Genomic DNA, 288,358 nt, shown 5'->3' with positions numbered 1-288,358 from the left:
GACAATGCCACGCCTATTAAGGCTGTGTCTTCTCTCCTCAGTTTAACCTGTCTGTAAACATCCTAATGAACCCCTGATAGGCATATGTCCACAGTGATTTTCAATTCCGTCAAGTTGACGATGGAAATTAACCATCATAGTCTGAGTCCCTAAAACTGGAAGTAATGAATTCTAATGTCTAAGTAGCAGGTCCTTGCAAATCAAGAGATTTCCTGTTTTTGAATTTCAAATAAAATTAAACAACATTTTAAATAAGCTGTAAGATATTTAAGAACTGTTTGGAGAGGCTGGGGCTATAGCCCAGTTGGTAGAGTGCTTGCCTAACATTCTCAAAGTGCTGTGTTTGGTCCCTAGGACCACAGAAGTCAGGTGTAATGGGCATGTCTGCCATCCTAGCACTTGACAGTGGACCAGGAAGATCAAGGCCATCTGGAGATGCATGAGTCTCTATCTCAAAGAAAAAAAAAGTGCTTTTGTTTATGTTAAAATGTGGTACATTCTGGTATCTAATACAGAGAGACAAAATTTCAACCTAAAACACATTTATGAACTTGCAGTTTCTTTGGAAACTAAGTCTGATTTAGCTAGGTCTTCCAGCTGAGGGTACCTCAAGAGGCTCAGGGGCACCAATCACCTAAAGGTTCAGCCAGGACAGAATCCTAGGTAGAATCCCGTTGGCAGCATTTAGTTCCTGCCAGACTGTTGGACTAGCTATTGAGCCAGAGACTGTTTTCAGCGCTGGCCCTGTAAGGAGCTCCCCAGTGCTGGTTCTGTCAAATAAGACAAGCAAGAAACTGGGAGTGCCAAAGAAAGCTCACAGTGCTTCGTCTCCTCACCTCAATAGGCTCCTATTTTTATTGTCATAGTTTACTCAGAAGCAAGTCTGCCTATATCCAAGAGGAAAGGAATACATTAGAATGAATGACAGGAGGCAGGGGGCCACCTGCCTATCTCGAAAGTTGCATATCAGACTGATAATGACACACACTGAAGACACAGCTCTCCAAAGACTGTGGGTTGTGAGTTCAAGACTAACCTGGGCTATATCATTTAAGGACAGCATGTGCTATGTAGTATGACTGTCTCAAGTACACCTTTTAAAATTGAATTTAAGGCTTCCTCCACAAGCTAGAACTCATACCTGGTACCATTATTGGGGCTAAGAACCTGTGACTAGGTAGGTCATAGGCTCTAAGGGAAAGACTTCTAACTATTATTCTGTTAAATGGATATAACATTAAAATGATTCCTTGGGACTTATTGCTGTACCCACAGACTGGCACACCTCTCAGTCTTCATCAGTGCGACATCTTGCAGCAGGTGATGGCTAACAGAGAGCCCCACAGCTGGTTAAGGTACAGAGAGTAAGAGCCTGTGGAGTGTTCAGCCCTAAATGGAGCATCTGCATCACACGCCCTCCACACAAGGTCCAGGGATCATCACGGAAGACAAGGCAGAAAGACTGTACGAGCCAGAGGTAGAGGATGACAACAGGAAATAATGCATTCCAGACACAATGAGGCCGTCGCACTTGCGAATTCATGGCAGTTATGACAGCATTCACCAAACCTAAGCCAGCACAAGCTAGACAAAACCCCTGCATGGAGAGGAGTGTGTGGACAAGAAGTCCACCCCCAGCAGAGGGGCGACCATCATTTGATAACTAGTGGGAAAGAAAGAGTCAGTTTCTTTAAGGGTGTGACTTCTGTCTGGGAGGTCAACCACATTCTCTTGCAGGCCCCACTCTCAAGAGTATTCAGAGAACACAAATTGAAACAATTGAGTTTTAAAAATATAGAGAGAGAATTTGAGGGAGTAGGGACGTAGGGGTGGATCTGGGGGGAGTTGATGGGGGTAAATATGAACCAAGCACATTGTGTGAAATTCTGAAGAGTTAATAAAATATTATTTAAAAAAAGAAATTCAAACAATATAAAATAGTTGCCTATAATAAAAGCTATTGCTTTTGAAAAAGCAAAGAAATAAAGGTTACACAGTCTTTTCAATCATTGTTTAAAAATAAGTCTCCACATATAAAATAAGTAACAGACATTTTAAAAGCATTAACTAAGTTTGTTGTGGGGTTTCAACAATAGAAGATGGCACTGTGACCCCTGAAAGTAAAGCTCTCAAACCCTCTAATGCCTATCTTTCCGGGGTCCAAGTGGAATGTTACCACAAAGAGCAACAAAAGGACCCAGGCATAGTGGCCCAGCCTTTAATTCCATCACTCAGGAAGCAGTGTGATCTCTGTAAGTTCAAGGCCAGTGTAGTCTACATAGTGAGTTCTAGAACAGCCAAAGCTATATAGTGAAACTCTGTCGAGAGAGAGAGAGAGAGAGAGAGAGAGAGAGAGAGAGAGAGAACAAAAAAGAAAAGAAAATGGAAAAAAGAGCACAAAATGGCAACAATATTGTTAACTTTTGTTTACATTTTTTATTCTGTGTGTGTACCTGAACATGCCACAGAGTGTGCATGGGGAGGGATCTATTATCTCCTTCCACTCTATTAGTCTATATGATAAAGTTAAGTTCATCAGCTTTAGCAGGGAGAGTTGATGTGGGAGGTGATGTATGCATTGCCATTGGTTAATAAAGACTCTGCTTTCAGCCAATGGCTTAACAGAATATAGCCAGGCTGAAAGAGATAGAGATAGAGAGTAGGCAGAGTCTGGCAGAAGCCATGTAGCTGCCCACAGGAGACAGATGCATCCACAGGAGTCCACCAGAACCTTGATGGTAAGCAACAGACGCATGGCAATACACAGATTAATAGAAATGGATTAATTTAAGATAATGAGTGTAAGCCAGAAATACTTAAGCTATTGGCCAAACAGTATTGCAAACAATACAGATTTCTGTGTGATTATTTCGGGAGTCTGGGTGACCGAGAAATGAACAAGCGGCTTCCAACAACAAAGAACCTTTACCTACTAAGCTATCTGGCCACCCCACAATATAAACTGTTTTTAACTGAACTGAAACTGGAAATTTATACATATATAGATATGCACCTGGGCTTAAGATTAGTTTTTTTTTTCTTTTTTAGGTTTTTATTTTTTGAGACAGGGTTTCTCTTTGTATTTTAAACTGTCCTGAAATTCATGCTGTAGACCAGGCTGGCCTCGAACTCACAGAGATCTGCCTGCCTCTGCCTCCCGAGTGCTGGGACTATAGGTGTGCACCACCACAGCCAGGCCAAGCTTAGAATTTTGCCTTATAATAATCCCTAATTAAAAACCTTAACATCTCCAACGTTTGACCACATAGGAAGACAGCTATAGACGTAAAAGTATCAAGAATCCTGATACATAAGCCTAAATTTATGCATGCCTAAACCCAGAGGGCAAGGGAGGCCCTGAGCCTGACAAATCATTTGAAAAGAGCACAAAAGACAATGCCTAGATCTAAGCCAGGATGTGACTCAGGTGGAAAAGGCCCTGCCTTGAATGCACAAAGCTTCGGGTTTGAGTCCCAGCACAACATTCTCTATGCATGGCAGCTCACACCCGTAATCCCAGAATGTGGGAGGTGGAGACAGGAGGATCAGAAGCTCAGAATCACTCCCATCAACTCTTCAGGACCAGCCTAGGACATATGAGACTCTGTGTCAAAAAGAATGAAAAGAAAAGGCCAAATGTACACTAGAGCTGGAGGCAACATTGCAAAAGTGGCGATCCAGCTGCTTTCCGACTCCACCGGAAGTCAAGCTGGAATTGCCGCCTTGGAGATGCAGTCTTCCTTCCGCCATTCTCGGCTCCATTATGAAAAACACAGCCTCTCACTACTCCATATTGGTCATTCAGCAAATTCGCAGGAGCTTAAAGCTAGAGAGAAAGAAAGTACCACTGAAGCCCTCAGTCCCCGAGGGCCCTGGGCGAACATCTGACACATGCTGTCTTACTCAGTTCCCCCAGAGCTCAGTCCGCCTTCTGACCAATCAAGGGAAGCATTACTAAGATAAAATTTTCAAAGCTCATTCAGAATAAATTTATTTTGCTTTAAGGACCCAGAAGCTTAGAAAACCAGATGGTAAAAGCAAGTTCTAACACCCTTAAGAATGGGCAGTGTGGGCTAGAGAGATGGCTTGGGGCTTAAGATCACTGGCTTCTCGTCCAGAGGGCCTGGGCTGGATTTTCCAGCACCCACATGGCAGCTTAAACACATCTGTAATTCCAGCTCCAGGGAATCTGACACCCTCTTCTGGCCTTCACAGGTATCATACATACATGAAGGCAAAGCATCCATGTACATAAATAAAGACATTTAAAATATCTAGAAAAGAGACTAACATTCCACAGCTCACACAGAGATGGTACAGGTTGAGCTCACCCACCTGAGGCCCTCACCTTCGCTCACCCTGGCATGGGAACCGATGCCGTCATTTATCAGGCATGTATTAAGAGGCTCCCTTGTACTAGTCCTAGGTGTGTGGAGTCAACAGAGAACAAAATTAATTTCTGCCCTGGAGCTTATGTTCTGCTTAGGGGAAACATAAGGTAAACAAATAAATCAAGGGCCTATCAGGAAGGGGTAAGTATGGAGATTTTCAATAAATAATACATCTTGGCAGTTGTTCCAAGAAAATTGAAAAATAAGGCAAAGGGATAAGATTAATGTACGTCAAAATATTACCTGTATGGCCAAAAAGATTAAGTTGGAGAACGTGGCTGACGAATACCTCAGCCTGTAACCTCACATTCCCGCATTGGGTAGACTTTCCTCACCCAGCCATGGGCAGGCCTAGACAAGAGAGGGCATCTCCTATTGGAGAGGTGCCTGCTTATGGGGTACAGAACCAAGAGAGGATGACTGCTCAGAAAGCAGCTGAGTTCCAAGGGAAAACAGGAGGATGGATGTCCAAATATGCACAGCTTATTCTTCCCAACGCTTTAAGCCCAATAAGTCTTATCCCTTCCTTGGATATCCTACGAATATCTATGATTGCAGAGTCACCATTAGTTGTACAAACGGAAGAGGGCGTTAGCATCTTAAAACACTTTCCTACTACTTTCTTCAGCATTCCCCATAGCTTTGTGCCTTTTCGTCCACTGTGGGGCTATAAGTTTAGGTTGAATCATAGTGCATATTTGTACCCTCGAAGTGCAAATGAGCAGTATACAATGACAGCCCTCTTGGTCCCCACCTCTATAGTCACCTCAGTACTAGGTACCACTTGGGGAATACATGCTTGGGCTGACAATAGGAAATGCAGCATCTGTTCTCGGGGAAACCCTATAAAAATGGCCTGGAACAGTGCAGTAACTGAGAGTTGTTAATCTTGATTGTCGTCTTGATGGGATTAATAAACCTGGGAGATTAATGCACAGCTTTAGGTAATTCAGGGAGGCTTCACGACTGGTGGATAGTGAAGACTCTGCCATAATGAATGGTGTAGTTCACCGACCAATTCAAAATTAGAGTATACTGTGGCGAGGAGCTACAGAAGGTGCTGTTAAGTGGGTCACTCGGGGCATATCCACGCTCCACTCTCTGCTCCAAACTGCTCTTCCCTGTAATGCCCTCCCTGCCCTGGTGGAGTGAAACTGGGGGCTAAATGAACATTCTTTTGTCTTTATTTCTTTACATGTGTTACTTATGTATCTGTTTGTGTACATGTGTATGTGTGCATATTCACACACATCTACACACTTCAGTCAATGAGCCGAGATTAGAGGACAACTTGGAAGCAGTCAGTTCTCTTCTATTGTGTGGTTCTGGGGACCGAACTCTGGTCTGCAGGCTTGATGACAGGTTCCCTGACTAGCTGAGCCTCTTGCAGCCAAACATCTTCCTTTTCAAGGGTTTATGGAGACATTCTGTCGCATAAGAGATGAGAAAGCTAAACAACACGAGAACCAAACTGACTCCAAAATCGCTCTGCAGCAAGGCTAGCCACTCCTCATTCTGTTCTCATGTCTCATTATAATAATCAATATGGTCCAGCATGAGATATTAGGAATCCTTTAGCAAGTATACAGTTTAGGACAGTAATTATATGCCAAAATAGGCATGACTCACAACTAAGATATAAACTATATTCTGATATATAATTTCAGAGAAAGATAAACATTCAAATCTTAAATCTGTAATTTAGTGCCTAGAAGTATTTGAATTCAGTAGAATCAAGTACTCTTATCTGGAAACATCGATTGATGATACAATACTCATCCACTGGGGCAAATATGGCATGACCTAAGGTGTGAAGCATCCTTTCCCAACTGCCATAATTACAACTTTCCCAAGTAAGTCCTCTGAACCAGCTATATGCTGTCACATAATAAAACTCCAGGCCAGGCCACCTGCTCTTGAGAAACGCAAGTCAACTCTAGGGATGTGCATATGGTCCTTTTCTTAATTGATCAGCATCTATCTATCTAATCTATCTCTCTAGCATCTATATAGCATCTATCTATCGTCTATCTGTCATCTAGGTATCTATTACACACACCCCCACTGCTCTCTCCCCTCCCCTCTGTTCCCCCACTATGGTGTAAGCAGCCCTGCCTAGCTATATGCTCTTTGCCTTGCCGCCCAGCCTGTAGCCCAGCACTGAAACCACCTGAACTCTGACCGACGATTCTCGAGCCCAAACTAATCTTTTGCTCCCTTTAACTTATTTCTCTGATGTATTTTGTTACAGTGATGAGAAACTAACACGACTGTGCCACCGACTTCCAGTTGCTTCTCAGAGCATCCAGCATTGGACTTTCAAGGTCACTCACACTCCTTTTCCATCTATTTCCCAAGAGGCAGACTTCAGGGAGCCTTAGAGACCTATCATTGATAATGTGGACTAAACAAGGAGACCTGAATGAAAGGCAAAAATAAGTTATCAAATAAACTGATGATTGAAACAAATTTATATAGTGGAGACAGCACTAATCCCCAAATGTGTTGCTTTGTTGTGATAAACAGACATTTATAAGAAATGCCAGCCAGGCCAAAAAAAAACAGTATATTCTTGGCAAATTTACCAAGAAAGTAATGGCTAACTTCCCTGGGTGGAAGGAAGCAACGGTTTTACCGTATTTCCCCATCCATGGGAGGAAATACCTGTTACAGTCAGTGAGAGTCACCGGCAACAGGAAGTGAGGCAGAGAAATAGTATGTAGGTAAGGAATGCGGAATGAGCTGCTTCTTGGTTCCGAGACCCAAGGGAGCAAGCCTTGTGGAATCTGTGTGAGAAAAGGTGCTCTAAGCAGGAAGACTAGCAGCATCACAGGTCCTGAGGGAAAGGATAGCTTGGTGTGATGGAGCCACTGTTCTAAATGGGGGCAGGGGATAGTTAAGGGCCTTAGTGATTGTCACATCTCAGAAAGCCACCGAAAGGAGACTGGGTATGCCACCGAACATCTGACAAGGCACAGGGTCAGCCCTCCAAGATAAGGCACATGCCGGTGGCACCCAACATGGAAACTGTGTATTAAAAACACAGAGAAGTCAGTGTTGAAACAGGGGCTAGTCCGTGGATGAGAGGCCAAAGGTGGATACAAAGGGGAACGTTGGCACCACGACCATCGAAGACCTCGCAGAAGAAGTTGCGACAGCATGGATGGGTTCCCAATGAAGTAAAATAACGGGATCACATTTTACATTTCCTTGTGTGAGTGGATATGTGAGAAGGGGGAGGGCAGGGGAGGGGAGGCAGGGAGGGAAGGAGGGAGGGAGAGAGAGAGTATACGTGTGTCCTCCTCAATGACTTTCTACCTCGCTGTTTGAGACAGGGTCTCTCACCGACCCTAAGAGAACTCAACAGTTGGCAAACTGACTGGTCAACAATCTCCAGGATCCTCCTGTGTCTGCCTCTCCAGCACTGGGATTACAGGGTCATGAAACCGTACCTGGCCTTTCACATAGTGCTGGGGATCTGAACTCAGCTCCTCGTGATTGTGGCAAGCACATGATCCACTGAGCCATATCCCTAGCACCTCTTCCATTTCCAATTGTGTCTGTTTAGGCATTTTCTAGATTTTCTCAGCCAGTTGGTCCACTTTGTATTTTATCAAAAACAACTCCTTTCATCTCTTTGACTCTGTTTTGTTTACTTCTCCTCTGAAACTTGCTTCTTTCATTCTACCAGCTGCGGATTTGTTTTCTCTTCTTTCCTAGATCCCTGTTCACTTGCCATCTTTGTCTTTTTTGTGATAGTGCCATGTTCTCTTCTTAAGTTCTGATAAGTCAAATAAAATTACTAATATATTTCAACAAACTGTCCATTAAATTATAGTCACCATGTGTTTTATCAGCTATACTCACTATTTTGAACATCCATATAAATACAAGAGTCAGTCTCCAAAGAGCGTCAAAACATGATGGTTATTTGTACTCAGTTTCTACTTCTATTGCTGTTGAGAGGGTTTATTGAGGGCAGAGCATGGTATATATTTATTGCTGACTTAAAGATATGCATTTTTAATATTTGATGGCTCTAAGAATCAAAATGCCTTTTGTTATTGAGAAAATAGCTGCTGCCCTTTGGTTTGGCTGTGATTTTAAAGTAGGTAAAAACATCAGGGTATTATAATCTGATTCATCTTGAATTAATGATTTGGGTTAATAATTTCTTAAGACTCTATATTAGTGAGTTTTAAAAATGTAACTTAGCTTTTGTTTCTCATATTGCTAACCTTAATTTTGGAACCAAGTCTTTAACCTATTCCCTTTTCATTAGACATGCAGCCATCACCCCCTGCTGGATAGACTTCTCACCACTACGGCTTGATTGTGAATGCACAGTGCAAGAGGCATTGCTATCAGCCTCTTGAGTTCACCTCCACTCCTTCATTGCTTTGGCATCCCGGAAGGCATGCTGTGTGTGAACTGGGCCACATTACAGTTTCTCTATTAAACAGTGTGAGGAAACTACTTGCTGCCCTGACCCTACCCCCAGTTAACAGAACTACAGTGCCTAATCTTTAATAAAACTAGTTGGCCATCTGTCATGGTCGTGCAGCCCAGCACCCGTTTCATATCTACAGTTAAGTATTGGCCATCTCACTCCCAGATTCTGAACTACCCTAACCCACATGCCACCCATTAGCAAATGCTATATTTGTCTTCCAGATGTCTCTAGAACATCATCTAGCTTTGGACCATTACTTTCGTTTGCTGTATCTCTCCCTATTCCTCTCCTTTACCCTGATTCTCTACAGTTAATGCTCAACCAGAGTGTTTCTGTGTGTCCAGTGAATGAGTCACCAGTTTGCTCCTAACACAACATCTTAAAGCTCCATTAGAAATGCCAAAAATGTCATTGTAGTACTTACAATGGTTTATGACCTCTGTATTGGGGATCACAACTGGGAGGATATAGAGCCAGTGTTTGAATTATAGGGCTTCAAATCCCAAAAGTGGATGTGAGATAAGACTTGCTCCCTAAATAAAGGTTTCATAATGTAGGAAGGAGATAAAGGTAGAGAATACAAAGGAAAACAAAGTGATTAGCCTGAGACCTAACACTTTATTATTATTGTTGTTTTTAATCTTTAAAACAATCTTATTTTGCCGGGCAGTGGTGGCACATGCCTTTCACCCCAGAGATGTGGGATTTCCCTCTGTATGCTGTGATTATCATTAATAAATAAAGAAACTGTTTTGGACCTATAGCAGGGGAGAACTTAGCTAGGCAGAGAAAACTAAAATGAATGCTGAGGAAGAAGGTGGAGTCAGAGAGAAGCCATGGAGCCACCACCCTGGTAAACCAGAGCCATGTGGCGATACACAGATTAATAAAAAATTGGTTAAATTAATATGTAAGAGTTAGCCAATAATAAGCTAGAGCTAATGGCCCAAGCAGTGATTTAATTAATACAGTTTCTGTGTGATTATTTCAGAGCTAAGCGGCCGGGAACAAAACAAGCAGCCTCCTCCCACACCCTAGCACTTGGGAGGCAGAAGCAGGCAGATCTCCATAGAGTCCAGCCTGGTCTACAAGAGTTAGTCCCAGGACAGGCTCCATGCTACACAGAGAAACACCATCTTGGAAAAAAAAAATTTAAAAAGAAAAAAAATCTTATTTTACATCCTAATCCCAGTTCCCTCTCCCTCCTATCCTCCCACTTTCCCCACCTTCTCCCCATCCAACCCCCTTCCCACTTCTCAGAGAGGATGAGGCCTCCCATGGGAAGTCAGGAAAGTCTGTCACATCACTTGAAACAGGACCAAGGCCTTTCCCCCATATCTAGGCTGAACAAGGTATTCTTCCATTCCTATGGAAGGGCTCCAAATAGCTAGTTCATGAACTAGGGATAAATACTGGTTCCACTACTAGTGACCCCACAAACTGCCCAAGCCACAAAAATGTCACCCACATTCAGAGTGCCTAATTCGGTCCTATGTAGGTTCCGTAGCTGTCAGTTCTGAGTCATTGAGTTCCCACTGCTCAGGTCAGCTGTTTCTGTGGGGTTCACCATCATGGTCTTGGCTCCTTTGCTCATAATATTGCTCCTCCCTCTCTATGACTAGACTCCAAAAGCTTGGCCCAATACTTAGCTATAGATCTCTGCATTTGCTTCCATCAGTTACTTGATGAAAGTTCTATAACAATTAAGGTAGTATCAACCTGCTTACAGGGGAAGGGCAGTTAATGTGCCCTCTCCACTATTGCTTAGATTCTGAGTGATGTAACCCAGACACAGAAAGACAAACATGGTATGTACTTACTCATAAGTGGATATTAGACATAAAACAAAGCATAACCAGCCTACAGTCCACAACCCCAGAGAAGACAGAAAAACAAGGAGAACCTAAGAGAGACATACATGGATACTCCCAACCCTGAGAAGAAAAAGTAACAAGATCTCCTTAGTAAATTGGCATGCGTGGGAAGGGGGAAGGCTGGTAGGGGAGTGGAGAGGGGAGAAGGGAAGCAGGGAGGAGAACATGAGGGATCAGAAAGATCGAGTTGGGTAAAGGACAGAGAGGGAGAGCAAGGAAAGAGGAAGTCATTATGGAGTTAGGAAGAAACCAGGAAGTAGGGAAATTCCCAGGAAGCCAAGAGACCTAACATTCTTATCTCTAACATGCCTGCTTCAGGCTCTCAGCAAGTGCCACCCTCCCCACTGTGGACTGTACCTTGAGACTCAGACTACCAGGACCATGGGTTGATTGCATCTACTGTTCCCAGAACTAAGAAAGTCCCTAGAAGATGATACTGATTTTTATTAAGTATTAATGAGTTCATTCTAAGATCTTGAAGGATCTTCTAACCTATCTTTCCTATTTGAGTCAAGACATAAAATTTAGAATAACACCAGAAAGGCTCCAGATACTGTTACCAAGAACCTTTCTTTGAGAAGAGGTGCAGAAAAATGTTTAAACTTCAAACATTACCTAGGAAGGGTAACAAACAGAAGAATAAACCACCACTGATCCTAAAATATGAGTTTCAATTTATCAATAGAGTCAATTTCAGAGAAAGGGACACAGGGAAAGTAACAAAGGATGATGCCAATTCTTGTTCATCCCAACCATGAGCTTTACTATTTCTCGTGCCACAAAATTCTCAGTATGTCTAAAAGCAAGGAGATTCGGTAGTGCCCACCTTTAATCCCAGTGATTCGTAGGCAGGGGCAGGCAGATCTCTGTGAGTTTGATGCCAGCCTGGTATACATAGTGAGTTCCACGATAGCCAGGCTACATAGTGGGGCCCTGTCTCAAAAGATTAGCAAGCAAGCAAAAAAGGAAGAAAGAAAGACAGGCAGAAAAAAAAGAAAAGAAAGAAGGAGGGAGAGAGGGATGGAGGGACAGAGGGAAGAAGAAGTGATGTAGGTGTGTCTTCTATCTATCTGATGATTTCATTGGATAATTAATAAAGAAACTGCCTGGCCCATCTGATAGACCGGCCCTTAGGTGGGTGGAGAAGACAGAACAGGAAGAAGGAAGTGAGGTAGATGGCTCAGTCAGATGCCACGCCTCTCCTAAATTAGACTGCCACGCCTCTCCTCAGGGAGACAGACGCAATGAAGCTCCAGCCCACGATGGACGTAAGCTAGAAACTTCCCGGTAAGGCACCACTTTGTGGTGCTACACAGATTATTAGAAATGGGTTAAAGCAAGATGTGAGTAAGAGGCTGAAAATAATGGGCAAGGCAGTATTTAAAAGAATACAGTTTGTGTGTTGTTGTTTTGGGGCATAAGCTAGCCGGTGGCCGAGAGCAGGGCGGCGGGAAGCAACCCGCTGCTCCACACTACTAAGAAGGAAGGAAGGAAGGAAGGAAGGAAGGAAGGAAGGAAGGAAGGAAGGAAGGAAGGAAGGAAAAGAAAGAGTCAAACCAAAAGAAAAAATGGAGAAGGGGGTAGTATTTAAAAGCAAGGCACTAGTTCTACAAATGAGCAATTCAGCAAGCCTTCTCCTTCCTATAAGTTTAATGTCTCCCCATTACACTGCAATCTCCAGCAGAAAATAGCCCACCTGACCTTCCTCTCGGCAGCCACTGAAAAAGCTCTCAGGCTGTGTGTCCCCACTAACAGCGGGCACCTTATAACTGCCAATTTTGGAAGAAAAAAAAAGTAATCATCTCCCACATTCCTGGATTTCCTTTCCTTGTCCTTCCAGAGAAAGGTAGCATATCGCAGATATCAGTGGGAGTCTACCAGCCTGTAATTCAAGGGGCATTGTGAGCTTCATGCTGTGCAGAACCTGTGTTGCCAGGCATCTCATTTTATTGCTAAGAATACATACACTTCTAGTTCATCCTGAGAAGTCCACAGCTCTCAAGCAGACAGTGTCTCACAAGTAAGTCTAGGGCATTATTACCACCAGTTGATTCAATAAAGTTCTGCTATCTAATCCCAAGACTTTCACATAAATAACACCTTATAAGAAAGCCTGTAAGGGAGAAATGCTGGGTCCTTACAAGGGTATTTGGCAAAAACTTACATTTGTGGTGAAACTGGGAACGAAATAGGAATACTCTGGCTTTTGGCTGTGCAGAATATAGAAAATCGATCCCAGAATCCCCAGCAATTACAAGCATACCTGAGCTGGGTGGAAGAGCCCCAACATGTACAGACAGGCAGATCCAGCACCGGCTTCACTGCCCGCAAAGACACTGCTGCCATTGTCTTCCTACTTATCAAAACACCTACCAAAGTCCTCCAAGTCAGTGACCCCGGAGTTCCCTGTGAACACGGTGTGCCTCACTTTAGACTCTACTTACCCCATGCTGACTCTCCAGTGACTAAAATGCACCTTTCTTCCCCCTTTAATTCTAGTAGTCCTCGCATTTAGTCCAAGATCGCATAAGGAAACCTTTCTCGCTAAATCCAGACAATCCTGCACACAGGAAAAGAGGCAAAACTGTAGACTGTAGCTCTCACCTCTTACTTTATTTCCCTTCCCAGCTGCTGAGAGGGTAATAAAGGCCCTGATACAAGTATTTCTTTCCTGTGCTGCCAAACCACAGGGCTATATCGTTAAAGGAACGGTGAGGTCTGCATCCACTAATCGTTCAAAGATGGGCAATATAAAACCCCTAACAATAATAACCGCTGCGATTCAGCTCTGTCTTTAAAAATCAAAAATAAAATGAAGATGTACCTCAATTGGGAAAAAGGATGGCCATACATCAACAAATCCCTCCATTCTGCATAAATCAAGATATGCTTGGTACATGCCTGTAATCTCAACGTGCAGGTGAAGGCAAGAAACCCAGAAGTTTCTCTTTGGCTATACAGCAAGCTTGAGGACACCCTGAGCTACATGAGATCCTGCTTCAACAATAAAATAATAAAATAATATGAGATTCTGAAGATAGACTGTCAAACACATATTTACTTTTTTACATGCACAGGTAGTTCATTTAAATTCCCCATGCATTATTTTTCTCTATTATTAATATATTATCAACACGATTTTAGCAACTGTACATTGCTTTAAATACCAAGGAAAGTATATTACTACTAGCACCAGAATGGGTCGTTTTGTATTTTATTCATATCTCTTTTAGTTTAGTTTAGCTTGGTTTCTTCCCAAATCTCCACACAGAGCTCAGCTCATGTGTTCTGCTCATGGCAGTGGGGGGTCATTTTTCTATACTCTACTACTGTTAGAATAGATTGGATATTAGAATACTAGAATAGTTATTTCTAGTAGGCATGGCAATTGAGCAGACCCCTGTTGGCTGTTTTCCTCTCTGAGATGTAAATGCTGGTTCTTCGACAGCTTAGAGTGAGGACAGAGGGAGGGGGCCACCCAGCAGCAGCCCTGGATGCTTTCCTAATATTAATCGGGGGGGGGGGGGGGAAACACTTCAGTATTCTTTAGATTTATTTCTTTTATTTTATGTATGTGCATATTTTGCTGCATGTATTTATGTGCACATATGTGTGAGTGTTGTCTGCGGAGGTCAGAAGAAGGTGTTGGATCCCCTAGAACAGCTGTGAGCCACTATGGGGGTGCTAGGAACCAAACCCTGGCCATCGGTTGCAAGAACAGTCAGTGCTCTTAGCCACTGAGCCACCTCTCTGGCCCTGAAAAGACAGCTTCACTGTGGCCCAGAATCTGTCAGTTCTATTGAGCTCCGGCCTTTCTTAAAAGCAAACTATCTTACGACCTAGCCATATCTAACTGGCACCCGAGAAACAGATAACAATACCGTCACGACTTCCTGGATGTGACCTGTGTGCTCTCTAACCTGGAAACATTCTCCGGACGTCCCCCTCCCATTCACACGGGAAAGCACAACACCTGTGAGTCCAGTCTTTGCAGGTACCTGATAAGCTAGGTGAAGTCACACAAGCACGCAACCTTTAGACACCTTTATTCTTACAAGGCAGAGATAATGTTTATTCTTTAATCTCTCCCCAAGTCAAGGATGCCACCACGCTACTAGTGCCTGATACAATGACTTGTATCTTAATCTGTGAGTAATATGACTGCGTCCTGTTCCAGTAACTTTTAAAATAATATTTTTTTTGTTAAGGCATTAACAGTGCAAATTAGTGGGATTCACTTTGATATTCCCTCGCGTGCACAGAGTACACACTGACCACGCCACCCACCCTTCATTTGCCCTCACCCTCCCAGCGCCCTTCTGCATCTCTTGTCATTATACCATTGCTGTCAAATCAATGGGGTTTTTTTTTTTTTTGCTTAATTGTTATTGTTGTTGTTTACTGTATCCTAATATGAGAGGGAGCACGTGATACCTGTTCTGTGTGTCTCATTTCACTTATCATGTTGCCCACCAGTTTCAACCATCCTTACAGGGCTTCTTCTTTACAGATGAAAAATATTTCAAGTTAGTCGTGAATAATTTATTTCTTTATCCATTCATCTGCTTGGGGCACCTAAACTAATTCTCTGTCTTAACCACACTGAGTAGCGATGCAAAAAATAAATAAATAAATACATAAATACATAAATACATAAATACATAAATAAATAAATAGGTGTGCAGGTAGCTTTGGGGGGCTGACTTTTTCCCTTTGTATCATGAGTGCCAGGGCAGTACTGGGCTTCTCGCTTATGTCCAGAAAGCTGGGTGACACTGTGTAACACGCTCACATAGTATCTGCTGTAATCCTTCCAAGACTCATCTGAGGTAAATTACTATTTACCCATTTTAGACACAAGGAAACCGAGGATGGCTAACCCCTCCCCCCCCCAAAAAAAATAAAGCATGGAAAGATAAAGAAAAGGTGAGCTGTGACTGTGCCCATTCACAGGCTGCCTTATGCCGGTTCTTTGAGGTGTCCCAGCGAAGAGAAAAAGGAACAACAGAGACATAGCAGAAAGGATAGCATGGAAAATACTTAATTTTGCTATACAAGTCACAGAAAGGGAAAGTATGACCACAAGTTTTGTTTTTGAAAACCACTTCCTTAATACGTAATAACAGTTCTCCCCACAAACTAGTGTTAACCCCTAAATATATGCCCTGTTGATATTCAGAAAAACACTTTGCTCACTGTTAAGCATCAAGCATCAAAGTAACCACTCTTCCTAGAAAAGTCCTTAACACCAATTCTATGATAAACGTACACACATTATTCTAGAGCATTTACTTAATGCCTGTTTTAAGATATTATGGAATAAACGGGGCTAACATACAGCCTTATTCACTTGAAAGTGAACACGTGTCAATTCTAAGCTCTGGAATCATTCTGCGAGTACCACGTTGTCCTGTTCTGGGTACATCAGCTGAGGCAATCAACTCTGTAACTGTCATTTTTCGTAGCCTGTTGCAAAACCCATGCCCCCCAGATTTCAACTCCACTGACTTAGCTCAGATCTAAGCTGAGGTCCATAAGGGAAAGTAAAGTCGTTGGCATCAAGGAAGAAAACAGTGAGGTCAGCGGCCCCACGGCCGCATTTTACAGCTGGAGAGGCAATCAAGGAAACTGTGTCTAGCAGTGACAATACAGATGGATACGAACGGCACAACACAGGACGTGTGCTGCACAGGACGCGGATGACATTCTATGAGGTAAATGATGACTCTCCGATGAATGTCATTAAGGCCCCCAACTACAATGCACTGGAGACAACGTAGTACTACGAACTTGCCCATTAATTTAAACTTACTCTTTAAGCCACTGTCTGTGAAATTCAGATTCCAAGGATAGCTAGTGGGTGCTATTTCAGAAAGAGCACATTTTAAGAAGGTCATTGTATGTGACTGGTGAGCCATACATTGGTCAATGTTTCAGGTTTTTCTAAATACCATATAAGTTATCAAGATTTGATTTATATGCAAAATATTTTCATTAATCAAGACATATGTTATAAATATACAAATATATCAAAATATATGGGTACTGGAGAGATGGCTAGACAGTTAAGAGCACGTATTACTCTTGCACAGGGCCTGGCTTCAATTCCCAGCACCTCCATGGTGGCTCACGAATGTCAGTAACTCCCGTTCCAAGAGATGCAAAGCCCTTTTCTGACCTCGGCAGGTATCAGTCTGTGATGCACTTATGTACACACAAACAAAACACTCACACACACAAAATAGTAAAATAAATGTTAAAGCCATGTGTGACTAACTTAGGTCATTAGGCTTGGCGGCAGGCATATTACCACACACGTCATTCTTAGAATGTGGTAGCCAGAGCTTCCTAAACAAGGAGTTGGGATCTCATCAAGTTTACTTGACAAGTGTGGACTGTTGCACATCTCTTGTTAAAAGCACATTTATTCACAGCACATCCAAGTTGATAGCACTTTTGCTTTGAGTGATACTTTCACTGTAACTTGGTAGCCAGATTGTAGCGGGGAATACTTAGTATAAGTCCTGACACAAAGTGACCTAACACTGGTTACCCTGCTTTCAATCTAAAATTCCTATATAGTATTGAATAAACTCTTATGCAGTGAAGAGTTTCTAACCATTCCTTCTGGTCTGGTGAGGCAAACTTAAGAGGACTACAGAGGGGGGATTATTAAAAAATATAAGTGTATTCCTACACTTTGAAAAATCACTGAAAAACTGCTGTTCTAGGGGAACCTCGTGGTTCTACCCCCTTGAGACAATATTCTCAGACCATTTATTATCCCATGGGTTGAGCAAAGAAATGGAAAGTAGCATAGAAAAGAAAATCAGAAACAGAAAGGACCATGGCATCCCCTTTTCTGATCTTGATGCAGGTATTTCAGTTATGACCTTGGTGCAACACAGAAAGCAAATCTCAGGCAAAGACTCTTGGATGAATACAAATTAGCTTTAAAAGTCATGTTATTGCTGCTTGGGAATTTAGGAGACTTCTGCCATTATAAGCAAACATGCCATGTGTGTCATTTCATAACGAAACATTTCTTTTATAAGACATTACATCTGGACAGCTTTGAAACTTTGAAGATACAGAAAATGGAATAATTAAGCAAGCAGTAACATGCCATCCTGAGGGAGCAAAGCTATCTCAGAGAAGCTACATTACATAGACTGTTTTTGTTCCATGATTTTCATTGCTAAGCTATGTAGATTATATTTCGATCTCAGAGTAAAAAGAATATCAATACTTACTGTTTATCAATGAAAGTGAACATCTGTTTTATTTTTCTCTTGTTCTATGAAAGGTGTTTGCTTGGAGACTTGCTTTCGTATTAAAGACAATTGCCAACCGAGCAAATGTGAACCTGCATATTTCCTTATAGTGAACTATCTATTAAAAGTATGTTTGTGTATTTACTATAAACTTCCATACAATACTGAAAAGTTACTGGGGTCAATAGCAACAAATGAGGAAAGGTTGAGACATATGAATAATAAGCAGACAGGAGCAGAGAGGAGAATGGCACAGGACTGAGTTAGGACGTTGCTTATGAAGCTCATTGGAAAGTATCATTTAGAGAGGAAGGTGTCTCCCTGTGCCCCTACGACCAATATTTGTGCAAAGGTAAGAGCCTCTTTATGCCTCTCTTAAAACTCAGAAGCCAATTTAGCTTTAAAAATATGATTTTCTTCTTTTCCAAAGGAAACACTGGTTTTCTAATTCTGTTGTCTTCTGTAAAATAAGACCCACTGAATAGTTCACAGTCTAGGACACATTCACTGCTAACAGTTAAGATTGGTGCCACATGCTTTCCTCTATGTGATATTTGAGAGGCTAATATTCATTGATTTGGCTGGAACATAGTACCAATCTATTTAGTCGAACGTTATTCTGGTTGCTTTTATGACATATTTGGGGGAAGGGATGAGATTAGCAATTAAACCAGAAGGTTTGGGGTAAAGCAGATGATCCTCCAAAATGTGACTAATCTTCCCAGCAGAAGGCCCTATAGAGTAGAGATTGGCTGCCCTCGGGCAGCAGGTTGGCCAGGAGTTGGGTCTGCTTGTGCAGACCATCCAGTCGCTCTTTTGCCCTCCTTTGCTTCCCCTCTCTCCACCACGTTTACCCTTCCCTTACACCGCCTTCTGTCTTTAGGTCTCTACTTATTTTTCCTATAAGTGTGAGGAAGTATGAAATACTTGTCTTTTGTCTGTTAATTTTGTTTGCTGTCTTCCAAAAGCATCCATATTCCTGTAATTTACATAATTTATACGTAACTATAGAATTTATATACATGTAATAGGATTTCATTACCTATGACTGAATAATACTCTATTGTGTATGATGCCATATTTCCTTCATCCACTCATCAGCTGGTGGACACAGACTAACGCCGTATCTTGGCTATTGTGAGCAGTTCCGCAATACACATGGATGTGCGTGTATCTCTGCTACGTGCTGACTTTGATCCCTTCATGTACATACCCAAGAGTGGAACAGCTGAGTGCATTCAGATAGCTGGTCTACTGGCATGTTGTGATGTGTTTTGATATATTTTGGTCAGTAGCTGCTTTAATCCTTCTTTCTTGGAGTACCAAAGAGTTTTTCTTTATCCACTATCACTCATAAATTTTACCAACGAAGATTGACTGAATGACTTTCTTCTGACTCAGCAACCCTGTGAGTATTTCAAATATGCAGATTCCAAACAGGCTGAGCCCCAGCAGTGTTCACCTAGAATTTACATATCGTGTCTCCTGTGCCTGCTTCTTTCCCCCTCTGCCAACCCAGATCCAGATCTATTCGCGTATAATTGCCACCTAGCTCTGCGCTCTCTATGTGACTTTGTTTCTTATCCTGAGTCACTGGCTGGCGTGTCAACAGAGACCACCTCACATACTGAAAACGGTGGTTTGCAAGTCACATCTTAAACTACAGAAAGTTTTTCCCTGCTAGTCTTGGGTCTCAGTCCAAGCATTCACCGTGTTCTCCACGATTCTTTTCTAAGTTCCCATGTCACACATTCCAACGGCACAACTTGTTCCTCTCTTGGGCATGTGGATGCTCTGACGTCAGACAGCTTAAACGGGGGTTAAAGGCAAATGTTGATTAGGACCTGGGATCTAGGTTCCCTGCTATCTAACCCTACTATGAATAGCGGAGCAAAGGCAAATCCACCTCTTTGGTGTTTCTTTGTCTCTGAACACATGGGAAAGTAAGACTCACCTAGAATTGAGGTGGTATTCCCCCAGCTTGCCCCTGGATTAGCTTCTTTGTTACTTACTGTTTTAGCCAAGGAAGCCTCAGGCTATTTGCACCAAAAGAACTTCCTAGTACCTTTGCCTTACCCACACCCCAGGACCTCCTAATAGCCTTACCCACACCCCAGTACCTCCTAATACCTAAGCCTTACCCGCACTCCAGGGCCTCCTAATACCTAGGCTTTACCCACACTCCAGGGCCTCCCAGCACTTAGGCTTTACCAATATTTCAGAGCCATGAAGTGCTCACGCTTTACCTATAACTCAGTGCCCTGGATTCAGCAGAATCCTGGCTCTAAAGAGCTAAGTCTCTACGAGTTGGAGTGGAAGAACAGGAGCTGTGCTCCCACCCTCTAATCATCAGTGTTCTAGAGTCACCAGCAGGCACTTAGCACAGAATGCTTTCCTGGAATGACGCAATGGTCGCTCTGAGAACCTGCAGGATATGCTCTAAAAAGCACAGGTCAGCACCCTGCAGGAAGCGCCCTTAACGCAACCTGTCCCATTCAGTGAAAGGAAAAGTCATAGTGAGGCTTTGATTGTGCTCTGTGTTTCAGAACTATCCAGACCGAAACCACTGAGAAGGAAATAAAACAGAATAATCGTCTCAAGTTTACACGATCTTATCTGCATTTTTTTTAAACATTGAAAACATTTGGGAAGTCAAACGAAGCCGTAAGCACGCTGAACACTCAAAAGAGGGAAAAACTGGCATCAGGGAGTTCCCCGCTCGCCAAAATGAAGGAATGTTATTGAAGATTCCTTACATAAATGTTCCCTGGCCTTGGAGTGAACTAACAGGTCTTAAAAGTCACATTAGCCAAAGCAAATTCCCGTAGCAAATAAAGTTTTTAGATGAATGCATCAGATTTTTCCCTTCTGCGGCCTAAAGAGGAGTTACCAGCAGCTATCTTAACAATCAGCAGGCCGAGTGAGTGTCCAGGTTGTTCCACGGACGGCTGACCATCGGCAAGTGAGACTGTACTGCCCCAGATCTAGAAGGGAGACAGGAGTCAGTAAGCCGTGAAGCCAACGGCGTAAGTGCTCGTTCCAACACCGAAACCAGAAGCAAGCTCAGTTCGAAATGCTTTCGGTCCTCACAGCCCTAATTTGGTAGATTTTCTTTTGCACTGTTTTAGATTTCTGATAGAAATAAGATGAGCAGCCTGTTCTCCAGAGCAAAAGCCAGGACCAGGGACAGCTGGGTCTACACAGAGAAACCCTGACTCAAAAACTCCAAACCAAAACAAACAAAAGAATAGCAGTCTGAAAGAGTCATCATTGAATGTTCTGGAACTGAGAGAGGTGCTTTGGGGAGTGGTATGGGAATTGGGGTCTTGTTATTGTTTTGAATTTGGGTGGGATGTTTGTGGTATTTCCAGGCCATGTCTCAGGCAGCCCAGGTTGACCTTAATTTCCTGGTCCTCATGCCTCAACTTCTTGAATGCTAAGATTAAGGGCATATACCGCCTTGTTGTGGGGATGGCCACTTGTTGGTTCCCAGCTGCTCAGCCCTGAAATAATCACACAAAAACTGCATTAATGAAACCACTGCTTAGCCAATGACTCTAGCATATTTTTGGTTAACTCATATCCTAAACTAACCCATCTCCATTAATCTGTATATCACCACGTGGCTGTGTCTTACCGGGTAAAGCTCCGTATGGCTTCTCTCTGACTCCTCCTTCTTTCTCCCCACATTCAGCTTAGTTTTCTCCATCTACCTCTATTCCCTGCACAGCCCCAAGACAGTTTCTTTATTAACCAATGGTATTCACAGCATACGGAGGGGAATTCCACAACTGGCTTTTTTTTTTTTTTTTTTTGAGACAGGGTTTCTCTCTACAACAGCTCTGGCTGTCCTAAAACTCCCTGTATAGACTAGACTGGCCTTAAACTCAGAGATCTGCCTCCCTCTACCTCTCTGTGTCCTGGGATTAAAAGTGCGCGCCGCCACCACCTGACTCTGGCTTTTATTTCTTATTTATTTATGATTTATTTCAGAAAAGGTATGCCTACATACATGAGCTGCCAATGGACTCCCATCCTCCTTCCTCAGCCTCCTAGGTACAGGGACTGCAGATGAACACAATCACACCTGGCTGGAAGGACCTGCCATTGCTGCTGTGGCCGTATGTTTAAACACTACGGACACGGCCTGAAAGTCCTCATTGCAGATCGACAGCTTGATCTCAGATTTCCCAGCATCCAGAACTGTGGTGCAACAAATTACGTTCATTATAGATTACCGACTGGTGGGGATTCTGCTACAGTCACACAAATAGACGAAGGTGGTCACCATGTCATCTCCAGCCGTCTATTCCACACGCACCCTAGTTCCTCTCCCACTGGCATTATGTGTCTGGAGTCTTATGATTTACCAAAGACTAAGAACAACTTTATTTTCACTTACCTAAATTTAAGGATGGTGTTTTCATAATAACTTACAACGCCACACAAGAAATTCAAAGTAGACACTTAGAGGACGTTGTTGCTAAAGAAAATGTTCAGCCAACGACAGGGGCCCTGTATGTGACAGCTCATAGGCCCGAGGCGGACTCCAGTCTGTGATAAAAGTTGTGGGACTCCTAACTAGCGCGTCATATCGGAATTGTCACCGGTTTATCAGGTCAAGAGTTCCAGGTAATGTGTTTCTGTGACACCGGAAGATTTGAAAACCAAGGTGAGGTCCTCCAGCATGCTATAAACTATGTATTGTTACCTCGGAGCATAAGGCCTTCATAGTGGGAAAATGTTACAAAAAGATGCTTGAGCTAGAAAAAGCAGTACCCTCAAGTTCACAAAAACATCGCTTCTGTGGAAACAAAAAGGAAAGATGCCAAATAGTTTATAAGAATCCAGCCCCAGGGCTGGAGAGATGGCGCAGAGGTTCAGAGCACAGACTGCTCTTCCGGAGGTCCTGAGTTCAATTCCCACCAACCACATGGTGGCTCACAACCATCTGTAATGAGGTCTGGTGCCCTCTTCTGGCCTGCAGGAATACATGGAGGCTGAACACTGTGTACATAATAAATAAATAAATCTTTAAAAAAAAAAAAAAAAAAGAATCCAGTCCCTGAAGCTGCCAGGATGACTTCCAGTGCACAAGAACACATCTGCCACACGCCTGGGGGGACACTGGGGAATCCATAATGCAGCAGTAGCTGGGGTCTGTGGAACAGGAAGCAAGGTCCTGATGCCACACAGCTGAGATGACAGATACACACCCATCTCGATGTAAAAGGAAGCATTTTTACTAAAATATAGTTTAAATGTTTTTTTTTTAAAAGTCAGGCCAACTGTATTTTCGATTGTTAGCTTTGATAAGACAATGTCATATCATTTAATATAGTAATTAGGCTCTGAAGACAAGGCTTCATCAGGAAGTACGACGCTGAGGGATGGGTTTTGAGATTTTATAGCCTGGTCCCATTTCCTGTTCATAGTCTGCTGGTAACTACTGGTACAGTACGATGGCCAGCCTCATGTTCCCTCAGCCATGCTTTTCCCATGATGCACCATGTCTGCAATCAGCCACTCACCGACATCCTCAGCACAAATATCTCTTGTTTTATAAATATGCAGAACAACTCTACCGGCCCTCTGCATTTTTCAGTTGGCTTTCTCAAGTCACAGAGCACTTGGAGATCAGGGAGAATCCATCTCTCATGCCACCAGGGTACACTGGTGCCTGGCACTTAGATAAAATGTTCATGACCAAGATGAACGGGCAGTCACCTTCCCCGCCCATTCTCGCCCCTGCGCGCATCTTTTCTCACCTCCTCTTTGTTGCTTTTAACACTTGAGGGACGCAGACGCCCTGACTGCACCCGACTGCAGCAAGAAGCTCACTGATGCAAAGATTCCCTTTTACATTTAAATGCTTTGTTGTTCTTTGACAATTCCGTGCATACATACATACATGCATATACAATGCATTTGATCATTTTCACACATACCCCATTGCCGTCTGCATCGCCCGCCCGCTGAGCCCCTTCTGTTTCCCGAATCCCCCTCCTGTTTTCCTGTGTTTTTTGTTTGAATTTTTGTTTTGTTTATTTGTGTGCTGGGGACACTAACTAGAGTGGTTTCCATGAACATGGGTGGGGTTAGTTAGTGGAACATGGGCATATTATCAGTGGTCATGCTAGGGAATAAAAATGACTTGCACCCCCGCCAACAACTTGTAGCAGCCACCTCAGAGAGGCCTGAAGCCTCATGAGACCCCCTTCCCCCTTAGTGATGGAATATTGACGGCTCCATCTTATGCAGACCTTTTGCAGTCACCATTGCTTCTGGGAGTTCCGGAGAAGAGTGGTCATGTCTGGTTCAGGAGACAGCATGAACAAGGATTAAAAAAAAACCTACAGGGTCCCACTGACTGGCCTGACAATCTCTCTGTAGAGCAGGCTAGCTGCAAACTCACAGTGATTCATTCTCCTGTCTGCCTCCTGTGCTGGGGTTGAAAGCATGTGCCAGCATACCTAGCAGTAATTCTTTTATTTTTATTGTTTTTTGTTGTTTTTATTGATCTATATATTTTTCTCTGCTCCCCTCCCCTTCTATCTACCCTCTCCCATGATCCCCATGATCCCATTTACTCAGGAGATCTTGTCTTTTTCTACTTCCCATGTAGTTTAGATCCATGTATGTCTCTCTTAGGGTCCTCTTTGTTGTCTAGGTTCTTTGGGATTGTGAATTATAGGCTAATTTTTCTTTGCTTTATATCTAAAAGCCACTTATGAGTGAGTACATATTATATTTGTCTTTCACTCAATAAGATGTTTTCTGGATCCATCCATTTGCCTGCAAATTTCAAGATGTCATTATTTTTTTTCTGCTGAGTAGTACTCCATTGTGTAAATGTGCCACATTTTCCTTATCCATTCTTCAGTTAAGGGGCATTTAGATTGTTTCCAGGTTCTGGCTATGACAAACAATGCTGCTATAAACATAGTTGAGAACATGTCCTTGTGGTACGATTGAGCATCCTTTGGATATCTACCCAAAAGTGGTATTGCTGGGTCATGAGGAAGGTTGTTTCCTAATTTTCTGAGAAATCGTCATACTAATATCCAAAGTGGCTGTACCCGTTTTCACTCCCACCAGCAATAGGGGAGTGAGTGTTCCTTTTACCCGACATCCTCTCCAGCATAAGCTGACATTAGTGTTTTTGAACTTGGCCATTCTTACAGGTGTAGGATGGAATCTCAGAGTTGTTTTGATTTGCATTTCTCTGATGGCTGAGTATGCTAAGCATTTCCTTAAACGCCTTTCAGCCATTTTAGATTCCTCCTAGCAGTAATTCTTAACAAAAGCAGTTTGAGAAGTGATCCTCAAACTATCAGAAGTCAAACTGAGGAAGTGAGACAAGGGCAGACAGCAATAAAGGGAGAGTTGTCCCACAGCTGGGTGGAACTGAATCCTAAGGGAAAATAGTCTAAAAGAAGTTTCCTCATTGGCAGTTTCCACATAGCCAAGAAAATTCTCTACTAATTCTAGACCCGTAGTGGTGACCACCACTCACAGTGAATGTTGTTCCCTGGTCCTTCTAATTGCAGGGTGCCCAGGTAGTAGCTACCTGCAGCCTCAGTTAAAAAAAAAAAAAAAAAAAAAAAAAGACAGGCAAAGACAAGCAAATCAGTCCTGTCCATGAAAGCACAAGATGGACTCTAAACACTAAACGCGCTTTAGCAGCCGACATTTCAGGCACAGACTTGTATGTTACGGTACAGCTCTGATTTTAACCCAAAGCAGGAGAAAACAGAATCTAAAAAGCAAAGCACCTCTGAGAAGGCAAGCCAACACTAACAGAGTAAAGGGGCTTTTACAGACAGCTAATGCCGACTGTGGGCCCATCAAACACTTAATCGCGTTATCTGGAAGAGAATGTTGTCACATTCTCAGTGGTCACAAGGGAGAGATAGACTCTTTTAGGGATTTATTTGGATATTCCAATCCCCTTGTCTTTGAGCAATACGAAGAGCTTACATCTATTGGACTTTTGCTCTGCACCAGGGTGCAGAGTCAACATGTTTAATCCTCCTATCTACATCATGAAGTTATTACTTCTATTATATAATTCTTCATATGGGAAAACTGACAGTCAAGTGAGTTAAGGAGCTGAGCCAAGGTCATATACTTTAGTAAGTATTCGGAACTTAGACTCTTGTGTGTTGAGTTTTAATTGCCAATTTTATACAATCTAGAATTACTTAGGAATAAAATTTCACTGAAAGATCACCTAGATTAGCTTGGTCTGTGGCCATGTGTGTAGGACATTGTCTTGATTAGTCAGCATGGAAAGACCCAGCCATTGCGGGTGGCACTGTTCTCTAGGAAGAGGATTTTTGTGCAGGAGTGGAGATTGGAGCTGGACATGGTGGCACACACCTTTAATCCCAGCACCGGGAGACAGGGGCAGGTAAATCTTTGTGAGTTCGAGGCAAGCCTGGTCAACATTCATTCATTCCGTCTTTGCTCTTGATTGCAACGTGACTGGCTGATTTAAATTCTCGCGCAGGTTTGCTAAAACCCGGAATCATCTGCGAAAACTAAAAGCTTTCTCCAGGAAGTGCCTTTGTCAAGGTCCTTGGTAACCGTGCAAAGGAAACAACACTAGAGCAGACTCTAACCAACCCTTGTGACTCCAATATACACACCCTTATTTGTGCTGATATTTTCTTTGTGATCTAACAAAGTTTGCCTGAAGATGAGAGTGCAGAGCTAAACCACCAGTTAGCCATGGAGGCCAGGAAGTGGTGGCACACGCCTTTAATCCCAGCACTTGGGATTAAAGGCAGAGCTCCGTGAGTTCAAGGCCACCCTGGGCTACACAAGATTGATCCAGTCTAAGAGAAACAGAGCCAGGCAGTGGTGACAGGAAGGGAAATGACTGGGCAGAGAGAAGAATGTAAGGCAGAAGGAGACAGGAGCTCACTGCAATCCAGCCGAGGATTCGTGGAGACAGGATCCTGCCCACACTGGTCTCAGGATTCAGCAGAGGTAAAAGTTCTCTCTAGTGGTTGGTTCCTTTACTTCTCTGACCTTTCGGCATTTACCCCAATATCTGACTTCAGGTTTTGATTATTAAGATCAATTAGAATTCACACAACATTTGTTATACCCAATAAGGTCATCATTGTATCCTAAATAACCTCTCTGTCCAATGTTTTTTATATATTTTCCTTCAAATATCACCTTAAGATAAACAATATAAATTTTTAACCATTTATCTTTCTCGTTTTCCTCTTTACACACATCTATTTTTCCTTCCAAACCCTTTCATTTTCTATATTCCTCAATAAAGCATGTCAAAGTATGATGTGGACAGATCATATTGTATTTCTGGCACGTCCACAGGCCACAAACCAGTTGCTGAAAACTGGTAAGCATAAGCTCTTGCTTTTGAATTCTGAATTCAGTTACACAAATCAAACTATAATAAAATTTGTTCCCCATTTTAAAAACTTACCGCCTATGAGACATTAGGTAACTCTGGAGCAGGGTAAAGTCCTTGAAACCTTCAGAGTTACCAAATAGAACTTGGGCATTGAAAATATTATGATTGTGCTCATAAAAAGGCTAGTAAGAAAATTCTTCAATGACCACATCCAAAGAAAATGATGTCTCAAACCTGATTTATGTTTGCAAACTTGTGGTGAGTTCTTTCAACACAGAACATTTCCCCAGACTGCTGAAACTGCCAGTGTCTCTCCCAACTTCGCTCTGCATCTGTGCCATTAAAGCCATGGCACACTCGATACGGAGGAGCCGAGGCGTGGTTATTCTTTTCTCTTGAAGTCAAGCATTGTTGTCGGTCCATGGATCTGAATTCCACCAGTTCCCAAGAATGTAACTATAAACTATTAAAATTCAGTATTGTTGATGGGCTCTTTTTCCAGCTCTCTGAATTGTAAACAGAATCTAAGAGGTCTGGAAGCAAAGGGTGAAAACACGGGGCCTAACTCATTTTTTTCTGGCCTGAATGAGAAAAGGGATGGCTACTCACTTCGAGGTGGCCCAAGGGATCTCTGTGCACATATTGACCTTTTGAATGCACCCCTGTAAATGCACACACACACACACACACACACACACACACACACCTGCTCTGCAGCCTCGGGAGCTGGGTTGTATGGAGTCTGTGGGTTGTCCTCGGTGACATTTAATTAGGTTTGTATCATGCGGAAAACAATTATATCTATAATGAAAACATCTACAAAAAGAAACAAATGAGGAGGGGTAAGAAAAGGGGAGAAATGAGGAGAAGGAAGGAAGACCGAAGAAGGAGAAGGAGGAAGAGGAGGAGGAGAAAGAGGTGGAGAAGAAGCAGAAGGGGTGCAGCCAAGATGGCTGGAGAGAGGGGCCCTGAAAATGACTCTGCTGTAGGGATGGAACAGGGCAACAAAAAGAAACTATTTTGAGGAGTGAAATTAGAAGAGAATTCTGAAAATCAGTGAGGGAATGGGAACTCTAAAGACCTGGAGACTCAGAAAGCACCAGGGGAAAGTAAAGCAGCATCTTCCACCCCAGCTGCCAAACAAGGTGGGCTGGGTTAGGACAGCTAGAAATAAAACAGAGTCCCAGCAGCTACAGGAGGGCTCCATGGTTCTCACAGGCTCTCAGTCCAGTTGGAGAACCAACTTGTCTGAGTTCTGCCCCCAAAAGAAACTCACGTCGGGTCTTCCTCAACCTAAGAGCCTAAGCTACTAGACCACCACTACTAGCCATCTGTCTGGCTCTAGAGGCTGGCAATCAATGGGCTAACACAGTGATGACTATTGAACCATCGTTTCCCTTACTGGGTAGAACACAGTACCCCTCCCCTTCCCCAGCATCCTGCATTTTCAGAATCAATGGCTATCATAGCCATAAGCAGAAGATCCACCCACACTACCGCACACTTAGGAACCAAGGAGGACCTCCTCCCAAGCCTACAGTCTTGAAAATGTACCCACTCACTGTTACCATGTCTCGGCTTCACTCGCGCCTGTCTATTGGGAGCTAGCAAGTTCTGCAGCTCTACAGGACTATCAGTGCCACCAGAGGGGACCAACCACACCAAACCAGCAAGAATAAAGGAAGTGTTCCCCACCACCCACCCTGGCTCTCAACCTCCAGAGTGTAGCTGCAGGTCTAAAAGCCCAGACATCACCCTAGGGACCAAGAAATGCAATGTTCCTGTTCTGCTCCTTCTACAGAGTGGGTGGCCAGGAGCCAGGCGGAGGGAAGAGGCCTGCAGCTCCTTCTACACAGAACCACAGCTTGGGATGACACAAGTCTTTATTCCTGTACAGCTGCGCCGTGTTCTCACGAATACATTCGTATTAAATACCTTCCCCTCCGGACAACAGCTCCCAAAGGCATGGGTACCAGCACCACCAGTCTTTCCTGAGACTTGCTGAAGGAAAACTCTGTATGCTGCACCAGAAAGACAACACCAACTAACATGCTCACATGAAAGGGGAAAGCCCATGACACCTCAGTCCTACAAGAACAACTGCAGGAACATAAGGAATGCTGACGGCGAGGAAAGGGGTATCCCTCAGGGAAGAGCACACCAGCACAGCTAGTTATCCAACACCAACTGGTCAACCCTGAAAACATGTGCATACAATATTATACAGACTGAGCAGATTTTATATTTTATATTTGGGTGACATAGACACACACACGAGACAATAGCAATCACAATCTAAAGGATGTGGAGGGCACCCTTTCCAGCTATTAATTCAATAAGAGACTATTATCCAGAATATATTAATAAATTCCAAAACTTGAACACCAAACATAGTCAACTTGTAAATTACGGTACTGACTAGAGAAATGGCTTGCTGGTTAAGAACACTGGCTGCTCTTGCAGAGAATCTGAATTCAGTTCCCTGCACGCATATCTGGCGGCTCACAGCTGTGTAACTTCAGCACCAGGGGATTGGATAGCCTTTTCTGGCCTCCACAGGTACTTGCACTCATGTACACACACACACACACACACACACACACACACACTGCACATAAATAAAAGTAAAAAGCTAAAGAACTAAACAGCCATTTCTGAAAATAATACATACAAATAGCCAGTGGGAATCTGAACAATGCTTCATCTTACTAAATATTAGACAGTTACAAATAAATCCCAGTTAAAATGGTTACCGTCCAATCCGCATGCGCATGCACGCATGCACACACACACACACACACACACACCCTGCTGGCGAAAACTGAAAGAAAGGAGGAAATCGTACACAGTGTTGATGGGTATGTAAGTTATTACACCATTTATAGAAATTCCTCCAAAGACTAAATAGAGAGCTACCCCATGGCCCAGCAATTCTAATTCTGGAACTCACAGAAGATATGAAATTAGTATGTCAAAATACTTGCAGTCCTGTGTTTACTGCTATTCACAATATCCAAACTTTGTGGTCAACTCGATATCCAACAACAGGGAAGTGGAAAGAAATGAAGTGTATGTACACACTGGGAAAGGGAGTAAACTCCAGCACTTGCAGCAACATAGAGTTTGAGTTCCTTGTGTCAAGTGAAGAAATTCAGCACAGAAAGACAAATGTCCCCATGTTCTCACTCATTTGTGGAAAATAATGGGTCAGCTTCATATGAGAGTGCAGTGGAACTGTGGCCACAAGAGCCTGGGAAGGACAGAGGAGAGGAAGGATGGAAAGACGCTGTATAAAGGGCACAAAACAGACTGGAGGAACCGGTGTGCTCTTCTCCATTCTTGTGCTAAGTCTTCCTCCCTCCAGTAGTGTTTATTGAGCAGTTATGTGATAGGCATACACAGTCTGGCTTCTACAGATCAAGTGAGAACAAGACAATGTCTTGATCTCATGCTAAAATGGGAGTTTCTGTGTTGTGAAAAGTCCTGTGTTTTTGTTTTATTTTGTCTTTGGTTGCATTTGCTGTCAAGCTTGGGACCTTAAATAATAACAGTGGTATTTGCCCCCTAAATCCCATGTTGCAGGATTTCCCACACTGTGTTACATTAAAAATATTTACATCAGAATATTTTTAAAATTGTTTTTCATTAACATAGACTAACAATACATAATGATGGATTTTGTTGTGACGTTTTCATGCATATACATAATGTATACTGTTCATATACACCATTATCTTCTCCTGTCCCCCTCCAACCCCTACTAGTCCCCTTCTTCCTAAGTAACCCTCCTTCTACTTCCACTCATCCCTTTTGTGTATCTGTGTTTATGTGTGACCCAATAAGTTTCTTTAGGGCTGTTTGCGGGAGCGTAGGTGAGGGTTTGTTTACAGGAGCATGGGCCCCTTAATCAGGGGCCACTCCACTGGCTAAAAGGTCTCTCCCATCCCCAACAACCATTAACTGAATATAAGTCCTCAGGAAAGAAAGGGTTTCATGAGCCCCTCCCCTTTTGATGACAGGGTGTTGGTGGTCCCCATCTTCTGATAAGCATGTACAGAAAATCACAGCTTCTGTGAGTTCCTCGTTTGTAGTGGCATTTCAAATGTATTTTAATAAATAAAGACTGCCTGAAGATCTGAGAGTTAAATAGTCCTGCTGGTCAGCCTTATAGACCAGGTTATGGTAACATACACCTTTAATCCCAGTAGCCACACTAGTTGCCAAAGAAACTGGATGGTAAATGCCTTTAATGATGGTGGTGCACGCCTTTAATCCCAGCCCTAGAGAGGAATATAAAACGGGGGAAGACAGCTCTCAGACTCAGTCTCCTTCTGAGATTCCAGAAGGCAGGATCACCATATCAAACTGAGGTTGCGGTAAGAGCCAGTGGCTGGCTGTTTTATCAGATCTTCTCAGATCTTCAGGTTGAACCCCAGTTTCTGGCCCTGAGCTTTTATTAATCGTGCTTCACTCGTTGGACACTAATTGATATAGACTGAGGAGATTGGTTCTCTGATGACATGGGATTCAGAAATACCAAATTAAGGGGCTGGAGAGATGGCTCAGTGGTTAAGAGCATTGCCTGCTCTTCCAAAGGTCCTGAGTTCAACTCCCAGCAACCACATGGTGGCTCACAACCATCTGTAAAGAAGTCTGGTGCCCTCTTCTGGCCTGCAGACATACACACAGAATATTGTATACATAATAAATAAATAAATATTTTTTAAAAAAAGAAGAAATAGCAAATTAAACAAGGGCAAACAGATGTCTCTACTGTGGGCACTTTGGTCACAGAGGACCAAGACAGAGGGCAGGTCCCTCACCTATTCTCTTTACCAATGTTACCAATGTTATTTGATTTTCAAAGTCTGAGTGTGGGTTTTATCAATGTTTAGGATCTGACTTTTTCTTCTGAATTGAATCTGAGGGCCCCATTTTTTTTATTTCCCATCATCTACATCAGCAATTTTTTTGTTTATATGTCAAATGCTTTGGGGCATTAAATACAATGATGAGAACAAGGAAATGTTTTGCCAATGTTATTCATGAATGCAATGAATAGTTTAGTGCGTACCACCTGGAGCCCATAGGCCATATGCATCCCAAAATAGCAATGAGTGTGATCCACAACAAAGTTGGTCACTCTCTTCAAATATGTGCTTGATTTTTTAACTGAATTCTATGTTCTTGAGGGTACACTATGTTGGTGACAATGTCATGTCTCAAGGCCAGAAGGTTGGACCTGCCTAGCAGAGAATATGAGGAAGAAATCATTTAACTTGTCACTGTGACAATGACTAACTTATACATAAAGCAGATCATACAAAACAAGGATGTGTCAAAGGCTCCATATCATTTAAGAATTCTGGGTACCACCGGGAACAGAAATCCAATTCAACAGCCAACCAAAAGGCTTCACAGCAGAAGAAGTGGTGGCAATGAGTTCAATGGGCCAATGGCCCCATCGGTACCCATCTCCTCCCCACCCACCCACCCCCCATTCTTAGTACCTGACCATCTCTAATGCTGTGAGAACATCTCAAGTTAGCTGGTTCATTGAAACTGCTCTCTGGGCAAAACAATACAGAAAAATAATAGATAGAACAAAAGAAAAGGACCTAGAGGTTTCTCCAACAATTTCATTGACTGAAATGTAAGGGATCTTCTACTGACTGCAAGCATGTTTAGAAAAATATTTTAGGTGGGCCCAGGGATGCATTGAGCTAAAATAAATTCTTTGAAGAGAGATCTCACTGTGTAGCCCTGAATGGCCTAGAACTAACTCTGTAGACCAGGCTGGCCTTGAACTGACAGGGATCTACGTATCTCCACCTTGAGAGTGGGGGGAATAAAGATGTGCCACCATGCTGGATTTCTAAAAAAGAAAAAGATGAGAATGAACACCAGGTATGTAATGCACTCTGTCATATGCAGGCTCTTCCCTTGTCTGTAAGGGTCGGCGAAAAGTTCATAGTAGTCATCATTTCCAAATACATGTATTTCCTTCTCTCTAGCTTGTTGGCAGAGGCCACTTGTTTGGTTCCCAGCTGCCCAGACCTGAATCATCACACAGAAACTACATTAATTGCAATACTGTTTGGCCAGTAGCTTAAACATATTTCTAGCTAGCTCTTATATCTTGAATTAACCCATTTCTATTATTTTATATTTTACCACAAAGCTCATGGTTACCAGTAAGTTTCCAGGGATCTGTCTCCTGTGGCAGCTACATGGCATCTCATTGACTTGGCCTTCTTCCCTCCTCTATCTCTTTAGAACTCCCACCTTGCTCCATTCTGCCCTGTTGGTAGGCCAAAACAGCTTCTTTATTAACCAATGGGAATCAAACATATTCACAGCATACAGAGGGGAATCCCACATCCTGAGCTTACCTCCTATTTATCACACTTTTAACCCCAGAAGACCTGTGCTGTTTCTTTCACAACTTTTATCATGAACACAAATGTTCATGGGCTCCCTATTTCTTTAAACAGCAGTAAAAGAAATGTGCAAACTATTTCCATGAAAGGTTCAAAGTTTTCATCTTCTCCGTGTTAAAAGACAGCAGCTTGCTTCTTTCTGTTTTGCCTGAACTGCTGTTGCCAGCTAAAGCAATTGTTCGCACTGGCAGAAGCCTGACATTTGCCAGCCTGAAGAAGTGCTGCCTAGAACAGCACTTAGCACACCACAACACCTATTTTCTTATTCTCACAGATTTGACTTAAAACCTTGACTTCTTTAAAAGCTGTGTCCTCAATACTTCACACCATCAACGTTTTTCATAGCATATAAAAGCACATGTACGTGCTTACAGTGCCAAGCAGGGCTTTCCTACAGCCACTGCACGCTCACTGGCGCAGACCGTGGCCATTGCATCTCATGCTGCTGTAGTGATGAGCAAGCAGGCCTGCTTATCATCTCACCCGGCTCCCGCATGGTTAGCTTTACACCGGGAAGATTCTAGCCTACGTCCATCTTGGGTGGAGCTTCATTGCATCTGTCTCGCTGAGGAGAGGCATGGCGTCTGATTAACTTCCCCTCTTCCTCTCAGCATTCTGTTCTGTCTACTCCCGCCCACCTACAGGGCTGGCCTATCAAATGGGCCAAGGTAGTTTCTTTATTAACCAATGAGAGCCCTCCATCATGCTGCAGAAACACAGTCTTCCCAGCAAAGCCTACAGTTTCTCCTTGACTCTCCATACCCAAGAGTGCCCTCCACTCCTTATTTTGTGGTCCTATTGTTTTATTTATTTTTCATTTATGTTCACTGCATGTATGTCTATGTGAAGGTGTTGGATCCCCTGAAACTGGAATTACAGGCAGTTACGAGCTGTTAAGTGGGTGCTGGGTATTGAACCCAGGTCCTCTGGAAGAACAGCCAGTGCTAGTGCTAGTGTGTTTAATCACTGAGCCATCTCTCTAGCCCTGTGTTGTCCTATATTCTGAGAAGTATATATTTGGTTATCAATGTTGTACCTCTACCCTCCTCCTTCTCTCCGTCCCACATGGTATTGTCATATAGTTCAGGTTTGCTGGAACTCACTATGTAGCACAGGTTAACCTTCGATTAGTAGCAACCGTCTTGCCTTTTTTTTTTTTCCTGATGACTGGATTACAGACATACACCTCCTTATCTGCTCGCTCTCTCTCTCTCTCTCTCTCTCTCTCTCTCTCTCTCTCTCTCTCTCCTCCTTTCTGCTTGTCAATTGTTTTTGTTTGTGTTTCTTGATATAGGGTCTTACTGTGTACCCTAGTTTAGCCTGGAACTATGTATGAATCTCAAACTAGCCTAGACCTGGAGCTCTTCCCACCTCTGCCCCCAAGTAATGGGATTACCTTTCCTGCCATGTCTAGCACTAGTAATCTCATGCCAACCGGCCACTGAACTGCATAACTCATTTTTATCAGATCCTTATGTCTACAGAGCTCAATGAGGATTGCTTCTAGAAACCACAATCCCCCGCCTAAGGCAATGTTATTAGGAATTATTCATGAAGAATAGTTCAAAGTACCATCACAAAAAAAAATCAATTCAAATTACCTATAAAAGTGCTTGCCTAATGAACTGGCCTTATAAAGATGTCGTCGACACTCATAAGTAAGCACTTCTGTCAGTTTTTGGACAGAGGGGGATTTCACAATGGGCGCCAGTTGCTACGAAGACTTACAAGGGATCAGAAAAGAATAAATGTTCATCCCCAAGCGGGACATTTATAACACTTCCCAAATGCTCTGGAAACAACCTGGAAGAGGAGCCAGAAAGACTGAAGGGCCAGAGGAAGGGCTGGAATGTGGAAGGACACTCTTCCAGACACGACAAAGGCTGTGTGCGCTCTTCTAGACATGACATGACATTTTGAATTTTCAACGTTGGGATTACCAGCACAAGACTGGCACATGATTAGAACCTGTCAACCAAAGGGGAGGGACCCTGTCCCTCCCTGAAAACAGAAATGGCAGGCCATGAGTGTGGGAAAGAGCGAGACGTTCTCCTCCAGCACTGTAGCCAGTGGCCAAGTGTCAACTCTTCTGCAGATGACACTTCGCTGGGTTTCTGGAAGCGATCCTAATTAGATTCAGTGGGTCACTAAAACGGAGGGTGGAGAGGAAGACAGAGCAGGCAGACAGGACAGGGAGGAAGGGGGCAGAGGGAAGGGAAAGGAGGAAGAAAAAAACCAGAATGGGCAGAAGATGTAGTAACTGGGAAGAGGAAATGCATCCGTAGAAATGAGGAAGATCAGAAAGCGTTGGGGGACGAACACGATCAAAATACATTATACCGAGGATGTAATATCATGATGGCCCGTTAGTACCTGTAATCAATATATGTGAACAAGGACTAAAAACAAAAGGTGCATTCCTTCAATATCCAACCAACCACAGAGAAATGGTTTATTGTACAAAATATGCCACGTAAAACAATATTGAGAATACTTTAACAAAAGTGGGGAAGTATTTATAATTTATTAATTAAGAAGGTGATGTCCGACTCTTTCGCCTGCACATGGGACCTTTATCCTCCTAAAGGGTTACCTCATCCGACCTTAGATGAGGATTTACGCCTAGCCTCATTGCATCTGTGATAGCCATGTTTCAGTCAATATCCCTGGGATGCCTGCTCTTTTCTAAGGGGAACAGAGGCAGAATGGATCTGAGGAAGAGGAAAGGAAGGGGTGCTGTGGAGGAGAGAAGGAGTAGAGGGTTGTTGTTGGGATGTATTATATGAGAGAGAATAAGTTTTAAAAAATAAGATGACAACTTAAAAAATATGACGTCACTAACAGAAAAACTGGTGGGTGGTGATTTAGAAAAAAATAACTGTGGAAGTATGTGTTTCTTAGTTCATGTGTTTTTTGTTGTTTGTTTGTTTGTTTGTTTGTGTGACAGGGTCTCACTATGTAGCCCCTGGCTTGAACTCCCCTGTAAATGGGGCTGGCCTAGGTCCGCAGTTGGATCCTCAGAGGAACTGCCTCTGCCTCCAGCCAGGTGGTGGTGACACATGCCTTTAATCCTAGCACTGGGAGGCAGAGATGGGTGGATCTCTGTGAGTTTGAGGCCAGCCTGGTCTACAAGAGCTAGTTCCAGACAGGCTCCAAAGCTATAGAGAAACCCTGTCTCAAAAAAAATTTTTTTTAAATTTTAAAAAATAAATAAATAAAGCTATATACCACCATTGTTTTAATTCTTTAAATATTCTGTATTGTCTGACTATTCTTTAATATAACCATAATTTGGGGCAATTAAAACAGGACAGCAAATACAGAGAAAGTCTTGTTTTTAGCATCTCTTCTGTCTGTACTTTCCATTTGCTTTTGTTCTCTTTGCAAACCCAGGAGCCTCCTTGTACCCAACTAGATAAAAAATGGCAAATCAGGAAACAGGATGCCCTCACCAACCCAGCTCTGAGTGTGGCACACTCCCCCCCCAGCTCTGAGTGTGGCACACTCCCCCCCAGCTCTGAGTGGGGCACACTCCCCCCCCAATTCTGAGTGTGGCACCTCCCCCCCAGCTCTGAGTGTGGCACACCTCCTCCCGAGCTCTGAGTGTGGCACACTCCCCCCCCAGTTTCTGAGTGTGGCACACTCCCCCCCCAGCTCTGAGTGTGGCACACTCCCCCCCAGCTCTGAGTGTGGCACACTGCACAGCTCAAGAGTTCAACTGTGCCTGGGTTCTGTGCACAACAACTGTCTGCTCAGAAGACAGACTTTCTTTCTTCTTCCCACGGCCACCTACGCCCTTCCAGCGACCCATCACAGACTTACACTTTGCCACCCATAACTTAGGAAAAGTTTCTTTTTACCATTGGTTCTTGGCACATGTGAAATTGATAATCATTTCCAAAACTGTGAGGTGGAATCTTAATTTCCCGTGGGACTCTTACAACTGAAAGGGGCATCTGTCTGAAGAACTGTACCCCCCAGTTGGCCCTCTGTGTGGAACGGTGCCAAGGACTTCTCTCTTGTCCTCCTGGTTACCTTGTCTAAAATTAAAATAACAGTGAGAGTCTTTTCCAACCTTTTGTAGGCAAGGTTGAAAGGGGAAGAGGTGGGTTTTATTGGACACTGAGAGGAAGGTTCCTGTCACAACCCACGCAAAGATGTAATGTGCAGAAGCCAAACCAAGCAGCAGCGGGGCTTTTACATCAGCTAGAATCCAGCCAGGAAAGAAGTTGACACCCAGGCTTTCCATGAACCTCCCGACCAGGAGTCTTTAGCCAGGGCAACCTTCATGATCAGAAAATATTGCACCCTGTTTCAAGCTCACTGAAAAGACGAGACAAGAATTGCCTACCAAGGAAGGCTTAACTGAGATTAATCAATTAATGACCACATTTCAACAGCTCAAAGCTTACTTTGTGGGGTGGAAAATACATGAGTAATACCCAAAACCACAAACCTTGCAGCATTTAAAAAACAAAAAATTTGGATTGAAAGCTTTACTTTCGGAATTATCCTCATTTTCCTCTAGGCAGCTGGGAAGACAAAAATAAAGACCCAACAGGAAAAATCATAAATCTGTGTGTGTTCTGGAAGGACAGGGTCACATTCTAGTGGGAAAGAGGCATTTTCCCCAGGTCCAGCAAGAAACTGCTTTCTGGGACTGCTCTGGGAAGTAAACCCAAGGAGAAAGGTCCTTATTGACTTGCATATTGACTCACCCACCTCAGCTTCAGGGTTACCCAGAATCACCATGGCCATACCAACTCAGCACAGAACCGTGGGCCTGTTAGGCCTCCTACTCCACGCCACCTCTGCACAGAACCATAGACCTGATAGACCTCCTCCACTCCACCTCTGCACAGAACCATGGGCCTAATAGACCTCCTCCACACCACCCTCTGCGCAGAACCATAGACCTGATAGACCTCCTCCACGCCACCTCTGCACAGAACCATAGACCTGATAGACTCTCCTCCATACCACCTCTGCACAGAACCATAGACCTGATAAACCCTCCTCCACACCCACCTCTGCACAGAACCATAGACCTGATAGACCTCCCTCCACGCCACCTCTGCACAGAATCATAGACCTGATAGACCTCCTCCACGCCACCTCTGCACAGAACCATAGACCTGATAGATTCTCCACACAGCTGGTTGGCCAGGACCACTAGCCATGTATATGTACATGACTCAGACCCTTAAAGTAAACAGACAAACATGGAAAGTTCAAGGTTCCTAGTTAACTCTCTGGCTATGAGTTATCAATTTCTCTCCTCAAGAACTTTGACTTTTCCCTTGTTGATTACATATCTCACTCTCAGATCTGTAGGTTTGGTGTTCTAAACCACTAACATTTGCTTAAATACAGGGTTTGTTACAGGTATAGATAATAAAGATGAAATTCAATATTAGAACTACACAATAATATAAAGATAACGTCTATTATTGTACCTTGTGCTTTTATAAAAACAACAAATTTGGACATGGTGAGAACAGAGGCCTTTGATGACCAAAACAGAGACTTGGGTGAAGCATCTTCAAGCCAAAGAAATAGCAAGAGTTGGGAGCAAAATATCAGAAGCCAGAGGAGATTCCCTCCTACAAGAGAAAGCATGACCTGCTGACAATCCTGATCTCAAATTTTTAGTCTTGTTGCAAATGTGCCAGGCTTAAAACACATCCGTTGTCTTTACAAACTATCAAAGTTAAATAACAATAAGTAAGATATACAAGAGTTATTTGGGGCAGCAATTGGTCACATAGTTCTGGTTCCCTTGAAAGCTGAGAAAGAGAAACATAAGTTATCTGATTCCAATTTTTAAATCATTACATTTATTTATTTGTGAGTATGTGTTGAACATGTGTGTCACAAAGCACATGGAGAGGTCAGGGAACAGCTTGTGGGAGTTGGCTCCCTCCTCTGCCATGTGTCGTCAGGATTGGCAGCAAGCTCTTTTACTGGCTGAACCATCTCTCCAGCCCTCCAAATACTACCTATTAATATAATTTCTCAGATCGCACACACAATTCTCAGATTCCCCATCACAGATGAGAGCTACTTACCTATTATCTATAATCATGCAAGTATGCATGTATGTATACATGTGTATAAGTATCAGAGAGACTACAAATGGTTAAAGATGCTAAACCGGAGTTCAAAGGATTTCTAAAAGGTACTGAGCAGATGATAGAGATTGAAACCAAGTCCTCTGCAGGAAATAAGATTGCAAGGTCTGCTGCAAGTCAAGACACAGGTCGGAGTTGAGCTGAACCTGGCAGTCAAGTTGAGATGCAGAACAAACTACATAAGATCATAGAGGCAGAGGACATGACTGGAATCCAGAAGGAAACCTGAGCAGACAAATGGATGAAAGGTCCCAGAGAGACAAATGGGCAAGTGGACGGGTGACGTTTAAATAGGCTACACCAACAGTGGGGCCAGAACTAAGTGGAACTCCTGGAACAAGCAGGGTGTTCTCTGCTCATCAGTGCCTGACAGAGGAGAAGTCAGCGGGGCCTTTGGCACAGAAGTGTTGAGTGCCCTCCTCTTTATGGGGTCCAGGTGAGAGAGCTGCCCTACTTCCCTCGGTCGGGTATGAGTCATGAGATCTCAGGCCTGTTTCTCTTGTAATGACTTTAACAGGGACACCTGCATGCTCGTATGATTCCAGTGTTCTTCAATAAATGTATAGGTTACCATTTTCCTTTGAGGAGTAAGTTGGCTATCCGTCTAATGTAAATGAGTACAGCCAGACACATGGTACTGTTTATGTGCCCACAAAGAAACAGAGTCATCAAAATAGACTCAAAGGTTCCTTGTAAATTGGAGCCTCTCAAGGCATGGCACAACAAAAACAAAACAAAAAATAAATTTAAAAAAGTAATAAATAAAGTAATAAATAAAATAATCTGTACAGTGGCAGTGACTTAGAGCAGGATACAGCCTGGTTTTAAATTTCTACAACTGTAATATATAAATTTCTGTCAGGTTTTTGTCACTTCATCTGTGGTACTTTTTGCAGCAGTCTCTTGTACATTTGACCAACTGTCACACCATCATGGGAGAGCTATCTCTTTGGCCCTATAATCATAGCAATAAAATAAGCATCAAACACAGTTGATAGCTAGGTCTAAGGTGATACTAATGGGGCTGGGAACATTTCCCTGCACCCATCTTGTTTTCCCAATTGTACTTGATCTTAGATAAAAGACTGCCTGAAGGCAGGATTCCATAATGCAGCATCTATGAAATAATCATCTACCATGCAGATGCTTCAAGTCACCAACACTCTTCTGAGAATTCCTCACCTGGGCTTCTGTAAATAAACCCAATAACCCATTTGTCCATCAAGCTAGGCTTTCACAAAATCATTGTTTTAGTCTGACATTGGTGCCCCTATGTGAGGTCATTAGTCGTCTTTCCCCAGGAAGAGTAACTAAAAACAGCCCTAGGAATCTGACATGGTGACCTATTGCTAAAATTAGTTAATGATCTTGTCAGTAGACATACTTGTTGAAACAATGGAAGCGAGTGGCAGATTGGTAATTACTTCATTTGAAAATGAACTTGTTACTTCAATGAGTTGAGATGAATTTCAACAAAATAATTCAATAAGGTTTTCCAAATAACTGATTGATGAGGAAGTGGTATTATATAAAAATGGACTATATCAAAAGAGAGTTCAACTACAAATTCAATGTCAATTTATGAATACCAAATGAAGTTTCTATGAGAATATCTCAGAAGGAATCATTCCTTTGGTTTCTGGGTGGATAGGAACAAATAAGCCGCCTCCCAAAACAGATTGTGCACCAACATGTGCCAACTAAATTCACTTAAAAACCTGGGAGAGCTTGAAAAGGAATTCTAGACACACAAAAAAACAAAGTTTAGCCACATTTTTTTTTTCAGATAGTCTGTTTGCTGGCTGCGGCTCCTTTAAGTGTGGTTTTAAAAATGGTAGCTTCCTGGTTCACACTGCCAGCATGAGCTCTGGCTTCTTCAAGAGGCCAAGCATTTAAATGGGGTTTGTGGGCAGAGTGCTACAACTTGTTTGATGGCAACACAGACCCGCTGCAACCCTGGATCTGGGGCGGAGCGAATGGCTCTCAGAGGCAGTGATCATGCCTCTGCCATGTTGGACTGGGTGGAGCCAAAGGCAGTGCCATGGAGTTGGCCCTAGCCTTGCCCACTTAGCTTTTTTTTAAAGGCACTTCTGGTCAAAAAATAATTACAAATTATACAAAAAAAGACAGATTCAGATAAAAAAAAAAAGACCTCTAAATGGGTCCAGTGTTGGATAAATTTACCTAGGCTTGTGAGAGAGAAGAAAAGGGAATATAGAGAGTTATAAAAAAGAAGTAAATGGCTTTTAAAAAAATAAAACAAAGTTTTTTAAAGAGACAGAATAAAGTTGTAGAAAAAGTAATAGAGTAAGAAGAAATAGGGGGCTGGAGAGATGGCTCAGAGGTTAAAAGCATTGACTGCTTTTCCAGAGATCATGAGTTCAACTCCCAAAACCACATGGTGGCTCACAACCATCTGTAATGAGATCTGGCGCCCTCTTCTGATGTTCAGGCAAACATGTAGACAGAAACCTATATATAATAAATAAAACAAATTTAAAAAAAGAAAAATAAGCCATGTAAAGGTGGAATATATACACAGAGTCTGGATTATATAAATTATGTTTCTTTGAATTTTTGACTGTGAAGCGGCTAAGTACAGAGAGACATTTCATCATATGGGCTGCTAAGCTAAACCAACATATTATTTTTTAAAGGTATCATGACTTCAGGAATTGTGTCTAAGGATTTGTTTCTTCAGAAAAGAGGTTCTTCTTTTGTTTCCACAGAAAACGAGAACCTGTGGATTCTTTCCAGAATAATGTAGTTTGATGGACAAAGACCCCCAAAAATATTGCCATAAATACCCCTAAAAATTACATCTCCTAGCCTTTATAAAAAATCCCAGCACTTGGGAGGCAGAGGCAGGCGGATCTCTGCAAGTTCGAGACCAGCCTGGTCTACAAGAGTAGTTCCAGGACAGGCTCCAAAGCTACAGAGAAACCCTGTCTCGAAACAACAACAACAACAACCACTACAAAATTATATCACCCAACAAAAAGCAGGAAGAAGTTTGGCAAGAAATATGCCCAAATTCCCTAAATGATTGGTTTATAATGCTTGTTTACATTTAAAGGGGGGATGTGCTATAGAGATTTGCATTGGTATAGATCTTGGTTTGTTGATACAATTTGGGGTCAATTTTATTATATGTATATTTCTGCTCTTGATTAAGATATTGTGTTTATGCCAGCTCATTTTAAAATGTATAATTAAGAAATATAGATTAATACAATCATCTATAATAGTCAAGCTTGTAGTCATGTTAGTTAGTTTTCTAGATATATATTTATTTCAGTTATATAGGTATTCTTCAAATCTTTCAGAGACCTTCAGAATATGGCATTTAAGATATTTTAAGGACTAAGGACTTTTCATGACATGAGACACATCTGCTCCTGGCAGCACCAATTACTTCAAGAGGATGATGAGAATCAAGGAGAATGAGAATCCTTATGAAGTTTGTTAGCCATTTGGGCAATATGCTGTTCTTGCCTGGACTGCTTGATATTATGATGAATGAACTGGACATGTAGGAACCCACAGAAAAATAACTGTTGAACTTGTCGAAGGTGAGATGGTCCTTTGTGGTTCCTATTTTCGTGAAGGAGTCTGCCAGACATTCTGTGGGACACAGAAAAAGGTGATTGACAAACTGCCAATATAGGCGGAATTGTCTTTGAGATTTCCTGCTTTGTGGAAAAGTCTTCTGGATACTATGGGCCTGTGGGCTAAAGATGAATGCTCCAACAATACAGAAGAACTTTGAGTGACTGTCCAGGTAGCAAGATGTCTCTGTCAATTCTAGAGTTTTTGGAAGTTGCTTACAATGCACTTCCTGTTTAACTTAAGTAATCTAATATTCTTCTTCTGGAGTCTTTGATGGAGTTGAAGAATAGATTGTTATGGTTTTCCCTTATTTATGATAAAAGATAAAAGTAGATATATATATTGTAACTATAATTCTTGCTTGATACCTGTTTGCTTTATGTAATTTTACTATGTCAAGGTTAAAACCTTCTTTTTATTTAGACAGAAAAAGGGAAGATGATGTGGGAAGTCTGTATATGTGTTGCTCATTTTGGTTAATGAATAAAGAAGCTGCTTTGGACTATGATAGGGCAGAATAGAGTTGGGTGGAGAAAAACTAAAGGAATGCTGGGAAGGAGGAGGTGGAGTCAGGGAGAAGCCATGTCACTGCCAGAGGGGAAAGACGCTAGCTGCTTGCTGGAACCTTGCTGGTAGGCCACAAGCCTCGTGGTAAAAATATAAAATAAAGGAATGGGTTAATTCTAGATGTAAGAGCTAGCTAGCAATATGCTTAAGATATTGGCCAAACATTATTGCAAAGTAATATAGTTTCTGTGTGATTATTTCATGTCTGGACAGCCAGGATCAAACAAGCGGCCTCCCACATCAAACATGGGAACATGCACACACAGGAACACATACACATACACACAGGAACATACACCACACAGACTTATACTTGAAAACAAAATTATTCTTTTAGGAGTCACAGAAACTGCTCCTGCCCCTCAAGGGCCCACACTGGATGGGTTGCTGCATGAGCCCATTGCATGGGATTCTTGATTCTGGCTTCCTGTGAACATGGGTTTCCTGCTCTGAGTCATGTTTAAATTTGGCTCCATGTGACTTCCATCTGTTTAGATCAAGAGTGAGAAAGAAACTGCCTAGATCATACCTTTAATAAGATGTAAAGAAAATGTCTACAGTAATAGGAGGTCATGCCACATACTTCACACTCAGATCTACAGGGGAAAATGGTGCTTCTAATTTAACATTGATCTAATCTCTTGTGCCATTGACGGATGGCTCCACCTCTTCCTACTTAAATCCTGCTCTGTCCTTTTAGACTACGGGCCCCGCAGTCTCCTCTGCAATCTGTGGTCTAGCTGAATAAGGGAAAATATGATTTCCCTCGGAGAGGAGAGTGCTCCAGTGCCTCACACATAGACTTTGATGTCCCCTTGATACTTTGGGAGCAGTTAGATCCTTTTGGCCTTTGGCCATTTCCCAGCAATGTCTATTGAAAAGGGACTGATCATGCTGAGCCTTGTGTGAGGAAGCATCATACAGAAAACAACTGTGAAGTCAGTGAACCTAACCATTGATTGTCTCTAGGATGCTACATGTTGCTCCCTCTTTGCTTCAAGTCCTAAGCCCATGCCTGATTTTTTTTTCCCTTGGTTTTTCAAGACAGGGTTTCTCTGTGTAGTCTTGGCTGGCTGTCTTGAAACTTACTCTGTAGACCAGGCTGGCCTTGAACTCACAGAGAACTAAAGGTGTGCACTGCCACCACGCAGCTCCTCCAGACTTCTTACGACCCTCTGTAGCAAATACAACAACCCACACCAACTTGTAGAAAGAAAAGAGTTTATTTGCCTTGTAGATTACAGGGAATCCAGGGCGGGAACTAAATCAGAAATGGTAGAGAAACACTGCTTACTGGCTTGCTCCCCTTTCCTTGCTTGGCCATTATGGTGATCTGAATGAAAATAACCCCCCATAGGTTCGTAGGGAGTGTCACTGTTAGGAGGTGTGGCCCTATTGGACTAGGTGTGATCTTGTTAGAGGAAGTGTGTCACTGTGGAGGGGGACTTTGAGGTCTCATATATGTTCAAGCCACACCTAGTGAGACAGTTCATTTTCCATTGCCTTTGGATCAAGATGTAAAGTTCTCCAGCATCCAGCCATACTCCCAGCCCCCATGTTCCCCACCATGATGATAACGGACCAAACCTCTGAACTATAAGCTGCCACAGCAATGAAACGCTTTCCCTTTTTAAGAGTTGCCATGGTCGTGGCATTTCTCTATAGCAATAGAACATTAAGATAGCCATCTTTTTTGTACCACCCAAGCCCACCTGCCCAGTCATGCTGCCATCCACAGTGGGCTGGGTCCTCCCACATCAGTTAGCAAACAAGACAATGCCCCACACATGTTCACAAGCCCTTCTGATGGAAAAAAATTCCTCACCTGCCTTCCCAGGTGTATATAGGTTTGGGTCAAGTTGACGAAAACTAACTCTGATGCCCTCTCATCTCCTGAAAACCACCTCAGGTTCCCTTCTCCAGAAACCACCCTCCACCTGTGTTTCTTTTTCTCCCTCACATGTCAGATGTGGCTCAAGCCCAAAGCGGTGTGTTTAAGAAAGACCTGAATAAAGGCCCAGATCTATGCAGATCACTTTAAGGGCTCCCTCATGACTGAGTAGAATAACAGCGACACTAACAGTTGTGGCTCGCTCTCCTCAGTTCTATAGCACATCATGGGAGGCTTACACCGTACTTAATAGAATCCTTCACAGATGTCTGTAAGATTTCCTCTTGTGCCGGGCGGAGTGGTACATGCCTCTAATCCCAGCACTCAGGAGGCAGAGGCAGGCAATCTCTGTGAGTTCGAGGCCAGCCAGATCTACAGCCTGAGAACCAGGACAGCCAGAGCCATTACACAGAGAAACCCCCGTCTCAAAAAACAAATGAACAAAAAGATTTTATCTTGTCTCCTAACTAGTTAAGCACATCATTCATGAGCCACCACTTCTCATAGCCACACCTATGACACAGCATCTACCACTGTTCATCCTCCCTGGATCTGCCCATGCATGTTATAAAGTTTGCTGATAGCTTTAGGCAGCCACGCTGCCTTTAATGTTTCTATTACAGAATGCCCACCTCTTTTTATGAAGGTAGCCAATCAGACTGCCTTCTTTAAGTTTGCTTCTTCAGATCGTGAACCCATTGTTTTCATCCACTGTCTTACTCTCTTGGTGTTCATGCCTTTCTTTTATTAGCCCAGATTGAGTCTCAGTTATCTTCTGTGCTGGATAATTTTATGTCATCTTGACTTAAGCTACAGTTACCTGAAGGGAGGGAACCTCAAGAAAAGGCCTCCATAGGATCTGACTGTAGGTCATTTTCTTACTTAGTGATTGAAGGGAGGGGCCCAATGTGGGTGGCGCCATCCCTGAGCTGGTGTTCCTGGGTTCTATAAGAAAGCAGGATGAGCAAGCCAGGAAACAGCATTTCTCCATGGCCTCTGCATCAGCTACTGCCACCAGGTTCCTGCCCTGAATTCCTTGAGGATGAACTTTAATGTGGAATATAAGCCAAATAAACTCTTTTTTTCTCCAAGCTGCTTTCAGTAATGGCGTTTTGTCACAGCAATAGTAACCCTAATGGAAGACACCTTCCTTCTGTCCCATTTGTCTCTTAACCTTGTCTGTGAGGTCCTTCACTGAGCAGAAATTTTAATATAGTTAAAGTCAATAACATGTCTCCTGATGACTTTTTATTTATTCTTTTATGAAAAGTCTTGTGCTATCCCTTGGTCACAGAAATATTTCCTTCTATTAGCTTCATGGTTGTTAACATTCAGTGGTGTCCTAACATGCCAGAGTTTGTAGGAATCCAAATTTATTTGGCTTCCTTGGACAACAAGTTCTCCAATGTCGCCAAAATAAGCAGTCTGTCATCCTCTGTGAGATGTAGCTCTATCTTCTGGGTATCTACTAAGTACCAGCCATACACAGGGGCATTCTGAGTCCTTTTCGTCTCCACTGATTTATTCGTTCTTTAATTTATCCCTTTTAATTATGGCACTGCCCGGTACATTAAGATATATCCTGGTAAATTCTCTTTCTTTGTTATTCAAATATGAATTAGTAATTGATAGATTTCTACCTTTTCCAGAAAAATTGTAGGGATTTGTTTTTGTTTTGCTTTGTTTTTTGATCTTCAGAAAACTTTTGGTGAAATTTTAACTGGACATGTATTGAATTTGTTCAGTTTGAGGAAAATTAACAGCTTTATCTTACTTCTTCCAAACCCATGTGCTTTTGCAGGAGGGGGTTGGCACACCATGGCATGTGTGTCTGCAGAAGGGCCAGAAGCTGCCACTGGGCGTCTTCTCTCACTCCCCCCACCTTACTGTCTTTGAGGCAGAGTCTCTCACTGAACCTGGAGCTTGCTGTTTGGGCCGGGCTGACTGGCCAGTGAGGCCCCAGATACTCTTGCCTCTCTTCCCCGGCCCTGGATTAACAGGTACACACCTGATATCACCATCGCTCCCAGCTTTTGCTGGAAATCTAACTCAGGCCTGAGCCAGCCCCTCGGCTTCAAATCTTTTAGGTTTTGAAGGGAGTTTTAAATATTCCCCCAGGAAGATAGCAGCCTTCTTCCTGAGAATATCTTCAGAATTTATTCATTTGGGGTGATACTATATACAACATCTAAGCTAGGCGTGGTGGTGTTCATACCTACACTCCCAGGATTCAGGAGGGCGAGATGAGAGGATCGGGAGTTCAAGGCCAGCCTGAGCTGGGAAACTCACTGTGTAGCCAGGTTGGCCTTAGCTAAGATCTGCCTGCCTCCATCTGCGAAGTTCTGGGGTTTCCGGGATAAATTAACAGGCCTAGCTGCTAACCAGATTGTTCTATTGTCCTTAAAAAGAATTTCCTCCTCCTGATCGCTGATGCTGCCACTTAAAAGCCCGTGGCCAGCTTGATTTATTCACCTGCGCTCAGAGTTAATTGTCTCCTCCTCTGCTCACTTTCAAGGCTTTCTTTTTACTGTTTTCATTTAAAGCTTGGCAGGTTGTGGGAGGCCGAGTCCAGGTGTGGTTTTATTTGTTTGCTATGTTGTCCTTGGTGCTCACCACAAAGTCAGACTTTAGATGGATGTGATTAGCCGCCTCCAAGTTCAGCTGAACCAAGGAGCCTCCGTCCTAGTCTGGAAAGTTGTGTTTAGCCTTCCCTCCCACACTGAAAAAAAAATCATACGTCTTGACCTGCATGCTTGTCACTTTTTGGCTCTTAGCAAGGTTCAATAAAAGTAACATATGTGCGGTTTCTGTATGGCCTTCAAACTGCAGCTCAAAAAAGGTCATGTTCCGACACTAAGAGGAGTGTGGCCCTCAAATCCCTACCTCCACCCCTGGGAATCAGCCACTCTGTCCTTCCAGCCTGGACCTCACAGGGAGAGGTGTGTCTTTCCTCCTCCAAAGCCCAGCACCTTCCCTTCTGGCCCTCCCCAGTGCTTGGTTCAGTCAGGACGCCTTCCCCTACGGTTCTGCAAACTTCTCCATCCCACCCACTCCTTCCTCATGGCTTAAAAACTGGTTCCAAGCTTCACACTTTCTAAAAACTAAAAAACTTTCCTTGTCCTCTCCTGTCCCTCGTGTTCACTGTGGCTTTCTCGTCGTCTTGCCCAAACTTCCTGAAGGAGGGAGACTTGAGTCTCTTCATCCACCCCCACATACCTCTTCCATGCCTCAGAGCCCAGCTGTCCCCTGGCTACTTCTCCTCCATTTACTGGACCGTCTCCAGGCAGGGCTGCTAATGACTTCCTGACCTCCAAAAACAGCGGAGTCTTTTCAGGACAAATCCTGTTTTGGTGTTCTTAGGTCCTGGACCTGTTTGCCTAATTCATCCTTAACTTCAGGATTACTGCTCAGTGGTTCTGTTTTTCTCGGCTCATTCTTCATTCGATGGCTTTTCCCTCTGTATTCCAATACCTCCTTTCCCACTTTAAGTGGAGGGGGGAATCAGTGAAGTATCCACTCCACTCACCTCTGCTTCCATGACCTCAGCTAGTACTTAGAGGCTGGAGGCTCTCATATGTCTCTCTCTCTAACTTCTGCATCCCTTTGAGCTCTAAGTCAGAATTTAACTAGTTAAGCTCACAGATTTATGTGGATGGCCCCCAAACATCTCAAACTCAGTGTATCCAAACAATTCCTTTTTCCTTTTAAATTTTTCTCTTCCTTTCTTATTCCACATTTTAGTGAATGCCATCGGCACCCACTGTCCAGAGTTAAAGCAAAACGGGCTGCTACCCCAATGCCGTCCACAGCAGTATCCTGTGATAGGAAAATGCTGTCTGCTATCCGGCGGAACACTACTAACTGTGAGCCCAGCAGCACCCCCAAGCTCTTGCAAACTCTTGGCCACAGTGCTGCTGCTTCTCTTTGTGTCCCCTGGATTTCTACTCATATTAAAAAGACCAAGAGAGGAGCAATGGTGGCGCATGCCTTTAATCCCAGCACTCGGGATGCAGAAGCAGGCGGATCTCTGTGAGTTCGAGGCCAGCCTGATCTACAAAGTGAGTTCGAGGACAGCCAGGACTCGCGCACTTTTCAAAGCGTGGAAAGGCTGCTCCACCGCAGCACTCAGCACTGCCGACAGCCTTATTTTGTCTGTTGTCTCACACTCTGCCGGAGGAAGCAGGAAACATTTACATCCGTGTGCATTAACAAATGAGCATACATTCCAAACAATCCCTGACCGAGTTGCTGATGATACCACATGCTTGAGACATAGAACAGAGAGCTGTCAAACTGGTGTCAAACAGGTCTGGAAGCTTCGTTCTTACTGGCTAGCTTTCATAGTCCCAGAACTATGAAGCTAGTTAATTCTCTGCCTCCATGGGCTTCCATGGTCTTGTGTGTTACCTGTGCAGTTCAACCTCACCTTGAGGCTCAATTCAACTCTGACTGGGAAAGAACAGCAATCATATTCTTACCCAGCTGTGAACTCTGTGAGCTGTAATAACAGCTGGCCTGGCAAGACATGAACACTGGTACGATAGTAGCTCAGACATGGGAGTGACCAGCCACTTTCTGATTGACTTTAAGTCCCACTCCACAAGATGAAACCATTATTAAGCCAAGAACCTATGACTGGACAGGCCATAGGCCCTGTGGTTGGGAGGAGGAACTTACTCCTATTAGTCTGCTAATTGGACAGAGGATTAAATTACCTCCCAATGATTTATTGTGACTCCATATATTAGTGCATCTCTCAACCGTCACCAGAGAAGCTTCCATTTGCACGAATATGACAACTAATGCAGAGACTCAGACTGGTCTCCTGCAGGGATGTGACAGCTAATGCAGAGACTCACAACTGGTCTCCTGCAGGGATGTGACAGCTAATGCAGAGACTCACAACTGGTCAGCTGCAGGGATGTGACAGCTAATGCAGAGACTCACAACTGGTCAGCTGCAGGGATGTGACAGCTAATGTAGAGACTCACAACTGGTCAGCGTGTGAAGAACAGGGCACTGCAGAGTATTCAGGCCTAAACAGGATGCATGTGTATCACACCCTCTCCTTCCAAAGCTCACAGATCATTCTAGAATAGGGGGCAGAGTCAGAGGTGGTGGATGTCCACAAGGAAAGGGTCCTCTGGACACAGCAGGGCAGCTGCACATATGAGTTCGCGGTTGTGACGGAGTACGTGGACTCCAGAAAGCTTAAGCCAGAGCCATCTCAAGCACAGAGAAGGGAGGTGAGCAAAAAGTCCCAACCCTACTGAGGAGTTGTTAGCAACTGATAGCTGTTGGGAAAGAGAGAGAGCAAGAGAGGGAGGAGGGATGGAGGGAGGGAGGGAGGGAGGGAGGGAGGGGAGTGAGGGAATTTTTTTTATAGGTACTACTCCCTGATAAGTAGGCAATGCTTCAATCGAAGGTCAAGTGGACTTTGTAGATGCAGAAAAATAAAGTGGAGGCCCCATAGTTTGTCAATAAAGAGAGGTAGAAAACTAAGAAGCTGGGAGAGGGAGAGAATATGATCATGACACATTGTATGAAATTCCCGAAGAACTATTTTTACCCCTAAATATAAAAAAGCTTGTATCTCTCTTTTTTTCAGGTGGCTGAAAATATAAATCTAATTTTTTTTTCTGTTGTTTATGAGCCACTGACATCTGGAGGAAAATACAGACGGGTTTTCTATAACTGTTTTTAAGTAAATCTCTATCATTTATGATCCTTGTAACAGAAGTCCTCTGGGTCCCTACTTATCCCACGTGAGAAATGGGGATGATGACCGTGTGGGACCGTGAGTAGGAGGAGGAACAAAAGACCGAGGAAGAGAGGAAGGAAGCAGCCCACAGACAGGATGCTTTCGCCTAGCCCTCCCCAAGTGCTCACAGCGATGCTTCACACTGCCAGCCGCATTTGCAATTGCAGCCAAGTCTCAACTGATCTGAGGGACACCGCATGGCCATACACTCATATTTTGCTATTCTTTCTTGAGAGGGGGTAACTAGTAGGTTAGTTCGTAGACACGACCGGGTCCTTAACAGAAATTAACCAAGTCCGAGGCATCCTTCGAGATAAATCCTGATCCAGATCTGCCCACACTTCCATGGGACTTGTTCTGATGCTGAGTTTGCCCTGAAAACCATAGCAACCCACCAACTTGTCTGGAACACAGTACCTGATGGGCTTTTCATGCAGATTTGACAAGGTCTAAATGTGATCATCTTGTTAACATGTTTCAATTGTAGCAGCTCAGTATACACAGATTATTATTTGTGGGGTTTGATAATTGTGGATGTTCTGAAATTAGAGAATTTTGAGTATTGAATCATGAATGTATTCTGCTCAGACACTAAGAAACAAGAGACTTCTAGAGATAGGTGTGTGAACACTAGCAGGACTTGTCAATATCTGTGTGTTTGGTTGATGTCTGTCAGCAACACCCGAGGATAGTTCCCTGAAGGCAAGTATCTTCTTACTCTATAGTTACACCATATCCCTCTCACACCAAAAAACACATGGCACATGGGAAGTGCTCACGAAATATTTTTGGCGTGATATGTTCCCTTCTCTGAAAAGCATTCCAGAGGCTAAGTAGAAACTAGAGAAATAAAGATGTGGGGGCTTAACAGCTAACAGCAGGTTCTGCTCCTCTAGGGGACCAGAATTAGGTTTCTGGTACCCATGCCAGGTGGCTCACAACTGCTTGACTCCGACTCCAGGAGGACCTAATGCCTCTGACCTTGGTGAGCACCTGCACTCTTATGAACACAACCACATTCCTACACAATACACACAACCACAAGTAATAAATTCAGCTAAGCTCATATCCTTAATACCAGCTCTCAGCAAGGCTAGCCTGGTCTATATCCCGAGTTCCAGGCCAGGTAATAGAACCAATTTTTAAAAAAAGGTATCTCAAAGAAAATCCTCACTATCAAATAAGCATGGTCTTTTGATAAGTTCCTAACTCAAACTGATGATTACGATAAAGTAAAATGTTGCGAGAAATGCTCAAAAAAGAACAGCTCCGGAAAAAGTGAGTGCTTTGAACCCTTCAGGGCAGAGGGGAGAGGTGGGAAATGCTGAGGAGACAGACACATCAGGTCACAAACATGAGAAAGTCCAGGGGAACGAGGAAACAGAAGTCGTTTAACTGAGACAGATCTACAAAGGGACAGGCAAAACACAAGATGGTGGGAAAGAGGAACTGAAGTACTTTTCTGAGCCTCGGGGAAGATTTTTTTAATTATGAAGGAGTCCTGAAAACACTGAAGGATATGAAACAGAGAGATAATGATTTATAAAGCAGGGCGGACGAGATCTGAAAAGCGTCTTGCGATTTTAACTTCTGAAACTTAAACTTAAAGCCCAAATGCAGTGACCATATGCAGAGTGCACTAAACTGCTGCACCACACAGACCTAAAAGGTAAGGACCACAGAGGTTCACGGTGCTGTCACGCAGCAGCTCAGGGCGAATGCCGCGGACCTTCTGCGGGAGACTACAGACTCCCCTCAGTCACACTAGGCTGGCTAGCAGAGCTCGGCCATGTCCCACAAAGGCTTCAGATCATGCTAGCTGTGAATGGCTTGAGGCAGAAAGAAACAGCCAATAGGAGGCTTTACGAGCCAGATCCCGAAACAACAGGCATCCTTTACATTCACTTATCTCCTCAGCTAGAACCCAGCTATATGGGTGCATCTAACTCAAGGAGGTCAGGAAGTGCAGCCCCTCTGGTTGCTTAAGACTGTATTCGCGCGCTTTTAGTTCAGAACTCCGGGTGTTGCTCTTCACCCTGGATGGTCTTTTCATTATTTGCTCTTCTGTTTCTCTTTGATATTATGATTTTACTATAAGAAAATCTCAAATTCAGCCCGGTGGTGGTGGCACACGCCTTTAATCCAGCACTCGGGAGGCAGAGGCAGGGCGGACCTCTGTGAATTCGAGGCCAGCCTGGTCTACAGAACTAGTTCCGAGGACAGGCGTCCTAAAAACTACAAGCGAAACCCTGTCTCGAAAAACCAAAAAGAGAAATAGAGAGAGTAGAGAGAGAGAGAGATGAGACGAGAAGAGAGCCTAGAGACGAGAGAGAGAGAGAGAGAGGAGAGAGAGGGGAGAGAGAGAGAGAGAGGAGAGAGAGAGAGAGAGAGAGAGAGAGGAAGAGAGAGAGAGAGGAGAGAGAGGAGAGAGAGAGAGGAGGAGAGAGAAGAAAAAGGAAATCTCAAATTCATTTCTTGACATTGTAGATCAAGGGTTGATGAGACCTCCGTAGGTAAACACACTTGCTGCCAAGTTTGACGACCTGAATTCCTGAATTTAATTCCTGGACTCCACAGATGAAAAGCAAAAAACAGCTCTGACAGGTTGTCCTCCAATTCCATACAAGCACCAAGGCAAGAGCACATGCACACGTATACACACAAAATAAATACAGATTTTTTTTAAGTTGATGCAATAACCAGCAAAATGATTCAGGCAGTGAAAGTGCTTACCCCACAAGCCTGAAGACCTGAATTCACCCCAGAGCCCAGGATGGACAGAAGGAACCCCAAACTGCCCTCTGTCCACACGGATGATGCCGAGACCTGCTCACCATTGCTCACACACACACCTGCATGCACACAACCAGTAATAAAAAATTCCCCAAAATATAGAGTACAAATTACAATAAAACAATTACAAATAAAAGAATGGTTAATGTCAACAAACGTGGATTTTGCAGAGATCCACTTGCCCTTGCCCTCTGAGTGGTGGGATTAGAGGTGTACCCCAGCACACTGAGCAGACTATTGTATTTTCAAAAACTCTTCATTGGGCATGCTGGTATGTACCTGTAATTCCAGCACTTGGGAGGTGAACACAGGAAAATCAAGAGTTCAAGATCACCTTCAGTGAATTCAAGGAGAGCCTTGGGCTACATGAGATTCCACCTCAGAAAAAGAAAAAAAAAATTAAAGGAGGAAGAGGAAGTAAAGGTGGAAGAGAGAAAGGAAGAAAGCCTTTGACGTAACGAGGAAGCTGCTGTTGCCATAACTACTACAAAGTGAATGGCTTACTCAGTTATGGAAGAGGCTGAAAGACTAACATCAAGTCATCATCATGGGGCGGGCATGGTCCCTCCAAAGTACCTGGAAGAACCCCTCCTGGCTTCTCACAGCTCCTTGACTCATGGCTGTGTAAGTCTGATTTATAGCCAGGCATGGTGCTTTAGGACTATCATCCTAGCTACTTAGGAGTCTGAGGCAGGAGGATCACAAGTCCAAGGCAGCTTAGTGAGACCATGTCTCAAAAATTAAAAATTGGAGCTTGAGAAATGGTTATATAAGCTCAGTGGTAAAGAGCACTTTTCTGCCTTCCAGAGGACCTGAGTCTGCTTCCCAGCATTCACGATGAGCAGCCTGTAACCATCGACAACTCCAACTCCAGGGGAATCCAATGTTTTCCTTTGGCCTACAGGGAAACTCACATACACAGACAAACTCACAGACACATAGAAACATAATTTTAAAGTCAAGACAAATCTTTAGAAAATAATAAATAGGGGAGGGGGATGGGGGAAGGGAAGTGGGAGGAGGGGAGGAGGTGAAAATTTGTAAAATTATATAATTTAATAAAAAAAAGAAAGTTAAAAAGAAAAATAATAAATGTCCAGGCAGTGGTGGCACACATCTTTAATCTCAGCACTTGTGAGACAGAGGCAGGTGGAACTCTGAGTTCAAGACCAACCTGTTCTACAAAGTGAGTTCCAGGACAGCCAGGGCTACAGCGAAACGAGAGAGAGAGAGAGAGAGAGAGAGAGAGAGAGAGAGAGAGAGAGAGAGAGAGAGAGAGAGGAAAAAAGGAGAGAGAAGGGAGGTAGGGGAAGGGGAAGGAGAAAAAAACAAAGGGAGGAAGAGAGGTAGGAAGAAAGGAAGGGAAAAAAAAGCAAAGTGATGGGGGCAGGGAACTGGCTTAATGATAGATGACCTGTCTAGCACACATGAGACCCTTGGTTCTATCCCCAGGACTGCAAAAGAAATAAAAAATAAAAATCCCAGTTTCCAGAGAGCAGTGGCTCAGTGGTGTTCTAAATGCTGTGTTGAATTAAGTCAACAAGACAAAGGTCTTCCCACTGGAGAATCAAAAACCTGTATGGAACAGAGAAGGTCTTTTATACCCAAAGAGTTGGAAAATATAGCCATAGAAAGAGAGCCATGAAAGATTCCAAATGCTCAGGTCTCATGAGGCTTCTCCTTTTGAATTTTTTTACCAGTATTTGGTGTGCTTTCCCTAACCCCCAAATCCCCTACTTCCCCTGGCAGTGAATGGCATGTCAGCCACCCACCCCTATGGAACATTCCCACTTGACTCAGTGAGCAACATCCTTCCCATGAGGTCTCAGTCACCTAACTTCAATCCAGATGACTTCTCAGTCCTCCTGGCTCCTAGCTTGTATGTATTCCAACTACCAACCGATAAATCCAACCAAACACAAGATGCAGAGAGAGACCCCGGCTGGCCGGAAAACCAGCACCACTGAGTCTTTTCTGCCTTTGCTGCCAGCCAGACCCAACCTGAGCAAATGTTCTCACCCAAGCTTTTCCTGACACCATAAGGCAAACAGGAGAAACGGAGGGTGGAAAATGCTTCCTTGAAACTTCATCCCCAGCCCCTGGCACGCTCTGCTGCTCCGTTTTTCTTACTGCCTTGTTCACACTCGCCAAACCAACATCTGTGGCTTTTGTGACTTCACAATGAGCATCTGGAGAGTGTACGCTAACAGAGAGAGAGAGAGAGAGAGAGAGAGAGAGAGAGAGAGAGAGAGAGAGAGAGAGAGAGAGAGAGGAGAAGCACAGCACCCCGTAGGACTCACACCTCGAGCTTTTGCATCTTTTGCTTTTCTAAAATTAACCTGAGATGGACTCACCTCTGGTCCAGACATGAAGTGAATTTGGCAGCTATAGGGGTTCAGGGGTAACCAGTCACTAACAACCTGCTTTTCTCTGCAGTCTGTTGAGGCATTCCTTGGCTCATTGAAAAAATCAGGTGATGCCCAAATAAACTATAGCACATTCTTGTCTGGGGTAATCATCCAAGAGCCAAAGCAAGGTGTTGCCAGAGGCAACTGGTCCAAGCCTCCTACAGAAAGCCAGCCCTATCGTGAGGCTGGCATGCCAAGTCTTTCTTCAAAAAAAGGATGGGACTTGGTTATGCATCTGTAAGGTTTTTAAAATATGCATTTGTGTTTGTTAATTTTAATGCGTTATTAGTATATGTTAATTATAAACAGTTATGGGTTTAATTATGACATTTTCATACATTTGCATAATGTATTTGTGGTGGTGGTTTGAATGAGAAATGCCCTCCAAAGTCTTGGGCATTTGATCACTTGGTTCCAGGTGGCAATACTATTTGGGAAGGTTTCAGAGGTGTGGTCATGTCAGCAAAGTATGTTATGGGAGGTGGGCTTTGAGAGCTGAAGCCCCCCCCATTTCCAGTTGTTCTCTTGGCTTTGTGCTTATGGTAAAGAATGTGGGCTCTCAGCATCTTTCTTGCTCCAGCTGCCAAGCCTGCTGCTTGTGGCAATGCTTCCCACCTTGACAGCCTCTAATCCCCGTGAGTCACAGCGCCAGGCAACACTTTCATTTGCGAGTTGCCTTGGTCGTGGTGTTTCCTCACAGAAACAGAAGAGTAACTCATGCTGTGTTTCTACGATATTCATGCACATTCTCACTGCCCTCTTTTGTTGTCTTTATGTGTTGTGTTTGAGACTGGATCTCACTACGTAACCCATCATTTTGTGATTGTTTTGCTATATACACTCTTTTTGAAAGTACTATAGGGACTGGAGAGATGTTATGGAGGTCAGAAGCACATACTGCTCTTGGAAAGGACCTGAGTTTGATTCCAAGATCACAGGCACCTGGAACTCTAACTTTAGTTAGATCAATGCCTCTGACCTCCAAGGGCATCTGTACACACACACACATGAGCTCACACACATACACACATGCACATAATTTAAAATAATAAAATAGAATATTTTAAGTACTGTAAAACAATACACAGAACTGTATGTAGTAGTTCATGTTTGTAATCTCGGTATCCAGTAGACTGAGGTAGGCTACATGAGTTCCATGCCATCATGGGCTACATAGTAAGACCCTATTGCAAAACAAACAAAAAGGCAGTCTGTCTACCACCTTGTCTCTTAACTCTACCAAGGGGCCATGACCGTCCACATCTAGGTTTGTAGAGATATACACTATGCTATTTGTACAAGGACTATGTTGTTCTCAGAATATACTTGGTTATCAAGCAACACATGACTGTAAACATAAATTTAATATTTTCTTAAGGATTTATTTATTTATTATGTATACAGGGTTCTGTCTGTCTGTATGCCTGCAGGCCAGAAGAGGGCGCCAGATTTCATTATAGATGGTAGTGAGCCACCACGTAGTTGCTGGAAATTGAACTCAGGACCTCTGGAAGAACAGTCAGTGCACTTAACCGCTGAGCCATCTCTCCAGCCCCCAATTTAATGCTTTTTAATGTAAGAAAGAACTGATGGCTAGTACCTGAGGCTGACAGAAGTGAAATCCAGTCCTAACATGAACCTGGAATGACCATGCACAGAGGATAAGCTATGAAGGGTGAGTCCTCCTGTTGCCTTGGTGGGGCCCAGGACAGACAAGGAACTTGAGCTACATGGAGAACCTCAGGACTACTCATGTGATGTCGCTTTCCCTTTGCTCGGGTTTATAATGACCTGTGGCTGCCAACCTGAGCTTGCTACCCTCTTAAATAAAAGTGTTTCCATAGCCATAAGAAACTACCAACTAGCTCAATATTCTGATCATTCAGCTCTTTTCATGCAAACCGGTCTCTCTCAGATGCGCCTAGCGCTCTACAGAGTTCAGCCCCCTGTTCTACTCTGAGGTAAAGGGGGGAAAGTGAGCACCAACCTCTTCAGGCCCAGAATATACTGTATTACTCGCTGTTTTTTATCACAGTGATCAAAGGTACAACACTTTCAGAGAGGAGGGGTTAATCTTGGCTTATGGTTTGGAGAAATGCAGTCCACCATGGCAAGAAAGAAATATCAGAAGGAAACTCACAGGCATGGCTATGGGAACTTGGTTGGCAGGAGGCAGAAAAGAGGGAACGCCAGTGCTCAGCTGACTTCTCTTCCCCTCTTCTTAATTCAGTTCAGTATCACAGCTTTGGAGATGGTACTTCCCACGTTAAGGGTGGGTTTTTCCTCTTCTGTTAAAGCCCTTTGGACACACCTTCAGAAATAATCACCAATGCCCTGTGTGATTCTTGACACAATCAAGTTGGCAACTGAAATTAACGTACAGTGCTGGCACACATGGAGGGTTCAAGGTCCTTGTGTATTGTATGTGAGGAGTCCTACAGTTAGCTTACAGAAGAGTGTGTGTGTAAAGTATGAAATACAAGCTTGTTCATATTTTCATGTTTAGGGAAATCATGTACAAGGGAAATACTTTCATCTAGGGAAACACAGTTATTAAAAGAGAAATGTTCAGAAGAAATCAAATAACGTTACAAGATATGTGTGTGTTAGTCAGGGTACTCTAGAGGAACAGACCGACAGTATGAATATATATTAAAGGGGACTTATAAGTCTGGCTTACACAACACAGTATGGGAAGTTCACAGTGTCTGCCTCACACTGGAGAGGCTGGGAATCTGGTAGTTTCCAGTCCATAAGACTGGCTGTCTCATCAGGCACACTCTCTTACCAAAGGCCTGAGAGATTCCTCAAGAGCTGCTAGTCTCCGGTCTACAGTAAGAAGCTGGGTGGCTACCAGAAATTGCCACCCACATTCAGAAAACCTTCCTAATTCAAACATCCTCATCAAGAAAATTCCTCCCAGAGATGCCGAGCAGTTTGCCTTTTAGTTGGTTCCAGATCCAGTCACACTGACAACCGAGAGAAATGTCCTAATACGCAAACAGCATTTCTCTCTAAGTTTCCTCACGGCCGCTGCACTTCGGGAATGTGCATCCAGGTTGCTCTTGAGACCATTGGTGCCATAAACAGGACAGTCAGGCCGAACTCAGAATCCCCCAGCTGCTCGGAACCCACAAGTTTGCTTGTATAATTAAGCTATACCAGTCTCTCTCTGAGTCTTGGTCTTACAGGTAACAAATACCAGACAGAAATTGATACTCATGCTTAGAAGTGATTGTAAGATGTATAAAATATGTAATTACATAAGAACCTAAAAGTTAAGGCAGACAATGGCTCCTGTGAGCAAAATAAATAAAACAGCTCATCTATTTCTTCAGAGTGAAGGCCAAGAACTTAAGGATGTCCAGCCCTGCCCACAGTATAGCCATGACCAACTCCCCCACTTCCTCATTATTCTTTGGATGTGCCCTTTCTCTGTGACCTGATATTCTGAATTTTCTTTCCCAAGCTGTACACAGGACCACTCCATCATCCTGCAGTTACATTATTTACTTCTTCCACAATCTCCCTCTGCAAGAATAAAGGCCACAAACAGAGACCTTCTCCAAATAGTTCATAAATCTTCCCCACACACCTACTATAGGCCCCATGATTCATAGAGCCGTGTTTATTATGGGCTTCAGTGAGCTGCAGAAAAGACTCAGCATGAGAGAAGTGGTCCTGCATCAAACGCAGAACTTCGTTCCTGTCTCTGTCCAGACACGCCCACATGCTGTGCACCTTCTCACCCGCCTCCACATATCAAGAAAGACTGACGCTGGCCTGGCAGCTGGGTATATATGAACGTCCATGCTATCAGAAGTGCCCTGCCTTCTCAAGCATCGGTAAATATGTCCCTCTTTAAACACCATCAGAAACACAACAATTACACCAAAAGGTGCCAAAGAAATCTAAGTCAACACGCCACAGAGAGATGCAGCCACATTTACAGCGGCATTAGCCACAGTAGCCAAGACACCAAGGCAGCCTAGATGCCCATGGACAGATGAATGGATAAAGAAAGTGTGGTGTGTGTACACAGGGAATTTTATGTAATTTTTTTTTAAAAAATAAAATCATAGGTTGGGTGGTGGTGGCGCACACCTTTAATCCCAGCACTCAGAGGCAGGTGGATGTCTGTGAGTTCAAAGCCAGTCTGGTGTACAGAGTGAGTTCCAGGACAGTCAGGGCTATACAAAGAAACCCTGATACAAAAAAAAAAAAACAAAAATAAAATTATTGCATTTGCAAAAACATGAATTAAACTGGAATCACAATGCTAAGAAAAAGAAGCAAGACTTGAAAGACACACACCACATTTTCTCTGTCATTTGGAAACGAAATTTAAAATTGTGTGTGTGTGTGTGTGTGTGTGTGTGTGTAGGTCATGAAACTTAAAGCGGATCAAGCGATGAAGAAAGCATTCTCTAGGAAGGTGAAAAAGAGAGAATGATGGGATACATGTAGTAGGAAAGCTAAAGCAGGGACTGAGAGAGAAGAAAGAGAACAAAACAATGAAGGGGAGGGGCGTGGTTGAGAACCAGGCCTATTAATACGCAGGCATAACACCCAGTACTTTCTATTATAGCCTAAAAAGTTAAAGAAGAATGAAATTATAACATTTCCATGAAAACAGACCGAACTGGAGATCATATCATACTAAGTGACGTAAAGCAGATTCAGAAAGATAAATCCTATACATTTTCTCTCATACGAGGCAAACGTCTTCGTCAGCTGAGCCCAAAGTCGTCTTCATCAGCAGAACTGGAGCCATCTACATCAAACCTCGCTACCCACTTGTATAATATATTAAAACGTATGTGGGAGAAATGTTATCCTGAATAAACGATGCATAACTGTACGGCCAGAACAGTTACCACTATCAAATTCACAGGTTTTATTCTGTGTGCCTCATCTTCTCATCTCTTCATTAAAAGGAAAGCAAGAAAGGAAGAAATAGAAAATGATAATTTTCTTCAAAACAGAAATGAATGTTATAAAATACCTGGCAACATAATTGCCACAGGTAAATTCGCAATGAGTTATAAACTTTTAAACCACCACCATAGTTCTGAAACACCTGACCAAGAAAGCATTCCAGAGTCTTTGAGGGTCATGTTTTCTCTGGAGAACAATAAAATTCCAGAACCTTCCTTGGGCTCTCCGAATAATTCAGGGTGCTGCCTTTGATCTCAAAGCCCCAATAGTGTTTGGGATCAGGTTTCCACAGGAACTGTCTTTATGTACCACCATGACTGTGTCAGCCCAAAAAAGAGCTACCAAGGGGCCTTAGGTGTGAAACCAGGGACTGAAAACATTTGTTTCCCATGGAGACATTCCATTTTAGGTGTGAATCCCAGGGACTGAGACCACTCATTTCCCATGGAGACATTCCATTTTAGGTGTGAATCCCAGGGACTGAGACCACTCATTTCCCATGGAGACATTCCATTTTAGGTTTGAATACCAGGGACTGAGACCACTCATTTCCCATGGAGACATTCCATTTTAGGTGTGGATACCAGGGACTGAGACCACTCATTTCCCATGGAGACATTCCATTTTAGGTTTGAATACCAGGGACTGAGACCACTCATTTCCCATGGAGACATTCCATTTTAGGTGTGAATACCAGAGACTGAAACCACTCGTTTCCCATGGAGACATTCCATTTTAGGTGTGAATACCAGGGACTGAAAACACTCATTTTCCATGGAGACATTCCATTTTAGGTGTGAATACCAGGAACTGAAAACACTCATTTCCCATGGAGACATTCCATTTTAGGTGTGAATACCAGAGACTGAAAACACTCGTTTCCCATGGAGACATTCCATTTTAGGTGTGAATACCAGGGACTGAGACCACTCATTTCCCATGGAGATATTCCATTTTAGGTTCGAATACCAGAGACTGAACCACTTATTTCCCATGGAAACGTTCCATTTTTGCAATTTACTTTTCAGTTGGTTTTACCATGTGCAGGATATTGGCCCTCAGGCTATAGAATAAAGCCCAATTACTTGGTACTTCTGAGAATATTTTCTGGTAAAATAAACATCAAGTTGGAGCCTTATTAAGATGTAATAGTTCGGTTTAAATGCTCAGACTTCTCTGACCTCCTTCTGAATGGCTCCAAGCATGCCAACGTGTATTGAAAGCATAATTAAGTACTCCCATCTCTCCATGAACATTTTGAGTCTGTCCAAATAATAAAAATTCCTTTGCAGATGCAAGGGATTTGGAAACAACTGGCATTGGCTTTAAATGTCTTTAGAATAAGGAGCCAGTGAGATGGCCCAGAGGGTAAAGGTGCTTGTCACCTCACCTGACTCCCTGGGTTTGGTCAGAACCACAGAGTGGAAGGAAAGAATAAACAAAGCTGTCTTCGCCAGCAGTGGTGAGCATGACTTTAATCCCAGCACCAGGAAGGCAGAACTCTCAAGTAGTTGGGGGTTTCCAAGCCAAGTATGGGGATGTGGTTATTTTACTAGTACGGGCGCCTTTAAAGATAATATCCTGCTGGGCGGGCATTGGTGACGCAGGCCTTTAATCCCAACACTCAGGAGGCAGAGGCAGGTGGATCTCTGTGAGTTCAAGGCAAGTTCCAGGACAGGTTCCAAAGCTACAGAGAGAAACCCTGTCTCCCAAACAAAACCAAAACCAAAAAAAGGCATCAAAAAGAAAAAAGAAAAAGAAAGGAAGGAAGGAAGGAAGGAAGGAAGGAAGGAAGGAAGGAAGGAAGGAAGGAAGGAAGGAAGCTATCTTCTGACCTTAGTATATGCCCTGGCACATGCATATACCCATGCATACAAAAACCATGGTTTTGGTTTTGGTTTTATAAGCAAATGACTCCTAGAGCTAGAATATTTATTTATGGAGGGTCAAGTAAGAACTCAGAAACTAGGAGCTGGAGAGCTGGCTCAGCGGTTAAGAGCACTGGCTGTTCTTCCAGAAGACCCAGGTTCAATTCCCAGCATTCACATGACAGCTCACAACTGTCTGTGACCCCAGTTCCAGGGGATCCAAGACCTCACATAGACATACATGCAGGCAACAATGTACACAAAATAAATAAACAAACAAATATTTTAAAAAGAAATAACTCAGAAATTCCCCTCATCATTAAATGCCCTGAAGGTGGAGGCCCCAGAGAAAGAGTTTGAGCAGAACCTCCGATTCTGTTGGAGAAGACCCCACCTTCTTTAACAGCAGGATGCTTCGTGGGACGACGGAGAGTATTTGGGAACACTTGTAAGAATGAGTGTTGTTGCACAGTGGTGACTGCACTGAATTATAACGGATTCTACATGTAGAAAATGCTAGAGAAGGGGATTTTTGAAGTTTTCCCCAAAGGAAATGATAAACATTTGAGAAGAAAGCTCTGTTTTCCCTGATTTAAACACTGCACAATGTATATAGGTATCAAAACACCAAAAGGTATAAATGCATATAACTCTTTTATAAATTTATTCATTTATTTATCTTACATCTCAGCGACAAATTTTCTTCCCTTCTCTCCTCCCAGTCCCTCCCTTGCACCTCCTCTCTGTTCCCATCCTGCAATTCACTCCTCCTCCATTTCTGTTTAGGAAAGAAATGGTCCTCCATAAGTATTAATAAAGCATGGCATATCAAGTTGCAGTAAGACTAAGTACCTCCCCATGAATTAAGGTTGGGCAAGGCAACCCAGTATGAGGGGTAGAAAATCAACAAAATGGCTAAGTTTTCCTTATTCAAGCTAACTAAAAGCCAGAGAGAGACTATCCAAATCAACAAAATCAGAAATGAAAAGGGGTCATAACAACAGACTCTGGGGCAATATAGAGGATCATTACTCTGTACTCCATAAAACTGGAAAATGTAAAAGAAATGAACAAATTTCTTAATAGAGACCACTTAACCAAAGTTAAATCAAGATCAGATAAACAATTTAAATAGACTGATAACCCCTAAGAAAATAAAAGCAACCCTTGAGTCTCCCAACCATAAAAAGCCTGGAGCCAGGCAGTTTTAATGCAGAATTCTGCCAGAAATCAAAGTGTAGAAAGGATGGCGGGGCTGCGTCCCACCACCCGGCTAGCTTTACACCCGAAATAATTACACGGAAACTGTATTAATTTAAACACTGCCTGACCCATTATTTCGGCCTCTTATTGATTAATTTTTACATCTTGTTTTAACCCATATTTAGTAATCTGTGTAGCACCATGAGGTGGTGGCTTACCAGGAGAGATCTTACCCTGCGTCCATCTCGGAGAGGAGAAACATGGCGACTGACTGAGCCATCTATCTCACTTCCTTCTTCCTGTTCTGTCTATCCACCCACCTAAGGGCTGGCCTATTAAATGGGCCAAGGCAGTTTCTTTATTAACAAATGAAATTAACACAAACAGAAGACTCTCCCACATCACTCAAAGAAGCACTATTACTAATACTCTTCAAATTGTTCCACAAATAGAAACAGAAGGAACACTGCTAAATTCTTTCTGTGAGGTCTTAGTTACCCTGATAGCCAAAACACAGACATTACCAAGAAAGAGAATTACAGACCAATATCATTCATGAATATTGATGCAAAAATACTCAATAAAATACTGGAAAATCAAATCCAAGAACACATCAAAAAAAGATCATCCAATATGACCAAGTAGGCCTCATCCCAGAGATGCAGTGATGGCTCAACATAGGAAAATCTGTCAATGTAATCTACCATATAAACAAACTGAAAGAAATAACCATGTGATCATCTCCTTAGATGTTGAAAAGCCTTTGACAAAATCCAATACCCCTTCATGATACTGGTGAGATTAGGGATACAAGGGACATATCTAAATATTATAAAAGAAATATGCAAGCCGGGCGGTGGTGGCGCACGCCTTTAATCCCAGCACTCGGGAGGCAGAGGCAGGCGGATCTCTGTGAGTTCGAGACCAGCCTGGTCTACAAGAGCTAGTTCCAGGACAGGCTCCAAAGCCACAGAGAAACCCTGTCTCGAAAAAAACCAAAAAAAAAAAAAAAAAAAAAAAAAAAAAAAAAAAAAAAAAAAAAAAAGAAATATGCAGCAAGCCAACAGCCAACAACAAACTAAATGGAGAGAAATTCAAAGCCATTCCACTACAATCTAGAACAACATGAGGTTGTCCACTCTCTCCACACTTATTCAATACAGTTCTTCAGGTTCTAGCTAGAGCAATAAGACAACTAAAGGTAATCAAGCAGAGAAAATTAGAAAAGAAGAAGTTAACATATCATTGTTTGCTGATGTAGTAATAGTATACATAAGTGACCCCAAAAACTCCTACAGCTGATAAATACCTTTAGTCAAATGGCTGGATACAAGATTAATTCAAAAAAATATCAGTAGCCATCCTATATATAAATGATAAATGGAGCCGGGCGGTGGTGGCGCACGCCTTTAATCCCAGCACTCGGGAGGCAGAGGCAGGTGGATCTCTGAGTTCGAGGCCAGCCTGGTCTACAAGAGCTAGTTCCAGGACAGGCTCTAGGAACTACAGGGAAACCCTGTCTCGAAAAACCAAAAAAAAAAAAAAAAAAAAAAAAAAAAAAAAAAAAAAAAAAAAAAAAAAAAAAAAAAATGATAAATGGGTTAAGAAAGAAATCAGGGGGCTGGAGAGATGGCTCAGTGGTTAAGAGCACTGTCTGTTCTTCCAGAGGTTCTGAGTTCAATTCCCAGCAACCACGTGGTGGCTCACAACCATCTGTATTGAGATCTGGCGCCCTCTTCTGGCATGCGGGCATACATGGAGGCAGAATGTTGTATACATAATAAGTAAATAAATCTTTAAAAAAAAAGAAAGAAATCAGGGAATCAACACCCTTTACAATAGCCTCAATTAATAAATAAATAAAATATCTTGTTGTAATCTAACCAAGAAAGTAAATAACTTTTTTAACAATTAAAAAAAAGTTTTCTAAAAAAAAAAATGGGGACTGGAGAGATGGCTAAGAGGTTAAGAGCACTGCCTGCTCTTCCAAAGGTCCTGAGTTCAATTCCCAGCAACCACATGGTGGCTCACAACCATCTGTAATGGGGTCTGATGCCCTCTTCTGGCCTTCAGGCATACACACCAACAGAATATTGTATACGTAATAAATAAATATTTTAAAAAAAGAAGTTGAGAGCACTAGCTGTTCTTCCAGAGTTCCTGAGTTCAATTCCCAGAAACCACACTGTAGCTCAAAACCATCTATCATGAGATCTGATGCCTTCTTCTGGCCTGCAGGCATACATGCAGACAGAACACCCTATACATAATAAATAAATCTTTTTTAAAAACTTTTTGAAGGGAGGGGAAACTGAAATCAGAATATATTGTGAAAAAAATATATTTTCAATGAAAGAAAAATAGAAAAAAGGTCAAAGATTTTTTAAACTTCTTTTTATTTAATTTTTATTTTTTTTTAAATTTTAAGTGAAAGCATGTTTGCTTTCATGCATATCTGTGTACCATACATGTACCTGGTGCCCTCAGAGGCCAGACGAGGGCATCAGATACCCTGAGGCTAGTTATAGATGGGGTGTGAGCTGTTGTGGGTGTTGGGAATCAAACTCATTTTCAGGAGGACAGTCACTGCCCTTACCCTCAGAGCCACGACTGAAAACACTGACAAACAGCAGCAGCACCGCTCTTAGCCAGATGAAAACCCTCATGCCTTCGCCACCAGAGCTCACACCACGTGTAATCAATGTGGGGCCTGAGCCTTCAGAGTTTACACCGTCTGTGGGACATTTATTCTGCTAATGGGATCTGCTGCCTGGTCTCTCTGCTTCCAACCAAAGGACTAGCTGTTTCTGACGCCCCAATTCAGATCTTCAAAGTCTTCAATAGAGTGAGAAGACAGTGGCCCTTGCTTGGGAACGCTGATCTGATCGCGTCTTGTGGGAACCCTGTGAATGTGGTATTGGTGATTTTTAAAGAGATTCCCAGTTTCCAGATGTTGGTGGCATAAAAAAGTACGCGCTACGTCAGAGCAGCCTTTCCTTAAGGATGACTCTGGTCTGGAGTCCGGCTTCCACAGCCCTTCACAGCATACCCAGGACTAATGACCGTATCTGAGCTTCGTACCACCTGTCTGCATGCGCAGCTCTTCAGACACTCTCTTCTACTGTGTTTTGATGTCTATAAACACAAAATAATGAAAAGAATCCAAAATCAGATCTGGAGAATTTGACGGTTTGGAGCACTTGCTGTCCTTGCAGAGGACTAGGGTTTGCGCTGTAGCTCTAAGTCCTTAACTCCGGCTCCATGGGATTCAGCGCCCTCTTCTGGACTAGAGATACATAAGATACACATACATACATGTAGGCAAAACATCCGTTAAAAATATAAAATATTTTTAGTTCAGATTTAATCTTATTTTTGTAGATGTGAAGGCGTAAAATAATCAAAGGGAAATAAGCAGAAGCTTGGAATAGATACCTACCACATTAATTAACCTCAATTTGAAGTATTCAACATTTCTTTAGTACAAAAAGAACTAAAGTTAAGTCAAGGAATAAAAGCCATAGGATCATTTCAATGGATGCGAAGAAAAAAATTCCTCAAACAAAGAAAAAAGCTTGGTATCAGATTCAGAGACTGGCCGGGCGGTGGTGGCGCACGCCTTTAATCCCAGCACTCGGGAGGCAGAGGCAGGCGGATCTCTGAGTTCGAGGCCAGCCTGGTCTACAAGAGCTAGTTCCAGGACAGGCTCTAGAAACTACAGGGAAACCCTGTCTCAAAAAACAAAACAAAACAAACAAAAAAAAAAAACAGATTCAGAGACTGGGCTGCAGTCCTGGGGTAGAGAATTCTATGGCAAGCCCAGGGCCTCGGTTCAGTCTCTAACACTTAGACACTGAATAACTTTATATAAGTAACTAAATGTGAGTGCATGCCAGTAAGCCCAGAATTTGAGAAGTAGAGGCGGGAGTTCAAGGCTAGCATTGGCCATATAGTGAGCTTGAGGTCACCCAGGGTTATCATGAGACCCTGTATCACAAAAGAACAAGAGAGAGAGAGAGAGAGAGAGAGAGAGAGAGAGAGAGAGAGAGAGAGAGAGAGAGAGAGAGAGAGAGAGAGAGAGAGAGAGGATTAAAAATAATTTAAAGTATCACTGGCTATAGTTACACACGTGCCTGCAGAACTTGGAAGGTAGAGGTAGGAAGCTCAGGACTTCAAGATCATCCTCAGGTACTTAGTGCATCTGAGGACAACATATGCAGTATGAGAATTTGTCTCAAAATAATAAATGAACAAGTAAATAAGTTAATCTATCTAATAATACAGTAAAATGCTTCATGGTACAGTCCCATGAGAGATAACTATTCAAATACTGAACATCATGTTTTTAATTTATATTAAGTGTTAGCTACTGCCATTTAACATATGTAAAGTTAGGAAAAAGAAATAAGGGGAAAGGATTGAAAATTGTATGCCTACCTATTAGAAGAGGTTACACAGGACCCAGGACCCTGATTCTATAAGGACAGGTTGTATCATCTTCCTCAACATCACAATGCAATTTGGAACTTAGATCTCTGAGGTGAGTTAATAGAGCATATACTTTTTATAAGTTTGCATAGATTACACAATGCCTACTGGTAAAATAACAAACTAGATCTCAAAGGGTTATGCTCTTCATAGTCAAATACTCAAAGCAGTTTGATGATCGAAGGTAGGAAAGAGCAGATAAATGCAAAAGGAAACTCATACAAGAAAGATGAAGCCACAAATGAGCAGAACTGAGAGCCTGGGGCCTAATCCTTGAAGCAGTGGTTGAGTCTGGTACAACACAGCCTCTCACCTCTTGGGCCCTATAAGCAAACCAAGAGAATCATCTGCCCAGTTCTCAGCAGGTTTAATATTAATAATTGACAAACATTCTTCTTGAGTGAATGAATTAATAAATCAGTCAAAATTTGTTCATGGTAGGAGTGGTGGTGCTTTAATCATAGCATTCAGGAGGCTTGGACAAGTGGACCTTCTGTGAATTTGATTCTAGCTTGGTCTATATAGTGAGCTCCAGGCCAACCAGGGCTATACAGTGAGACCTTGTCTCAAAAAATTGTTCTTGGGTACGCTGAGGTTGTAGCTCAGTTGGTAGAGTGCTTGCTATTATGCACAGAGCCTGGTTTCATCCCTAACACAGATAATTGAGCATGGTGTTGCATGCTCATCACCCCAGTGCTTTGGGTAACAGATGAAGGGGATGAGAAGTTCAAGGTGAGGCCACATAATAGGCTACATGAGACCTCACCTCAAAAATAAAAATTTTAAAAAATTGCACCAGATCTGCAGAATATTAGGCCTATCAACATTAGGTTTGTCAACATCCCATTATCAATAAGGGATGGGTCCATGATGCCCCACCTCTTCCTGAAGAACTTTTGGAAGTTAAAAGTTGTTAAGGGGGGCATTGGAGAGATGACTCAGAGGTGAAGAGAACTGGCTGCTCTTCCACAGGTCCTGAGTTCAATTTTCAGCAACCGTATAGTGGCTCACAACCACCTATAATAAGATCTGGTGACTTCTTTAGGCCTGCAAGCAGAACACTAGAACACTATACACACTATATATATATATATAGTTGTTGAGGGATGTGTCATTTTCTTCAGATGTGTAGTCACTAGTAATTTGTCCTTGCTCCAGTGAATACCTCCTACCTACACTCATGTAGGAAACTCTAACCTCAATGGACCACACACAAACAGAATACATGAAATTAGGGAGGGACTTGCTGAGAAGGGAGCCTCCATCAGTACAGGAAGAGGGATGAGAGGTGAGAAGAGGAGGCTCCAAATAACATGCTATGGGGAACTTTCTCCTGCACACCCCAAAGTGCAGGTCCACAGGGATTATACCAAAAGCAAAGACAGAAAAAGCAGGTCTTGGGGACAGAATCTCTCTCAGACACTACAGACCATCAAACAAAAAGCCCAGTTCCAGGTAGAAGCTACCTCTTTTTGAGTTTCTGGTCAGTGAGGTCACGGAGACCCCTCAAAACACTACAGGCTATTCCGTTGCTCTTGTAGCCCTCTAGAACTTGATGGTGAGACCCTCCCACTCAACATGCCACTTTCTTGAGTCATAGGACATGTGGGATCTAAACCGGAGCTGCCCTAGAATCTTCATCCCTATAGGGTAGCTTTCAGATTGCTGGAAGGTTCTAGTTATGCTACTGAGAAAGAAAAGTAGCAAACAATTTTGCCCCGCTGTGAGTCCAGAGGGCTAAAATAATTTAGTCAGGCAAATGACTTGCCTGACTAGCTATGCTCACTAGTCCAGTAGTGGCACGAACGTTAAGGAAATAAACTACTTCCTGAGTAACTGATCCCTTTTTTAAAAGCCTACTACATAAGAAGAACCCATGCCTCTGGAACTGGCTGACCCCAAAACCTCTGACTGTATAGGTCATAGGACCTAGGAGAAAAATTCATGCTATTATTCTGGTAAATGGACATAGTAATAAACTGCCCTTGTGTTCTTATCGTTACAGCCATAGATTGGCGCGTCTTTCATCTTTCATCAGAGAAGCTCCTTTCTGTAGTAGGTGGTGACTAACACAGAGACTCAAGAATGGTCAGTGTGCAGAGAACGAGACAGCATAAGGCACAGAGATGGCTGTGGATGGAGGGAGTAGAAAGACTGTAAGAGACTGGACCAGTGACGTCTGCAGAGAAGCGTTAGTTGCTGCACATGACAAGTTACACACATGAACTCACAGAACCGGTGACTGCATGCATAAGACCTGCGCAGAATCCCAGCAAGGATGACGGAAGAGCTCATCAATCCCATCCTTAGCCAAGAAACAAAGGCAGTTAATAGCCACTGGGGAAGTGAGCGTCCAGTTTTATTCAGGAAAGTGGCCCCTGATAATCTACCCATGCTCCAGCAGGTGGCCCCACATTCCAGCACACACACACAGTACTAAGTGTGCTCAGTGAATTCAAAGATAAAATAAAGTCAAGTTTGGAGAGGAGAAGGGGAGAGGATTAAAGGAGAAATTGCAGGGAAGGTGGTGGATTTGATCAAAACACATTCTACACAGGTGTGAAGTTCTCAACATAAAAAATTTTTAAGGTGCTACAGAGATGGTTTCTGGAGTTAAGAATTTGTGCTGCTCTTGCAGAGGACCCAAGTTCCATTCCTAGCACCCACATCAGGCAGCTCCCAGCCACCTGGAACTCCAGTTCCAGAGGATCTGTAATGATGTCACTCAACTGATGAGAGTATCCAAGGTAACGGAGGCAGAACTCTCCCTGGGGGCAGGAGACACTGTCTAGAACTCAGAGTCTGTGATGCCTACCAGAAGGAAGTCGTTGGTAGACAACAGAAGAATTTAAGAGTGTACGTAGGTGACTGTGAAGAGGACCCCGGCAAAATCTTGACTGTCTGTCCTCAGGCAGCTTACAGCCCGGTCACTATGTGAGTGTTTAATAGGCAGGTTTGAATTCTGTAGACACAGGCTGTTACAGAGTATGCTTTTTAATTGCTTTTTTAATTTTAATAGATCATTTGATAAAATCATTTTCAGCCAACACATTACACAGACATCCACCTGCACACATACTCATCTGGGCATGCACACAGAAGACATTTCTACATTGCAAAATCTCTTGGGTTTATTTTGTATATCAAAAATAGAAAACCAAAGAGAAAATAGAAAAGAAAAGGCTAGCTCTTTTTGTAGGACAGAGGAAAGAGCGGGCGTTATGTAAGTAACAGCGTTAGTTAGCACAGAACTATGCCGAGACTTAGGAATTGCACCCAAGAATGTGAAAGTATAGAATGTTCCCTGACAACCAAGAAGGAAGAAATTACCTTATTACGGGGAAAGGAATTTCAGTTTGGCTATGAAAGCTGGACCAGGACTGAATAAAATAAGAGAACTGGAGTCAGGGACCAGGGTGGATCCAGCGCCCGCCCATCTGACAGCATCATCTCTGTCCTGGCTGGTTATTGTCAAATTGACACCAGTTAGAGATATCTGAGAAGGAGGGGGTGCCTCCACCAGATTGGCCTCTGGCAAAACTGTGGGACATTTTCTTGATTGATGATTGATGTGGGAGGACCCAACCCATTGTGGGCAGTGCCACCCCTGGGCTGAGGATCTCAGCGAGTAAGCTGGGCTAGCTATGAGAAGCAAGTCAGTAAGCAGCACACCTCCATGGCTTTGCTTCAGTTCCTGCTTCCAGGTTCCTGCCTTGAGTCCGCGCCCTGACTTCCCTCTGCGATGGACTAAGCCATGGAAGCCTTTTCCCCCAGGGTGCTTTTGGTGTTTTAATTACAGCAATAGAAACCCTAAGTAATCTCCATGGAAGACTCCAAAAAGTTGTCTTAAAAGCCATCAAGCTCAAGGCTCTACGTATAGCATTGACAGCCTCTATATGCTATAGAACCATATAATTTGGTGTTTTGGAGGTTTTTTGTTTTGTTTTTTGTTTATTTGCTTTATTTGGGTTTTGTTTTGTCTTGACAACATTTTTCTATGTAGTCCTAGCTGTCCTGGAACTCCTATGTAGACCAAGTTGACCTGAGCTCACAGAGATCCACCTGTTTTGCCTACTGAGTATTAAAGGCAGGCACTACCACACCCATCTTAGAATCGTATTTAAGTGTTAATACAGACACATTAAAAACCCCAAATCTTTTTTTTGTTGTTGTTGTTTGTTTGTTTGTTTCTGAAGCAGAACGGACCGAGAAAAGCGGTAATTAATCGCAAAAGCCCTGAGAGGCTGTAATTCTGGTGGCTGCCGAGCGACTGCGATCTGACGGTGTTGACTGCCCTCTGCTGGTCATTTTGGTAAAAACCTGTTACTCGGGAATTTTCATCCATTTGCCAAGAAGCAACCTAGAGGAGGTCACCGGCGCACCGTGTAAAATGGGCAAAGAAGAGCTGTACTTAGAATTAAGATACTAAATTGAGTTGCCAAGTTAATCTAATATTAGACCTCTTATACCTACAGATAAAACAGCTGAAAAAAGTCGATAGTCGTAACGAGTTGGAATCTGGAAGTGTGTGGACCGGGCCTCACTTCAGGCTCCATGTGAGCTCCAAAGCTGGCCCCAGTGAGTCTGCACCAAGCTCGGTGCTTGTGAGGTCACTGGCCGCAAAACCCCAAGATCTGAGCACTCCTCTAAAGCACTTCCCAGATGGGCATGACACGGTGTGCAAACCGAGAGTCCGAGTACTCAAGAGCTGGACAGGAGGATCCCAAGTTCAAGACAAACTTGGACTATGCAATGAGACCCTGTATGTTTTAAGTGGAGCTGGATAGATGGCTCAGCAGTTTAGAGCACTTGGTTCAAGTCCCAGCACCCACATGGTGGGTTCCGGTCATCTGCGGCTTTAGTACCAGGGGATGTAACTTCTCCTTCTGATCTCCCTGAAACCAGGGATACATATGGTACACACATTTATGCAGGTGAAACACACACACATACAGAATAATCTAAAAAGGAATCAGTTAATAAACAAAACTCCTTGAGGAGTGGAGCGATGCCTTCATGGTTAAGAGCACTTATTGTTCTTGCTGGAAACCCAGGTTCAAGTTCCAGCAGCTCACAGCTGTCGGTGACTCTAGTTCTAGGGTGTTCAAATGCCCTTGTGTGACCTCCTGAGGCACACATACATGCAAAATATTCATGCACATAAAAATACATGAATCTTTGCAAAAAATAAATAAAAACTAAAAGTGCCAGGAAGAACTGACAGATGGATTTTCACCAAATTAAAACGTTCTGCAGAATGACGGAAACAGTTAGCAGAGTAAAGATGTAGAGAGAACAGGCAAAATGGGAAGGACTGTTTGCTCGTCAGTCAGGGGGTTAGTGCTCAGAATATACAATAGAACAGGGAAAAGTCCAAGTGAACAGTAACTATGGGGGGTGCTGCATTGGGCGCATGCAAATCAAAACTACAAGATTCCACCTTACCCCAGCCAGAATGGGCAGCATCCCAAAGTAATGCTGATGAGAGCAGGACAGAGGCACTGAGCACAGCAGAGTTCTTAGAATGGAGATAGGCACAAACATTATGGAAACTAGTTCGGGGGAACCTCCACATGATCTAACTATACCCCATCCAGGTCTGGACCCCAAAAGAACCAACATCATCTTGTGATGGGGACGCCTGAATACGCATGCTCCTCCCAGCTCTGCTCACGACAGTCCAATTATGGAAACAGCCCAGGTGTCCATCACTGGATGAACAGATGAAGGAAATGTGGTGTCAATGTGCACAATCGTAAAGAACAAACTCGTACCGCGTGTGAACAAGCCGACGGAACTGGAGATGGTCATGTGATGGGAAATGAACCAGTCAGGACCAAGAGCACATTTTCCCTCACACTCAGTAGGCAGAGTGAGGTGTGAAGGAAAGGAAATGACTGGGGGAAATGGACGGAATTCTGGAGGCAGGCGAGGGGACAAGGGTGTGAATGTGATCAGACTACATCATGCATGTGTGACAGTCACAATGATACCTGTTACTTTGTATAACTTTATCTGTCTAACTTTGTTACTTTGTATAACTTTATCTGTCTAACTTTGTTACGTTGTATAACTTTATCTGTATAACCTTGTTACTTTGTATAACTTTATCTGTATAACTTTGTTACTTTGCATAACTTTATTTGTCTTTGTTACTTTGTATAACTTTATCTGTATAGCTGTTACTTTGTATAACTTTATCTGTCTAACTTTGTTACTTTATATAACTTTATCTATATGACTTTGTTACTTTGTATAACTAATAAACACTGTGGTCCCTTCTTGCTTCTTTTGGCACAAGATTGACTAGCCTAGGTTGGACTCAAATTCACAATCTTCCTGCCTCCCCATTCTGAGTCCTGAGACTACAGGCATGAACCATCACATCCAGCTCAATATACACTTGTTTGTTTGCTGTTTCTTTGTTGGGTTTTTTAGGGATGGATTCTCACAGAGCACAACGTAGCCTCAAATTCCCAGTGTAACTGAGAGCGAACTCCAGCTCTTCACCTTCCTCCCTCCACTTGAGATGCTGGGACTCCCAGCATGCACTGCTGTGTCCATCTGATACTGATTTAAATATTTAACAGTCCTTGCCTTTCGAGTCTAAACTAAGAATGTGTACCTTCATTTCACTGTGCCACTAAACAGGAAATGAATATTCACATGATAAAATGGACCTAATAAAACTGTTGTTTCTCTGCACTCTAGAGATGGGATTCAAGGGGAAAGCAGAAGGCTGGCAGTGTTGCATAACCAGAGAAAGCGATGGGTGTTAAAGAGACCACTTCTGTTCTGTATGCACCCATTCCACAAACACTGCTAGTTGATAGCTCTGTTTGGTTTAGTTTGGACTGGGTTTGTTGTGTTTTTGAGAGAAGGTCTCAAATGCAGCCTAAGCTGATGGTGAATTCTTTTTTTTTTCTTTTTCTTTTTCTTTTCTTTTCTTTTCTTTTTTTTCTTTTTTTTGGTTTTTCGAGACAGGGTTTCTCTGCAGCTTTTTTAGAGCCTGTCCTGGAACTAGCTCTTGTAGACCAGGCTGGCCTCGAACTCACAGAGATCCGCCTGCCTCTGCCTCCCGAGTGCTGGGATTAAAGGTGTGCGCCACCACCGCCCGGCTCGGTGAATTCTTTTTTAAGTGTACTTTTAATTATTTGCTTTTTTGAAAATCCATACTGTGTTTGCACCATTTTCCCCTTCCTCTTCTCTCTCCAGACCAGGTCCCATGAATTCCCTTGAAAATGCATGACCTCACTGGGCGGTGGTGGCGCACACCTTTAATTCCAGCATTTGGGAGGCAGAGGCAGGCGGATCTCTGTGAGTTTGAGGCCAGCCTGGTCTACAAGAGCTAGTTCCAGGACAGGCTCCAAAGCCACAGAGAAACTGTCTTGAAAAACAAAAAAGAAAGAAAGAAGGGAGGGAGGGAGGGAGGGAGGAAGGGAGGGAGGGAGGGAGGGAGGAGAAAGGAAAGAAAGAAAGAAAATGCATGACCTCTTATTCTTTAACTATTATTGTTAAATATATACATGCACAAACATGTAGAAACTCTACTGTTGCTTGTATGTACATCTGTTTAGGGCTGGCCACTTGGATTAGACAACCTACCAGGGAGCTCGTTCGTGGAGAAGATTGACTCTACTCTCGGCCGGCCGTCAGTCATGGTCTACAGCTCTCCATCTAGGGGTGGAGTCTAGTGAGAAGTCTCCTCCCCGAGTTGACGAGTAAACTGGTGGTACCGCTGTTCACGTCTTGCTTAGGCAGTCATTTGGTTGCGATTCCATGGGGGCAGCTTCCTTGTCAAACACACAGAAGACACTACCTCTCAGCAGATGCCCCGGTCCTCTGTTTTGTTTGTTTTTGTTTTTTGTTGTTTGTTGGGTTTTTTTTTTTTCACTAGGGAACTTATTGGGTGCTTGCCAGCTGCCGTGTGCTTAGGAAACTCCCCTCAGACATATTCACAAGAGGGACAGGCTGGTACCCCAGTTCAAGTCCCTTTTGTATCCTCCATGCTTTTCCCAAACGCCGTGAAAATTTTCACATCCTGCTTTCCCAGGCGAGATCCAGTCTGAGGTGTTCCCTGTCATCCTGTTAGGTTGTGACAGACCCCAGTTACGACTGCATCCTGAAATAGTCCTCCAAGTCAGCGCTGGTCGGGGCCTAGCATATGGAGGTTAGGGTTCTGGCTACTCATACCCCGAAACACATCCTTCAACCACCGCTTGACTCCGAATGGTCCAAGCACAGTGACTCGAGTCTGGCAAGAGGCTGTAAACCACTGCTCCAGCTGAATAAGGGCGTTGCTGTGTACCTCGATGCGCCTGAGGTATAAGTCTCTGTGGCCGAATATGCACCTCTCCAGGTCCCAATCTATGAACAGTACAAGTGGGGCCTCACAGTTTTCAGGACATCTCCACCAGGCGTTCGCGTTGACACCGTCCATTTCCACTGCAAATGCTCCTCCCACCTCAGAATAAGGCAAGTCCAAGCAATTGACCATGGAATGAAGCTCGGTCCTCTGGTGCGTACGATCTTTCTCCGCACTCTTCTGAGATGTTACCGATGTATCAGTTGGGTATAGGCACAGATGTTCCCGAATTCTCACCAACTGTGGCTTGCTGTAACGGTCTCCTGCGGCAAAGATGAGCTTCTCTGATGAAGATTGAGAGCTACACGTGTCTAGGACTGGTTCTCCAGCGTCCACCAATCCAGCACCGAGATTTCAGATGTGTCCCTCCACACTTGACTTAGACATGAGGGTTTTGCTGTTGTTAAAGATTTATTTTTAGTGTGTGTCCATGTGTGTGTGGGTGCCACCACTAGATGCCAGGAAAAGGTGCCCTGGAGGTTGGAGTTCCAGGCATTGGTGAATAGCCAAACATGCATGCTGGGAACCAGACTCTGGCCCTCCGGAGGAACCACAAATGCTCCTGACCACTGAAGTTTCTCTCCAGCCCAGTTGGGAGTTGTTAAAATCCCAATATTCCCTCGATAGTTTCAGCTTCTTATTAATATCATCTTTATGGAATCTACACCCAAGGAAAAGGAAACAAAAGAGACGAGGAATAATGAAGTAAGTCCCCACGCTCACGTTTGGCCTTAACATTGCCTCTCCCACAGATGCTGTTAAGTAGAAAACTGCGCTGTTCTCTACATCCTATCTCTGCATCCGGCAAAGCTGTCAAAACTATTCCTTGCCGGGCGGTGGTGGCGCACGCCTTTAATCCCAGCACTCGGGAGGCAGAGGCAGGCGGATCTCTGTGAGTTCGAGACCAGCCTGGTCTATAAGAGCTAGCTCCAGGACAGGCTCTAAAGCTGCCGAGAAACCCTGTCTCGAAAAACCAAAAAAAAAAAAAAAAAAAAAAAAAAAAAAAAAAAAAAAAAAAAAAAACTATTCCTTGTTGTGATTTGTTTTTGCTTTTTGAGGACCATGCAGGTCTCAAATAAATCACACACGGAGGCTTATTCTTAGTTATGAATGCCCGGCCTTAGCTTGGCTTGTTTCTCGCCAGCTTTTCTTATCTTATGTGAACCTATCTACCTTTTTCCTCTGGGCTTTTATATTTCTTTAATGCTTTTCTTCTTTCTCGGTGGCTTGCTGGCTCCACCTATCCTTGCTCCTGCCTCACTATTGGCCATTCAGCTTTCTTTTCTTTTTCTTTCTTTCTTTCTTTTTTCCTTTCTTTCTTTCCTTTCCTTTTCTTTTTTTAAGACAGGGTTTCTCTGTAGTTTTGGAGCCTGTCCTGAAACTAGCTCTTGTAGACCAGGCTGGCCTCAAACTCACAAAAATCTGCCTGCCTCCCGTGTGCTGTGTGCTGGAATTAAAGGCATGCGCCACCACCACCCAATCTTTATTAGGATCATCAGGTGTTTTAGACAGACACAGTAGCAGCTTCCTAGAGTTAAGCAAATGCAGCGTAAACAAAAGTCACACACCTGAAAATAATATTCACACTGACAATAACAGTTCCTAGTCACTGGTGCCCCTGGTGGCTTTGAACCATAATCCCGGGTCTCATTTCAGCGAACTGATGTAGGGTAGTTCAAAATCCCACTGTTTCCTCTTCAGACTAGAAAACTGGCTAGTCAAGTGAGATCACTTACTGCTGAATGTTGCTCTCTCTCTCTCTCTCTCTCTCTCTCTCTCTCTCTCTCTCTCTTTCTCTGTCTCTCACACACACATTCTTTCCTTCTTTCTATCTCCTTTCCCTCTCTCTATTTTATTGTATGTGTATGAATGTTTTGTCTACCTTTATGCATATGCACCCATATATGTGGATGGTTAGGAGCCACCATAAGGGCTCTGGGGAACAAATCTGAGTCCTCTCTAAGAACAGCAAGTGCTCTTGACCACTGAGCCATCTCTCCACTCCTGCGGAGGCTTTGAAGGTGACACAGTAAAATAAATGAAAAGGAGATGTACAAACGGCCTGTCAGCCACTGAGCTAACCTGTCTCCCCATCTCATGCGTTTGCGTGTTCTGCTTCGTACACACAATAAGAACAATGTAAATGCAAAGGGCATTGTTTTACCATCGAGCTGTGAGCAATGACAAGAGCAGAAGTCCAGCAAATCCAGCAAGCCTTGATGAAAACAAGGTCATGCCCTTTGAACACTGCACACCTACCTGCACACATGACGTCAGACCCTGCTGGCTACAGTTGCTGCCAGGTAGGGACAAAGAGTGCGTTTCCAAAAAGTTCTTCCTTCATGTGCCAAGTTTTATATCAACAACAGGGACAAAATACCTGGATGTTGTTTTAATTGGTCGCACATCTTGTTCTTGGAGCATTAACTGAAGTAAAAGGAGTCCCAAGTTTCAAAGCCCTGTGTTGACTCAAGATAATGGCCATGGGAAAGTCAAGAGTGTGTCGAAAATACAAAGTAGCTGTGAGCTTCCTCCACGACTCAGGACTATGGCCTTAGGCTTCTGGACTGTGAGCAGCTGAATTTGGAAGGTAGCTCAGCTTGGTGTAAATCATACTGGTTAGAGATACTGCATTCCCAGCTTCCTGTGCCTTATTTAACTATCTAATGAAGGATCTAAGAAACATCTGTATGAATAAGGGAACAACAACAACAACAACAAAAAACCTGTTCTTTGTTAACTGAAAACTGAATGTTTGATGGCTTGTTTCTATCAACCACTAGAGGGCAGTGTTGGGCCATTTGTGTAAAAGCGTGAAGGCTGAGAATTCCGAGAATCATTTGCCCATTATTGATCTTGTGTGTACTGCAACTCTCTCGCCAGTGGGATTCACCAAAGCTGAAAAAAATAAAAGGCCTGAGACTCAATCTTGTTCTGTTTTTACCGATATCATGAGGTCCTAGTCTCAGTGATATCATTTTTAGATCAATCTTCATTATTTAAATTATCATATATAGTCTTTAAAACCTGCAGTTGTTAAAAATAAATTAAACTGGCTGTGGTGGTATACACCTTTAATCCCAGCACAGAGAGGCAAAAGCAGTTGGATCTCTGAGTTCAAGGCTAGCCAAGGTTGCACAGTGAAACACCGCCAAGAGACATGGCATCCATAACCATAGCTTCATGAACAAGCAGTTTGGGGATTAAGAATATACAAAATTCTGTTATCTGATAAACTATTCATTTGTTTGTTTTTTAAAGTTGCATCTCTAAAGGGAAAACGTATCCCCAGCTGATGTGGCTGAACCGGACTGGGCAGTAGTGAATACACAGTGGTTGCATCTGAACCAGCATGGCTGCCTAGGTTGGGTATCTGTTAACAGAGAGGCTGAAGGCATTTGCCAGAGTACAAAGTGGTTGCCATGAGGGAGGCATGGAAAGAAAGCTCCCTGAACAAGAATGACATGTTTCTGACGCCATCGACAGAAGAGGTTTCTCTCGTGCTTTCTGATGTGCTCCATTTTGCTGTTTTGTTGCATGTATTTAGCTTTAGGAAAGCCTGCATGTGCCGTGGCATGTGTGTGCCGTAGGAGCTTCCTCTTGCCGTCCAGGTTCTGGGGCTCAGACTTGGTGATAAAACCTTTACCTGCTGAGTCATCTCACCAGTCCGTTGGTGATTTTAAACACTGTGAAATAAGCTACCAATTCCCCCATATTCACAGATTCTATTTTTAATATTCTCATCCTCAGAAGCATCCATTATTCACAGACATTCAAGAAAGCCTGGGGTTATAAGAATAAATGTGTTAAAGTTTTAATTGTACAAAAGTCAGAACATGCTGGAATATGAACATAGGTATACTTTATGTAAATTTTTAAAAGATTATATAGTATGTATAGAAGAAAAAAATGAAAGCCAACTTAAATGCAATATGCTTCCCAGTTTCTGTCAAAGGCAAAAAACACTCATAACTGCCTTCTCAGGGACACAGAACAAAAGCATGCCTGTATCATCTCTAAATAGGAAAATGGAAAATATCAAAATTAGGCATCTTCCCATAGTAATATGTTTTAAAGGATTTTTTTTTCCCAGCAATGGCACAAACCTCTTTGTTTTTTCCTTCAATAAAACAATAGACTTGGTTACCTTCTTGGAACATTCACCTTCAATTTTATTTCAGGTTTTCCACCAATGATTTTGTTTCCAAACACCCAGATGTCCTGCTTTATCTGAGACAAGACCAACAGCCAGGACTAAGTCATCAAAGGTAAAAGTGAGCTTGAAGACCTCACCTCAGCTGGACTGTCAAGAAGGCAGAGACTGCCAGGAATGCAGTCTGTTGCTGTCCTCTCAGGACAGTTGGTCAACGCTGCACCACGTTCAAGTCTCAGCAGAGAACAAAGTTAGTGTTCTGAGCAGTAGGCGAGGCCGGCAGAAGAAACAGCTTCTTTACCATAGGTGAGCCAGGCGGTAGTGGCGCACGCATTTAATCTGAGCTCTCGGGAGGCAGAGACAGGTGGATCTCTGTGAGTTTGAGGCCAGCCTGGTCTGTAGGTGATTGCTAACACTTGAGTTTACATGTTTCAGGCATTCTCTGCCTTAAAGTATATCCAGATTTTATAGTTTTTTGGGCTATCAGTCAAGATCAAAGGGCTTTCTTTCTATATAGTTCTTAACTGGGATGGCAGGAAGCCACGCACAGTGGACGGACGTGAAGAGCACAGACCTCAGAGGAGGGCGCTCTGGTGGGAGTAATCCTTTGCCTCCGACGCCAACCCTGGAAAACAGGTCGGGCAAGAAACCTCGACTTCCTCAGCGTAATGCCTAGGACGTCAGGACAGCTGTGAAAGAGAAAAATCTCCCATATGATCGTCTTGGTGGTCTATCTAAAGGACCCTGTGAAGGCCACACAAACAACACGCATAACCATTAACCCGACCACAAAATGCCCAAAAATAATGCGATAAGAGCAATTTAATTATTAGAGTTCCATTTTTCTTTTCTAATTTTTTTACCTTTGGAATGAATTCCTCTGGTGACCTTCAGTTGAGGTCACTGAGCCCCAGGACCAGCTTTTAGGCATTCACGGAACGAAGAAAGGCTCTACTCTGATAGGAAACACCATGGGCTCAGTCTCTAAAACACTCTTCTACTTGGCATTCAAGTGATCTACGATCCATGTAGAGAGGTGGAATATGTAATGTGACTATGAATGTAACATATGTATTTACCTTTTCTCTCGCTGAGAAAACTAACTTGGGCTCTGGAAAGGTGGGCACAGTGCTTAAGAGCATAGAATCCTCTTGCAGTGGACTGCAACCATGTTGAGCAGCTCACAACCCTTGTTATTCTAAATGCAGGGGACCCAACACCCTCCCCACCGTTGGCCTCTGAGGGCAGTGCGCTCCTGGACACAGTCCTCCTCCCACATACACATTGAATTTAGAAATAAAAACAACAAATTCAAAGTTCTTTATCCATTCTTTATGAAAAATTATCAAGGTTTCTACATATCAAACGTGGAACATACATACTATTGTTTCTAAGCCCCCCACCCACCGAATTTTCATGTTAAACATTACAAAGGCAGAAATAACATAACCATATGTTGGTTTTTATTTTCTTTCTGCCATTGATTTTTCTCTCTGGGCTTCTAGATACTCATTTAAGATTACTAAAATGTCTTCTAGGTTTTCATGATACTTATTGAGACACAAGCTTGCTCAATAGCCCAGGCAGCGATCCCACTGCAGGAGCCTCCTGAGGACTCCAGCTATAGGCCTGCTCCACGCCTGCTATGAGGAACTGCTAGTCGTAGATAATAACAACCGCAGCCCTTGGCTCTAGGTTTCTGTTCTGCCGGATTGGTGATGGAACCCAGGCCTGTGCATGCGGAACATCGTATAATACGGGGCAGTGGCATCGAGCCCTGGCATCTAGTATTGCATCCTAGCACTCAGAAGGCAGAAGCCAGGGATCTGTAATTCAATGTTTGCTTCAGTTTTGTTTTGCTTTTAAAAATACAGGGCTGGAGAGATGGCTCAGAGGTTAAGAACACTGGCTGCTCTTTCAGAGGTCCTAAGTTCAATTCCCAGCAACCACATGGTGGCTCACAACCGTATACAATGAGATCCAGTGCTCTCTTCTGGCCTGCAAGCATACATATAGGGGAACATAATAAATAAAAATAATTTTAAAAAAAATCCAGAGGTGGGTATGTGACACATTCCAGTATTTTAGAGGCAGAGGCAGGTGAATCTCTGTGAGTTCAGGCCAGTCAGGGTTACATAGTGAGACCCTGTCTCTGAATGAATGAATGAATGAATGAATGCAGACGACTATTAATTGAAAATTCCGTCATACAAACGACAGAGTTTGGGAGCCAGTCATGGTGGGGCATTCCTATAACCCCCTGAATTCAACACTAGCCAAGTCATAACAAAAATGCCAACACACTCTTCAGCCTTTTATAAGTTGACAGAGCCATGAAGGTGGTCTGCTTTCTGAGACCTGGCACATACCCCAAAATAAAACCATGTAAACTTTACAAAAACTAACTTATACTCTGTTACTGTTTTCAAAGTCTACAAATTCTAAGCATTTAAAATTTTAAGAAGCCTTTCTTAGGGTCAAGAGAGATGGATCAGTGCTTAAGAGCACTTCCTGTTCTTGGAGACGCCCACCTGAATTTCAGCTGCCAGCACCCACCTGGTGGCTGGCAACTTTGTAATGCCAGTTCCAAGTGATCCAATGCCTCTAGCCCCTGAAGGTATACACTCATGTATACATACACACTTAAAAGCAATTTTTAAAAAAATGCTGAGTGGTGCTATCAGACGCCTTTAATCAAAGCATTCAAGAGGCAGAGGCAGAGGCAGGTGAATCTCTGTGAGTTCAAGACCAGTCTGATCTACATAGATAGTTCCAGGACAGCTAGGGCTGTTACGCAGAGAAAACTTGTCTTGAAAAACCAAAAGTAAATAAATAAATAAAATAAAGATTTTTAAAAGTTTTATTACTAACCCTCCATAAATTCCAGAGGCTTACTTAACAGGTTCTGTGTCAGGAAAGGGAAGACCCAGCACATTTTTTGGCAGTACCTAGCTGTACAACTCCTTCAGTTTCCACACTTTGGAAAGTTACAAGTAGTACAAGAAAGGGCAGATTTCCCTCATCCTGAGAAAAATGACAGAGCCAGTTTCTAAGCAACATCACAGAAAGGGCCAAACTGTTGCTGAGACTCTTGCACCAGCCAAGAGCGTCCTGAATCCCCTTGGCTCTTTGCTACACACCGCACATATTTGTCTCCATGATTGCATGCAAACAAACAGTTGCTGGTTTATAATGGCTCAGCATCTGGTTTTTTAAATGTGTTAAATAAAAGCTGTATTTGGGACTTTTAACAGTTTTCCGAGGACAGGGAGCCACATTTTTTCAAAACAGTTTTTCTATACACTATCTAGGTCAGGTTGGCCTTGGATTTGTGGCAACCCTGTGCTGTGGAATAACCCTCTGTACACTGTGAATAGGTGTTGCCCTCGTTCTTAATAAAGAGCTGACTGGCCAGTAGCTAGGCAGAAAGAGGGTAGGTGGGAAAGCCAACCTGGGAAGAAGGGTGCAATAGCAGAGTGGTCAGGAGACACTGAGGAAAACAAATTGAACATGCCATGCTAAAAAAAGGTGCCACCACATGGTAGGGCATAGATAAGAAATATGGGTTAATTTAAGTTATAAGAGCCAGTTAGTAATCAGCCTAAGGTATTGGCTGAGCATTTATAATTAATAAGTCTTTGTGGGGTTATCTGGGAGAGGGCTGGTGGGATGAAAAACTCTGCCTACAATCCTGCTTTGGCCTTCCGGGTGTGGGGATGACTGGCATGTCCCACTATGTCTGACTTGACTTAGAATACTTTCCATTTACAACGGGCTATCAAGATGGAATATCACAAAAAACCTGTGACATCGCAAAAAACGCATCTGTGTAGCCAAGCAGCCACTTCTCTTTATCCAGTGAAATGGATTGGTCAACACAGGAACACTGTTCCTAGGCAACACACAGGGTAAGGACCCTGCACGTTGCTGGCATCTCTGTCCACAGATAAACACAGTGCTGGTTCAGCAACATGGAGCCTTCTGCCAACACTGTAATCTGCACACAAACCCTTCTCCTTATGCTTCAAATCTTTGGGATGAACACGTCTACAGGACACTCAGTGGCCATTTTAAATAGGAAGGCCAGTGAAATGGCTCAGTGGGCAAAGGCACTGACTGCCAAGCCTCATGACTGGAGCTTGATTCCAGGCAACCCCCAGGAGGGAAGGAGAGTGACGGCTGCTCCACACGTGCACACGCACACACACACACACGCACACACATACACATGAGCACATGCACGCACACAAAATAATTTTAAAAATAGAAGGGGGGGTAAAGAAGTAAGAAAGGCATAATATTATCAACTGTGAAGGAAGCATGGTCAGAATATGCCGAGTACCAGGTAGTTTGAATTCCATTATTTTGCTGGGTGGTGACACACGCCTTTAGTCCCGGCACTCAGGAGGCAGAAGCAGGTGAACTTCTGTGAGTTTGAGGTCTGTCTGATTTACAGAGTGAGTTCCAGCATAGCCTGGGTCATACAGAGAAACCCTGTCTCAGAAAAAAAAAAAATCCCACTAATTCACTGACTCCATTTTTTTTTCACCAATGACTTTGAAAGTACTATAAATATTGATCTGGGGACATGAATATATTTTAGATGCAGGCAGATTTCTAAATACAACAATCTCCAAAGCCAGGCTGACTGCACCCATCAACCCCCCACCATATTTAGACAGCTGCAGGTTGGTACTGGGACACCAGGGAAGGGACCAATCTGCAACCACCCCACCACCTCTGACGTGTCTGGGATCTTAGAATCAGGTCCCTAATTCTAACAAAAGAAAAACTGTAATTTTCTCAAATGCCCATCAAATTTATTCCTGAATACATCAACCACAACTGCCGCCTTTCTGAATGAAACAAGAAGAGCTAAAGTCACAATTTTTACCAGCTACGAACTTTTCCTGTATTCATCCCAAGAGAACATTTTATCCTTCCAAATAAGCAAGTGAAAAATTACCTTATACCATAGTGGCCTTCGGGCTGCATATACACTTCAGGTGACACCTGGTGTGTGGGTCCTCTGTGAGAGCAGCAAGTGCTCTTAGCCTTAACCGAGCCACCTCTCCAGTGCCCAACTAGTGACTTAACTAGAATTTGCCAAAAGGACACTGAGTCCCATGCCTTTTGTAGCAAAACCATGCAGACTTTTTTTTCTTTCTTGAGACAGGATTTCTCTGTAGCTTTTGTTCCTGTCCTGGAGCTAGCTCTTGTAGACTAGGCTGGTCTCAAACTCAGAGATCTCTGAGTTTGAGACCAGCCTGCCTCTGCCTCCTGAGTGCTGGGATTAAAGGCGTGCACCACCACCGCCCAGCCATGCAGATTTTTCAAATATGCAAACAGACCTCCAACCACCCTCCAATCCAAAGTGCTAGCAATCATCTCACTCGGGCTGGAGACACGGTTACCTGGCTCAGTGGCCAACAGGAATCTCACTGGAGGGCTGGGGAGACGTTTCAGTGGGGAGCAAACACTGCTCTTCAGACATCCTGAGTTGGTTCCCAGTGCCCATGTCAACTTCCTTCAACTCCAGAGGGATGGATCTGGTGCTGCTGACCTCTGTGGACAGTTGTACACGGGTGTACAGACCCCCACACAGACACACATACATAATTTATATAAAATAAAATCTTTTTTTAAAGGAATTATCTCACGAGAGCCTTTAATTACAAACCTTTATTGTGTGGACAGTTGGGCCCAGATCACGCAGGATCTAACGCTGTTCTCAGCAAAGCTATGATTTCATGAACAAGGCCAGGCATCCTGGCTTATCTTTACACTTTACAACTGAACATTTATTTCTAACATGTAAAATACACCTGAACTGCATCCTTCCCACAGGGCTTCATGATAGTTAAATAAAGGTAATTTAAATGCTACCCACTCTCCTCAATTCAATGCATGAAACCGACAATGACATTTCTGATAATTTCAAAGTCACTGGAAGTGTATTGCTGTCATTTTCTTGAAAGGAACTTGGCACAAAAGGCAGCAGAGAGGTCTTTGTAAGGGGTCTCTGAATCCGACTTGGTTGGTGGTATCCGGCAAAGCTGGCGGAATCCAGGGGAGCGCAGCAGCAGATTCTGAGAGAGGCCCAAGAGGCTGGAGCACAGCCAGTAGAGAACAAGAGACTGGAGAGAGCACAGACAGTTAGCATCTGCTCCTGTATGGGCCAGGTTCACACAAGCAGTGAAAACACACACACACACACGCACATGCACACGCACACCCACACACACCCACACCCCAGCATTCTGAGCACGCTATGGAGATAGTGAATGAGGTCCACCAGGCAAGAAAGGTTGACAACAGGAGCCAGAAGAGTGAGGTGTTTACAGCAGATACCAGGCAGGGTCAGGAAAACACCCTCCCTTCCTTCACTATTAGAGTTTGTTCCCACCACAGGTGCTGACGACTGAGTACACAGATGGACCGTGGGAGCCTGGGCGGTGACCTCTTCCCGTGGCACCCTTACTAGACCTCACTTCCCCTCTTTATCCATCAAAAGCCCCCAGTAACTACTTTCTCTGTGTCGTCTAGGATGCGTTTCATTTCTTCAGAGAAAACTTATTAACCTTCTTTTGTGATAGAACCCAGGCTGGCCTTTCTGTACATATATGTACATACATGTGTCTCCAGCTCTGTGTGGGCCTCAGAAAGCAGTCAGGTCTCAGAAGGCAAACCATGTGGCTGGTGGATCCTGCCTGGGATGAAGCTCTCTAAGTCTGAATCCTGTCACTACTATCTGGCTTTGCACTGGTCATTTCTTTTGCTTCAGTTTCAAATCTGTAAAATGGGAGAGTAAATGCACTCACTTTGAGGGCTCATGAGAGCAACTGTACAGAATGGGTAAGTACATAACTCACAGAAGTATCTGTACTTGTTTAAAGTGAGACCCCAAGGGCAGAAGTATACACCAAAGGCAGATTAGCACAGCGGTTACAAATAACAGCTGAGCTACCTGGAAATGTGAGACTTGCTGTGGGACAATGATCTTATATACTGTAAACGCTGATTGGCTAGTAGACAGGCAGGAAGTATAGGTGGGGGGCGACCAGACGAAGAGAATTCTGGGAAAAGGTATAAGGTAGAGATGCAGTTGCCAGCCAGATACAGAGGAAGCAAGATGAAAATCCCATACTGAGAAAAGGTACCAAGCCATGTGGCTAAACATAGACAAGAGTTATGGGTTAACTTAGGTTATAACCGTTAGTTAATAAGTCTGAGCTTATAGGCCAAACAGTTTATAACTAATATAAGCCTCTGTGTGTTTCTTTGGGACTGAACGGCTGCAGGACCAGGCGGGTCAGAAACTGCTGTCTGCACAGACGGCCTGAGTAGTTACAGAACTGAAGCACTTGTTTAACTTTCCATGTTTCAGGCTCCTCATCACTAAAGTGGGAGATTGTTTCTGTTGTTTTGTTTTCGAGATAGGGCTTCTCTTTGTAGCTCTGATTATCCAGGAACTCCCCCTGTAGACCAGGCTGGCCTCAAACTCAGAGATCTTCCTGCCTCTACCTCTCCGAGTGTTGGAATTAAAAAGTGTGCGCCACCACTGTCTGACCTATCAAAGTGGGAGATTGTAACAGTGCCTGCCTCTCTGCACTGCCAGAATTATAAGGCAATATACAAAAAACATTAAGAGTGCCTAGGTAGGGCTGGCAAGCAGAGCCAGCAAACTAGATGATAGGAGCTTAACCCTGGAATCCACATCAGAGGAGAGAACTGACTCTAGGAGACTTCCACACGTGCACCCCAACACATGCAAGAGGAGGAGAGAACCGACTCTAGGAGACTTCCACACATGCACCCCAACACATGCAAGTGCTTGACATAAAATCGGAGTGCCCGAGTATCAGGCTGGTGCATCCAGGGTCATGGGATCTTTCTGTTTGGCTTCCTGATGAGCTGGGATGAAGGATATGCAGCACCCTACACCGAGACAAGGATTTCTAAGCCTTTTTTCTCACCACACTTTTTGTTTTTTTGTTGTTAGCTTATTTTGTTTTTTGAGACAGGGTTTCTCTGTAGCTTTGGAGCCTGTCCTGGAACTAGCTCTTGTAAACCAGGCTGGTATCAAACTCATAGAGATCCGCCTGCCTCTGCCTCCCGAGTGCTGGGATTAAAGGCATGCGCCACCACCGCCTGGCCTCTCACTACACTTTAAAAAGTGCATCCAGACAGAACTATAGGCTTCCATTTACATAACTATTTCTTTTCTTGCTAAGAAAAAAAAATTTAATTTTTAGCTGGGTATACTTGCTGTGGAATATTCCTTTACAGTGTGTGAAGATATGCCACTGTCACTGGTTTAATACAAAAGTTAAATAGCCAATAGCTAGGCAGGAATTTTGAGGCAGAGAGAATGCTGGGAAGTAGGGATCACTAGTCAGATGCAGAGGAACAGCATGGGCATTACAAAGTAAAGGTAACCAAGCCATATGAAAGAATGTAGATTAAATACCTGGGTTAATTTAAGTTCTAAGAGCGAATGAGAAACAAGCCTAAGCTTTTATGAATAAATAATAAGCCTCTGTGTCGTGATCTGGGAGCTATTTGGTGGGGCAGAAAAATCTACCTACGGGGGCTAGAGAGATGGCTCAGTGGTTAAGAGCACTGACTGCTCTTCAGAGGACCTGGGTTCAATTCCCAGCATCCACATGGCAGCTCGCAGTTATCTGTAACTCCAGTTCCAGGGGATCTGACATCCTTATACCAATGGCATGAAATAAAGTTAAATAAAGTTTAAAAAAAAAAAAAGAAAAATCCACCTACATATACTGTGTCTAAAAACCACTGTACATACTTCCTAGACTATTAAAACTGCTAGATGTGACCAAGTAAGACGCAAGGACATTTATTTGGTAAAACACAACTTCTGACAACTTCTAAAGTTATCTGTGGGAAATATACAAAAGGACTGAAGGAACTGTAACAATAATTGTTTATTCTTTTATTTCTTACAAAGTTTCCTTAGGTATCAACAGGGACAAATGAACCAAACCCACAGCACAAGGTTAAGCAGTACTCATGAATCCATGTGGACTGGGCGGTGCTTTCTTTTTTAAGAGCTATAGTCCTTGGTCCAGTCTGTATGGAAGTTGTTCAATGTATGAGCTAGTCAAATAAGCAAGTACCAGACTGAGCAAGGTACTCTGTCATATTAATACAGGAAGGGGAGCAAGGAGTTTGACAGCAAAGCTGGACATATCCATGAGAAAGATGAGCCAATCAGTCCACACAAGCATTCTCAACAGCAAGGGTCAAGCTGGTAAAAGACAGGCTCAAAGCCGCAGGCTGCCAGGCTGTGGGAGCTAAGCACGGGTCACATGCAATGCTACTGGTACTCACAGAAGGTACTGTGGCGGCGATCGGGATCATCAGCACAGACACAGCGCGCACAAAGTGTGTGACATACATTTGAAAACGAGACATTCCGAGTTTTTGTAGAGCAAAAATCTGAAGAACACACAAACAATAATTACTAAAATGCACATTAAGTCAGACAAACTTGAAAATGCAACTGCAGCCCAGGCTTTGTGGGACACTCTTTTATTCCTAGCATTTGACTGGGGCAGCAACTTGTGGTCATCTTTGGCTTTTAGATTTATTTGTGAGATAGCTTACATGAGACAGTGTCTCAAAAATAATTTTTTTTTTCAAGATAGGGTTTCACCATGTAGCCCTGACTAGCCTGGAGCATACTCAGTACATTAGGGTAGCCTCAAACACTGCCTCTGCTGGGATGGCAGATGGGTACCACAACACCTGGCTAAAAGCTGATTTGTGACCAGCCTCTACCAATACCTTTAAGGGCTGGCACTGTAGTTCAATGGCAGAACACTTGACCTGGTGTGTACAAGGCCATGGTCTCCATCTCCAGCACTTAAACACAACAATTTCAATACCAATGAACTCACACAACTAACCATCTATCCAAGGGCCAGAACAGTCAGGCTTTGTGTGTGTGTGAGATGCAGGGGACTCTGATTGCAAAGGGCACCCCTGATGTTGCTGTTGGTTTTATGAGACAGGCTCTCACTGTGTAGAGATCCTCTGGTCTCAAAATTCCAGGTGATGAGATTATAGACAGGTGTCTTCACACCCGGTAGTCCTGCATTCCCAGAGATCCATAACCTTACACAAATTCTAACTCTGTGCCACTTTCCCTTCATTAAAATAATACAATCCTCACAGGGTTAATCTGAGAAGAAGATAACTCACGTAGACTGTTCAGAGAAGCCCCCCCCCCCCACAATACTGTTAAATTACAGCCTTTACTCAGTCATCGGATGGCACCAGAACAAGACTATAGCGCTGACAGGATTCATTCCAACCTCCATCACTCCTTTCTCTCTGCCAAATAGTTGCTGACACAAACTGAGGAGCTGCACTGTGTTCTTAAGAACATCCACACTGCACGTGACATGTTTCCTCAACATCTCACTGATGGCTTTAGATTTTTTTTTTTAGGGGAGGGTACTGGAGTGATGACTTAGCAGTTAAGAGCATTGCCTGCTCTTCCAAAGGTCATGAGTTCAATTCCCAGCAACCACATGGTGGGTTACAACCATCTGTAATGAAATCTAGCATCCTCTTCTGGACTGCAAGCATACATGCAGGCAGAACACTATAATAAATAAATAAATAAATAAATAAATAAATAAATGAATGAATGAATAAATCTTTAAAAAAAGGTGTACCCGTCTGTGTACCACACATGTTCCTGGTGCCCGGTAGGTTCAGAAGAGGCATGCAGAAGTTGGAATCTAGACTTGGAATTGGTTAAAGCTTTTTGTGAGCAGTCATGTGGATGCTATGGACTGAGCCTAGGACTGTGTAAATGCTTTTAACCTCCAAGCTATCTCTCCAACCCCATCTTCTCTGTTTTAAACAGGTGCACATACCTTAGGGTAGCATGGAACTTGCTGTGTAGTTGAAAATGACCTTAAACTTTTGACCACTCTATCAGCCATGCCCCACTATGCCCATGCATCCAGCACTGGGGTAGAGATCCCTGGGTTTTCTGCAATACTAGGCAAGCATTCTACCATCTAAGCTATATTCCCAGCTCCAAGGAATTAAAAAAATAGAAAGTGTCTGCTACAAACAAGATATAGATTGGAATTCCCAGACAGTGCTCACTGACATGAGGTTTGTAAGACTTTTACCTCAAAGTCTGAGCTCTTTATAAAATTACAAGCATGCTTTCTGTGTATTGTAGAGTGAAATGCTATGAGTAACAGAAGACACAACTAAAAAAAAAATCCCATTTTTCATGTATGTGTTTCTTTACGTTAGCACATCAAGAAATTCAAATGATGATACTAAGTCACTTATTAAGAAAATGTCAATGGGTTACTTATGGTTCCCTACCAATAAATTCACATAATAGATACACAAAAACCCCATTCGATTGTGGATTAAAACCAGACTGGCCATGCAACTTAAATTCATATATATATATATATATATATATATATATATATATATATATATATATATATATGAGATCTAATATATATTAATTTAATTTAATATAATTAAATTAAATAAATTCTATATTATATTAAATTTAATATAATATATATTTAGAGACTGGTTCTTTCCATGTCTCTACATAGCACTGGCTGTCCTGGAACTCACTGTGTGGACCAGACTAGACTTGAGCTTGCGGAGATCTGCCAGCCTCTGCCTCCTGAGCACTGAGATTAAAGGAGTGCCAGTATACCCAGCTTTAATTACTATCCTTTTTCTTTTGCCTACTTTTTTGAGATGGTCTTGTTATGTAGCCTAGGATGGCTCTGAAGTTTGCGATTCTCCTGCCTCTGCTTCCTGAGTGCAAAGACTAGACATGAGCATTGTGCCAGGGATAGTGCTCTTACTTTAACAAAAAGAACTCTGACACCAGACAAAAAGGAACTGGCTCACGCCAAGAGCTGATCTGTGTCAGAATTCAGAGTGTATGCGACGCCAGAATAGCAGCAGCAGCAGCAATCCCAATGACATAAACAGTCAGCAAACCCCAATGTAAACCACTGACCTCCACTATTAGTAAATTGACAACACCAACGGAGATGGGCAGAATCCAAGTGGAATCCACTGCAGTGAGGTCAGGAAACCACAGCACCCCACCAGCCGCTAACTGCTCCTGAACAGAAACAGCAGCTGAAACAGTTTAAACACAAAACAACAGGATTCCTGAGGACAGCGGAGAGGGAGCAGCACACAAACCCCAACAATTCCCATAGGGCATCTCTCCCCGAAGAGCTGCACTGGTTAGTTAAGCTATTTATATTTGCAATTTTTTTTGTTTTGTTTTGCTTCATTTTCCAGTTATTGCCCTCAACATAGACTGTTTATGCTTAAGATTCTAAATTCTGTAATGTAAAGAAGACAGTAAATCATAGTTATGAAGACTAGGGTTTTTTTTTTTTTTTTTTTTTTACTGGAATGCAAACTTTGAAGAATTTGAGAGATGATGATTTCTGAAACAGTTACCTTCTGAATGTGCTGCCCCTGTGCTGAAGTTCCGGAGGGCAACGGATATGAAGACCCACATTGGAAGCTGGACCCAGACCAACACGGTGGCTTTGAAGGGATGGCAGTTGTCACGCACATACAGCTCTGAAACAAGCCTCCGCATGTTCTTTAGGTAGGTGAGCCTAAGGTGAGGGAAGGGAGCCAAGACATCTTCTGACCACTAGCAAGAACTTCACCCTGCAGCACACACCCCCTCCGGGAGGGACGCTGAAAGGTGGAACAGGACTTTCAGCTATCATAAGCAGGTAAGGGGTCAAGCACTAAAGAGAAGGCACAAAGCCTTTTACTTATTTTTTTTTTCAATTCTGCAATACCATTTAATTACAGTGTATGTTTCAATGTTCCATATTAAATGTACTGAATAAATCTACCAAATACATTTTCAACTCATCTAATGTGTGACACTAAAATATATAGCAATAATTTCAACCATAAAAAATAATTTCCACATTGTTTTTTATTAAAGACATTGTCAGACTACAACTTTAGTTTCTAGTGAAACTTTAGTTTCTAGTTTCTGGCCAATAAGCTTTTTTAAAAAATATTTTATTTATATCATATTCTGTGATGTACATGTATAAACAACACATCAATACATGTTAACCACCGAGCCAACTCTTCAACCCCTGCCAATAAGATCTGAAGGCTGAAATATTACCAGCTGATGTAGCACATACTCACAACCCCAGCATTTTCTGGGAGATGGAGATGGATGGAGGTTGGAGGATTGAAGCTTGAAGCCAGGCTTAAGTTACATAGCTAAGTAAGGAAGGCAAACCGAGGCTACCTCGTGAACTCCTGTCTCAAAATTAAACAAAATAGAGAGTGGGATTTCAAGCCCAGCAAAGTATAACACAATTTTAACTGCAAATATCACAGCTGAGAGCATATTTTACTTAACTCTAGTCCAGGCAAACATAGTCACGTGACCTCCCAAAGTATCCGGTCTGCTCTGTGGGTCTGTGCAGTTTGTATTCTTAAGACTGTCAATGTGGCCTCTATTTTGCAGTTTTCCAACAAAGGTTATATTAATCTGTTCACCATAACAGTTTCTCTTTTTGAGAAGACTCACTGTGTAGCTCTGACTGGCCTGACACACACTACGTATCAGGCTGGCCTCAAAGTCACAGATTGGCTGGTGTCTGCTGCCCAAGTGTGGGTACTGATACACTCACCAGCTCTGGTACTTCCATTGTGCTGAGACAAGGCCTGAGTGGTCCAAGCTGACCTTGACTTGATATGCAGCCAAGGATAATTTTGAGCCTCTGGTTCCCCTATCTCCACCTCCAAGGAACCAGGATTACAGGCCTGTGCCACCAAACCCAACTGCCACTTTTGTTTATAAGTCTTACTTTCTAGACCATGGTCTTGAGGGACAATTATTGGTTTTTGTGGCAAGAAAGGTATCACTAGCTCAGGCAGGCCTCTGAGTCACAAGCCTCTTATGTGTGCACCACTAACCTTGCTCTGGTTTCTTCCTCATCTCTAAATCTCTTATACCACACACATTTAGTACAAGGTAGGCTTTTTATAATTGTTGTATTGAATCAATTTGTAGTGTGCTGAACTGAGACAGTACACGCATGCATTCTAGGCCCTTGGTTCTTCTTATTTGTGCTTTACCTCTCTACATACACTTGCACACTATGGTCCTGGAAACTTAGGTCATCCAACAAAATGGACCTTCACATCAGCGCATCTGAGGATGTGAACTAGCCAGCTCCACAAGTAACATCTAGAGAGCCACAGCATTAGTGAAGCACAGGTAAATTATCCGTCATAAATCTCACCTCACCAAGTCACTCACAGCCCAGATGAACACCTGTTCTGCTGGCCCATGGCTGCGCTCTCAGATTCCTCTTTATGAAATATCTAAACTACAGGCTTCGGTTTATCTATATTTAACAAATACAACTTTACATTTTAATTTTCTCCTTTTTTCCTTCTTCTCTTTCTGAGACAGGGTCTCAGGCTGTAGCATGGAAGGCCTGGAACTCATTATGTAAACAGACTGGCCTTGAATTCCAGAGCTACTGCTGCCTCTACCTCCATAGTGCTGAGATTAAAGCCTTGCCTCGCCAGTTCCCTACGTTTCAAGTTTTCTTGGCTGTTTTATTGTTTTCTGTGTACGAGTGCTTTGCTTGCATGTGTTTAAGCGCACCACATGCAGGCCTGGTGCCCCGAGGTAGAAAAGGTGTTGAGCACTCCTGGAGCTGGAGCTACAGACAGGAGAGCCATCATGAGAGTGCAGGGAATCAAACCTGGGTCCTCTGTGAGGGACAAGTGTTCTTTAGGCCAGGCACGGTGGCACACACCTTTAATCTCAGCACTTAGCAGGCCGAGGCAGGTGGTTTGAGGCCAGCCTGGTCTATATAGTGAGTTCCAGGACAGTCAGGGCTACATAGAAATCGAGGATTTAAAACAAAACAAAAACAAGTGCTCTTGACTGCTGAGCCAACTCCTCTAATGTCAAGTTTTTCTGGATTTTTTTTTTTGTTGTTATTAGCACCAAATAAAGATAGATAGATAGATAGATAGATAGATATAAATATATAGATATAGTTTGCCAGGCATGGTGGCAATTACTGTAGTGATACCATCTGGAAGCCAAGAAGACTGCCCGAACTATACACCATTTCACAAGAACTGAAATGTTGGGGAGTGGGGGGGGGGGGCTATGGGAACACAGACGGGCAACATGAGACGAGACAGGACCGCACAGCCACTTACACCTACTTACATGCACAGCTCCCGATTTCCTACGACTCACACCAATTGTGTGCAGTGCTTACTTCACTGCCGTCTTTATCTGAGCACGGCTCTTTTCAGTGGGTCCTCCAAATAGAAGCCAGATGTTGCAGCACATCTGCAATCCCAGCATTTGGGGGAGGGGGGTACGAGGATGAGGAATTCAAGCAGTGGGAGGCTGAGATAAGAGGACCATTCCGCTCCTCAGGAGTTAGGATAACGTCTGTTTCTTCGTTTATATGCTTCCATTTCAGTATATAAAACAACCATGCTACACAGTGATTTATTAATATGAACTAATCAAGAGAATACCTAAACCTGCATTTATGTATTTCATGATTACAGGCATAAAACTGCATACCTGGCAACTCTTTTGGACCAACCAAACTGATGCGCACAAACGGCAACTTCTTGGTTAAGGCGCTTGGCGATGCTTTTTATCTCTGGTTGCAAGTTTTCCACCTAACTAAAGAAAAAGTTGTTTTTATGAGCACATAAAGTATCTTTGCTGAAAACCATGGCTATAGTCAGTGTTGGCTGTCAACTTGTTGCACCCAGGAGAGAGGAACTCAGTTAAAAATTTTCAGCTATCAGATTAGCCTACAGAATGTTTTTGATGGCTACCTGACACAGAAGGACCCAGTCCACTGCGGGCTGCCATCCCTAGGCATGTGAGCAATTTTCCACTAAGGTTTCTGCTTTAGTTCCTGTCCTGCTGTCCCTCCATGATAGGCTAGAACCTGAGAGCCAAGTAACCCTTTCCCTCCCCAATTCCACATTAGGTCAATGTCACCAATGAACAACATTCACGTATTCTCTGTACCCTCAACTACTTACAAGTGTTTGCTGATCACATTTGCAATCAGAAACATTTAAGCAGAAGATACTATTAGATATTTAGCCTGCTTAAAATATCTTAAGTCAAGCTGGGCGGTGGTGACACATGCCTTTAATTCCAGCACTCTGGAGGCAGAGGCAGGTGGATCTCTCTGAGTTGGAGGCCAGCCAGGTCTACAAGAGCTAGTTCCTGGACAGCCTCCAAAGTTACAGAGAAACCCCGTTGTCTCAAAAAATCCAAGAAAAAAAAAAGATCTTGAGTCAAACTTAAATTCCAGTTTGTACACCTATCTGGGCAACCAAAATGCTCTGCACAAACTTCTTGGTTAAGGGATGCTTGGTGATGTTTTCTATTTCTGGCTGTACATAACCTCTGAAATAGCACCTAATTCCTACAATTGTGAGAATTAAATGAAAATTGCATCCCGGATTTTCCTGTTCCGGCCTTAGATACGCCAGCAGTAGAGAAAACAGCACCCCACTTGTTCAGTTCAAATCCCAAGGATTCCCAGTGACCACTTTCTGCCTTAGTGTGGCTGCTTCCTTCCTGGCAATCTTCTGTGAAACCTCACCTTCTCAAATGAACTGAGAAGGTGAAACTTCAGAGTAACTGCTGATTTCCTCTCACACCAAGAATAGCCAAGGAAAGAAAATGCTATACCGATTCCACAGAAACAAGTCTTAAGGCCGACTCAAGGTCACAACCCATCAGACACAGGGTCGTGGAGAGTGACAATCCAAGTTTGCAAATTGTTAATTTAGGGAATCCTTTTTAATAATAAAGTGCAGTAAGAATAGTTAAGGGGAAATAATGCTGCAGACGCTCTGTTAAAACGTTTACGTCCCTAATGTTACAGGCTCCTCCGTGTCATTTCTTCTGTAGACCGGTCTCAATGTGAAGTTTAGGAAACACATATTTCAAATGAAGACTTGGTAGGTGGGAAGAACTGGAAGGCACTCGAGTCACCAACCATTATTTAACATATGCAATACCATTTTAGCAAAGCAACAACCTCGACCGTTAACACTAGCAGGAAGGCAGCACGGAGACCGATAGCCCTCACCTTGGCCAGGATGTAGTGCTGATAGGCCGCCAGAGGCAACGTGATGGCGCCGCGCAGGGCCACGGTGGTGAGCATGATGCTGCCCCACCAGGGGAGCCCCGTGGCTGCCTGCGCGCCCAGGAGCACTTCCTCCGCGGCGCGCACGGGCGCCGACGCTGCCAGGGCCTCGTACCATCCGCCCGGAGCGGCCGCCGACACCGACGCGGTCGCACACACCGGGAGGGCCGGGAGCCGCGAGCTATTCCAGCCGGGCTGCAGTCCCCGCGCCCGCAGCCGCAAGGTGGGCAGTGACCGGAGACACCCGGCACCCCGGCGGCACAGCATGGCAACAGCGCTGCGGACCGGGAACAGCAGGCTGTCTAGGGGACCCACGGAAGATATGCGCATGCGCCGGCCCGCGGCTACGCCTGGCTTCCCAGCCACGGCGGTGACGTCTGAGTCGCGCTGGAGATGACGTGAGGACCCGCCTTTCCTACGCGGCACTGAGCAGCAAGCGGCGCGCCCGGGACGACTTTCTTTGCTAGGGTGGAGCTCCGGGCAGTCGGAACCGGAACTGCAGGGGTAGGCGGGGTAAGCAACCGCCTGGCTGTTGAGTTTCGGTTTCCACCCAAGAGGATTGTCGCTTGTGTACTTTTTGTGACCCGGTGGCTTCCGCTGAAGACACGCGTAGCCTGTAGTAGTTCTGTTTCCACCCACTGCTGAACCGCCTACTTCAGAGAGGAACGAGTGTTTCCGGTTTGCGCGGAGTTAGTCTGCGTCCTTTATCCTCTAGACAAAATTCTACCGGATAGATTTGTCAGCCTGGTGGTGGTGGCCCAAATCCTTAATCCCGTCATTCTGGAGGCACAAGTAGGAGGATCTCTTGTGTATTTGAGGTCAGTCTGGTCTAGGTAAGGGAGCTCTAAGCCAGCCAAAGCTACCCAATGACACTGTCTCAAAACACACACACCATACCATCATCATAAAAAGCAGGAGAAAGAGTAAAACGAAACGCACAAGGCATACACGAACTCCGTGAGATTTTCAGTTTTGAGTTCCTAACTACAGCAGATAATTGGGATGACGAAGTTTTCTTACAAAAGCGCCCAGCCATACAATAGGCCAATGCCTATTTCTAGAAAACTCTCCTGTTTGCCAGTGCCAAACGGTAGCTATTGTCCCACACTTCACTGCACACCTACCAAAGCTATATCACGGTAACTTATTTTCTGGAATCTGGGATACTTGCGTTCAAAACTAACCATGAATCCACATAAAAAAATTTTTAATGTATTAGCTCCTGTACCATAATCCTTTCTGAAACAACTTACCTATCTCTTACTTAAGAAACTAGTTGTTACCGTCTACTGATGTAAAGTGAAGATCAAGTAGCGAATGTGTAAAATGAAGTTTCCCCATCTTCCTTGCAGATAACTGGTAAAACTGAGTTGGCCCTTCCAAAGTGGCCCTATAGCATAAAGGGAAGTTACTTAAAGCAACACAACCCTGCCAAACCCCAGGTTTACCATGTGAGGACCTAGAACCAATTTTAACACTGGGAAATAAGTAAATTCATATTTATGGGTAAGCATAACTTGTTTATAAATAAGCCTATTAACATTTTGTTTACAAACAATAAACCAAAAAAATTCAAGCAGTTATTAAAATCTTTAATATTTTTATTACAACTGTAACTCCAGCTCAAGGGATCTGACACCCTCTTCTGACCTGTGAGCACCTGCATACACGTAAGTAAAAATAATAGAAATATGCCGAATGGTGGTGACGCATGCCTTTAATACCAAAACTCGGGATCCAGAGATGGAAGGATCTCTGAGTTTAAGGCCAGCCTGGTCTACAGAGCAAGTTCCAGGATTGGCTCCATAGCTGAGAAACCCTGTCTTGAAAAACAAAAAGCAAACAAACAAAAAAATTAAGCCCCAAATATTCTAATGTGAATTAACATTTATTAATATTTAATTTATGCTAGTTCTGCATATGGCTTGTAGAAGTTAGAGAACTTTGTAGCCAGTCCTCTCCGTCCACTTTTACCCAGGATCACCACGTTTGTGCTGCAAGACCTTTTACCTGGAGCCATGTGTCAAACCATATTTATTTTTAAAGCCTTTTAAATTCCCTTGTTTATCACACGTTCATGTGCAATGTGGGAGGAGGTAACTCCTGTGGAATCCGAGGGACAACTTGAAGAAGCTGGTTCTCTTTATAGATTTGGGCTTTTTCTTAAGATGCAGTTCCTCGCTATAGCCCAGGCTATCCTGGAACTCACTGTATAGCCCAGGCTGACTTTGTACTCTAGGCAATCTGCACTAGTGTCAGGTCTAACCAAAGATCCTTCTCAAAAGACCTAAAAATGTAAGTGAGGGGCTACTGCTACCGGTAACACCGCTCCCTACGCCCAAATCGTCTACTTGCTAGCACACACATTCCTTCACTAGTGTTGGATCCTACTTAGGGATTCAAGCACATGCTGAAGACAGGCTGAGACACCCAGGCTTGTGGGACTGAAAAACTACTAGGTTCTTTGACTTCCCTATCACGGGTAGCCATTGTTGGACTGTAGCCTGTAAATTGTTGCAAAAATTTTCAGATCTATGTGTGTGTATTGAATATATGAATGTTTTTCATTCCATAATTTTTTTTTTTTTTTTTTTTTTTTTGGTTTTTCGAGACAGAGTTTCTCTGTGGCTTTGGAGCCTGTCCTGGAACTAGCTCTTGTAGAGCAGGCTGGCCTCAAACTCACAGAGATCCGTCTGCCTCTGCCTCCCGAGTGCTGGGATTAAAGGCGTGTGCCACCACCGCCGGGCCATTCCATAGTTTTTTATTTTTTATTTTTTTTGGTTTTTCGAGACAGGGTTTCTTATTCCATAAATTTTTAAGAGATTGAACTGATACACCATTTAACACATTTGCTGTGACTTCCAATCAGCATAATTATGAAAAACTGATCTTAGAAGCAGCCCTGGCTCAATTTTGCTGCACTTACACCCTCATAACAAGTGTCTGGTGGTTATATAGGATGCATCTTTGAAGTCAAGTGTGCTGCAGGTATAAACAGGGTGCCAGACTTTAGTAGAAAGAGCAGGAAGACCCAGTGTTCAAGGCCAACCTCAGCACAGCTACAGGCATTTGCCACTCCCTCCAGCTTATTCAGTACTAGGGTTGATCACCTGACATATATTGGGCAAGCCCTTTACCCTTACTCCAACCCTCAACCTTGGAATTTTTAGTATAGAAGATTAAGATACTACTCAAATTTTAATATAGATTATGCTGCTATTTAGAGTGCTCACTTTCCAAATAAGATTTCTTTCTTTTTTGGTTATTCGAGACAGGATTCCTTTGGAGCCTGTCATGGAACTCGCGCTGTAGACCAGGCTGGTCTCAAATTCAGAGATCCGCCTGCCTCTGCCTCCTAATTGCTGGGATTACAGGCGTGTGCCACCACCGCCCTGCACAAATATTTCAAAAATGCTTTGGGGAAAATTTTTTTTAAATTAGTGATAAATTATTCTTCTGAGAATCGTTAAAAGTAACCCCCTGGAATCAGATATAGGCATATTTTTACTTTTATGGGGAAGTGGAGGTTAAGATAAGGTTTCACTACGTAGCCCTGACTGGTCTGAAACTGGCCTTAAACTACGAGATCCACCTGCCTCTTCCTCGCAGGTGCCACCACACTGGCTTAATCTTTAACAGGAAAATCCCCTAATGAAAATTAGTATCTTGTATCTCTGTATCAAACATTGTGTCATATCTTCCTGTCAGAGGTGGTCTGGAATCTGCTTCTTATTTCTCACCATAGGTTGGCATTTATTTTTAAACTCCTTTAAGGCAGCAGTGTACCATGAGGCTGTGACAAACAGCTATTAAAACCTTGTATAAGACTGGGTCTCACTGGGAAGAACTTCTGTCTAGGCCAGCAAAATGCTGCTCTCTACATACTTATCCCAAACCTAAGGGATGGTATTCTGTAGTCACAATGTAGAATAATACAAGTTGTAAGGTGCAGTCATCTGAAGGCAGCGAGTGAGCCAAGGGCTGCAACTATGAAGATGTGTACTTCCCAATCAATCCGGAAGTACACACGTATTAAACAGTATAAGATACCAGGACGGACCAATTTACATAAAGTAAGATAGTGATTATCTTAATCATTTGGAAATCCTCTAAATGTTCTGTATTATAAGATCTGTGGGAATGAGTGTTCTTACGAATTATCAGTGAACAACAAAATCAGAGGGCCTAAAAAGGTCTGGGGTTCTGAGAATCCCAGTGAATAACACAGTACACAAACTTATGAAGTACATATTTAGGTAACGAGCAAAAGACCAAATACTATTTTTGTGAACAGATGAGACAGGGTTATTTAATTACTTTTGCTATTTTCCCAGAGAACAAATATTTACTAATAATAGGCCACAGGAGAAATTTTCTTCAGAGAAATGTTATAAGCATTTCTCAAAACTATATGCTGAAAGGCAAGCACGGAGGACTTTGTTTGAAACAGTTAAGATCCTTTTTTTTGGGGGGGGGGGGTGTTCTATGCAGTCCTTTAACTATGTAGACCAGGCTGGCCTCCAACTCACAGGTATCTACCTGCCTCTGCCTCCCCAGTGCTAGGCTTAAAGGCTTGCAGTAAGCCATTTCTAAAGTGGAATAGCTGGTGTACACAGATCACACAGTAATTTGGGATATTAGCACTGGAAATGGAAAAGTGGTAGCTCACTTCTGAGAGAGAAGCACACTGTAGTCTGCAGAGATAATCACATACTTCAAAAGGAAAAAAAAAGACCTACATGGTCTCGAAAATTGTTTTTTTATTGTTTAAATAAAAATGTTCTATATTACATCTGAAGTATAAAAATGTATTTGAAAAATGTTCCTAGTACAAAACTTCTAGTGCTATGCACTGTCCTTCACAAGCCTGACCTGAAGTGTAGAGACAGAGGTTCCAATCTATTTTCATGCTCCGCATTTTAAATTCAAGAAAATGGTCAGTTTATCACCCTTCTTCCTTACAATACAACCACTCACATGCATAGTACATGTTGAGTAGTGTCTGCTCTGCAACGAGATTATTTCAGGTAGAAAATAACCCTCATTATCACACAAAACAATCGTGGGAGTGGAGTAGACAGACCTGTGGCAAAATTCAATACAAAATGTAAAATAACATCAAACAGGCTTTTCTGTTTTGTTTTTGTAAAGTGCTGACTTTTTAATCTCATGGCTATATTTGTAGGGTGTTCTCCTAATTTGTGTGTCTTTATCATAGGTGCAAAAGCAAATGTCTATACTTAACAACTCCTAACTGAAGAGAAAAGTGCACCATTTACTAACTGCTGGGTAGGTTTGAGAAACCAACCTTACATGCTCTACTCGGGTCAGCGGTGGCAAGAGATCCTCTCATATCCTCTGACAACCAAGGGATATTGATATCAACTCTAGGTGGTTTATCTAAGCCTTAGGTCGTGTTTTACAGTGTGAAGTTTGTAACTAATTCAAAACCAAATTGATATATACAGTATTTCTCATGTATGCAGTTTTATATTTCAACCACATTAAGCTATTTTTCCATAGGAGACAGGGTAGGACACATATTCTTCTTGTATACATTATTGTTTATTGTTTCAAGTGGATGGAATATATAATTCCCACTGAGTAGTTTAGTGTGGCCCTGAATCACATATAAACAGGTTGAATGTAGTCTTTATAATCCTTGTATTCGTGTATCGACCATAAAAATCATCTTAATAACAAACCCAAACACTCATATTTGACTTGGCCCAAGTTAGCTGTTCATCCTTTTCATTGCTACCAATAAGTGCAGAGAGCAAAGAGCTTTTCAACCTAAGACATAAGATGCTTGAAAAAGGAAAATTTTATGTTGTCTCTTTATGACCAAGAAGCCAATATTAAGAATCAATATTATTCAATATAAAAGATGCCAGATTGTTAAAAGATAAACAGTATATGCTGACTGAGAACTGTGGTGGCTTTTAAGTTTCTCCAAAGTCTTAAGTTTCCTCGTGAGAAGAAACCACGGATGCCACTGAAGACGCTGCGCCGCTGTGTCGCAGCCGCTATGTAAGAAGCTTTACAGGGTGCTTTTCACTACTGAGCAAGAGAATCTTACTAGTAACAGTGGCAAAGACAAAGTCCCAAACTGAAGAGAGATGTGTGTATTAGTTTGAAAGTGTGACAAATGTAATAAAGACATGGAAAATTAGAAATTTCTTCTATATGCCTTGCTACAAACAAACCCAAAAGGGAGGGAGCAAGCTGGATGTTTTCAGAGCTAACACAGGGAAGCATCCACCGATAATGCCCATCATTTTACTTTATGCTTAAATTACACAAGTAGAAAAGTTATGCTTATTAATAGTTTAATGTATGAAGGAAACATCCAGATTTCTGAATATGAAGGTACATATCTCACATTAATTTAAGTCTACATAAAGTAGAGCCTCTATACTGACATATTGAAATTTACTTTCTGCTTAGCCTTTTCTGTTATGTAAACAATTGTACATTTATTTGCCATTCTAAAACTTCAGGATCAAGTTTACATAATTTTGCTAAATTTCCGTGTTTGCTCAGAAGCAGTTTACAGTACTAAAACCAACCAGCCAAGGAACAGCTTCAACAGAAAGTTAAGTCCAAAGGAGAAGAGGGGAAGAAAGAAGAAAATGATAAGAAAAATGCTAACTAAGGTAAAAACGGATGACGATGGAGAATGGGCAGTCACAAATGTTCACAGAAAATAGGTCAGTTAGTAAGTTCTTCTGCAAAAAGCCTACACACTTCAGTCAAGCACATCAGTAGAATGATTTGGGAGCATAAAAAAAAGTTTCTCGGCCACTTGTGATTTCCTCTGAATGAAAGGAATCTGCAGGCTAACAGGCTTATCCTCATCAGCCAAGCTGGTTCATGTGCACACTGTTCATGTGAGGTGCCCAGGGTCCGGTCCACACCTACAAATAACAGAGCATGTATTTCACCAAATACAAATTAAACAAATAAAACAATCAAATATCTATGAACTAATCTCACTCAATCTTCAAAAGGTTTGTGGAAGGAAAGAAAATACTTGGAAGTTCAAGGCAGAGTGAATCTCAAGGACAGTCTGGGTTACTTGAGACCTTCTGTCAAAACGGGGGCGGGAGGAGGTTGGTGGTAGCACAAGCCTTTAATCCCAGCACTCGGGAGGCAGGCAGAGGAAAGAGGAACTTTTTGAGTTCAAGGCCAGCCTGAGTCTACAAAGCGAGTTCCAGGACAGCTAGGGCTATTACACAGAGAAACCCTGTCTTAAACCAAAAACAAAAACCACCTGAGAGAGGGAGGGAAAAAGAAAGCTAGGGAGGAGCACAGGGGACTGGATCGATGGTTTAATAGTTAAGAGCAAAGATGCTCTGATAGAAGACGTGAGTTTGATTACCAGGGCCTACATGGCAGCTTTCAAGTGTCTATAATTCTAGGTCCAGGAGCCTCCAGGATCCAAGGGCACAAGGCATGCATGTGATGTAGACATACATGCAGGCAAAATACCCATACACACAAAAGAAAAAAAAATCACTTAAAAATTTGCAACATATGAGGAAACAACATGGGAAAAAAAAAACAGCAATGCCCTGATTGAGGCCTTGAGAATGCTAAACACGCACTCCGTCACCAAACTATACCTCAAACGTCTTTTTCTTGCTTCTCAGAGTTTCTCTTTTTGAAACTCTAACAAGCACTCAAACACTCAAGCAATTTTAAAACTAGCTACCTGACAACATAAATATCGGTGTGGAAGGACAATCACTCAGAGATACTGAACATACATCCAAGTAACTTACGCATGAATCAAGTATGGTTGCTTATATGATGCCAGCACATGGGAAGCTGAAGCATGATCAGTCTGGGCTACCTAGTGAGCGTCAGACCACACAGAGCAAGACTACCCCACCCCAAGTGTACAGCCATTTTCCTAAAAGTTTTCAGTTATATACAGTTTTGGTATGACACTGTTAAAAGCATAAGCCTATATAGCTATTTACACATTAATGAATTTTACTATGAGTATAAGTTATTCTACATGAAGATCACTTGGCAACTTTTTTTGTTGTGTGTTTTTAAAACAGGGTCTTATTATGTAGCCCTACATGGCCTGGAACTCTATGTAAACCAGGCTAACCCCTAACTCACAGAGATCCACCTGCTTAGTGCTGGGATTAAAGGTGTGTACTACCATGTCCAGCTCTGTAATTTAAATTTTTCTACATACTGTCTGCTACAGAACATATTCTATAAGATACTTTTCTATAATTAACTAAATAATTTTCAGTATCATTTCTCAAACGTTTTCAATGTATTTCAGCTACAGTCATTTTCCTCTACAGGCTATATTCATTGTGCTCTATTATTTTTACCTAAAGTCTATTTGATTTGTATTTTGTAAATACTTAAGTGACTGCTTACTGAATAATCAGTCTTACCGTCTGAGGACCATTATTTTCTGTGGAACTTGAAACCATCTTTATCAGTGAATTCCAAGAAGGGTCTGCAGCATGAGGGCCATTAAATATGGGTCCTCCAGTGCCATCAGGGATGGTTGCTACTGGAGGAATCATTGCATTCCCATACACAGAAAAAGGCATACCCTTAAACAAAGGGGTAAAGAAAGAGAGACATTAACATCTAACTCATTTTCTTTGTTCTTTGCCCTTCCACCACCTCTAAAAAAACATTTTGCAAGGACTAAGAGGAAAACATAAAACAAAAACAGGCACTCAGATGGCAAAGGCAGCCCAGTTTACAGAGTGAGCGTCAGGCCAGTCAAGGATGGATACATTTCCTCTCCCAAAACAGAAATAAAACAAAAATAAACCAGAGAGTAAAAAGCCCTAAAACTGATTTTAACATTCCAACTGACTTTATGAACGGATAAGTTTGTTTTTTTTGTTGTTGTTTTTTGTTTTTGTTTTTCGAGACAGGATTTCTCTGTAGCTTTGGAGCCTGTCCTGGAACTAGCTCTGTAGACCAAGCTGGTCTCGAACTCACAGAGATATGCCTGCCTCTGCCTCCCAAGTGCTGGGGGATTAAAGGTGTGCACCACCACCGCCCGGCAGGATAATTTATTCTGACAAGAGCTCATGTAGCAGAATAAAGCTGGACACAATGGCTGGGAGCCAGAAGCAGGTGGATCTCTGAGCTGAAGGCTATTTTGATCTGTAAAGTGACTTGCACGCCAGCCGGAGCTGCATGGAGAGCACCTGTCTTATGAACAAAATACAAAATGAGCACAGAGTATAAAGGAGAATACCATATTCAAAGTAGTTCTAAAAAAGCAATCCATTAAAGGTAAAACGGTAACTCACGTCTGTGGTCCCAGGAGAGATGATACAGAAGACCAGAAGCTAAGGTCACCCCCAGCTATACAGAGTACTAAATGCGCTGGAACGACAGCTCTAAAGTTCAAACTGTTTGCTGCTCTTGCAGAATACCTGAATTTAGTTCTTAGCTCTCAATTTTGATGGCTCAAGAGTTCGTGTAATTCTAGTCCCATGATCCATGTGCACATATACACACAATTAAAAATAAAATTTGAAAAAAAATATCCTAACCAAAACAAACAAAAGACTACTAAAACAAAAGTCCCCTAAATGACTAGGAAAACTATTTCTATTTTAGCCAGTTTGACTTATAAAAGCCCCAACAGGAAATCACAGCTGCTTATGTTTGGAAATGAGAGATAATTAGGAATAAGAAAAACATTTTGCCGGGTGGTGTCACACACCTTTAATCTCAGCAATCAGGAGGCAGAGGCAGGCAGATCTCTGTGAGTTCAAGGCCAGCCTGGTCTACAAGAGCAAGGTCCAGGACAGCTAGTGCTGTTACAGAGAAACCGTGTCTTGAAGAACCAAAATATAAAAATAAAAAATGGAAAAAAAATTTTTAAAAAGCAAAAAAGAAAAACGTTTTGTAATAATGAAAATGGCTTATTTGAATTACCCCAACTTTAGGAAAGTCCATGTATCCTGCAGGAACATGCTGATGGAATGTACCAGAAGGAGTTACAATTCCTGTACTATCTCGCTCCATTGCTTGATGCTGTGAAAACACTCCTGGGTCAGACATTGGGCGGTGAATCATGGGATTGCCCATCCCAGGGTTACACCAGTCTACTTTGTCTGAGGAGAAAGAAAACAAACAAGAGTTGATAACATTCAAAATCAATGTACAGTTTAAAAAATACTTTATAATTTCCACTTTATTGCAAACTGAGAATTCTTTCAAAATAATCTATATTTTTACAGTAGTTATTTCCACATTGCTTAGTGAATAGTGTCATAAAACATAAAAAAAAAAAAAAACAGACCACACACAGTAGTAGCAAATGCCTGATATAGTAAATATGTGGATTTGCTTTTCTCCCCGCGAGTTTGTGGGAAGGAACTACAAGACAATCAACAAGCTATGCCTGTCTTTTGATTTTAGGCACTGACACCCTAAGATTCACGGTGTCCCTCAGCATGCCACCTTGGGAATGACCATGATAGAAGCTCACTCTTGCGGGGGTGCAGGAGACACAAATGAGAAGTACATCTACCCTTAAATAGTTCCTAAAGTAAAATATTTGAAGAAATTAGATGCCAAAGATTTCAGAAAGAGAACTCTGAAGTAACAAATTTCATGAATTCATGCAAAGAAAACATAATACACAAAAGAATTCTGGTAAGTAGGCTGATAGTGCAAATGGATATATTTGAAAGGGGGCTATCTTGAGAAATCTTGACCTTAAGCAACCTTGAAGGATAGTGAAAGAGTCACATGAGAAATCCTTTACATAAAAATTTATTCACTTAACAGCAACAACAACGATGGCAACATTACAAAAAATAAAAATAAAGCTGAAAGAAAGCCAAAAGATCAAAAAGGAAATAACAATATATTACTATAGCAAAATAAAATACAAGTAGGCTTGCATGGGGCAAGATGGCAGACACCTATAATTGAATCATTGTGAGGTGAAGGCAAAAGAATCAGGAGTTCAAGGATAGTCTCAGCTACACAGTAAGTTCAAGGTCAGCCTAGTAAACAAGAGAGACTCAAAAAGTCACAATTCTTTATGTGTATTGTATTATTTTCAGAGATGAATAAGTGCAGTAGGAAAGGCCACATGAAACCAGAAAAGAAGCTGATTAGTCTAACTGAAGAAACAGGCTAATTCCTTGAAAGGAACAATGAGAAAAGGAGCGATGGCTCAGTGGTTGAGAGCACTGGCCGCACTTTCAGAGGAACTGAGTTCGATTCCCAGCACCCAGATGGCAGCTAACAACTGGATATAACTCCAGTTTCAGGGGATCCAATCCTTGTATCTGGCTTCCTCAGGCACCAGGTACACAAATATTGCACAGACATACATGCAGAAAAAAAACACACGCACATGAACAAAATCTCAAAAAAAAAAAAAAAATCAAAATAATGTGAAATTTATTAAAAGGTAGCTAAACAAATAAATTTACCTTCCAGTAATATGACAGTATATCATACCTTGATTGCCACCAATCCCTTCAAAGGACCAGATGCCACTATGTCCTACTGATGTAGACAAATTACTCCCAATAACAGATGGAGCTGAAGTTCCAGTTTGCCTGATACGTGCAGAACGTTCAGTCCCAATAGGGACCGGAACTTTCCTGTCCTGAGAGACATTGCTGGGCTTTTCGGACCCTAAAGGTACTGATGATGGGGCAGGAGACGGTGCACGAACGCCAGAGGACACCGACTGTGCGGGAGACTCTGGAAAATGATATTTTGAGATAGAATACAGGTACTCTGTAGAATATTTAATTTTATAAAACCAAATCTCAAATTCTGAAGACATCTTAAAATATACATTTTCCCAAGGAAAGCTGAGATATAAGAATAATACTTTTAATTAATTTTTGATTTGCATCCAAAGAAATGAAGTTCTCTGAATCATTTTTAAATATATACACCATTATACTTCATTTACCCCCATTACTTTCTGGCCCCTCCTCCCCTCTCCCACTTCTTCCTTTGAAATAGTTTTCTCTTCTACTTTAAGAACAATGTTTAAGCTGAGCATAATGATGCATGCACATCTGTCACTACAGAGCTCAAGGTTCAGTCAGTCAAGATAACTGCAGCTGGGCGTGATAGCAAACACCTTTAATCTTAGCATTCTAGAGGCAGAGACAGGTGAGTTCAATCAAAGGTAGACTGGTCTACATAGCAAGTTCCAGGATAGCCAAGACAATATAGTGAGACCCTGTCTCAAATAAAACAAATTAGAGGATAACTACAAGTTCAAGGCTAGCCTAAGCTACATAATAAGACTGTCTTTAAAGAGCAATCTGTGTGTGTGTGTGTGTGTGTATAAACAGCATACACACACACATATACATACTATTCGTAGCCAGGTTTTAATGTGTATGTATACACTACTGTGTGTGTATATATATATACATACACTATACATGCATATACGTGTAGTAATTAATGTATAGTAATTTAGTTCAACGACACAGTGCTTGCCTGGTAATCATGAGACCGTCTGCTCAACCCTCAATGCCATGCACATGCGCTCATGTTTTGTAAAAAAAAAACCACATACTTTATGGTAAACTATAACAATCTCAATGCTATAAAGTGGTCAATTGTTCATTTAATAAAACATCAGCTTAATTAGTATTTAATTAAGTCAATACTTGCTGCAAAAATATAAAACCAAAGCAATTAAAAGAACAATGTTTAAATTAAGTGTGTGCCCACTTAGTCCAGGCTGGCATTGGGCACCCTATATAGCTAAGGATAATGTGTCTGAATGTGGTATATGCACTTGTTCCTGTATAGGTGTGCGTGCCACAGTCACAGAAGGATGTTAGGTATCCTGCTCTGTCACTCTGCCTTTGAGACAGGGCTCCAAAGTGAAGCTGGAACTAGGCTGGTAGGCAATAAACTCTACGGGATTCCTTTCCTGAATCTACCCCTCACAATTCTGGGGTTTCAGGCAAGAGTACAGGCCTCCCTGCCTTGTTTTCTACTTGGGTGCTGGGATCTGAAATCAGGTCCTTCTCTTTACACAGCCAGTATTCTTACCCAGCCAAAAGATCAATTAATTCTTCAGTCCTTGGCCCTAAACTTCAGGTCCTTCTATTTCTACCTCCTGAGTGCTAGGTGCTGAAATTCTAGGAACCTGCTGCCATGCCTGGTTTATGCAGTGCTGGAGAGCAAATCCAAGATTTTGTGTATGCTAGGCCAGCACTTTACCAAATGAGCTACATCCAAAGTTTCCTCAAACCGTAATCCTGGCAGGCACCTGCTTTTGGTGTTGAGATGGTCTAAATGAGAATGACCCCCTGTATGCTATTAGGTTAGAGTACTTAGTCCAGTTGGTACAACTGCCTGAAATGATTAGGAGGTGTGATCCTGTTGGAGAGGGTGTGTCACTGGAAATGGCCTTTGAGGTTTCAAGGCCCAAGCACACACCTTTAATCCCAGCACTCTGGAGGCAGAGGCAGGTATTTCTGTGAGTTCCAAGGCAGCCTGATCTACATATAGTATTGTTTCAGGGCAGCTAGGGTTTTGTAGAGAAACTATGTCTTAAAAAACAAAAACAAAACTCCCCAAACCCAAGCAATTCCCAGTAATTTGTCTCTGTCTCTTTGCCTCACACCTACGGGAGAGTTCTGCACTCTTAGCTACTCTCCTGCATCAAGCCTCCTCCCTGATGCCATGCTAGAGTTCTGCACTCTTAGCTACTCTCCTGCATCATGCCTCCATCCTGATGCCATGTTCCCTGCCATGCTGCATATGGACTCTCACCCTCTGGAATCATAAGGCCCTTATGAACTTTCTTCCGTAAGTTGTCTTGACCATGGTGTCTCTTCAGAGAAACAAAAACATAACTAAGACAGAAAAAAGATGGTTCCAGGGGATGCCTATGGCTGCAACATACCCAAACATGCTCCTTTTTTGGTAAGATTGAAGACTTTGGAACTTTAGACTTGGAAAGTTAACACTCCAGGAGGCACTTAATGGGCCATCCTAGTATGGATGAACAAGATAGTAGAGCTGAGAGCTATGCTGACTATGGAGACTCAGTTCAATGTTTCAGAGGGGAACAATAGTAGCAATTTGAGTAGACACCATTCATGTGACATTCTGACAAAAATTGCACGTGTCCTAAGAATCTGCCTGAGACCGAAAAGTTTTGGACTAATTTCATCTGCAGAAGAGATTTCCACAGGGCCTAATACTTGACTTTGTCACTTGGTGGCTAGGAATCATTCTTACTCAGTTCTACAATGAAAAAGAGCAAGCTGGGCAAAAAGAGATGCAAACTGTACAGTTGGAGGAGAAAGGGGGAACCAGGAAATGTAATACTGGACCCAAGGCTTATGCTGAAAGAGATTAGGAGAGGCTCTGCACAGAATGAAATGAAAGAAGTGGTGCCCTCAGGGCAAGACCCCACCAGCTAAACTTCCAATTTAACAAGACAATGATAAGAAATTACAGGAAAGCACATACCACACAGGAAGGCAACAAACAACTCTTGGGCAAAGGTAACCAACCCACGGAGGGGCCAGCTTCTATCCCAAGCAAACAGAGGACTTTGACAGCATAAGCATGCAGTTCTGGCTTTAAAGGAATAAGGGGGTTATGGAATCTTTCTCCATGATTAAGGGAAGCCATTGAAGACAGCAGTGTGGACACAAGCAGAACCAACTTGAAAAAGAGAAGAGTGTGGCAGTCAGCAAAGCTGGGAGGGCAGAACCATCTAAGCTCTTTGACAACAACTAAGAGTTACAGGATTTGAAATTTGCCCTGCTGCGTTTCGGTCTCGGTTTGGTACAGTATTTCCTTACTATGGTTCCCTTCCTCCCTTCTGGAATGGTAATGTATATTCTCTGTCATTTAATGTTGTACTTATGCAATTTGGTTTTTTTTTTAATTTTTTTTATTTTTATGGGGGTATAGTTAAGAAATTGCTTTGTGTTTAGAAGAAATTTGGGACTTTTAAAGTCTTTAGACTGAAATACTACGAGGACAAAACACATTTAAAGCTGTTCTAAGTGCACTCTGTATTATGATGTAGCCACAATCCCATGGGTGCAAGGGACAGAAATGTGGCTGTATGAATGAGAATGACCCTCACAAATTCATGTTTGATCATATGTACCTAGTTGATAGAGCTGTCTGAGAAGGTCTGGGAGGCCCGATCTTGGAAGAAGTGTGACATGGTGGTAGGCACAAGTTTCTAAAGTCTAAGCCGCTCCCTTTGAGCAGTGCGCACCCTCCCCAGCTCTTCTGCTCTTGCATGAGCTCGAGGCCTCTGCCTCCCAGTACTGGGATTAAAGGTGTGTGCCACTACCGCCCAGCTGCAGTACTTCTTAAAGGAAAATGAAGAAAACAAAAATGAGAACACAGCTCTTCAAATGTTCAATTTTTATTTTGCTTAATGTATTTGGAGTTTCTGAGTCATGGCTGCTGATATAGTAAGGATATAATACTCTAATACTGTACAGGATCAGTTTGTTTTGCTATGCAGCTTAGGTAGAGAAGATGTAAATGTGGAAAAAAAAGTAGGTGGTATTTATACAGCAAGTGTTTGTATTGTATTTGAGACCATTTTCACATTTCTGTCCAGGCTACTTTGGAATTCACTAGTTTTGACCAGTTGAGGCTGGTCAAAACACAAATTCGAGTACTTCAGTCTTCAAAGTAGTTAGAATTACAACTAAGTCCCATCATCATGCTAGGCTCAATAATCACACTTTTTGTAAAACTAGAAATCTCTCTGCTCACTAGTTGTATTTAAAAAGTAAATTAACAGAGTAAATGGGAGTGAGGTAGGGATGTGCTCAAATAGTAGAACACATACCTCATCTACAAGATACCCTGGTTTCATCACCACGTATCATTAAATAGGTTTTAAAAGCAGTTTTAGAAGATTTTCTTTTATATGTATGAATGTTTTGACTTCATATATATGTGTGTACCACATGTGTGCCTGGTGCCCATGAAGGTCAGAAGGGGTGATGCTCTGGAATTGGAGATGCAGACAGTTATCATATAGGTACTGGGAATCAAAGCAGAGTCTCCAACAGCAGTAAGTGCTACTAAGCCATCTCTCCAGTCCCAATAGTTTTTAAATCTACAAATTTTATTGATATTACATAGACCCAAGATATAGAAATTATAATTTTTTAACAACATAAAATGTTGGTGAAGTTAAAAGTCCCAAACTTGGAATGAACAGCAGTAGCATGTGCTTCTACTTCCAGCCTGTGGGAACTGGAAGCAGAAAGATCTGATTCAAGGTCATCCTTGACTAAATGGTGAGTTTGAGGCTAGCCCAGTCTCTAGGACAGTCTGTCTCAATATCCTGTACTTGAAGAGCTCGAGCACCTTTGTTTATAAGAAAATAGCTTTTTCTTTCGGGATACAGATCACTCACCATTTGATGCTGATGAACATGGAGTCAACAAACTAAGTGGGGAAAAATGCTGTCTGTTGAAGTTAGCAGCTGCAGATGCTCCTCCAAGAGGTGCTCCAGGCCCATACATTTGACCTCCTGAAAGACTTGAAGCAAAGTTTCCCAAATGTGTAGAAGAAGGTGTCACAGAACCATATGGTGAGTCCATGTTGACAATACCTGTAATGTAAAAGACCACCATTATTTACTAACTCCTGAGAAGAGATCACTGGGAAGAGCACACAAGTATTTTAGTCACTTAAAAAAAATTCATTTTCGGCTCCTTAATAAATTCAAGGCCATTCAAGGCCAGTCTCTTTCTTTCCCTCCCCACCCGCCACAAAATCTCACAAGGTCATAGGTCATACACTTCATGAGGCTGAGAATGGCCACATGACAAGTTTAAGGGCAATCTAGGCTACAGAAAGACCCATTCTCAAACCACTCCCTCATTAAAAGATAGGAACAAATCAATGAGGGAGTAATATTTTACTCTTCATTTTAGTCTTAATTTTTAAAACAATTTTCATTAATCCATGTTTTTATTTTTTTGACAGGGTCTTTATGTACTTCTAGCTATCCTGGAACTTACTATGTAGACCGGGCTGGCCTTAACTCAGAGATCCATCTCCCTTCCCTCTAATTCCCCGATAGGATTAATGATGTGCGCCACCACCACCACCAGTCTAAAAAAAATTTTTTTAAGGAAGTGTTAAGACTAGAGAGTTGTAGGTGGCAAAACACTTGCTGTTCTTGCAGAGGACCTGAAATTGGATTCACACGATTAATCAACGGTAACTCCAGCTCCATGGGAACCAACACCTCTTCTGACTTCCCTGGGCTCCTGGCACACATTTGTGCACATATATTGAAGCAATGAATACACGGATATAGAAACAGGTATAATTCTTCTGAGTTCCAGGTCAGTCTAGTCCACATTTACTGAGTTTAGGCCAGTGAGGTCTATACAGTAAAATGTTCTTAAAAAACAAAAACCAACAACAATTAAACAAATAAAGCCAGCCTCAGATGGTTCACTATAGCACCGAGGCTCAGGAGGAGAATTTCATCACTTCTTAGCCTACTAAGTTCAATGGTTGTTGTGAAGTCTGAACAAGCATGCCCTATTATGGTGAGCCCCAAGCCATTCTAGCACATAGAGGTTTTGTCTCAGAAAACAAAATCCAACCCGAATAAAACAAAGTGTTATTTAAAACAGGTTCAGGTCATGAGGACCAGAGACCATAGGGTGTCCACCTCTCACATGGATTTTCTCAGTTACTTGACATGCTCAGGCTGACCCACAATAGTTTCTTCTGTGAGATCTCTTCTAAAGGATCTCTGCTGAGCTATGGTAGCGCACGCCTTTAATCCCAGCACTTGGAAAGCAGAAGCAGGCAGATCTCTGAGTTCAGGGACAGCCTGGGTTACAGAATAAGTTAGCAGACAGCCATGGCTACAAAAGAGAAACCATCTTCAAAAACCAAAAAAGACAGACTCTCTTGATATTCTGGGATAGAAATGAACTCAACACATAGCCAAAGATCACAGTAAACCCAAAGTGCTGGAGACACAAAAGCATGCACTACCATGCTGATTCAAAAGTGTATTAGTTCTAAATGCAGTTTGGCATCCTGCAACAAATCCTAAAAACAGGAAAAGTAGTTATTTGAATACTATAAAATCTATTGTCAACTACCTAATACTAATTTCTTCTTTTTGGTATATTATCATAATCGACTAAAGTATTTACACAAGAAACTGAAATTCTTGTTTTATAAATCTAAAAATAAGTGAAAAGTAAAAAGCAGTAATATAAGTATAAAATGTTTAGATCCCCTATAAATACCAGTGCTGTCCACAAGAACTTCCCTTGTAATAGAAATATTCTACAATTTTGCTGTACAACATGGCAGCCACTAGTCCACAGTACTTACAGCTGGACTAAGAAGATAAAGTGTTATTTTGAAACAGGGTCACAACATGTAGCCCTGGCTGGCCTGGATCTCACTGAGATCAGCCTGCCTCTGCCTCCTAAAGCTGAGAATAAAGGTATTCATTCACACCTGGTGAATTTTCACTGAGTTAAATAGAAATAAAAGAAATACCTAATGGTTACCACATTAGATGGCCTATCATTTTAAAACGAGAAAGATGTCCAAAAAACAGAAATGAATTTGAATTTAATAAACAGTATTTTGGTGTGAGCTGGCATTTCCTTATTAATATAAGACCTATTTTTTTTTTCTTTCTTTTGAGACAGGATCTCCTGTAGCTAAAGCAGTCAAGATCAGAAATGACTTTCCATGTGCAGGGATTACATGCATGCATCACCATGCCCTTCTGTTGTCTTTTTCAAGATAGGGTATGAAGACTGGTCTCAAACTCAAGGCTATTCTTCAGCTTCTCAAATTGCTTCCAATCTCAAAAAAAAAAAAAAATACCACAAACCCTCTTTCTTCTTTGTTTCAAGGAGGGTGAAAGGGAGGGGAAGATGAGACCTACTAACGTATTTAAGATAAAATTTACTATAGCCTTTAAAAGATTTTAAAATAAAAACACCACACTAAATGCACATGCTACAAAAATGTATAAAGGACTGCAACTGTCTTGGGCTTGGGGTGTAGCTCGCCATAAAGAAAACACTTGTCTAGCAGGCATAAATGAATGAGTCAAACTCCTAGTGCCACAAATACAAACAAACAAACAAACAAAAAACCAAAAAAAAAACAGGCCCCACAGCCCACACCTTTAATCCCACACTCAGGAAGCAGATGTTTGAATTCCAGTCCAGCCATCCAGCCAGGGCTATGTAGCTAGCTAGACCCTGTTTTAAAAACAACAGCAGAGCAACAAACCACCCCCTCTGTCCATGTAACCTACTTACAGAGAAAATACATCAGAATACAGCCCAAAATTTTCCTAGTGTCCATGTGAAGTAGTAAGAAGAGAATGTAAAAATAAAATAAAATAAAATAAACAGACTCACCTGAGGGACTTGGAGCAGGTCTCTGTAATGGTGGCCTAAAACCTGGTGCTTTGGAAGTATCAGACTGATGTAAAGGATCCGAATTTGGCAAATAAGACGACTTTCCAGACAGCATGGATTCTGGTGTTGACTGAGATGAAACAACAGAGCCTCCCCAGAAGGCATGAGCATTCGTAGGATTATTTTCAAACAATGTGCTAAAGGGCCCAAATGGTAAAGGGGCACTGAAGTTGGGAACAACGGGCTTATTTGCTGGATGTACTGAATTCTGACAAGCACTTTGTGTACTTAAGGTCGAAGGTAGCTGGACAGAGGAGGGGACACTATGAGGTCTTTTAATGTGATTGACATTGAGGACTGCAACAGATGAATTCTGCACTGGAGCTGGATTCTTGTGAGGGGCAGTTGTGCCATGAGAAGGTGGTCGGACAGCAGGGGTTTCCATTTTAGGAGGCTGGGAGCATCCCATCTGTGTTTGAGGCAGAGGGTATGGCACAGGCGCAGTAGAAGGCACCACCACTGGAGCAGAACTTGTTGCTGTGGGAGGAACAGTCATTCTCACATCCGGGGAAGGAACCTGAGACGGCTGAAGAGGGGGCCTTGGCTCCTGAGAAACAGGTCCCGGAGGCTGCTGCTGAGTGGAATGACCCGATGAGCTCCCAGAACTGCTGCTGTGTGGAGGCCTGCTTGAGGTCTCAACTACTGGTGGACTACTAGCTTCCTGTTCGGAAGAAGATGCCCCTTTATTTGGGGATGCTGCTCCACAATCCAAAGGGCTATTTCTAGAAACCCCTCCTGGCTGGGCTGGTGGTGATGGGGAAGATGGGGAGGATACTGGGTAGTGTTCTTTGGCAGTAGGCATAGGATATGTGGCGTTTGTGGGTGCAGTGCTATTGTTGCTTGCTGTAGTTGTGACTGTTGTGGTTGTGGCATTGGATGTCTTCACAACTGTGACAAAAAGCTGCCTTCTGACGGAAGGAGAACTTGGACTGCCATTTGAAGATGTACCAGGCACCGCTGAAGCTGATGAACTGGTTGTAGTTGTTGGACTTGAAGTTAAAGAACCTGCTGAATTCACCTGAGAACCACTGCTATTCTGATTGCTATGGCGAGGCACCATGTGAGGCTTAGGCGAGTTAGTAGCTCTGGCAGGGCTCAATGGCCTGACAGGAAAAGGACCCCAAGTGGACTGAGCTGGTGGAAAAGTACCTCCAAAGTGGGTCATGGGCAACCTTGGTGGACGGATCTGCTGGAAAGTCTGAGCAGCAAGCAAAGCATGTGCAAACTGGGGAGGAGGGTATGCTAATGGAAGAGAAACCGGAAAACCAGGCCTCACATTATTCACTGGGTTCTTAATGGTTTTGTGAGTGGATGCAGAAGAGATAGCAGGCACAGTGAGTGCTGTGGCAGTTTGAGATGTCGATGACAGAGCTACAGTCGTCATTTTAATTCCCATTAAGGAACTATTAGCAGCAGTGGTGGTAGGTGTTGATGACCCTATTTTGGAATTTGCTGAGGAATTTTTCAAACGATTCTTTGGAATAAGTTCATCAATTTCTTTGTCTGGATCCTTGATCAAAGCATTGATCAACTGAGTTGCTTGTCTTGTTGATTCAGTGCCACCCCTGTATGTTGATCAACAGACAAAAACAAATGCCAAGAGTTAGCCCTAACTTCAGTATTTTCTAGTAATATAAAGTCATTTGTGTGCAGACAGTCACACACACCCACACCAGATAAGCCAAAGTGTGCAAGGGAAATAGTCTTATCAATTTTTAGGTCTTCTGGAAACAATAAATTATCTCGAATTAATGCTAAGCTTCAGAAGATCAGCAATTTTTATCTTCCTTTTTTGTATGCCCATAGAAGGCCATTGGCAAGCTTTCCCAAGCTAGCCAAGTTCCCTGTCACTAACCTACACAACCTATCTGAATTGATTTTCTTTTAAAAAGACTTCTTTATGTTCACATATAGAAAGAAGCATTCAGATGGTTGTAAGGCACTACGCAGGTGCTGGGAACTGGATCCAGGTACCCTGCAATGACTGCTGAGTCACTGTACCACGCCCTATATTTGTTGAATGAAGAAATTCATTTTCCCATTCTTTTCTTAGACTAAGATATTTTCCCTGCTGGGTGGAGATGTAGGTGGGTCTTCTATCTATCGGTTGTTTCATTGGTTAATTAATAAAGAAAACTGCTTGGCCTGATAGGTCAGAACATAGGTGGGTGGAGTAGACAGAACAGAATGTTGGGAAGAAGGGAAGTGAGCCAGACGCCATGGGGCCAGCCACCATGTCAGACATGCTGAATCTTTCCCAGTAAGCCACCACCTCGTGGTGCTACACACATTAATAGAAATGGGTTAAGCAAGATAGGAGAGTTAGCCAGTAAGAGGCTAGAGCTAATGGGCCAAGCAGTGTTTAAATAAATACAATTTGTGTGCTGTTATTTCGGGTGTAAAGCTAGCCGTGCCGGAGCCGGGCGGGACGAAAAGCAGGCCTGCTTGCCCCATCACTAGAGGGTGGTGGTAGCACACCTTTACAGTGCTTGGAGGCAGAGGCAGGCAGATCTCTGTGAGTTCGAGGCCAGTCTGTTCTGCAGAGTGAGTTCTAGGACTGACTCCATAGCTACTGGGAAACCCCATCTCAAAAAAAAAAAAAAAAAAAAAAAAAAAAAAAAAAAAAAAAAAGAAAGAAAGAAAACACAAAAATAAATAAATAAATAAAAATTTCCCGTGGCAAGACATTTTATTGTTAGGAAGTCAATTATACACAAAAGCTTGCATATAATATAATAAGTTATATAGCTGATCAACAACTAGGAGTAGTATAATTAACACCTTTAGTACCAGCAGAGAGGTGATCTCTGTGAGTTTAAGGCCAGTCTAAACTAGATCCTGAGATCTGGTCTTAAAGAAATACGGGAGAGAAAGTTAAGCCTAGAATGGTGATGTAAGTCTTTAACGTGAACACTTAGAGAAGGCAGAGTCTCTAAGTTCAAAGACAGTCTGGTATAGTGAGTTCCAGGATAGATGGGGCTACATAGAGAGACCCTGCCCAAAAAGTTTAAATAAGTAAAAAATAAAATCAATTTAAGTAAGAAGTTGGAAGTGGAAATTTCTGTTCAATTTTTAGCATAACAAAATCAAAGAACAAAACACCAATGTAAGTAAACATGGAAAACTCTACAACTAGCAGAGAAAAGAAGATCTCTTTTTAATCCTGGCATCCGAGACAACAGCTTACTACGTATTTCCAAATATCTTCTTTATTAATAGTATTATAATCCCTTAGGGAAGATCTCTCAAAATGAGCTAGGAATCCCAGTAATGTCAACAATGACAATGACAGCAAACTCATGCTGGGTCTTCAGGAAAACATTTGATGGGGTCATGTATGGAAACCTCAGGAACAAATGATCCAGAAATAGCACCTGTTTGTCTTTTCTCTGGATGTGGCAGGTTGTGACAACCTAGCCACTTTAGCAGAGGGAAAAGCTAGAAAAGAAGATGAATAGGAAATGGATTAAGTGCTTCTAGTACATAATGCAAAAAAGTATCTGCTTCTCCTTTTTACGATTAATTAATTAAACGATTAATTAATTAATTATGTATCCAGTGTTCTTCCCGCATGAATGCCTGCAGGTCAGAAGAAGGCACTAGATCTCATTACAGATGGTTGTGAGCTACCATGTGGGTGCTGGGAATTGAATTCAGGACCTTTGGAATATTTGGGAGAACAGTCAGTGCTCTTAGCCTCCAAGCCATCTTTCTTGCCAAAGTACCTTCTTTTCAAAACACATTTAAAATGGCTATAGGCATAGCTTCTTACAGCCTATGTCTTAAGCTCTCATCTTTATTCTAAGAATATTATAGCAGACACATTTGATGAGTTGTTCAAGTTAAATATTTATGTTAGATTTAAACTATATTAAAAAGTTCAAATTCTAAGACTACCATCTCAGAAGAACAAAATTTCAAATGTACAAGTGAAAGAAAATAACTCCCTGCTTAAATTGTGCTAGACATTAGTTGGGTGTGGTAGCTCATGGCTTTAATATAAGCACTTGGATATATGTTGAGTTCAGCCTAGTCTACAGAACAAGTTCCATGACAGCCAGGAACAGTTTCTCTGTACAGAGAAACCCTGTCTCGAAAAACAAGAACAAAAAGTGTTAGACGTTTACTAATCCAGGTTCAGAACAAATTTTTAAGATTATTTCAAAACTCCCTAATAACACCTAAAACATGTCACAAGAATGAATTAGAAAACGGACAAGGAATAATTATATTTCTATTTCCAACTCCCCCCTCCTTTTTTGAAACAATGTCTCACTACATAACCCTGGCTGTCCTGGAACTCACTATGAAGACCAGGCTAGCCTCAAAACTAAAGAGATCTGCCTGCTTCTGCTGAGATTAAAGATATGTGGTACAATTCTCATACAGTTATTATCGTTAAAAACATAAAGGCAGGGGAGATGTTTCAATGAGTAAGGGTGCTCGATGAACAAAGGATTAGAACATGAGTTTTAATCTCTGACACATAAAAGCTAGGTATAGCCAGCATACCTATAACCTCAAAATTATTTATGGAAGGATCCTGGCAACTCTCTATCCAGTCAGAATAGCCTAAGCATCAAGCTTCCAAGCTTCAGGTTCACTGAGGGGTACTATCTCAAGGGATAAGACACAGTGACAGACCATGAGAGGAGAAATTCTTCTCTGGTCTCTGCAGTGTGAGTACACATAAAAACTCCAGGTATTCAGACCCTGTCCCATCCCCTCACCTCGCCCAGCCCCATGGAGACCTTTCCATTGGTAAAGTACTTGTCTTGCATGTATAGAAACTGTATGACCTTAAAACACATTAGAATAAAAAGGTGGGCATGGTGTCTGCATTCTTGTGATCTGAATAGTGGGAAGGTGGAGATATGTAGATCATTTGGGCTCAAGAGCCTGCTATGTAGACCTACATAGCAAGTTCAAGGCCATTCTGAGGCTCCCCCCACCCAAAACAGAGAATGGAAGGGGGGCGGGGTCCTGGGGAGAGATGGTCTTATGGTTAAGAGCATATACTGCTCTTGCAGAGGACTCAAATTCAGTTTCCCAAACACATGTCCGGTAGCTTATTACTCCAGTTCCAGAAGATCTGAAGTCTTTGACCTCCAAGGACATACAAACACAACTTAGAAAGAAGTTAAAACCAACAAAACATGGTAAAGTACATTAGAAATCAGTACCCAAGGTTGATGTCTGCCATGCACATGCGTTCTGATATACTTGCACTGGCACTCTCAACCGCCCCCCCCAACTCTGAGTGTAACTGGCACCCATAATCTCATAGGGAATGGCACTATTAGGAGGTATGGCTTTGTTGGAGTGGATATGAACTTGTTAAAGTAGTGTGTCAGTGTGGGGAAGGGCTTTGAGGTTTCCCATGTTCAGATACCATCCAGTCTCAGTTGATTTCCTATTGCCCACAGCAGAAGTCAGACTCTCAGGTACTTCTCACCATAATGATAATGGACTGAACCTCTGAACCACCCTAATTATATGTTTTCTTTCACAAGAAGTTGTGAAGATCATGGTATCTCTTAACAACATGAAAATAGACAGACAGACACACACAAATCAAACACAAAATGCTACTAAAATGGTTCCATTCCACTGAGTTATAATACAATAAAACAGAAAGAAAATGTAGAAATAAAGCTTTGCCTTATAGTTATTATCCGATCTCCAGTCTTGTCCTTCTGCTTATCAATATCTATGTGTGCACCAGTAAATTCCCGAATAGCATTGATATTACAGCCACCTCTTCCAATCACTCTAGATATCACAGTTGATGGAACAGATACTTTCTTTGACCTGTTTAAAAATTGCAAAGATAAATTAATAAAGACAAATTACTATCAGTGGTTATAATGAAAATAAGAAATTAAAAATTAAGGTATTTTACTATAAATGTAAAACAGACTATTGCAAAATAAGCTTCTTATATTCATCCTTTTGTTTTTTAAAAATTCAGTAAATATAGGATCTCATTATGTAGCTGTGGGATAGCTTAAAAAGGCAATCTTGGCCTGCCTCAAAAGTGCTGAAATAAAGGGTGAATCACCACACCCAGCTTTTTATTTATTCTTAATCCTGAAAAACAAACAAAAGGCCCTATTAGTGACAGCATTCTGGAGGCAGAAGTAGGTGTATGTATCTCTCTGAGCTACAGGGTAGCCTGATCTACTCAGGGAAATGCTGTCTCAGCTTAACTTTTCGTCTTGTGGTTTGCTTTCTTGACTATCATCCTATTATAGTCCTTCAACATATACTAGGTAGATGGCACACTGTCACTGCAAATCCTGGTGGTGCAAATTAACAGGGAGCTTTAATGGATCTAATTTAGTCTAAAGTCTCAAGAAAGGCTTCTTTTAGGCACTTTTCCTGCTTAACTTATTTATATCTAATGTATTATCTCAAAAATATGAAAGTTGTTTCCCTGAATTACTTAGAAGCATATAATTGATTATCTAGACATAAAAATTCACGAAGTCACGAGAGAAAAAAAGAAGAGCCTACTAGAAATTAAAAGAAAAAAAAATTACCTAGGTTAGCCTGCCAAATGCTGGGAGTTGGTGGCAAGAGGATCAGTACTTATTCAAGGTCACGCTCATCTCTACACTGACTTCAAGACCTGTTTGGGCCGTTCAGACTGTCTCATTCCATAACCTAGATTGGCTTCCAAATCAACCAATCTTCCTCCCACCAACTCTCATGTACTTGGATCACAGGCAAAAATATCATGCCTCACTTTGCAAAATTACAAGGATTTTTACATTTTATTCGGGAGGGGGTATGCATGTGTCAGGAATACATGTGGAAGTCACAGGACGACCTGGAAAAGCTGGTTCAATTTAGGTGTATCTATAGGATTGTATTGCATGTGTGTGCAGGTGCCTGAGGAGGCCAGAAAAGGGTGTCCAATCCCCTCAAGATAGGGTTCCAGGAAACTGTGAGCTGTCCTGTATGGGTGCTGGGAACTGAATTCAGGAACTTTGGAAGAATAGTAAGCAGTTTTAATTTTGTTTGTTTCTTGTGAACAAACGAGGATCTTAAAAAGCCCAGGCTGGCCTCAAACTCAGGGTAACATTAAACTCCGGTTCTCCTGCTTACACTTCCCAAGAGCTAAGATTACAGGCATATGTCACCAGTTCTGACACATTTCAATTTTAAATCTTCACATTAGTGAGAGGTTCCCAGCATCTGGGAGGCAGAGGCAGGTGGAATTGTTGAGTTTGAGCAAGCCTGGTCACCCATAGTAAGTTCTATGACAGCCAGAGCTACACAGGGAATTACACTGGTATTAACGGCACCTACTTCTCCTTTTTAAAACACTGGCGTTTTACCATGTGACATACAGCAAGACTGTCTCTTGACCAGATTTAGTTTTGGAACATGAGTTTGTCTACAACCTCAGGAATGGTGGGAGGACTATAACTGTAAGCCAAGAATCACTCACCTCCTTACAACTTCCTTCCATCCTTCTTCCCTCTTTTGCCCACGCTTAGGACTTGCTACTGTTAACTTCCCATTTGGAGAAGAAAGAGGAGATGGACCAGACTTTGTGCAAGTTGACAGAGAATTACTGGTCCCTTCATTGACAGTCTCTGACAATCTTTAACAAAGGAGGGAAAGCACATTAATAATGAACAGACGCAGAAAAACTTAAATGACAAAGATAGTAAGTTACATAGCTTATTGTTTAAGACCAATTAAAAAAAAAATGAATGCGGGATCTGCTCTTAACGTATCTGCTAGTCAACATTTAATAACAAAGAGCCAGTTTCAAGAATGTACCACACAGGGGTAAACTTAGCAGAATAGAATCTTAACACTGAAACTAGACACCAATACTTTTTTCATTTTTGAGACAGGGTCTGGCTATACTCAAGTCAACATTTAGCACAACTTGGTTTTGAACCTGTGATTTTTTTTGTTTCAGCCTCCCAAAGGCTAAAATGACAGGCATATCCCACCACGCCCAGTTTCACTTATCAAAGCTTTTCATAAGCTAAGTTTAACAACAATCACAAAAAATTACATAGTAAAAATAATTTATTTTCTCAGCATAAAATCTAAACAACAGCTTAGTCTTTTTAGCATACAAAAATATTTAGTAATTAATTTGTTTCAAAAAGAAAGAAACAAAGTTAGTGACAAGGAATTTAACATGACTCCGCTAAAAGGAACTTGGAACTAACTTTATAGACGCCTTGCCAGGAACGGGTTTTCTCTCCTCCTTTGGAAAGGAAACAAGAACAGAGGGCTGCTTCTTGCTGGTCACAGTGGCCGTGACCACAGCTGGAGGATGACTGTCACTCTTCCTGCTGCTGTTGCTGTTACTACTCTCATCGCTGCAGCTGGAGATCCTCATGTTGTCACTGTCCCCACTCTCGCTGGTACTGCTGCTCTTGGACTCTCCATTCACCTTCTCTGGCTGACTGTATGAAATTGGTAGTGGATCATCAAATATAATTTCAACATTTTCTGGAGTAATTTTATTTTTCCGGTTTTTCCTTTTTGAACTGGTTGTAGTTATGGTATTATTTCTTTTACCATGGGAACCTGCCAAAGTAGTCCAGGTAGCAGATATTCCTATGGTAGTGGTGGTAGTGGCACTTGGAGGCTCTGTCAAGACTTCAGGTTCTTCTGTAAAAGCAGTAATATTAAGTTAGTCATTCACTGATGATACCGATACAACAGAAAACTACAATGTCGCTATATATATATGTATATATATAAAAAAATGAAGACATTTTATAGGAAAACACTCAAGTATTTACATTTTATTACATATAATGTATACATTTACATGTAAACATTTCAAAAAAAGAGGAGAAAGACTAGACTAACCACACATACCCAAAAGTGTTACAAATCAAGAATGGAAGAAAATGTCCACAATCTAAGCTACCTGAAAGGTCGGGATAGAAAAATGTAGAGTATAAGGCTAGCATGAGCCAAATATAGCCAAAGTATCTCAAAATTACAAAAAATACAAAATACAAATCCAAAACCAAAATCTAAATAGTAAATATTTCTAAGCTGACTGACAGGAATTTAAATAAAAACAAGACAGGGCTTTACTATATATTCAAGGTTAGCCTTGACTTTTCAGTAATTGACCTACCTCAGTCTCTGCATGCTAGGGTCATAAATATGTACCACTACATCCAACTAAAATGTAAATATAATCATGATTACAATGAGCAGGAATAATCGTATTTTGTTTTCTGAAATAGGATTTTATGCCTCTTAAGTTAGCCATTAACTGACTCTGTAGCCAAGGATACCCCCGAACTGCTGACCTTCCTGCTTTCTACTTCCCAAATGTTGGTATTACCATGATACACTGCCATGCTTACCTTAAGCTAATAATCACTTTTTTAGTACAAAGAATTGTTTTTAAGACCCAGCACATGGCAGGCAACTGTTAATTGCCTGGAATTCTTTTAAAAAAGAAATTATTGAATCGGGCAGTGGTGGCAAAGGCCTTTAATCCCAACAATTGGGAGGCAGAGGTGGGTAGAGCTGTGTGTCCGAAGCCAACCTGGTCTACAAAGCAACTGTTTCACAGAGAAATCCTATCTTAAAAAATAAAACAAAACAAACAACGAACAAAAAAAAATTCTTGAGACAACCTCACCAAGTTGTGTGTTCTAGTCTCAAACTCATTGTGTAGCCCACATGTCTTTATCTTGTGACCCTTTTACCTTAGACTACTAAGTGATGGATTACATCTGCTAGGTTCAGCTGAGTATATGACATCAACTGCAGTATCAAACCGGATGCTTGTCTGGAAAAAAATACCTTCTACTTTAAGCTTTTCTTTTTCTTGAGCTGCTTGGAGTTCAAAGTTCTCCTTATTTTTGGCTTCAATTTCTTCTAATTTTCTTCTTTGTTCTTCCTTTTTCTTCCTTCTCTTCTCTTTTCGCTTTTCTCTTTTGGCAGCCAAGGCCAGCCTTCGGCTTTCTTCCCGTAACTGTAAATAAAATAAGAGAAACACAACACTAGAGCTAACTTTGACTAAAAGTAGGCATATAACATGATTTATTACAAGGCAAATAGTAAACCTTAAAATTCAAAGTCACTGGAGTCAACCATACTTAACATATAGTAATGCGTGCACAGTGGTAGACACAAGTAGGACAGTATCTGTGAGCTCTAGGCCATTTTTAAGATATCAAACTTCAAGGTTTTTGTTCTTAAATGTAAAAATAGAAAGCTTTGGAGAAAGGAAGAAAGTAGAAGAGGCAGCAGGTAATTAATAGGTTTTAGGGACACCACAATTCAAGTACATGTATTAAACTGCAGAATGACTATTTTCTATGTGACAGTAAAACTTTTTTTTTTTTGGAGTCAGAGTCTCACTAAGTAGCCTTGGCTTGGCTCTAAATCACTATGTAGATCATAAAGCCCTCAAGCTCAGAGATCCACCTGCCTCTGCTTCCTGAGTTTCAGAATGAAGATATGTGCCACCATACCTGACATATTTTTAAGCTATATGTGATTATGTACACTCCTAATCTCAACATCATGCTGAGGCAAGAAAGAAGATCTTGAACTCAAGGATTGCTAAGTTACACAGTGACTGGTATAGGCTACACTGCAAGCTCTGATATAGTTCAGTGATGGAGTACTCACCTAACATGCACAAGACCCCAGAACTAGTCCCCATTAGCATAAAAACTAAACAAAAGCTTATCTGATTTTAATGAGTAAATAATAAAGGCACATGATTTCTACAGTCACTTAAAATTTTTAAGTTAGGGTTGGAGAGAGTTCAGTGGTTAAAAGCTTTTACTGCTCTGGCAAAGATCAGAAATGGGTTCCAGGAACCCTTATTTGGTGGTTCAATCTAATACCTTCAGCCTCTCAAGAAAGTAACACCTAGCGCGGGCGCGTACACTCACACTCACACACACACACACACACACACACACACACACACACACACACACACAAACACACAAAACCTTGTTTCAGGCCCATAAGCATTCTGAATCTGTATTTTATATGTACTTCAAATAAAAGCCTATGAAAACAATGGTAGTTAGTAAATAGAAAGAAAAAAAAAGTCACAGTATCCTACCGAGACTGAGGCAAAATAGACAAGAGGGATTATAAGGCACCAGGAAGAAGGTGAGCCTGAAAAAGAAGGTAAACTTTAACAGGGGTTAAAGTTTCCTCTCAGCCGAGAATTGAGACTTTCATCATGACTAACATTTTCTGTGAATATTACTTATATAGAAAAATATTGTTGGTTTTTCTTTGGCTAGGAGGAGGGTTGAAACAATGTCTCTGCGTAACAGCCATGAATGTCCTGGAACTCACTTTATAGACCAGATTGGACTTGAATTCACTGAACTACCTGTCTCTGCTTACCAAGTGCAGGGAATAAAGGCATGCGCCAGCAAGACATAATATTGTTATGGTGAACATTATATTTAAAAATTTAAAATTACTCTGCTTAAGAGAATCATAAAACAAAATGCCTCTCTCTACCCTTTAAGTCCCACTTGCCCAAAGACAGATAACTTCCTGGAATGCTGAGGGTTGTTCTTGTAATTGCCTGATCTTGTACAAACCACATGCTTTCACTTCTGTAAGCAAGCTTGCTTGCCCCAGATGGAACATAGGCAGGAAGTGTGCCTGACTACACATTGGCAGGCAGAATGTATGTCAGTATGTGTTCTTGTCCCTGATTGCATGAAGGCAGGAAGTACATCGCCTTGTTGATTTTGCCTTTATAAACCCCTAACTATTATAATTCAGAACTGCATCCCCTCCTTTTTCTTTTTTCAAGACAAGGTTTCTCTATGTAACATCCTAGCTGTCCTGGAACTAGCTCTGTAGACTAGGCTGGCCTCAAACTCACATGTCCGTCTGCCTCAGCCAGCTAAGTCTTATGTTGTTGCTTTTGTAGCTTCCCAGTAGCTGTGGAGTCAGTCCTGGACCTTACTCTACAAACCAGGCTGGCCTCGAACTCAGAGATCCACCTTCCTCTGCCTCCTGAGTGCTGGAATTAAAAAAGTGTGCCACCACTTCTTGCTTTTTTTTTTTAAGACCAATGAATTTCGAGGCTTGAAATATATGACATTGAGTAGAACTTCTTTCCTCCTAAGTATTTTTTCAAGAAATCTACAAGTAAGACTATTAACTTTTTCTAGAAAGAAGATAGGACTTCAATCTCTTCAGGACCCACTTTATCATCTTATTTAGGTTCCTTAACAAACCTTTGAACATAGTTATCTTCAAGGTGCAGAAACAAGTGTGATTCTTGAGAAGCCCACACCTGAAGTCTTGGTTATGTCCTGGTATTTCACAACTAACTCCGCTGTGAAGTTTCTGCACCCCACAAGCCTCTCCACAGACGTAATAATCTGAATCAGACCAAATCAAACCGAATTAGAAAAAGCCCAGGTTTAATGGATACAAATGCTCCCAGATGACTTTCCAGTTTCCAAGAGAGGAGACGGAAGAGGAAGACCAGAAAACCATGTTGTTTGTTTGGTGGTGGTGGTGGTGGGGTAGCAGTTTAAATACTCTGTGGGAGTGGTCTTAAGCATCTCTGTGGAGGGGTCATCATTTGGAGGGCTTTCTCAGGCATGGAGTCTGGACTGAGGGTAGCTCCCAGAGGAGGGGACTTGGGAAGAAACTTCTACCTGAACATTCCAGACTCCTTAGATATATGAATGCCAGGGGCTGTGGTTTGACCTTAACCCAAACACACTGCATACTGGTTGGTCTTGAAATTCTCTTCTGTAGTGTATCTAAAAATATTTCACTTTGGTAGAAACCCCTAAAAGAATAATGTAACTAACCTCTAGGGCTGCTTCTGTGCCCACTGATGCAGACAAAGTCAGTCCTCCAAACATACACAAAATCAAAGCAGCCCCACTTTGATCTTGAATTCTCAGCAATTCTCTATCTCCTCATTTGGTTGTGCTGTAACCCCTTTCCCCCTTTAGTTCTGCTGTACCAATGCCTTGTGCTTCTGGGAGCCCCATAATAGTTTACTGTTGTCAGAAACGGTCCTACCTTTTCATGTATCTGTCTCTTAGCTGCCTAGAATGCCTGGCTCAACACAAGGCTTTACAGTCTGGGGTTAGGAACTATCATTACTTTTGTTTGGGAAATCCCAAACTTTGTTTTGTTGTTGTTTTGTGTTTTTTGTTTTCTTGTGAAAGGTTTTTTCTGTGTAACAGCTCTGGCTACCCTGGAACTCAGAGATTCACCTGTCTCCACCTCTCTCCACCTCCAGAGTGCTGGGATTACAGGCCTATGCCACCACCACCTGACATAAACTTTGTTTTGAAAAGAGAAGCAGGTATAGAACATATACATGGTAGAAAAGGTACAGTACCCTTTCAAAGTTTTTGGTCTCCTACAAGTACACAGCTCCAACTGCTACTCTCTGTGGTTGCAAGACTTCAGTAGAGTCCTAAGGCTCAAACCAGAGAGAGGTTCCAGAGTTCAGCAGCTTCAAAATAAGCAATCTAAGACCACTACTAGATGACAAAAGAGTGGAGAACCTGCAGCAAATCAGTGAGTCTAGAAGAAGGGATGAGCTGAGCCTAAAGCAGTCACTAGTTGTCCTAAAATACACTGTTCCAATCTCAAGTCCTAGGAAGGAGGACTGTGTTTCCTGTCTGGTTCCGACATGTGTAGATGGAGCAGCAGGGCTGCATCCCGCCACCCAGCTAGCTTTACACCTGAAATAATTACACGGAAACTGTATTCTTTTAAACACTGTCTGGCCCATTAGTTTCAGCCTCTTACTGGCTAATTCTCACATCTTGCTTTAACCCATATTTAGTAATCTGTGTAGCACCACAAGGTGGTTGCTTACCAGGAGAGATCATAACCTGCATCTGTCTTGGAGAGGAGAAGCATGGCGACTGACTATGGTGACTGCCTGGCTCTCCCAGAATTCTGTTCTGTCTACTCCACCTACCTAATTTTCTGTCCTATTAAAGGGCCAAGGCAGTTTCTTTATTAACCAATGAAAGTAACACATAGACAGATACTCTCCTCCATCAGGCACGAGGCAGGTAAGTGTTAAAGGAAGAGAAGGACTGAACTTAAGAGTGAAGAGTGCTTAAAAATTAAGAGTTTCTCTGTATAGTCCTGGCTGTCTTGGAACTCTGTAGAGCATGTTGGCCTCAAATGTACAGAAATCCTCCTGCCTCTGCCTCCCAAGTGCTGGGATTAAAGGCGTGGGTAACCACCCGCCAACCCCACACCCCCAAATTCTTAAAATGCATTGAATATTCCCCTAGGCTACAATGAATCTTATCTGTACTCTTAGCACTCCAGATGTGGAGGCAAGAGGCTTCGCTCACCACCATCACCCCCATAAGCCATTCCACAAACATAAAAAGTGAAGAGAAGTAAAAGAAAAATTTAGAAGTCTCTTTTACTTAGAATTTCTTTTGCTTGTTTCCTTGAAATAGGATTTCACAGCTGAGGGTGGCTTCCAACTCTCTATGTTGCCAAAGGGCCCCAAATTCCCAATTCTCTAGCCTCTACCTCTCCAGGGCAGGAATTACAGCATCTATCTGCAACAAAAATTTACTGCTAATTTGATACGTGCTAGGCATGGATAAGAATCTGTCCCCACTAGTTTATACTTAGTGAAGAACTGAGGACTATAAATAGGTGATAAATATGAAAAACATAGTTATCTCTTAGTATCCTCAGGAAACTGGTTCCAGCACCAAAAACAAAATCCACGGGTGCGCAATGCCATACATTTTAAACTACCGCTTATGTACGTAACTGAATGGGTATAAGCATGGTGTTACGTAAAATATAATGAAAATCTCCATGCTCAATACAGAAATTTCTTCTGGAAGTTTATTTTGTATTGTTCTCTTTTATCCCTGTAAATGTCTGTGCACTACAAGAATGCTTGGTGTCTGAGAAGGCCAGAAAAAAAAAAAAAAAAAAAAAAAAAAACACCATATCCCCTGAACTAGATAGCCGTGAGCTCCCATGCACAGGCTGGGAAATGAATCCAGGTCTCTATAAGAGCACCAGTGCTTTAACAAAACTCCAACCCATCCTCTGGGTATTTCTGATCTATAGCTGGTTGAATCCTTCAACAAAAAACTTACCTGCATGGGGGCAGGTGAGGATTTTGATTCCTTAGACAGTTAATCTGTGTTTGTGTTAGCATGCTTGATGAAGGCCAGAGGACAAGCGGTTATTTGGTTCTTTCCCCTCACCATGTGGGAAGATGGCTTTCAATCTAAAATTACAATAGCTGACTATAAAAGGTAAAGGTGTGGAACTCACAGAAACAAAAAAAGCTGGGTGATTACCAAGGACGGAATGTTTCAGCAATAATAATAATTTAAAGCATTTAAAGTGAAACCTGTCAAGGTGGAATTTTCTTTTTCCAGATATATTTATTTGTTGGGATGCATGATGTGAATAGAGTGGAGTAAAAAATAGCGAAATGATAGTATAAAGTAAATATTGATAGGCAGGATGGCGGCCAAAGAGCTGAAGGTGCAATTGAAAAGGGAGTGAACAAAAAGGAATAATCACGTGGTACATGTGTTGAGATTATGACACTGACTTGTTTACAAATAAAAGTTTATGGAAGAGGCTGTACATACACACACCAATACACAGTTTAAAAAATTCGGGAAATTTATAGAGAAAGAAGAATGCGGGTGCTGGGATCCAATTCAATAAATTATATATACAGTGTCAAGTACAAAACCCAATTGCTAATGTCCTACAAAAACAAGCAATTTAGTTTCACCTTAAATCCTCTTGTCTTAAGACTCCCACATGCTAGGACTGTAAGTATTAGTCCTCTGTAGACTACTCAACCACGATGACTTAAAAGCAGTAACACTTAACATCTACCAATCACCGAGAGGGAACACAATATTAGAAATGTATCTGTATGAGTCCATTTACTAAAAAGTAAATGCACACTCATGCACGTATGCATAAATACTTATTTGTTGGAGGAAAGCCAACAAGAAATAATTTACTGAGCATTACCAGTCTATAGCACATCCATTCTACTCGTGGAGAGAGCTAAGTAAAATATAAGGTTAGAAATGGAACAGTCAGACGCAGAGGTACACACCTGTACTAATAGCACTTACGAAACAAAAGGCTGGAAACTAGGAATTCAAGGAAAGCTTTGGCTACAGAACAGTTCAGAGGACAGCCTGGGCTACATGAGACCTTGTCTAATAAACAAAATGGATGTTCAAAACTGATAAGGAAAAAAGGGCAGTGGTGGCACATGTCTTAAATCCCAGCACTTGGAGGCAGAGGATCCATCTCTGAGTTTAAGGCAAGCCTGGTGGTCTCTAGCACGAGTCCCAGGACAGCCTGAACTACATAGAGAAACCATGTCTCAAGTCCCTCTTCCCCATCCCCTCAAAAACACTGAAAAGGAAAGAGAGGAAGGTAGAATGGAGGGAAACACCAGGGCATCTAAGAACATTCAAGAAGATGCAGGATGAGCAGAACAGATCTATAATGAAACTTTAACTGTTATTTTTTGAGACATGTCCATTTTAAGTAACCTTTGGTTATGCAGACCAGGCTGCCACAAATAAATAGAAAACCCACCTCAAATCCACCTGCCCTGCTTTCCAAGTACCTGGATTAAAGGAATGTACACCCAACTTTGTAAACTACTTTACAGAAGACAGGAATGCTGGCATACCCATCCCTTCAATATCTGCACAGAGGCAGAGAGCACTACATGAATTCAAACCAGCCTGGTCTACATAGTGAGTTTGAGGACAACCAAGGTTGTGTAGTTAAGACCCTGACCAAAACAAACAAACAAGTTTTAAAACATGTAAAGAGGGGTAAGGAATAGTGGGGATAGGCAGATTTTACAATTCCTTACTATAAAATATATATAAATTAGGTTTTTAATCTTTGCTACAGTTAGTTTTTATTCATTTTACAGTTTAAACTGAACATATTATTGTAATAATTAATAAATGATGAATTTTTTTTTCCTTTTTGTCCTTTTATTGCTGTTTGGAGGGAATATGGACTAAAGGTGTGAGCTACCATGCCAATCTGTCTTAAGATGTTTCCTAGAGCTGGGCGGTGGTGGCGCACGCCTTTAATCCTAGCACTCGGGAGGCAGAGGCAGGCGGATCTCTGTGAGTTCGAGGCCAGCCTGGTCTACAAGAGCTAGTTCCAGGACAGGCACCAAAAGCCACAGAGAAACCCTGTCTCGAAAAACCAAAAAAAAAAAAAAAAAAAAAAAAAGATGTTTCCTAGCTGAACAGTTTACTGATCATTGGTATAAAAAAAGGACTTACGATAAACAAATTTGTATCTTGGCTACAGAATAGATGCTTGTTGGATCTGTCAAACAGTTATTTATACTTCCTGATACTTTAAAATAAAAATTTAAGTAGCCAGGCATTGATAGTGCACGCCTTTAATCCCAGCAATCGGAGAGGAAGAAGCAGGAGGATCTCTGAGTTTGAGGTCAGCCTGGTCTACAAGAGCTAGTTCCAGGATAGCCAGAGATACACAGAGAAAGCCTGGCTCAAAATAAATAAATAAGTAAATAAATGAATAAATGGATGAATAAATGAATGAATGAATAAATGTTTAACATGAATGATCACGCATAAAAAATTAATAAAGGAAGGATGTTATGCTCAATTAAGAGGGTAGGTGTGGTTAGTAGTTCAGGACTCGCTGTGCATTTTTGAAGGCCATGTTTAATACCCAGCACCAAAAAGGAGGAAAGGATATCTGAGTGTAATTATTTTTACCAAGACTGAGAACAACAACACACACTAGTGTTACGAGGGGCATTAATGTATTTATTAGATGACAGCAAACTTTGAAAGCACGTAAAAATGACTGAAGATACATGCAAAATGATAACAACCTTGGACCGATCGAGGTCTTGGGGGAAGAAAGAAATATTAAATATTAATACACTTCTGAGAAGAAAATTGGTCCTTGCAGAAAGTTGGAACACAGCAGTGAATCAGGCACCTTTTGCAAGCTAGATAAGCCATCTACCACTCACAGGTTCCTACCTTCATTTTGACTTTTTTCTTAAATTATGTATGCACTGTTCTATCTCCATGTATGCCTACAGGTTGGACACGGACACCAGATCTCATTAGGGATGGTTAGGAGCCACCATGTGGTTGCTGACAACTCAACCAGGTCCTCTGGAAGAGCAGCCAGTGCTCTTAACCACCAAGTCATCTTTCCAGCACCTCATTTTGGCTTTTTAAAGACAAGATTCATTAAAACCTACAGAGGCCCAAAAATGTGAGCCTATTTCCACCTCGTCTGAAGGTCAGAGTTTCAACTTGCTCAAAGTTGTTGCCATTCCACCCTGATGAAAGGTCAGAGTTGGAACTTACTTCTGTCCCTTCAAGGTCATTATCTGTTTCTACCTCAAACAAAGGTCCTACCTAGATTTAAATCTGAGAGTTCTAGTCTCTCAAAGTTACTGTCAACTGACGTGGCTTATATCCAGACCTTCTATTTCAAGAATAGAGAAGTTGATCTGTTTCTACCAAACAAAAGTCAAAAGATCCAATAAAGTTACTACTTCCTTAGGGAGATAACAATGGATTCCCCCCAGGGAGCAGTTTGATTCCAGAATGTTTTGGTCTAGTGTATAAGTATTACCTGTCTTATTCTAGCAAGAGAATGTTTAACTATGAATGTAGCCCACAATCTTCAAGTGCTCTGTTCAATTCCTTTTGTCATTTTCACGCAATTTTTACCTTACCTTTTGGGGTCGGGGTTATTTTAAGCAAATAACAATTGAACATGGGCAATTTCAGTATCCACAGAAGCTCCCTCTTGATATTATCCCTAAGCTTATGTTTGTTAATTTCACTCACTTCTTCGTTCTCTTATATTTCTAATCCCCATATCCCTACCAGGGTAAGTGGTATACTTGTCGAAACAGGTCCCCGACAAGCACCCACAGCAGGTAGTTCGAAAATGCTTGTAACTACAGCTCCGGGGCCTCTGATGCCTTCTGGCTTGTGCAGGCACCTGATACATGTGTATATACACACAAGGAAAACAAATCTTAAAAAACAAAAAGGTTGATAGAAGAATTTAGATCTAATTATTTTCCTGTTACAATGACTATTTCTGAGACAACCTGGGTCATACAGGTAGTGAGAATAAATAGGCAAAAAGGGGAGTAAAGAAAGAGCCAGGGATTTCCCAGGAATTTTACTGTTTGAAAAAGAAGCATGCAAGGTGAGTTTTCCGTCAAGTTGCTTAAGTAGAAAACTTACCTGAGCCTGAATATGGATAACCTATAGTTTTAAATCAGCCTAGGATACATACATACCACATTCAAGGCTGGCCTAGGATCCATACCCTGCCTTAAAACAACAACAACAACAAAAAAAAACACCAAATGCCCAGCTACTCCAAACCCAATACATACATTAAATGCTCTGAGTGACTGTGTTATACTAGCCACCTGTGCCTTGCAGCAGATATGGTTATCTCTGATAAATCTGTAATCAAGTCTAGGGTTGTGGTTGAGAATTAAGAGAACTTTGTTTTTGTTTTTTGAGACAGGGTTTCCCTGTAGTTTCTAGAGCCTGTCCTGGAGCTAGCTCTTGTAGACCAGGTTGGCCTCGAACTCAGAGATCCACCTGCCTCTGCCTCCCGAGTGCTGGGATTAAAGGCGTGCGCCACCACCGCCCGGCCGAGAATTAAGAGAACTTTAACTGAAATAAGAATAAAATCTAGCCGGGCGGTGGTGGCGCACGCCTTTAATCCCAGCACTCGGGAGGCAGAGGCAGGCGGATCTCTGTGAGTTCGAGACCAGCCTGGTCTACAAGAGATAGTTCCAGGACAGGCTCTAAAGCTGCAGAGAAACCCTGTCTCGAAAAACCAAAAAGAATAAAATCTAAATAGAATGTATGCCTTCTTTCAGATCAATGTGATCCCTATAATAAGATTTTATTATTACAATTTTTTTTTACTTTCTTCCCGTGGTACTAGAAATCAAATTTGGTTAAGTGTGTGATCACTATGCTAAGTAATGCATGTTAATAGAGAACAAAACTAAACACCACGGAGACAATACATGTAGGAGAGAAACAGCAAAATGATAAAGAATGGGCTCCATGTAAAAGACTTCCATTACCTTTTCCAGGTCTAGCTCCTCCAGCAGTATGCTGGCATTCTTATTCGCTTCAGCAGCCTGCCTGTCTTTGGCTTGTACGATTGACTCCATACAAAGATGACACTTCTTTAACATCTCCTGCAACGACAAGTTGGAGACATTTCCACCACATTTACTCTGAAAAACATAGCCTTCATTAAAGTACTTAAAAATGAACATTAGGCCAGGGATTGGGGGAGGGGTTTATTTGGGAAGAAGTGATGTGTAGATAACAAACCACATTTCCAAAAAAAAAAAAAAATGAGAAAGAGCTTCCTATTTTCAAAATACACACTTAAAATATAGAACTCAAGCATATTGCATATGCACAGTATACATAAAACCATAAGCAAAACAATCATGAATAATATAAATAAATCAAAAAAGGCATTCAACATAACAATAAATTTTTTCCTACAAATGAGGTCAATGTCAACAGATATGTAAAGCATATATGTAAACATATATGTAAAGTCTCAAAATAAAGAGCATAGGAATATTCCTTTAATTATCAGTATCAGTAAAAAATATTAGGTAGTGGCACACCTCCAGCACTCGGAAAGCAGAGGCAGGCAGATCTCTAAGTATGAGAATAGCCGCAGATACACTCTGTCTTGAAAAACCAAAAAGCACCAGGCGGTGGTGGCTCATGCCTTTAATCCCAGCACTCGGAAGGCAGAGGCAGGTGGCTCTCTGAGTTCGAGGCCAGCCTGGGTCTACAAGAGCTAGCTATAGGACAGGCTCCAAAGCCCGTCTCAAAAAAGCAAAAAGCAAACAGTATTTTCTCCAGGGATGACAGTGGGAGAGGTAGGCAGATTTTTGAATTCAGGATTAATACAGTTTACAAACTGAGTTAAGGACATCAAGTCCTATACTGAGAAACCCTGTCTTGAAAATCCAAGATAAAATAAATTTTAATCAACCTCAACTCTCAACAAAAAAAAACCTGCCATAGACATCCAAAGTAAGGCAAGGCAATAAATTAAAAAGGGAAGCTGATTAATTATTATGCAACATTATTTACATTTGTTGGCCTTTTCATTTCCAAAGGAATATGGGTAGACACACACACACACACACACCATAAGCATAAAATGATAGTGGAAGATAGCAATTAGATCTCTAATCAGACTTATTTTTTTTTCTTTGCTACATCTGCCATAATTCAAGTAAAAATATGTCGGATAGGATCTGGAAGAATCTAGGTCATGCGGCAAGCCAAGAATACACGACATCGGCTGGGCAGCGGTGGCATCCGCATTTAATCCCAGCACTTGGGGGCAGAGACAGGGATCTCTGACAGTTTCAGGACAGCTAGGGCTCAAAAAACAAAACAAAAACAAAAAAGGAATACATTACAAATCTAGGTAAATCTTTTTAAAAGTTCGTAAATATTAAACAAAACTGTTATATAGTATACTTTATGACTCATGCCGAGTTTATTGGCACAAAAGTTGTATTAACCAAAAGAAATCCTAGCTCACACATAAGGTGAATTTGAGCAATACATTACCTTATCAGTGATGGTTGCTATATACCGCATGCATTCAGAATCTGATGGGAACTGATTGACTTCTTTGACCAAGTAGCGTACCACCTTCACGTGACCCTAAAAATAGATACCACCAAATGCAAGTTGCCAGTCATGCATGACAAGTACCTTTACCTGCTAAGCCATTTTGCCAATCTGTTTGAGGTATTTCCTTATCTCCCCTCTTTTTTTGTAGCCCTGACTGTCCTGGAAGTCACTACAGACAGACCAGGTGGTCTTCCAGCTCATCTCTGCAAGCTTCTTTCTCCACTGGAATTAAAGAATTCATTATGCTAGCCAGTCTTGAAACTATTCTGTGAGGGACTAACCAAGCCTCCAAAATAATGGAAATGCAGATGGTAAAAAAATTGAGTTCTCTCTTCCCTTTAATTTGTATTAATTTGTTTTATTTTTTTTAAAGTCTTTAAATGAATACTTACAGTCTTTAAAATACCTCTAGACCACAACTCATACAGCACCCTCTCCAATAACATTCATTAAAAAGAAAGAGAGGAAGGGAGAAAAGGAATGTAGGAACACAGAAGTTGTTGGACTTAATAGCCTATTCCTGTAATACCAGTACTTGTTAAAAATTGATATCAATAACATAGGACTTCAGAAGGATTATAGAACTTAACTTCTGAATGACATCTAATAAAATGGGAAGTTTGTTAAGGAGAGATTTAAACTACACAATGAACAAAGAAAGCAGTGAGAACGGACATGAGCACTCTGTTGCTGACAGAGGTCAGCAGACAGGATGTAGGACAAAGATCAATCAACAACACGATTCTTCAACACGCTATACTGAAAAGCAGACCAGTCAAGAGAATACTCACACAGTGGAGCAGCAAGGAAAGGCTAACTTGTTTGATGACTCAGCCAATATGCTTAGAGAATGAACCACTGAGAAAGAATAGATTTGAATGCTGAAGGGAAAAGCAAGTGGCCATGTAGTCCATGATAACCAGAAGCAAAGTGGAACAAAGAACAAGAGCTAGTAACGGGGGTGGTGGTACACGCCGTTACTTCCAGCACAGCAAGTAGAGGCAGGCAGAACTTTACGAGTTTGAGGCCAGACTGGTGTACACAGTTAGCTCTAGACTAGCCAACACTACAGAAAGACCCTGTTTCCAGATGAGAAAAACCAGGCTAAAGCCACAAAATCATCAGCAAGAAAATAAGAACAAGAATCAGAAAGGATGAGAGAAAGAGCATGTCTTGTAACTTATATACTAAAAACTGCCCAGGATTTAGCATGTACAAGGTATTTCCTGAATACTAGCTTTCTGTGTTGTCGGGGATTATGTCCACTGTCTCACGCACACCAGACAAGCACTCTCTTATTAAGCTATATCCCTAATGAGGGATTTGCTTAAAGTAATGCAATCTAAAATGCTTTAATACAATTTAAAAAAAATATATATAGATGTGTCACCACTAGAAGGACAGAGGAAGAATGTCTAAGGTTCAAGCCCCATCTTATATAGTGACTTTCAAGACAGCCTAGACCAAGAAATTGTGTCTCTACAAAAGTAAACAAATATAGTTCTTGAAATAAGTATCAAATTAGGTTAAAATTAAATTGTTATCAGTGTGTGCTAAAGCAAATATTTAATCAACACACAGTGCAACAGCACTGCAGAGGAAAAAAGGCTGCTTTTGCTTCATTTAAAATTCTTATCTCTAGTTCTAACAGTAATTTTTCAATAAACTATTAATAGTGAGGTTTTCTTTGATTTATTATTCCCTAATATTTAAAACCAACAATAAGGTCATGCTTATTAGTGTACACCTTTAGTCTTACTACTCTAGAGGCAAGACTAACATCAAGTTCCAAACCAGTCAAAACTGCATAATGAGATCCTGTCTCAAAGTCAAGGCAAAATACCCAAACCAAGCAACAACAAGCAAAAGCCCCACTAGATAAATAAAATCAATGATAAAATGAAACCTAGTTTATTTTATAATGGTAATTTAAGAACACATCTAAACATTAAAAGTGTAACTAGATTTTGAATGTGAAGCTTAGATGTCTGTGGTAATTTGTAAGTGGCCTCCATAAACCCATAGGGAGTGGCACTATTAATTGGTGTGGCCTTGGAGAAAGTATGTCACGGTGGAGGTGGGCTCTAAGGTCTCATATATGCTCCAGTCATACCCAGTGTCAAAGTTGATTTCCTGTTGCCTGCAGATAAAGATGTAGAATGCTCAGTTCTTTCTCTAGTTCCATGTCTGCCTACATGCCACCACGTTCCACCATGATGATAAAGGACTAAATCTCAGAAATGTAAGCCACCCAATTAAATATTTTCCTTTAAGAGAAGCCATAGTCATGGTGTCTCTTCACAGCACTAAAAATCCTAAGACACTATCTTTGTTTTATTTTACTTATTATTGAGTATGCATATGTTCGTAATGTATGAATATGGGTGCCTATGCCAGGACATGCATTTTGTAGAGGTTATAGGATAACTTTGTGGAGTTGGTTCTCTTTTTACCATTATGTAAGTTCCAGGGTTCACTCACAAGTTGCCAGGCTTGTATATCATGTACTTTTACCCACTGAGCTATCTGGCTGGCCATCCTAGAAGATCTTCTTAAAGGATTCCTTAGTTTTGATGTCCAATATAAAGTACATCACAGAATTTCTGAAATACTAGATCTAATTGGTTTGCCAGTAGAGCATTTTGTTTGCACACAGTATTACTAAAATAAACACTAAGCCAAGCTCTCCCTAGCACAGATCAGCATGTGCAGTGCACACGAATGAGGATGAGGTGTGCTACCTTTCTAAATGCGGCCATGAGAGGTGTTATCTTGCGGTTATCTGCTGCATCTACATCTGCACCTGCTTGCACCAGTAGCTGAACCACATCCAGGTGTCCACCATTTGCTGCTAGCCACAGCGGAGTATTCCCCTTCTTGTTACGCACATCGATATGAGCTCCCCTGGAAACGAATGACAGACAGCACTTGCTTACATGAGGTGGAATGACAGGGACAGCAGTAGAAAAAAATCAACTGCGGTGAAAATGTAAAGAGGAAAATAAATACTCAAGGATGAAAGCATTTTTTAAAGAATTGTATTACAGAGAACTTTTATTTGAATTTCTATCATTACTATCAAATTAAATATCTATATATTCAAGTATGTTTCCCTTATTTAGAAATGACTCTGTAACTCTGAATTACAACTCAGATATTTTGTATCCACGTATTTACAGTATACAGAGGGGGGAAAAGCTTTAGTGTCCAGAATCAAATGTTAGGTATGTGGGATGCCTACAAAAATCTTTAAGATTTTATTTTATTGGTTTTTTTCAAGACCGGGTTTCTCTGTAGCTTTGGAGCCTGTACTGAAATCAGCTCTTGTAGACCGGGCTGGCCTCCAACTCACAGAGATCCACCTGCCTCTGTCTTCTGAGTGCTGGGATTAAATGTATATGTCACCACTGCCCAGCTAAGATTTTATTTTATTTTATTTTAAGATATGATCAACGCTGGCTGTCCTGGAATTCATTATGTAGACCAGCCCAGCTCTAAATCACAGATCTACCTGCCTCTGTCCCCTAAGAGCTGCAATTAAAGGCATGTGCCACTACAAGCACAGCTACTTAGTCACTGACAAGCATTTTTCTTAAAACCTAGCAGGCGGCTACTAAGTAACTAAAAGTAACAGCTGCCTTTCATCCTGTCTGATACTGAATAGTTACTATCAACTTAGAGACTAAAGCAGTGGAAGAACAGAAAATATAGGTTACAGAATTACATTTTATTTTGTACACAGTGAGAGTGCCCAGGAAATGATTAGCACTTACATTCATAAACAAAGGATATGCTCATAACATACCTGCCAATAAGAAGTTCGCAAAATTTATAATGCCCTTTATCTGCGGCTATGGTTAAAGCTGTATCTCTTGAGGAGGGCACTGGAGGGGCATTAACATCAGCACCTTTGTCCAAAAGAACTCGGCCCACCTCTGCATACCCACCAGAGGCTGCTTCCATTAGTGGTGTGAGGCCAGTCTAGGTTTAATGGAAAATAAATAAATAAAAAAAAAAAACAATAAAAAAAAAAAACTATGGAAGAGACCAGAAATAGCCAAAATGTTAACAATGTTAACAATCTCGGGAGCAACATGGTATAGTTTCTACAGCTTCATAAATTTGTACTGACAGTTGTTGTGAGTTATATTTAATTAAAACATTTATTTACCTAAAATCAGAGGTATCATGAAAAGAATTTGAATAAGATCCAAGTCCAATGTGTGAATGACAGTCCATGTTTCCTGTCCTTTCAAAATAATCGCATTGTTTTCAGCTAATTAACCTATCAATAATACTTTAAAAAGCGTATGCCCAAGTAGCTTCATAAATGACTTCAAACATATGGATTAATGTGATAGAAAGTCATAAAATCATAACTTCTACAATAAACCTGTTCTTTCATGTCTAAAACCCTTTCTCTCAGATAGGTATTTTGTCTCCATGACAAAGCTCTGACAAATGGTGAGTTTCAGCATCTTTCTTACCTTAGCTCTGTGTTCAACGTTTGCTTTTCTATCGAGCAGAAGACTAACGACTTCAGTTCTTCCTTGGAAGCAGGCTAAGGTAAGGGCAGTGTTCCGATTGGTTTCTATTTGGGCATTTATGTCAGAGCCCATGTCTAAGAGGAGCTTAACTGCAGCTGTATGCCCATTCATAGCTGCTAACATCAGTGGAGAAATGCCCAATTTGCTACCAGTTCTGGGGGTGAAAAATAACGGGGAAACAAAAGGAAACAATGTGTGCCACAGCAGAGAAACGGCAATGATTTAAAAAAAAATGAATATAAAAATTTCTCTCCTGTTCTTTTGAGAAAGAGTATCCTATAGTCCAGGCTAGCTAGCTTCTAGCTGAGAATGACCCTGAACTCGCAATTCTTCTGCCTCAACCTCCCAAGCACTTTAATTACAGCAGTGGACCCACCTACTAAGTCTGTCTAAAACTTTTTGTTTCTGTACGATTGTTTAAAATTTTAACTACTTTTCTCAGTCCTTGCATCTTTTGAGATACTACTAAAACTTCCTTTTAGCAGATGCCAAATAACCAGCTAGGAAGTGGAGTCTCATCCTATGATGATGAAGCAAATATCTAACTCTTTAATAAACACTAACAAAGATTTCCTTTAGCTCCCTAAGAAACAGTAGTTTGTAATTTTCAGTTATAGCAACATTCTGAATTCCTGAATAAATATTTTAAATTTTATAACTTTATAAAAATGTTATACCACTAAAATAGCAGTTCCAAAAATTTACCACAATATTCTTAATAAAGTGTCTACAGACAAAAACAAACAAACAAACAAACAAATAAAACTTGCCTAGAATTGATCTCGGCTCCTGCATTTAGCAGTATTTTGATGATGTTTACGTAGCCACCAGAAGCAGCCAGGCTTAGAGGTGTGTAATCAGAAACATTCCTGTGTTCTTTATTTGCACCCCGAGCTAACAACAGCTCCACCACCTAGTAGGGAAAAAATAAATAAATAAAAGGTGGGAATTATACTTTCTAAAGCCACAAAAATTTCAGAAGTGTATTTCTGGGTCTTTTGCCTGGTATATAACGAAATGGGGAAACTCTTCTTTATAGTTTTAGGCAACAAGGTTCTTAGAAGTCAACAGACAACAGAAAGCTCTCAAGTTAATAAACAAACAAGCGTAAGAAATCTAACGAATACTCACAAAAGATTTAGACCTCAAATGTTGTTGGACGTCATTTAAAAATGAAAACTTTTGTTACTTTTATCATATAGTTATAAAGGAAAACATGAGATGAGATTCACTTTATATGTACACATGAATGCTCTAGAATTTGAGACATGGCCTCACTATTTAAATTAGGCTGGCAGCAAATTCAGAGATCTGACTGCCTCCCCCTCCCAAGCGCTGAGATTAATGGTGTGCACCATGACACCTGGCAATCATTATTTGCTTGTTGTTACAGAAGAGTTGAAAAAATGTTCCCATGTTTTACCTTAACAACCTTAATATTATTCTGTGGCTGTGGGCACAGCATCACATTTGAATTCGTAACAGAATCTTGGGTGCATTACTTTTTAAGATGCTGGCAAACTGATTCCAAGAGCAGCTGTACTAGCAACAATACAGGAGTTCTGGCTGTTAATCTTCTGGGTCTCAAGAGCATTTCTCTGAGAGCCAAATTATTGTGCATTAAGTGCTTTTTGGCCATTCAGAGATATATCAGTTAAAATCATGTTTAGATAAAGCTAAACATTACTTCGATTAAAGCTAGCAAGACTACGTGGTTTTACGTTTTATTTATTTACTGTAAATTTCTATACACTGAGGGAATATGGAATGTGGGTGGAAGGCAGAGTACGACTTTCAGAAGTGGCATCTTGCTCACTCTTACACGAGCCACCATGCTTGTGCTTCTTGTGCTTTTCTTTTTCTTACTACATTTATTAATTAGCATGTGTCGAAAAATCAACATTACATGTTGGGCCATCTGTTGGCTTGTTAAGTACTGTTTTGTTTAATGTCCGTGTCTTTCTACAGAGCCCTGACTGAGTTCAATGCCCAGGCTCTAGCCAGTAGGCATGAGCTAGCATGTCTATTCTAAACGGCTTGAGAGTTTCATAGCATTTGTCATGTAATAAATAAATGCTTGAAAAATTCATTTTTTCTGTAATTTTTCTGTAATTTTATATTGAACTGACTTTCCTAATCATACCAACTATTTCACAATACCTGTTATAATGACACCAAATGGAAGCAATGTGTTTCTAGGCAAAGTTTCATACCAGAAAGTAGAATCTTAAGTTATCTTGGCTTGGTTAGTTCCTTGTGTTGCCAAGGATGATGAACCCCTTAGAACATGCTAGTCAATCATATTTACTGATGATTGTATCTCCATCCCACATGTTTGATTTTAGATATAAAACACTCAAAAGTGTGGCTTACTGCTTTTAAATGAAGTTACCTTATTTATTTGATTTAAAATTAAACTATTTGTCAGTGTGTGAAAAAATACTATTAAAAGCTAAATCATAATGAAAAATTTAAAGTAGTACTTAGCCTCAAAAATTTCTATCATCCATCCTCATAGTTTAATGTGAAATGGATAGGAATCTAGTGTGGTGGTTTGAATAAAATGGTCCCCATAAGCTCATATATTTGAATACTTGTCATAAGGGACTGATGTTAATTGAGAAGGATTAGGAGGTGTGTACTTGTTGGAGGAAGTGTATCCCTGACGGCGACCTTTCAGGTTTCAGAAGTCCAGAATCTCTCTTTCTTCTTGCTACCCATGGATCCTGATCTACAATTCTCAAACTATTTCTCCAGCACAATGTCTGCCTGCATGCCACTATGATCCCTGCTGTGACCATAATGAACTAAATCTCTGAAACTGTAAGCTAGCCTACAATGAAATGCTCTTTATAAGAGCTGCTGTGGTCAGGACATCTTTTCACAGCAATGGAACAGTGACAAAGAAAGGTTCCAATTTTATTGTTGTTGTTTTGTTTATTAAGGGCATTGTCTCCCTGACTGGACTAGAGCTCTCTATGAAGAACAAGTTGGTCTCCAACTAAGAGATCTGCCTGCCTCCGAATACAGAATGCAGAGATTAAAAGCATGGGCCTCCACATCCTGCTCATTTTTAAGACTTTCTCCACCTCCACTGTGAATTACAGATGAAACAATCAGAAAGGAGCAATACAACGGAACAGGTGCTATGTTATCACCACAAGCATGAAACGTTGTATATGCATACAAGGAGAAAGGGACATAGGATTAGCCTAAATACAAACTTACCATGAAACAGTCCATGTGTGTATCATGCCTTTGTTTTTAATCTATAATGCAAAGAAGCTGTAATCTTTTATATATTATTTGTGCCATTTTTTTTTTAACATTTCCCACTCTTGGATAGGAACTATAAAAATATCTTTTACTAGTTTGTTCTGAAAACATAGTTAGTTACCTAGGGATCGAGAAAAGGATGAATTTTAAAAAAATGTTTTGATTTTTATTATTGTGTGTTATATGGGATCAAATACAGGTACATGTACCACAGTGAACATGTAGGGATCAAAAAGTACTAAAGAACTACATTAGAAAGTCCTTTCCTTCCTTCCATGTAGAGATCTGGAGTTACCCGTGCTGTTCAATAACCCATTTTAAAGGTGAATGGGAAATTAACATGGATGAAAGGGTGATTGCTAGATCTAAGATTGGTAAATTCTGATACTACAATTGACTTATTTAGCCTATATTCCCTGTAGAGATGTTTGGGGGGGGGGGGGGAAGCTAGGTTAACCAGCTAATTATTAAATGCTATTAGACATAAAACTGGTAACTTCACAGTTCGATTTTCTTGAGTCTGTCATTGGTCTAACGTTCTAGAACATGAAGCATTAGTATACACAAGCACAGTACATCTCATCTAGAATGGCTTAATCTTTCTCTAAAGACAAACGCAACACAAAGGATTCTACTTTTAGATGAACAAGACTGTATGTTTACATTTGTGGCTTTATGGGGAATATTAGACTAGCCCTACTCTTGCTAATACGTAGTAATTTAAGTCACTGATAAATATAAGAGGCAAAATGTTTCTGTATGAAAAACAAATACATGAGTACATACGTATTTGCTAAACAGAAAAGAAATTGCACTAAGAGCAAATGCTACCTCCTGTCTGCCCCCAGAACAAGCCAAGGAGAGTGGTGTGTCCTTGGTTCTTTCCGATTGGGCTTCAATGTCTGCACCATTATCCAGCAATATTTCTACAACGCCAACATGACCAGCTGTAGCAGCCAAAATGAGTGGAGTAAAACCTAAACAAAAAAAGAGCAAAAAGATCTGCTTACAACATGCTAAGCAAAGAAAGAGTAGCAACTGTTTTTCAATATAATTAAGCACCAACATGTGGATAAAAACTAATTGTGTCTAAATTCATATTTCCCACAAAACTTCTATAAAGTAAAACTAACAAAAATAAGGGCTACCTTTCTTGTCTCGATGTTCAATACTAGCTCCTCTTTCTAGTAGTGTTTGTACCAGTTCCTCATGGCCACCAGCACAGGCAAGCGTTAGTGCAGTATCATGATTACTCTCAGTCTAGAACGAGAGAAAAGAAAAGCCATTAGTTTAACCAGTTCATTTAAATAGCCATCCAGTGTTAATGTCAAAAACACAGATACATATGTGCCTCCCTATGTTACATCAAGACCTCAAACCATGTGGACCAAGCCTAGATAAAACGAGTCATCTTCCTGCCTCAGGCTTCTTATTGATTTCTAGGATTATAAATGCATGCCACCAAGCCAGGCTTACACAAAGCATTTGGATGGTATATGGTTTATTGCCAGTCTCACCAATAAGAAGTCAATTCATGGTTTGTTTTTTCCTTTTTCCTTTTTTGGTGGTAGTGGTTCTGAAGCTTTCCAGCTTGGGTCTGCCTCAGCAGAGGATGACCTTGAACTGTTTGTCCTTCATTGACACTACCACTGGAATACTGAAATTTCAAATCTGCTCCATATGCCTAACTTTAGTGACCTTTCTAGGTATACAAATAATATTCAAACTTTATAAACAATTATTAATGACACCAAAGGAAGAAAAAGGATTGTTTTCTATCATATGCTAATTTCAAGTATAAAATTGAGGGAAAAAGTGTGAATTCAATTTTGCTGTCACATATTAATAGAGTAACATCTGTTTCTATTTCAAATAAATTCGTTTACATTTTTGGGATAGAACCTCACTGTACCCCAGGATGACCTTGACCTTACACTGTTCCTTCAGCCTCTGCCTCTCTATTGCTACTATAAGCGTATTAGCACGCCTAACCTAATGTGTGTAACACACACACACACACTTTGGAATGCATAGACAGGCATACAGAAGAGTGATTCTTAAAGACAAAAACATAAAATGTAGGAATGGCAGGTGTCCAGGGCCTAGCTGAGAAGAGAGTGTGAAAAGGAAAGGACTATCCAGATTGTTCTGGAGATCAGAAGAGAATTCCTCTGGTGTCTTCAGCTGATGCTCAACAGCCCATGGACAAGAGGAAATTATCAGAGGGCAGCAGTAGATCAGGTACACCAAGACCAGGAACACAGGCCCTACCAGCTAGAGCAGCAACTTCCACAACATGGAGAAAATCATGGAGAATCCTCTGTGCAGAGACCAAATGAGTTGTGTTGGACCCATTAAAAAAAAAAAAAAATCAAGCTGAAAAGCAAGCCTTTTCATATACAAAAATTGAGCCAAGCGTGGTTTCAAACATGCTTAATTCCAGCACTCAGGAGGTAGAGGGAGTAGGATCTCTGAGTTCTAGGCCAGCCAGCTGAAAAAGCTAGTTCCAGGACAGTCAGGGTTGCTACAAAAAAGACTGGCCTCAACAAACAAACAAAAACAAAAAACAAAAAAAAAAACAAATTAATAAATAAACAACTGTTTTCAAGTAACTTAGATGTGTTTAAAAATAAAGATCCTAAATTCTTTAAGGAACAAAATGTGGAATACACTATAAATTGAAAAATGAAGATTGTAACTGTGCTAGGATATTGCATGATTTAACTTCTGGACAAATGTGTGAATGAACATGGCTAGCAGGGACTAAGGGACTTATACCACTTTGTTTCTTTTTGAGACAGGATCTCACTATGTATCTCAAGAGGGTCTCCAATCATTCGCACTAATTACTCATGAATGAGGGAAATACATGTGAATAGCACCAAGCCTGGCTTTTAAGATAATCTTTAACTTAATTAATCATTTAATTAATTAATCTAACTACTAGAAAGTGCTTTAGGTAGTCTGGAAAAATGAACATGTGAATGTACCTTTTCAGTTATGCAGTAACATTTAAATATAAATAAAGGTATTTCCAATATAATTCATATATAAAATTGAAAAGTATTATAACAGGATGACAAAAGTCTGGGGGAGAAGCCTCTGTCATGAAGGCTTTTCAACACCAAAACCATCCTCAGGTAAAGCAAATGATGTGCTCATTTAACTATAAACTCAACATACACACCAATTTTCAAGACTTAACCTATGACATAAATCTCCAGGAAAAAAAAAAAAAACAAAAAAAAAAACAGCTTTATAACTCATTCCTTTTTATGGTGGACTTGCTTTTTTTTTTAAATTGGAACATGAGACTGGATCTCTGTAGTCCTCTCTTGGAGCTCTGTATGTAGACCAGGCAGGCCTTGGAAAAGGAATTGGGGTAGGTTTTCTTCTTTTTTTGGGGGGGGGGGGGGGCGCGGGGTCAGGAGGGAGTGTCTCACTTTGAAGCCCTGACTACCTAGAACTTCCTATGTAGACCACAGAGATCCACCTGTTTCCTGAGCATGGGATTAAAAGAGTGTGCCACCATATTTTGTTCTTTTTACTTTTTAATGAGACAACTAAAAATGGTCTAAAATATGTCTCTATTTTTCCTTTGTGGTTTTTATATTAGTCGCACTGAAAGCACAAGTCATTTTTATCCTTGATAATATGTTTATATCTCTATTGCCACACTAAAAAAGAAAAAATATCTTTGGTGTGTTTTTGAGACAGGCTCTCACTATATAGACCAAGTGGGCCTTGAACTCAGAGGTCCACCCACCTCCTCCTCTCAAGCACTGAGATTTAAGATTTGGCGCATCGTGGCCAGTCCACTAAATTCTTGAAAACTTTATGAATTTATGCTATATTATCATTCTCAATCTACATGTAATATTTTGTCCAGAATACATTCCACTAACTGAACGTTGAAGAAATGACAACAGCTATAACTTCAAATATTCAAAGACTATCACTAATAACAGATTTAAATATTTATAGTGCTCTTATACAATAATATTTACATAATACAAGAAGTCATACCCTCCCAATAACTGTGAAAGTCAAACTCCATTACAAAAAACTAAAAGACAAAAAGTGAAATTGATCAAGAGTCAAGAAATGAGAAAAGCCTACTAGTCAGTGATGGAGAGGGAGCCGCAAGAGCTGCTCTGCAGAAGAGCCACTGACTGCAGAGGTCAGGGATGGCCACAAGGGAGGTGCGCCAACTACAACAGTGGAGAAGGACATGAAACTGCAGTGAGTGACAGCTCTGGACGTCAGTACATGATCTTCATTCCAAGTTTTATATTTTTAGAAAAAGAAAGAAAAGGAACCACGTCTGATTTCAGAGAAAGGCAACAAAAGCTCAGAAACACAACTTTCTGATGGCTAAACCTAACTGGTGACCAGAGATGGGCTTTCTAGACAGCAAACTGCTCGAACCTCATCAAAAAGCTCTGAATGAGACTGTTAAATACACATGGCCTACGTCATCTCTTTTAAGTGTAAGCAACTCAACAATAGATTTAGGTTATAAAGCTTTAAAAAACCTCCTTCGGGGACTAGTCTAACTTAAATACACAAAAATATACAAAATTTAAAAAAGAAAACCACAAAAAATTTTAGGTGGTCAATATATATTATCCCTCATTATAAAGCATAAATTTACTATTAATTAAAAGCATCACTTTCCACAAGTGCTCTATTCCATAATCTCAGGTTTACAAAGTGAATATCTGTTATTCTACAGGATCTTGTTAATTATAATACAGAGTTGATTTGAATTTAAGTTCAAGCTACTTTTACAAAGCTTATTAAACTATACATTTTAAGAAATAAAAAAATATTTTTAAGCTGAGCAAGGAGAGTTGTCAAATTCCTTAAGGAAGTAAAGTTAGTTACGAAAATGAGAAGGCCCACTCCATTTTTACAGTAAGAACTGGAAGTAAGTAACAAATATTTTTAAGATAACACAAGAACTTAAAGTTCAGAAAGATTGCTTCTGTCCCCCAAGACATTAACAAAATTCCAAACTGTTAGTGTCCTGTGTTATATAGCCCATGGGTAAAAAAATGACTGTATAGTTTAAACAATGACTCACAGTGAACAGAAAGAAAGAGAGTCTGAGAGGGAAAACACAGGAAGGATCCTCAGAAGACTTAACATCAGACACGGGCCAGGCAGTTATTTAACTCCTTTATCAAGTACCCAGGGCAAAGTCTCAAACATACAAAGAAAATGGGGAAAAGGGAGGTGTGTTAAAAAAAAAAAAAAAAAAAAAAAAAACAAAACAACAAAAAAAAAAAAAAAAAAAAAAAAAAGGGCATGGCAGCAGCACTCAGATTGAGGGTGGAGTGAGGGAATCTCTGTGTTTGAGGCCAGCTTGTCTACATAGTGAATCCCAGGATAGCCAAGATTTCACAGTGAGAAACTGTCTCAAATACCTAATAAATTATTTACATGACTAAGTGAGAGAAAAAACGTGCAGATGACATGGCCACACACACAACTTAGTTCAAAGGATCACAAAATATGTGAGTGCTGTGGAAAAATGAAAACCTTTAATGAGCTAATTATTAGGCAGGTTGAAAACTCTCATTGAGGAAGTACACCTATTATTCCTAAATTAATTACGTTTAAAACCGGAAAGAACTGATATATACCTACAAAAGGAAAATCTTAATTTCAAATATTTCATCTTATACAGCCAGATTATATATAGGAGTTTAAGAAATAGAGTAACACTTCAGGATATCAAATAAATGAGAGTAATCAGTAAAATTAAGCTTAATAACGTTTCTGAAAGTAGTTCATATAAAGTAGCAGTTGAATGTGTTAGCATATTTTTTATTCTTTATGAATGTAGGCTGCCATCAGGACTTCCCTTACTTGAGGGCTGAAGAGGCCAGAAAAAGGAACGAATTCTCCTGGAATCTGAGTTAGAGGCAGTTTGTCAGAACCTGAGTTCGAGTGCCATGTGGGTGTTAGAAACCTTCTCTCCAACTGCTGTATTTTGAGATAGGGTCTTGTTATACATGCCAGGCTAGGTAGCCACCATCCAACTCAGCCTCCAGCCTCAGACTTCCAAATGCTGGGATTCTAGGCATGCGATATTTCATAACGTTAATTTCCTCCTCATTTCCTTATTACTTATTATATCAATACAGTGAAACTTTTATCTGGATTCCAAAATAGGTAAGAATATAGAAAAACATTTAAGTAACTCCAGACAATTGAAGATAAAATGCGACTTCGTTAATTTTGTTTCCCTCTTTTAGGCGTTGGAGGAGGTAGTATTCAAGAGTCTCATTCTATACTCCACTTGAGATTATCTTCCTATTTCAAACCTCCAAGTTTTAGGCTCACAGAAATGAGCTATGCCCAACTATAATTTACATTCAGCTATAATTCAAGTCTTGATGCATAACAAGTTAAGCTTAATAGCTCATGTAACCTAGGCAGTCATCAATATGCTATATACCAATAGATGGCACTGAATTTAGATTTTACAGATGCTCATCAGTCTGATATTTTGTGTCTTCCACCACAGTTTTGTCCTATACACAAAAATATTCACGACATCAGGATTCATGGGATTTTTTACTTTAGTATCAAATATTTTTAGAAGGACTTTACCAAAAAAAATGAGAAAAGCATTCTTAAAATTTTTATTGAGATACCTGCTTGGCACAGAAGCAAATTCCTTAAATTAACTTCAAAAATTAAGTCAGGAAGAAGTGCAATCATTAATTATCATTTTGACTGTTTTTCCCCCAGATACAGGAATTTTTCTGTATCTAGATAAGCACTCAAGCATAGCTCATGTTAGACAAAAATGCAATAGGAGTTTTAAAAAGCTTCAATACAGAAACTAGATAGACAGGGATTTAAAAAATGATTTTTTTTAGATTCATGTATTTTACGTGTGCTTTGCTTTGCCTATATGTATGTGCATCACATGCATGCCTAGTACCCTTAGAGGCCAGAAGAGGGAACTGGATGACCTGGATAGTTGTGAACCACCATGTTGGTATGAAAGGGAGAGATCCTTGTAAGAGCAACAGTGCTCTTAACTGGCGAGCTGTATTTTTAAGGAACCATAACCAAATCTTTATATATCAACAAAATTTTATTTATGCAAATATTCAGTTAACTTACATGACTTGTGAGTAAACATTATCATGACTGAAATAATTTCATAATCAATAACTTAATATTCAGTAAAATCACAGTTGTACTTGGGGGTGCATAGCTTTGGACACATTTTATTTGAAAATATTCTGAAAACAAGAGTTTTGTGTAAGGGCTCATTCTTGGTCCCTTAAAAATTAGAACATACTTCTAGTCAAGTCCAACAGTCTCAAAATCAAAATCTCATGAGAAATAATATATATCTCATGCCAAGCTTTATTGAATTCCACAATTTGATCAGCAATAAATAGAAATAAATGGTTTTCATAGTTTTAAAAGAGGCTATGCAGCATGGATGATATCATATTGAATGCAATATGGCACACTTGTAATTCTACCTACCCAGAAGACAAAGCCAGAAAAGATCATGAGTTCAAGCAAATTAGGGCAGAACTCATAGCTAACAAGCATACATGAAACAAAAAATAAAATAGAGAAATTTCAACTGTGTGTCTGACTCCTAGCCTTCCTCCTTAGCCAAGCAAGGTGACAAATAAATGAAATGACAGGAATGGTTAAGACCTGGTCTGAAGATTAGGTAATCTCTTTATGATATTTCCCGGCAATACTTTAGGACACGAAAGAGGGTTCAGTGATTACGCGAGCTTGCTGATCTTGCGGAAAATCACTGTTCAATTCCCAGGACCCACATGGCAGCTAAAGGCTGGCTGTTCCAGGGAATTTTGGCCTCCACAGAGACCAGGCAGTTCAAACACCCACACATAAAACAAACACATCAAGAAATTAAAACAAAATAAACCTGAGCATGTTAGTATACACCTTTAATCTCAGCATTTAGGAAAAAGAGGCAGGTGGATCTCTGGGACTAAGTGCAGCTTAGTCTAAAGAGTGAGACCCTATCTAAAGATAAATAAAAAACAATATATAAAACAATAAACTAAGAAACACTTTAATAAAATAACAAACTCTCAAACTTGGAAGTATATGGTTTTAATGGCATGTACATTTGCTTCTTGAAATAAAAATTTATAAAAGTCTGGTTATAAGTCTTAACAGCATTTACTTCCCTCATCCCACATATTAAACAAAATATTATAAATATAGCATGCACACTTTTTCTTTCTCTTACTTTACCTTTTAAATAGTCCCTCCTACCTCATACTTCTTAGCCTTTCCTTCCTTCCTTTTAGATTCAAGGTCTTCTGTGGTTCCTGATGGCCTTAGTCTTACTATGTAGCCAAAAAGGAACTTCCTGCCTTCTACCTTGCAAGCACTAGGATTAGACACTTAAAACATCAAGCTTGCCACATTTTGGCCTTTTTCAAGATAAAATAAACTAAATTTGTCAACCCATTCTTGCCCTGGAACTTCATGCTCAAGCTATGAAGTGTGTGTGTGTAAACACAATATAGTACACATAAAAGTAAGGGGACAACTGGTAGGAGGTGGTTTTCTTCTTCCAGTTCGTGGTTACAGGAATCAAACTGAGTGAGGCTAACTAGGCTTGATGGCAAGCACATTTAAGCACTGAGGAATCTTGCCATTCAGAATCAACTAAATTTTATTTATTTATTGAGACATTATGCAGGCCTCACTGGCCTCACACTCACATCTACATTTCTTCTCTGCCTCCTGAATGTTGAGAATCAAAATATGTTTAATAGAATTCCTTTCTTAATAGATCTCAAGCTTTGTAAAACATAATATCTTTTTCCATGCATATACATATTCCTTTAGATAATCCAAAGAAATAAAGTGTTTCTATTCCCGCCATGGAATCTGTTACCAGCTAAAATTGCATAAACTCAACATATTTCCTCAAACCATGTGTAATTCACAACCTTTAAAAGTGATATAAAGTCAGGTATGATGATTCATGCCTGTAACTCCAACACTCAGAAGGATTAAACAGGATGGTTTCTCGGATTATGGCCAGACTGGGCTATACAGAGAGACCCTGTCTCAAGAAGAAACATTACATAATGCAACTAAGGACATACAGTATATACAAACATACAGTTCATAAAGTCCCATTAGTCCAGGACTTTACTTCATCACTGATCTATAGTTCAAGTCTCAGCAGTTTCTTTCATAAACAATCCATCACCTATTTAAGAAAATAGGTAGCCAGGCAGTGGTGGCCCACGCCTTTAATCCCTGAGTTCAGGAGGCAGAGACAGGCAGATCTCTTTGAGTTCAAGGCCACTCTGGTCTACAGAGCAAGTTCCAGAATAGGCATCAATGCTACAAAGAAACTCTGTCTCGAAAACAAACAAAAAGAAAATACACACCAACCCCAATTTTTGTTCTACTGAGACAGGGTGTCATGTAGCCTAGACTAGCTTAAAATTGTTACATAGCTGAGGCTGACCTTGAACTCATGGTCCCGTGACCCTACTTCCCAAAGGCTGGGATCAGGGCTGTGGTTTCCTTTTAATCTTACATAAGCTACTTCTTTTACATTCTAGTACTTTCTAAACTAAATCTAATCTTTAAAATTCAGCCAGGACTGGCATTAACTATGAAGGCCCAGGCTGGCTTTGAACTCATGTAATTCTGTCTTAAACTTAAATGACAGGATTAGGTGTGAGCCACCATGTCTGCCTTGGCAGTTTTTTAAAAAATGGGTAAGTTTGAATTGTATCGGGGGTCTTTGACAATGCAGTCTAATATGTTAGGATCACTGAAGGTTAATATGGAAATGTGGTGGAATTCTAGTGAGAACATCTCTCCTAACGTGGAGCTTACCTGTGCATCAATATCAATGGCAGGGTAGATAGGTAGCATGGCTGAAGGAGAGATGATAGGACTTGGAGTTGGAGTCTGAGGTTGGGAAATAGAAGCAGCGATACTGTGGGTAGGAGTGTTTGACATTGCAGATGCTCTTCCACTGACTGCTGTTGAACAAAATAACTGCACTTAATAAGGACCAAACATTGTTAGGAAAGAGTTAAGAAATATTTCTTTAAAAAGATTAAAGAATTTTTTTAATCAAAATGGTTGTAAGACACTATTATAACATTAATAACTAATTTTCTGAATGTTTTTAATTGGTGGACAGCCCCAAATTAGAATGTATATTGAATAATCCACTTCCTATACAATAATCCATCTGAAAGACAAATTCTCTTTTAATAAAAGTAATCATAAAATCTTAATCCATAATAATCTTGAAAACAGAAATATTTTACGTACTAAAATTACATAGAAAAGAAATGAATGATAAAATATTCAAGAATAAGAATAGAAGGGGGAAAATATTTTTTTTGCCAACTTTACACCTCCTTGTACTGTAGAGAAAAGAAAAGTTACTTTACTGTTAGAATGGAAGATTCAAGTCAAATTACTTCAAACACCACATATTTACTAACCACAACAGAGCAATAGTAACTTTGAAGGCCCTGGTGTGACAGTTTTTTTCAAGTATTAAAAAAAAAAAAAAAAAAAAAAAAATCGATCCTCACACAGATATGTATTTTTTCTTACATTACGAGAGGAATGTCCCACAATCAACCTGGCAATCACACTGACTTAGAACAAAGTTAACATTATGCTAGAAATATATATTTACACAGTCATCCTCCCAATATGGATTCATTTTCTTCTATGCAGGAATCTGCTGTAATCTTATCTCACTCACATATATGATTTAATAATGGCTAGTTAGGTCTGTATTTGGGGTGGGAGAATATTGCTAAAGACAGAGGCATAAAATATACAAGATTATATTAAGGGACTTTGTTCTTCCAATAACTTAATTCTGTAGCCAATGTGTGAACATATCTTCCTCTTCACCCACAGTAACTTTTGGACAATCATCTCTGAACAGAGTGCAGATGTGTGTTTTCCAAGTACTATCCACTACACCAGACAGAAAACAATTATAGATTCACAGCTGAATCTGAAACCAGGCAAAATAATTTATCTTGCCAAGAATATTAGTGAAATCGATCTTGTAACAGTTATAAACATGACTATCAATTAAGAAATCTACTTTACATAAAATCTTAAGGTCAGGCACAAACATACACTGTACATTATATCCACACATTCTATAATCGTACATTTTTAGTTTACTTAAAAGTCAAAAGAAACAAAGAACAACAAAAACAACAAGAAAAAAACCCAAAACATCCGAATAATTAAGGAACCAGATCACAAAGAAGGAGCAGGTGCTACTAATTATCTAAAGACTCCAATACTATTTGATAATATTGATTACAAGGTTTCAATCTTGTAACCGTTATCTCCCAAGTCTAACTCAGACTGCAAGGATTACAGGCTCACATGAGCATATATAGATTTTAAGATTAAATAATTTCTTTGAATATTCTTAACCTATACACAAATTTAAAAAAAAAATAAAATTCACTGCTCTTAAGATAGATTCCATGTTTTAAAAGACCTTGAATTTCTGCTATTACTGCCTTCATCCTACCTAGTGCTGGGACTGCAGAGTGCACCACTGGTTTCATGGGGTGCTAGGGATAAATTCATTGCTTCACGTTTACAACATAAACGCTATACAAACTGAGCTATATTTCTTTGGCCCTTGATGATTTTTATTCTATTAATTTAAATGTGTTAAAAGATTGGTAGATGTCTACTGGAATAGTATATTTTAAAGAACCTACTGAGATTAGCTCTCTTGCTCTGAATGGTTCAGATGGGGTGTTTTGATCTTCTCATCTAAAGCTGACGAGTAAAACCTTATTTCCTTTGAAACTGTTTTATCAAGAGTAAGTGACTGCTCATCATTCAACTGTTTACTACAGAGATAAAAGGGAAAGCTTTAAAAATCTAAGTCCAGAAAAAAATTATAGTTCTAAAATTTTTTTCTTTTATTTTTTACATTTTGAAATTCAATTTAGGGAGGGAAAACCCAATGCTTGAAAAGTTTTAACAGCAGAAATGGAAAATTTCATCAACACAAAACAAAGGTTCGTGTTAGGACAGGTTAAACAAGTGCCCAGTTTTGATTTGGTGATTAAGGAAGGCTGAAGAATTGGCCAGCTAAGTATCAGAAGGAAGGAGAGCTTGGTACAGGAAACCTAACAAATAAAAGCTAAGGAACAAAGGTGCTTGTGGGAAAGAAGGCCAAATGAGGTTGTGTTACACAAGAAGTCAAAAAAATAAGAAGTGGAAATAACTCTCAGTCAACTGAAAGGACAAGTAAGATCAGAAGTTAAATAATGAGAATCCAGAAGAAAGTTGTGTGCTTGAGTGTGCACATACATATGTAGAGCATGTGAATATGAGTGAGGTAGTAGACAGGGGTCATCTGCAAGAAGACAGTAAGATTATTTTTAATTCTGTTCTTTTTCTGCTGAATATGTTTCTCTACCCACAAAGAAGAGCATAATATAGCAGCGTTTTTAGAAAGTAGCAAATTTATCATAATCCCTAGAATCTTACGTTGATTAAACTAAAAATGAAAAAATTTATGAAGAAACACCTTGAACACAGACAGAAATTCTGGAAATAAATGAATCAATTTAAAAAAAGCTGATTTACAAACATCTGATAGTTCTCATCAGAATAAAAATTTTACAATCAGCAAATTGTTGACAACTATGCTCAAATACATCAGGTAAACTGAGAGCACATAAAAACAAACTTTCCAACAGTCATTATATAGAACGCTCCAAACCTTCATTTCATCAATAAATAATACTTAACTCCATAATCCTTTGAAAATCTGATATAACCGAGAATTACGATTTAAGTTACTGGCCAGGGCCATGGTATCAATTTCAGATATAACTACTATGAGCTAATTGTCATACAATGTTAAAGTCTTTAAAGTTTATTAGATATCATAACCAGTTAGTGATGATTAATTGGGATTTAAGTCTTTAAAAAAATCTATACTTGTATTAAGATTGTTACAATTCTTATTATTAGTTATTACTAACAATTATCCTGGTGTAGGTTATATTACTCATAGGATTAGCAGAGATTTTCATATCACATGTTACTGAGAAGATACAAAAAATGAGGGGCTGGGAAACTATACCAATTTTTTGAAAAGCAAAATCTACCTCATTACCTGTTTATCTCAGTTTCTGAATTAACTTGACCAAAAAAATCTAAACGCTAGAAAGAATATTTTCTATAAAAAAATGAACTTTATAGTAATGTATGACTTCCTCATAATAAATGTTTCTCAAATAGTTTAAAATTATAAAGAGTAAATCATCCAGGTAAAGACAAATGAATAAAAAAAATGGGAAGAAATCAAAAGAAAATTACCAAAATTCAACAACTGTTTACTCCCTTTGTTCTCCCCTTTCCCGTCCTTATCAGTCTTCCTTCCTTAAGAAGGAAAATAATTTTAGGTAATAGATCATTCTTTATGACCTATAACCCTATGAAATCTCACCCTACTATTACACAATTCATAAAAATCAGTCCCAAAAAAGCAGCATTAAAACTCTTCTCAAGTTGCAACCCTTACTAGAAGACACTCTCTCTGGCTACACATTGAAAACATGTCATTTACCATACTGTTGGGGGAACATGCCTTCCCATAATACAGTCAGAAACAGACTATACATTTATATTCACAGGGGATAAAAATCACTGACATACAGTAGAATCAGACTCTACTTGGTTGGTACTTTATTAATACTGTAAACATGTTTGTTTTGTTGTTTGCTTATTCTTAAATAGCCATCATGAAGTTTGGTACATTAGTATATAAAGTATTTCTTTTTATCACAAATAGACTTCCTAATATATCCTAATATCTTTGTTCTTCAGCTTTTATCAATATTCCTTTTATTGGTGTGAATACAGAAGCAAAAAAATGCCAAAACCCAACCCCAGTGTTTTGAACTTAAAGTGAAAACAAAAACTAAAAGTAAAAACCAAGGCTCAACTCACTGCCGAAAAACCTGGATTCCAAGCTCAGACAGACAGATCGGTCATTTTTATTGTATGAACTAATCTTTAATTGGACCTGTAGCCATCTGAGATGATCTTAACACTAATATTTCTAAAGACATAATGTGTCAAGAGTCCAAAAATAGTTCTCAAGTTGAGTAATGGTTAAAAAAAAAATTCTGGCACACTCTTACTCTCCTTAAGCAAATCATATTTGATACCTGCTCATAACAATATAAACCCACCTGCCATGATGTCATCCAGCGTGTCATTGAGGGTCTGAGCAGGGCTGGCTACCATTAACCCTTGTTGTGTTTCAGTGAGAATTCCTTGCCCCAGCCCTGCCAACTGTGCTTGGCCCAGTACTGGCTGTCCAACTATCACTCCTTGAAGTTCTGTAAGATTTGCGATGGACCCTGGAGGCAAGGGACCCGCGGCCAGAGGCAAAGCTTGAGGCATCGCCAGAGGCTGGATTGGTGCAAAACCCATCTGAGCAGCAGTCTGCTGAGGTTCATCTTTAAGCAAAACAGGATCCACTTGTTGTAAGCGTGTATAGTCTCCCTCGGAAAGCTGCTCTCCAGCCCCGACAGGAGCGAGGAGTCCCAGGTGCTGACAGGATTGCTGCTGTTGCTGCTGAAGTTGGATTCGTTGAGCTTTCACTTCTAGATATTGTTTTTTCAGCTGCTGCTGAGTTTTCAGTTGTAACTCTCGTTCTACTTTCTGCAGTTCCTCCAGAATCTTTTGTTTCTTCTGAATTTGCTCCTCCCTCGTTTTGTTCAGCTCCTCAATCTTCTCCTTGGTAAGTTGGTCAGCATGGGCCAGCTCCAAGGACTGCAGCTGGGCATTTTTCTCTATGGCTTCTTTTATCCTCTGTTCCAGTTCTGTTAACTTTCCCTGAGCCTCTTCTACAATGCTCTCTGGAGACTGATTGGTGATGTAACCCTGTACATCCTGGCTGTTTGCTGGCAAATGGCTGTTGGACTTTTGTTTAGAAGCAGCTGTGTGAAAAAGAAACCCCCTCAGAAGTGCACATGAATGGCATCCTCATTACAGAGTTACTGTTGGGAGGTTTAGTGCCAACAGTTATGCACCAAGGTATTATATCCACGAAGGTGAAATATACTTTTAAGGAGTTAAACACAAGTCCACCTTCTCTATCACAAATATATAATGTATGTATTTTATGTGCATAGAGTAATCTCTGAAAGTAGAATTCAGAACTTATAAACACCACAAGGCTAAAGTAAGGTAACAGAGGGATGAAAGTTTGCAACACCTAAATGGTGCAGTTAGAGTCAAGTCTAACACTATGTGTAGGTATTTCATATGTCACAATGTAAAAATCATAAGAGCAGAAAAATAAAGTTAAATTATTAAGGTGTAGAGAAAATTTAGATGTCTATATCAAGATTTTCCACACTTAATAAATGTCTGTGCCTTTGATAAACACACACACATACACACAAAGAATGCCCAAACCACTGAGATGTAACCAAGAAACTAAAATCCAACTAAAATAGGTCTTTGTTGGGACCTACCACCTTCAAGACTGACAAAGGAAGGAGAATTCACACAGTCACACAGCTACCTTGCCAACAGAGAACTTGGGATTTAGTCCCTGATAGAAAAGTTGCTGGACTACGCCATCCTCCGTACCTTCTGACAGCCAGGGAGACAGGCTGCTCTGGCTAACAGGGTTAGCAACCAACTGAAAAGGATGCCAAGACAGGCTAGTGGTTGTGACTGAAAAGAGTTGCTGGGGATACTTAGCATACTTGTTGGTAAAAGAATACAGGTAGCCAAAACCAAGATGCAAAAGTCACAGTTTCTTCAAGTAAAACTTTTCAAAATAAAAACTAATTCCAACTGGAAGGTGTCATGTTTGGGGACATACTTAATAACAGGCATGGTATGATATAAACAAATCAAAAAATGGACCTTCGAATTTTAAGAAATAACAAGTGTATCTTAACGTATCTTTAAACTATTAGTTGTGGGAAAAGTGACCTAGTTAAAACCAGTTCTTTAAATTGAATTTGAATATTTGATCCAACTTCTTAATCTTTATGCCTCATGTCACTACAAAGACTTAGGTATGTTAAATAAAAATGATGAGAATTGTCATCCAACTGTATCCAACTTAACAGGAATAAAAATCACTACTCATTGGAGGAAATAGTGGATAATCAGAATTTCATCAAAAAGGAGCACCTGGATCTCCTGAGTCTCTCAGTACCTATCTTCTCTCCCAGAAAGTTGTTTTTTCATTGGTTTAAAACAACAAACAAACAAACAAACAAACAAAACATTAATGATACCAACTTGGTAAATTCATTGTTGGTGAAAAATAATTTTTGTGGGGCTACTTTTTGTATCCTTAATTTCACCTGGACATGTAAGAAAAAGTCTCAGAAGTATAACTGACCTTTATTCCTAACGGGAAGAGTGGTAGCAACATTGGCAGGTGGTTTGTCGGGCTCCTGAGGTGGGACAACCATGGGCAGTGCTTGAACTGGTACACGAGGTGCCTAAGAGAAAGCATGAGTTGTTTCTTTAGTACACAATTCATTATCACACTAATAACTTGCAGAGTTGTTAAGCAAATAGACCATTTCAGACAATGACATACTTTTACATCAAATTATTCTCCTATTCTCTGTTTTTAAAAAAGTAGCTGTGAATTCCAGTTATTCTAAGCATAATTTTTAAAAAGTACATCATAATCCCATCAATCTAGATAAATGTTAGGCTAAATATATAATGGCCTTGGCATAATTATACAAATTTCATCCTAACAAAGATAATCTTATTTAATGAAAATTATAGCTAAAAATATAAAATGCTTTAACCTTGAATCTTACCCTATTTAAATCGTGGGATGGGGGCGTTAGCTGAGTGACATCTGGTGGAGGGGCTGAAAGTAGATTATTAGGATAGTCTAAAAGATAGCAAACAACACTGGTATGGCCACCTTTTGCTGCTTCTATCAACATGGTTGAGCCATCCTAAAAGAATGAATAAAGAAAGGAAACACATAAGCACATCAAGAAAGATATCAGGTCTCAGGTACAAGCATATTAAATATTTAACAGCAAACAGTGCTTTCCTATTAAAGTCAGAGATCTAATACTCAGAACACCATTACAAATACAAGTTATTTATGGTAATTTTACGAAGTTCAAGATGCGGAATTCATAAAGCTGCTTAATCACTTGAGTTACCTACTTTTAAACGGTGAGTAGGGTCTGCCCCATGAGCCAAAAGCAGTTCCACCACTGCCAAATGACCCCCTGCACAAGCCAGGGACAGTACAGTATGGTCATTATTAGCTGTGGTTCGATTCACATTTGCTCCTAAAACAAACATGGAAAAAAATACATTGGTAGAGTGGTTAAAAAAAAAAGAAAAAAACTAAGATTTATTCATTTTAATTCATATGTTTATGTGTGTATCTGTATGAGTTTATGTGCCGCGTATGCTTGCAGATGCCCTGGAAGACCAGAGGACATTGGATACTTTGGAACCAAAGTTACGAAAGACTGTGGGCTACAAGATGCAGGTGCTGTGAACTGCACCCAGGTCTGCCTTGAAGAACGGCAATTGGTTATAACCACTGATCTGTTTTCCTATGCCCAGCTGTGGCAAAATTTTACAAGTCATTTAATGTTTATACACGCAAACACGCAAACACACACACACATATATATGGTGCATTTAGAACATGGTATGAATGTGGAGGTCAAAGGACAAGTTGTGGAAGTTGGTTGATTTTCTATTTCTACCATTTGGGCACCAAGCTTTATGTTCAGGCCATCAGGCTAAGCAGAAAGTACTTTTAACCCATAATACCCACTGACTCATTTCATTGGCTGAAGATTATGGAAAAATTAAAAATCATAAAGAGTAGAGAAGATGGAGAAATGAACGCTCACATGCTCCTGACTGTCAACAGCCTCATGTTTCACAAAGCCTTCATTTTCAGGACAACTCTCTCCTATACAGTAACATTTAAACGAAAATGCCACGGGCATATGCTACATTCCTCATATAGACATTTTAGTTTGTATCAGTAAAGATAATCCAAGGTTGTAGTATACCTATGGCAATTACTATACTGAAAAAGGAAAACACAGGGGCAAGAAAAATGGCTTACTCAATGGCTAATAATACTTGAAATTCATCGGAGGAATCCGAGTTTAATTCCAATACCCACACAGAGCTCACAAGCACCTGAACCTCTACTTTCAGATCTGATGCCCTCTTCTGGCATTGATGGGCTCTGTAATCATGTATACAAATGAACAGCCAAAACACACACACACACACACACACACACACACACACACACGCGCGCACACACACACGCACACACACGCACACACACACACACACACACACACACACACACACACACACTCAGATCCACATGCTTCTGCCTCCCAAGTGCTGTGATTAAAGACGTGCAGCACCACACCTGGCTACACAGACAATTTTAAAACAATGCTAAAAATAAAATCTTTGTTTTAAGACAAATATTTTCTTCAATAGTCTAATACATTAAAAAAAAAACACCCACAATTAACAGAGAAATATCTAACATTATTTTCCCTGTTTCTCATTAAAAAGTATCAGAGGAAAGGTATCCATACTTTAGCCCTCAGTTACATCCCTGACTGCTGGGTAAAGTGCCAACTGGAAATTTCAGGAAGGAAGTGGAAGCAAACTAATTAAAAATTAGTGGTTTATGTCTTTAATTATAGCACACGAGGCAGAGGCAGGTGGATCTTTGTGAGTTCAAGGCCAGCTTGGTGTACAAGAGCTAGTTCCAGGAGAGCGAAAGCTACACAGAGAAACCCCATCTCAGAAAAAGGAAGTTTTAACTCTGTGACTTCTTTAGCTTTTTTTTTTTTGTATTGCAGAGCAGACATTTGCAAAGTACAAATGGCCCTTCCCTATCAATCATTTTTCGTGTCATTGCTTCAGAAGTAGTATTTTTAATCTGAGATAAGAGTAAAACAAATTCTTGAAAAACAATTTTAATAGAGCTTGGGTAAGTATTGAAGAAATTATTTAAAACAATGTGTTTATTTGGTCACTAACAGATTCAAAAGAATAATTGCTGAGTATGAGTGAAAATCCTCATGTACATTGATGTGTATCACAATTAAATTCTAAATATTTTTCTTTCAGTTAAAACTCATCTGAGAAAATTAAATAAAAAAAAGAAAGAAAAATCATCTGACTGTTGCTGGGCGGTGGTGGCACATGCCTTTAATCCCTGCACTCAGGAGGCAGAGGCAGGCGGATCTCTGTGAGTTCAAGGTCAGCCTGGTCAACAAGAGCTAGTTCCAGACAGGCTCCAAGGCTACAGAGAAACCCTGTCTCAAAAACCCAAAGAAATAAAGAAAACATAAAGTAAGAAAGGTGGTGGCCCCAAGTTCTACAGAGGCAAAAAGCAAAAACTAATGTTTGAAAACAATGTTATATTAAACAAACAGAATAGAAATTAAACGTACAATATTTTACACAGAAGAAATTTTTTAGTGTTTCTTCACAAGACTGCTACTTGGTGTAATAGTCTCTTGTAGTTCACAATTATTATGTTTTATGAGACGTTTATTACCGTTAGGAGCATCCCTTCTCCACGTCACAGAACAACCAGAAATGGCCTTCAAAGGTCAAAACGCCTTACCATAGTACCACGCAGATGGTTCAGAAAAAGAAAGAAAAAATTTCTTCTACATAAACTTACCTTTACTAATTAAGAACTGCACTGTGCAAACATGACCAGCTCGTGCAGCTTTCATTAAAGGAGTTCTTCCACCTTCAGATTCATGTTCCTATTATAAAACAGAAAGACAAAAATAAAGCAAAAAACCCTAGTTGTATAACTCAAACTTAATTGTGAGGGAATACTTTCATTACTCTTACCCTAAAAATAAAAATGAAAAATAGATTTAATTCTCAACACAAGTATATTATATATCATGTAATGTGCAAATTAAGAAAAATATACTTTCAATTAAAAATTAGATATGCACTTTATTGTAATAATTTAAAACCTAAAGTAGGGAGTGTAATGGCCTGCTCTGTCCCTTTAAGAGACAAGCCATGCCCACTCCCTCCCCTGTCCACCAAGGCAAGCTGATCTTCAGCTTCCAGCCAGAGTCTCTTCTTTTCGAGGCAGATTCTGTCTTGCTCCATTCTCCCCACTTCTCCCTTCCCCTCTCTGTCTCTGTCAGTCTGTTTCTCTCTGCTCTTCCCCCTTCTTCCCTTCCCTTCCATAACCCACTAAATAAATATCCAACCTCACTCTGCATGGCATGCCTATCCATGTTTCTTTCTCTCCCTGCCCGGGACCAGCCACCTTCGGAGACCTGCGGCTTGGTCTCTTGGCATGCCCATCTGTCTCTCCCTCCTTGTGGGACTTGTGGCGCCTTATGGCCCAACACTTTGGAACTAACTGGAACTGGCTGCTCTTGGGACCCACTGCCCACTGCCGCTGCTTAGGCACCTGGGATCCGCAGCATTCTTACTTAATCCATTATAGGGAGGTTAGTAGACAGCAATGAGGCTAGAAGCCCAGGGCAGAAGCAGGCGGATCTCTATTGAGTTTGAGGCCAACCTGGTCTACAAGAGCTAGTTCCAGACAGGCTCCAAAGCTACAGAGAAACCCTGTCTTGAAAAACCAAAAAGAAAAAAAAAAAGAAGAAGAAAGAAAAGAAAGAAAACTGGGAGTTGGCTTATTGGCTCATCACCTCTTATATCTCACTCTTTGCTTTAATGTCGTCTCTATCATGGCAATACCTGTACAAATTAAGACTGATAATGCTCCAGCATATGTGTCTCTAAGAAAATAAAAAGGTTTTGCTTATTACAATATAAAGTATATTACAGGTATATCACACAATCCTACATTACAAGCAGTCATAGAAACATCAAACTGAACTCTAAAAGATATGCTAAATAAACAGAAAGGAGTAATAAGGACCCCCAGAAATAGATTGCATAATGCTTTATTTGAATTTTCTAAATACTAACAAGAAAGGAACAACAGCTGAGGAGAGACAGTGAATAATGGAAAAAATCTACGGAATTAAATCAGCCTTTATACTTTAAAAATGTGCTGAACTTAGACTACAAACCGGGACATGTGTTACACTGGGGAAGGGGTTATGGATACCATCAAAATTGATAAAGGTTCAATTTGAACAAGAGAAACCTCTTAATTAAAAGAGATGATAGGTTATCAAACTATGTGGCCGTTCCATCTAAACTAACCTAAAAAACTAACAAATTCTTTTCATTTGATCAGATATAACTTGCCAAAAGGAACCTCCCCAAAATTAGGGTTGGGGAATGGTTTTTGTGTCTTTTCAGAAGAATGAAGGGATCCAGCTAAGGAATCGGAAGGCCAATGGACAAATAAGAAATGAAGGAGAAATCATCCAGAAAAAAATGCTCCAAGAAAAGGATTAAATTGGCCCATTAGCATATCATATTTCTAACAGGATAAAATGCCATGAATCTTCCCAAATGTTTGTTTCTGTTTTTCTCTCCAGTCATACAATGCAAAAAGACATTTTGCTGTCGAAGTACACTTAAAAAATTAAAGTCGGCTTTGAAATTGGAGAGTGGCTCTCTCTCCTTCTCTAAACCCAAGCTTTTTTTGTTAAAAGGAAAATTCCAAAATCCGTCTTATGCCAGAAGGGCTGTAGCATGAATTATAAAAACAGAGATAGATATTGAGGTTTAACCTGAGATCAGAAAAGTAAAGCAGCCAGCCACAGGCTCTTACCTCTACCACAGATCGGAAATGGACAATTCTGCACCCATGAATCCTCAGATTGAGAGGGAGACCTGTCTCCTCGCGTTTTACATTCTTCTCTAGTCCTGGGATTAATGGTGTGTGCAACAAATGCCTGCCCTGTATGCCTGACTAGTATGGCTGTTTTGCACAGATCATCAGGCAAGCCTTATATAACAAAATACAAATAATATAGCACTGTAAAGAGCCACTTGTTATGGGACAAGAGAAACCAAAATGTAAGGAGTATTTCATTGCCACTAATCTCATAATACTTTGGTTTTATTTTGACTCTTTAACTCTTTTCTTAAGGTATTCATATCTCAAAATTTATAAGATCTGTCTGTCTGTCTGTCTGTCTATCTTCTTTAAACTTTTTGTCATGATATTAATGGTCATAAAGAACACTAAAGAATTCAAGAAAAAGGCTTCATCTAGCTTCCTATACTTGATTCTGGATTTGAGTATCAGGTAACTAGGCATTAAATTTTTGTATTTTGGATGTACATAAGAAATATTGATCCTTAAATATCTTTTAAGATATATTGCATATGACATTTAAAATGTCTAAGTTTTCTGCACTGAACCAAGACCATGCCTAAGAGTGATCTCTGAAGTCTCAAAAAAGATGGCAGGACCCACAACAACATCATCACCAGGCCACGACAGCACCACTAAAATGAAAACACCATCTGAAAATCGACTTCGAACTACAAACTGCTCAAGACAATTTCAAGTCGGCTAGCTGAGATGATCCTATCTCACAGACAATTATTCTAGTCAGGATGTGACACAAGCCCTTCATTTTGCCACTACATAGAGACTGGACAACAAATGATAAAGCCACCTCTCCCAGAACTTGACAACCCAAATTTTTCTTTTCACAATCCCTAGACATCAGGAAGTAATTTTAAGAACATGACACCCACATTCCCAAGAAGTCGGGGGGGGGGGGTGCCCTTGATGGAGCAATAGGTTATGGATATTTGTTATCATTTAGGGTAGTTGGTTACAAGTTGTTATTGGTAATGGTCAGGAAAAAAAAGTTGAACAAAGGAGATTAGATTCAGAGTTCTGGTTTTGAAAAGAAACAAAGGGGGATATAGATACGACAGGATATATGGATAGATTTTTGAATCTACTCTGAAAAGAAAAAGGGAAGCTATAGAATTAGCATAAAAAGGTAAATTACTGAATCTGCTTTTAAACCAAAAAAGAAACTATTAGTTTTAAATATTTTACATTGACATGGATTTTTGTATATTGATACAAATTTAAGATTATTTTTGTTAAAAAAATACTGTACATACATTTCTAATTTTGTTCAAAGTATTGTACCTATACAGTTCATTTAGCAAGGTAATACAAATTTCCAGTCCTCGAAAGTTATTACTAAATATTTAGGATAATAAGGAAATGCAGCTTAGTAATTAGTTATTACAATCAAGCTTATAGTCACATTAGGTAGATTTTTGAGGTCAAACAAATATTTTAGATAGACAGGCCGTTTTCAAACACTTCAGTAATCTGTAGAATATGGCATTTAAAGTGTTTTAATAACATACAGTTCTTTTTTATTTTAATGACAGAGAAACATGTCTGCTCAAGGCAGCACAAATCTACTCCAGAGAAGATGATAGGCATCAAAGAAACTCCATATGGAGTAAAAGTTAGCCACTGGGCAAAAAAAATGCCCTTTTCTTTACTACTGACAATATGTTGTCCAAATGGGACAAGCAGGACACAAAAATAAGGACGGCCAAACTTTGTCAAAACAAGGAAGGACAGCCCTTCAGAATATCCTGCTTCATAGAAAAGTCAGTCAAATATGCTAGGTCTCTAAGCTGAAGATGAATTCCCCAACGTTGCAGAGGAACTTTGGGTGACTGTCCAGGTAGTCAGCTGTTTCTGTCATTTTTCACATTTTTGGAAAGTCGTTTGCTTGCACTTCCTGCTTATTCAGTCAATATTAATTCCTTCTCGGGTCTCCGAGGGAGTTGAAGACTAGATATTTATAGTTTTCCTTGTTATCAGATTCTGAAAAGAAATTACTAAAAAAATGTAAGTGCACAAGATTGAAAGACATACAAAGATAATTTTGAGTTGATAATTAATGCAAATTAGGTGGATTAAGGTACAACCTTTTAAACTCATCAAAATAGGACAGATAATGGATTTTTTTCTCAATTTGTCAAATGCAAACAGACCAGACCTTGTTTTTGCCTGTATATATTGTATATTTATTGCCGATATACAATGCATATAGTTATTGTACTTACTGTACAGTTTTTCTTGTATTAGTAACTTTCTTTTTTTAAAGAGAGAAAAATGTGATTACCTTGCCTGTGCTCTAACAAATAAAGCCTGGTTGAAGATTAGAGGGCAGAGCAACTCAGTAGTTAACAACTGAGGCCAGGCGGGGTGGCTCACATCTTTAATCCAAGCACTAAGGAGGTGGAAACAGGAATTGATATGACTGGGCAGAGAGAGGACTATTGGGCTGGAGGAGACAGGAGCTCAACCCTTTTTGGTCTGAGCATTTTGTATAGGTTAAGAACCCTAGTGGCTGGCTGCTTTGCTTCTCTGATTCTTCATTTTCACTCCCTAATATTCGATTCAGGGTTTTTATTATTAAGAACATGTCAAATTCGAGATGAATCATCCTGCTCAATATCTCAGGCTTCCAAGAACAGTGACCCTCCTGCTTCAGTATTTCGAATGCTAGGATATTTATATATCCTCTCCTCAAACCACATCATTTACTGAAGGAGTCTCATGTAACACAGGCTAGCCTCAAAACTCACTCTGTAGTGAGGCTCCATTTGAACTCCCAGTCTCCTGAGTGCTACGAGACTACACCTTCCCTTCACAAAGCTACTCCACACCTTCCAAGCATTCAGACAACTCCTAGAATTTTTTTTTCAATTATATAGTTTTTTTGTCATATTCCTAGGTTCCTTTTCCAAACCCCATCTAGCCAATGAAGTATCTCAAATGACTAGTTATACCTTTTGACCTTAATCACTCTCCATATATTCCTTGTGACAACTCTTAATATACTGTAATCACAATCCATTTTAATCTCCTTACTAATATAAAATAGTAGTACTTGTAGTACTACTTGTGGGATCAATTATTCAATACTTAACATTTTAATTAATAATGCTCAAAACACAGTGGGCAATTTTTCCTACCTACAAAGAAATGCTTCTAAGCCACATTTACCTTAAGTAAACAACTAAGGATAACTTTTTTTTTTTTTTTTTGGTTTTTCGAGACAGGGTTTCTCTGCAGCTTTAGAGCCTGTCCTGGAGCTAGCTCTTGTAGACCAGGCTGGCCTCGAACTCACAGAGATCCACCTGCCTCTGACTCCCGAGTGCTGGGATTAAAGGCGTGCGCCACCACCGCCCGGCTTAAGTAAACAACTAAGGATAACTTAATTTGAGTACTATCTCCAGTAGAAAACTTTTTTTTTGGTTTTTCGAGACAGGGTTTCTCTGTAGCATTGGAGCCTATCCTGGAGCTAGCTCTTGTAGACTAGGCTGCCTCTGTCTCCTGAGTGCCTGGAAAGAAAACATTTCTTTATAAGAGCACAAGATACGTGAACTGAATAATATTACAAAAATAAGAACAAAAACTAACTAATTTAAAAAAATAAAAATAAAAACTGTGACTTTAAATAAAAGTGAGGAAAAATAAAAAAACAAAAGTGAGAAGATATGCCTTTGAATTAATTTCTTGGCTTCGTTTGCAGAGGCATGATTTCACCATGATCTCCAGGAAGGCCTTAGGACTCTGAACTCAAGTAGCCTAAGGAGGCCTTAAACTCTTGGGCATCTTCCTGCTTCAGGCTCCTAGAAGCATAGGCATGTGCTACAATGCCTAATTTATTTATTGTTATCAATAAAGATTTAAGTGATACAGCTTACCAGATCTGCACCTGCCTGTAGTAAGACGTCCGCTACATCTGTATGGCCATTTTCACAGGCGTATGTTAAAGCTGTATCTCCTGTTGCTGTTGTGGCATGAACATTGGCTCCTGTCAAAGTTATAGATGATGATAATCATTTTTAAAACCACTTTAAAAAATGAACATAGATCTGCTTCTTCAAGATAGCTCACAACTCCTAAATCAGACAAAATATACATATACATTATTATAATGAGCATATTGACAACATCTTTAAAAGATGGGAAAGTTTTCAAGAAACGGCTCAGGAGGTAAAAGCAACTGCCATCAAGACTGACCACCTGAGCTCAGTCCCAAGGACCACAGGGTAGAAAGAGAGCTGACTCCCACAAGTTGTCCTCTTCCCCTCAACATATGGCACTGTGGCATGTCTACATGCATTCACACACAAGTAAGTAATTTTTTTAAAAAGAAAAATTTGGAATAAAAGTATTTGAAGTTAAAACTGCACATACTGACAGGTAAAATATTCAGAATATGCACAACATACATCCTAACTTTTCAACACAAATTCTGTATACCATAACATAAAAAATATTTGTACTGTGATCTTTATTTACACCATGTAGTATATTCCCAAATGCAAAAATGCATACCTGCAGCTAGTAAGTATTTAACTAACTCCAGATGGCCCTCTTGAGCAGCTTCCATTAGAGGGGTAGAACACCCAAGCTCTATATCAGCTCCAGCCTTAATGAGAAAGTCTGCCACTTCCAGAAAGCCTCCACAGCACGCCAGGGTCAAGGCAGTTTCTTGAGTTTCTTCTGTCTGTGCATTGATATTTGCTCCTAAAAAAAGATTTTACTTAAAAGAAAGCTCAAGAATTTACTCAGATACAAACAAAACACAACTGTTTCCTAATGAACCATGTCTAAAGTAAATAGAAGTATCTCTTCCCCATTCTTGGCAGTCAAAACTAAATGGGAAAAAAACCCCACATTTATAAGTCAATATCTTCTATACATAGTTGGAATATTTGTTTAAAAAGAAGGTATCAGTTATGATTAGAGTGTCATAAAATTACCTAATTCTCTCCTACAAATGGAGGATAAATGTACTAATGGCATTAGCTAACATTTAATAAGCTTTTATTATTTCCCAGGCAATATTAAAAGTACAAAGTACAACTGTTAAGGTACATTTATTTAAGTAATTTGAATTTAGGGGAGGAGCAATGCTAGTGAATGAACCCATGGCAACTGTGTGGTGTTGGGTGGAGAGTAAGCCCAAATCCTGGGAAGTCTGAATAAATAGACACTGAAGAGTATATTACTAAGACTTTATGCTTTATTTTATTTTCAGCGCCATTTCACATACAGCAGAATAAGTCTTTTTTCTTTTTCTTTTTCATGGGGGGGGGGGGGGGCTTCCAAGACAGGGTTTCTCTGTAGCTTTGGAACACGTCCTGGCACTTGTTCTGTAGACCAGGCTGGCCTTGAACTCAAAGAGATCCACCTGCCTCTGCATTCCCAGTGCGGGGATTAAAGGCGTGCGCCACCACCACCCGGATAACAAGCTGATTTTAACTCACGTAATTAGCTTGCCCTAGCAGCATCACCATCAATCCCATGGCCATCACACGGCTGAATGAACAAGCGCCATTGTAACAGCTCCCCTCCCGCCCTCCTTCCCATTAGAGACAAAATTGTCATGCAATGTAAATGATTCACATTTTAAAGTCTGCAAGGTTGTGGTGGTGCACACCTTTAATCCCAGCACTTGAGAAGCAGAGGCAAGTAGATCTCTATGAGTTTAAGGCCAGCCTGGTCTACAAAGCTAGCTACAGGATTACACACAGAGAGAGTCTGACTCAAAAATCAAAACAAACAAAAAAGTATACTTCAAAACCTGTACTTTTAAAGTTCCAGGCAATAGATCCTCTACTTAAACACAAATAAATGTGCCACTTGCGCTAAATGGACCAGATTTCACAAGGTTAAAAACAAAATACTATTGAATGAAAAACAAAATCACAATGGGGAATTATTATCTAAGTGTAAGATATATAACCTCTTACATCATTTCACTTTTCCAGAGATTCCTTATAGGCCAAGCTCCACAGTTTCTGATGTACACGCACCTAGATTTGTTAGTTTCAAGTGTTTTGTTGTTTTTCCTCAGACAGAGCATCCATATGTAGCACTGGCTGACCTCAGCCTCCTAAGGACGTGGAGTCCCCACTTGGCCTGCTGCATACTTTGATCAAACATTTCACAGCAGTGCTTCCGGTGTTGTTCTATTACAGTAAGTGGTTCATACTCCACAGAATTCCCTCCTATATTAGGTTTGGAGAATCATGGTACTCATATACCCTTAAGACAAATGTCAACATGAACCTTGATTTTTTCTGTTTTCTTGCTGTTTTATTTTCTCACAGCACATGACTTTCAAAATTCTACATTGAAGAAAATTTTACTTAGCTATTTTAAAGTAGACAACATAGAAATCTGGGAGCAACAGCTCACTGTAAATATACTTAGAAGCGATGTGCTGATATTCAGTCTTAACATTAAGATTTGTGTCCTACTGATTTCTGGTTTGGTATTTCTTACAAGTACTTACCTTGGCCTAGAAGTAACGCCACCATTTCTTCATGTCCCTCACGGGCTGCTTCCATCAAAGGTGTATAGCCTTCATCATTGACTTCTTCCAGGCTAGCTCCTCTTTCAATAAGTAAGGCTGCAAGTTCCACATGTCCCCCACAGGCAGCTAAAGTCAATGGTGACTCAAATGAATCAGCCGGCATGTTCACTTGAGCACCACTGTCCAGAAGCAACCTAGCTACTTCAACATGGCCATCCTATTCACAAGCAATGAAAAAAATTAAATCAGCACCTTAAGAAACTTGAAATAAATAAAAAAATAAAAAAGACTTCCTAATTACCATTTGATGACATCTGCTGACCTTTATTCAAAAGACTAATCTACAGGTGAGTCTGGTAAACACATGCTATGTGATACCTGTACTCTTCGTCCTACAGAAGCTTGAAGATTTAAAGCAAATAGAGAAAATTGGTGTCTCTAATCAAAAGCTTATCGGCCACCAAAAGAGAAATGGAAGGAAATGAACAGGGACAAACCTAAGGCACAGAGAATCACCAGAACAATGAGGACATTTAAATGGCAAGTGGCAAAGCTTAGATAGAGAGAAAAATTTTCGTAAGATCTTAAAAGTGAGCAAACTTGATTTAGCAGGAAAAGTTTGGACACACTGGAGAAAAAGAATCATGTGTGAAAGGAACAAAAGAAGAAGAAAATGCTTTCTTTATGGTCACGTAAGCCCCAGTAGAACAAGGGAGTTTATCTTATTTCTGGCAACTACTGAAGAAACTCCATGCTGTTTTTCTTTCAACGAACAGTTTCTTTTATCCTTTCATATACTTCCTCACACATATTGCACCTTTCTCTGAATATCCTATTTTCATGGTTGCATTGCTATTTTTGCAGTTTTGAAATGCTTTCCCATTAAGCCAAACCAAAAGTCCAATTAAGAGCTACAGGTTTTTAGCTAGGCCTCTAATCATACACCTTTTATTTACATCTATTATCTCTCTGCCTATCTGTCCATCCATCCAACTATTCATCCACCCATCTACTTATTATTTATTGAAACCAAGTATCATGATCTATCTTTTATTTATTGAGATTGAGTACTGGCATTACAGGCTTATATCTCCATGCCCAGCAATTTGAATTTGTAACATTGCTAATGCATATGAATTAGATCTATTGTATATTCGTCCTTAATTTATCTGTCTATATACAGGGTGTTTTCATTGGACAAGATAACAACAATGAATGAATGTCCATTATCAGAGATTGCTGAAATTGTCAATGTTATTGGTGTTCTAGGATTTCATTTAATCCTCTAATTTTATAGACAAGGAACTGAAAATTTCCAAAGAAATTTACACATGCTCACAAGAGAAATTTTACTAAAACACAGGGCTGACAATACAGAAAGCAATGTACAATTTAAGTACTAAATGATGATCATATACCATTTCTCATATATCTCCCACAGCTTTTTCCCAGATATCCCCCTTTAAGTAGATTATAAGTTAAAATACAAAAAGTTCAAGGGTATTAATATAATTTATTTTCAAAAGTAAACACTAAAATACAATTTTTTTATATTTTGCTTTCAAAGATGTTTGTGTGTTATGTGTACATATGAGTGCTTTTTCTGTTTTAAGTGTACCATGTGCATGCAATTATCCACATGGGACCAAGCATAGCAAGAGCTCTTACCTGCTCTGTGTGTGTGTGTGTGTGTGTCAGAGAGAGAGAGAGAGAGACACAGAGAGAGAGACAGAGAGAGAGAGACAGACAGACAGACTGATTTTTTGGAGACAGAGTCTCTACAGAGCCTGGCCATTCTCAAACTCACGGAAATCCAGTCTCTGCCTCCCTAGTGCTGATATTAAAGGCATGCATCATCTTGTCTGGCAGCTACTTATATCTTGACAAGGTCTTGCTATGTAGACATGGTTGAGCCAGTAATCACAATATAATCTTGCCTCAAACTAACAGCAATCTTCCCATTTCAACCTCCTAAATGTTGGGATTACATGTGATCACCAAGTGCAGCTGAAATAATAGTTCAGCTGAGTTCCTGTCCCACAATAAAGATAAAGTTTTTACATCAGAGGAAAGATTCACTATTATAAAGTAGCTCTCCCTCTTCCACCTAGTATGAAAATAGACTTTGTGTATGCAGTCAACGATCTTACCATGCAAGCCTCCATTAGAGCAGTGTGCATTTCATCTGTTTTATGCTCTTGATCAGCGCCTGCTTCCAAAAGAAATCGCACCATCTCTAGATGTCCTAAATCAAACGTACATTGGATTATTTATACTTATTTTTAAAAACTACTTTTAAAATCAAAATGATATATAATTTTTGGTGCATGTTGCAGAATATTTGATCAATGTGAACCCCACAACTCCATTATTTATTGGAAAAACCTGTTTCTACTCGTATGGTTCATCTCTAGCACATACCTTTAATCTAAGAGCTTTCTACTTCAATATTGTAAACAGGATTAATTAAATAATCAACCATAAGTCAAAAGAGTTAGAACAAGCAACCAGTTGACAGGAAGTGAACACAGATTATTTTAAAAAAACATAGAAAAAGTAAGTCAGAAAGACAGATAGACACACAGGAAACAGAAGGGAGGGACGGACACTGAGTTGGAAGAGATCAGTTTTGACACTGTAGAAAAGGGAGAGGCTTCTGGAACACCAGGGTAAGAGAAAATCAGCTGGATGCTTCCTCTGACTCTCTGAGCTAGCAGGCTTTTACCCCAACACCTGGCTACAATAAAGAATGAAGCTTTATTGGTAAAATGGAACAACTGAGATTTTGTTAAAAATAACAGGTGCAAGTAAACAAGTAGTTATTGTGTAATTCTTTATGAACCTCATTCAGCACACTATACTTGTTTTTTTAGATTTTTGCTATTTTTAATTATGTGTCTTTCCATGTGAGAGCAGGCAGTACCCATGGAGACCCGAAAGGCTATCAGATAACCCTGGAGCTGGAGTTTGCAAACTTAACTCAGTTCCTCTGCAAAGCAGCCACCTCATTGCTCTCCCGACACCCCCATTTATTTTTCAAGAAATAGTAGCCTGGGATGAAAATCATTCATGTTATTAATCTATAAGTTCAAATGCTTAAAATGACAATAATCAACACACAAACTTTTCAGGAGGAATTGTAAATCCACAAACATGAAAATATTCTTAAAATATCATTTAATTTATATGCATCCTTTACTTGGAGATAAAACATGATAGAAACACACACTTTCAAATGAGTCTTATGTTTCAATTCAAGAAGTGACTAAAAACTTAAGTAGGACTTTGGATACCATAAGATAGCAATATAAAATAATTATAATCAATTTCTAATCAACTAGAATTAGACCAGAAGGAAAAATATAGTATAGTCCTAGCTGAAGAGGTAAAACAGGATTTAGTGAGCACAGCATCTACCCTTGGCTAGCTGACTATCCGTCTCCATCTCCCTTTTCCCTGTTGTTTCCATTACAAGTAACTACATCAATGCTCCAGTCTCCCTGACTTCTAGACTCTTTCCACAGTGCTGTCAAACGAACTCCCAGGGAAACCCACAAAAAACAGAGTTCACAGGTCCCTCTAAGTATTTAAGATGTATTCCACTAACATAATTTTCTAACTAGCTCCTAATTAACGCTTACAAGCCCAACCTTAGCGAAATTTGTAGGAAGCAGAAGAGGCTACCCACAAAGGGAGACAGATGGCGTTGTCATGTGCAGTCTCATCACAGGATCTCTGGCAAGCTGGGAAAAGTAATGCAATGGAACCAATTTTGGGTTCAAAGATGTTTGTAAAAAGTGTGTGAGGCCATCCAATAAAAACTTCCCAAAGCTTAAATCCTCTAGTCCTTAATGAAGACCAGCCTATGTGCCTAATTACCAAACAGGAGTAGGAAAATAACTAATTTCAACTGCGCTCTCTACGTGAAAATCTGCTAACATCAGACAATCAAAATTGAACAACGTAAATTTTAGCCATTTATACATCTAAGTATTAGCGCTGTCTCATACTTTAAAGGAAATCAGGTCAGAAGCCAATACAATCTCTCGGCCACTCACACAGTGGACAAAGCAGTGGCAAGGAAAGGACGGGGGTGGGGACTTTAGCAGGCGCTCATTTACAAGTGTACGCAGTTTTAAGTTCCTACAAATCTTTAATATCGACTATATGTAGGTAGGCAAATATGGCCAACCTAAGAATTCATATTCTGAGCTGGGCATGGTGGTGAATGGCTTTAATACCAGCACTCAGGAAGCAGATATTTCTGAGTTCGAGACCACCCTAGTCTACGAAATGAGCTTAAGGATAACCAGGGATGATACATAGAGAAACCCGATCTCAAGAAACAAAAAATTGATAATCATATTAGTAACATTTAAATGGTAGACATTTAATTATCAAGTATCTTCTTGCACAAGTTAAACAATTTCCAATATGCAAAACCATCATGAAGTGTAATCATATTAAAACTATCAGCTTCCTCTGATAAAACTGTCAATTTCATTGGCAACATTTACATTGTTGAGATGATACAGTATTAAGTTTTTTTGTTTTGTTGTGGTTTTATTTTTTTGAGCAGAATTTCTCTGTTTAACAGCTCTGGCTGTCTTGGAACTCACTTTGTAGACCAGGCTGGCCTCAAACTCAAAAAGATCCATATACCTTTGCCTCCCGAGTGCTGAGATTAAAGGCGTGTGCCACCACACGTGGCTTATTAAATAAAAATACTTACAGTTAACAACACTATATACTATTATGTTTTATTGTTAACTTAAAACTAATCTAAATGTTCATAGCAGTGTTGTTCTTCATAGCCAGAACCTGGAAACAACCTAAATGACCCTCGATCGAAGAATGGATAAGAAAAATGTGGTACATTTACATAATGGAGTACTACATGGCAGAAAAAAATGACAGCTTGAATTTTGCAGGAAAATGGAAGGAGCTAGAAAACACTAATTTGAGGTAGCCCAGACACAGAAAGACAATTATCACGTATACTCACTCATAGGTGGTTTGTAAACATAAAGCAAAGAAAGCCAGCCTACAAACCACAACCCAGAGAACTTAGACAACAATGAGGACAGTAAGAGAGACTTACATAGATCTAATCTACATGGGAAGTAGAAAGTAGAAAAAGACAAGATCTCCTGAGTTAACTGGGAGCATGGGGACCTGGGGGGGGGGGGGGGAAATAATGGGGGGAGAAGATAGGCAGGGAGGGGAGCAGAGAAAAATGTAGAGCTCAGTAAATATCAACTAAAAAAAGTTTCAAACTTCTAATGTATTGTTACTCAACATTGTGCTCTGCACTAAGCTTATGTGCCTGAACTGTTTTGGGATAAAATAATCCATCTTTGACCTTGTTCTCCTTTCCACCATAGCTAAAATAAAACATTGAACAAGTTTATAACATAAAAAAAATTATCTCAATTTCATCATTTTATTTAAAAAGATTTATACTATACCTTTATAACAAGCTAATGTAAGGGCACTCTCTTTAAATTCATTGGAATGCGTATTGATGCCAGCTCCATTTTCTAGCAGCAATCTGGCTACTTCCACATGTCCAGCACTTCCAGCTTCCATAAGAGGAGTATGACCATTTTCATTATGGTCCTCAATACTAGCACCGGATTCCAAGAGCACCTTTACAACATCTACATAGCCTCCGGCACAAGCGTAAGTAAGGGCTGTGTTGCCTGTTTAGGTAAGAAAACAATGACGACATTAGCATCACTCACATACAAACAAACACAAATGCATGTGCACCTCAGCCCAGTGAGATGCATACGTGGACATACCACCAAGCCAGACAACCTGAGTCTGATCCCCAGGACCTAGAGATGGAGGAGAGAACTGTCTCCAGCGAGATGTCCTTTGATTTCCCCACGTGCACCATGGCACATATGTGCATGCACACACATGAATGAAAATAAATGTAAAAGGTCTAGAAATAAAATAGGCTGAAATGGAAAACTGCATCCATAATAAATACTTAGACACATATAATTGCATTATTTAAATGTACTTTCTTTTTCTGAAATAAAACTTCCTGTCCTCCCGTTCTACTTAAAAACAGTATTGTACTATGCCTAGTGGTATGGGCTATTAATTTCAACTATTGCTAAAGCAAAAGGATGAGAAATTCAAGACTAGCCTGTGCTACAGACTGAATCTAAGGAGAATCTAGACAGCTTCATAAGAGCCTGACTTCAAATACAAAGTAAAAGGTCTAGGAACTTAGCTCATTTGGGAGATGCTTGCCTAGCATGTTAAAGATTCTGGGGTCAATCCCTTGTACCGACAAACAACAAAACAGATTACATGTCAGAAAAACAAGAAATACTTATCAAGACTGGAGAATTAAGATTTGGCAGGGAAGTTACACCAAGGATGTATCAAAAAGAAGAAATTTCCTGGAGTCCCAGCCCTAGACAAAGAATTACAGGCAACTACTGACTGCTAATATGTAAAGATTCAGCACTTCCCAGAGATGAGTCCCTTAATTAATTATCTAACAACTGATCAGCCCTAAAATCACATGCACACAACCCACACTAAAAGAACTCTGTGGGCCATATTTATATATTCATGCGCTTATTTGTAACAACAAATAGTAAAAGAGGCTGTCAATTTGAGAAGGAGTAATAAGGGTGGGCGGGCCAACATAAAATGGAGGGACATCAGGGGGTTTGGAAGGGAAAAGGGGGTCATGGAAGTAAAGTATTTATACAAAAAAAAAAAAAAAAAAAAAAAAAACAACAACAAAACAACCTTTGGAGAACTGTAAATGAGCTGTGCAATTTTTTCCTGAAAAATTTTCTTTCCCAAATGGGACAAAAGTTAACTTTAATATAAAAAATGTTTCATAAGGCATTATTTGTAATAAATGTCAACAAACATCATGCCCCAAACCTATCATATATAACCCACATACTAAATGACCAATGTCGAATACTTTTTAAAAGATTCACTGTTTTGGTTTTGGAACATACTATGTAGTTCTAAATGAGCTCAATATATAGCAAGACTGACTCAGCCTCCCCCATGCAAGAACTGCAGGTATGAACCAAGACGACAGGCACAAGGACCCCTTCTCAGTGATTAATAACTTCCCATCAAAAAAAAAAGAAAAGAAAAAAAGAAAGCCCAACTTGATAAGTGAAAATAAAATTATAAACTTCTTTTAAAAACATAACTAAATTTGATTTTAATCTGAAGAAAACTCACAAAATTTCATACAATGCTAGACCCAGTTTTGACCCTACCTTAGAAAAATAAATTAGTTTAGGCTAAAGTAATTGCCCACTGCACATGTTTTCATAATTCTTTTTCCTGAGCAGCAATTTAGCAAACTAGAGGGTCATGGTCTAATCCTTGCTGCCAATCCTATTATCCCCACATCTTGCATTAATAGTAAAAAGGAAGCCAGGGTTTGAGAAGGATAGGCCATACTTCTCCACATCTACAGAGCAGTCTTTTGAACCAAGTGCTTAATATACTTTAAAAGAAGATAAGAGTGTCTAATAAACCCAACAGGACACATTTCTTTCAATATTATTTTAAACCTCAAAGAGACTTAGGCAAAAATGTAGCATTTAAGTGTTGTGGAATATTAATTTAAGATGTGCAACATTTGTTTATGCTGTGGAACATTTATTTTAACGATGAAAAGACGTGTTGCATTCTCTTATGTTGCATTTGTTTAATTCTGTAGAGCTGTGTTACTTTGCTTATCTAAAACACATGATTGGTCTAATCAAGAGCTGCTTGGCCAATAGCTGAGCAGAGAAAGGACAGGCAGAGATGGCAGGCAGAAAGAATAAATAGGAGGTATCTGGGAAAGGAGACGGAGGAGCCAGAAAGGGGGGCGGGGGAACCTACAGCTACACACCAGCCACGTTGTAAGTAGTAAAGAAAGGTATACAGAAACAGAGAAAGATAAAAGGCCAGAGGCAAAAGCAGATGATATAACTTAATAAAATCTGGTTAGAAACAAGCCAAGCCAAGGCTGAGCATTCATAAGAAATAATAAGCCTCTGTATGTGTTTTTTGGAAGCTGGGTGGCAGGCCTGCAAAGAACAAAAAGTCAAGAATAAAAACAATCAACTACACTTAAAAATACTTTCATAAGAAACAATTATTAAAAGGAATGCTACTAGCTAATGAAACTGAAAAAGAAGTATGCGTGACCTGTTGAAGACTGTGCATTGACATCAGCTTTATGAGCTAGCAGCAACTTCACGATTTTGACATGTCCTCCATTAGCAGCAGCCATTAAAGGTGTGATGTCACCTTTGATTCCCCTGTCTTCCACATTTGCATGCATTGCCAACAAAACCTTGAGAAAGAAAAGTTTATAGAATATTAAGAAGGTACCCTGAAAGTTTAATATTTCTACAATGCTTGCCTACTCATAAGATTCCTAAGAATCAAAACTACAAGCTGTATGCAACAAGACTGTGCTGTCATTAGCTTAACAAGAAAAACGGTTTACTCTTCTCCTAATAAATGACAGACCTCTTTTAAAGGCTTATTTTCCTAATACAGACCTGTGCAAGCTCATAGTATCCAGCAGAACAAGCTAAACAAAGGAGGCTCTCCCCTTCCTCGGTGTGTTCATTTACACTTCGACCTTCAATGAGTAATTTCCGCACAGCATTCACATCTCCTTCTGAACAGGCCTCTGCCAAACTGCGGCTATGACAAGAAGAACAGCGTCATCTCAGGGGATGATATAAAAAATCTGCATGATATAAGTTTTTTTTTGTCATTCTAAATTAAAATTAATCAGTATCCTAAAATGTTTTCAGTGATGTACAGTCTAATTCACGGTAAACAGTGAAACCATATAGCATAAAAATTTAAACAAAAACAATAGATTAAGTTTTTGTCCAACTGCTAGAAATTTTATGACATTAATAAAATATAAAATGGGTAAGATGTCTACTAATTATGAAAGCCTACTGAGTTCTTCCACCAAGTAAAAGAATATCAGACACAAGATGGGAGCATGTAATGTTAATAACTGAGTACCTGGGAAAATATTCACTCATCCACTCGTCTCGGGTGTCAATCCTCTTCTTCTACTTGTTGAGACAAAGTGTTGTTCACAGATAAAAGTCAGGAGAGGGCCCCTGACCTTCTGAGAATTCTCATCTCCACTTCCTGTCTCATGCTCACACCTCTCCCTTACCCACTGGACCACCTCCCCACATAGCACTGTGTTCAGTTAGAGGGAGAAAAAGAAGTCGATAGGATCTGAAAACTGTAACATAGTAATGATACTTCTTCAGATGCTCTGTTCCCAACTGCAGGCTTTATGTATGAAATATGATGTTAATTACACAGCACTAGACAGCATTAAAATATTACCTATAATATGTTGAATCCTTACTAATACTAAAACCAGGCATACAAGAAACTGTAAGACACAAAAATAAAGTCTCTTGGCCTAACATTCATTGGAAACAAGAGTTATATTTTAAAACTTCAGAAAACAAAAACCTCACCTTCTAAACTCATGAACTAAAAAAAATACAATTGAAAGAATAGCATTTACTTCTATAAATACGGAAGAAAAGCAACAAAGTTTTTTTCTAAGTTTTAAGATTTTTAATACTTATGTGTATGTTTGTGTGTCTACACGTTACTTGTGTGGAGGTGTCAGCACCCATTATGGTGCCTTGGAGAAGAGCAGCGAGCTGTCTGGACAAAGAGCTACCACTCCTGTACCCAACGGCTGTCAGTATTGGTCAGAAGACAGTGGTGTTCACTTCACCTTGAGTTTGATTAAGCTACTCATCTTCCAGTTTGCTTATATAACTGGCACTAAGAAAATTACAACTTAAAAGGTCCTTTTATTATGTGAGAAAGGTACTGTGGCTATAGCATCAGGCACAAAAAATGCTGGATAAATATTAAATACTTTCCTTCTTAGAAAAATCATTTTTAAACTGATCACAACACAAAAGCACTCACTTGTCCGACTGCCCTGCATTTGCTGTGCTTTCAGCTCTCATTCGCGTAAGTGCAGCAGCAGCTTCATCCAACGCACAGCTGACAGACGACGTCAGCCTCCGGAGGACTTCAGGGTCTGCAAAGGCTTTACCGTCAGCCGTGGATAACTTGCCTATTCCTATTTTATTATTTTACACCAATGTGGAAATACACAAAAGGAAAACAAAGCAATACTCAGGTTACTAAAATCCTGCACGTTAAAATAATCTTCAAATACTATAATGGACATATCTGGCTATAATCATTGGTAAACAACTTTCCTCGAACCTAAAAAGCTTATCCATGCTTTAGTTTCTGGACACATGATCTGACACACTAGCGTCAAATGTGGGTCTTTAGTCTATGCTGGGATAGACAGGAGTCTTTGAAACAACTGTCATGTCTTGGAGAAAAGAGCCTATGTTCAGAGGTTGTTGAGCTGTAAGCACTCAGTCATGAATTATTTAGTCACTTTTTTCACCACATGCAGAAAAACTTCCAAAAATTGTCAATAAACAGCAAAATAGAAAAAGAAAAAGAATTTTTAACTCACTGATACCAAGTGCCAGCAATATCACTCTATTTTTTTGGTAAATTCCTATTTTTACTTCAGGAAAATGGAAGAAATAATACAGACTGCATTAAAAAAAAAACCCCTACATATAGCTACCTCTTAAAAACTTACTACAGAAACTTTCCACATATACTCAGAAACATCCAAAATTATTGATAATAACGAAAGAAATACAAAAGTAAAAATAGTCAACACCTGAATTAAATATAATTGTTACTTTTCCAGATATTTTTAAGAAAGCAAGCCTACCATTAATAGTCATTATTATTTTATTTCAAATTACCAATCTACATCACCTGAGACGCTTACTAAAAACCTAGGTGCTGAGCATGGAAAGACGGCTCAGTGACTAAGAGCACTTGCTGCTTTTCCAGAGGACAGGATTTTGTACCCACATCAGACACTTCACAAACACCTGTAACTCCAGCTCTCGGGGATCTGATATCCTCTTCTGACCTCTATACTTAAACTCATGTGCAAACACACACACACACACACACACATTTAGTATCTCAAGTCCAAAGATATGCTGGTATCATCAATGTTAAAAGTCAAATTGTGATTGGAAATCTATTATGGCACAATTAAAATCAATTTTATGAATTTCCAAATGAGAATTAGCCACAATTTCTCAAGCTATTACCAACTCTATAACAAATTCTAGTCAGAATCTCCAAGAGCAAGCAGGAAAGACCAAACAAAGTAGCAGGGAATGATCATTACTCAAAATTGGACTCCTCATAAATCCAAAGTTCTGTTCTTTTGGTTTTTAGACCTGGATTTTTACTTTGCAATGTGGCCTCAGCCACTCGAATGCTACAGACTGCTGGGACTGAACCACCATGAATGCCCACAAAGGTAATTTCAGTGGATAACCCGGATGCAACAAAAATATTAATAAAAAAAATTAACTACTCGTAGATTGTGGTGGTCTTATGTAGAGCAGCAATAACCAAACCTAGAAAGAGAATAGTGTAGCCATATTATTCTTTCCAACTTCACACATTTAATCAGTTGAACACAGCACTTAACATAGAGAACACATTACAACATCTAGGTAAGATTTATTAAAGATACAGGTAAATCAGTTTTTCTCCCTTTCCTCTTAGAACTTAATAAAACTAAGAAGAACTCAATGGGAATTCCATCCTTAATAAAACTAAAATACATCTTTAAATCTAAGGTACTATAAATCTAAGGGAAAGTAAGTAGAATAGACTAAGTAGAAACACAGCCATCAAAGAGAAGCAAGGTGATCATAAACTAAAGAATTAGAGATTCAGAAACAAGTGTAAGGTTTTGGTGATGAAAATGGGGCACTAACCAGACCTAATCAATTAGATACAAGTCTCCATATATTCTCCAAAATCAAACTTGACAGGACCTCAATTAGGCGACAAGGATGGGGGAGGCAGAGAGGAGGAGCAATGAATGGTGGAAAGGTGAGCACCTCCATGCTGCGTACTCAATCCTTAGCCTCCTTTCAACTCCCAAGCAACAAGAGTGTTGGCAGCCAGGCTTGTTATTCAGAAAACTAAAACTTGTAGACATGTCTGTCAAGAAATCCTAATATGTTAGGTAATCCCAGAGAAATTAAAAGTTCTGTGTGCAATTACAGGTAGGAAAACTACTGAAATAATCATCCTCTATTATTCTTTGGTTGGTTTATTTATGTCTAAGTGTTTGACTATAAGGCATGTGTATTGAGCGAATGCATGATTACAAGAAGTCAGAAAATGGGTCAGAAGTCAACAGCGGTTGTGAGTCACCACTTAGGTGCAGGGAACTAAACCCTGGTAATTTTCTAGAGCAACAAGTGACTCCATTTCTACAGACCCTATTTTATGAAACTCTTAAGACTACACACATGATAAAACTTACTGTCATCATAAAGTGACATAGTATCTATCAAACAGATTATCCTGGTGGGCCCTGACTAATCAGAATTTCATGAAAAGCAGTGAGAACTTTTTGCCTGGAGATAACAAAATTGAGGAAATGAAGAAATAAAAAGGTTTCTATGTGCCCTTACTGGCTTAAAGATGGCAAGGAGCTGTGCATCGAGGAATGTGAAATGAGGAAGAGCCCCAACTGAGTGCCCACAAAAAGATGAAGCTGTCAGAGGTACAACAGCTTAGAAGTAAACGTTCCCAAACAGCAGATAGGCACAAACTTCACAAGGCTGATTTCAGTCTGCAAGATGTTAAGGCAAAAGAATTCAGCCACACTATGTTCTAGTGCCTGATACACAAATTACTAGGAATTGAGTGTTGTTTCTTGTTGCTGTATAAAAACTGCTACACTGCAATAGGAAACCAACAAGTAAGTCACACTGAAAAGTATCAGTTGGCAAAAGAGATGTGTACACTTTTCACCTAAACTTTTTATGTCATTTCTACTGGCTATAAACAGAACTCAGGGATCACGAAAATAAAAAACAATTTCATAATATGGAAAGACAACCCAAGGGAATAAAATAAAAATAAAACCAATTTTCAAATGCCACCAAGTTCTGGAAAAGACTAGGATCTAGTAGTGCAGAAAAGGAAAATAATTACAGCTGAAGTATCAAACTTCAACTGGAACATCCAATGGCAAAAGACAACAGGTCAGTAATTTCAAGATCTGCAGAAAATTATTTTTAAACTAAACTTCAATGCATAAACTATTAAGCATCAACACAGCAAGACATTTTCACATGAGAGCTCAGGAGATTTTGCCCTTCAGAAGCAAATGAGGAAAAACAAAGCAAAACTTTAAAAACAAAGCAAACAAACAAACAAAAACCTCACACATTTCATACATCTTTGTTGAGAATGATATTCTAGGGCCAGAAGGATGGCTCAATAGTTGCAAAACCTAGACATTATGAAAGAACTGATCAATTCTGAACACAGGATATTTAGTCATTAAAAGTAAATTTCTACATTTTTTTCCCTTTGACTTTTTGGCTGCATTTTTAAGGGAATCCTTGAATACATATGGAAGAAATCAGAAAGGCTATGATGAAGTCTATATCTACATTCAAAGACATGGGGATGTCAAAAGAGTAGGAAAGAATAAAAGTGACATGAGATTATCCATGTACTGATGCTTATTCAAGTTGAAAAGACAGCTTTATTATACACTGGAGGTTTCAATGCAATCAATTCCTATCAAAAAGTTGCTGCAAACTGCAACTGAGTACTAAATTACTGCTACTAAGATAGAAAAGGACTGGGCTACTGCAAGCCTCTTGGGCTATAATATTCCATTAATATATAACCTAGTTTCATGTGTATTAGGTATTAAACATATCAAACATTCATTTATTAGCAATAAATTCACTCAGCACCACTGCAATTAAACTATTTTTCAGAGACTCTTAACTGATGTGTTTTTCAAATAAAGAAGCATACATTTATAGTAGCAAGAGAAGTGTACGGATAACAAAGACGACATGACCACCAAGAGCACACGACATACCTGCAGCTTCTAGTAAAGCTTCCAGTCTAGCCTGTGTCTCTGGATCTACTGTCCTGAGGTCTGCACCATCAGCAGTGCCTGATAAGAGCAACTTGGAAGCTGTTTCCAGCATTGGATTCTCCAAATCATCCTGGTCCAAAATGAAAGACTCCACCTGGAAAACAAATACAGAAAAAGAAGTAAGGAAAAAAGGGAGGAGGACAAAAACAAATTAAGATCCAAAGGGGGGAAATCATATTTAATATAATTACCAATGATAAGTACGATAGCAACACTAAATAAATTCAAATACCCAAAGCCCATTGTTTAAACTAAAGAAAATTAAAAGTTGGAGATATTAAGAACTCATTATTCAAATGCAATCTTTTTATTTACTGAAATAAAATGCATTATTTAATGTGTGCATAAGATAGGCCAGAGCTTATGAACATAAATCCTGGATACTTCTCTGTATCAACCCTTTAGGTAGTCATTTTAAACACTTGACTTTCCATAGCCTTTGCACTTCAAATTTTAAAATTATACTTTATGCTTTAAATTTTAACTTTTTCATTACAACAAAAACTGTCAATTAAAATGGGAGGCTCACTTTAATCATTCTTAAAGATGTTTTCAAAACTCCGTGTTTAATAAACACTTTTTTATTTTGCCAGTTGTACTCTGTAGCAAAAAGCAGCATGTCATGAAAATATACAGCTAAATTTTCTTAGATCTCAAAAATTGGTGAAAAGAGAGTTGGAGAGGTAACTCAGCAGTTAAAACCATATACTGTTCTTGCTGAGACTCCAAGTTTAGCTCCCAGTGCCTAAGCTGGAGGACTTACAAACACCTACAAAACCAGACTCATGTGCACATATCCACATATAAAGACACAAACCCATAATTTCAAAAGATAATAAACCTTTAAAAAAATTAGTAAAAGTGAGATCTGAAGTATTTTCTTTTTTAACTACAAGTATACAACAATAAACAACACTTTTTTACTTTGGTGCTACAACCTTCAGGACAAAAACATTAACTTACTACTATTTTTATACTACCAATGAGAATGTCAACACATTAGAAACAACAAATAACATTTTAGTGTTATGAGGACAGTAATTTTGACCTCCTGATACCCTGAAATGATATCCTAGACCCCCGAAAGTTTACAGAATATATGTTTAGATAAACTCACTATAATTAAACCAGAGTGAAATGAAACAAATTTAAGAAGAAAGAAACCCACCCACTATACCTCATTTTGTTGTTGATTTGAGAGTTTGGCTATGCTGCTCAGTGTGGGCTCAAGATATCATATTGAGAAGTAATGGGAACCTAGGCAGACAAGACCACACCCAGCAAAAATCTTAAGGTGCTTCTTTCTACCCGGCAATGCAAAACCTACATTAAAAAACTGAAGTCACGGGAAGCTAGAGAGATAGCTTAGTAGGTTAAGTACATTAGATGCTCTTCAGAGAACCCGAGTTTGATTCCCAATGTCCACAAAGTTGCTTACAAACACAGTTCTTGGGGGATCTGACATCTCCTAGCCTCTGCAGGCATCAGGCATGCAAGGTGGTCCACAGACATACATGTAGGCAAAACATTCATACACATAAATAAAGAACACACACACCATAAAATATAAATTAAGAACACACACACAAATAGATAATATAGAGCACAACATGCTCAAGTCTAGTATCTAAAAGCACAAAAGGAAGAAAAACAGTGAATCAGAAAAGTATTTTAACAACGACAGTGACATTTTTCCACCCTCAAAAGTCACCACTTTAAAATGGCTGTGTCTCTGCAAGTGGGTATATGGGCCTGAGTGCTGGTACTCTCGGAGGTCTAAGGCATCAGACCCCTTTGTGCTGTAATTACAGGCAGCATTAAACAGCCTGATAAGGGTGCTAGGAATAGAACTTAAGTCACCTGCAGGAACAAGGGGATGGGGGCTCACTTAACCACTGAGTCATTTTCCCACCCCCGATTTCTTTCAGAGACAAGGTCTCATTGTATATATAGTCCAGGCTACCTTGGAACTCACTGTGTAGACTAGGCTGTCTTTGAACTCAGAGATCCACCTATCTGTTTGCACTACCACACCCAGCTTACCACTGCTATTTCTAATCAACACACACAGTATTAAATTATGCTTTATTTTTGTTTTCACATGCAGAAGTTTATCACATCATGCATGAGTGATTAACAGAAAAGTTTCAGGAGTTCATTTCTCCTTCCAGCTTATGGATCCCAGGGATCAAACTCGGGTCACTGGATTGGTAGCAAGCAACTTTATCTGCTAGAACCATCTATCTCAACAGCCCATAAATGACACTTCTAATATTTCAAAGACAATGAACACACAACACTCTGAAATTAAATTCTGAAGATTTTAAATTCAAACAAATGTTAAAATGCCAAGGTCATACAATTTCATTTTTTTTTTTTTTCGATTGTCTTTCAAATAAGGTTTCTCTGTGTAGCCATTGCTGTCCTGAAGCTCCCTCTGTAGGCCAGGCTGTCCTCAAATTCACAAGAGATCCACCTACCTCTGCCTACTGAGGGCTAGGATTACAGTTCCATTCTTAAAGGCAGCGCCAACAGTGTGCTAAGGCATGACCAACAGTCTAAGGAAGTTAGCCCGCAAAGCATAGCTTCTACTTTATGAAGTGTACTTTTGGGTGCGCCATGATCCAAAGTATCTTTGCATTCTGAAACATTGTCCAAAAAGATGATTATTTCTGAAGAAAAGGTGTGCCCAAAGAATGACAAAATAGTATCTGCTGAAACACCTATAACTTAAATGAAAGAAGTTAAAATATATAAATATGATCACAAGTGAATGAACACATGAACAACTAAATATTTTAAGCTAGCTTTAGAAAGTAAAAAGATTCAATTCAATGGCAAAAATGATAGGTGCCAAATCTCTCAAAAAAGTAGTCAAAGAAGAAAAGAATTTTGGCCAAAATAACTACTCTGCTTAGGATGAGAGAGGAAAATACAATGTGGCACTGGAAGATACAATTCCAGTCTGATGGACAAGACCAGCAGCAGGAAGTTGCAGGGAGAAGGTATATGTTACAATGTATTATTACTAAGTCTAGTTAGTGTAAATTTACTAGAATAAGGACACTTGAAAAAAAATAGCAGTGCAAGGCCTATGAGATGCTAAGTAAAGGCATTTGCAGCCAAGCCTAAAGACTGGAGTTCCATTACCAAAACCCTGTATGTTGGGAGGAGAGAAGAAACTCCCACAAGCTGTCCTCTGACCACAAGATGTTCATCCTGACACATTCCCCACCTCTATATCAGTAATTTATTGCATGTATGGTATGCTCTTAGAGAACAAACTTTGTTTAACTTACATGTACAACCAACAAATATGTAATCTATGCTCAGGAATCAAGAAACTTCTGGATGAGGAAAACTTCAAAGAATTGAAAATCTGGGCTGATGAGATGGCTCATCGTGTGAAAGTACAAGCTAGCTAAGCTTAAGACCCTGAGCTCAATCTCTGGGAACAACATAGTTGTCCTCTGGCCTCCATAGGCTCACTGTGGGACCTGTACTTATCTCCTCTTACTCACATACAAAACTACCAGATGACCCTAAGATTGTTCCCTTTTGGATTCTAAAAGGTTTAGGGTACAACTGGAGAAAGGAAAGCTAATTATAAAATCTTCTATGGGGAAGGGAACAAAAATGCTCTTTTCATTGATTAATCACACATTATAGACATCTTGTATTCAAAAGTATTTACTACTGTATTTACACATCAATGTTATAAAAACCGATCTTAGAACTCAGAAACTTAATTATTTTTAATAATTGTACGAATGGCCAATAATACAAGTAAAGGAAAATAATATAATGTAGGGTGTAGTGGTGATGTAAAGGGCTACACGAATTAGAGAAAAAGCAAAGAAAATTCTCCTTTTACACCATTAACCCCTTCCCCCACCTGGAGACTGTATGTGTAGCCCTATGGTGTACAGCTTACACAGCATGTACCAAGTCCTGGGTTCAATCCTGAGAGTAGTAGAAAGAAACATTCAATATTTTTCAAGTGAATTTTGTGTTCTATTCCCAATAAATGGAGATGGAATGACATAATTTAATTTTATAAATATGCAAAATAGCCTCTTTTACAATTTCAAACTAGATTATCATATATACCTCCTTTTCTTGTTCTAAACGCTGTTAGTAGTTTACCCCTAAAAAGTATCAAAGTTTATAAATATTTGAGTGTAATAACTAAGTTACACTTAAAGTATTGTGGATGTGTTGTTAGAACTGGGTATTCTATAAAATGTATCCATATTCTTGTTTATTAATTGTTAGAAAATGTCATACATGAGCACTGTATCTGCATCACTCCCCTCTCCCTGTCCAGGCTTCAACTCCTCCAGTGTCCATCTGCCAAAACACATGATCTCATCTTTAATTATTACTGTTACATGTACACCCATATATAACTCACACATGCGAACATGTACTACCGAGACCATTTAGCTTTGCTCATATGTACATACATGCCCAAGGCTGAAGAGTGATTTTCCCTGTATTAAATCCTTGCCCATTCTAAAGAGAGAAGACTGGAAAAGAAATTTAAGAACCTTAAAAGTAAAATTCGCAGGTCTACAGTTAAGAAACATACAAAGATCCTTATTTAAATGGGAGGTTTCTAAATATGCAGTACAGAGGGGACCAGGTAACCCAAGGCCCACTCATTCAAGGCTGTGTACAAAAAATTCAATGCTAGAGGAATAAGAAACTCTACAAAATCTAACTTTGTTTTTCTTTATAAATCAAGATTCCTAAGTAAATTCACTACTAATGACTAAAAGTAGCACAATCAAACACTTCTGTTCCCCAATACAACATAAACTGTGAAGTACTGTTTTATTCACTTGTCTTTGGGTACCCACATGTCACAGTGCATGTGTAGAGGTTGGAGGACAACTTGTAGGGGACAGTTGACTCTTTTCATCATGTGGGTTCCTAGGTTCAAACTCACGTCATCAGGATTGGCAACAAAAGCCTTTAATCACCTCAGCAGCCTTCCTAGGAGGTATTCTCAACACTGCTCTATTTCCAATAAATAATAATCTGATAAGACATTTAGAAATAACTCAGTTTTGAAAATAGTCATAAGGCAAACAAGAAGATGAACCTTTTTTCTCAACCTAGGCACTAGAGGCATTCTGGATGAAAGCCTTCACTCAGAAACCCTTTCTCATTTGACAACCAAGAACATACCCAGACACCATCAAATGTCTCCCTGAAAGAGTAAAGAAAAGCTCCCTTCTCAATGCACATGTCCTTTAAAAACAAACAAACAAAAACAAAAAATAAAACAAAACAAAACAAAAAAACAAAAATTCACCAGTGAGGAAGTTGAGAACCTCTGAATTAAATAGAAGCAAACATATAAATCCAAAAGGCATAACAATTTACAAAACCAGTAAGTAAAACCATTCTCCCATTAAGAAGAATGGAGCAAAGATCAAAGAATTTTTCTAAGTTAACAAAACTTGAGCAACAATAAATCATAATACAGATCCTATCTGAAAGAAACTTGGCTTAAGTGAGCCAGCTAGGGAAAGAGGGCATTTGAGACAGGAGAAGAAATAGGACTATGTACTGGGTATTTGGAAGTATAAAGGCATTACTTTGGCTATGTAAGAAAATCCATTTTGCTTTTCTGATATAGTCTCATGTATCTCTGCATGGCCTCAAACTCTCTATGCAGCCAAAGGTGATCTTGAACTTAGATGCAATACTGAGGATCACATCCAGAGGTTTATGCATGCAAGGGAAGCACTCCACCAAATAAGCCACGTCTCCAGCTCTAGAAAATCCTGAACAATGCTGAAAAAAAAGCTACATACATATACATACATATACAAAGCAATTTTTGGACTGGACTCTTTTTGTGTTTGCTAAGCTTTTGTTTTTATATGGCTCCACTGAAGCCTGATTCAGTTTTGTTTTATTTTTAAACCAAATATCATCTACATTCAGTAATACTTATATTACAAATTAAAATAATTCTATCCCAACTTCCCCAATGTAAAACAAATATAATAAAGATGGTTAAATAAAAAAAAATTCAAGCTTTTCTTACAATGGTAAAATCCAAATAGATGTCTATATCAGAACTGATACTGTCAAACTGTTCTATACTTAACAGAAAGTTATGCAGTAAATGGGAAGTTATAAAATGATCTGGACCAGTTATGAACATCAGAAATATAATTTAACACTTTACTCAAATATACTCATTAACCTCATAGCTAAAGCCAACGGATGAGCAAATGGTGTACGTTAATTGGCCATCATATATACCAACTCCACTAAACATCTTTATACCTTGTATGCAAAGCAGCAAGCTATTTGCAACAGAAACACAGAAATGATTTAATATGTTCATTGCCTTCCATGAATATACAATCTAGAAAGACAATGTTAAGAGCAACGAGTTATCAAATATGTATGAAAAAAGAACACTAAACAGGAAGACAGTGATGATACAAAGAAAGAAGACAATTCTCTATGAGCAGATGCTTAAGGGACAAGGTAATTTAGGACAGCTCTGAAAGTTTCACCATTTATAAAACTTACTCAAAGACTTCATTTAGGCAAAGTGTTTCAAAAACACAACTAAGAGCCCTGCAAAGAATTCTTTTGGATAAATGTGACTTCAAAGATGAAACCTATTCAGAATTTATTTCAATATAGGAAATATAGAATGATGTGTGGTTAGGCCAGAAGGGAAGCTCAGACTATAAGGGTAGCCATGTTGAAAATGGGACTCTCTGGAATTCAATGTTCTGTATTCCTCTTGCCACTGCACCCACCAATCATTGCTATTTTTGCTCTTCTGTACATTATCCTGGTTTTTACTACGGCAAACACCTGGACCTGAAAACCAAACTTTCGTTGTGACTAAAAGGTCCACTTAAAACTTTCCTTCCTTTGGTTTGGTTTTGGGGTATTGTGTATCTCAGGTTGATCTAGACCTCTATCTGCCTAAGGATGATGATCCTGTCTCTAGCTCCTCTGCATTGTAGCCATACCCAGCTACAAATGTCCAATAGAACAACAAATGATTCTATATATTCTCTACAACAATAAGATCTCTACAATTAAAACTCAAGTCACACTTAATCCCCCGATGGTTTTTTGTATTTTTATGAATCTCACTTTTAGTATCAGTACTGTATTTTTTATTAAAGATTTATTTATTGTGCATACAGTGTTCTGTCTGCATGTATGCCACCAGACCAGAAGAGGGCACCAGATCTCATTATAAATGGTTGTGAGCCACCATGTGGTTACTGGTAATTGAACTCAGGTCCTGATGTGGGAGGGTCTTCTGTTTTGTGTTGGTTTCATTGGTTAATAAAGAAACTGCCTTGGCCATTTAATAGGCCAGCCCTTAGGTGGGTGGAGTAGACAGAACAGAATGCAGGGAGGAAGAGGGAAGTGAGGCAATCGCCATGCCTCTCTGCTCTGGTCAGACGCCATGGATCCAGCCACCAGGTCAGACAGGCTGAATCTTTCCCAGTAAGCCACCACCTCATGGTGCTATATACATTAATAGAAATAGGTTAATCAAGATGTAATAGTTAGCCAGTAAGGGGCTGGAGATAATGGGCCAGGCAGTATTTAAATGAATACAATTTGTGTGTTGTTATTTTGGGTGTAAAGCTAGCCGTGTGGGATCCAGGCAGGATGAAAAGCAGGCCTGCTGGTCCCCTCACTACAAGGTCCTCTGAAAGAGCAGGCAGTGCTCCTAACCTCTGAGCCATCTCTCTAGCCCCAGTTTTTGAATCTTATAATCAGCTTGATAAAACCTCTAACAACTATTTATATAAGACCTATAAAAAATAAAGGCTCCAGTTATTTGAAGCTGTGATCATGAACTGTATTCCCTAAGTTCAGATTCCCTATTTAGTGATATTCAAATGACAGGGTAAATAAACATAATTTAAGACAACATGTTTCCAAATATTGATACAATATATAATTAAGAAAATGTCCTTTGCAAATAAAAGATGCTGAAAATCATCGTGAAATGGTAGATACAAAATTTAAGGAAGGAATGTGAATCCATAATAATGTCATCACAATGGCTGATTGCTAAGGACAACACATAATGCCCTGAAACATACAAAGTGTTTGACCACTGACCCCTGATAAATTCATGTTTTATACTAACTGCTTCTGTCTCAAATCCAGAAAAATAAAGGATTATTTGTACTTCCCCGTTCCCTCAACACAGTAAAGTGGACTTACTGCAAATAAAAGTTTGTAATTATACATGGCCCCAAACTATGAATAAGACTTCAGTAAAATATTACAATTGTTAATCAAGTATTTTTAAGCTAATATAACAAAAGATTTTTTATTCTACAAAGACAAAATTAGCAACAAAACACCTCAAGTCTTATAAATTCAATGGGTCAAGGATTTATCACTCGGCCTGCAGAAGCCTAACAATCTGAATTCAACCCCAGAACCCACATAAAGGCAAGAGAAACCACTCCATAAAGCTGTCTTCTGACTTCCGCATACACGATGGAACACTGCCGTCCCATCCACATCACACGCATGAAAGTGAACAGAGACAAGGACAGCATGCCATCCAGACAGAGGAAGACCCAGAAACTCAGAGTCTCTCAAGCCACAGCTGCAGAAGCCAAGGGTAAACACCACAATATCAGGTTCAACACACATCTTCCTGGCTACTCTGGGAAAGCTGCTAGGAGGCATGACCATTAACGAGCCAGAACTCCTGCCCAACTCTCAACCTTCCCAAACTGTGGACACAGACCAGGGAAGAGACTCAAGTCCATGCTGTAAAAAACAAGACTGGAGCAGTTCCCATCACTGATGTAAGATTAAGGGCTACTACAAAGTTCTGGGAAGGGAAGGCTCACCAAGCAGTCTGTCACTGTGAAAACCAAATTCGTCTGTGACATAGACATAGCTCACCCTCACATCTCAAACACTTCGGGATATGTATATATATATATATATTCAAAGTGGATTGGATTTCTGAAAGCAGTTGTGGATTCATGGTCCCTGTGTATAATGTGATATTCGAAGAACTGGTTAACACCATTACTCTCAGCCCAAACATATCTCATAAAAAACAAAACAAAACAAAAACAAACAACCCCTGAGAAACAGTGAGATAGCTACAGATGTGGCTGAGAAATTAAAAACACAGACGGCTCTTCAGAGGACCCAGGGTGGCTCCCCACACCAAACATCAGCAGTTCACAACTCCAGAAAATTTAGAATGAATCTGGCTTCCATAGGCATCCACACTTACACACACACCCATCCCCCCCCCACACACATATAATTATTTTAAAAGAGGTTTCAAAAAATTAGAAGTTAATGATTAATATGACTCATGGTATTGAGATAGAAGTTAGCAAAATAAAAGTGAACATGACTGAAATAAATTTAGATTTCAAAGGTAAGGGTAAAAATTACTACATTAGTCCTATATTTTTACATTCAAAACTGTTATATATATGTTACACATTTGCTAAAATCTACTATGTAAGAATATACTATGGAATAGGGACAGAACACAAAACAAGACTTATTATTAAACAAACAATCCTTCAAGTTAGAAGAGTGCTATCATGCAAGCATCTCTAGAATTTCTGATTTAAAAGAATATAAGTCAAGATCAAAGTAAAATAGTATCATAAGCTTATATTCTAGAGAAAAAGTACCATATTTTGCAACTACTGGCTGAATCAATTTAATGCTGACATAAGAAATGGAATAATGAGGAAAAAGAAAAAAAAGGAGAATTAAAATGAGAAGAAAAAAATTACACTCAGTAAGAGTAGAAAGAAGAGGGCTGGAGAGATGGCTCAGAGGTTAAGAACATTGCCTGATCTTCCAAAGGTCCTGAGTTCAATTCCCAGCAACCACATGGTGGCTCACAACCATCTGTAATGGGGTCTGGTGCCCTCTTCTGGCCTGCAGGCATACACACAGACAGAATATTGTATACATAATAAATAAATAAATATTTAAAAAAAGAAAAAGAGAAGAAAGAAGAATAAGAAAAGTAATAAAATGTTTTTACCATAACCTTAAAGACAAAGTTCCTCACCCCCACCCCCACCCAACTGGGACAATATTAGGAAGTTTTTAAAGAAATAATGAAGTAAAAACTCAACTGTATGTTTCTGTTGAAAGAGACAGCTAATAAACTTAAAAGTCACAAAGGAGTGGAGATAACTGTTCAGCAGTTAAGACTACATATTGCTCTTCCAGAGGAATAGAATTCAGACCCCAGCATCCATACTGGGTGGTTTACTACTGCCTGTAACCGCAGTTCTAAGGAATCCAATGCCTCTGCCAGCACCTGCATCCATGGACACATGCATACAAAGACGTGTGCATGTGCGCATGTGCACACATGCACACACAATTTAAAATAATTAAAAATGTTTAAAGAAAATGAGGTGAAAATAGAGCAACCACAATCAAAGGTTAATAGTATCATTAAGAAAATAGAATAAGGGCAAAAACAATAAATACAAAGAATATTTTGTAATGCTGGGTGAGAGATGGCACACCCAGGGGGGTTCAGTCATAAATATACAACAAACCCACCAAAAGTATACGCACCTTTAAAAATAAAAATCAACCTAAGTGAGAAAATTTCCATATACCTGTCTAAGAAAATGATGAATATGCTCATTATGCAATGGCAGAGGATTCAGAAATAAAATTGTAATAAAGCAAAATAAGTGGTAAAAAAAATGGAGCTTTTAAATTAAAAAAACTGATCATATATTAGGAAAAAAAGAAAAAGAAACAACAGATTTCAAAGGAATGAATTTGTAATTTATGTATAGGAGGTTATGTTTGGTTTTTTTTGTTTTTTTTTTTTTGTTTTTTTTTGTTTTTTTTTGGTTTTTCGAGACAGGGTTTCCCTGTAGTTTCTAGAGCCTGTCCTGGAACTAGCTCTTGTAGACCAGGCTGGCCTCAAACTCAGAGATCCGCCTGCCTCTGCCTCCTGAGTGCTGGGATTAAAGGCGTGCGCCACCACCGCCCGGCTAGGAGGTTATGTTCTTGGTGCAGAAAAAATGGGATATTAAATATTTATAGTATGATATCCTACTTGAAATTTTAAAAAAGAAAAAGTCCACTAATTAACAATAGAGGGAATAAAAATCTAAGAGGGGACATTATTTCCTACAGGATTTGACCATATTATTTTCTTTAAAGAAAACCTTAGAGAGGGGATCCCAGGAGTCCACAGGGATGTCCCCAGCTAGGTCCTTGGGCAACAGAGGAGAGGGTGCCTGAACTGTGCTTGCCCCACTATCACACTGATGATTATCTCGAATATCACCATAGAATCTTCGTCCGGCGACTGATGGAGATACAGACCCTCATCAGATCAAGGGACTGGATGTAGGAGGGTAGGGACTTGGACTTCCCACAGAGCAGGGTTCCCAGCCCTCTCTCAAGCAGGGAGAGGGAGGGAAATGGGTAGAGGGGAGGAAGTAGAAATTTTTGAATGGAAAAATAAAAAAGTAAAGAAAAAAAGAAAGCATTAGAGCTTTAAATATCAGATTTAAAAATTTTAAATTACAAATCAAGATGTATCATTGCTATTATTACTATAAAACAGGATGAAGAAATTGGGAAGGCTTCAAAGAAATAGATGGTATTCAAGAAAAAGTTGCTACTAAAAGAGCAGAGCATTATCATATTTAAAAAACAGGGCATCTTATTTACAAAAGGAGAAAATACTTGAGAAAACTGCCAAGCTCCTATAAACAAGCCTAGACAAGAAGCACACACACAACAGTAAGCATAATACACCTAATATCTAAATAAAACAAACAGACCGGCAAATTATGTCAGTGGTATAAAGAGAAAGGGAGATTTAAATTCCAAAGCAGTGCTGACTTTGTTTTCTTCATGAGCGAACTGCTTCTTCCTATATTTGCATTCTTCAGGTCCTAGTTTGGCTTACACTTTCTCAAATCACACTAACAAGGGGGGCTCCCCTCTGCTCTCCACCAAACCATCCAACCTATAGCTTCCTGATGAGCCGGAAATGAGCACCTTCTCACCTATTTGCTTACTGTTTCTCTTCTCCACAGAGGACAGGAGCCTTTTGTAGACCCAAGGAATAACTGCCACTGTGGTGGTAACTGTACTACCGCTGACTTATAGCACAGCTTCTGGCACTATCTAAATATTTCCTTGAAGGAATATTTAATATAAAGTATAATCAACAGCTATAAACATATAATGTATCACATTAAATATAATTTAAAAAATAGACCATCTCAACAAAACTGTATGGTTAAATTAAATATCTACTGCTGGGCAGGGCAGTACATCTTTAATCCCAGCACTAAGGGTGCAGAGACTGGTGCTCAGACTACATGATGAGACCGTCTCAAAAAGTAAATGAAATAAGCACAGCCATAAAAAGTAACCATTGCATCAGGAAAGTAACTTGCTTTTTTAATAATAAAAATCAAGAATATACATAACCTTAAAATGAAAAACATTTAATTTTAATCAAGAACAAGACACTCAGATCAGAAAGAACAGAGGAGCTCTGAAAACCTACCCAATAGTTAGACCAGAAAACATAACAAAATACTGTTAAGCATAACTACCAAAAAATGAATAACATAATTTATAGAAGACATAATTATTCTTCCAGAATTTAATAGCATCAGCAAAAACTAAATAAATGGTAAGACCAAAATTAAAAAAAAATAATAGCCTTCCTACACAATAGCAGTAGTTTATTAGAAAATACTTTTGTTAAGATGCTATTCACAGTAACAACAAAAGCTAAAGATACTCAGGAAAATACCTAACCAAAAAAAGTGTGTAAGACCTATGAAAAGTAATTTTTTAAAAAATCTATAAAACTGTACTGTAGAGCATAAAAGAACACCTAAAGAAATGGAGAGGCATACCATGGTCCTGGGTGGGAAGACTCAATAGTGTAAAGATGTCAATTCTCCCCAAATTAATCTGTAAATTCAATGCACTTCCAATCAAAATCCCAAAGGGATTTTTAATGGAACTTGACATGTTGACTCTAAAGTTCATCTGGAAGAGAAAATACACAAAAAATTGCCAAAAATTTTTTTGGAAAAAGACAATGGGGAGGGGTGCCCTATCAGCTGTCAAATATAATATGAAATTAAAATAATCAAAACTGTATAATACTGAATCCAGAGCACATGTATTTGGGACTTAAAATATGAACAAGGTGTTTTTTCTGTTAGTGGGAGAAAAGAACATATCAGTCAGTGATTATACTGTGAGAAATATTATGAAGCTTGAAAAATTAATTTTAATTAAAATGATTATTAAAAGAAAATTCAGATGAATTAAAATCTATTAGAAACATAAATAAAACTGCATTGTAGAAGAAAACATAAGAAACTAAAGTGCTCCGATAGTGCTAAAAAGAAGACTCTGAGAAAGACACGAGAAGACCAATAAGGTTCTGACAGCATAAAAAATAAATGTAAAAATGCTACAAAATAAGAAATGTGATAGGGTAGGTAAAATACCACAAATTATAGCAAACAAGTTAGTAAGAGAATCATAAAGAAATTTTAAAATTTTTACTGAAGATAAAATGGACAAAATTTTATGGATAATTTTCAACAGAAATATAAAATTCCAGGAACTTACTAGGAATCAATTTAATACAAATAAGGTATAATTTTATATTCAATAGCAAACAATATCTAAAAGTTGGGGTAGATGATAGAACATAAAAACAACTGGAACTTTTTTCTTAGTAGTAATTTTATCTACAATAATATTAGATACATATGTGTGTACATGGTTGTTCATTGCAACACTGATCATACAGAAACAAAAGGTTAAAAATTACCTTCAAATACATCAATACAATAGTGGTTAAATAAATTAAAAGTGAAATAAGAGGTGCTATGAATGTAGCTCTGAGGTAGGATACTTACCCAGCAGACTCAAGGCTCATCCCTCCAACCCTCAAAAGCAACAATGTATCAGCTACCACTTCAACCCTTTGGCCTGCAATAGTTATCTTCATAAACTAAATGGTAATGACACCTTCCAATTTTATTGTCCTCCTACTACTTGAACAAAATAGAAACCCTATTTCCTTGCATCAGACTAGAGCCTTAACGTTAAGCATTATATAAAGGAAATTCTGCCTTTTAGCTATCCATATTTTTCTGTACAGCTTACCTTAAAAACTTAACTGTTCAGAGCACTTACTGCTCTTCCAGAGTCCCCAAGATCAGTTCCCAGAACCCAGGTGGTTTCATGTTTAATTCCAGTTCCAAGAGATCTAATGCCCTTTTCTGGCCTTCCCGGACAATGCATGTGTATGATTTAGGCATAACACTATTGCATGTGAAACAAATAAATAAAACATTTAAACAAACACAAGTGACCATGTAGTTTTCTATTGCTTCGTTTCAGCAAGTAAGGAAGAAAAACACAACTTCTCTAGAGTTTGGGCACTAGAGAGTCACAATAGAATATAGTCATATATGCCTGTGATCCCAGCACTCAGGAATTGTTAGTTTCAGGCCTGGTTGGGCTACACAGAGACATCTCACCACCCCTCCAACCTTAATGGCTCCCAATGAAGAATTATCTAACCATTCCTATCTATTTAACAAAAATACCAATCAATAGCTAGTGTGACAACTTAAATTATTTCAAACATGTAACACTACCTTTTAACTTCCTGATACATATCATTCAGTTACAAGCATGTGACTTTTGTTTGCTTGCTTTTGTGCTTTGGATAGTGTCTCAGTCCAGGCTGGTCTTGGATTTAGTATACAGTCACAAATGGCCTTGAACTCCTGATCCTTCAACCACCACCTTTGTGTGCTGCGAATTACAGATGTGCAATTCCACAAAGAGCTTCCTAATTAATATTATTATTTTGAGAAAGAGTCTCTCTATGAAGTTCTGGTTGCTCCAGAGTTCACTACATACACCATGCACAAAGATCCTCCTACCTCTGCCTCCCAAGGGCTAGGATTAAAGGCATGTACCACCACACCCAGCCTCCTAATTAATTTTAAATGAAGTGCTGGAATCAAATCAAGTAGTGTTAAGACTCAAATCAATCAATGCTATTCTCATGGTGGTTAAAAAAATTAAGCATATATTCTCTATTTATATTTTTTCTCCCTCTCTATTGAATAATTTTGTAAAGATTTATTATACAGTAAAATGTGCCTGTTATATTTGTCTCAATTTTTGGTTTTCTTTTTTTTTCATTACTGAATTGTAGGAATTCTGAATAAATCCTGTATCAGACATACGGTTTATCATGTGTTTCTTAACTGGTGGGTTCTCTTTTAGGTATTTCCTGAGAATATGTTTTTAATTTTAAGTCCAAATTCCTCATTTTCTTTTATTTGAACAGTGTCCTATGTAAAATATACTTACTAAACCAGGGTCATAAAGATTTTCTCCGACACTTTTTCTAGAATGTGTAATGTCCTGGTTTTTACAATTACAATTTAACCGGGTGTGAGTTTTTGCATGTATACGATTTTAATCTTTCCTTTCTCTAAAAACAAAGTATATGACTATTTTGGCACTGCTGATTAAGGAAACTGCTTACTGAATCACCTTAGCACTCAACAACAGATCTAGGTTGATCTCTAGAATTCCAAACTAATTCATTAAAACCACCCGTTTCTTCTTTATCAATAACAAAACAAACCATAATTTCTCTAATATATTTTTCAGGATATTGATTCATGAGTGAGATTTGATGTTAGTGGTTCTCCTAGAATTTGCTCATTTTACCTAATTTATTTATTAACCTCATGGGCAAAAAGCATAACAGTCCCTTGCTAGTTTATTATTTTATCACTATTGGTAATAAAACTCAGGATCTCGCACATCAGGAAAATACTCTATCACTAAGATATACCTTTTCATAATCACACTTGTTTATTTCTGCATGTAGGCATGTATGAACCAAAACATATGTGTGGAGGTCAGAAAAAAACTTCCAGAGTTGGTTCTTCCCTTCTACAATATGGGGATCAAACTTTAAAATTTCAAGCCATCAGGCTTGGCAGCAAACACTAATCTACTGAGACATCTCACTGGCCCTGTTATTAGCTTTTTAATAGATATGGACAGGTTTCCTCATAACATACTGTTTTTCACAACCAACAGACAGTATGTATCCTTTCAATCTCTCTTATATCATTTTTATTCATTCCTTCTAAGAGCCAACTAATCATAGATTCTGCTTATATCTTCACCATTTCCTTTATTCGGAGCTTTTTTAAAAAAATGCGCTCTTTTTCTGGTCTCTGTCTATCTGTCTGTCTACCTACCTGCCTGCCTGCCTGCCTGTCTGTCTGTCTGTCTGATCTTTCCCTGGTTTCTAAATGCAGAATTTTTAGATTACTGATATGTCCTCGTTGGGATCATTTCCTTCCAGGCCAGTTAACAAAGAACAGCGTCCACCTCTCAAATTTCCTTTGGCCAGCCCCTCCAAATAATTTCAACTAGCTTCTATTCCTTGTCCAGCTTATGTAAACATGTCCTCTATACCATGTTCTTCTTTGTGTTTATTAAGCTCCACAACAGAACTATATCAACAAATACATGTTTTAAGAATGACCTAGTTCACAAGCAACTTTCGAGTATGTCTCTCTCTGTGTAATTTCTCAGCTGAGCTCCAGCTCTGTATTAACAAACTGCTAGATTATCTTCTTCTGGATATACTACTAAACAACCAAACATAACCCAAGCTGGAAAGGAAATATAAAACAAGCCCAAGAAATTCTCAAAACGAACAAAAGCAAAAGCTGTTCAAAGCACTAATTTCCTGACTCATGAGATGGTACATCGAAGCAGTTCCTTGCCGTCAAGACCAACAATTAAGAGTTCCATCCCCAGGACCCTCATAGTGGAAACAAGAGTCAATTCCGTCAAGTTGTCATCTGAGCTCTATATGTGCACAATGGCACACCCCATCATCCACAGAAAACAAATATTTAATGTACTTCAGTAATTATTCCCCAAAACCAAAGGTATTAATAATAACTAGCATTTTGCCTTGCCCTTTAAGTTGTTCTGTACTAATCTAAAAATATGTAAAATATAGTACTTAATGCCACGCTGAAAAATATACCACATTACACTTACTTGAGTATTCTATTCAATACCAAAGTATTAAAACTAAGAAGCAAATAGCCACTTTTATAGTAAGGCATTTTAATAGTTACACTGGCATGAAATTAGACACAATTAAAACAAGAAATCCTAAATTTAAAATAAGCTGCACTTTTTTATTCAGATTAGGTTTGAAAACTGTGTGCACACAGATACCAAGTATCAAAAAAACCAAAACAGGAAGCAGTGTTCCTCCTCATCACCAGAAGAGTGACAACTACCCACATTTGCTTTGTTAAGAGAAGACACCCTTCTCTTAACAAAATATAATACACGTGGTTAATGAAAAGGTCAAAAAAGCAGAAAAAAAAAATAAGGAACTAAATTGAACAAAATTAGTAAAAATATATTTCTGAGACAGGCATGGTATTACCTGTCACTAATTCTAGCCTGCAGAGGTGGGAAGATCTGTTAAATTCAAGGTCAGCCTGGACTACACTGGGAGTTTCAGGACAGCCAGGGCTATACAATGAGACCCTGTCTCAAAAAAACAGCAGCAGCAACAACAACAAAAATAATTTCTGAAAATACAGTGATCACCAACCTATTACTATAACTGTAAACCTTTTAAATATTAAATTTTAAATTATACAGTGACTTCACTATAGTGGTCAGAAAAAGAGGAAAATGGAAAGCCCCAAATACCTTATAGTCATAAAAATACGATTTGTGGCTGGATATGCAGCATTATACTTATTTCAAAGTGTTTTACCTGGAAAAGCTTACACTGTAGCTAGAAGTCTTGGAAACTGTCAGATGACCTACAAGGGCATTTATAGGTGGAGAGACAGGCATCACAAGCACTTGCTACACTGGCACAGCACATGTTTGCTATGGGACAATGCTCTGTGACCGTATTTTAATAAAATGTTGATTGGCCAGTAGCCAGGCAGGAAGTATAGGTGGGACAACCAGGCAGGAAGTAGAGGCAGGGTGACAAGAACAGGGGAATTCTGGGAACAGGAAAGCTCAGTCTGCAGTCAAGACCCAGGCTCAGAGGAGGCAAGATGTGACTGCCTTGCTGAAAAAGGTACCAAGCCATGTGGCTAATACTGAAAAAATTATGGGCTTATAAAAGTTATAAGAGTTAATAAGAAGCCTGAGACACTAGGCCAATCAATTGATAATTAATGTAGACCTCTGTGTGATTTTTTGGGACTTAAGGACTGTGAAGACCAGGTTGGACAGAAAAACTCAGGAAATGATGCCTAACATGTGGACAACGGCATCCACATAAAATCAGAGAGAGCTTGGGAAGTAATTCTAGAAATAAAATAAGAGTTAAGCATGGCTTATTAATAGCAGCACTTTCTTGAGTGGGCTTTGCTTGCTAGAGGAAAGCATTCTCAATTAAGAGAGACTTCCTAACTATGCTTTAGCTGCAAAACTTTGCAGCTTTTTAAAGAGGTCCTGCCACAAAACACTTAAATGGTGTTGATGAAAAGCTGATTGCACACTTTTTGGTGGTGGCAGGGACCTTGAAACACCATAGAGTTGAGCGATAAACATGGCTAATCCTAATAATCCTAGCCATATCTCTTAGCAAACTAAAGACTCACGTGGTCAGAAAAAGATATACAGTAAAGACAGATTTAAAGACAACCTCTAAAAGGTTTGCAGTGTGCTTAAAATGTAGGCTTGTGAGAGAAAAAGATAAAAGTCCTTAAAAAAGAAAGAGTAAAGGTGTGGTGGCTGTACACACTTTTAATCCCAACACTTGGGAGACAGGCGGAAGGCTCTCTGTGAGTTCAAGGTATGGTGGTACACACCTTTAATACCAGCACTTGGGTAGCAGAAGCAGGCAGATCCCTGTGGGTTCAAGGACAACCTGGTCAACTTAGTTAAATCCAGGACAGCTAAAAATACACAAAAAACTCTGTCTCAAAAAGCCAAAAATTTAAAGTAAAAATAAAAGAAATAGAATTTAAAATAAAAGCATGTAAAGATGGAAAATACAGAGAGTCTGGATATTCTATAATGTTGTCTTTGAATTGCTTGACAGCTGAGGAAGGAGCAAGAGCTGCTAAAAGACATTAGAATAGAAATGCTGTTGGTTAATAAAACATTTTGTAAATGTCTTGAAGTCAAAAGATATGTTACTTTGGAGAAGAGGCTTGCTTTTGTTTCCACAGGAAATGAGAGGCTATGGATTAATTCTGGGTTAAGAAAAATCAGGTTTGACCAAGGAAGGCCCCTGAGAAATCTCTGATCGAAGCATACAGCCCAGGTGTCTGAGTTCAACATCCAGAACAGATTCAAGACCGCTGCCTGAGATGATCAAGCCTCACAGGATACTCCAGTCACAACTTGATCATAATTATACATTTTCTTTAGGTCCCCATAAGATTATCAGTGCCCCCAATCAGCAGGAAGTAGCCTGGAAAACTGCACTCACATTCCCAAAAAAAGGGACTATGAATATTTTCCTTTGTTTAGAATGTTGATTACAAGTTGTTATGGATAATGATCGGGAAAAAAGCTAAGCAAAGGATATTAGATTCAGAGTTCTTGTCTTTAAAAAAAAGGGGAGGGGGAAGTGCTGTGTGAGAATGGTTTGTAACCCTGTCAATAGTATTTTAATAAAACACTGATTAGCCAGTAGCAAGGTAGGAAGTAGAGGCAGGGCTACAAGAACAGGGGAATTATGGGAATACTCTGCAGTCAAGACCCAGCCTCAGAGGAAGCAAGATGTGACTGCCTCCCTGAAAAAGGTACCAAGCCACGTGGCTAACACAGACAGAAATTATGGGCTAATACAAGTTATAAGAGTTAATAAAAAGCCTGAGAAACTACGCCAACCAGTTTATAATTAATGTAGACCTCTGTGTGATTCTTTGGGTCTTAACAACTGTGGGACAGACAGGAGAGAAACCTCAGTCAACACATGTTCAGTCCCCAGAACCCACACAGCACCTCACAGCAGTCTGAAACCCCAGTTCCTGGAGATTCAATGCCCTCTTCTGGTCTCTGTGAACACTACACTTACATACAGGAGGCAAAATATCACACACATTAAATAAAAAAAAATCAAAAGAAGCAACTAATATTAAAAGCAGTAACAAATGGAGATTTTGAATGAGACTGTTTCATAAAACCTGACACTAATTCTTAACATCTTTATAAAACAGGCATTTAAATAGTTCTTTTGGGTTCTATTTTAAATAATGAATATTTAAATAATGAATATGGGGGCTTCCGTGTTCAGTACTTTCCTCAAAAACCACTTCACATGACTAAAATATTAATAGCTTTCTATAACTAAATGGTCTTTGATATTCATTGGCCATTTTTTGGCATAACTTAATGAAAGGCTTTCAGATTAGTAAGTAACATAAGCCCTGAAAATTTTAACTGGGGGAAAGGGGCTGCAGTGTGCTATAACCTAAGCTCTCTCTACGTAGCTTCGGCTGGCCTGGAACTCTCTCCCTATATAAATACCAAGCTGGCTTCCGCCTTTCACTGCTTCCAAGTGCTGGGGTTATAGGTATGAGCCACCATGTTTGGCTTTGGGAAGTGTACTATATTTTGCAATGTATCAGTAACTCAAGTTTGTTTTTCTTTACTTTGAAAAAGTGTGTGTATATGAAAGCAGGCCATACATAGTACATATGTAGTTTAAATGAAAACTACTTTTGTAGCGTTGGTTCCTTTCTTCCACCTTTGTCAGTTCCAGATATCAAACTCATGTCTCCAAGCTGAGTGTCTTTACCTGCTGAACCAACCTGTAGTAATTCTTAAATAGTATTTATTATATACAGTAATTCTAAATTTAAAATATTTTTCCTACACTAGGAAGATGTTATTAAAATCATGAAAATTCATACTTAAAAAATTCATTAATCCAAGTGGTGGTGCTATGGTTTCTCCAGTGAAGTCAGTATGTTACACTGACAAACAAATAGCAGCAGGTACAAAATTTGAGTCCCTGAGTGTTTACATCAAAGTTCTGCCTTCATCCTAAAAAAAGGCCTATTTTTTTCAATTGTCCTAAGCAAATGTAGTATCAGAATAGCTCAAAATACAAAAGATTAATAATGATCACTTGCATATCAAAAGAATCCTCTAAGGTGACATAAATATAATCTTCAGTTTAAAATGAACATGGGTATTAACAAAGAAATACTTCCGGTTGTTGGGGCAGCTTATTATCATACTGATTTCTATTTCCACCAGACTAACTCATATTTCAGCATCACACATAAAATGCAATTAACATTAAATACCACGATTTATTTCTTACATGCAAAATACATGAAAACATAAACACATTCAATTTAAAGAGATTTACAGCATTTTTCATTTACCCAATGTTTTGTTTGTCTATAGCTATTCAAAAACAAATACATACTAAGTTCTACCCTTTAAACAATTTCCTGCCAACTACACTAAGCTAACTCTGAAAAAAAATAGACATCTTAGGTGGGCATAGCTCTCAGCTACTCGAAGTCCCGTGGTAGAAAATAGAAAAGCAACTTATTATGTTATCAGAGCACAGCTTGAATACTGTTTACATTACAAAATTCAAGACACTAAGATTTGGGTATAGAGACAGAAAACGTGAGCTGAATAAAACATAAGTACAAAGTCTTACAGAAACACAACTGTAAGTTAATTACAAAATGCATTTAAAAAAACAAAAAGGGAGTTTGAACAGAGTTATCCTGCATAGATGAACAATGCTACTCCCAGAAGACAAAGGTTATTAAACTACAATCTTAGAGTCAAGCATGAGATACCTCCCTGCACATTATTGGCCAGAGACTCCAGCTGTCCCCAAAACAACAAAGGCTAACTGGCCTTGGTCGTGTCCCCCCCCCCCCTGTGTGTGTGTGTGTGTGTGTGTGTGTGTGTACTACATGTACAGAAACAGAGACAGAATGGGGGAGCAGAAGATTCCAGAAAGGCAACCCTTATCCCTTCACAAACCTCACTGTACTTTTGTATATAACTGAAAACTGTCCAACTTGTTGATTACATTATAGAAATCACCATTATGTCTACCAGCACTCAGTGTACCCCCTTTCAAAATACCAATTTTAGGGACTTTTTCCAGACTCTTTATAATTGCAGTTTCCTGTTCCTGAATTCACTATAATCATCTCACCATTCAAGTACTAATTTAATCTGCTGTTAAGTCCCTATGAACAACTGCTCCCTTTTGTTCAGTACGCTCAAGCATTAGGTCTACAGCAGTTCACTGAACAGTAAATTATACTGATACTATCAATATATTAGTTGGTATTCACTTATCTACCTGTATATTGTCCGTCTTGCCAAACAAAAGAGAAATTTCATGAAAGCAGGATTTCATCTTACTTCTTGCTGTTTGTTGTTCAAGCAAAAAACAATACAGGAAACCTAGAAGGCAGTTTGTTGAACATGCATAACCTCACTGAAGACACAACTTTGACAAGGCATTTAGTTGGAGATTCTAACACATTCCTGGTCTCCCATATATATATTTAACCCCGTTAAAGTTTCTAAGAACAGATGCACAGCTTCTTCGTGTAGTGTTCTAGTGTTGGAAAAATAAATTTCCTTCAATAAAAGAAAATAGTAAATATCAACTGTTCATGTTAACAGTGATTTGTTTGTATTATTATTAGGCAAATAATTCAAGAGAATTGTTTTACAGGGATGTTTGAAAAGGAAATACCAAAGACTTTTAATCTCTATCTGCACTGGTTAGGGAACAAATTGTATACCAATTACAAAACAAAGTAAGAAAAACCTTGCCTAAATTCTCTTAATACTGAAAATACTTACTGTGACAGACTACAGAATATTATTTCTGAAATTATTTTGCAAGGCACGCCCTTTTCTACTTTTAATTTCTATTTCTAAAAATTTTTAAAAGAAGCATTTTAATTCTTTTTCTGGGGTTTGGGGAAAAATAGCTTTAAATCATCTTTGTCAGTAAGTCTCACAAAAGCAAAGGTAAGCAATGCTGGAATTGGCTTTCTTCTTTCTCTACTTTTTAAATTGCTACTATCTGGACCATCATACCCTCAGGAGATTCAAATTAATCATTCTGGGACATGACTTGAACAGATGAACAGTGATAGTAATGTAAGGTCAAGATTAAAATTCAATGGACAAATAAAGGGCAATAATTAAACTATGAAGTTTATTATATGAACATTAAAATAGTATCCTGAATGAAAAACATTTAGACATTGTCACAGACGTTTTTTAAAAGAAAACAAATGTCCACCAAAAGATACACAGGTGCAAAGTTCCATATCCCACTTGTAAAAAGTGTAACTTAAAACCATCATGAGATATACCTTATACCTGTCACTATAACAATCATTCAAACAACTAAGGCAAAATAATGCATGATTTCAGGCTGGGAGGCAGAAACACTGTGAATCTAAGTTCAGTAAGGAATATATAAGTAAAACGGTATATCAAAACTGATGTGGGAGTCCCCTCTGTGTGATGTGATTAGCATTAATGAATAAAAAAACTGCCTTGACCTGTGATGTAGGTGGGTCTTCTATCTATCTGTTGTTTCATTGGTTAATTAATAAAGAAAACTGCTTGGCCTGATAGGTCAGAACATAGGTGGGTGGAGTAGACAGAACAGAATGCTGGGAAGAAGGGAAGTGAGCCAGACGCCATGGAGCCAGCCACCAAGTCAGACATGCTGAATCTTTCCCGGTAAGACACCAACTCGTGGTGCTACACAGATTATTAGAAATGGGTTAATCAAGATGTGAGAATTAGCCAATAAGAGGCTAGAGCTAATGGGCCAAGCAGTGTTTAAAAGAATACAGTTTCCGTGTAATTATTTTGAGTGAAGCTAGCCCTGCAGGAGCCGGGCAGCGGAACACAGCCCGCTGCTCATACTACAGACTGGCAGCCAGGCGGCCGGAGCCCTGGTGGGAGGAAAAACAGGCCTGCCCGCAGCTCCTTCTACAGACCTGTTGATAGGGCAGAACTTAGGTAGGTGGGTAAGACACAACTGAATTCTGGGAGGAAGAAAGCAGAGTCAGAGAGACTCCATGGATCTGCTGGAGACAGACGCTGGGAATTTTACCCAGTAAGCCACTACCACATGGTGATACAGAGATTAATAGAAATGGGTTAAATTAAGATGTAAGACTTAGCCAATAAGAAGCTAGAGCTTATGGGCCAGTGATTTAATTAATACAGTTTCTGTGTGGTTATTTTGGGGTTAAGCTAGCCGGGCGCTTCCTCTAACAAAACAAAAATTAAGATCAATGTCAACAGTTTGTGAGCAAGTATAGGATACAGAATACGGATATGATGCTATTAGAAATGTAAATTAAAACCATTATTATAAACAGTAATGAAGTGCTGTGGGACAATGGTCTGAACCCTGTCAATTTTATTTTACTAAAATGCTGACTGGCCAGTAGCCAGGCAGGGCAACCAGGAAGGAAGTAGAGGTGGGGCAATGAAAACAGAAGAATTCTGAAAAGAGGAAAAGACTCAGTCTGCAGTCATTACCAAGAAGGAGAGGATGCAAGATGTTACTGCCTCACAGAAAAAGGTACCAAGCCACGTGGCTAACACACAGACAAGAACAATTAATTAAAGTAAGATGTAAGAATTAAATAAGGAGAAGCCTGAGCTACTAGGCCAACCAGCATTTTATTAAAATACAACTGACAGGGTACAGACCATTGTCCGACAGTACTGAAGTTTATCAAAATACTAAAAGCAGAATTACCATGATTTACCAATTCCACTCGAGAGAACTAAATCTATATTTTCTGTATTTGAAAGAGATTGTACTCCTCTGCAAACTAAACATCCATAGGTAGAAGAATGGATAAAGAAAATGTAGCATATACTCTCTGTTTTTAAAAACACAGATATGTATCATGAGAAAACAAGGAAAGAACAGGAAAGTATTAAGCACCGATAAACAATCACTATATGATCTTACATGTAGAATTTACAAATTCTTATATGAGGATAACAGAAACTTTGAGAAAAAGCAACATTTCAGTTAGCAGCTGAGTTTTCAACACAGATCATGACTAATACAGATGCTGTACACACGGAAAGTGCTGAGAGTCGACTTCAATGTTCTAACCAAAAATGGTATGTGAAGCAATGCGTGTATCCATTACTTTAATTTTAAATTGATACTTTAAAGCTTTTTGCTCTAAAATATAAATATACACTTTATTTGTGCATTAATTTGGGGGGATGTAGGGTTCAAGACAGGGTTTCTTTGTGTAACAGCCCTGACTGACCTCAAACTCACAGAGATCTCTGCTTCCCAAGCGCTGGGATTAGAGGCATGTGCCATCACAACTCAGCACCAATTAAAATTTAATGCATAAAGTAATATAGTAAAAGGTATAAAATAAATGAGAAATGGACCAAACAGGAAACAAACTATTGTAATTACATAAAATGGATTTAAACAAACAACCCAACAGACAAGCCATTTACCTAAAAGAAACATACAAAAACATTAAAAAAGAAAAAACCTGAATAAAAGAAACATATCTATTGTGTTCTTATACAAAGAAAGAACAATTAGAAAATAATCATCATTCAGCTAGTGGAATGGCTTAGCAGATGACACCTGCCTCCAAACCTGAAGATCTGAGTCACTACACAATGGTGTACAAAACCAATCCCTGCACATTGTTCTCTGGCCTCTACATGTGCACAGTGCTACATTTGAGCTAACACACAACACATATGTACACATAACACACATAAAATAAACATACAAATGTAGACATTTTCTAAAGAATTAGAATCCACAATATTAAATACATAAGATACTTTTATTTAACAATTTAAACAAACTATTTGCAAAGTGTTAAAAATGAAGACTCCACATGCATGTCAAGAGAAGCTGAAGAAAATGCAGTAAGTGGGAATACTGTGTCCATGGTAAGGGCCAAACACACCACAAAAGCACCAGTTTACAACCTCAGCTCTGGACGTTCTAAATGTATTATGAGGCCAAAATTAATGTTAGAAGATGGACTCACTTAGCAGCCTTCTTGCACAGTGTACACAAAGCATTGTGGCAGACTCCAAGAACTATACAAAACCTGGCATGTAATTCTGGATGGACAGACATACACACGAAACTACCTTTGAAATATTAAAGTAGTTGTCTGCCTATTTCATCATGCAGATCATGTACTAATACAAAAGTAATGGTCCATAAATTTGCTGGATACTACAAATGAAAACTATTCCACAAATCTATAGCAGCTAGCAGTTGGCATATTTTCTATTATAAGCACACAGACAAGTTGGCAAAGAAACAAAGTCAGTTACTTTTGCAAAAACAATTACTTCTTTTCCCCCCATCTATTTATTTAATCCAGGTTTCTCTTGGAAGCCCAGGCTGACCAGACCTCTCCCGGTATATTATCCAATCCTGGAGTTCACAGTACCCCTACCTCAGCAAGGACTGCAGGTGTGGTACCACTATGACCCAGCAATTTTTAAACTTTTAAGCCATGAATATATTCATCATTTATGCCCCGACATTGCTTCAGCATGCATGGGCAGCCCGTTTATGGCGGTTCTCCAATTGTTCCTATCCTGGGTAGCCCTCGATGCTTGTGTTACTGTCATACCCAAGGTCCACAGTCTTCCTTTTTGCTGTCTAGCTGCCTGCTTGATGGTGAAGACTGGAAACGCTCAGTTAGGTCCTCTGGAAACGTGAGTAGAAAGAGGGCCAGCTGGTCAACTTAAGGGCTACCACAAGAAGAGGAAGAGACCTGGTCATTCATTCTCATCAACTCAGACCATGAAACCCAATATGGACCCAGAATCATGAGTATATTACTCTTTTAAAAAATTCTATATTACACATTTGAAAGCATTTCTGCTGAATGTATATGTTATCAAAAGAAAAACCTGCAGATGTGAACAGAACAAAAGTCATTGTTTTAAATATGGAATGACATTTTTTAAACTTTTTTATTCAGATTTAGTTGTTAGACATTCTCTCAAAATGAATCAAACAAGAATGTCATTTCAAGAAAGACTATTCTGTTAATTATTAAATTTAGACTTTGAGGCAAATTTATATTCTGAAAAGATACTGTAACATATCAATTTTTAGAGAATAGGGATAACTATACAATATGATTCTTTAAATTTAAACTACATTTATATGTTAGCTTATACATCTGGTAAGTATGTGCACACATAAATATGTGCAGAGCATACATGTGAAGAGATCAGAAGACAACTGGTGGAAGTTGATTCTTTCCTTCTGTCCATCAAGCAGGTCCCAAGGATCAAATTCAGATTGTAAGGTCTGGTAGCCATTTCCGTTTACAGGCTGGGACCTCACTGTTTTTAATTGTAGAATTTAAACAAACAACACCAACAAAACCCCATAGTATCCTCTACATGGACTAGTATGTTATAAAATAATGAGTGATTTAGACATATTTAAAGTACACCAGTATAAGATATCTCACAAAATACAATTTCTCAAATTCCATGTCAAAGAAACTACTATTTGCGGGCTGGGGAGATGGCACAACAGTTATCGGTGCTTGTTGCCAAGCCTAACAACCTGACTTTGATCCCTAGAACCCAAACAGTGGGGAGAACAGACTCGTGTAAGTTGTCCTATTAGTCTCCACTCACAGATTCGAGGGACCAAACACATACATGTAAACACAAACACTGCAAAACAAATTTATTAAGAATACCCACAGCTAGCCGGGCGGTGGTGGCGCACGCCTTTAATCCCAGCACTAGGGAGGCAGAGGCAGGCGGATCTCTGAGTTCGAGGCCAGCCTGGTCTACAAGAGCTAGTTCCAGGACAGGCTCTAGAAACTACAGGGAAACCCTGTCTCGAAAAAAAAAAAAAAAAAAAAAAAAAAGAATACCCACAGCTACACAGTGGTGGCACATACCTTTAAGCCCAGCACTAGAGGAGGTAGAGGCAGAGGCAGAGGCAGAGGCAGAGGCAGAGGCAGAGGCAGAGGCAGAGAGGCAGAGAGGCAGAGGCAGAGAGGCAGAGGCAGAGGCAGGCAGCTCTCCCTGAGTTCAAGGACAGCCTAGTCTACAAGAGCTAGTTCCAGGACAGCTAGGACTTTTATACAGAGAAACTATGCCTAAAAAAACAAACAAACAACAACAAAAAAGAATACCCACAATGATCAGCTATCAGCATGCTTCCCAAACTGTATCACTGTGCATTTAATTTCTTCTGAGACTTCACCTAAACAATATATTAAACAATGACTATACAAGCACATGACAGTTTAATTATTTTCTATTAAGGAAAACTGCAAAGTTCTCTACAGAAATATAAAGCTCCAGCACTATTCTCTGTACTTCTTTTTTTAATTATTTATTTTTATTTTATGTATGTTGGTATTTTGCCTGCATATATATTTGTGTAAGGGTATTCAATCCCCTGGAACTGGAGCTACAGACAGTTTTGAACTGCCATGTGGGTGCTGGGACTTGAACTCGGGTCCTCTGGAAGAGCAGCCAGTGCTCTTGACCACTGAGCCATCTCTCCAACCCCCATGTACTTCTTTTAAAACATAGCTGATTTTGAAATATATGTATGTTAAGAATAGATAGTATTTACATGAGTATAAAAATGTTAAAGTTTTCTAAATTTTATTTTCTAATAATACAAACATTGATAATCTTTAGTACAAATACTGATAGATACTAACTCTCAATCAAAAACTCTTTCAAGCCCTTAGTTTTTATGAAGTTTGAATGCTAAGACTATAAAGATTATTTGAATAATTTCTTAGATTCAACTTTCCATCTGTCAAACAAAGGATGATAGCATAAACATGGTCCATGGTCACTACTTTAAAAAAAAAATCTAGCAATGAAGAGTCAACTATAGTCAGGTGGTGGTGGTGCATGACTTTAATCCCAGCACTGAGGAGGCGGATCTCTGTGAATTCGAGGCCAGCCTGGTCTACAAGAGCTAGTTCCAGGACAGGCTCTAAAACTACAGCAAAACCTTGTCTCAAAAAACCAAAAAGAGTCAACTATGTGCTAACTACTATGATCAATGTTTATACATTATTATATATTATCATTATATATTATGATAATATATATATTATCATTATTCCTTTTATGGAGTAGGTCCCTATTTCCTCACAGAATCATTTAGATTCACTAGAGGAATAGAAGGAATAAACATGAAGTACTTGGCATATTGATAATCTAAATATTCAATAGCTAATATGGTTCATCATAAAACTCATGTAGACAAACTACTTACAAGCCCCACAATTACTGAAAGCCTAGCGTCACCCAAAAGCCAATTATTAATAGTCAATATTAATCCAATCACTCATAAAACCAAAAGTCATCATATCACAGGCTTTCACACTGAAACCAATAATAAAGCAGAACTCTGATGCTCATCAACTTAGCAATAATCAAGTTGATTTCATATCAGAATGAGCTTCTCAATGAATCTCCTGACAATTCAGAACGAGGAAAATTTCAAAGTTGTTGCATGCATGTAGATACTGCACCATGCAGACTCTTCTAAGTCATGCTCCACACAATGTACTGACCACTGGATTACAATGGATCAATGTGCGATTAGCTCACTGTAAAGCCTCACTTGAAGTGTCTCTAAAACATTAAAAGGATATCTACTATAAACTTATCCTATAGAGATTTATTATTCTCCCAAAGTTGGTAGGAGAGTATGCTACAACCTCTGCCCACCATTCTGAGACAAACTAGATTAAAACAATCACCTCTACTACAAAAATGGCCAAAAGAGCATGTGTGTGTAGTATGTGTAAACATGTATGTGTATTATATATACGCACAAACATGGTTTAAAATGAAAGGGATAAATAAAAGCAGTATAGGATATTTTGACAGTACCACACTCAAAAACATACATGCACACACATACATAAAAAGGCAACCTATTAAAACATTATAAGGCACCCAGGATGATTACAAGTGAAACCCTGTCTCCTACCAAGAACTCGGATTAATAAAAAGAATTAAGAATATATTAAACATGTATCTAAAAATACTTCTGAAAATAAACCTCAACTTGTTTAGACAGAAACAATGAAGAAAAAATGTTAGTAAACAAATTGGAATCCATATAGGGTCTCAATTTTAAACTGTTTAAAGTATAAATGGCAAACATTTCTTCCTCTGTACTCTTTAAATTTTAACCTCCTGAGATAAGCTGGGCTAACTACTGAATTTCAAGTATCTATCCACCCACACTGCTTGTACTTAAACCAAAAAACCAGAAGTGAGTAAACAGATGATATTTACTCATCCAACATGTCTCTAAAACCTTCTATTGAATTTAGTTATCAACTAAAACAATTTACATAATTCGTTAAACTTATTTCCAGCAGAACAACTTACACTTGTTGCCTAAGAGTTATTTGGTTCAGTCCTTCCCAGTAGAACCTGCCACTATGGTCACACAAAATTTAACTGTACACCATGAAATTTACTGGCATAGTACGTAAGTGATTTATATTACATTTGATAGTCTGTTTTATAATATAAAAAGATAAAGAGCCAGTACCTGTAAAAATAGGCTGCTTATGTGGGAGATTCAGAACTACCAAAAACAATGGTGAGTAGCAAGCAGGCTTTCTCTATGTTAACCATAAGTGGAATGGTTTACCATTTGCCATCTCTTGACAAATGAGACACAGTAACTGCTCTCTGGGTTTTTCAATCTTAGTTTTAAAACAAACAAAACCACAGGATGTCTAAGTAAGATTACACAGAAAGAAGTGGTTATATGATAAATCTGCTTACTTACCTTTAATATTATTATTATTATTTAATTTATTATTTCAATTTCAACTTAAGAGTGCAGTCAAATGTTCAATCATGGACATTTGCCTTTATACCTTACAGAGATATTATGACCTGTAATATCATGCATAAATCTATACTCCTAGTTTTAGTTGACAAAGAAATAAAAGACTGAGCATAAGAATTATGTTCATTACTACAACCGTTCCTATTTTTATAAATTGTTTTCAAAAGAAAAAAATAAAAACCAAAAATACACCTTAAAAAGGATTTGAAAATTTAATTAAAATTAAAAAGTAAATGATTTCCTGTATTTCATGTTATCGTATCCAAAACCTCTATATATACCTCAGGTTTCCACTCACACTGCTCTTAATCACTCAAATGAGGCTGTTCCATGCCTCCCACAAAACTGAGAAGGCTTTTCTTTCTCTGGGTCCTCTGACAACTACTGAGATTGGCTACTACATAATGACTGGCAGGAAAACCGTTAACATTCTAAAATTAAAACCATGTCTATATGAAACAGCAAATATTACATTAAAAGAAATATTTACGTGGGAGCAGGGAAGTAGATATCTTAACTAAGGGAGCCATTTTAGGGTTGACAAGAGTCTTGACTCTAGAGGGGTTCCCAGATGTCCAGGGAGATGTCCCCAGCTAGTTCCTTGGGCAGCTGAGGAAAGGGTGCCTGAACTGGCCTTATCCTATAGCCACACTGATGAGTATTTTACATATCACCACAGAACCTTTATCTGGCGATGGATGGAGATAGAGACAGAGACCCACACTGGAGCACTGGACTGAGCTCTCAAGGTCCAAATGAGGAGCAGAAGGAGGGAGAACATGAGCAAGGAAGTCAGGACCACGAGGGGTGCATCCACCCTGAGACGGTGGGACTGATCTAATGGGAGCTCACCAAGGCCAGTTGGACTGGGACTGATGGAGCATGTGATCAAACCAGACTCTCTGAAAGCGGCTGATGGTGGAGGCTGACTGAGAAGCCAAGGACAATGGCACTGGGTTTTGTTTCTACTGCATGGACGGGCTATGAGGGAGCCTAGTCTGTTTGGATGTTCACCTTCCTGGACCTGGGGGGGGGGGGGGGGGAGGAACTTGGACTTCCCATAGGGTAGGGAACCCTGACTGCTCTTTGGCCTGGAGAGGGAGGGAGGAGGGGAGGGAAGTAGAAGGAGGGGGAATTTTTAATAAAAAAAGAAACAGTAATAAAAAAAGAAATATTTATACACGAAATGAAGGCCCTATTCCTATCAAGTGTGATTTTCTAATTTTCTGAGTATTATTAATTCCTTTTACACAAGTGTAGCAGAAGGAACAGAAGCATTTGGCTATTTTAGTTTGAAAGGAAAATGTGTTAACAAAATTGCCACTCAATAAACTGGACAGCTGAAAAGCAATAATAAAAATAATCAGGGGCTGGAGGGATGGCTCAGAGGCTAAGAACACTGACTGCTCTTCCAGAGGTCCTGAGTTCAATTCCCAGCAACCACATGGTGGCTCACAACCATCTGTAATGGAATCTGGTGACCTCTTCTGGTGTGTGTATACATAATTAATAAAGAAATCTTTAAAAAATTATAATCGACCTTCTAATTTTGATATAAATATCAGAAATTTATTTATCTGAGATTTTAAAGACTTAAAGGTTCAACTATACTTTATGTATGTGTGTATAAATACATATTCTTGTGATTCTAGTTAAAGTGTTTAAGTTGTTAAAGTGTGGTTTACTAGTAAACCACAGGAAATTTTAAAAATTAAAATAAAAAAATAAATCACAGTACTGTAAGTCTGTATTTCCTTGTTTTAAATGATTATTTTTTTTATTAAGATTTAATAAGAGAACCTTTAAAAGGTGTATGATTCAAAGGGTCAAATTACAAACCAGACAAAAAGGAGCAGATGTTTAACAACACACCTCAGCCAGCATAAAGTCCCGTTCCTAGGATAGACACTGTGAACGGATGCCCTTCATTATCCGTCATCAGCATTTCTAATACGTAAGCACTTAACCAAGCTAAAGAATAGTTTTCTGGAAAGTTCGTTATATAAGATATGTCTACTTACAATACGAGGCACTTTTGAAAATGTGCATTTCAAAGTCAGAAAATAGATTCTTTGCACCTTTACTCTGGCACCGAACCATTCCAATTGCTTTCACTTTTGGAAAGTAATACTCTACTTGCAAATTTTCCACATCTATTCTGCCAACTTAATTAACTGTATTATTTTAAACAGAAAACTACTCTCAATCAAGTTTAGTGCAACAGGTATTAAAATAAACAAATCAAAATAAGTGGAAAATTAGGACAAACAAAATTGCAGTAACTAATACCCGGTAATAATGAATATATCAGACAATACACCATTTAAATCTGGTGATTTTAATGAAAATAATGATAAGCAACTGTTAAGACAGATATAAAGAATCTGTACTTGAATATAAAACCATGCTCAAAGAGGTTTTATCATCAGAAAATGAAGACATCTAAAACCTTTTATAATCCTAAATTTAAATGTCCTAAGAAAACTGTAAAATAGGTTTGAAACTCCATGATTCACACTTGCATATAATCCAAGCAAATATTTTAAAAAACAAATTAAAAAGCACTACCACAGCTTTAGAATCTAATTAGGTATGTTTAAACTGTACTGCCAACAAAGTCATGTGACAGCTTGTCATTATAGAAGTCTCTTAGTGAATGTATATATCACTGTTTCCAAGTAAATAATTTCACAGCATTTTAAGAAAAACTCACTAACAGTGTCAAAGCTGGGGGGTGGGGGAAGCAAAAAGTGGAAATTAAGCACACAATTCAACTCAACACAATAACGTATAGGAAGGGAGGCATGTTGGGCAGGTTTCTGCAAGGAGGTAGATAATACAATGGAATCAGTTTTCATTCTGCAGAACCCTGAGCCTTGCTGCAATGTCAGCTCCAGGCACAGGCTGAGAGACTCCAGAAAACGCTCATTGATCATGCAGCACTTTATAATGCGCATAGGCTTTTTCCCCTCTTGGCCCCGCCTAGCTTCCCTTTGCAGCAACTCCCAAGCCCTCTCCCCACAATGAAACCTCTCTTGAAGACAGCGGAATGGTCACAATTACCCTCACTCTACCACAAAGCCTCCATACCCAACAGCCAGGCTTTTAGTCCTTCTCTTAAAGGCGAAAGAGAAACAACACGGTAGCCACCACAGTAAAAGCCCTGCGTCCTCACAGAGGGAGAAATGAGATTTAAGTAAAGACAGATTTTTGGTAGCATGCTACAACCAAGTTTCACTTTGACACCTATTTTCTTGAAATCCTTTCTATTCAAATGGTGTCATTTAAAACTGATACAATCAGAAAAAAAGTGTAATTTAAAATACTCATGATTAAAATCACGGGAGATTTTTGTCAATAGCGTTTTAGCATCAGAACTCAAATTTTGGGGTTTTTAAAATTAAATTCCTATTTTACAATAAAGTCATATGAAAAAAAAATCAAGGATCAGAGTGTACCACTAAATTAAGCAATTAGATTCTCACGCTAAAATAAGCGGCAGTTTTTACAATTAATTGCAAGCACAGCTCTGGGCTTAGATATGTAAATGAATTCTCAGACAGATGATACTAAACCTACTTCAAGCTGCTTTGCAGACCCCACCTTCTAATGAGTTAATCTAAAGGTCACCAGCAGCACAAGGCTTTTAATCAGGTCCGAAGCCTATCTCCTTTTTTTCCTATCAAATATATCTACAATTTATAACACAAGGGTTTAAACAAAATAATGATAGAGTTTAACAATCATGTGAACCAGACTAACACATTCTTACAGGAAATAAGGTCTGTCTGTGTCTTGCTTTTATGCTCTGCCTCTCTGCTCTCTCCTCTAATCTATTCATCTGTAAAATTCTAGCAGATAAGATTTCTTTGTTCAAACTGCAACTTCCATTTACAGAGCTGACCCTACCTCAAGAATGTCTTCTAGCACATATGCTTCCGTCTCAGCCGCTGTCTCCACCATGTTTTATCGGTCTGCCGTGTTTCTCACTGCACTATGATTAGATCATTGCCAGCAGGAGCACTCCTGTGCCAGCAAGGGAACAGGAAATGGAATGTTCTATTACAAGCCTAAAGCAGCTTAGCTGCTCACCAGCCAGGCATCTACCAAAGGAGCAGGGGTGACTCACTGCGCACTCTTTAAAGACACAGAGGCTCTATTTCAAAGCAAACTTCTGCCAAGTAATTTCCATAGGTAAAATCTTATTTATCATTACAAATTTTAAAATAATAAAAACCCCAATTTTTCCTAGAGGAATATATTATCTGTGCATGTATTTTTTAAAGCTACTTGACATGTTAGTTTTCTTACTGAACAAAAGAGATTCAAATGGGTTACACAGCAATTTATGCTAAGTCAAGTCTTACATGAGATTAATTGCTGTATTAAAGATGCAGAGGAGGAGGCATGATATCGTCAAGTTAGAAATTTGGAACATCACGCAAATGGATTATATAATATACCTAACTACTGTAGCTGGCCTAAGAGTGTAAGAATTATCTTAATGCAGACTTTTAATATGGTAAACTGCTTTCCTATAAACTCAATTATTTGTAAAACCCCTTCTAAGTACCAAATGAACATCTATTATATATACCACAGTATATTCATTTCCTGGTAATGCCTTTATCTTCATCCATTAACTACAATAGTGTAGTTTTTCCATTAAAATGAACATTGTAAGACATTTGCATATCAGAACATATTTTAGGAGTAGCCAAGATGAGGTTTCTTCATAACAAGCTCATGAGATGAAGTGAGAAGTATATCCTGTATAGTTAGAAATACCTTTACTGTGGCAGGCACCGTATGGTTTTATTTTATGTTTTAAAACAATGTTCTTTAGCCCAGCTATGTGACAGCAATTTAAACAGCACTAATAAGCTTAGTGGGTTTACTATATGTCATTGAAATGTTTTTGTGTATATTAACTCACTTAATTTTCAGTCTTAAAAAGGATGCTATATGATATCTACTTTAAAGTTGTAGAAATCAGAGTAGTATAAAGCTGCTTGTCCAGTTATTCCCAGCTAAACTAATTTTGCTGAGAGACTAAAACTGGTGAGTCTAGACAGCTTGCTGATGTAGGTGTGTCTTCTATCTATCTGATGATTTCATTGGTTAATTAATAAAGTAACTGCCTTGGCCAGCCCTTAGGTGGGTGGAGTAGACAGAACAGGAAGAAGGAAGTGAGGTAGATGGCTCAGTCAGATGCTACGCCTCTCCTAAGTTAGTCAGACCGCCGTGCCTCTCCTCAGAGAGATGCCAGATGCAATGAAGCTCCAGCCCAAGATGGACATACGCTAGAAACTTCCCGGTAAGGCACCATTTCGTGGTGCTACACAGATTATTAGATATGGGTTAATCAAGATGTGAGTAAGAGGCTGAAATAATGGGCCAGGCAGTGTTTAAAAGAATACAATTTGTGTGCTGTTATGTCGGGGCATAAGCTAGCTGGTGGCCGGGAGCCGGGCGGCGGGAAGCCAGCCCGCAGCTCCCCACTACAGCTTGCTCTGGATTTTATTGTCAGAATCACCTACTACAGTCTTTCTCCAGGCAATATTATTTACATTTCATGGACAAGGAAATAATGTCTCTGATTGGGCAGAGTTACGTAACAAAGCCAAAGCCACGTTCAATCTACAACTGTGGGGCTCAGTGAAGTTAATTGCAACCAAGTAATATCATAAATGCTACTGCTTTTAGCCCACACTGTGTCTGCATTTAGGTATGGTAATGTCTACTTGGCAGCATCTCCAAATAATCTCTCCATGACACCTGACACAAAGTGAACCCAGAAAACTCAATTTTACCTCCCACCTTCAAGGTCAACCAGCTTTAAGCTTCAAATACACTTCATGTCCAGGCTGAGAGAACAAACTTTCCCTCAGAACTTCAAGATAAATACGCAAGATGGGTATGACTTCAAGAACTCACAAGTTAGGGCATTCACTCTTTCTTCTCGTAAGTCAAGAAAGGCTTCTCAAATTTATCAGAAAAAAAATAGGTCCCCAAAACTGAAACCAAATACTGACTTTGGGGCTAGCAAGATAGCTCAGTGGGTAAAGGGCTTGGGGCACAAGCCTAACCCTGGAACCCACATAAAGAGGGAAGTAGAGAATCAACTGCGCAAAACTGTCAGTATGAATAGAATACACATTTTAACTGTTCTGTAATATTTTGTTATACATCAAAATAGTGATTTTCCCATTAACTTTCCTTTCTAAGTCACCTTGCTAATACAATGGCTTGATGTTAAAGGAAGCAAAATACTATAAAAAGATACATACATACATACATATATATCTGTCTTAAGATTTCACCGTTTTTAAAAGTGAATCACTATCAACTCAACTTTATTTTATAGAGAAAAAAATCCTTTGTCAGCTGTCCAAAACTGATTTAAATGAGAAGAGATCTTTTTTCTGAAGCTACTTTTTTCTAAAGGCAATGATATTAAAGTATAAGTAATTAACATGCTAAGATACACATAAATAAATACATAATAATTTACAGGACAAACAATTTATTAAAATATTTACTGAAGGAAGACTCAATGTCCAGTGAAGTTTTACATTAAAAAGGAAAAAGCAGCCGGAAGTTTACTAAGCATCAAGGGCCAGAACTATTCTCCTAAACAAGAAAAAAGCAGCTGAGACAGAAACTATAAACAATGCATTATCAAGCTGGAACACTATTTTGCACTGACATGTCCCTAAATCTTGTTTATTTTTGGTGGTGGCAATCAAACCTGGTGAAAATTCAAAAATCACATTTTTCAAACAAAAGGACAATGTAAAGATGCCACCCACAGAAAAACATAAGAAAACACTCACTTTTCAAAATGTATTTATTTATGGGTCTTCCCCTATAGTATAAGGTAGTTTAAAAGAAAAAAAACGAAAACAAAAAAGACCTTCAATTGCACAATAGCCTAGTCAAGCATAAATGAAAGATCTTAAGACTTAAAAAATAATTTAGTGAAAATGTTTCTAAAATATAGCAAGAATTTTGAAAGCTCACTATAAAACATCAGTAAATATCTATGTTTTACCTCAAATCTCTCCTAACCTAGTTATGCCATAAAATGACTGAAGATTCTAAATGTATTTCTAGTTTATCACAGTAATATTCTTTTCTTTACCATTAAGTTTATTTTCTCTTTTTACTAACTACATCCTTTACCTAAAAAGTAAGACATATACATGGGAAACAATACACACACACGACTGCGGATGTAGCTCAGTGATAGAGCACTGACCATACATATGGAATATCCTGAGTTTTATCATCAGCACTACAAAAAACAGATATAATTAAAAACAGAGAAAAGCAAACCTCTTGTCATCCTGAAAGGAGCAACCAATGAGTGTAACAGCCTACATTTTCCATGCACACATTAGTAGAAGACACTATTTTTACACACATGGAAGCATGCAATGCAGTTGTCCCTGTTTCCATGGGTTCTGTACTGATGCATTCTAGCCACTGCGAAAAATGAAAACAAAAATGGGACCTGTACAACTATTTACATAGCATATACATTCACACACACTGTAGTATGTCTAAGTAATCTAGAGTAAGTAAATAGGCAGGAGGTGGGGACAAAGAGAAAAGTTTGATCCAAAAGGAACTGTCTGAGAAACATCAGTTTTGTACACAGAAAGACAAGAATCATCACTTGCTGAATCAGTTAGCTGTTTTATTTTTTTCTAGTTCTGTGTTAAGAAAAAGATACATATAATGGAGTTCATATCTTGCAAAATATCAACAGAATCCACATTTCAGTTGTTCAGGTTAGCATAAAGTCACTTTCATTTTCCTAATGAAGCTGTCTGTAACCTTTCAGAACATATACAGGGAGCTTCTCAGAGGTTATATGACTACAGAAAGCGCTGGAGTGCACTGGACTGTGTGTGGAAACTGTATGCTGAGCACCCTCACTGTTTAAATGAAGTGCTCTACAACATATGCTCCAACTAGCACATGCAAAATCTATTTTTTTAATATTTATTTATTATGTATACAGTATTCTGTCTGTGTGTATGCCTGCAGGCCAGAAGAGGGCACCAGACCCCATTACAGATGGTTGTGAGCCACCATGTGGTTGCTGGGAGTTGAACTCAGGACCTTTGGAAGAGCAGGCAATGCTCTTAACCACTGAGCCATCTCTCCAGCCCCGCAAAATCTAATTTTTGACAATTGCTCTAATTTCCAATAAAAGCAATACTGTAATATTTCATCGGTCTACTACTGATAGGCATTTATACTGCACGTAACAGTTTGCAACACTATAACACTCTTCAGTATAAGATCCATCACCATATCCAGTTAAATTATCTATTTTCAAAGGATAAATGTAGCCTGGCTGGCCTTAAACCTTGTGACTTTCTTTTTAAAGCTCACGGCTAACAGTCTGTCATTCATTATGCATTTACTGAGGACTTACCAGGTGGGAGGGTCTATACTACACCCTGGATACAGAATGGTTTAAAGAAAAGAAAAAAAGGTCTACTTTACAAATTCAAAATCTACATGAACTCCATAAAGATTTCTGGCCAAGTTTACCATCTGTCTAAATCTTCATTTTTTTCCTCACTATAGTCCCTTTCTATTCTTATCAAATTCAATTAATAAATAAAAGATAAAATTCAACTCAGAACAACACAGAAGAGAATGACTACATTTAAAAAGAAAATATTCCAAATTAGATGTGTGCTGTATACAAAATGTGATTTAAGCATCCTTATCCAAGCCAAGTAAAGAGGCAGCTGGTGCCTGCTAGCCCATCTGAAGTAACAGCTATGACTGCTGACACTTATTCGTTACCTCTCCCCATGATAGGTTGGTCACACTATGAATTCATTATTTTTCTAGTATTTATGCAACAGGATCTATGTATATAAAGCTGACAAAGTATTTATTACTTTTAAGTCACACCCACCTTTCATATTTATGAGTACTGTACAAGATTAAAAAACAAGAAGCACAGCAAAAATTACCTATTTAGCTTTATTTTAAAATATTTGGTTGTGAGCCTAGGCTTTAACGGCTGAACTATCCCTCCAGGCTTTAGTTTTATTTTTAAATAAGCTAAATCTAGTGACAGTATTAATTTTATTATAGCTAGCATCGTAATGACAATCTCCTGTCCAAAGCAAGAACTGACAAAAAGAAATTAGATACACACAAATAGATAAGGTGGAGGTGGCCTGGGAATAGACACTTAAATCACAAGAAGAAATCTTAAAAGGCAGAAGTGTGATACACTGGGATGTAAAGACTACCCAGATGTTCAAGGAATCCTACTGCTGTCACTAGCTCTCTTTTTCTGATTCCTGGATGGCCTGGGTTCTCTCAATGTTCATTAGTATGGTGTCAAGATATGTTTCCATTATGCTAATTCTAGTTTAATCTACCTTAACAAACTTTGAATGGTTGACCTGCAAGTAATTATTTCAGTTACCAAGAGTATCCTTTCAGAACTTGTAATTCAATATATTAAGAAGATATTACACTCTACAGCTCATGTAACTGAATATATTAAGAAGATATTACACTCTACAGCTCATGTAACTGAATTGACTTAAAGAAAAACAAAAACAAAAAAGAAGGAAAAGGAAAAACAGGCCTGCTGCTCGAACACTTTAACATAGCCTCTTGGGAGGCAATGCAGTAGAGCTTTGTTAAGTTTGAGGCCAGCTAGGTGTACAGAAGCCAGTTCCAAGTCAGCCAGTGTTACAGGATAAGCTGTCTCAAAAGAACAAAGTTCTAAATATACAACAACAAAGATTTAAAAACAAATACAGAATGAATTCATCACATTGTAACGGCAGCTTTCAACCATGTTTCCTGACACAACTTCACTGCATCCCTTGGTTCTGGATACAACATAAAACTACTACCAACAATGATCAAATGCCTAAGAACTATTGTACATGTTTTGAATTAAAGTGCTTTTACTATACTTACAAAGTTTTCTGAACTCATAAAAACATACCTATAATATGGACAACAAAGACATAATATTTTCCTAACATCATTCTTTAGCATGTATTGAATTAGTGTCTTTTAGGTAATACTGCATTATAATATTTGATCTTTAAAACTGCTGTATGATTTGCCCACAGATGTCATTAAAAAAAAATTAAACATTCTGACTCTGAATTAGAGCAGAACTTTCAAAGATTTCTGAGGTGGCCCTAGACATGTTTGTGCCATTCTGTGTTCTTCATTTATGCAAAGCAGTTTTCCCAGCTCTGGTGACTATAAAAAAAAAAAAAAAATCAATGCACCAGTGAATTCTATAAATTGAGGAAAATGATGTGTGCTGTAATACCAAATATTCAGCCAAGATTCAATCCTGTTTGTAAAAATAAAGAAGCATATCCAACTTAATAATGTTATTATTACTTATAATATTATATTATTACTTACATATTAGTAAGGTGGATATGCTTATTTATTATTAAATAATAGCCTTCATCTTTAATAAATGATAAAATTATGTATACCAAAGGAATCAGTAAATGTTTTATTAGTATACCTATTTTATACACACACACGATGTGAAAACTCTTCAAGGGAAAACAGGTCCTGAGCTGAAAAGTTAAAAACCCTGATTTAGAGAAACTTTGCTAAAAAGTTCATTAGGCCAAATATGAAAAAACTGTGACTAAGAAACTTGTCCCGATCAGGATATACTAAAGAAGGATTCTAAAATAACATTTCACATCATATCCTTTCCAGGAGAAATAATGCTAGGAAAAGAAATGCAAAAACAGGTTATTTCAAAATTAAATCAAACTTCAAGTTAAGCACAGTATTTGTAAACTACTAACATGTCTAGGTTTTAAAGCTCACAGAGAAACCCTGTCTCGAAAAACCAAAAAAAAAAAAAAAATAATAATAGAATGACTGCTTTTCTTACTATCCTTTGATTAAAGTCTTCATAAAAATTTCTGTGGAGGGCTCAGTAGATAAGTGCTTTGGCTTCTTCCAGAGGATCTTGGTTCAATTCCCTATGCCCACATTGTCTTCTGTAAGTCCAGTTCTAAGGGACCTGATGTTCTTTCCTGGACTCCACAGGCACCAGGCACAAAAGTGGTACATAGCCATATATGCAAGCAAAACAGTCATATACATATAAATTAAACCCTTCTGTTATGATACTGAGGTCAGGGAGGCCTTCATTTCATTAAGACAAACCTCGACACTGCTAGTTTTCTTAAGTAAGACTGTTCTTCTGGGCTCCGTGAAATAAAAACTAGGGTTCTCATGTGTAAGACAAAAGCACCGCAACACCAAGTCTGCATTTAGGTCTTGGTATAAAATACAAGAGAGCCAGTCTAAGGTAAACTTCCAGACAGCAAAGCACACTCACAACTTACGGCATATTACTGAGAGAATTCAGGTACTCCTGGAGACAGAAAGCTATGTGGACTGGTAAGGGGTCCTGAACTGTAAAGCAGTTATGTGGAGGCAGACTAAAGTAAAGGCCACAAAGTTAGAGAGGACTATGTGTTAAAGGGTCTGAGGTTAAGAAAACAGCACACATACATACATACATACATACATACATACATGCATGCATGCAATTTTAAAGAAAAGTATCAGGTTCGTATCTTTGTTTTGATATTTGGCTATTTTATCCAAAACCCTAGCCTTACTTGCTAAGCCTATAACAAAGAACTTTTAAGAATATAGTTTGTTAATTTATTAACCACAGAAAGTTAAAGTATGATGAATTATTTTAAAGTTCTAAAAGAAGTTAAAAAACATACTCCACTTAAATTCTAAAGATCTAGTAAATCAAGAATATAAACCTGTCTAAACCAAATAACCAATGTTTTGCTAGACTATACAATTTATTCAAAAATCCATTTTGGGGGGCAATTAGTAGAAAGGCCATGAAAGGATAGGAAGGAGGCGGTAGAACAAAGGAGTTAAGGGGAAGCAGACTTTAAAAAATAGTCTGGTTCCACCTTTTACTCAAACCTTAAGAAAGTGACTTGCACGTCTTGACTTTTTTCAACTATAAAATGGAGTGGTAAGACCTACCATTATGGAATATACATAAAGCAATCAAAACTGTATCAAGCACTTAATAAGCACTAAAATATAATTTGGGTTACTTTTATTTACTAAATATGCAGAGACATGATACTTGTGGATGAAGCAGTCAATGGAATTCTCCCCAAATTCATATAGACGGCTAGATTAAAATATATATATGACTTGAACAGGGCTTGTATTCTGGTTTTCAGTCTAGCAGATCAACATCTAACAAAGAGATAGTACCACTTCAAAATTCTGGATTGACATGAACAATAAAAATGACAGTTAAAAAACAGACCCAACAGGCCAACAGATGCTCAGCAGATGTAAAGGGGCTTTCCATGCAAGTCTGATAACCTAAGGTTGATCCTGGGAACCCACATAAAGATAGAAAAAACAGATTCCACCAAAAAGTCCTGGCCTCTTTACACCTACAAAGACACACACACACACACACACACACACACACACACACACAGTTTTAATAAAACACCCATGTGCCTGGTGTAACATTTTCACCACTAACATTAGATTTTACCATAACACTATAACACATATACAATGACAGAAATGATCCAAAGGGCAAAACATAAAAGGACAAAATTTCCAAACTGGAAAACATGGGAATATTCTACTTCTAATAAAAGGAGTTCACATATATACACACATATACATACACATGTACACACACACACACACACACACACAGTTTTTCACATGGAGACTCTATGATAGTAACTAAAAAGAAAGTTTCAGGGAATTTTTTTAAAACATTCTCATTTATGCAAACCAAACTTTGATTCCACAAATATGCATTTATACATCTGTATGAAAATACAGAAAAAAGCAAAAAATTAATCTTAAAAACACACTTGAGATATAAGATTTGATTATTATTCTCTATCTTGCTCTACTGTTTAAACTTTTAGTCATCATTTACTATGTAATTTAGCAAAAATTTAACATAATGTCCCTTTAAGGTTACAACATAAAACTGAATACTGCCAGCAATTTCATGGTAGTTATTGGTAAAAACTTCTGATAGATTTTCTTTGAAGGCTTTCAGTGCTAATAGTGCTTGCACTTTAGACTCGATATCTAACTTGAGTAGAAAAAAAAACTGAAATACTTTAAAATAAAAAGATTGCAAAACAAACTAAAAGAGACCAGAATGAAAGTTGAAGAGGACTAAAATATTCAGCCTGTCTATTATGAGCTAGCGTATGGAATAGAGGAGGCTGTGTACAGTAGGTCCAAAGACAATCTAGATCAGCAGTTCTCAACCTGCGGGTTGAGCATATTCATAATGGGAGCAAAATTACAGTTATGAAGTAGCAATGAAATAATTTTATGGTTGGGTTACAACAACATGATAAACTATATTAAAAGACTGTAGCATTTGGAAGGTTGAGCACTACTGATCTAAATGACCATGTAAAAGAACACTATAAGTGGCTGCTGCTCTTAATAAAAGCTCGCTCTATCTATCTATCTATCTATCCATCCATCCATCCATCCATCCATCCATCCATCCATCCATCCATCTATCAAGAGAGGGAAGGAGGAAAGAAGTCAAGCCTGCACAGGAAGAAGAAACATTGCAACAAAAGACCATTCCATGAGCCAGACATGGTAGTACTTGCCTGTAATCAATCCTGGAAGCTGAGGCAGGAGAATTGTGACAATGAAGCCAGTCCGGGCTAATATCACGACCCTGTCTTCCCAACAAACGAACAAACAAACCAAAACAACAACGAAAACATGAGTATTTAACCCAGTGGAAGAGTACTGAACATGCACTAGGTCCTGAGTTCAATTCCCTTTAAAGTGAACCAACAAACCTAGCAAACAAACACCTGGATTACATGAAAAATACATAAAATTAGTTTGTCAACCATAAGCTTCTCACAGATGTTACCTACTTATCAAAGAACATGTGAAACTGATTAGTGTAAGTAACTTTCCTGTGTATAGGCATGTTCATGTGTACATGTCCCTAAATATTTTGTTTGTGGGGTCTTTGGCATATACAAATGGGGCACATATAAAGATGAACACACTGAGGAAATACAACTTGATGCTTTATTCTACTGTGCAAACATGAAAGATAACACTTCAAAAAATGGAAAGGGTTAGCATGTGTAATACCTAACTCAATTCATTAACTATTTGGAAAGATAAAATTGAGTCTTCGTGAACCTACATAAATGTGAAATTAAAGGTAAAAAAGACAAAACATCCAAGAGATAAAAGCAACACAAATGCCCACAACTGATAAACAAAATGTGATACATAAATACAACAGGATATTATTCAATCTTAAAAAGGAAATCTTGTCTGTCACATTCTTAAAAACACACAAAAAACCCTGACATTTTTTAACTGAAATAAGATATAGTCACTATAAGATTCCACTTATTTGAGCTACATAAGTAGAAAACACTTAAGAAACAAAAGGTTAGCAGAGACAATGCAGAGTTCTTTTTTAAAAAATATTTTTATGGTTTATTTAACTTTATTTTATGTGCATTGGTGTGAAGGTGTCAGATCCCCTGCAACTGGATCTTCAGACAGTTGTGAGCTGCCATGTGTGTGCTGGGAATTGAACCTGGATCCTCTGGAAGAGTAGTCAGTGCTCTTAACCGCTGAGCCATCCCTCCAGCCCCAATGCAGAGTTCTTCAATGGATGGACCAGTACACTTTTGACTTTGAGATCGGTTGCAGAACAATGTAAAATTTCCTGACACTACTGAACTGACACTGTAAAACCAGTAAGGTTTTATTGCTTAAAATTTAAGAAAAAGCTAGTAAGAGATATGAGTTTCAAAAATTACTAGGCATTGTAATCAAACTCATTTCGAGCACTCTGAATGTCAACTCCCAGAACCCACACGGTGGCTCACCACCATCCATAATTCCAATTCCAGAGAATTAAAGGTCTCTTCTGGCCTCCGTGGGTACAAAGAAACTGTCATACATATAAAAAATGTTTTTAAAGAACACATAAATATGAAAGGAATCTGTAATATGTAATCTTTATAAAAGATGTAAGGAAGAAGTAGTTTTCCTAAGACATAATCTAAAGTGAGATGGACAATGGACAACACATTAAGTTCGAATGTTTCTGAAATCAAATCCAAACATGTGTTCATAGTAAATAATACCAAGTAGTTTTACCTGCAGGCAAAACACCCATGCACACAAAACTGTATTTAAAAAACAAAACAAAACCACACAATGTTACAAAACTGCTTAACTTTAGTAAAGAAAGATGAAGAATCTGAAAAATAGAAGCACGGTGTTTATGGGTTAGACTACTCAGTGTTACACATCATGGCATAATGCATATCCTATCAAAACAGACATAAAAATATGTGTGGCAATTTGCAAAGATAATTCTAAAGCCTATCAGGCAGGTTAGAATCCAAATTCCAGACAAACAGGATCAGTGACCCACAGCTAACTCCTAAGACATTACACTCAATCACATCAAAGCAGACACTTAAGACTTTTTACTTAAATTCAGTAATTTCTAGAGGATGAGGAAAAGGCTCAAGTAGCTCGAAAAATCAAAAAATAAAAAGAAAAAGGCTCAAGTGGGGAAAACACTTTCTCTGCAAGCAGGAGGAATAGAGTTGGGTCCCCAGCACCCATGTTAAAGATGAGCGGGCATGGCAGCCCATCTGGTAATCCCAACATATAGGAAGCAGAAACAGGCAGCAGATCCCTGGAACAAGCTAGCTAGCTATACTAGCTAAATTAATAAGTCCTGGGTCAAAGTAAGAAGAGATCCTGCTTTAGTGCAGTGGGAAGAGCAATCAAGAAATATATTCTGAACCTACACAAACATATGTCCATGTCACTGGCAGACAAACAGACACACACAAAAATCAAGCTTCAACTAATGATTAAATCTGATGTGGAAACGGGAAATAAAAGGCTATTTGATATTTGGGCACAGTAAACAAGTAAACACATCCCTTTTAAAAGTGTTAACAAACAGGCTTCAAAATCCACTCACAAATTTACTGCTAAAGCTTAGTGGAGGACCAATATAAAACATCTGTTTCTCATCCTCTTCAATTTAGAGGCCGAAATGAAAAGTTAGAAGAGGAGATACAGAAGGGCAAGTCTCCCTCAAAAATCTCTAGAGCTCAAGAAAAATCAAAAAGGACTGGAGAGATGCTCAGTGGTTACGAGCACTGCTGCTCATCTAGAGGACCTGGGTTCACTTCTCAGCACCCACATAGCAGCTCATAAATCCCTGCAGCTCCAGTTCCAGAGTATCCGACACCCTCTTCTGACTTTCACAAGTCACAGGCATGCAAAGCAGTGCATAGACACACATACAGGCAAAACATCCATGTGCATAAAATAATAAAAATAAAAATCTTTAAAGAAAAAGAAAAGTCAGGAGCCAAAGGAAGAATATCCCAAGTCAAAGACCCCAATACAGTACATTCTAGCACAGAATGACAAAGGATGAGCTAAAAATTTTATGGTAAGAATAGTATTCAAGTAATGGCCTACATTTCAGAAAGAGAACCCACTTGTTACATGAGAATTGAATGGGATATAGGGAGAAAAGATGGGAAAGAGGAAAAGAAGGAAGCAAGCTGGCCACGTAGGAGAACAAATTAGGAAGGTACTGTGAAATCTCACAACAGCCAGCCTAATGGGATGGCAGAAACAAACTCACAACAGTTTGGAGGCTCTAGGCTTTCCTTTCCATTTTCTCACCCTGTCATTTTAGCAATGGAAACCATTTCAAGAGAGTCTGGTGAGAACAAACTCCCCTACGTCACCTCCTACATGGCAAACATTGCAGGTCCTGAATAAAGCACCTTTTTCAAAGATAAAACCAAGACCCAAGCTAGATCAACAAAATTATTTCAGGAAACCAGTTGAGACATTTTCTCTTGTATTGCTAGCTAAAAAGATAGCATGATCCTAGAATTTTCTACAATATTAATTATCCCCCAAGTTCACAAAGCCCTTCTTGTAATAAAAAGCCAGTTTTCCCACAAGTTTTATCTGGACATATGGCCAGCAAGGACTAAATACTCAATTATGAAATTAAGTTCTGACCAATAGGATATAAACGAGAAGAAATATTTACAATTCTTTGGTCCATCCGTAAAAGGAGGCTATCCATGGCCATGGTTTGATTCCCTATTTCTCACAGGATATTAATTCACCAAAGGTAGTAAAAAAAAAAAACCATAGACTGCGTGGCTCAAACAGCATTCACTTTCCTCACAGTTATGAAGGTTAGAAATCTAAGAACAGCTATCAGCAGATCTGTGTTCTTATTAGACCCCTTGCCTTGCTCACAGATGATCACCTTCTTTCATCTTCACTTGGCTTTTCCTGTGTGCATATCTGGTATCTGTAGTTAAACTTCCTTTCACAGAGAAACCAGGCAGATTAGAGTAGGACCTACCCATAGGACCTGATTTAACCTTAATTACTCTTTTAAAAACTTTATCATTGAACACAGACAGCATGAGATAAACAGTTCAATCCTGGTCATCTGGGACATAGTCATTTTGGTAGGTAAGCTACATTACAACAGACTTTTTTAGATCAAGTCAACACTGCAAGGTAGAGCTATCAAAATATTCTGGGCTGACGGGAATCTTCTGTATCTGTACTGTTTGATATAGTAGCCAATGGCCATACATGACCACTTTAGCCAGAGTCTACAGGACCAGGCCGCACAACTTAAGGGGTGATACAGAAGTAAGACAGCTAGAATTCAGACCTGTGGATGCCTACAAGGACTATGCCAGAGTAGCAGAGAAAAGAACACAAAAACAAAACAAAACAAAAAAACCCCATTTCTGCCCTGTGTGAAGCACATGTCTAAGTCTTTTCACACAAATCACTCATCTAATTCCTCAATACAGAAATCAGAAGGCATTACCCTAAACTTCTAAAATCTCTCCCAACTTGGAAACATATGTCAAGATGCTAAGCAAAGGGCTATAATATTCAGAAAGAGCACAATACATATCTATGAAGTACACAGCTCTGAAAAAAAAGATGAAAACCCCAACATATTGGCAGGTGCTAGCTATACATCAACAATAAAACCCTAAATTTAGCCACAAACAGTGGGCAAGCAAACACAGCCTTATGAAAGCAATGCTAAAGAAGCCTGAAGGAAAGAGTTCCAGACTACAAGAGTCCCAATGGTCTGTTACTTCTCAGGCTAGAAAAGGCTGCCAAACAGTAGGAAAGGCTTTAAAAATACCTATGATGCCTCAAGATTTTGAAGATACAAATTCCCAATCAATTAACTGCAAATGAGGGTAATTTTTCTTAGTGAGCATGACCTACTCAAATGAGCTCTTAAAAGAAATCTTGTTCTTGGTACCAAAGATAGAACTCTGAACAAAAGCTGTTCTCTTTTCACGGGATATTCCTTTCCTATGTGCATGGAGAGAACAGCCCCAGCTCTTGGCCATGAGTTTTGACTTGACAGCAAACTTCGCCTCCTAACTGCCTCTCAAGACTAGCTTGCTTAGCCAGTTCTTACCATCTTGTAAGACAATGTATTCCCTTTAATAAATCTCTGAATGCTATCTAGCTAACTAGGTAGCTATCAATCATATACAAATCTACCTGTTCTGATTCTCTATTAATACCCAACTGATAATCACTCAGAACAATTCTTTCCAATGTCCTCAAGTAGCCCAGAGCATAAGGGATCAGGTTAGACAGCACAGAAGCTAGCAAGGAATCAGCAGAGTTCAAGAAAATGAGCATTACAGGAGATCTTTTGCTATAATATGTACGTCATATAGCTCTGATTTAAAAATAGAAATCTCTCAAATTTCTGACACAAATTTTATCCCCAAACTATATCAGTTATAAAAAGTTGTGATCAGGGCCCAAGAGCCAGCTCAGCTTGGCTGCCAAGACTGACAATGTGACTTTCATTCCCAGGACCCATGTAGTACAAAGAAAGTTGTCCTTTGACCCCCACAAGTACACTACCCTATATATCATAAACTACACGATACACAGGGCTAATAGCAATGATGCCTCTAGGGTTGTCATACTCTCCAATGCCTACTACATTTCAGACATGGTCAATAAAAAGCCACCCAAAAAACAAAGTCGAGGACATAGACAACAGTCAAAAAACATTCCTAAGGGGAAAAATGAGGCAAACTAAGAAATTTGCAGTTGCTAGCATACAGCTCTCACAACTGCTGCCCCAGAAGGAAATCATTATTAATCTAGCCAACGACCGCTGTTTGCTTCCTTTCTCTTCCTCTCTAAAGGAACTCTGATTACAGTTACCCCATTCCTATTCTCACTGGACAATGGATTAGGCAACAGAGACTTCTCTTCTCTTTTTGCCTACGGAGTACTGAGCTAGTAACATCTACTTGGAGCTGTATAAAGTACATTGAGTACAGCTGAGTGGGATTTTGACTTGGTTTACTTAAAAGAAAGAGTGGGTGTGGGAAGAAAAGTATGTACAAATGGTGGATGGCCAGAAGTCTGAACTCAATTGTCAAGAACAGAAGTTTAGACTGGAGATGTAAACTTTATAGTGACTGGCATATAAATAGCACAAAATCACCTAAAGATCTGATGGAGGAGGGTCATCTGTCTATGTGTTACTTTCATTGGTTAATAAAGAAACTGCTTTAGCCCTTTAATAGGACAGAAAATTAGGTAGGCGGAGTAGACAGAACAGAATTGTGGGAGAAAGAAAGCAGAGTCAGGTAGACGCCTCAGGCAGACGCCTCAGCTCTCCTCTCTGAGATGGACGCAGGTTAAGAATATTTCTGGTAAGCCACCACCTTGTGGTGCTACACAGATTATTAGAAATGGGTTAGTCAAGATATGAGAGTTAGCCAATAAGAGGCTACAGATAACAGGCCAGATCAGACTCAAAACAATAAAAAAAATAGCAGTAAATAATCAAAGGATGTGCACTGATGTGGACGGGAGAAGCAAGAAGATCAACTAAAGACAGCTAGTTAGCACAGGAACAGGACAAAGAGAAACAAGGAAAGGCTAAAGCTCTTTTAAAAACAGGACTGGTCAACTGCTATGTAAAGAGTAGGAAAGAAATTAACACAATTAAACCCTACATCCAAAAGGGGTATCTAGTTACCTCTAAAAAGCAAAATACAGAGTACCAAAAGAAAAGTTCTAAGAATTGTTTATGTATGGGGTCAAGGAAGGTCTCTTGTGTGGAGTGTCTTATGAGTGATAAAATAATAATACAATTTACTAAGCAAAATACTTTTTCATATTGTGAAAATATAAAGAGATTATGTGGAACAATATAAAGAATACCCACAAATATATATAGCACACACAAATTATTAAGAAAAAAAGTACAATATTTAAGAAATGAAAGAAGAAATTCTCAAAAGCAATCCAAACAAAAACATAAAACTTTAGTCAATGTTGACAATTATAAAAATAAATTTTTATATGCTTTTAATAAATTATTTTTTAAAGAAAATCACATTTGGTGTATTCTTATACACTTCTGATAACAACAAAGCTTGGGGCAATTAAACTAAGAATTATAATCCAATTAAAATATCTTGTATAGGTCCAATATAAAAAAGCTACAAATAAATTCTTTGAAGATACGAAGTTCCAAACATTTTCCAAAGAAGCCAAAAAGGATTTATGTAATATTCATACTTGAAATTTGGGTTCCTGAAAATCTAACATGTAAGACTAAAATTTACACAATACACACCACCTTACAGTACAGGACATAAAGAACAAAGCCAGGCTTCTGCCTTCAGACCTGACAGTCCTACACTCTAAACTACCACACCACTTCTCTGACATCACTTCCTTGTGAAAGTCAGATCCAAAGGGATGTCAGATTCACAGGTCTTTCTCAGTATCTAATAAAAAGGTGGACAGAGCTATGATGGGCTATGGAAGAAAGTAAAGAAATAAAAAAAATAAAATAAAAAAATAAACTTTGTAATTTCAGGCTACTTACTCTATCCAGACTCTAAGTCGACAACTCCTATTTTAAAGAAAATCTATTGCTTTTAGAATGAGTGATAAACAAATGAACCTATTTTAAATCAGACAAATCCAGGTGTAATCCTGCTCTGACACTTAATAGAAATACATCCCTCACAAAGTCACTTAAATCTATTTTAAACTAGTATCTCTGCCTACAAAATGAAAGTCCCAACATTCAAAAAACATCATAAAAGGTCAAAGAACTACTTGAGGGAGTCAGTTTTCTCCTTCCACCATGTGAACTTCTGGGTTCAAACTCAAGTCAGGCTTGAGAGCAAACATCTTTACCCTCTGAGCCATCTCACTGGCCCTGCCACAACATTTTCATACTTCTGAAAGTAGCATTACTTAAAGGGGGGGGGGGGGGGGGAGTGCGCGAGAAAGAAAAAGAGAGAAATTGAAAGATGTTAAAATCCAAACATCAGCTATTCACAGGCTGTGGTTACAAGAAAGGAAGGAACTCATGGTTTCCTAAATGAACTCTGGATTCTCCCTAGAACTGGTACTAATTAACTGAACACTTCCGTATGTTGTTCCTTTTTTCTGTTCTTAATCAAGTCCTCTTTAAACAGAAGGTAAGACAATAATATTTCAAAGATTATCTATTTTACAAATAATGCTGCATCAGTTGAAACAGAACTGGGAAACAGTACAGGCAAGTTTCTTTTGGCTAATCTGAGACTTCATGCATTTACAAGAGAGAAACCTAACATTTTCAAATTAAAAAAAAAGTTTCAAGAGTCTAACTTGAATCTGTTTCCCTTCTCCTCCTCAAGTCTACTTTTTCCGCATCTGAAAGTCTATTAGCCTTACAAATCCTTTCAATACTGTCAGTACTTATTCACTTGGCCCCACTGTCTAAATTCCTTCATTAAGTCATCTCTTCATGTAAAAACCACACCTTTCCTATACATATAGGTGGAATTCTGATCAACTTCTACCATCTTCTATTTTATACCTCTTCAACAAAAACACTGCTCTTCCACTTAAAAGTCCTGTCTTTAATATTTCCTCCCTTTCAGTTCTGCTTTAGGAGAAAAGCTGTCTTTCACTCATATCCAAAAGAATGTTCAATAGAATGCAATGTTATTTCTGAAATGATGCATAGTCTTGCAATTTCATCTTTTTCTTGTAATATTTAATTTAGTCCTCTAATTTCAAAAGAAGCACAACATGGTTTTTATGTTAAGAAATATATTTTGTTCTTTACTAATCAGGAAGCCATTGAAAGCTTAGAAAATGACATTTTCAACTGGAGCTAAGGTCTTGTGTCAAACAGAAGGGAAGAGATAGAGAAAGTTTTTAATCTTGTACGTTCTTTCCAGGTCCAGCTGAGGCTATGCCATCCTGTTCTAAAACACTTTGGGGGGACCTACTCAACCAGGTACTTAAAGCTGTTATTTAAATCCATTTTCCTTTTCTTCCATTTTTTTCCTCTTTCAACTGGTGTACAACATCCAGTTAACACTTCTTCAAAACCACGAATGTATTGTTGTCATGTTAAATCATCAGTCACATTCATCATGTTTTCAAGTTAGACATGCAAAAGTATGAGCTTTCATAGTCCCTTCTAATCTGGTGATTTTCTTTTTTACTGATGAATTAGTTCAAGAAGCATGTTATCTGCATTTTTAAACTGTGTAGGCTAAAACAATGAATTTGGAGAAAAGAAAAAACCATACATTTACAAAGTCCTGCAAATTAAACTTCTGATGACATGTCGGGACAATGAAAGTGGAAAGCAAGCGTTGCACAAGTCACCCATCTGACTTACGGTGTACAGCGCCCTAAGGCTTGCCTCCTCACTCCCATCAAAGAATGAGGCAAGTGCAGAGAGAAAAACTGCTCCTTTCTGTCTTGCCTAGTCACCATGTGCTGTATACACTTCTTAATGGCTCAACTTTTCTTACACATACTTCACTCAACAAATGACAAACCTATTGCTTATGCAGATGGCATTGCAAAACACAGTAAGAATCAACACTATCTTAGTTGGTCAAAGTTAATATAAATAATACTTATTTTCAGATTAAAAAAAAATCCAACCTACATTTAAAACTTAAGGAGTGATTAGATCATGTTGCAGTAGACAAAACTACTGCATGTAGGTATGTAGAATTTGCAGCAGAAAATTCCCTTTAGTATTACATGACGCATATGACCTTGTTCCAAACCAGTTAAGTTAGAAAACTTAAAATCTTCATACTGGTATTTTGCTCACAGCTGCTAAACCTGAAATTCAGCACCAGATTTTGAAACAGATCAGAAGGGAGACATAAGGAAATAAATCACTTTCAAAGTACTGTTCTACGTCTATAAAAACGTTGATTCCTACTTTTGCAACTACCAGACACAACCAGTTTCCTTTCTGCCTTGCTCTCCTTGTTTTTTAAATAAAAAGGCTGAGCTGAAGTATGAGAAAATGCTTCCCACGTCTGAGGTTTATAAAACTGGTTACTTCTAAGCATCAAAACAGAAAAGGATTCCATCACATCTTTCTCGTCATTCTTTCAATAGTAAAGTTCTGTTTTCTCTTGTGTTGTTGCTTGTCTCCAATACTTCTAATGAAGCCTGGGCAACATACTGTCGGAAAACATCCAATTAAACAAACTACCCACAATAGGCCAAACAGAAATAACACAGGGGAGAAGTCTGGATGTAGGTATTCTTACTCTTAGAAGTCTAAGCTAAGGAAAAAATAAGTATGTTTGGTCTTATTGCTAACAGGTGAATCCCATTCCCTTTCTAAGATGTTTTTCTTATTTAAATAGAACCTGGATGGGGAAAGGGGGGAAAATGACCTCAAGAACAGGCTCTTGCCAGGCTCTATGTCTGGGGAAGGAAACAAGCAGCAGGCTGAAGTTCTGGTTAATTACATTAGTCTTCTCTTAGTACTTAATTTTAATCAACTTTTACAGCTGCTTTCCTCTGCTGCCTTAAGTTCCTCCTTCCTCCTCATTAAAATGTTCAAAACTTCCATTTCAGAGCACTGACAAGAGGGTTACTTTCGGAGTTAATAACTGGGAAGTCTTAGTTGGCTATCAGTATGGTTCACTAAGCTTTTGGGTTAAAAGGCCTTCTTTGAGGAACAAGATCCCACAACGCCGCCTGTCTGTAGGCCCAGGAACAACTACAAACAGTTATGAAACCAGATCACTAGGACAAATCCCAGGGCCTTCCTATCCCAACCACTACAACCAAGCCTAGGTGCAAAGCAGTCGCTTTCTTCCTCGTGTATTTGAAAAGAAAAAAAAAAAAAAGGTGGGATCTGGTTTGATTATTTCCTACTAAGGGAGAACCTAATGATGTATTACATATGCACGTAGAGCATCAGACAGAATTTTTATGAACTAAGCCATTTGTAAATGCATACGGATATAAGATCGGTTCATCCAAAACCTTTCATAAATCGAGTAAGTTAAGATCACTTCAGCAGCCGCAACAGTTAAAAAAAAAAAAAAGCCCTGCAGCAAAACAGTATGGAAAAGTACAGCTTCTCACGTGTCTCTCCCAGACACAAATACTTAGCGCCGAGTCCATTACAACCTCACCCGCACCCCTCCAGAACTACTCCTCCACCTTACGCTGACAGAAAACTACCAACCTCGCAGGCGTCCCCCAAGAGACTCTCCTACCTATTATCTTACCCCTCCCGCTTTGGCTCCGCCCCCGCCCCGGGAATGAGGTGGCCTTACTGGCCCCGGAGAGACCACCCTCCCGCTCCAACGTGCAACCCGGGAATCGAACCAATTCCTCCTCCCACCCTCGACCGTGAGAAGCATCCTAGGATCACAAGCTCTTCACCAACTCCTTGCACTCTGTGGTCCTCCCACCCCCACGTGTCAGCTACCCTCCCCCACATTCCCACACCTCACGACTCAGGCCGAGCAAAGAAAGGGGGCAGTCGACAGCCCGGTCCCCAAGACAGATCTTCCACCCGGAGGACTCGGTCCCACCGCCAGTCCCCTCCCACCCACGGCCCTCCAGGGCCCCTTCCTCCCTCCTCGAGATGAAACCAAGCCCTTGCCTCAGAAACCTCCTCTTCCTCGTCGTCGTCGTCCTCCTCTTCCTCGCTGTTGTTGCTGCTGGTGCCGCCGCCGCCTCCTCCGCCGCCGCCGCCGCTGTTGTCGCTGTCGCTGCTGCTCTCGCTGCTGCTGGGGGGTCGGCAAGTCCGGGTCCGCTTGGCCTTGTGGTGCTGCTGCTGCGGTGGCTTCTTCTTCAGGAGCAGGTCGCAGACGCGCACCATCCCACGAGGAGACGAGGCCGAGCGAGCCCCGCCGCCGCCGCCGCCGCCGCCGCCGCCGACCTCCGCCGCCGCTGCTGCTGCTGCTGCCGCCGCCGCCACCGCCGCGGGGGGGGCCGCCACTGCCGCCGCCGCCGGGGGGCTCCCTTCTCCCTCAGCCGCCGCCGGAACCGTCGCCTTCTCCATCCCCGCGGGAAGAGGGGGGGGGCGCGGACGGGGGAGGGGCGTGGGGGCTCCGCTCTATCGCGACTTCGGCCGCGCCGGGGCCGACACAGCGTTCCGGGCCGCCGCCGCCACCGCCTCGGTCACCTCTACTGCCGCCGCCGCCGCCGCCGCTCCGCCAGCTCTCACCTCGTCTCGCGATACTAAGGGCGGGGAGCTTGGCGATGGGAGGGAGGGAAGGAGGGAGGGAAGGAGCGAGCGGGAGGGCGGGAGGGCGAGGGGGGGGGGGGGATGCGAGGCGGAGCGCGAACGCCGTGCCCGGGAAAGCCGAGCGGGCGTCCAGGAGGAGCCGCCGCCGGGGAAGGGCGCCTGGTGTGACTTCCGCCGGGGAGACGGGGCCTGGAGCGGGGACGGCAGGCAAGGGGCCACGGGCGGACGAGCGAGCGCCGGGATGGCTCGTCTTCTCGCTACTTCCCCCACACACAGCCCTGCAGCCCTCCCTCCTTCCTTCCTGGCTTTTGATTAGAACGCAGCCGCAGGCGGAAGCGCAAATGACGCCATCAGCCCGCGTCCCGGCGGTGCGCGCGCGCACCGCTGCCTGCCTGTCCAAAGTGCGGGTCGGACGGGCGTGCAGCCGGGACCCCCCCCCCCCCCAGACGAGCGTGCGGGGTTCAGGGAAGCCGAGGCAGCGGCATGGAGAGTAGTGGGCTCAGGTGCAGTGAAAAGCGAGCACGGAAGCTCGGGGCAGCTGTGCTAGCGGGAGGCCCAGCTTCCAGATCCGGGAGGCGGGGCCTCGCCCCGGACCTTCTGGACAGACTTTACTGCCTGGCCATTTTCTCCACCTCCAGATCCAGAGGGCTTTGGATCTTCAGAGATGATTTCATGTAAGGAGAGAGACTCCTGTCGGGGCCAAAACAAATTCAGCTTCCCCTCAGCCATACCTTGCAGCGGTCATGTCCTCACTTTAATACCTCGCCAGAGTTTAGTCTCGGGTCATAGACTTCCTGAACCTGACTTTTACACGTTTGTAATATGAATTTAGTGGAGTCTAAGACCATGCAGTTCAGAAGAGGTGGATATGGGAGCTTCGGAGCTGTGCCATCATACTATGCATCTCGGTCTGAATTCTGAGTTCACTTTAAGTACCTGGAAAACTTGCAGACCGTTTGAAACGTAGCTTTCCTCTTGAAACAAAACCTCCAGTGTACCCCAGGCTAGCCTTGAACTGGCTATCTTCCTCACTCCGCCTCCCAACTGCTGAGATTGTATAGGTCTGCACACCCACCATGTCGTGTTTATGTAGCTTATTGAACTCAGAATTAGCCATTCTGGTCTAGTACGAGTAGTGGCATAAGGAAAAGGAAGCAAACATCAAAGACGTGTACTGGCACGAGATAAAAACTGCCTCAACTGACAGAGTTGCCATTTTAAGATTGCTAAGTTTAGCTGAATGCCTGATTTTTTTTTTCCATTTTCTTCTTTTCAGCACTGGCATACCATATGAAATGTGGGCAGTTGCCAGTACTCTACAGAGTACCACAGAAGAATTGGTGATGACTAAATCAATTCATTCAAGCAAAAACTCTACATGTGCCTACTATGTGCGTAATCTATGAAATCAAAGTCTGTGTCTCCAGGGGCTGCGCTTGTATAGCGTGCTGTGTAGCCATACATGCAACATGCTAACCATTTGCCTGTTACTTTCCCCTGTGTTTGTTGCATTCTGGTGTAGAACAACAACAACAAAAAAACTATTATGTATCTTACAACCTTAGATTTCGGCGGAATCTTCCTTCAGCACCCTTGTCTCACTCCACTTGAATGCCCTTTGCAGTCTTTAAATCACAGTCCCGTTTCATTGTATGAGTGACTCCACACATCACAAGAGACTAAGGCCACTGACTACGAATTCCTTCAATTTTCCAAATGCTAGAAACATGATGACCTTTTGTCAGCACTGAGAGAATGGCAAAACTCCTTGCCCTTATGTCTCCAACTATAGTCTAGTTCCAGTCTCTCTCGTTGGTCTGGGTTGTTTGTTTGTTTCTTCTATGTTTTTCTGATTTCAGTCCTTCACAAACTAGCTCGTTTTTGTAACTTTTACTCGGTTTCATTCTTTCATGGTCATTTTTTTTTTTTTAAAAATTAAGTCTGGTGTCTTTTGCTATCAAAATTTGCTCATCAACTCCTGATGGTCTTCTGTATCTGTCCTGCTATCTATCAAAAATGCTTCCTAATGTAATTTTATTATTTGGAAAAAAATTTTGCTTTATGGTTTAGGAATGAGATGATGACCTTGTTGGGACTTGTCAGATAAGGCAAACCATTAAACAGTCAAATTCCTTGGCATGGCTTTTTATCTATTTTTAAATAGTTTTTGTACTTAATATTTTTTATATTTTCTCCCTTTGTTGGATTTGTAGGCAATACTGACTACCATTTATTAATTTCTCCCTGGGCACACAGAATAAACCAAATCTCATGTTTTCTCCTGTGCTTATATCCAGATGACTTGAGTTCTAGAAAAGGTATGAATGGCAACAATATGCTCATATCCAGGCTTAAAGGAACCTACTGAGCTTGTAACCTTGAAACCACATGTTGCTGATCTTAAAATCTGAAGAGTTTGAGTAGCTCAAGCACTATTGTAACAGAAGGCCACCTGAGTGAGAAACACCCTTTTTTTGTACTTCTTACAGGAAAGAAAATTGAGGTTTGAGAATTTTTATGTAATAGGAGCTAAACACCACAATGCAGAAAATCTGTATCAGAAGGTGAATACTGCTAAGAAAATCCTATGTAACATAGGTATTGAGTTGGTTGGTGACAAGTTAGCAGCGTGTTACAGTGCAGTGTCTACTCTTCCTCAGCCAAACTTAGAACTAAGTGTTTCTGCTCTGGCCTTTGCCTCCAAAACTTTCAACCAAAAGCTAAACGTAGAGGTAATGCAGAGGAGCTGTCTCCTCACCCTGCTATGTCAGTGGGGAGCTGCACTCTAAACGTAGAGGTAATGCAGAGGAGCTGTCTCCTCACCCTGCTATGTCAGTGGGGAGCTGCACTCTAAAGCTTATTTGTCCTACTTTGTCAGTGCCGTGTGCATGTTCATCGAGAGAGGCAGGAAATGATCAGGGCCAGGCTCTTCCAGGGTTTCAGTGATTTTTTTTTTCCTATTTCCAACTCTCCACCCATTTACTTCCAGATACAAAAGATGATGTACATTTCCAACCCAGGGTTATAGCTCTTTAACTTAGCCAGGTGTGCCGCTGGCTACATACAATACATGTAGGACACACAAGGCATCAGATTAATAAATTATCTCTGCTTTTGGCTTCTAAACCACATTTACCAAAACCTCAAATGATCAGCTGCCAACTAAAATTTCATCAGGATTGTGCTAACTGAAGTACCAAGTCTTCCAAAGTCCTCTGATTGTTTAGTTCTAACATACTTTGTGGACAAACTGCTTGTCAGAGAGAAAGCAAGACCCCTAACATAAGGACTGTGAACCTGACCTGCTGGTTTCTCTGTGCCCTCACACTGAACTTAAGCTTCACCAAGAAAACCTAAACCACGCAACCCCAAGTGTTTAAGAAAGATGCAGTAATTGAATGAAACTTTGGTCTGTCTTCCATTTGAGAAGACAGTATTTCAGTTGTCTGTGGGATAATTCCCTTGTCTTGGACTGTGGTATTTTTGAAATGTTGTATAGAAAGAACATCCAAAGAATAGGATTTAGTGAACATTGGTCTTGGCTTTTCGTTTGTTTTTTTAAACCCATCTTTTCAGGAAATGCCTTTTGTCTACGTGAAAGGCTGTCAATTACATGATTCTTTTATCTCCCTCCCACAAAGACACAGGTATAGGAGCCACACTGTGGTTTGGAAGTCAACAACAAAAATGTTTGCTAAGGTCACCTGTGCTACTGGCCTCCTTTGATCCAGTAGTGAAAACCTTAGGGACAGGTGAGAGTAATGGAGTCAGAGTCCAGATACTGCCATTTAAAACCCATAGCCCTGTGTTAAATGAGCACTAAGTCTGCCTCTTCACAACTGTTATGCCATCCTCACCTAAACTACTTTAAATAAATTCTTCATTGGTAGTGACCTTGGTTCATAGAGTTTTCTGGATAGCGTAGACTCATTTCAGAGAATGTTAATGTCTTAGGGTTTCTATGGCTGTGAAGAGACACCATGACCATGGCAACGCTTACAGAATAAAATATTTAATTGGAGTGGCTCTTACAGTTTCAGAGGTTCGATCCATTAGTGGCAGCATGCAGACAAATGTGATGGAATAGTAGCTGAGATACCTACATCTTGCAGACAGCAGCGAGTTGACTGGGACACTGGGCAGTATTCTGAGCATAGGAAACCTCAAAGGCCACCCCCAGTGTGACACACTTCCTCCAACAAGGCCATACCCTCTCCAACAAAACCGCACTTTCTAATAGTGCCACCCTCTATGATATGGAGACCATTTAATCCAAACAACCACAGTTAACAAGACTCACCCCTCTCTATCTTAGTGTATTTTTTCATTACAAAAAAAAAAAAAATGCTGGAGGCAGGCCACCTTTATTTTTTAAAAGTTGTTTATTTTGCCTACAATTTGGAGGCTGAAAGTTCAAGATTGGCTATTCTTACTGGGTGGGCCTCTGGTGAATAACAGCACCATCTTGGAGTAAGCACGAGAGCAAGACATCACTTCTTCAAACAAAAGAACTTTCAGGGAGTTTGTTGTAGAATATTAGTTTAAGATGTATTCCATTTGTTTATGTTGTGGAACATTTGTTTAATGGTACAAAGATGTGTTGCGTTCTTTTATGTTGCATTTGTTTAACTCTGTGAAGCTGTGTTACAGTGCCTGTTTAAAACACCTGAAGGGTCTGATAAATAGATGAACGGCTAATAGCTTGGCAAGAAAGGATAGGCAGGGCTGGCAGGCAGAGAGAATAAATGAAAGGAGAAATCTGGGAACAAGGGAGAATAATGAGGGAGAAAAGGGGCCAGTCACCCAGTCACCCCCAGCCACACAGCCACCCAGTCACCCAGTCACCCCCAGCCACACAGCCACCCAGCCAGCCATGGAGTAGGAGTGAAAGTAGGATCACAGATGTAATAAAGGGAAAGGCACAGAGGCAAAAGGTAGATTGAGATAATTTAAGTGAAGAAAAGCTGTCTAGAAATAAGCCAACCTAATACCAGGCATTTATAAGTAATAGTAGGTTTCTGTGTATTTATTTGAAAGCTGGGTGTTGGTACCCCAAAGAGCCAAAGAGTAAGAAACAACCAACAACAGGGTTTGGTACAGTTTTCTCTTGCTCATATGGATACATTCTTAGTCCCTCCAAAGGTAGAACCCTGGCTGATTTATATACCTCCTATTAGGGCCCACTCATTCAAATGTCACACTAAAACATGACACTCAAGATACTCAGCCCGCATCCAAACTACAGTATCCCACCATGAAATACTTAGTCATCTTCCTTTGAGAAACTGTACTGAACTTTATCAAGGAAGATGGTGAGGTTGGTTGTTTGTGTTTTATGAGACAGGGTGTTGGAGCCCACCCATCCCCAAGGTCTCTAAGCATGAAATCCCACCAATCCCTGAACTTGTCCCAGAATCAGATCACAAAAATCCGCCAATCATAAACCACCCTGTAAAACTCCGCCCTCCCCGCCCTCAAGAAATCTTATATAAAGTCTGTACCCTGTTCAGTTTGCTGCTATTTCTCACCGGAGGTAGCCACGCTTCTGAATTCTTCCTTTCCAGTAAATTTCTTGAGTGAGTTTTGTTGTGTGGTGTGACATCTTTTGCCGGAAGTGGAGCCCAGTTGTAACAACTTTTGCTGGAGCAGAGTGGAGCAGAACAGCACTGTAACACACTTTGGCCTGGGAAACTTTCCCCTAGTGAAGCAGGGTTGTTACATTCTGAGGGACCTAAGCAGAGCTGATACAATTCCGCTGGGGAAATCGGCCGTTGCTGGAGCAGAGTAGTTACACTTGCACTGGGGACACGTTTCCTTGGATCAGGGCTGTAAGTTCCTACTTTTACAGTGCCTTTGTGGTATTCCTTGGCTCCCAGCTACCAGGATACCTTCCCACTGGAGCTACAATGTTTACACTGATCTTCCTGCTTCAGCCTCAGCTTCCTATGTGCGGGGATTACAGACATGCAGCACCACACACAGCTTGTGATCGTGATTTTGAGCCCCAACTTTACTTGATGCTTAGGATATTAGCCATCTATCATTAAAGTTTCTAAGGGTAGTCCCAATGTAAGACTTTCCAAAAGGTTTAGGGAAGGGGGAAAAAAGAAACACAAACATAAGCCAGGCTATTACCTTATTAGTGATAGTTGCCAAGTTGCCTGATGTTGCTCATTCATCGCTAATAGAAATAAGGAAACAGAACTGAAGAAGTAAAGAGTGCATATTGGTAACACGTGCCTTTAATCCCAGCACTCTGGAGGCAGAGACAGGCGGATCTCTGTGAGTTCGAGGCCAGCCTGGTCTACAAGAGTTAGTAGTTCTAGGATGGGCTCTAAAGCTACAGAGAAACCCTGTCTCGAAAAACAAACAAACAAAAAAGCACATGCCGCCATTCTTGCCTCTTGCATGCAATTCGAAGTGCCCATGTTAGTGGCTCATAGCCACCTATATTTACAATTCACAAACACTTCTAGCACACACAGAGACACAATTAAAAATAAAACAGATCTTAAAACATTCAAATCACATATATGTGTGTGTATATACATATATATACATCAAGCAGGTTGCCTTCCAGAATAAGAAAAATTTATATCTGCAGTTCCCAGCAATGTTTGACGAAAACACCATGAAGGGTTAAAAGAGAATTTGATCTGTGGACAGCCTTATTATGTGATTAGTAAAAAGCTTAAATCACACATTCTTCACAGATTTAGTAATTATACTACTCACTTGCCTCCGCACATGTAGAAAAAGACCAGGAATGAATCATGAATTCATGGTCATGAATCACTGAGAGCAACATCAATGGAAGCAGACAAGATCCTTTTCCCACCAGCGTCATTGAGCATCTTCTTTATTTCCCATCATAAACGTTTGACTATTATTTTATCTGTCTAGGCATTCTTACTGTGTTTTATAAGTCTTTCTTCTTCATGTCTCTTAAACATCAGGAGTTCCCCATAAGTTCAGATCTTTCCCCTATTTTTTATTTTGTCTCTATATTTACAGTTCCCCCAACTATGCTTAAAGATAATGTTTCTACGCCTGTATTACTAATCCCACTAGGATCCAGAACTACCAATGGGTATTAGCATGTGTAAGCTAATATTTCCTAAGCTTTTTCTCCAATCTAAATCCTATCCTCATGTCCTAGCTAGTTTTATGTCAACTTGACACAAACTACAGTCATCTGAAAGGAGGGAACCTCAATTGAGAAAATGCTTCCATACGATCTGTCTGTAAGGTATTTCTTTTTTAAAAATGTTTATTTTTTAAAAAAGGAAACAAACTGTTTTTTTTTTTCACTTTGCATACCAATCCCAGTTCCCACTCCCTCCACCTGCCCCCAACCCTACCCCCCGATCCACTCCTCAAAGAGGATAGGGCACATTGCTTTGGGGAAGGACCAAGGCCCTTCCTACTATATCTAGGCTGATCAAGGTACCCATCCAAAGAGAACAGGTTCCCAAAAAACAGTACAAGCAGTAGGGGAAAATTCTGGTGCCACTGCCAGTGTAGACTCCCCAGCCATACAACTGTCACCCACACACAGAGGGTCTAGTTTGGTCCTATGCTGGTTCCTTCTCAGTCCAGCTGGAGTTGGTGAGCTCCCATTAGCTCAGGTAGACTGTTTCAGTGGGTAAACCCCTCATGGTCTTGACTTCTTTGCTCATATTCTCACTCCTCACACTCTTCAACTAGACTTTGTGAGTTCAGCCCAGTGCTCCCCTGCGGGTCTCTGTGTAAGGCATTTCTTCAATAGTGACTGATGGGGAGGGTCAAACCTATCATGGGTGTGATCAGCCCTAGGATAGTGGTCCTGGATTCTATAAGAAAGCAGGCTGAGCAAGCCATAGAAGCAAGTCAGTAAATAGCAGCAGCTCTCCATGGCATCAGCTCCTGCCTCCAGGTTCCTTCCCTGTTTGAGTTCCTGTCCTGTCTTCATTCAATGCTTGAAGCACAATTAATAAAAACTCAGGGTCAGAAATTGGGGCTCAGCCTAAAGATCTGAAAAGCAAAACAGCTAGTCACTGGCTCTTACCTCAACCTCAGTCTGAAATGGAGATCCTGCCTCCGGGAGTCTCAGAAGGAGACTGTGTCTGAGAGCTGTCTCCCCCCACCCCACCATCACCATCTTATATTCTTTTCTAGGGCTGGGATTAAAGGTGTGCACCACTGAGATTAAAGGCATGCACCACTGTTGTATTTAGTGTGATTTAAAAATAAAAATTAATGTATTTTTATCATTTTGTGGAACTTCATCTATAATATATAATAAATGTGTGATATATATGTCAATTTACTTCAGACAGATTTTGTCCTGTAGCCAGATCTGACAGAAGACCATGCTACATTGTCACGACACTGTAGATGTAGTGGCGGGGCTGTATCCCGCCACCCGGCTAGCTTTACACCCGAAATAATTACACGGAAACTGCATTTTTTTAAACACTGCCTGGCTCATTAGTTTCAGCCTCTTATTGGCTAATTAACCCTTATTTAGTAATCCATGTAGCACCACAAGGTGGTCGCTTACCAGGAGAGATCTTAACCTGCGTCCATCTCGGAGAGGAGAGGCATGGCAACTGCCTATGGCGACTGCCTGAAGCGTCTGACTAACTTCCCTTCTTCCCAGCATTCTGTTCTGTCTACTCCACCCACCTATGTTCTAACCTATCAGGCCAAGCAGTTTCTTTATTAATTAACCAATGAAATCATCAGATAGATAGAAGACATACCTACATCACGACACTATTTCAAGTTAGATGCTTTTATACAGACATGCTTTAAAAAGCCCCAGAGTTTATCTAGTCTTATTCACTTATTTATGTCATTTGTTTTGGTTCTCTTTTTTGTAGGTTTTTTTTAAGTTTCACAGTTGTCTTAGTTATGGTTTCTATTGCTGTGAAGAGACACCATGACTGCAGCAACTCTTATAAAGAAAAAAAACATTTAATTGTGGTGGCCCCCTTACAGTTCAGAGGTTCAGTCCATTATCATCATGGTGGGGAGCCTGGTAGCATAGTGGCGTGTAGGCAGACATGGTGCTGGAGACATAGATGAGAGTTCTACATATTGGAGGGAACAGGGAATGGTTTCAAAGTCACACTGAGGGAAGCTTGAGCAGAAGAAACCTCAAAGCCCACCCCCACAATGACACACTTCCTCCAAGACCACACATACTTCAACAAGACCACACCTCTTAATAGAGCCATTCTCTATGAGCTTATGAGGCTAATTACATTCAAACACCATAGCATTTGAGCTAAAAATTAGCATTTTACCCAAAACAAGGTTTTTTTTTTAGTATACTCTCTATGTACCAGACACTGTGTTATTGGGAAAATGGTTAGCAAATGAGACACAGTCCTCACACCTTGAAGGAAGTACTGTGCAGTCAGCGAGAGATGCATGAGACCACTGAAAAGCTGACCTGAGAACTTCTGTTTGGGGATGTGGGACTTCCCTGAGGTAGAACAGAGGGAAGACAATCATATTCTGATGGCTGAAGACACTGCAAGATGTATCAATAGACCCTACTTTGAACAGAGATCTACCATAAGAAGTACTTAGGAGAGAGAAAGAGGGAGAAGGAGGAGAGGGCAAAGAATGCATTTAGACAAAGAAGCATTATGAAAAAAATCTCTTTGAAATGGAGGCATGGGGGCCAGTGAAAGCAAAACCAGTTACCACCAAGCCTGAAGACTTGAGTTCAGTCCCAAGGACCCACACGGCAGAAGGAGAACCAATTCCTCCAAGTTGTCCCTGACCATTATCCATGATCTGTGGCATGTATCTGCCCATGCATGTATGAGCATGCCTCCATATGTGTATGCATGCACAGGCACATGTGCATATGTGCACACAAACATGTGCACATAAAATTAATTAAAAACTTATTAAGAAAAGGATATACTGGCTTGGGGTGTGACTCTGTGGTAAAGTATTTACCTAGATGAAAGAAGCACTGAAATTGAACCCCAGCATCAGAACTAATAAATCAATAAATAATTGGATTAAGCTATATTACAAGATCAGAAATATGGGAAATGAGTGAAAACTGTTTACAAGATGAATCTGGAAAGTGGCAAGAAGATAGATCACACAGGCCTCGTGCTAGGGGTCTTAGCTTATGTGTTGAGATGGACTCCCCTCTCTCTTCTCTCTCTGGTTTATTCATTCATGACTGTAACCTTCTTTTTCTGAAAGGGTGTCCTTTTCTTTTGTCAATTATGTATCACACAAATTCTAATTGGTCTTAATAATTAAAGTCCAGAGTCAGATATTAGGGGGTAAGAGATCAGAGAAGCAGAGCAGTCAGCCACTATTACTTCTACAAAATCTTTAGAACCAAGGAGGCAAGATCCTGTCTCCATAAATCCTCAGACTGAATTGTAGTATGAGGCGAGTGAGCTGTGTCCTACTGCCCCCCCTAGCTTAGCCCTGAAATAATTACACAGAAAACTCTATTCATTTAAACACTCCTGGCCCATTAGCTCTAGCCTCTTATTGGCTAACTCTCACATCTTGATTCAACCCATTTCTAATAATCTGTATGTCACCACGAGGTTGTGGCTTACCAGGAAAGATTCAGCATGTCTGACCTGGTGATTTCATGGCGGCTCTCTCCGCCTGCCTTCTTTCTCCCAGCATTCTGTTCTGTCTACTCTGCTCACCTAAGGGCTGCCCTATCAAAAGGCCAAGGCAGCTTCTTTATTCAACCAATGAAATCAACACAAATACAGAAGGACCTCCTCCACCCCTGAATACCTTGAGCTCCTTTCTCCTCGACCTTATATTTCTCTCTCCTCCCAGCCATATTCCTTCCTGCCTCCACCTCCCTAGTGCTGGGATTGAAGGTGTGGGCCACCACTGCCTGGCCTCCACGGCTAACTGGTGGCTCACTCCACACTCTGATCCTCAGGCAAGCTTTATTTGCCATAGCACAAAGAAAATATGACCCTATTCAGGTCATATGCTCCCCTTTGCCCTCTGGTCACTGTTTTGAAAAAGTAGTAATTTTCTTAGTTCACTGTGCTAGGACTACAGACAAGTTAGATTTCTTAAGCTGGGGTCTAGGGAATGAAAGTTTAGTTCTAGAACACACTGTAATTAACTCCTGAGCACTTTAGAATAGTAGAATTGCAACATAAATAATTAAGTGTTGTTTGTTACATAGTTCAGTCTGGCCTCAAACTCTAAATCCTCTGAACTTGGTTTCCCAAATGCTGGAAAGGCAGGCACACATTATTTTAGGCTAAATTTTCTTTTGCACAAAATTTTATTTAGACTGAAATTAAAATCAGTATTGCTTTTCTGCATGTCCTCCCTCTACATGTCCTATCCTGGATAAAGGGAAGATAAAGGGATGGGAAAGCTTAGAGATGAGTGGAAAACCCAGAAAGAAAAGGAAACCAACCCAAGGATAAGGAGCAACAAAATAATGTGCATTGAGTCTTGCTGACTGTGCAAATGAGCAACCCACAGTTAAGTTTTGTGTTCCATTTTATGTGGGTTTAGCAACGTCTGTTTTTTGCAAGACTAAAAGTGGATATTGCATAGACACCTGTCTAGTGAAGTATGTGTTCCTAAATTTTGTACCTTTTGAGCTGAATGTCTAGAGAAATGTTTTCAGGGTGCAGATTCAGAACAAGTTAGAATATTAACAAAATTATCAAAGGAACAATTGTGAACTTGTATGTTTCTCAAGACAAGCCCACTGGAAACTTGGGAAGCGATCTGGAGATAGAGAGAATTCGGAAACTTGGAGAGCATAATTTATGTGTGTTGTGTGAGTGTGTGTGGGTGAAGGAGCCTTCAGAGGCTCCTGGTGCTGGAATTGCAGGCAGTTGTGAGTCACCCAGCATTGCATGCTGGGAACCAAACTCATATCCCCTGCAAGAGCAGTACAGATTCAACCTCTGAGCCATTTCTCTGGTCTAAAATCTAGGGAATTTTAAGGGAAGAGTACACCCACTGAAATTCATACAAGAAACCAACCAGATGTCCTCCTGGAAACCCAAATATGCAAGTATTTAGATCATGCCACTTAACTAAGAAAATAAAATACGCGTATTTACATCTTCACATATGACAGTAGTTTTAAAAGGCAGGCAAAGTTTCTATGGCATGTATTAAGCTTAGGAGATGCCACTCTGTGCTGGTAACAAAGACAAGGCCTGGCCAAACAAAACAACTGTTTTTAGATTGGCCAGAAGAGTGAGCTCACTGGGAGGACTATTGCCCCAAGATTGGAGAGAAGGGCTGGTAGAAGCAGACAGCTCAAAGAGAGGAGATATCTGTGGGACCCAGTGCTTGGTTAGAAAAACCTCAGCTGTAACCCATGAGTTTGCTGGAGACACAGCCTGGAAAAGCCTGAGAGTTCAGACATTCCAGGGGAATAATCACTGGGGAGAGAGCGTACACTTCCTTCTCTAGGCACTATCAGGTCCTATTTCAATGTAGAATAGAGAAAAACCTTCTTCCTGTTGGGGGCTGGGAAGGGGCATACTTTTGAAATACATCAGAGCATTCTGGTATCAGAATCCTGCCCTTAGGAGAAATGACCTAACTTGCTGGGTTTCATCAAAGCAAACAACTCCAGTTGCCTCTGATGGTGGAGGGAAATAAATATCTGCCTAGAGTTATTTAGTTTAACACGCATGGAGAGTTCACAAGGTCTGACTACAGGCTCACTAACGGCCAGAGACTTGATCATCAGATGCTGGATTCCTCTTCTCACCTCCCACGGCATCTCTACAGTCCCCTTGACTCAGTACACCATGGTCCCCCTTCGGCAAGATTACATGGCATCAAAGGCAAAGGACCTTGTAAGTTTTGACAGGAAGCTTTCTGATCTTTTTGTTTGTTTCCTACAAGTTCTAGCAACAGAAGTAGAATAGTTTTAAATACATGCTTTGGAGATAACCTAAATTTAGCAGTACCTTCCTGACGTTGGCAGGCACAGTGCTCCCTTGGTAGTCCTCTTCTAAGGCAGTACTTCAGTTATTAATTTTGGAAGACTACCTAAATACATTCCATCTATCCAGCACAGGAAATCTACACCCATTTAATACCTTGTAATGCAACTCTTTCTGTTCAAACTTGAGTGTTTTCTTCTCTCTATGGCTTTACCTTCACCAGTGGAGTGGTACTCCAAGTGGCTTGACTGTCAAGATAATGGGAGTCTCAGTGTGATGGTTCAGTAGGTAAAGGCGCTTGTCTCTAAGTCTGACAACCTCAGTTTGATCCACAGGACTCAAATGATGGGCAGAGAGAGAGAGAGAGCAGACTCCTTAATGTGGTGCTCTGACCTGCATGAGACAATGCATAAGCACACATATGTGACAAATAAATGCATATAATTAAAACTAGGAGCTGTGATTGGTTATCTGATTTCAGTGTGTTCATGGTAGCAAGACATCTTGTAACACCAGTGGGTGATCAGAAATCTTGATTTAAATGATCACTGTGATTGTCAAGAGTGAAATGGCTACTGAATACAAGGTTTGGGCAACCCATAAAGCAACAATGAGAATGGGGAATGCAGAGTTCAGGGATGAACTGCCTGCTTTTAGCTGAGGGGAAAGGGGAGGGAGGGGGAGATGAAAAGACAGAGAGAAGAAGGTAACAAGAGACAAGGAAGAAGGCAAGGAGGGAGGGACAGTCGCTTAAATTAAGATCACAACAAACTCAGTGTTTTAAATCAAAATCCCTGAATCTATACGCAAGAAAAGACATTTAAGGAGTTTCTTTAAAAACAAGACTAAAAGCAACTATTCCGTCCTTAGGTACCAAACCATCATATCTGGAATTGATATGCAAAGTATGATATTCCTAAAGATGCAGATGTCCCGTTTTGTCCCTAGTTCTATGAGAGCTTCCATCTGATAGAACTTTTGTGTCCTTAATTTTTTTTTCTGTAGCCACTGAAATAATCCTACAATTTTTCTTTCTTAGTCTGATAAATCACACTGATCCACTTTTGGATATTATATCAAGTTTATACTCCTGAGATAAATACCTTTTAATTATGATGTATTTTATTACCATTGGTTATCAAAGAAACTGTTTCAACCAATGGCTTAGTAGAGTAAAGCCAGGCTAGAAATCCTAACAGAGATATAGAGAGAAAGTAGACAGAGTCAGAGAGATACCATGTAGCTGCCAAAGGAGAAGGCCACCAGCCAGAACCTTACCCGGTAAGCCATAGTCTCGTGGCAATATACAGATTAATAGAAATGGGTTAATTCAAGATGTAAGAGCTAACTAAAAATGTGCCTAAGTCATTGACCAAACAGTGTTGTAATTAATATAGTTTCTGTGTGTTTCTTTGGGTCTGAGCATGTGGGAAACAAATGAGCAGTCCCTGCTTATAATGTATTATCATTCTGTATATTATCATTTAACTTTCTAAAATTTTGTTAGAAATCCATGGAGGTGTGTTCATGAGAATTATTGGTCTGTAGTTTTCTTATAAGGTCATTGGTTTATTTGGGTATCAATTTTTTCCTCAAAGAATGAATCAGAAAACTTCTTTAACTTCTTTCTCACCCATTTTTAGAAAGCTGGTGTAGAACTGGTGTTGTTTCTTGCTTCATTGTTTTGTTGAATTTATCAGTGACTCTATATGAACCAAAAGTTTTCTTCCTGGGAAATTTTTATTTTAAATTCAAATTGTAGTGATGAGCTGTGGGCCGGATTCCCGCCGCCCTGCTCCCTCATGCTTAGCTTTACACGCAAAATAACAACACACAAATTGTATTCTTTTAAATACTGCCTGGCCCATTATTTTCAGCCTCTTTTTGTCTAATTCTCACATCTCTTGCTTTAACCCATATCTAATAATCTGTGTAACACCACAAAGTGGTGTCTTACCAGGAAAGATTCAGCATGTCTGACCTGATGGCTGGCTTCATCGCATCTGGCATCTCTCTCAGGAGAGGCACGGTGGTCTGTATCACTTAGGAGAGGTGTGGCATCTGACTGAGCCATCTACCTCACTTCCTTCTTCCTGTTCTGTCTACTCCGCCCACCTAAAGGCTGGCCAATCAAATGGGCCAGGCAGTTTCTTTATTAGCCAATGGGAGCCCTCCATCATTTCCCCTTTTTCTGTTTAAACAAAAAAGAAAGGCTTTAACTTTAACATAGTAAAATTACATATAACAAAACAGTTATCAAGTAAGAATTACAGTTACAATATTTATATCTACTTTATCTTTTATCATAACAAAGGAAAACAACTATAATTATCTATCTATTCTTCTTCAGCTCCATCAAAGACTCCAGAAGGACACAATATTACCTAAGTAAATAAGAAATATGCAATTTCCAAACTCTAGAAATGATAGAGACATCTCGCTGCCTGGACAGTCACCCAAAGTTCTTTTGTATTGTTGGGGCATCTATCTTCGGCCTATAGGTCCACAGTATCCAGCAGACTTTCCCATGAAGCAGGAAATTTCAAAGACAGTTCAGTCACTATCTGCTGTGTCCTGCAGAATGTCTCGCAGACTCTTTCATGAATCAGGAACCCAGAGAGATCATCTCACCTATAGGCAAGTTCAGCAATCCTCTCTCTGAGGGTTCTCTGTGTCCAGTTTATGCAATAGTCCAGGCAAGAGCAATTTCTTGCCCAAATGGCTATCAAACTCCATAAGTAGCCTCTTCGATGCCCATCTTCCTCTTGAAGTAGATTGGTGCTGCCAGGAGCAGATGTGTCTCATTGTCATGAAAAGCCCTAAGTTATTAAAACATTTAAAATGCCATATTCTATAGTCTTTGAAAGATATAAAGAATGCCTATTTAACTTAAATATATCTCTATATATCTAGAAAATCTAACTAACATGACTACAAGCTTTACTATTATTGGTGACTATTCATTAACAACCTATATACATTACATTTTTAAAATGAACTACACAATCACAATACCTTAATCAAGATCAGACATACATATACATATAACAAAATTGACCTTAAAATCCATACCAACGCAAATTATTCATATCTATATCATCAAATTATTTAATAATTAAGGAATTGTTTATGTTACTCTTTATTTATAGTAAGCTTGTCATTGTTGTCCTTCAAGGAGTTTATTTAGTGTAAGTCCTTCAACTCTGATGCTACCATTTGCTTTGAAATATGTATGATTTTCTTTTAACATAATATAACAACTTTCTTTTCATTACTACTACTCTGTTTTCTTTAAGATTTACCATATCTATTGTCTTAGTTAGGGTTTCTTTGAACCAAAAAACATTTAATTGGATGGCTTACAATTTCGAGGTTTAGCCCGTTATTGTCGTGGTGCAACATGATGGCATGCAGGCAGACATGGCACTAGAGAAGCAGCTAAGAGTTCTTACATCCTGACTAACGGGCAACAGGAAGTGGTCTGAGACCTTGGGTGTGGTTTGAGCATGAGACCTCAAAACTCATCCCCATGGTGACACACTTCCTCCAACAAAGCCACACCTACTGATAGTGCCACCCTCTCTGAAGCCATTTTCTTTCAAATCACCACATCAATTAACTCTTTATTATGGGTCTACGTTTTCTATCTGTGTGTGGGTTTGTATGCATGAGCATGGGTGCCCTCAGAGGACAAAGGCATCAGACCTCCTGAAGCAGGAGTTACAGGCAGTTGTGAGCCACTTGATGTGGGTGCTAGAAGTCGAACTCAGATCTTCTGGAAGACCAGTACATACATTAAACAAGCGAGCCATCTCTCCCATTTTTGGATTTTATATTGGATGTTTTATTTTGAGGATTTCACTTGACAGAGATTGACCATTTTTTTGTTTAATGTAATTGTCAGTTAATAATTGGCTTAATACTGCGATATTATTCTTTTTTCACTCATTCCCCCCTTTTTTCTTTTAATTTGGAATAATGATCTTATTGCATTTGAAATTTGAATTTGTTTATTTATTTTGTGTTCATGTATGCCATGGCTTGTGTGTAGAGATCACAGGACAACTTGCAGGAGTCAGTTCTCCTGTCTACTACGTGAGTCTTGGGGATTAAGCTTAGGTTGTCAGGCTTGGCAAGTGACTTATTTACCTGCTGGCAAGCACACACACACACACACACACACACACACACGCACACACACACATACACACGCACACACACACTCACGCACACACACACGAGAGAGAGAGAGAGAGAGAGAGAGAGAGAGAGAGAGAGATGTATTCACTTTCCTCCTCAAAAGATGCTGCCTCAAAAAAAGTTAATTATCTTTATTACCTTTTAAAGGCATTTGGATAAAGACATCTTTATACTATTTATGTGACGGCATTTCTGGTGCTCTCCATTTCTTTCTTTTTTTTTTTTTATCAAGTTTGGATTCCATTTAGCATTATTATTTTTAATTATTGCTAATTTTGCTAAAAGACTTCCTCCACCATTTCTTTTAGTGTGCTCCTACTGGTGAATTCATGAAAGATAAATTCTTTCATCTTTTAAAGAATTTCTGAAATAACATCTTCATTTCATATTTTGCTTTTGAAGGCTATTTTAATGAATAAAGTGCTTGAGATTGATGGGGTGTTATTTTTAGTACTTTAAGTATATTATTATTTTCCTTGCACTTGAATTGTTTCTGATAAGAAGCTGATTCTCACCTTTGTTCTTTATGTCGAACAGCTTTTTTTTTTTTTTTTTTTTTTTTTTTTTTACTTTGGGAGGCATATAATTTTACTACTATTTCAATGAAATTTTGCTGTTAACCAATATTACACAGGAATAAACCAATATTTGTCCTGGGGGGTAAAGCTTACCACTGAGGCAAGATTTCTCTGTCGCCCTGTCACCTTCCAAAGTTTAAAATCTAAGCTGAGGCTTTCCCCCTCTGACTACTGAGAGCAGGCATTCAGCCAGTCCTCAGGAATCCTACAAATGCTGTTTACTCTAGTCCTCATGAGTTGTCCCTCATGCACGTGGGTACTGTCCTTACATGCATGACTGGTATTCACCCGGGCATTTAAGGGCCCATTCTCTTGAGATCTTGGAGGCTCTTCTCTGCAGTTTCCTTTTCTGGGGTGCTTCCCCAACAGCTCTGGTCTTCCTAGCATGCCTAGATTCCCAGCCTCCTCTCACTCCCAGTTTCTCTTCTCTACATTCTAGAGAAAAATTTCTAGATACTTTGTTAGCATATGGCATGGCTTGTCTCATTTGCTTTGTTTTCTTCTGATGACATCATTGTCCTTGATCGTCTGATACCCCTTGCCCTGAAAGTCATTGCTCTGTAATTTTTTCTGTCTTCCTCTAGTTGTTTTAAGAAGAACGACAAATCTAGTCCTCTTTTACTCATTTTGAGCAGAAGCAAAGTCCAAATTGAGGTTTTAAAGTGGACACACGTGACACACCTTCTTACATTATGCCTCTGATATTTTCAGTTGTGAGTCTAATCTTTAACAGCTGAGCCATCTCTCTAGCCCATACTACGCTTCTCATAAAATACTTCTCACTGTTCTTAGGATAAAGCCCATATTTCTTAGGAAAGTAATCAAAACTCATGAGTTCTTGCTTATCACAAGCCACATTTTCTTTATGTCAGTCAAACCAGCCACCTATCTCATTTGTTCAGACTCAACAGGCACCTCTTCCACCACTACTCTACCTTTTACATAGTTACTTATCTGTATTCTTCAGTGTTTTCCTGAGTATCATTTTTCAGGGAAATTATCCTCAGCTTCCCCCAGTAAGTTGTATATATGAGTTGGATTTCATTATAATGGAATGCTTGATGGAGGCAAAGTTTTCAAAGGAAAGGGGCTTATTGCTCATAGTTTTGGAAGACCAGACAACCCCATCATCCAGGCAGTTTAATCTTTGATGAGAGCCCTCTCGGCTATAACTCATCATAGCTGATTGCATCGTAGGAGGAACATATGTGGGAACAAGACATCATATCTCAGAACTGGAAGCCATAGAGGAGCTGGGGTTTCATGACCTTTGTCAAAGACTTTGAACTCACCCAAGCATCTCTTCCTAGGTCTCATCTCTTCAAATCACACCTCCCAATATTGCTATATTAAGGTCAGGGTCTCAAGACATGAACTTTTCCCAGACAAACACAAACACTATCCAAAGCATAGCATGATGTTTTTTTATGACTGTCTCTAAACTTTGAAATCAATGCTTAATATTGAGATGCTGTAATATATTGAATATTTTTTGAGGGTTTTTAAAGTTGTGTGTTCTATAGTTCCTACTAGGGGAGGGTTTGGGACAAGTCAGTGTGTGTATCAGCCAATGAAGGACACTGGCCCCGGAAGTAATTAATAGGGTAGGTTAATTGATTATCTACAACAGCTACAAGAAAAAGGAAGCAGAAATTAGGCACAAATGATTGACTGAAGAAAAAGTACAGAAGTTAAGTGATTGACATTAAGTGCTGCAAGAAGTCACTGTTGGAGAAAAGGCCGGTAGATAATTGGCAGTCATGTGCTGAGTCAATACAAGGTTGAAATGATAACGAGGGACAAGATACAATCAATCTAGAGCACTTAATGCTCTAGAAGTGAGGGGGGCTGGGCTGCCTGAAGGTCTCCATCATTACACACAAATCATGTGATGGCTGTGAGGGAGGTCAAATTATAGGGAATACATACACACATACATACATATATAATACACACACACACACACACACACACACACACACACACACACACACGGCTCTCTCATGTTGTACATTCGTTTATTTTTGTACTAGTCACAATAGCTAAGGTATGAAATAAGCCTAAATGTTGTTCAACAGATGAATGGATAAAGAAAATGGGGCATATATATGCAATGAAAATTTATTCAGCTCTAAATAAAGATGAAATCATGTCTTTTCTAGGAAAATGAATAGAACTAGGGAGCATCATGCTAAGCAAAACAAGCTATGCCTAGAAAGATGCATCCTACTTTTCTACTAGCCAGAGTCTAGGCCTGAAGACCATGACTGTAAGAGGAGCCGAGGAGCAGAGCAAGTCGAGGGGAAGGTTGCTTTGAGGGCCGAGGGCAGATAAAAAAAGAGAAGAATGGGTCTGGGATGCATGATGTGAAATCCACAAAGAATCAATAAAAAAGTTTTAAATGTTAAAAAAGAAAGGGGGTGAGGAAGTGGTCTAAAGAGATAGGAGTGTATAATGGGTAAACAAAAATAAAAATAATAAAATTTTACAAGTTTTCTCATATTCAGAAAATACATAAGAGAAAAAAAACCAGAAAGAGGAATGTGTGTGCCCTAAATTAGCTTAAATTGGCATGTCCCCAGGCACTGTCTGTCAGGATCTTCTCAAGATTCCTAAGCATGTGCCTCCTTGGCTCCACCTTTGCACCCGTTGAACCCACAGCCCATCTGGATCCTGACTCTGGCTCCAGTCCCAATTTGTAGCTATGCTCTTGTCCTTTGTACTAAACTTTGCTGTGTTTGTTTTTCTATTTCTGACTCTTGGTTTGCTCAAAAATGTACTAATGGTCACTCTCGCTTCAAAGCACCTCATTTTTATTATTCTGCAAGGACCCAACACCCATTCCTGGTCATTAGCCACCAACTCACTCAAAATCAGTGGACCTTACACAAAAGATTCACATCAGTGGCTATTTCTATAGTTTTACTCATATCGTCCTTGCAGATGAAGTGCTAGCTACAATGGCAAAGTCCAGATCCCCATCTACTGTGTATTTTGGCTTTTTCTCTCCAGCAATGGGAATGAGTGCAAGGCACTGGGTTCTCAGTGGATCTAGAGCAACAGTTACAAAGATTTATTACAAAGAAACTGGGTATATAGATGATAAATCTCAATGTGAAAGGCTTCTGTCTTATGGGTGAAGAAGCTTGTCACTGTCTGGATTAAGAACTAGTACTGAATGCTCTGTAAGTAGCTATTGTGAGAGGAGTCACAGAGTCTACTCTGCATCATCTCCCTCATGTTCAAGATCTAAATTTTGGTTTATTTAACATATTTATTGAGAACCTACCATGTATGTACTGAGTATGGGACTAGAACATAATACAACAGTGACTAAATCAAGCATGGACTCCAACATTACTGAGCCTAAATCATGCTAGTTTCAAAGAGATGAAAGAGTTGTTAAGTTCCCTCAAGCGTTAAGGAAAGATGTTGCCAGATGAATCTAAACAGCACACAAAAGCTAATCGTAGGGTCTGGAGGAATGGCTCAGCAGTCAAGAGCACTTATTGCTCTGCCAGAGGACCACAGTTCAGATCCCAGGACCTATGTCATGTGGCTTACAACCCCCTACTACTCCAAGGCATCTAATATCCTCTTCTGGCTTCCATGGGCACTTGCATGCTTGCACAATGCACACACACACACACACACACACACACACACACAAACACTAAAATAAATGAAAAGAAAGACAGTCATAAAGGGTTATTGTAAGGATTTCTATCTTAATTCAAAGGAAGGTAGCCTGGTAATAAAGTCTATTACAGAGTGTACTATGATTTGTGCTTTGGAAGGTCATATTAGCTGCCTATGTGGAAGTGGCCCAAAGGACTTGTGGAGATCAGCCAGAACCTGATTTGCCAGATCCAAGGAAGATACTATGCTGTCTTAGACCATTGTGTAAGCAGGGGAGGTCACCACAAGAGGTGGAATTCAAGTCAAATGTTGAAGTTTATTTGGTATATAAGTTTTGTGGATGGGTTAGAAATAAAATAAACTACTGTTCAAATTACGGATGTTCCAACTAACCCATCGGTTTTAAAAAATCATCTTCTCTCAAACTTTTCTAAGAAAATGAAAGTCGTCAGAGAACAACTTCCTTCTTACCTGCTGACACATGTGCATTTAAAAGGGGCTGCGGGGAGGTTGTGTCTTCAAGGGAGAGAGTGGCTCCAGTTAAAGTCAGAGTAGAGGACAAGCCCAGGCAAGATTCTAAAGGTGTGCAGGAAATGCCTGCAAAAGACTTGACTGTCATTCCGAGCTTTTCCCTAAAATCTGAAGACAGAGGAGGGGTCTATTGACCTGCAGGAAGGAGGGCTGGGTGGCATGCAATTTGTCATAAAAGGCAGTATAGAGTCATTCTGGTTGGTGCAAGATAGAACCTCAGCAGAGTTATAATTTGTATTTCCCTGATGGCTAAATGCAATATTGACCATTTTTACCCATGTGTGTTTATTAGTCACTATATTTCTTTTTATGAGAACTACCTGATCACTTTGTTGGTGTATTTGTTAATTAAAATTTTCTTTTGTTATCCAAACTTTTTAGTTCTTTATATGTTCTGAATATTGCTCTTCCATTGGATAAATAGCTGAGACAGATTCCTTTCCATGTTCAGGATCTTGCCTTACTGTGATAAGTGTTACCTTTGCTGTACAGAAGCATTTTAATTTGATGTGGGCTCATCCATTGATCCTTGCTATTATTTCCTGAGCAGTTGGAGACTTATCCAGAAAGTCTTTGTGTAGAATTGAGAGATGGAGTATCAGGGAAAGTCCCTCTGCGATGGTAAGAAACTGAATTTGGGTCGGGTGGTGGTGGTACACAGCTTTAATCCCAGCACTTGGGAGGAGGCAGAGGCAGGTGGATCACTGTGAGTTCAAGGCCAGCCTGGTCTACAGAGTGAGGGCCAGGACAGGTTCTAAAGCTACACAAAGAAAGAAAAAAAAAAGAGCTGAATTTGGATCCTAGACCCTGTTTAAATTCATGGTGGTGAATATCTATTATTTCAGTGCTTCTATAGCAGAAGCATGAAAATACCCAGAAGCTTGCTATCTTGTTAGGCAGGATTACACAGTGGCCAATAGCAGGTGACACTGTCTGAAACAAGGAGGAAGATGAAGACTGAAGCCTGAGGCTGTCTTTAGATCTTCAATATGGTCTTCACCATGGCACATGTGTGCACATGTGATTACTTAAGTCTCTGCTGTGCATATATTTTGTATCTTTCTCCCATCCCCATACTTAACTCTGATAATGTCAAGGTTTCAGGTCTGACATTAAAATATTTCAGGGCTGGAGAGTTGACTCAGTGGTTAAGAGAGTTGGCTGGTTAAGAAAACCCATGTTCAATTCCCAGCACCCACAAGGCATCTCATAACTACCTGTAACTTCAGTTCAAGGGGATCTGAAACCCTCACGCCAAGTATACATAAAATAAAATTAAATAAATTATTTACAAAAGATATTTCATCTATTCTGAACTGGTTTCTGTACAGAGGGAGGCATAGGCACCTAGTTTCTGCTCCTGGATGTGGACATCTTGTTTTCTCAGAACTATTTGTTAATGGGGATGCATTTTTTTCCCCAGTGTGTTTGACGTCTTTGTTGAGAATCAAATGGCTGTAGCTATTAGATATATTTCTAGATTACCTCTTCTACTCCATCGGTTTACATGTCTGTTTTTGCACCCTTTATCACGCTGTTTGTTTATTATTATTATGATGGCTCTGTAGTATAATTTTAAATCGGGTTTTACAATTCCTCTAGCATTACTCTCTAGCTCAAGATTGCGTTGGCTATTCAGAGTCATTTATGCTTCCATATATTTTCTCATGGTATTTTAAAATGATAGATGCCATCCAAATTTTAAATAATAAAACTGAACATCTAGATCACTTTTAGTCATGTGGCCATTTCCACATTGTTAATTCTGTCTGTTCATGAACAGGGGCTCTCTGTCACTCGACTATATTTCCAGAATTCCTGTTGTGGCATCTGTTTCTCCTTTTCTTCCTCCTCTTCTTCTTCCTTGTCTCTTTCTCCTCATTCTTAGACATGGTTTAATTCTGTGTCCCTAGCTGACCTAGAACTTGCTAAGAAAACGAAGCTGTCTCTGATTCCCACGTACTGTGATTAAAGACTTGTGCCACTACACCAGACTATAATCTTCTATTTATGAAATATAATAAGTCTCTGTGTCTAACCTTCTCTGTTCCCTTTCCACGTCTCACTGCCTCCCAATGGGTGCCCTTCTGCTGGGGGTTTTGGTGGGGGTGGGTTGGGTGGTGATTTGTTTGTTTGATGTTGATTTTTTTTTTGTCTGTGGTTTTTGAGACAATTTCTTACTATGTAGCCCAAAACTCACAGTAATTCTCAGACGTCAGCCTTCCAGATTGTTAAGATTACAAACCTGATAGGTCTTTATGCCCATCTTACTTCATGGTACTTAAAATAATTGTTAGCTTATATCATTTATATTGTTTATTGTTGAGCAAACTTATCCTCACCTGACACCATCTTTCATTAACTGTACCAGTAATTCATTCTGGTACCAATGATGTCTTTTGGACTAAGAACCATTCTCTATCTTCTTTCCTGAATCATTATGCTTTGATAGTACTGCCTTGCTCTTATATCAGTAAGGTGTAGTGACATTATGAAATCCAAGCATTTGGGAGGCTGAGGCAGAACCACAGTTTGAGATCTGCTTAGGCTACATGGCAAGTTCAAAACCAGTCTAGAATATATAGTGAGACTTTATCTCGAAAAATAGAAAAGTATTTAATATTCTTCAGAGTTTTAAGTATTAATGGAAGGGTGCTCATTCCTGTTCTGTCCCCTCATGGATTCCAACCCTGTTGCCTTTCCCCACACTAAATCAGCTCGGTGAAAGTCTCCATCTCTCTGTAGAGTATGGACATGGTCACTCGCCACTCATTCTGAAGCAGCACTAGTCTTTGGAAGGGAAATTTGTCGGTTTGTCACCAAAGACTTCGAGTTGCCTTGTTTGTCCTCCTCCCGGCTGGTGTGAATTTATCAGTCACTGGTTGCCACATTTAGAACAATTTCTCAGAGACTGAATCATCAACAATACGGAATCATGGCCATAAAATTCAAACAAGTTGAAGTATCGCTGGGGAAAATGAAGAGAGAGGGGTTTGGATTATTAAGAAATGAGCAGGGTTTCATTTTCTCTGCAGGTACATGATCATGCGAAGTCAGGCCTCAAAACACACTAAATCCAAATGAAGTGTAATATCTTTGAGTAGTCTCTGCAAGCCTCATTCATGAGAAAATGCAAAGTTAGAGGTAGTCATAAGTATCTGTTCTGTGTGTATGTGTGTGTGTATGCATGTATGTGTGTGTGGTGTATGTTGCATAGGTGATTGTGCATGTGTATGCACATAGTTCCAGCCTCTTATTGTCTAATTCTCTCACATCTTGATTAACCCAATTTTAGTAATCAGTTTAGCACCACGAGGGGTGGCTTACCAGGAAGATTCTAGCGTGCATCCATCTTGGAGAGGAGAGTCTTGGCGACTGCCCAGAGACATCTGTCTCACTTCCCTCTTCCCAGCATTCTGTTCTGTCTACTCCACCCACCCATGTTCTAACCTATCAGGCCAAACAGTTTCTGTAGTGGAGGGGCTGTGGGCCGGCTTCCCGCCACCAGGCTCCCAGCCACCAGCTAGCTTATGCCCCAAAATAACAACACACAGATTGTATTCTTTTAAATACTGCCTGGCCTATTACTCACATCTTGACTAACCCATATTGAATAATCTGTGTAACACCACAAAGTGGTGTCTTACCGGGAAATATTCAGCATGTCTGACCTGGCGGCTGGCTTTGTCGCATCTGGCATCTCTCTGAGGAGAGGCACGGCAGTCTGCCTAACTTAGGAGAGGTGTGGCATCTTACTGATCCTTCTACCTCACTTCCTCTTCCTGTTCTGTCTACTCCACCCACCTAAGGGGCGGTCTATCAGATGGGCCAGGCAGTTTCTTTATTAATTATCCAATGAAATCATCAGATAGATAGAAGACACACCTACAAGTTTCTTTATTAATTAACCAATGAAATCATCAGATAGATAGAAGACACACCTACATCATGCACATGGAAGCCAAAAGTCAATGCCAGATATATATTCTTCAGTCATTCCCCTCATTACTTTTGTGACACAGGGTCATAATGAGCCTGGAGTTCAATGGTGTGGCCAGACAAGCTTGGCAGCAAGCCCTAGATTACCCCTGTCTCAGCCTTCTTAGCACTGGGACTGCTGGCATGTACCACATGAGTCCTGAGCTTCTAAACTCAGGTCCTTATGCTTGTTTGACGAGCACTTAACTGATGGAGCCATCTCCCCAGTCCTATTTGTTTATTTTCAGTTGCATTTTTATTTTTTTTTCTTTTTCTTTTTCTTTTCTGAGACAGGGTTTCCCTGTAGTTTCTAGAGCCTGTCCTGGATCTAGCTCTTGTAGACCAGGCTGGCCTCGAACTCAGAGATCCACCTGCCTCTGCCTCCCGAGTGCTGGGATTAAAGGCGTGTGCCACGACCGCCCGGCTTGCATTTTTATTTTGCAATGATTTTTATCTCAAAGATCTGTAACACATTTGTAGACATTTATCCTATATATACAGCATAGATATACAAATGTGCATAATATCATATGCACAGATAGAGCAACCTACCTTCAGGAGATGAAAGAAGCTACATAGGGTACACTGTTTAAATACACTACTATGTCACACCTCTATACTCAGACGTACTCATATTCCTAGTTGCCTTTTTGTCTCCATCCCCATTTGAGAATACATGTAAGGTCAATATAAAGGAATAAAATATATTTTCATTGTTTCTTTCATAAAAAGAAATTCCTGGGCTGGAAAGATGGCTCAGCAGTTAAGAGCACTGGTTGCCCTTCCAGAGGTCCTGAGTTCAGTTCCCAGAACCCACATGGTGGCTCACAACTGTCTATAACTGAGTCTGATGCCCTCTTTTGTCATGCAGGTATACATACACATAGAGCACTCATATACATAAATACATAAAGTAAATCTTAAGAAAAAAACTCTTACATATGAAATTGAGAGAGGAGGTAGCAAGGGGGGTTGGAGGGAGAGCAGGAGTTAAGATGATGAAAAGATATATACCCATGTGTAAGTCTCAAAGAATGAATGATGAAAGTTTATTTAAAAAAGAAACTCTTGTGATGGTGGAAGCAAATCTTAACTCCTTGCAACACACAGGGCCCACAGCTCACAGCTTGACCATCTCATCAACTGTGCTACTGCTGTACAATGCTATTCCTCCTCTCTGTCACTTCGACAGGAAACTGGCCACCAAGGCGTCACTGTGAGTCAAAAATCCAGGGCTTGCTTTCCTTGGCTTATCTTCCTTGAGATCAAAGCCTTCAAGGATCTGCTTGGTGGAGTATGTGCTTCAGAGTCTCAGGCGGGACTTGGTGGCATTTGATTCTTTGTGGGCTGTTGCATTGAGGGCATTAGGTTTTCATTGGCTGTGTGATTAGGACTAGCCTTCTGTCCCTTGTCCCACGGGATAGTTCACAGCTTGGTGATTGCATTCTTCCCTTGTAGCAATTCAGCAAGAAGGAATGTGTAGGCTGGAAGCCACCGGGCTTTTTTTTTTTTTTTTTTTTTTTTTTTTTTTGTAACCCAGTTTCACAAGTGACCCCTCACTTCTGCCACTTTGTAGTGATTAAGAGTGAGTTCTCAGTTCCAAGTCACACACAAGGGAGAGGGCTGAACAGATGTGGATATCAGGAGTCAGTCACTACTCTAGGAGTACCTGCAGCCATCTTAAATGATGCCTACAACATTGCTCCATCCCGAAATTTCACAAAGAAAGGTGTTTATGACCATCTTGTAGCATGCTCCCCCACCCCATGACTCCTGTCTACTGACTAATCCTATGACTATAGCTACTTGCCTGGCTGTAAGTCCCCAATCACAGTGTCAGATAGCATTTTATCGTCGTATTCTCACAGATCATAGGAGACACCTGTCAAACATTTTTTTAAAACTCATCTCGTTTTGTTTCATCAGGTAGGTGAAATAAATTTCAACTAAGCCCCAAGGACAGTCTTGAAGACTGAAATGTGACATAGCCCCATGACATCTTCAATGATGCTCCAGATGGAGAGGGAGAGCCCCCTATCTTCATGACAGACAGTTTCAGGGTTGACTGCATTGCATTGCAGTCCCCCACCCACTGCATTTAAGCTCTCATGGCATGATTGATATGTTCGTGCAGAAAATAAAGAAGAGACCAAACCAGGTCTGAATTGGATTTTATAAATATTGTCATGGTAAATCACAGTCAGTTTGATACAAGAATCTCTCCAAGATAGAAAATGCTATTCATTACCGGCCGTCATCTAAAGAGCACCCATGTACCTCTGTGATATTTCTACAAACTCCTAAAAACACAGCATTCAAACTGGAACTGCCAATGAACTTGCCATGCTGTCAAAGAACGTCTCACTCAAACTTTCCTTGTTAAGTAATACACTGCGTGTCACTTTACCGATGTACTATCGACTCCAGGCTTTTCTAAACCACCTCATACAGATGTCCTTAGTACTTCCTATTGACTTTGAGAAGTGAGCATGTGAATTAAAGACAGTAACACCTTTCTGTTGGCTAAGCAGCCAATACATGATGAAGCAAACCTTCAAAATCCTGTAGTCAGAATCTAGATGCTTTCTCTCAAAACAGATGTGTATGTAATATTTAAATAGTTGAGAACTGCCAAGGGAACATTTTTCTAAGGCATTTTTGAATGAGTCACTAATTAGCTTTTTAAAATGAGAAGCCACTAGATGGCAACATTTTAAAAATTAAGGTACACATTTTACTCTTGATTGGTTTTCTATGAGTGATTTACTTATCTTTCAAAGGCTAAATTAACATTGCTTTATTTATAGGTAATATTTTCAGCACTGCTGAGATTTTTAAGTGGGACCAAGCCTGGTGTGGTTGGTGCTGCTTCGATTTGCTTCTGTCGGTTGAGGTTGAGGACAAGTTTCTATGAAACCTGCAGTTTCTTCCTGGAGATTTTCCCACATGCCAAAGTTCTGCTACAAAGCACTCATTGTTTATTTAATATCCAGCTTGGCAAACACTTTAACAGCTCTTTTCAGAAATATTTGTATCATGACAAGCTTTAGGAATTACAAATAAAATTCGTACTGCATGGAATTCACCACTTCATCCCAGTGTGATCTCCAGTGCATCTTGAGAGTCCTAACTTCTATATACATCTTTTTTTCTTTGGCACCTCTCCTGCTAATCTAGGCAGTGAAAAATCTTAACGCCCCATCTTAACACTACATACACAGTCCCTTTGAGCCTTTTCTGTATTACACATGCCTAGTGACGTACATATCTAATAAAAGTTTGCTCTTTCAGGGGCTTTTCAAAGCAGTCTTTTGAAATATAACCTTTTCTAGAGCCCTCTCTAGTCACAATCTACAGTTCTTAGCATTGTGTCTGACACCAACTTCTCAATGCCCGGGTGGAGAATTATGTTGATCTGACCCTTTACTAAAGGTATTGGCTTCTTTTCATGAATTTGCCATCACTCAATCTTTTAAAAGGCCCTTGCATCTATCTTGTGCCTATGCGATGATTTCTTTAGAGATTTTAAAGATAGTAATTGTGAATTTTAAACATGGATGGCAACTGCCATTCATTCTGGATGCTCATCAACCAGTTTGACTTTGGAGTTTCTCTGTTTTTCTTTTCCTATATTTTTAAATTATACATTTTTAAATGAGCTGCAAAAACACAATACCTTAATCAAGAGCAGAAATATGCATAAAACAAAATTGACCTTAAGTTTGTATCAAAAAAACCCAGATCCATACCAATGTAAGTCTTTATAGCATATCCCCTTTAAATGTAAAAGAACATTTATAAACAATATTTGGGAATATGGGTGTAGCTTCTCCAAACTGCTTCCTGCTGTTTATTGGTCAAAGTATTTTGTTTTGGGGGGTGTTCACAGCAACCTTTCATTGTTTCATGTCCATCAAACCACATTAGCCTGGAATGAATCCGCAGGTTCTTATCCTCTGTGGAAACCAAAGAAGGAGCTCTTTTCCAAAGCAACATATCCTTAGACCCATATTTTGAATTCAAGATACTTTTATAATATATATGTTAGTTTAGCTTAACAATTCCCAGAATCGAATGTCTCTCTGCAGTCAAAAAATTCAAATAAAACACAATAATATACATAATCCAGACTCTGTGTATTCTCCACCTTTATGTGACTTACCTGTTTTAATATTTATTTTATTATCTTTCCTTGTTTAAGCTATGACTGTCTGTACTCTGTCTCTTTAAAGACTTTGTATATATATATATATATATATATATATATATATATATAAAACCATTTACTTCTTTTTCATCTTTCTATACTCTTTTTCTTCTCTCTCCCAAGTCTACACACATTTATCCAAACACTGGCCAATCAGCATTTTATTAAACCAGTACAAGTGACAAATCTTTACAGAGGTCAAGACCATTGTCCCACAGCAAGTGTTGTATACACACACCCACACACATACACATGTGCGTGTGTGCCCCCATGTGTATGTGTGTGTGTAGTGTAGGAGTTCCTTCGGTTTGCATGTTGCTTTCATTGGTTAATGAATAAAGAAACTGCCTTGGCCTAGGTGATAGGGCAGAACTTAGGTAGGCGGAGAAAACAGAGCTGAATGCTGGGAGGAAGAAAGGCGGAGTAGGAGAGGAACTCCACGGAGCTGCCAAAGACATGCATGCTAAATCTCTCCTTGTAAGCCACTGCCATGTGGCAATTTACAGATTAATAGAAATGGGTTAAATCAAGATGTGAGAGTTAGCCAATAAGAGGCTAGAACTAATGGGCCCAGCACTGATTTAATTAATACAATTTCTGTGTAGTTATTTCAGGGCTAAGCTAGCTGGGCAGTTGGGACAAACAAGCGGGCCATTCCCTGTAACGTGTGTGTGCGTGCGTGTGTGTGCATGTGTGTGTGTACAGTGCACATGAAAGCCAGAAGGGGGCATTAGATCACCTGGAACTTGAGTTAGATAGTTGTAAACCACTGTATAGGTGCTGGGAATAGAACCCAGATCCTCGGGAAGGAGGTGCTCTTACTGGCTGAGCCATCTCCTCAGCCCTGTCTCTATTTTATTTTTTATTTCGTTTATTTTTTTCATCTTTTTATTTATTTAAGTGTGGTGGGGGCTCTTATGCCACAGTGTCTGTGTGGCACTTACAGAGGTTGGAGGACAGTTGGTGCGGGAGTCAGTTTTCTAGTGTCCTGGAAGTTGAACTCAGGTTCTCAAGCTTGGCAGCAAGTGTCTCTACCTGTTGAACCATAGTGCCAGCCCTCTTTTAAAAAAATACGTTGTGTTTCTATAAGCTTGAGCCATGACATATGTGAAGAGGTCGGAGAACTCTGTAGAGCTCCCTTTCCTTTCCTTTCCTTTCCTTTCCTTTCCTTTCCTTTCCTTTCCTTTCCTTTCCTTTCCTTTCCTTTTCCTTCCTTTCTTTTCCTCTCCTTTACCTTCACATGATTCCCATGAACTGAACTCAGCTTGTCAACCTTGCCATCTTGTTAATTTTTTATGGAGTCATTATACATAGCTCCGATTGGTTGTGAACATGCAATACAACCCAGACAATCCCAAATTCCTGCTTTTTCTGCCTCCATATTCCAAGGACTGGGTTTACAGCATGCACTACCCTGCCCTGTTTCCATGAGGATCTTTTTTATGCACACATGGTGTTGGAACAAGAGCCCAGGGACTCACACAGGCTAAGCATGGGCCCCTCAAGAAGCTACATTCATTCTAAACTCCTCTTGACAGTTGGTGAATGGCTTACTTAGAATTCAAGGTCTGAAAAAAGGGCATTTTCACTTGAGTTCTACGAACTCTGATCAAATCCTTATTTCAAAACTGGGCCATCAGAGATGACACAGTGGGAGCTACAGGGGAACAGTTGAAAATAATGGCACTGGTGGTTCTACCACGACCAGGAAGCCACCGCGGCGACACATTACCTGCCAATCAAACCTAGCAGCATGAATGATAGTCAGGGTCAGAACTTATAACCTATAACCTCTGCTCAGCAGGAAGCTTGCCACAGTCAAGATACTGTTCTGGGCTCCTGGCTCACAATCTTAGGGAGTTTGTCACAGTTAACTGCAGCAGAATGGGGCTCAGCCCTTCTTGTGATGCATTTCCAAATCAAAGTTTCAGGAGTGAAATTGAACAACAGAGCCCAAGTGACATCTGGTGTTGGGGCAAGAGATTCAAGGTGGTTTTTTTTTTGAGGGTTTCTCTGTAGCTTTGAAACTGTTCTGTCCTGGAGCTCACTCTGTAGACCAGGACAGTCTTGAGCTCACAGAGATCTGCCTGCAAATGACTGTCTACTATATAGAATGGGACAAATGTTGTGCAACCGAGTCCTCTTTGGTAGCCAAGGACAATCATCCTTCAATTTCTAGTATCCAGAGCATGTGTAAAAGAGGATTATGCTTCTTAAAGGATTTGCAAAGCATACTTGCCATTATTTTCTAGGAAAATTCTTTAAATGTACCAGTTAATTTTCTCTTATATCTGAGAAAAGGTATAAGATAAGTCATATTTCTATTAGCTTGAAAATATGTTTGTGGAAATAGTCACAGGTAAATGACAAGGCTGGAGAGACGTTGGACAGTGGGGGACCTGGTGGGACAGACACTTTTTCCAGTATACTCTTGAAGGATTTTGAATTTAGAACCACAAATATGTGCTATGTATTAAAAAATTTTAAATGTAATATGTAAAAACATGAGTATGGTCAAAACTTAAACTATTATTTTGTTATTTTAAGAGTTTCTGCTAAATGTGGTGATACACCCTTTAATCCAAGCAGTTGGGAGGCAGAGGCAGGCAGATCCTTTAGTTTGAGGCTAGCCTGGTCTACAGAGAGAGTTTCAGGACAGCCAGGGCTACACAGAGAAACCTCCTCTCTGAAAAAACAAAGCAAACCCCCAAAAACCCAGTCTAATTCAGAATATTAAAATATACTAGCAGTATTGAGACTGAATATTTTAATATACATATTTATTATTGTTGTTGTTTTGAGACAGAATTTCACCATGTTACCCTGGCTGACTTTGAACTCACAGAAAATTTCCTGCATCTACCTTCCAAGTTCTGGTATTAAAGCCATGCACTCCCTTTATTACTTGTAGAACGAAGCGGGCGGGGCTGTTTCCTGCCACCCGGCTAGCTTTACCCAAAATAATTACACGGAAACTGTATTCATTTAAATACTGCCTGGCCCTTTATCTGTAGCTTCTTATTGGTTGATTCTCATATCTTGCTTTAACCCATATTTAGTAATCTGTGTAGCACCACGAGGTGTGGCTTACCAGGAGAGATCTTAACCTGCATCCATCTCGGATAGGAGAAGCATGGAGACTGCATATCATGACCACCTGAAGCCTCTCCCCACTGCCTGCTACCCAGCATTCTGTTCTGTCTACTCCACCTACCTAATTTTCTGTTCTCTTAAAGGGCCAAGGCAGTATCTTTATTAATAATGAAAGTAACACATAGACACTCCTCCATCAATTACTAGTTTTAATTAAATTTTTAGTTAGCATACAAATAGATTACATTATGACACTTTCAAAATAAATCATTATAATTTGATATTATTCACCTCACACACTATCCCCTTGATTCCTCTCTTGTTCTCTTCTGGTCACCGCCCCCCACCTCCTACTTTCATGATACCTACCCTTTACTACCCCACTTTTTCTTTCTCTCCTCCTGTCAGAACACTTCCTTCTCTCATACATTCTTGTTCTGTCCATGTTATCTATATATCTGTGCATATTTATCTACACATACACATACACACACACTAAATACCACACACACACACACACACACTTATACACAAACACACCACACTACATACACACTCCACCAATACCACACACATACACATACACCACACTACACTATACACACATCCCCCCACTTTCACATACACACACATACACACACAAACACACATCACACTACCCTGTACACACACATTTAGAACTAGATTCCACAGCAATATTGCTTGTCTTTATGACATCTTGTTTACCTTTTCCTTCTTGATTTTGTTTGTTTGTTTGTTTGTTTTTCAAGACTGGGTTTCTCTGTGTAACAGCCCTAGCTGTCCTGGAAACTAGCTCCTGTAGACCAGGCTGGCCTCGAACTCACAGAGATCTGTGCTGTGGGACAAAGGTCCTGTACTCTATAAAGATTTGTCACTTGTATTGGTTTAATAAAACGTTGATTGGCCGGTAGCCAGGCAAGAAGTATAGGTGGAGCAACCAGAACAGAAGAATTCTGGGAAGAGGAAAGGCTTAGTCTGCAGTCATCACCCAGACACAGAGGAAGCAAGATGAGAATGACTCGCTGATAAAGGTACCAAGCCACGTGGCTAACACAGATACGAATTATGGATTAATGTAAGATGTAAGAGTTAGTTAATAAGAAAACCTGAGCTACTAGGCCAACCAGTTTATAATTAATGTAGACCTCTGTGTGTTTCTTTGGGACTGAACAGCTGCAGGACTGGGTGGGACAGAAACCTCTGTCAACAGATCTGCCTGCCTCTGTCTCCTGAATGCTGCGATTAAAGGTGTGCACCACCACTGTCTGGCTCTTCTTGATTAATTTATGAACACTTTCTAGTTATCAGTTTTTAGATTTGCTGTCATTTTCTTGCTATCTCTTCTTTTTCTGGATGCAGCTTCCTGGTAACTTTGCTGGGATTCCGGTCCTCTTTTTTAATTTGTAGACTTGACAGATTTCATTTTTTTCATTGCTTCTCAAACTCCCCTTAAACACAGTGATAGCTTTTAATTTCCCTGCTGACTGCTTCTGAGTCCCCAACATGGTTTTTCACATATAATGCTTTACTTTTTTTTTTCTAGTTGCAACAAGCAGGATCACTTTTATTGCTTTTATTTTTATAGTTAAAAATTCTATTATTTATATAAGTTATTTTTTTTAAGATAACAAACTCTAGATATTGTGGTATCTTATTTCTGTGTACCACACTATGAAATAAAATTGTAGGCACCTTATTCTCATTTGGAAATTGAAAGTTAAAAATCTATGTAGTCACTTTGGCATCATGATGAAATTTCTAGTAGAAAACATCCTCAGCTTTAGAAAAAGAGGCAAAGCAGCAATTACAGCAGAGACTTTACAAACCTGAGTGATCACTGCTGTTATGTCACAGAGTAGCTCAGTCCCCCTTGGTTTTTAGGTCAGAGATGCCAAGGTTATGGGATTTGTCTTCTCCCAAGATCCCTCGCTCTGGCCCGTCCCTTCCGTTTCTTCTTGCTTTCTTCTCTTTATTCAGTCTTGAAAAATCTGAAAATCCATTTCTAATTAGTTGCTATTTAATTAAATTTAACACAAAGCCAGTTTGAATTTAATTTGTAAATTGCAGCAGTATCTGCACATCATTATGAATACATTATAGCAATTCAACCCATATATACTATGGATAACCAAATCAGGGCACTCAGTGGATCCAGCTGTAACCACTGATGATTATTATGTATTGGAAAAAATGGTTTATTTGTGTGTGTGTGTGTGTGTGTGTGTGTGTGTGTGTGTGTGCATGCATGCATGCATGCATGTGGAAGTCAGAAAACAACTGTGGAAGATAGATTTCTCCTTCTACCATGTAGGTCTTAGAGATTAAACTCAGGTTCTCAGGCTTAGCGGCAAGCATCTTCATCCAATGACTTGTATCCTTAGCCCTTGAAGTTATTTTGAAATTTACTGTATGTTATTTTGCTATCTCTGTGTTTTGGTTGCCCCATTGACCTTATCTTTGTGCTTTTTTTTCCTAGCCTGTAGTGACCACTATCTCATTCTATGCTTCCATAAGATTATCTTATTAGTTTCAACAAGTGAATAAATGTATATGCTGCCTGTCTTTCTGTGTTTGGTTTAAGATGATGATTTAGTGTTATATTTCATATAAGCTGTGACTGATAAGATTTCATTCATTTTTATGGCTGAATAATATACACTTATAAAGTGTGAAATATATGTCTTATTTCCGTGCCTCCACCCCCCCCATTTGTTGATGAGCACCTACCAGAGAGTATCTGGATTAACATATTGCTAATTTTAATTTCAACCACTCATTCATATTTAAGCTCATACAAAAAATAAAATTACAGAAACAAGGTAGTCGGTGAAACCTGTGGACTCTCCTGAAGCATGTTATCATGATAGCCCTGGGAAAGAGCCCAAGGCTTGACTTTCATGGTAACTCAAAGTAGGAGACTGTGATAAATTGATTTTTTTTCCTTTTTTTCTTTAAAGATACTATTCAAGCTACAGCCTAGTTCTCAGTACTTCTGAGGATGCTGCATATGACTGGGGACCCTTCCCTGTCCTAACTCTGGTATATTATGAGAATGTTATACCAAATGTACCATTAGAATCATCACTACACTTTTTTATTGTTACTTTTCTGCCCAATTATGAGTATATCATTTCACTAACCAGTCCTGATATTTTCTGCCCCTGACCACTTACCTTTTTTTTTTCTTGCAGATTTACCTTTAGTATATATCATGGTTTGAAAGATAATGCCCATAGGCTCATAGGGAGCGGCACTATTTGGAGATGTGGCTTTGTTGAAGTAGGGGTGGCCTTGTTGGAGGAACTATGTAACTGGGGGTGGGCTTTAGGATTTCAGAAGCCCAAGCCAGGCCCAGTGGCACTCTTTCTTCCTGCCGCTCCTTCTCCAGCACCATGTCTGTCTAAATGCTGCCGTGTTTCCTGCCATGATGATAATAGACGAAACCTCTGAACTGTAAGCCGGACCCAATTAAATGTTTCCCTTTATAAGAGTCTCCATGGTCGAGCCGGGCGGTGGTGGCGCACGCCTTTAATCCCAGCACTCGGGAGGCAGAGGCAGGTGGATCTCTGTGAGTTCGAGGCCAGCCTGGTCTACAAGAGCTAGTTCCAGGACAGGCTCTAAAAAAGCTGCAGAGAAACCCTGTCTCGAAAAACCAAAAAAAAAAAAAAAAGTCTCCATGGTCATAGCAATAGAAAGCCTAACTAAGACAGTATGCAGTTCAAGAGATACATATTGAACATTCACCATGCACAGAGCACTATGACAAACACTCTAATTCTCAGTTTGTAGTAGAACTTTTCTGATGTATAGAGATATATGTAAACATTCGAATTGTAGACTTGACATTTCTGACCCAAATGTTGTTTCATTACTACATTTCCTGAGTTTTTCTTGTTGCAGGTCATATTGATTAGCCAATTATTTCCTCTGTTGTTCTTTTAAACTCTCAAGAAGTCTTCATCTTTGTGTTTAGCATAACTGGAAACAGATCAGTACACTTTCCAGCCACTTAACTGTATACACATAATATAGTATTTGATGACTATCAGATGCTTTGGTTAGTCTTAGTACTGGCTAGTACATGCTTAATGACTAGCTCTTCCCCAAATGATGGGCTTATATAGAGATAAGTTCGTTGTAATGCTCATACAATAAAGGACGCATACTGGATAACTTAAAATAGCAAACAATACAGAACTTTTGTGAATTCCATATAGTCGATTGCTTGTTAAAGAATTCTTTCTTTCTCTCTTTCTCATTCTTAGAAATGTAGGATTCCCCGTGATTGCAGCAGCGGGACAGGAGTCTGTCCGTACTAAATTCTAGTTGACATATTCCTTGACATTAATAACTGCGATGAAAGTGCAAACACAGAGATTAACATTGGAACATCACTCATTTGCAACCATGTGTTTGGCTTCTCAACCACCACACAGTAATTTTCGGAATCTAGAGAACATTTCTTTATTTGTTCTCCTGCCTGTAATGTGACATGACACTACACAGCACACTTTTAAGATGGATCTGAAATTACTGACATTTCATGCACAATTCTTCCAACTCAATCCCTAAAAGAAGTCAAATATTGATTTTTTTCAGGGTTTCTCAAATAAATACAAGTCAGTTTCCTTCTTTTTCCATTTAAGTACTTTGTCAGATATACATATGGTTTGTCCGTTAGTAGCATGAAATTGAACTTGCTGATTGGAAATGATGACTCTTGGTTCATGTTTTATTTTGTGCAGATGCATAAGAAATTTGGCTTACCCTGTTTTGTAGGCAGAGTCTGCTTGTTCATTTCCTGGCTGCCCAGACCCAAAATAATCACACAGAAACTATACTAATCACAGTACTGTTTGGCTAATAACTCTAGTGTATTTCTAGCTAGCTCTTATATCTTGAATTAACCCATTTCTATTAATCTATGTATCGCCACTAGGCTGTTGCTTACCGGTGCCTGAGTGTTACTCCTTTGGTAGCTATGTGGCATCTCCCTGACTTCACCTTCTTTTCTCCTCTGTCTCTGCTTAGAGTTCCCGCCTTGCTTTATTCTGTGTTGCCATAGGCCCAAAGCAGCAGAAGTGAAGTGTGAGATTGCTGTTGGAAGCACTAAAACCTGTGTCTTTACCATGCTGCAGCAGTGGCAGAGTTCCCCAAAGATACTGCTTTCTGCATCATAAAGGAAAGAGAATGTGGGGCACAGATAAAACCACCCAAAACTAACATGCTTGTTGTTACAATTCCCTGAGAGAAAAGGCTTTTGTTACAGTATCATAAGCTATCAGAAATATTATATATAATCAACACTTGAATATCAATTTATATTTCAAATTTAAAGCAACAACTTACAATTCAAACAGCATAAGCTTGGTGTAGGAGAGTGATGAATTTGAAGCTAGCCTACTACATAGAGACTGTGTCTCAAAGGGAAAAAAAGACCTTTTTTGGTTTAAAATATAAGTATGAATAACCCATATATTTTATGTAGCCTTTTTAAGAAAAGATATTTAGTGTCTTTTTAAAATTTATTTATTTAATGTGCATTGGTGTTTTGCTTGCATGTATGTCTGTGTGAGGGTGTTGGATCCTCTGGGACAGGAATTACAGGCAGTTGTGAACTGCCATGTAGGTCATAGGAATTGAACCTGGGTCCTTCTGAAAAAGCAGCTACTGCTTTTAACCGCTTAACTATTTCCCCCATGTTTTGGCTACTCTTATGTTAACTTGACACACACACAGTGTGTCTGCAAGGCCTTCTTAATTGAGAAAATACCTCCATAAGATCCAGATGTTGGACATTTTCTTAATTAGTGATTGATGGGGGAGAGCCCAGTTATTGCGTGTGATGTCATCCCTGAGTTTGGTGGTCCTGGGCTCCACAGGCAGGCTGAGCAAGCCGGTAGCAGCAACCCTCTGAGGTCTCTGCATCAGCTCTTGTCTCCACTTGGCCTATTTTGAGTTCCTGTCCTGACTTCCTTCTCAAGGTTGCTTTATTACTTATTTCTATATGTTACACAGTATCTTAGTTTCTATTGCGATAATGAAACACCATGATCAGAAAGCAAGTTGGAGAATAAAGGGTTTATTTGACTTAAGCAGCCTTAGGAATAAAATATAGGTATGAAATTTACATTAAAATATGACTTGGCAATTTCTATCTTTAAGTAAAGATAAATATTTTTCAAAAATATTTTCATCCTTTTAGACTTCATTACATTTTTAGGCTACAATGCAGAGCAGTGGATCTCAGTATGGTCTCTTCAGACGAATATCATTCTACTTACTTTCCATTTGTTCCAATTCTTCCTTATCCTTCCCCTCAGCTGATTCTCCTCCGGGCCCTCTGTATTTTCTGCTGCCTTCCTACTATGTGTATCTCATTTTCTATTTTCCATCTCACATAAGATCTTTTCTTCCCATATTGCAATTTTCTTCCTAGTTTTGTGACCTATGAATACATACACACACACATACACACAAACACCATTCTTTCTTCTTTTCATTTTTTATTTAATTAGGTCTTCTCTCTTTTAGTTGTGCTGGCTCAGGGTTTTTCAATTTTGGTTTTTTTTTTTCAAGAAACTACCTCTAATTGATTATATGTATTTCCTTTTCAGTCTCCATTTCATTAATTCATTTTACTTTTATGAAAATATTTATTGGGCCTAAGAGTTTTTTGGTGGAATCTTAACTGCTATTTCTTCTGCTTGGCTAAGTACTGGTGAAGTTTTTCAGTGTAATGTGTGGTGTTTTTGTTGTTGCTACTTGAGTTTTCTTCTTCTAACAATTTAGATTAGATTAAAAACAACAGCAACAGCAGCAGCAGCAACAACACACCTCGGTTCCAGGGCTGAAGAGATGGCTCAAAGGTTAAGAGCATGTAGGTTGACTCCAGGCACCCGAGTGGTAATTCATAGCCATGTTACTTCAGTTCCAGGGGATCTGATGTGCTCTTCTGACCTCTGTGGGTGCAGTACATAAGTAGTGCACTGCATGCATGTATGTATGTACGTATGTATGTATGTATGTACGTATGTATGTATATACATACATACGTATGTGTGTATGTATGTATGTATGTATGTAGACATGCAAGCATTCAAAATACCCATGAAATAAAATAGTAAGTAAAATGTTTCATAATATTCCTATAAGCTTCATTTCCTTGTGAATTTTCCTTCCATCTCCCATGCGGACGACTTTTTCATCTACATTGCTGATTGTCTTTTTCATTTTGTTGTTTCCTCCACGGTGCTAATTTTCTCCCTAGGTTCTGGTTGGATTCACCTGCCTATTTGTGTCCTCTTTCACATCATCCTTAATTTTTTTACCAGAAAATTTTTGAAATTATCTCCTGTCATTTTACCTATTTCAGTACCTTTGTGTTCAGTAGCTTAGGAGTTATGACTTTTAAAGGAGTCTTTTCTTTTTCATTTTCATGTGTTTCTGTGTTGTGACTTGTACATCTGTTGGATTAGAAACATGCTTTTATTTTTGACAGGGGGAGTGGTGGTAGTGAGTCCTCTGATTGAGCATTCCGCTATTGCTTTTCCTTCCTTCCTTCCTTCCTTCCTTCCTTCCTTCCTTCCTTCCTTCCTTCCTCCCTCCCTCCCTTCCTCTCTCCCTCCCTCTCTCTCCCTCCTTCTCTCCTCCCTCCCTCTCTTCCTTTTTCCCTCCCTCCCTCCCTC

General features: G+C 40.1%; 2 protein-coding genes and 1 long non-coding RNA gene across 9 annotated transcripts; 1 reads left to right on the top strand and 2 right to left on the bottom strand.

Moving 5' to 3' along the window:
- Positions 1-87,665: 87,665 nt before the first annotated feature.
- On the bottom strand, positions 87,666-99,583 carry LOC119827249 (cytochrome c oxidase assembly protein COX18, mitochondrial). 2 transcript variants are annotated; one of them, XM_038348704.1, is made up of 6 exons: positions 99,197-99,583; positions 97,657-97,757; positions 94,506-94,669; positions 94,048-94,172; positions 91,356-91,463; positions 87,666-88,135 (listed from the first exon to the last, which is right to left on the bottom strand). In XM_038348704.1, exons 1-6 carry the CDS (start codon positions 99,581-99,583, stop codon positions 87,962-87,964), a joined length of 1,059 nt encoding a protein of 352 aa, XP_038204632.1. In that variant the 3' UTR covers positions 87,666-87,961. The 2 variants fall into 2 exon arrangements, with proteins under 2 accessions (XP_038204632.1, XP_038204641.1); XM_038348713.1 differs by having other exon boundaries at positions 97,657-97,761; positions 99,197-99,327.
- Positions 99,584-104,799: 5,216 nt separating this feature from the next.
- On the bottom strand, positions 104,800-247,311 carry Ankrd17 (ankyrin repeat domain 17). Of its 6 annotated transcripts, none has more exons than XM_038319072.1 (34): positions 246,910-247,311; positions 190,730-190,883; positions 186,673-186,829; positions 185,244-185,391; positions 184,885-185,032; positions 182,157-182,390; positions 178,839-178,933; positions 176,668-176,905; positions 174,702-174,893; positions 174,065-174,174; positions 168,081-168,168; positions 165,554-165,681; positions 165,190-165,333; positions 164,754-164,856; positions 162,574-163,326; positions 158,192-158,340; positions 149,455-149,566; positions 149,138-149,283; positions 145,801-145,943; positions 144,971-145,184; positions 144,289-144,464; positions 143,225-143,387; positions 140,418-140,513; positions 138,887-139,003; positions 128,542-128,713; positions 126,933-127,380; positions 126,191-126,346; positions 124,396-124,545; positions 118,675-120,299; positions 115,668-115,865; positions 110,735-110,983; positions 109,193-109,371; positions 107,677-107,841; positions 104,800-106,170 (listed from the first exon to the last, which is right to left on the bottom strand). In XM_038319072.1, exons 1-34 carry the CDS (start codon positions 247,309-247,311, stop codon positions 106,111-106,113), a joined length of 7,812 nt encoding a protein of 2,603 aa, XP_038175000.1. In that variant the 3' UTR covers positions 104,800-106,110. The 6 variants fall into 6 exon arrangements, with proteins under 6 accessions (XP_038175000.1, XP_038175008.1, XP_038175016.1 ...); XM_038319080.1 differs by having other exon boundaries at positions 158,192-158,337; XM_038319088.1 differs by lacking the exon at positions 246,910-247,311 and adding an exon at positions 225,711-225,800.
- A 324-nt stretch (positions 247,312-247,635) lies between these two features.
- On the top strand, positions 247,636-249,633 carry LOC121677346. Its single transcript, XR_006020902.1, has 2 exons — positions 247,636-248,171; positions 248,774-249,633. It is a non-coding gene; the product is annotated as an uncharacterized LOC121677346 (long non-coding RNA).
- Positions 249,634-288,358: the final 38,725 nt, after the last annotated feature.

This window comes from Arvicola amphibius, chromosome 1 (assembly GCF_903992535.2).
Source record: "Arvicola amphibius chromosome 1, mArvAmp1.2, whole genome shotgun sequence".
Taxonomy (NCBI): Eukaryota; Metazoa; Chordata; class Mammalia; order Rodentia; family Cricetidae; genus Arvicola; species Arvicola amphibius.
Note: the sequence above shows the minus strand (reverse complement) of the source record. Positions and strands in the feature narration are given on the sequence as shown.

What these genes read in the sequence shown, in the direction of transcription:
- LOC119827249 (XM_038348704.1), bottom strand. Translation starts at nt 99,583, where the DNA reads ATGCGCATATCTTCCGTGGGTCCCCTAGACAGCCTGCTGTTCCCGGTC. An exon ending in TGGTCCAAAAGAGTTGCCAG is followed by an intron (nt 94,670 to 97,656) that starts GTATGCAGTTTT and finishes CCCTCACCTTAG; the next exon opens with GCTCACCTACCTAAAGAACA. An exon ending in AGGGGCAGCACATTCAGAAG is followed by an intron (nt 94,173 to 94,505) that starts GTAACTGTTTCA and finishes AAACTGTTTCAG; the next exon opens with CTGCTGTTTCTGTTCAGGAG.
- Ankrd17 (XM_038319072.1), bottom strand. Translation starts at nt 247,311, where the DNA reads ATGGAGAAGGCGACGGTTCCGGCGGCGGCTGAGGGAGAAGGGAGCCCC. An exon ending in CTCTAATGGAGGCTTGCATG is followed by an intron (nt 176,906 to 178,838) that starts GTAAGATCGTTG and finishes GCTTGTGAATAG; the next exon opens with GATGGCCATGTTGAAGTAGC. An exon ending in CATCCCACGATTTAAATAGG is followed by an intron (nt 164,857 to 165,189) that starts GTAAGATTCAAG and finishes GCTTTCTCTTAG; the next exon opens with GCACCTCGTGTACCAGTTCA.